Raw genomic sequence first — 288,358 nt, 5'->3', positions numbered from 1 at the left:
TTACAGAATCTTAGGCCATGCTATGTGTTACTCCTCTGGCCTCTTGGTATTTCACCAGTGTCTTAATATCTATGGAAATGTGATGTTAGACCCACAGCAGGTGTATCAGCCTCAGCAATGTTCCAGCCTCTTTGATTACTGGAAACTTCTGTTCACTGGTGCTCTCCTAAGCAGTCTTACATCCTTCTAAGTCCAATTAACCCAACAGGCTTAGAACGGTGTAACTCTGTTTAGGATGCCACTGCAGAACACTTCTCTATTATTTCATCAGTTATTATCACTCTGCCCCCGTTTTCAACCCATAAGGGAAAGAAGTTTGCTTTTCTTTCTAAAACGTTATTCCATGTCAGATTGTGCACTTGCATATGGATTTGTAGAATTATAAAATAGACACAGCAAATGATTTGACTCTATGAATATTACATTCTTGTATGCAAATAAGCAATGGTTTGGGTGCCAAATCTAGGTCAAAGAATTTCTAAGTAATATTTCTTGAAGCTCTGAGGCAGGGTGTAAGAATGACTGTTTTTTCCCTTTGTGTCTCACGCTCTCCAGCATTTCATTTCTCAGTGCCACTGCTGTAGCTGTTCAGCTGTGTTACTTCGTTTTGGCATATAGGTATCATTTCTCAGGCACAAAGGACTACAGCAGCTAAGGATATTCTTTTTCAAACCCAAGGGCAGCTGTCTTAGAACCAAACTAGACCTTTGCTTTTTAAAAAATAAAATAAAATAAAATAAAATAATAATAATAATAATAATAATAATCGATTTATATACCGCCCTTCAGGACAACTTAATGCCCACTCAGAGCGGTTTACAAAGTATGTCATTATTATCCCCACAACAACAATCACCCTGTGAGGTGGGTGGGGCTGAGAGAGCTCCAGAGAACTGTGACTAGCCCAAGGTCACCTAGATGGCTTCAAGTGGAGGAGTGGGGAATCAAACCTGGCTCTCCAGATTAGAGTCTTGTGCTCTTAACCACTACAGCAAACTGGCTCTAAGAGTTGGATCCAGGGAACCCGCAGCCATACAGCAGCTGCAGGGAATGGAATATTAAGAAATAAAGGAGAACCTGCCCTTCCAGTTGTGTTCTGTGCAGAAACAGTTATTTGGGGGGAGGGTATCTCTGTTTTTGCTGCTTCATGTGCACAGAATACTCCATGTGGATCATCAAAAACAGGAAATAACTCCTGCCTTCAGGGCTGTTTTGGCACAAAAATGGTGAGGGGAGTATGGTGGCCAGATCCAGGTTGGGAAATTCCTGAAGATTTTGTGCATGGAGTCTCCAAGAGCATGGTTTGGGGAAGGGCCTTAGCAGGGGACAATGCCATAGACTCCACCCTCCAAAGCCGGGGAACCAATCTCTGTTTCTGGAGATCAGTTATAATCAGGGGTTTTTTTCTGGAAAAAGAGGTTGTGGAATTCAGTGGGTTTTCAGCACAGGAGGCAACTCTTGGTGGGAGGTGGTGCCCCTGGTACCACATGTGCGCATGCAAAATGTGTGCATGCTCCCAGGACAAATGACATCACTTTGGGTCAGCAGGAACAAGGGGGAAGTTTTTAAAAGTTTAAATCATCCTCGGTGAAAATGGACACATGGCTGGTGGCCCCGCCCCCTGATCTCCAGACAGAGGGTAGTTTAGATTGCCCTCCACGCCACAGCGTGGAGGGCAATCTAAATTCCCCTGATCTCCACGCCACTGCATGGAGGGCAATCTAAACTCCCCTCTGTCTGGAGATCAGGGGGCGGGGCCACCAGCCATGTGACCATTTTCAAGAGGTTCTGGAACACTATTCCACTGCGTTCCAGCTGAAAAAAAGCCCTGGTTATAATTCTAGGAGATTTCCAGCCACTACCTGGAAGATGGCATCCCTAGAGGCATGAACCCTTCTTTCCCCCTGCTGCAGCATTCCAAGCCCAAACTGGCTCTGCTTTTTAATAACTGTTCCAGAAGTTGCTCTGTAGATGCAAGGAACCTAACTCATTAAAAACCTGAACATGTAGCTTGACTCTTAGTTTTCCTTTTTAAGGATGCTCTAGAGTTAGCTCAACAGCTTTCACAACACACACAAGTGTGGGCAAGTAATTTTTTTAGTATAGCTCATTAAAGAAGCAAAATTTCTGTTTGTGCTAGAGAACTAGAGCAAGCAGAAACTCATGAAAAAGCTTGCATTAGCCACTTGTATTATAGATCAGAAGATGGGTTTCCTTCCTTCTTCTCATCCTTAGTTTCCCTGGTAGGATTGCCGCCACCACCTCAACTTAAACAGGCTTTCTCTCCACCATTGGAGAAGCTGGTCAGCCTCTGAGCATGTACAGAGTTCTGATATGTGACCAGGCATAGTCATGTGAGTGAGGATTGACACAACTTTTCTTAACCAAGAAAGATCTTTATTGAACTACTGAAAACTACAGCATATAAAAAGCACACAAGTTAAGGTAAGTATATCTTGGCATAAAAGATTTGCAACTACTATAAGAAAGTAAAACCAGTTGCTGCTGTCTAACTTATTCATCTCCTGCTTGAGATGGGTGCCCAGTCTCTAGGAGGATGGATGCAAGCCTGGAACCCATTACCCTCTTTCCCAACTGTCGTAGGAACTTACTAGGGGAGCGCAGCTAAACAGCTGCAGGCTCTTTTTGTACCCCCTCTTTCCCAAGGGGGAGGGGAAGAGTTCCATCTGCTAAAACCCAGCCTCCTTCCTAGGTGGCCAAGTCACACATCTCTTTAGGGTTGCCCAGGGCTCATTTCGAAGGGGAACGCACAGGAACGCAGTTCCGGCAGTTCCCCAAAGAGGCCACATGTCAGGTGGCCCCGCCTACCTGACTTTCGGCCATTTTGGGCCTGTTTCAGCCCGGATTGGGGCTGAAACGGCCCGGATTGGGCCTCTGACAGATGGTGGATCACTCTCCCACTCAGCAGTGGCCCGATCCTGTCAATTCTGGGCCCCTTTTCTGCCATTTTCAGCCCCTTTTTGCCATTTTGGGCCCAATGGGCGAGATTGGGTCCAAAACAGCGAGGATAGGTGATGTCAGGGGTGTGGCATATGCAAATCAGTTGTGCTAATGACATACTTCTGGTGATATCAAGGGGCATGGCATATGCTAATGAGTTATGCCAATGAGTTACGCTAATGAGTTCCTCCAGCTCTTTTTCTACGAAATGACCCCTGGGGTTGCCAATCCCTCGGTGGAGACGGGAACCCCTGCTCTCAGCCTCCACCCCTGCAACCACTCACCTAGCCAGAGGGGGGGGGATGCGTGGGAACGGGTCTCCCAGGACACACTCCCAGTGTGGCACAATACGTCCCCTTAAGAATTGGCCCAGCACAAAGTGCAGGAGCACTCCCACAGCCTGCGCAAAGTGACATTATCATGTCGGTGCCAGGAATGTACATGCGCTTTGTGTGCATGCAAAGACTTTCCAAAAGTGAGTGCCAGATTTCCCCCCCACCCCAACAAGGAGAGTAAGGGGACCTGGGAACCCTATCTCCTGTAGTTAGGGTTGCCAGCTCCAAGTTGGGAAATTCCTGGAGATCTGGGGGGGTGAAACCTGAAGAAAGTGGGGTTTAGGGAGGGAAAGAACCTTGGCATGGCATAATTCCATAGAGCCCCCCCCCCCCACACACACACACAAAGTAGCCATTTTCTCCAGGTGAACTCTCTGTGGCCTGGAGACCAGTTGTAATTCCGGGAGATCTCCAGCCACTACCTGGAGGCTGGCAACCCTAACTGTAGTCCTCTTCTCAAAGGCCTCTGGTTTTTTTTATGATGGCACCAAAAGTCTGAAACAGAACACAATAAATTTATCAGAAGTTCAACTGCCCTGTGCTTTCTGAATCTCCAGGCTAACTCTGAGCCTGATGATGAAAAAGTGAATCAGAGGCCAGTTTGATATTAAAAGGCCTATGACAAACATAACAACTTGCTTTAAGTCAAACGTATTGTATCCCCTTGGATTTTTGCTTGTGCAAGATCTTTTGCAAATAATATATAGGGAGGGAAGTGCTAGGTGTTGCACAAGATCTTGCGCAAGTAGAATTCTGCTAAGTTCATTTATGCTTCTACCTGTGCATCACTGGTTCCAAGCTGAAGCCTCTGTATAAAAATGCTCTCCTGATTTCCTTTTCAACTGCAATACAAGGAAGATAATTAATGGAACAAGGTGCATTGTTGCACAATAATTTGCACTTACTACTACAGAAGAAAAGCATGTTCACTCTGAATGTGTACTTGATCTGTTACATATAACCTGTTCCCCAGCCTGGGTTACCTTGGTGGGAAAAAGCTGCAACGTTCCTGTCCTCCCCTTTGAGTGTGATTTTTGGAGTAATCGTTTGGAAGGATCTGAAAAAAAAAACATCGTGCATTTTTGTGTCAATCTACTTAAAACAACCATTAGGAAATTAGAAGAGCGGGCTGCAGTATGTTTGGGGGAAAAATATTCTAGTTTGGTTCAATTTTGTAATGTGTTCCATTGAGAGACTGTAATGTTCTGAAAGATCACATTTTTTTCTGGGTCTATAGGTAAGCATTGTCATTTTTTTTTAAATGATACTTTTATCAGAAAGACTATCCTTGTTATCTGAGCACACTTTAAATTAATTTTTTAAAAATAGTCCTATAAGTGCAGGGGAAAAACAAATAATTTTTTTACTATACTGTGAAGGGAAGTGGGCTGTTTTTCTGAAAGCTAAAAGTAGTGGGTGTGTGCCACACTCTGGCTTTCTTCCCAGGTTGACTGGTTTTCTTACAAATAGTTATTTCATGTTTCGGTTTAAAAATTTATCTTGTTCCCCGTGTCAGCTTCTTCCTGTATTCCTGGAATGTGCTAGTTACATAGATTAACCAACATCTAAAAAGTGCCTTTGAAAATGCTGATACTAGGGTCCGCATGGTAAAAAAAAGACCGATACAACAAATTAATTGTATGTATATGAGATTGTATCAATTGTATGTGAGCTGACAGATGATGGTGATGCAAAAATGACCTTGAAGGCCATTTTCAAGGTCACATATCATTGTTCAACATGGATTAGGTGGTTTGGGGGGAGAGTTGCAATTTTGAAAATAATGAACCAATATGGGTATCACGCACATCAAAATGTACATCAAAATGAAGGTAAGTAGCTGTGTTGCCCATTCATATAGCTGTAGGGGAGCTCTGTCTTTTCTGGGTGAATTGCTGTAAGGGGTTGAGTGACAAAAACATTGGAAAATATGCTTGTGTACAGCAGTATCTTTTTTACCATACATCTTGGCTATTTCAAGACTACTGTACATTTGGCAATTGTCTCATGTAATTCTAAATGGACAAAAAGAAATGAGTTTTGTACAAACATTCATGCTGAATTATATGAAGGCCAAAGGTTTGCCAATTAAATCAACATTTGGTTATCACTTGAATATAAAACTTAAGGAAGTTATTAAGCCACGAGTTTGAACAGTTGATGGCATCATAGCTACGGGCATGACTACATTTCAAATAATTTTGATCCAAGTGCATCTTGCTATGCTACAGATCATTAGTCCGGGCAATGGACACAGGAAGTAACCATCTCCAGACAACTGAGAAGACATTAAAATTCTTCCACACAGAGATATGTTCAGGAGGAACAATGTTTGATCAGCTTTACCTGAGCACAACGATATCTTTTTTTTTAGTTAGCATCTGCGGATCTGCCCTCAGAAAATAGATATAACCCAGCAAGACAGATGTTGGCATCATGGTACCTTACATGGGCACGCGCATCTGTCAGCATCTCAGTATCCCCCATCTCGTCTAATATCTCTATACTGGCAAGCTGAGATTCTTTAAATCTTCCTACAAGCTGAGATTGTTTCCGTCTTCCAGCAGGGCTTCCTGCCATGAATGCTGATGGAGGATACTGTGTCACAGTCTGTTAACTCCTGAAAGCTTAAGTTAGCACTCTCTTTTTAGAAGATCTGAAAGCTTCATGACAATAACATGTCATGGGCAGAATGCTCATTTTCTAGGTATTCTAGCAACATCTATGTTTTCTGGTTCAGAAAACTGAAGCTGTACCTCTGGTCTGTCGATGGTTGGTTACTTACAGACCCTTTTCAGGGCAACTCCCTTTTTTGTCCTACTAGTTGAAAAAGCGTTTCCTTTGCCTTTTCAGTCTTAGTTGATACACATTTTACAACGATTATTTAGTGTTTTCTCTTTCACAATACAGTTCTGTGTTCTTATATACCTTGGCAGAATGTGGTCTTCAGTTTAAGTTTCACACTTCATGGGATACCCAAATTTGTTTTCTCCTTTCCTAGACAGAGCATATGTGCACCATTCCCTTGCCTTCAGCACTCTGTTCTTCCCAGGGCACTCTCATGATGCTGTCAGTCTGAGATTTAATGCCATCTCAGGGGCACTAAAGAGAGATCCATTATGCTACACCTCCCCCACCAGGGGACTTGGGATCCATACAAGTAGATCAAAAAATTATAGGATTCAAGTTGTATTCCTTGCTCAGTAAATCATTTGTCATAGTACATGGCATGATCACTTCTATTGTCAGAACAGAGACGTTGCTATTTTCAGGTTCTATGTTTTTTTGTGGCTGCTATTCTGACCCCCCCCCCCACCTCATCTGCTCGGTGATTCCCCCCCTCATCATTTGAATCAGGGCTTTTTTTTCTAGGAAAAGAGGTGGTGGAACTCTCTCCATTATTACATGTGCGCGCGCGAAATGCGTGCGCGCTCCTGGAAATGCGTGATGATGTCACTCCTGGAAGTGACGCCACTTCCCGGAACCCAGCACAATGCATTACGACAAGATAAATGTTAGTAAGCTTGAAAAATTATACTATTATGAGAAAGGGTTTGTTTCCTTTCTGTATCTTCTACAAAAAGTGAAATCTTCCATTCCTTTCCCCAAACATTTCATTTCTTTGGAATCATATTTTAAAATATGCAAGAAGGAGGGGCCTCTAAAAATCCAAAACCCATCTCACAAATCTAAATTCTAACAGATTCTGTCTGCCAGCGTAGAAAAAAAAATCTAAAACTCTTCCTTAAAATTCCACAGTCTGAAATTCCTAATCTAATGAATATTGAATTTTCAAATTTTCAGGGAGGGTTTTGCTTTACTGGAGCAATTCAAAATTAGACACTCAACTTTAGCTGCATTAGAGTTATACTTAGTTTAAAATGGCCTTTTTTGTTGCCTGCTAACTCTACCTTACCAATGGCAAAGCTGTTGTGACATTGTGAAATGCTCATAAATATTCCAATGTCCCAGACAAACAATATTCATAAAAACTTCCTTAACATCCATATGTCCACTGCAATTTCAGTGATGTTAATCAGCTGAGGGTGGGGAGAACCATTTGAGTTACAGCTATTAAGACATAAGAACACCTATGTGCTGATGAATATATTGATGAAAGCCTTCTGTGACTTGGACACAGCTATCCAGTCCTAGCATAAAACTGATATTTTAACTAGTACAAATAACCATAACTGATATATTTAACACAGAACCAATCTGCTTTCAAAAGCTGTGGGAACCATAACAATGTCAACTTCAGTCAACAAAAGAATGACAGCAACACAAACACACATCCTCACCCACCCCCGTGAAAAGAAAGCAGAATGAACTCAAAGCAGCACACATACACACACAGACCCACCCACCCACTCCCCCAATAAAAATAAAACAGAATGAACTCAAAGCCACACACACACATACAAGAAACCCCTGAATGAAATGGAAAGCAGAATGAACTCAAAGCAGCTAAACCTCCTCTGCAAAGCCGACCCCAGCAGTTATGCTTGCACACACACTCTCTCTCTCTCATTAATGAAAAAAGCAGAATGAACACAAAGAAGCTAAAGCCTCCTCTCCAAAGCTGACCCTGGCAGCTCTGCTTACTCTCTCTCTCTCTCTCTCACACACACACACAAACACACATGACTGAAAAAAGCAGAATGAACTCAAAGCAGCTAAAGCCTCCTCTCCAAAGCCGACCCCAGCAGCTCTGCTTACACTTGCTGTGTGTGTGTGTCTGTCTCTCACACACTCACGAATGAAAAAAGCAGAATGAACTCAAAGCAGCTAAAGCCTCCTCTCCAAAGCTGACCCCAGCAGCTCTGCTTACACTCACTGTCTCTCTCTCTCTCACTCATGAATGAAAAAACCAGAATGAACTCAAAGCAGCTAAAGCCTCCTCTGCAAAGTTGATCCCAGCAGCTATGCTTGCACTCGCTGCCTCTCTCTCACACACACACACTCACCAATGAAATTTAGGAGAATGAACTCAAAGCAGCTTCATAATTTTGCAACTCTCCCACTTGAAGATCAAACAGCTATAATCTCCAGAATGGGAGGGGTTTATGAAAAGCTGGTGGAAATCCATCAAACGCCTGCAAAGGAGGAGATGGAAATAGCAACGGATGCCAGTATGACTGTGGGGGCTACTCAGAGCAAAGCCAACAACGATATGGATCATCTTCTGCTGGACTGTGTAAGCCCAAACCAGAAACAGAAGAAGCTAGAGGAAGAAACTGGCGATAATACGTCTCAAAGGAAGGGGCCTGACACCAGAAGTCATGTTCCCAGTCAGGATGATCAGAAGGATGCCAGCTATAAGAGTTATAAAGGACAGCAGATCCTCACTCAAAACGGATGTGTCTATCAAGATCCCTATAGGACACTGGATGTAATAGAAACAGATTGACTAGCAGAGACAGCTTCGAAAGTGGAAGGATGTTAGGGTTTTTTTAAGGAGTTTTGCTTTTTGATTTTTAAGGGGGAAGGGGGAGGGTGTGGTTTATACGACCGGGGTGGGTTTGGGGGGCAACCCATCAGGGTCAGAACCAGGTCCGGCAGGGGGCCGCGGCACTGCAGGTGCGGGTCTGGAGATCAGGGCGGGGGTTGGATCCCAGACTGATGAGGATAGTTCCATCAGTACTGTAGGTGGGAGGGGCAGATATGGTGGCGGCAGGGGGCCATATCATGTTTTGGGAGCGCACGGCCGCTGTCTGCGAGAGGTTGCGTGCTCCGGCCCCCAATGTTCTTCTTGTTCCCTAGGTTGCACAGACCCTTGGGGTCTGGGCCCTCGACTGATGCTATGCAATGCAAGGTCCGCGGTAAATAAAGCTCCCCTCATTCATGATCTTGTTCAGGAGGGGGGAGTGGACCTGGCGGGTATTACGGAGACCTGGCTGGGCCGGGAGGGGAGGGCTCCCCTCGTTGAAAGTGCCCGCTAGGCTTCCGTGCATTCCATCAGCCGAGGGCTCAGGGTAGGGGCGGGGGAGTGGCGGTTGTTATAAGGGAAAGTCTTTGTCCGAGGGAGACCGATGTGCCTCAGATAGCCGGATGTGAGTCCCTACTTGTGAAGTGGGGTGAAGTGGGGTGCAGATGGGCCTGCTAATTGTGTACCTGGCTCCCTGCTGCGTAGCGGCGGCCATGCCTGAGCTGCTTGATGTGATATCCGGGGTGGTGGTTGATACCCTTAGGCTGGTGGTCATGGGGGATTTCAACCTGCCATCTGTTGGCGAAGCGTCAGAGGCGGCTCGGGAGTTCATGGCCTCTATGATGGCCATGGACCTGACCCAATTAGTTCAGGGCCCTACACACACTGGGGGGCCCACTCTGGATTTGATTTTTGTCTCTGGCCAGTGGTTGAATGACCTAGGAACAGGGGAGTTAGTCATTGAACCCTTGTCATGGTCAGATCATTCACTCCTTTGACTGGATTGCCATTTAGCTACCCCCCGCCGCAGGGAGGCGGAGCCGACCAGGTGGTTCCGCCCCAGGCGCCTGATGGACCCGGATAGGTTCCTGATGGAGCTTGGGCCATTACCCGAGGCGCTGGCTCATGCCCCGGCTGAAGAGCTGGTGGCTGCCTGGGATAGGGCGGCCGCTGGGGCTTTGGACCGTGTCGTGCCTTTGCGGCCTCTGACCCGGTGCTGATCCCAAGTGGCCCCCTGGTTCTCTGAGGAGCTGAGGGAGATGAAATGCCGGAAAAGACGCCTAGAGAGTGGTTGGAGGGCTAGCCATTCCGATTCTGACCGGACACTGGTACGGTCTTATATTAAGACCTACCTAGGGATGATAAAGGCGGAAAAATCCAATTATTTTTCCGCTTTGATTGCGTCCGCAGATAATTGCCCGGCCACCCTGTTTAGGGTGACCCGCTCCCTACTTCACCAGGGAACGCGGGAAGACCCTTTGCAGGGCAGGGCTGAGGATTTTGTCCAATATCTGCACGACAAGATCGCTCAGATTTGGGAGGGTCTGGACTCTGACTGGGTGGGTATAGATGGGGGGACAGAGGTGGGTCTTGTGAATGTCATCTGGGAAGAGTTTGACCCTGTGACTCCTGAGGACATGGATAGGATACTGGGTAGGCTTAGCGCTGCTACTTGTTTATTGGACCCATGTCCCTCCTGGCTGGTGGTGGCCTCCCGGGAGGTCACACAAGGCTGGCTCCAGGGAATTATGAACGCTTCTTTGCAAGAGGATTTCTTCCCAACGGCCCTAAAAGAGGCGTTGGTGAGGCCCCTCCTCAAGAAGCATTCCCTGGATCCGGCTATATTAGCAAACTATCGTCCAGTCTCCAACTTTCGTTCTGTGGCGAAGGTTGTTGAGAGTGTGGGGTGGCACAACAACTTCCCCAGCACCTGGAGGAAGATGTCTATCTGGATCCGTATCAGTCGGGCTTCAGGCCTGGGCACAGTACGGAAACGGCATTGGTTGATGATCTCTGGAGGGCTCGGGACAGGGGTTGCTCCTCTGTCCTGGTCCTATTAGACCTCTCAGCAGCTTTTGACACCATTGACCATGGTATCATGCTGCGGCGGTTGGAGGGACTGGGAGTGGGGGGCACTGTGTTGCGATGGTTCTCCTCCTTCCTCTCTGACCACTCGCAGTTTGTGCTGACAGGGGGGCAGAGGTCGACCCGGAGGCACCTCACTTGTGGGGTGCCGCAGGGGTCCTTCCTCTCGCCCCTTCTGTTTAACATCTATGTGAAGCCGCTGGGTGAGATCATCCGTGGTTTTGCGGTAAAGTACCATCAGTATGCTGATGATACTCAGTTGTACATCTCTACCCTGGATCACCCCAATGATGCCCTTAACGTGATGTCCCGGTGCCTGGAGGCCATGCGGATCTGGATGGGGAGAAGCAGGCTCAGACTCAACCCTTCCAAGACTGAGTGGCTGTGGTTTCCGGCGCCCCGTTATAGCCAGCTGGTTCCATCACTGACTATCGGGGGTGAGATTTTGGCCCCCAAAGAGAGGGTTCGCAACTTGGGTGTCCTCCTGGATGCGCGGCTGTCGTTAGAAGATCATGTGTCGGCTGTGGCCAGGGGGGCTTTTTATCAGGTTCGCTTGGTTCACCAGTTGCGTCCCTTTCTGGATCGGGATGCCTTGCGCACAGTCACCCATGCCCTCGTTTCCTCCCGTCTGGACTATTGTAACGCTCTCTATATGGGGCTCCCCTTGAGGACCTCCCGGAGGCTGCAATTAGTGCAGAATGCGGCCAAGCGGGTGATTATGGGAGCGACACGGCGTGCCCATGTAACACCTCTCCTGCGCAAGCTACACTGGCTTCCGGTGGTCTTCCGGGTGCGCTTCAAGGTGCTGGTTACCATCTTTAGAGTGTTCTATGGCTTAGGGCCTAGGTATTTACGAGATTGCCTGCTGCTACCGATAGCCTCCCACAGGCCGGTACGCTCCCACAGAGAGGGCCTCCTCAGGGTGCCGTCGGTCAAACCATGTCAGCTGGTGACCCCCAGGGGGACAGCCTTCTCTGTCGGGGCACCTGCCCTCTGGAATGAATTGCCCCCGGAGATACGTATGGTCCCTGACCTACACACCTTTCACTGTGCCCTTAAGACGTTATTATTCCAACAAGCGGGGCTGGCCTAGATGTGTTTTAATTGAGTTGTCCTGTTCCTTGTTAAATTATTTAATATGTTTATATTTTATATTCTTATTGTTTTATATTTGTATGTTTTATTTTTGCTGTACACTGCCCTGAGTCCTTCGGGAGATGGGCGGTATAAAAATTCAATTAAAGTTAAAGTTAAAGTTAAAGCTTACCCTGCTCTGCAGAGCCCTGCCGGGCCTCAGCGCTCTCTCTCTCTCTCTCTCTCTCTCTCTCTCTCTCTCTCTCTCTCTCTCTCTCTCACACACACACAGAGGAGTAGAAAAAAAGCAGAAGGAAAGCAGCCTAGCCTCCTCTGCAGAGCCTGCAGGGCCGAAGGAGGAAGGAATCACGTGGGCAGATTCTAGAGCTTCCAGAACAGCGTTCCAGAGCGTCCCCCCTCAAAAAAAGCCCTGATTTGAATCATGTGTCTATAGCAAAGGAAGACCACCAGTTTCATCACCATTAACTTCTAGGTAGAATAGGCATTTCATACCCTCTGAGATGTGCAATTGTTCAGACATGTAATAAACAACTTCTTCCCTGCTTGGTCATTCTTTGTGATGCCAATGATTCCATTTTTGGCTTGTAGATTTTGTTTTATTTATTCTCTAGTGTAATCTGCATAATCTTTTTTGTTTGTTTGTTTTTGGCTTGGTTTCACTACAGAATTTCCAGCAGTGAACTCACAGTGGACCTCTGGCTCTGATGATAAGGCCCTACACTGCACAGTTACAGAAACTGGAAACTATGAGCCAAAGTTGGAAAGCAATAAAATATTTATTCTACCACTTTCGAGTAAGCCATTTCAAATGGTTGCTTTCCTGCTCTATTTTTAGATTCTTAATTCACACATTAAAAGCAGCTGTGAGAGAGGATGAGAAAAGCTTGTTATAAGACACAAATGCAACATTGATTGTGTCCTTTTGAAACCTGTCTTTCCCCCTATGAAATGCTAGTATCAGTGTGAGGAGCACAATTTTGATAAGCAAAACTGAAGGGAATTGAAGGGTTAAATCCTTCCCACACAGCACCACCCTAAATCATGGCTGTGCACACAATTTATCTTTTACAGGCTGAGGGGGCATTCTGATGATCACATCTATTTCAAAGATTCCAGTATTAAAGTAAGTACATTATTAGAAGGTGTACAGAGAAAAAAATCAAAGCAGTCCCAGGGACACTGAGAGATCTCTGTCTTTTGGTGCTACACCTCTGAAGATGCCAGTCACAGCTGCTGGCGAAACGTCAGGAACTACAATGCCAAGACCACGGCAATACAGCCCGGAAAACCCACAACAACCATCGTTCTCCGGCCGTGAAAGCCTTCGACAATACATAGTCCTAAGAAGGTCTACTCACAACCCTACTGAGGTCTATTCAGTAAGATTGTACCATAATCCACAAGCCTAGATTTAGGGTAGCTATTTTTGTTGTCAAGATCCCCTAAATTGCTTTCTTTCTTTTAGTCAGAACTAGACATAGGCACGATCCAAAAAATAATCCCGATTTAGCTGATCGTGATTTCGCGGCGCAGCCGAACGCAGGTACCCGATTCTAACCAATCAAGTCTCATTTCCAGTCCAAAATTGGATCCAAAATTGGAAATTGGGGAGGCCAGCACCCAGAGCAACAGTAGTCAGGCTGTTGCACGCGCGCATGCGTGTGCGCTCCTGAGTCGCACTCACCCATGCAGCAAGCCGGCTGTCCTGGTGCGCTGCGGAGCTGGCAGCAGTGCGAGTGGCTCGGAGGCTGCCCATGCCATTCACCTGCCCCGCAAGACAAGGGGTGGCCGGCTTGCCCGCGTGCTCCTTGTCCTAGGGAAAGGCGAATGGCGCAGGCGGCCTCCCAGCCTCCCGCGCTGCCTTTGGCCTTTCCCCAGGACAAGGGCCGGCTGGCTTGCCCACGCGCCCCTTGTGGGATGTACTAAAACGAATGACAGAATTGCCCATTGAAAATAATGGGAGAGGCTTGAATGCCCATTGGAAATAATGAGAACCTGGAATGCCCATAGACTTGCATGGGCTCCATTGAAACACATTAGAGCAAAAAAAAACGTGCAAAGAAAACGTGGAATGGATTTTGAAGGAAACTCTCTGGGCCCAGATAGACTGTTCTGGGACTAGATTGACAGGCCCCTGAGTGCAATGACGGCACCTGGGTGTCTCAGAAGGGGTCTGAGACTGGAATGACAGGCCCCTACCTGGAATGAGGGCCCTTGGGTGTCTCAGATGGGCTCTGGGACTAGAATGACAGGTCCCTGACTGGAATGATGACCCCTAAATGTGACAGAAAGGGTCTGGGACTGGAATGAGAGGCCTCTACCTGGAATGACGGCCCCTGGGTCTGCCAGAAGGGCTCTGGGACTGGAATGACAGGCCCCTGTCACCCAGGGACCATCATTCCAGCGTGGGGCCTGTCATTCCAGTCCCAGAACAGTCTATCTGGGCCCAGAGAGTTTCCTTCAAAACCCATTCCACGTTTTCTTTGCACCATTTTTTTTGTTCTAATGTGTTTCAATGGAGCCCATGCAAGTCAATAGGCATTCCAGGTTCCCATTATTTCCAATGGGCATTCAAGCCTCTCCCATTATTTTCAATGGGCAGTCCTGTCATTACTTTTAGTACATCCCCCCCTTGTCCTGGGGAAAGATGAACGGCGCGGGTGGCCTCCCACGCTGCCTTTTGCCTTTCCCCCGGGCAAGGGGCAGTTGGCTTGCCCACACTCCCCTTGTCCTGGGGAAAGGCGAATGGAGCAGGCGGCCTCCCAGCCTCCCGCGCTGCCTTTTGCCTTTCCTTTGTGCCCACCCCCTTCCCCCTCCCTCCCCTGGGTTGCTGCTCCGTGGTTGGAAGGAAGCCTGCTAATCAAGGAAAGCTGGGCTTCCATTCGTGTTTCGAGGGTGACAGAAGGAGGGCAAAGACAGCTCATTCCCCCTCTGACTCCGTTGCCTCGGGAATTAATTACTGGTGCAAGAGTGTCTGCAATTCCGAACAGAAACCGATATATCCGATCAAGTCCAGAACAAGCAAACTCCCGACTGCTGGATCGGTTGCTGTGGACAGAACCGATTAGCTGAGTCACGATGGAGCAAACGCCAAAATCGGGGACTTTTTGAAATTGTAATTCCGATCGTGCCCATGTCTAGTCAGAACTGCATTCTGAGACAGACAACCTCTATATACCGGAACAATACCACCTAGCAAAACTGAAGTTGCAGCTGTATCTTAAATGATTCTGTGATGGTGGAAACAGCATTTGAATAGTTTAGATTTTATTTCTGCTTCTTAATATAGGGTTTTTAAAAGTGTTGTTGCTAGTTAAAATGCAGGCCTCTAAGGAAAGCAGGAAGGGGGCTGGATGGGTGAATGGAGAGTAATTTGATTGGATAATAGCTGCATCCTAGGGAGTGGAGTGAACTAGAGTTTTGAGCATGCTAAGAGAAAGTATTTATTCTGGGCAAAGATGGCAACATGCGTGGAAGCTTGAAAGGGGTTTTATTGCAGTTCAGTCAGGCAATCTGTGTGAAGTAGGGATGCCAGACTCCCAGCGGGGGTGGGGGATTCCCCGCCCCACCCCACCCCCATTTACCTGGCCAGCGGGGGGGGGGCGCACCTTCTGTGCATGCTCTCCTACGGTGCTGCGTGCTCCCGTGCGCAGCAGCTGCCTGGATTGGGCCCATTTTGGCCTGGATCAGGGCTGCTGTGGAGCACAAATCAGGGCTGGTGTGGAGCGCTGTTTCGGCCCAAATTGGGCTTGTTTTGGGCCCATTGTGATGCAGATTGGGCCAGTTTTGGGCCTCTGCAGAGCGCAGGAGTGCTCCCGCGTTCCGCAGCAGCCTCGATCTAGGCCAGCACGCACCCCCACTCCAAGAGGTAAATGCAGGGAGCCAGTCCCCTGCTGGGAGGTTAAGAGGGACTGGCAACCCTAGTGTGAAGCTTGAACTGTTTGTATGATTCTGATAAAAAGAGACAAGCTGTGTGCAGCCTGAGAGTGCCTGTGTTTTCCTGAGAGAAACTTATTCTGCCAAGTTCAATGAAACTGTATTTCTGAGAAAGTCTGTTATCGGTGAAATCTAAGGCAAACCGTGTGTGCACCTGGGAAGTCTGTGTGTATCTGAGAGAGAAATTATTCAGTCTAAGTGAGGCAAACTGTGTATGTGCCTGAGAGAGGAAGTCTGTGTATATCTGAGTGAAAGATTAATCTGTCTAAATCAGGCAAGCTGTACAGAAAGGCCTGAATGTATCTAAGGCCTGAATGAATCTGTGTGGAGTTTATTCTGTTAGGGAAGATCTGTGTGGGAAATTACTTTGTGTACAAAGTTTAACAAAAGTATTGAAGGTGTAAAAAGTTTTCAAACTAAACAAAACATTACAGAGTGGTAATCAAGGAGAATAAAAAAATAAGTGAAAACATTAGAAGGAGTTGCCACTTCTCAGAACATTTTAAACATTAAAAACTGTACACTCTTTTGTAGCTTGATGCAGGTTAGGTGACAGCGCAAAGCTTCTTACATAAGATTTTACTCTTTTGTCTTTCTTATAGCTCCTGCTCTACTTTCTTTATCTTGCTTTTCTCTCTCACCCCATTTTCTTCCCTTTCAGTCTAGTCTGCCCAGCAACAAACTACAGTCTCCCTAGTAAATATCAAAAATGAAATAAAATACAGCTCTTAAAATACAATCCACTATAGGGTTTTTAAAAAAAAAAAAATTCAAGAAGCATGTTGTATTTCATCCAAAGCAGGTCTTTCTCTGTGGTGGCACCTACCTCATGAAATGTCTCATTCAGGGACATCTTTCAAGATTTTTCTGTAGTTTTGTATAATTTGTGTGTGTGTGTTCAAGTTCTTGTGTTATGAATTACTAACTGGGGGTGGCAATTTCATTTTCTTGTGTAGACGTTTATTTAATTATATAATGAGGGCAGCCATCTCTGGGTTGGGAAATTCCTGGATATTTGCAGGTGAAGCCTGGAGACGATAAAGTTTGGGAAGTGGAAGGAGCTCGGCAGGGATGTGATGCCTCAGAGTTCACCCACCAAAGCTGCCATTTTCTCCAGGAGAACTGATCTCTGTGGTCTGGAGATCAGTTGTAATTCTGGGAGAATTCCAGGCCTCACATGGAGGTTGGCAGCCCTAAGGCTGCCTGGCTTAAGGGCTTATTAAAAAAAACTCATGAATTACCACATAGGATGCTAGCCTATATGATGTGGAAAACCAGAGAGAAACAGACATTCAGGCAAGCAAATATGTCTAGAAAATAAATCTGCGCCAAAACCAATAACTGTTTTGACTGTCAGTTCTTTTCCCAAGTAGTATTTCGTTAGAGCCACTTCTGGATTTCTCAGAACTGTACAGTTTTTAAACGCAGAAAACCTTTATTTTCATCTTCAAAAAATCCATTGATTTATCACAACACATTTAAGATTTGGAGGCATCTATTATCTCCTACAGAAATGCCAAGCAGTGGCATGTCACACTTCGGTGTACATCAAAGAAGCAAATTCCTTTACTTATCCTCGAGCACGAGTGTCTGAAGGAGTTCCTCTCTTGCCTGTTCTCCTAACCTTATGGTGCTTATTGTTTGATGTAATAATTCTTCTACACTCAAAAGATAATGCTGGTTGAGCCTTGGGTTTCCATAATATTAGCCTTCAGTATAATTTAGCGATTTTAAATAATTTTTCGCAGCTTCATCACCCAGCAGGGTGCCTAATTGTGAGAAGTGTTTTAATTTTTGCAACAATGATTTCCTTGTCACTCTAGTCTGGAAGGAATTGTTTTAATTAGTGAGGCCTCCTCTTGGGAGTAGAAAATACCTCCACCGCAAAGGGATTCAGGATTGTGGTATTAATTGTTAGATTTAGTAAGAGCTCTTTCTTGAGTCTATTCATCTTCACAAATGCATTTAGTTCTTCAAAAATCCAGCGTTTTGTTGTTGTTGTCTAAAAAACCTAGCCCTTATCTAGGGCAAGCCCAGCGACCAAATGTACTCTGGCTTGGTGCCAGGATTCCCCTACCATCACTACCACCACACATACATGTACAATACTCATTTCAAAGCTTCTTTTTGGAGTTAGAGGTTAAGGGGGACATTGTGTAATGAGCTCTTTAGTTTCAAATGGATGCTTTCTGTCTAAATCCCCTTAATTGCAGGAAAAATAGCACACCAGTTAAAAGTTGTTTCAGGAAGAGCAACCTTACATTTATTTTCCACTGCACTTCATTTATCCAGTTCACCAAAAGGTTAAATGGATCGGCATTAACCTGAAAAATATAAGATGATGTTCATGTACTAAGAATCCGTAAAATTATGACCGTTCCTGTTCCATAGACTGAATTAGTTAATAATATCCTGCCCCCTGGGTCCCTTCTGAGTATATTTTTTCTCCTTCTTTTTCAACTATTTGAGGCTTGGCTATCTTTTTTCTTTCTCCTATAATTGTAACATGGAAAAGAAAGAACTTTTCAAAACTAGACAGCTTTTTAAAGAAAGAGTACTTTTTGGTATTCTCAAGCAGGCAGTAAGCCATGGTGTTTTGGATGGACAGTAGTATTGACAAACTATTTCTGGCGCCACATGAGTACATTTCAAGCATTTTCGCATGCATTTACTATTTGCTTTTTGGCATGGAGTACTGCAGTTAGAAGGAGGATCTAGCATTTCAGAAGAGGATTAACTACATATTCACCTTAGTAGTAAATATAATGCAAGAAATTTTGCAACATGGATCCAACTCCAAACCCAGAAAGCCTCATATCTTACAAGCTGTGGACAACAGCCAGTGGGTACCATAAAACTAATGCTTTTAGAGAACGAATTGAGACTCATGGCTTGTATAAAGTAACTAATCATTGTCACTGCTTCTTCTTTCACAGCTCATTTGGAAGCATTTTAGGAAAGGTGAGATTCAAATCTTTATTTACTTACTTAGATGAGCATCTGTTAGCCTCAGCGAAAAAGAAATGACACATGAACCAACATATGGATTAAAATGAACATGCTGTCCAAAACTACAAAAGATGCATGAAAGAATAAAAATATCGACAGAAGCTACAATATACAATCAGAAGATCTGGATAAAGGATACCAAAGCCAACTGGAAACAAGTATAACAGTTAAAGCATGTTCATTTAGGTAGAAATTAATAACAACAACAACAACAATATTCGATTTATATACTGCCCTTCAGGACAACTTAATGCCCACTCAGAGCGGTTTACAAAGCATGCCATCATTATCCCCACAACAATAATCACCCTGTGATGTGGTGGGACTGAGAGAGCTCCTAGAAGCTGTGACTGACCCAAGGTCACCCAGCCGGCTTCAAGTGGAGGAGTGGGGAATCAAACTCGGCTCTCCAGATTAGAGTCCCACGCTCTTAACCACTGCAACCAAACTGGCTCTCAGTTTAATGCCTTTTGAAAGAGTCAGATTTTCACCTAGGGCTTAGAAAGCCACAGAGCAAAGGCCAGATGGGTTCTCCAAGGGAAGACATTCAATAATATGTGTTCCAGTACAGAGGAAGCCCTGCTCTGCCCTCTCACACTTTTCACCTATGAAATATGGTATGCAAAGGAGAATCTTCCCAACAAGAAAGTACATAAGGGAGACACCTCTGTATGTCTCCCTTATGTACTTTCTTGTAGGGAAGACTCTGTGTTTAGCATTATTCCAATGGTCTTAAGGATGGTTGTTTTGTCTTAGCAGTTTGCAGTCTATTTTATTGTCTCACAAAGAGGAAGTGCTCAAACAAAATTATTTCCAAGATGCCAAAATGCCTGTTAGGTCAGGGGTTTGCAATCTGTGGTTTAGGACAGAGCCAAATGTGGTTCAGGACAGAACCAAAAACGACTCTTCAAAAAAGAAACTTAAATATTTGTGTTAAATAAGATATTGGAAGGGCTAAGGGGATTCTAGAATTCTCAATATTGTGAAAGGAATGGCAAGCAAAGAATTTTAGGGGACTAATCCCCTTAATCAACTGTGCAGAGTGTTCCTGTATGTATTTACTGCATATTGTAGGATGTTTTATGTACAACTTCCTAATAAAAAGCTTGCAATAACCAGTTATTTAGGCTGCAGAACTGTTACGGATTATTGATATGTCCATTATCATTATTGGTAAATCGTATATTTTTTATTTGTGCTAATAAGCTTTCTTATACTGGCTGTATGATTTCTTGCACTGAATATTGACATAATTGGGGGTCTTTAAGTATAGAAGGTTGTTGACTGTCCTGTGCAAGATGATGATCTCAGGACTATATTAATGAGACCTAATTCAGACAAAATTGAATTTTGTCTGTACATTTACTTAGTTTTGCAAAGTCCAATGGTGTGTGCGTGTCTGTGCACATGCATGTAGAAGAGAGAGTAGAACAATGTACAATGCACTCTTCAAATGACATCCTGTAATGCACCAGCTTCAATTAAATGACCCTTCCCCCTTGGAATTCTTGCTGGTGTGAATGAGAATTGAGGTTAAGTCTCAACATGCAAAGGAAGTGGAAGAAGGAAGAGCTGTTACAGCTGTTAAACAATTGGAGGTAATATAATACAGAGAATCTAAATGCTGTCAGAAGTAGAAGCGGTCCCTCTTAATATAGTTGTCAGATTACACAGTTGGCAAGAAAAACAAATTGCACCATAGTATTCCTCCTTGATGTGTTGCCAGTATTTTAACAAGGTCCTCCACAGGAATGCCCCCTTTTTCTGTGATCAATGATAGGAGAAGTAGGCTTAGATTCCAGCCATTTATTTTCCCAGCCCAACAAGGCTGCAGCTTTGTGCTTTGTTTGTTTCTCTGTTTTAAAGGAAAGGGGCGACAGCATTTAGCGTCAGACTTGTTGGCTCTTGGCTGAGGGTTATTAGAAAAGGAGTTTGCTAGCAGTGAGCTAAAAAATCTGCCCCTCCCCCATGTGACCCTTGCAAGAAAGGGAGGTTCTGAGCAAAATACATCCCAGCATAATTAGCTAAGTTAGATTTATAGTATATTCATCCCAGGGCATAGGAAAAAATCCCCAGGGCTGAACTGAAACTTTGTGAAATTTGAAATTTGATAAAGAATTTAAATCAGAGTGCCCAGCTTGTCCTCAACATTTGTATTTGGATTCAGTTACGCAAATAAGCTTTCTTATACTGGCTTTTTGTTGATTTTTCTTGTTCTGAATTTGGATGTCGTTTGGCTCTTTAATTATAGACGGTCACTAACTTCTGTGCTAGGTGATCAGGAATCAGAATTTGCATTTGAAATCGAACATTTTATCGCTGAATGAATGAGATGACTAGACTATGAAACTGGCTGAATTCTCATCTGAGTCATTACTCAGAGGATTTCAAACATTCACTGCTGCACTTGGTAAGTGTCACCCAGTGCCATTCCTTGCATATCAGTTGTCAAACGTTTCAGATATTGATTGTGACATGTCAGAAATACCATCACATTCTGATTGCAGATGTATGCCAGCTGTCAGATTCTGTTAAACACTGACAATTACTGCAAAATATTTGAATGTAGAATTTAAATGCCTGATAGCATGTATTCTCCATGCCTGTAGACTGTTTGCCTTTAACATTCACCGAAACAACAATTTATGGTGGAGCTAATTCTTTATTCTAGAATATGAATATGATATATGCTTTCTTTTTGCCTTTAAGCTTTGTAATCTTCTTTAGACATGGTTGTACATGGAGTTTAATGTGAGCCAGGCTTAGCAATGGAATGTTTTCAGCTGCAAAATTCACACACTTCTAAAGCTGGCCAGTGGCTGCTCCAATGTTACATGATATAATTGTGGCATGGTGTTTGGATGGAGTTCACAGCTAAAAGAGGGGCAGCTTACATTTGTTGTTGAGTCTCTGGTCTCTCCACATATTATTTATGCAACATTATTTCTTCATGCAACTGTATCATATTAAGGTAGCTGTAGAAAGAACAATGATCAGATTCCCCCATTTAAATTTTCTCTTCGTGTATATGTTGTGTCTGGATGGTGACAACTGTTTTCAGTACCAGAAGAGTGCTGAATTAATATTTCCTTAATTTTATTGAGGTATTCATTTATGTTTCAACAAAATTGAACCCATCTTGCTAAGCATTCAAAGCTTACCAGAAAAAAACCTTAAAAGATAAGGAAAATTATTAAAAACAAATTTCAACTAATCTAATATATTCAAGAACAAATTTCTTGCTGCCAAAAACAAGCCCATACAAACTTACACGGAGGTGTTTTCTATGTGGGTTTTTCTCCCCTATATGTTCTAGTTCCATGCAGTTTTGCTTTATCCCCTGAGTTCTGCACTCACATTCAAAATACTTCAGTTCAGTCTTCAAACTGCTCCCCATACTGTTTCACGTTCTGCACAATGAAAGGCGACATCTGATGCAGAATTGATTTCCCCTTGAGTTTTCTGTGGTTTTTCTCCCTGCGCACATAAGCCAATTTTTTAAATAGCAAAGTAAAAAGATGGCTTTTTTGAAGTACAGAATGATTTCTTTGACCCTACCTTTTGTCTTCCTCTTATCTCCCTGTGTCCTGATTGGTTGAACAGCAATGTGTAACCACAAGCTTCCACCCACCTTTCTTCCCCCATCACTCTTGGCCTTCAGCCTTTAAAAAAATAAAATGTCATCATTGATATGTGTTGTGTGTGTATGCTAACGTTGGTTGTATGAAGTAAATCGTATTCTCAGCACAAGCTATTTAGGATGACATTTTGTGCAGGAGTCTCTGTTTCCTCTATTTTTTTAGTGGAGTATTTTTCTTGTTTGTTTTTTTTAATTAACAATTAACCGGTTAACACAGAGAAATATTGTTAAATTTGGTGCTCAAATAACACTGTCCAGTCATTGACAGACAAGTACAGGGTGAGGTAGAGGTCAACCACAACCCTCTCTAATGTCCAAATGTTTCGACTGTTTAACACATGTACAAAAAAACACCCCATACTGTTGAAATTGCTGATGTCACCTACCCCAAGAAAGCTCACAGCAGAAATGGGGCATTTTTCTAAGTGCAGGAAAAAAAATAGACATCACTTCCACTCCCTCAAGCGCAGAATTATGGAAGCCCAAATTGAAACTGATCCTCAAGAGCTTAATGCCCAGAAAATCTGCTGTAAGTGGGAAAGCTTTGAGTCCTATTAGGTGCTCAGCCAAAGAAAGCTCACTAAAACAAAGTTACTCTTCAGAGAGATCGCTTTGTGTACCTCCTTTGGCAGGTGATTATACAGATTGGGGGCAATCCAAAGAATTATGACTATCTGACAGAAGAGAATAGCACCTCCCTATAGGAGGGTACTTTCAACAAAAATTATTGGGCCAAAGGAGTTGACAAGTTTGTCTGTCACAGGGAAAGTGGTCCATTGAGTATGAGGGTCTCAAGGGTTTTAAAGGTTAAAACTTACAGTTTGCATTTGTGCACAAGAAAAATAAATCTGTGTAATTGTAAAACAGGAGTAATATGGACACATTGTCATTCCCCAGCAAAAAAGTCAAAGTGCAATTTTCTGTAGAAGTTGAAGTTTCTGGTTTTCTTTCAGTGGCAACCCCACACAGAGTATATTGCAGTAATTCTGTCTGAAGGTTACAAAATCATGAATTAGTGTGGCAAAGTCAGCAGAGTCAAAGAAAACAGGAGATTCCTATTTATATGCAATTGATAGAAAGTACTTTTGGCTACTGCATCAACCTCCCGTTCAACAACAACAAATAGTGCAGAGTCCAGCAACACCTATAACTTTTTGCTGGATCTGACAAGGATAAACGTAATCCAATCGTCCAAGGATATCTGCTTTCCTGACCAAAATCACTGAAAACAAATAGATCAAGATGGGTAGCCGTGTTAGTCTGTCTGTAGCAGTAGAAAAGAGCAAGAGTCCAGTAGCACTTATAAGACTAAAAAAAATTGTGGTAGGGTATGAGAGTCACAGCTCAGTATCTGAAGAAGTGAGTTCTGACTAGACATGGGCATGAACAGCATTACGAACGGAAAAAACCCACGAACAGCCCATTCGTCTGTTCAGGAACAAGCTGTTTGTGAGGCCCCATTCTAAATGAACAAGTGGTCATTGCAAGCCTCGTGCAGAGAGTCCCGTTTTTGCTACTGTGAAGAGAAAATGACAGCAAAGGGGGGGACCCATGGATCATGCCTTTCCCGGGGTACAATCTCTCTGAAACTTGGGGGGTCTTCGGAGGACAGTGAGAACTATGTCCCCTGCAAATTTGGTGGGTTTTGGACATTGGGGAGGTCAGTTTGTAACCCCTCAAAGTAGCTGCCTTCCAACAGGCAGTCCCGTTTTTGCCACTGTGAAGAGAAAATGACTGCAAAGGGGGGCATGGATCATGCCTTTCCCAGGGTGCAATCTCTCTGAAACTTGGGGGGGGGGGGTCTTCGGAGGACAGTGAGGAATATGTCACCTGCAAATTTGGTGGGTATTGGACATTGGGAAGGTCAGTTTGTAACCCCTCAAAGTAGCATCCAGCAGAGAGTCCCGTTTTTGCCACTGTGAAGAGAAAATGACAAAAAAGGGGGAGACCCATGGATCATGCCTTTCCTGGGGTGCAATCTCTCTGAAACTTGGGGGCGTCTTCGGAGGACAGTGAGGACTATGTCCCCTGCACATTTGGTGGGTATTGGACATTGGAAAGGTTAGTTTGTGGGGTGTTTAAAGGGCCCTGCCCCTTGCATGGCAGGAAAGGGCCCTTTAAACTATCGGCTGGCAGGCAGCAGGGGGAAATCCTCCCTGCCACCTGCGAGCTGATAGTTTAAAGGGATCTTTAAAGGGCCATGAACAATGAACATGTTTGTGAACAGGGTCATGTTCGTTATTGTTCGTTGTTCATGGGTAGCAACAAACAACGAACAGCTTGTTCGGGGTGGTTTTCCGTTCATGCCCATGTCTAGTTGTGACTCATGATGAAAGCGTATACTCTACCACAATTTTTTTTTAGTCTTAAAGGTGCATCTGGTCTCTTGCTCTTTTTTACTGAAAATAAATAGAACTTTGAACCATTTCTTAAAGAACTTTAAAGCATCTTTTATACCTGATTGCTGGCTGAAGATGTTTATTTGATGGACATTGAATTGTATCCAGCAAACTGCAAGCAGAGGTCTATTTGCCTCCCCCTTCCTACTGCAGCAATGAAATGTTTCCCCCAGGCTTCAGGGGACCCCCTAAGAACTGCTTTGGCTGCAGTATGGGAGTCTGCAGTAAAACGGGGTACTGTTGAAAATTGTCTGTTCCTCCCCCATCCTCTGCTAACAGAATTGCTTTTCCACTGTTAGAAAATCAGTATTGGATACAACCCACCATGTTTTTTTTACGAAATGTACATACTGCTTATTGACTGTTGTCTCCAAAGCAGTGGAAGTCATCTAATATAGGACATAAAACTTGTTCTTACAACCAATTTAATAGAAGAACAGACTGAGAAGCAGTAGGATAACACCTCAAACCAACATTTTGATAATAAATGTCAGGCAGGCGGAGATTTTCATCTGTATCTTAAAGAAAACAAACTTTGGGGCCAAGTTAGCCTCTTGAGGGATTCCTTAACCTTGGGACGACCACTGAAAAGACCCTCTTCCTAGTAAATGTTAATGTTACATCTCCAAATGATTCTGTCCACCCCATCCATTAAGATCCAGTTCCCAAGCTTGCTTGCTTTCCCTTTGCCTGCAGAGGTGAGGCATGTAGTGGCCAGGCACTGACTTTTCCTGTGATGGCACCTCACTGCTGGAACGCCCTCCTCCTTGAGGCTCACTGAATGCCTATGTAATTGTCCTTTAGGCAGCCAGCCAAAAATTTCTTTTTACCCATGCTTTTAACAGCAGACTTCCAGTTTTTAAAGTTATCTTTATGTTCTGCTTGTAGCCTGGGGCATCATTTTATAAATATTTGTTCTTAGACCTCTGAATGTTGTTTTATGCTGTTGTCATATATCTGGATTGCTAGGGCTTATTTTATTATTGATGTCTTCTGTTGCTTTCAAAAAAGATTTCATTATTATTACTTTTACTTTGTGAGCCACCTTGTCTCTAAAGAGGCAGCATACACATTTTTATAAGCAATTAACTACAAATAATGCTGCTGTAAGCAGATCCTAATATACGTGTCTTGATCATATTTCTTAAATGGACCATAAAGGAGGGAGGAGTATTAAAAGCCAGGAAACACCTACCAGCTTATTCTGGGGTCCAAGTTGGTATTGTTTATTATTTTGGGGTGGGAAGATAATGGTGCTTTATAGACCAACCTTATTTGTGGGTGCCTGCCTGCAGTTCCCCAACATTTAAGTACACCTCTAAGCAAATAGACATTACAAAAGATACCAAAATTATCCAGTGGTCTCACATCCAAACAGGAAATAAGCAATTTCTGTGTTATGGCTCAGAAAAGTGAGAAATGCATAGTCCATTAATTATTAAGCAAAGACATGATCTAGCCAAAGGTAACCACTTTTATGTCCCATTGATATCAGTGCAAGAGATTTAAGTATTTATTCAACTCACCAATACAAATCAATGGAGTAGATTTAACCTTCCTCTAAGCAGCCTTCCTCCAACTTAAGTGACTCTTCCTCCAGCAGAAAGATTGGAGCTTCCAACTCTTAGCCACAAGGAAAAGTGAATAAATAAACTTTGTAGGATGGGGTAGGAGCCACCCCACTGGGTCTTAAAAGTACTTACCTCTGGAGGAATCCAGGGCCAGATCTAGGGTTGCCGGCGCCCAGGGCAACCCTAGTCCAACCCCTCAGACTAGTCCCCCAGCGCTGTATGATGATGTCATTTTGGTGATGTCATCACACAGGGCGGAGCAGCGGAGGCAGTGTGCGGGGCTGGGAAGCTGCCCATGCCATTTGCCTCCCTGCAGGTGAATGGTGCGGGCAGCCTCGCAGCCCCCCACGCTGCCTTTTGCCTGCCCTGCAGGACAGGGGGCATGTGGCAAGCCAGCCGCCCCCCTGTCCTACGCGGCAGGCGAAAGGCAGCGTTGGAGGCTGTGAGGCTGCCTGTGCTGCTGCCCACGCGCTCCCAGCAGCTGGCAGCTGCTCCCGGCGCCCCCTCCCTGGCAGCACCAGGGGCAGACTACCCCCCTGCCCCCCCTTGATCTGACCCTGGCTGTATCATGTCCTGAGGTATTAGTTTAGCTAGTTTTCTGTTCTTTCCCAAGCAAAAGCTTTTACCAAATTCAGTTGGATTGCACCTTCAGGGCTACACAAGGGCCGTGTTCAAAGCGTCCTGAATATGCTCCAGTGACAATTTTCATAAGACAATGCCAGAGGTGCTCTGCAATGCTCAGTCTCCTAAGAAGTATGCATAGTTATAGATCATTTTTTAAAAAATCGGTAAGTTAACCATGTCTTTGGTTTTTTTAAGAACAGTCCCAAAAAGTATACCTTTTAACTTTGATATCTAGGCTAGAAGAAGGACAACAACAACAACAGCCACTCAGACAATGGCCAGATGGCAGCCCTAAATGAAGGCTAAATTCTACATTCTATTTAGCTTTGACAGCATCAGAAGCAAATACACAAAAGTTCTATATAGTCATGTGTCTATTAAACTGCAGGTCATTCTGATGAGTTTGTAGGGGGTGGAAGGAGAGACCCATATTGCACAGATATGTGCCCCTTTTCAAAACAGTGTACAGTGACAAACGCATAACAATGATTTATCTACAAGCTGGCAACACCACAAGCCAGTCTTTGATGGAACACACTCACTTCCCTCAGAGAGCTTTACTGCATAACTTGAGCCACAAATCCAATATGGGAGTTGCAATATTACAGGCATTTCTGATGGGACTCCTATTAATACACCCAGGCAATGGGATCGATTTCAGTGTAAAAGTAATTGTGCTGCCAGGTTTTGTTCTTTTCCCTCAAAGAAGTCTTTAAATGCACAGGGTAATATTACGCATCTGGTACCATACATCAAACCTGGTTATTGCACTGTTGATGGCTATTTAAATGATGGTCTCCCTGATGTGTGAAATTCTTCTGCGCTAGAGTCTAGACATGTGAAAGTCCTATAAGCATATAACGTATAACTGGAAGGACAAGGTCTTAAAATAAAACTTCAGGAAGTATTAAGTTTATCTATTGCTGTCTTCCTGCTATGTGATAACATGTATAGGATATAGGATTAAATTCCTTGTGGGCCAATTTACAGTAAACCATACTAGCTTTCATCCGTAGATACACAACTAGAGTTAATAAAATTCCATGCAGGGTTTATGTGCTTGTGTGTGTGCATCTTGTGCATGTATTAACATGCAGTCTAAGGTACAAGCTATCTATAACTTGATATTCAGGCAAAATTACAAAGTTGTATTCATACACAATTCTGTAATGCATGTGCAAAAAGCACAGCCCTACTGTGGTGGTTGCTAGGACCCACCTGTGAAGAGGCATTACTTTGAACAGTCACATGGAAATGAAAACCTCTTTGACTAAATTAAAGCTATGCATTAACCACTGAATCTCAGTGCTGCTTGATAACTGAATGTTCCCTTAAAGTATTCAGTCTTTGCAAGGTACATCCCTCGATCTCTAAAAAAGATACTGAGGTCTGTTTATATATTAATTCGACATTCAAAGTGAAATCCCGTATTTCCCAGCCAGTAAACTTGTATTTAAAAATAATCTGATCACTACAGCTCTGATTAAACAAAACGTTTGAATAGATACACAGAAACTGGCATACCTCAGGGAAATCAGTTCTATAAGTATACATGTCATTCTTATTTACCTGAGTTGACTTTATGGGGGGAAAGATTGTTTCAAAGTGTCTTATCCAGAGCTTTGCCATACAGAAAGAGGAAAAGCAGGTTTCACTGAATTCCAAATCTGAGATATTATGCAGCTATAGGATGTGGTCAGTTTATCTAGAAGGTATTACATAGGCCAACATATGACTTGACTATACCTTCTGATTTGAATTCTTCAGAGGCATGATGTAAGACACCTCCAAGCATCTCAAGTAATAATTGTTGCAAACTTTCTTTCACTTGTTCTATTTGTTCTGGGCATAAACCATTTATTCATACCTACGGGACCGCCTCTCCCATTATACCCCCAGCAGGGCCCTGCGCTCTGTAGATAAACAGCTTCTGGTGGTTCCTGGCCCGAGGGACATTTGGTTGGCTTCAACTAGGGCCAGGGCATTCTCTGCCCTGGCCCCGGCCTGGTGGAATGCCCTCCCAATGGAGATCCGGGCCCTGCGGGACCTTTAACAGTTCCACAGGGCCTGCAAGACGGAGCTGTTTCGCCTTTGACTAGGGGTCAGCATTTTGTCCCCTCTTCTGACTGCCACACCCTTGTTTTGCAGCCACCTTGGAGTTACATCATGGTGGTGCTGTGGTTACGGTGACCCTGTAGTGGCCTGATTTGTTTGGTGGTGCCTGGATGTTTATGCTGTTTGTATTGCAATAATGTTTTATTGTATTTTAACAATATATTTTGTTGGAAGCCGCCCGGAGCCTGCTTGTAGGAAGAGTGGGGTATAAGTCAAATAAAATAAATAAAAATAAATAAATAAAATAAATTATATTTCTCAAGGTTGAAACAGCTAGAACACTGAAAACTACATGCTGACATATTTACATGAGAACTAGAGATGGCAACGAACTAAAATATGAACCAAAATTCGTGACGAACCAGGCCAGTTTGTGGTTCTTGAACCAGTGGATTATCAGATCCCATTTCTGATGAACTGCCACGAACTTTAGGCTGGTTCATTTAGTTCATTTTTCAGTTCATCATTGCAGATACCTGCCAACATGAAAACCTATCACGGTGAATACAAATTAATCCACAAAGTAGAAAAGCCCTGTATGGCTGAAAAAAAGCTTCCTCACACAACTATGTCCAAAAATATAACTATTTATCTAGCCAACCAGGTGTTCACAAGAATATGGTAGAATCCCAAATACAAAAGTGCTAAGTCAATGACAATACAATTTGAGCATGAGTGAATAATATCTCCTAGCAAAGTCCAGATTCTCCAAGGTACATCTAAATGTAGTATGAAGACCAGCTTTCTTCTTTATAATCCTTCAAGCGGACCCGGAGCCACGAGCGGTAAAAGCCAACTTCTGGATTGACGAGCCCACAAGGGAGCCACAGGACGTGCGGGGAAAGAATCACAGCTATCAACTGCTCAACAGGGCACAAGCTGGATTCCTGTTTTGGGATAGCTTTCTCAAGAGTGTTGATAGACAGAGTTCCAGACCTCACTTCTCTGTTCCCAAGTGGGAACTCTGGATTTATTTGTATTCACCATGCATAGGTTTTTGTGTTGGCAGTTGTTCTTTACTACACAGTGCCCTTCTGCTTTTGCAGTTCATCACTGCAGACAGCCTGGCGCCAATCAATCAGTTTCCTAGGCAACAGGGGATGGACTTCCTGCAGACCTTCTGCTGACCCAGAAGTGGTGGTTTGCTGGCCCAGAAGTGACATTTTCACTAAACAAAACAAACCGATTCGTGAACCAGGGCAGGTTCGTGAAAGTTTGTGGTTCGTGGTTCATGAAATGTGATGAACCATGAACCGCATGTTTCATTTTTTTCTGGTTCGTGCCCATCTCTAATGAGAACCTAAAAGCAAATTCTAAGGCCTACTGTGTCAAAATGTCCTATACAGTGATCTAAAATTAAAATCCATAACACAACTATTAATGAGAAAGGCTGTCAGTGTGGATGAGATGAAGTTTTATTCCGGTGGAATTTAAGCTAGAATCCTACGTACTGGCTAGGATGAAAATATTTCTGGTGCATACTCAGGACTCATCATATTTCAGCAGGTACTGGTCCCACACTGGAAATAGCATGACAAGGGTGCATACTAAGGATCAAGAATGTCTCAGTGCAATGTTATACATCCTTTGCATACCTGGGCCATCTGGCATGGTAAGAGGCGAGCGGTCACTGCTTCTTGTTGCTTTGAGCATGCAAGGAGCATGACCAAGATATACCTGTGGCTGCAGGCTCATGCCTACAACATAGATCCTAGGTGGAGTTGCTGGTTCCCTGGGTGGTACATTAATAAATATTTTTGTAAATTTTTTAAAAATATTTTTTGTTATGTAAAGTGCAAAGTGCTGAAATGTGCAATGTAATAATCAATGAACAGAAATACCTATAAATATAATAATGTAACCTTATATGAGAAGACTATGTAACAATCCTTCCTGTCATCACATACAATCAAGGTTACAATATTACAATAAGTTAACACTACAATGAAATATATAGTCCACAGTCCAATAGGTGAAAAAGGTGTCCTCAATGTTAATCTTGCAGGTAAGTATTCTTCAGTATCTTCTTATTAGTAATTTATATTCCTGTCTTTACAGGAAGCGTGCGCACATGCAAAAATTAAACAAGGGACACTGGAAGGTAGGTGCCAGGCTCCGAGTCCTGATCACCTGCCAGCGGAGTCAATGGACCTGGTAACTCTAAGCCCCAGGAATGCTCCTATTCTTCATGCTGGGCCAATTCAGTCCATTGGGGGGGGCCTGTACAGATACTTACTATGGTTTAATTCCTTCTATATTACATTAGCAGTGCAATCCTATACTCCAGTTTAAGACCACTGACTTCAGTGAAGTTAGATTAGGGTAACTGCATAGGATTGCTCTGTAAATAGCCCCACTGATTAAGAACACACTACACAAATCCAATTCTTCCTCATTTTCACTGATCAGCTGAAACACATCAAATTTATTTCATCTGTATCTGTACAGGCCCACATCCTGGTTGCCCTGTGAAATTTCTGCGAAGCAGCATCCACATACCAATGTTTGTGGCAATGTGAAACTGAAATTACTATGAAGCTGTGATAGTTTTACAAAGCTCTTTGCTTATTGTAACAATGTCTTTTTCAGCAGTATGAAAGATATCTGTGTTTTCTCATTATCTCCAGTTTCAGGCTGGAGATCCACTGTAATGGGGTTAACAGGTAATAGAGGAAGATGGGAAATTGCTTGTGCCTCTCAGCAAATATTTGAATAGTGTCACTCTCTTGATGGAATACATTCACCCATTACTGGGCATGAACAAAGAGCCTTGTGCATCAAATGAGAGAAAATAATAGTGTTTGAGCTATTTCAATAGAATTCCAAATTAGTGAGTGCCAATTTACTTGATGCCTTAATATATACCAAGATGCTTTTAGATGAATAATTTCCAAAGAAACAATCACAGCCATCAGCTTTTTTATATACACATCTCTTATTTCTTGCCAGGCTAGTGCAAATATGAGCTTCATAACCCTTTCAATGGAGACTTGGTTATCATAAAATCATCTCAATAGTATTTAACATTATTTTAAGACACAGGCAGGCTCAACTAAATTGTGCTTCTCCAGTTAATGCATTTGTGATGTTCAGCAAGCTAAGCAATAATGGTATAAGAAAAATGGAAGAAAGCACTTCAGTACTCCCTCTTAGGTAGTTCTCATTCCATTTTCCCTATTTCTTTCCTCCGTATGTTTTATTTTTCATTCATTTTTCTTCCTTCTTAGCTATAAGGCAGGTTCATGCTTATTCACACTACTATGGGAGCCATGCCCCATAGCATCTTCCTACACTGTTCCTTTTCCATAAAAAAGTTAGGAGAGCCAATACTGTGATTCCCTCCTGTTCAAATATTTCCTGACAAAGTAGGAGAACCATCCATATTTCCTTCCTGAACACATTAGTTGAGCAGCACAGTTCAAAACATGGGTTAGTGTCTGACATGCCATTATGAATATATTGGAATGGGTCCCTGAATCTCTATACAAGAGCGGTTGCTTCTTGACTCTCAAGATTAAACTGGGGTGGATCCTACCACTATCCACCACTCCACTGAGCAACAATTGTTTGTTTATTAATTAAAATATTTCTATCCCACCTTCCTTTTGGCTCAAGTTTGAAGTCTTTGTCCAGTCTAAGGAGTCTTCCTCCAGATTTAGTGGCTGTTGCACTGAAGGAAGAGCCACATAAGTTGGAAGGAGCTCCTGAGACTGGAGGGAGGCTACTTGGAGGATGGCTGGACCCACCCCTGTTTCTCATAGGTGGCTGTTTATCCTATTTGATAAAACCCATTGCATTTTTCTCGTTCTGAATCCAAAGTGGTCTTGAAGTAGGAAAGTCCAGTTTGGGGAAAGACATTTTATAAGAATAGATCTAAAACCAATGAGTCTATTTTATTCATTTCAGAGTAGTGTCTCCATTAATCTGATGTAGCAAAACCAAAAATCTTGAGGTATCCTTGGTAACCCAGATGCCATTTTATCGTATACATAAAGGGTTCACTTACTTGGGTATGGATATACCCAGAGTTGAAAGAGAAGAGGAAATACAATATTTGGGTCCAAAGTTTGATGAAAAGACCAAAGAATGAAAGTAATAGCTATAGGTAAGTCACACTACTATGCTAATTGTTGAATACAAGATCCAGTTTGTGTGGGTGTGGCTCACTCCCATCATGTGACCACTGATGTTGAATAGGCATCGCAATAGTGTAACAAACATTGAAAGGACAGGTTTTTTTCTGACACGTGTAAGAAATGTTGCCAGGTACCCTCTGGGAGTGGGAGATCTCCTGCCCCAGTTCCCATTGTCTGCTGCTGCTCTAGCAGCTGGTGGGAGAAAAGCTTGCTGGGAAGGCGGGCTAGAAATCAAATGAATAAACAAACAAACAAACAAATCCATCAGTGCAACAGTATTATATCACTTCTGGGGAGAACATGGAAGTGTCATGCCTCTCTAGGAATTGCTGGAAACTCTATGGTAAAACTAGGTTCCCTCCCCCCCCCGGTAATTCCTAGGCAGGCATGATGTCACTTTTACAGTTTCCTCAGAAGTGATGTAATTCTTTTGTGATGATGATGCCCCTCCATGTCCCCACCCCAGACTCCTGCTACTTGACTGACTGGCAACCCTATGAGAAAGCCATGAGTCTCATAGAGTCAGATTTGATAATGAATTCCAACTTAGATCTCATGAGAGTTTACCTTGGAAGAAACGTTCTTGAAGTATAGCAATTCTAAGATTTGTTATGAGATGTTCTGGGAGACTGAAATGCTTCCTCTAACTGGAAGAAATGAACTAGACAGACACATGAACTTATTATGAAAGACATAAAACTTATGTCATTCTTTGAGGTTTTTCATGCTCTTTCCTTAGTTTTTAGAAAACTGCATTTCTCTAGTAATAAGTAGAGATTGGCACAAACCGAAATACGAACCAAAATTAAGCACGAACCAGGCTGGTTGGTGGTTTGCGAGCCACGGTTCGTCAGATCCCATTTCTGACGAACCGCCACGAACTTTAGGCTGGTTCATTTGGTTCATTTTTTGATTTATCACTGCAGACAGCCTGGTGCCAATCAATCAATTTCCTATACAACAGGGGATAGACTTCCTGCAGACCTTCTGCTGACCTGGAAGTGAACTTCTGCTGGCCCAGAAGTGACCTTCTGCTGACCCAGAAGTGATGATTTTCCGACCTGGATGTGATGTTTTCATGAACCAAATGAACCAGTTCGCGAACCAGGGCAGGTTCAGGAAAGTTCATGGTTCGTGGTTCATGAAATTTGATGAACCTCGAACCACATGGTTCAGTTTTTTCCCGGTTCGTACCCATCTCTAGTAATAAGACAGATAGTTGTCTGCGCTGTTCAGTAGAGAATACCCTATATGTGTACTAGGAACTAAGGTACACTGTGAGTCCAAGATGAAAGAGGATACAGTTGACCTTATCCCAGCTGGAGAATGTGATCCTCAGATTGTTGAATGAGGAAGTGAAGGTAGAAGTGGGAACTGAGATGCCTACAGATTCAGTGTAGGAGGAGAGAGAGTAGGGAATTTGAGAGAAAATGGAAAGGAATACTTGATGCTTTATGGAACACACTCAAAAGTTCAAGAAGATGAATGCTTGTATTCCATTTCTGTAGTACCACAGATTTTTTTGTAATGAATGATCATGTGTCCTCAGAGATACTCTAAATCACTCTAACTTCTGAGAATCTTGTGGCCTGTCAAAAGATAGTTCAAGGAAGAAGCCATTGTCACTTAGAGTTATTGAGTGTACCTCACTGGAGATAGATGAATATGAGAAAAGAAAGCTTCTTTGATGTCTGGGCCTTCCTATAGTTATTTTTCCTGAAAGAGTGTGAGATGCTAACAAGAAAGGTTGTTCACATACATCCAAATTATGTTGTCAAAGAAGTTTTTTTCATCTCTTGCCAGAAATCTGCAGCTTCTTTTATGGAATGTGTACTTTGGTGTATCTTCAAGAGCACATCCGTATAGTGTATAAGAACAAAATGCATATGTCACATATTGCAGGGGAAGAGTTTATGGGTTCAGATCTATACTGCTCTTGGTCCTGAAGTGAAACAAATACATAAACATACAAATTACTCCGGAGAAATGCTACAATTCTGATAATAAATTTAATTATCAGAATTGTAGTATTTCTCCAGAGTAACTTGTGTGTTTAGGTTTCTGTTTCCGGAGTTGCCCCATTTTGTTTGGCTTTGTGAAACTAATACATGACAAAAGCACCCAATATGCCAGAAACCTGTATCTTTTTAATGAAATGTATACTTTGATGTATCTTCAAGAAGGTCTCCAGCAAAGCTAGCTCTCCCCAGCCCTCTGAAACATGTCCTCTCCTCCTGCTGCTTTGTATGAGTCCTACTGACTGTGCTAGAGCAACAGCTATCTCCTTAAGGCTGCCAGGAAGCTCTCAATCTCTGCAGCAAATGCCTGCAGAAGGAAAGGAGCAGCTAGAGACATCTCCTGCTGCTCCCACCTGATTGGCTGAGCCTCCTCAGCCCCACCAATCAAGCCCCATGCCATATTTAATCAAGTGGGCCGAGGCAAACTAGTCTGTGGCTTAAGCCATGAACCTCACATTTTGCTTGTGGGAATGAGGGATGATCCAGTCAAGATTAAAAACCTTTCAAGTGCCATTGATTTCCAAAAGACCCATTGTTCTTTAAAGATGAACACATTTGCTGATACATGAACTATATGGAGGATATTGAAATGCAAATTTGCAGTCCAATTCTAAGCATGTTGTTCCCAAGGAAATCCTACTAGATTCAACAGGGTTTACTTCCAAGTTAAGTGTATATAGGACTGCACTTATCTATGGAGATCATTATATTAGATGATGGAATAAAACTCCACATAAAATATAAATTGTCAATAAGAATTTAATCAACCCGAAAAGTATAAACACCATTTACATCTATGTTCATTATTTGTGATGAGGAGTATGGTCAAGCCCATGCCTTCTTGATTGTAGCATGACTTTTGTATTGGAGGAGTAAGTGACAATAGGCTTACCAGTTGTACGCAAATGGTGGGTAATCTCCTGGGGGTTTGCCCCATGGCAACCACCTGTCCCTGGCAGGGTACCTGGGAAAGCATACATCAGGCATGCTCCTGGAGGGGCACAACAACATCACTTCCTGAAGTTATGTCATTGTGCCTGCTGTGGGCGTGCTCCTGTGCTGTGCTGGGGCCAATTTTAGCCCCAAATGGGCCAGAATTAGCCCAATGCAAAGAGTGGGAGCACACCCCATGGCCAGCATGATGATGTCACTTCCCAGAAGTGACATCATCATGACACTCCAGGAGTAGCCTAAAACAAGTAAGTCCTGGGTCCTCCCCTCCTACCAGGAGGGGAGGAACCTAGGAACCCTAGGTGACAATTGCTTCTTCACTACTAACCATCTGAAAGTACTACTTACATTATGAAATAGGGAGATAAATGCCCACCTTGCATATTTCAGTGGATTTAGGACCTTACAACCTTATCAATATTTGAACATGTGGCATATAGATGCCAATTGTGTATGAATTTATTTTTAGATATTTCAGAACCTTTAACATATGTTTATGTGTTGACCTGCCACTATTGTTTCATATTTTTGTTTCTACATTTTATGGGGTTTCTTTTAATTTTAAAAAAAGTTTTAATTGAAAAAAATACAAGGTAGTGAAATTAGGCAGGCCTTTTCCATGATACTTTTGGAGGTGGCAGGAGAATTCTTATATGTGCAGGTAGGTAGAGAATTGGAGTTTGTGGTATAAGGTAGGTTTGGGGGAGAGCTTTTTAGGACTTTAAATCATGTTTTTGTCGTTGTTATATATTGTTACCATTAGGTGTTCTTTAGTGAGCTGTTTTGAGTTCCTTGGGGGAAAGGCAGCTGCCACGGAGCTGGCGTGCCTGGCCCGCAGCTGCTGCTGCAGCCAGCCAACCCCATGCCGCCTCCACATGCCCCCGGCAGGCCAGGCACGGCTGGTGGCCAGGGTAGTGTGCAGAGCGCAGGCAGCCTCCTTCCGCTGCCCCAGCCACCCGCTGGCCTGGCTTTGCTGCGTGATGATGTCATTATGTGATGACTTCATCACACAGTCTGGGGGGGGCGCGCACGCACAGGAGGGTGGCCACAGGCGCCAGAAATCCTGGCACTGGCGGTGGTCTGATGGCATCTCTTCTTAGTCTGAGGTGGCAAGTTATCCTATTTTATTTAGAGTTATTATTTTGTTTCCTCTGTCCTGTCTCTTCTTTCTATCATATGTAATGGAGTTCATAATTTTAAATTTTATTTTACTGGTTTTCTTATTGTTGGGTTTGGCATAGTGGGGAGCTTTTTAGGACTTTAACAGTGCAATCCTATGGAGAGTTACTCCAGTCTAAGCCCATTGACTTCAATGGGCTTAGACTGGAGTAACTCTCCATGGGATTGCACTGTAAATCATGATTTTGTCGTTGTTATGTGCATGATATTTTATTGTTGTAATTACTGGTGGACTTTCTATTTGCTCTTCATTGCACTGAGGGCTTGGTGATTGAGGGACAGTTCATAAATCTTTTTTTTTAATCTCTGTAACTACAATAAATGTTTTAGTCATTTACTATTCAGATAACTCCATTGCTGATAATGGATGTGACTCTGTGTCTCAGGGCACATTGTCTTACAACAAATTAAGAAAGGATTTAATTTTAGGAATCCACAAAGTCTAACGAATAGAGGAACAGGAGATATCCTGCTATTTTTTAGCATTTCTTTGAATGAAATCTTTATATTTTTATAAGAGAAAAGATAATGTTTTTATTCTTTTTGATGTACTTTTTAATTTTATGAAGGGTGTATATAAACAAAAGAGCAAATCTACTCTGACTTATATATTTCAGTATAAATATGCCCAAGCCTGGAGATAAATCTAATTTCATTTGTTAGAGTGGCACTCTACAAAAGAGTTCATATGATAGATTTAGCATTACTGGGAAGCAGGGCTTATTTCTGGGAAAAGAGGTGGTGGGACTCAGTGGTTTGCCCTCGGAGAAAATGGTCACATGGCTGGTGGCCCCGCCCCCTGATCTCCAGACAGAGGGGAATTGAGATTGCTCTCCGTGCTGCTCGGCGGCATGGAGGGTAATCTCAACTCCCCTCTGTCTGGAGATCAGTGAAAATGAGTGCATGTGGATGGTGATTGTGCAAACTGAGGCAATCACATGTAGCATGCTCTCCCAGCACGTGAAATTAGAGAGCCAGAAATGTAGCCTGAGATAAACACCAGAAGTGTTTTATCTCTAAAACAGGGATAAATAGGTTGACCATAGGAACCAGCGGGAGGAAAGGATAGGTTTAGGTTTGTTTTGTGAATGCTTCATGAAGCACTTAGAGCCTCCCCCCCTTAATTAACTTCTCAGCACTGTAGAATGTCTTTAAAGTGAGAGATTGGCAGAATGCAAGTATCAGAAAAAGCCAGCCAGCATGATATTTAAGCATTTCACAATAACTATGTGTATATATCTGGAATATATGTCTTGACTCGCTTTCTCCTGCCTGCTTTTTAAAAAAGCCATTTAGTCCTCCATATATGATCCTATATGATTCCAATATATGAATAAACTCAAACACTCATTAGCGAGCTACAGAACAGACAAAATACAATATATGAATGGAAGAGAAATGTACATGGAAACCACGAAATATCCCTTTACATATTAATGTCCCATCTTTTGGTAACAAGAGGGAACGAGCTAATCTTAAAAAAAAAATTTCTTCTAGTGAATTTTCTGTACAATTTTTTTTTCCTCTTCATCTGTCTCTTTCACACACATGTACACTCTAGCCATAAAAAATATAGGAATTATCTTTCTAGATCAATTTCAGGATTTGGTTTACAGTGGTATCTAGCCCCTCCTGAAGCTTTCGTAGGGCAAGAACAGATAGTTATGCACCATTATTTGCCCCTGGGGCTGGTCAGCTGATACTCAGAGCCAAACTAGACATGACTGGAACTCCAGATGTGTGATCTGACCCTAAAAACCAGCCCCATGTAATAGTGGAAGTAATATAGATTGAGATCATGGCACTGGGGAACGGAGGTTTAACTCTTCTCCCCAGTGCCATTTTCCCAATCAAAAATGGACCACTGGGCTCTTTTAAACACAGACGTGGATGATGGGTGGAAGAAGCTCAATGTAGTTGCCAGTCTTTTTTGTCTTAAAGGAGTCGAGGAAGCATTTTTTAAACATAAAGATGTACTGCTTTGATATCTTGCCTTTGATATCTTGCCTTTGATATCTTGCCTTTTTTTCCTTAGGAAACTCAAGGCAAACTTCCCAAAGTACCCTCGAGGTCTCCTTTCTAGGCATTGACCAATCCCAGACCAGATTTTCAGCAAGGTTGCTTAGTATGTGCCCTTGACTCATATCCTTATCTGCTCTGCCCACAGAATGAAGTCCTTAGATTTTTGATCAAGGAAGCAGTGTTGTTGAAGGAAGAAAAGTGAACCTCCTCGCAGTGCTGCAGCATCAATCTGCGATGATGCAGGTTGAGCAAGAAAAAAAACTGACACTGTGCCAATTCATCACATTGAAAAGGATCAGGGCCCTCACTTGTAGGAGAAGGAAGGGTGCCAGCTTTGGGTTGGGAAATATCTGGAGATCTGGGGAGTGAGGTGCTGCTCAGCAGTTTATAATGCCATTGGCTCCACCCTCCATAGGTCGCACCAGGGGCCGATTTAGTAAAAATCGGTCCCCAGTCTAGCGCTGGGGGCCAATTTTTACCAAACAAGTCCAATCTCTTGTTTTGCCTTTGCCCAGTGGCATGCTTGTTAATAATCTCTCTGCACACAGTTGCCAGACTTCTGGATCTGTCCCGTTTTGTCTCACAGAACAAGACCCATTGAAGATTCTAATTCCAGCACACAAATCCCCTGAATATTAAGTGTAAGCCTAGGATTGCCAGTTCCAGGTTGAGAAATTCCTGGAGATTTCAGGGTGGGACCTGAAGAAGGTGGGGTTTGGGAAGGGGAGGAGCCTCAGCAGGGCGCAATGCCATAAAGTCCACTCTCAGGGACTTGTAATCCCTGGATATCTCCTGGCCCCACCTAGAGGTTGGCAACTTTATGTAAGTCTCATATCTAAGGCAACTGCTGAATTAATAAGAATTGTTCCTTAGCATATCCTACCATAACACACACTCATGGACTCTATCCAAATGAAATGAAGCCGTTTTCAATTCAATATTTATTTCCTTTTTACATTTTTAAACACATGCAAAATTATAATTTAGATGCTATAGCTTCCCCCTCCCCCAAGTAATTTTATGTAACTAGAATTGTTGATAATATTTGCCCTTTTTTTTAAAAGAATTTTTATTGGATGGGTTTACAAACATAAACATAAAAATCATTATCATTATTCACCCCATTGCATTTTCCCCATCCTTCCCCCCCCCCTTTTCTGGTGACTCCCCGCAGTTTTCCATACCCAACTTAATCTAAAAAGTATATCATATAAATTCATAAAATCTATAATACTAATGTAATATATATCTATATTATACCTACTATCTACTCTAACTATATTACTTATCTTAGTTAAAAATATAAAGATTACATAAGTAATAATAAGTACATATGCTAACTAAGTAAAACAAAATTACATACATATCCCCTGTAAGTATACTATACTAATCCCATAACATATAGTAAAATATAACCCTTTTTAAGCTTAAGTAAGTTTCTATCTCCCCTACTTCTCCAAAGACCACAATTTCCCCTTCATGTCCCACTTTTTTTCCACATATTTCTTAAATTTTTCCCAGCTTGATGTATAATCCAATTCTTCTTGTTCTTTCAATTTTCTTGTTAATTTGTCCATTTCTGCCATGTTCAAAACTTTCAAAATCCAATCTTCCATAGATGGTATCTCCTGAGTCTTCCACATCTGTGCATAACACATTCTGGGCACCGTGATCATATAAAACACCATAACTCTGTCCGTTTTATCAAAATCTTCTAGGTTCATACATAATAACAGCAATTCCGGGGTTTTATTTATATTCCTTTGTAAAATATCTGACATAACTTTAACTATATCCCCCCAGAACTGCTTAGCCTTATCACAAGTCCACCACATATGATAGAATGAACCTTCATGCTGTTTACATTTCCAACACTTATCAGACATCTGGCTATTACCATTGGCCAACTTCTTCGGTGTTAAATACCATCTATACAACATTTTATATACATTTTCACGCACAGTGGTACATGCTGAAATCTTAACTACATTTTTCCAAACCTTTTCCCAAGCTTCCATAGAAATTTCCTTATTACAATTTATTGCCCATTTGACCATCTGCACTTTAACAACTTCCTCCTCTGTAAACCATTTCAATAATATCTTATATATTTTAGAAATTATTTTCTTCCCCCCCTGAAGCAAACACTCCTCAATCTCAGAGTTTTGTAGTCTAAAACCATTTTTTCTTTTGTCTTTCTCATATAGGTCTTTTATCTGCATATATTGAAACCATCCATATTGGAATGGTAATTCTTCATTACCTTTAAGCATATAGTTATTCTGCTGTATCTCAAGAATTTCTTTATAAGTCAACCAGTCTTCCCCTGCATATTCTGTTCTTGGATTTACTACTTCCACAGGGATGATCCACATTGGTATAGTCTCTTCTATATATTTCTTGTATTTAGTCCATGCAGCAAACAAACTTCTTCTGACGTAATGATGTAGAAACATAGAGTCTGCTTTTACTTTGTCATACCATAGATATGCATGCCATCCAAATAGTTTATTATATCCTTCCATTGCTAACAACTTCAAATTCTTCAATGTCATCCATTCCTTTAGCCAGTCCAGACATATCGCTTCATGGTATAATTTAAAATTTGGTAATTGTAATCCTCCTCTATCTTTCACATCATAGACTACTTTCATTTTAACTCTGAGTTTCTTTCCAGCCCAAACAAAGTTTAACATCGTTCTCTGCCACTTCTCAAATTGTTTACTGTCTTTAGCAATAGGTATTGTCTGTAGTAGAAACATCATTCTTGGAAGAACATTCATCTTAATTACTGCAATACGACCTAACCATGACAAGTTCATTTTATTCCATCTAATCATATCTTTCTCTATTTGTTGCCATAACTTGTCATAGACCCTTTTCGCACTTACGGTTTAAACCGCCATTTATGAGCATTCGCCCCGATCGCAGTGGCTTCGGCATTGCACCTGTTCATTTCACACTATCCACTGCAATTTCGATTTGGTGTCTGTGCTTCATTTCAAAACCTCGGTGCAATTTTGGGCTTTTGGGGCCTTGCAATTCACGTCACACTTTTTTAAAAAAAATTGAGCATGCGTAGTAACGTTGCAATGTTGGAACCCCTCCCCCATTTTTGCTGATTGGGCTGTCCCCTGCCCACGGGAGAGGCAATTGGTGGCAGAGTTCTGGGGGAAAACATGTACCACTCTCATTTTTTTAAATCAAGCCAGGAAAGGGTTAAAATGCTGCCGATTAATCTCCTCCCAGGAAGCAGAGGCTTGTTTCCAAAGGGCTGTGCAAAATGCTAGGGGTTTTCCCCCTCTTTGGCAAAGTCTGAAATATGCCTGGGAGGGAGGGAAAAGCAGCCATTTAATCCTTTCCTGGCTTTTACAGCCAGGAAGAAAGTGCAGGAACATTACAACGTTGCAACCCATTCTTGTCTTTAAAAAAAAAGACTGTGTGTGCATACCCTAAGGGAGGAAGGAGAAAGCAGCTATTTAACACTTTCCTTGATTTTAAAGCTAGCAGGGAATTAGCAGCAAGCTTACGAATCATTTCTGGCTTTTGAAAAAAAATAAAACAGCATGCATACCGGGAGGAAGGAAACCAACGAAGAAGCAGCCTTATGACCCTCAGCTCGCTTTACTAAAAAAAAATGGTGGACAAGGAGTTCAGAGAGCTGAGGAGGGTGGGAGTGGTTAATTCTGCACAAACCAATCAGCTCCCAGGGAAAAGGAGGGGGGGAGAGAAGCAAAAAGGAGGCAAAAGTGTTCACATTAGCAAAATGCGGGCCAGCTGCCAGTCGGCAGCGAACTTAAAAAAAACATCGGGGTATGTCCGCAGGGGGAAAAATCGGGGATACAGCGGACAAAAAGCGGGACTGCATCCCATGACTGCTTTTAAGTGTGAAAACCTTGCAAACATGGGGTGTGGAACAGGTACAAACGCGCTCTAAAAACCGAGTGCGAAATGTACCATAGTTATTCTTATATAAGTCATTATTCTTCACTGTCACTTCCACTCCCAAATACTTAACCTTGTTTACTACTTCACATTCCACCTTGTCTATCAGCTCCTTTTGTTGTTGTTTAGTCATATTTTTGCAGAGTATTTTGGACTTCACCTTATTAATTACAAAACCCGCTACATCTCCAAAATCCTTCATTTTCTTCCTCAATTTTGGCATGCACTCTATTGGATCTTCCACTATCACCATTATGTCATCAGCAAAAGCTCTTACTTTATATTCAAATCCTTTAGTCCTCAATCCTCTTATTGAATTGTCTTCTCTTATTTGCCTAAGTAAAATCTCCAGTACCATTACAAAAAGAAGTGGGGAAAGCGGACACCCTTGTCTTGTTCCTTTTCTTATTTCCAACTTTTTGGTTACATCCGAGTTAACAATTATATTTGCAGATTGGTTTTTATATATTGCCTTTACTGCTTGTATAAATTTCTCTCCCAACTGCATCGTCTCCATTGTTGCAAACATAAAATCCCAGTTCAAATTGTCAAACGCTTTCTCCGCATCCACAAAGGAAAAACCAACCTGCTTCCCTGGATTTTTATCATAATACTCAATAGCATTCAACAACACTCGTAAGTTATCTTTTATTTGCCTTTCCGGTAAAAAACCGGCTTGATCCTCTCCAATAAATTCCACTAGCCAAGTCTTAAGTCTTTCTGCTAGTATCTTTGCAAATATTTTATAGTCATTATTAGTTAAAGATATTGGTCTATAATTCTTAACATTATTTAAGTCTAATGTCTCCTTCGGTATCAATGTAATATTAGCCTCATTCCATGTATCTGGCATCTCGACCCCTTCCAATATTCCATTCATCATCTTTTGCATCAGTTGTTTCAAGTCCTCTGCCATCACTTTGTAAAATTTTGCAGTAATTCCATCTGGTCCCGGAGCTTTACCAACTGTAGTAGCTTGTATTGCTTGTAACACTTCCATTATTGATATCTCAGCACTAAGCTTCTCTTTCAACTTCTCCGGTACCTTTGGTAAGTCAATCCTGTCAAAGTAGTCTCTTATCTTTTCATGATCCACTATTTTTTTCTGATATAATTTGGCATAATATTTGTAAAATGCTCTCTCAATCCATCCTTGATTATATAGTTCCTTTCCCTCTTCTGTAATCTTACTTATTACTCTTTTCTCTCTCTTTTTCTTTAATTGCCACGCCAAATATCTCCCTGGTTTATTAGCTCCTTCAAATGTTCTTTGCTTCATTTTCTTCAACTCCCACTCCACTTCTTTATTTTCCATAGCTCTAATCTGTTCTTGTAGTAACTTTATTTCATACAACTATTTCTTTTTACCTGGTCTCTTTTTCAAATGTTGTTCAACTTGGATAATTTTTTCCTGTATCTCTTTAAATTTCGCTTCTTTTTTCCTCCTCTCTCTGCCATTTAAGTCCATCAAAACACCTCTAATTACTGCTTTATATGTGTCCCAGACCATGTGCATTGGCATCTCTTTATTCATGTTAGACTGAATAAAAAACTTCGTTTCTTTTCTCAACACTTCAACACATTCTGGGTCACTCAAAAGATCCTCATTAATTCTCCATCTCCTTTTCTTGTGTTTCATTCCAAATCTCCACATCACTGGATTATGATCCAAGATAACTTTTGGCAATATATCAGTCTCTTTTGTAAACACTACCAGTTCTTTAGACGCCCAGATCATATCTATTCTCGAAAAAGATTGGTGACTAGATGAAAAAAAAGTATACTGCTTCAGTTTAGGATTATATTTTCTCCAAACATCTTCTAAATTTTCTTGTTCCTGAATTTCAAAAAAAGACTTCGGTAATTTCCCCGTCTTTACTTTACTTGTTGATAGACTTTTATCCAATTGCAAATCTACCACTCTGTTAAAGTCTCCAGCTATAATTACCTGGTCATAAGTCCACTGCTCCATTTGGTCTCGTAAGTCTTTGAAAAATATATCTTTGGAGCCATTTGGCGCATATAATCCAAGTACCATAGTTTTGGTGTTCGATGTATTGTCGAAGGCTTTCACGGCCGGAGAACGATGGTTGTTGGGGGTTTTCCGGGCTGTATTGCCGTGGTCTTGGCATTGTAGTTCCTGACGTTTCGCCAGCAGCTGTGGCTGGCATCTTCAGAGGTGTAGCACCAAAAGACAGAGATCTCTCAGTCAAAAGACAGAGATCTCTCAGATCTCTCACTGAGAGATCTCTGTCTTTTGGTGCTACACCTCTGAAGATGCCAGCCACAGCTGCTGGCGAAACGTCAGGAACTACAATGCCAAGACCACGGCAATACAGCCCGGAAAACCCCCGACAACTACCATAGTTTTCTTTGCATTACATAAACATTCCACAGCCAGGTACCTTCCATTTTTGTCAGACACAATTAATTTGGGTTGTAGCTCTTCCTTTATATATATAACAATTCCCCTCTTTTTTTGCTTTGTTGCCGAGACTAATTGTTTTCCTAACTTTTTGTTAATCAAATATTTAACATCTTGATCCCTAATATGAGTTTCTTGTAGACAAATCAAATTACTTCTTTGTTTAGCTAACCAGTGTAACACAGCTTTACGTTTAGAGGGTGAATTAAGTCCATTAACATTCCATGAAATTAATTTGTACTCCATAATTATAATCTGGTTGAGCTAGGAAAGTCTTTTCCATCAAGAAGACATCCATTGCATATTTCGATTTGATCACTTGTCTCCCTGTTTGAAATCCAAATGTCACTCCTTCCGGTAGCTCCCATCTATATCTGATTTCCGCTGCCTTTAGCTTTTGTGTTAAGTCTCTGTACTTTTTCCGATCCTGGAGTACTTTACGTGGTACTTCTTTCATAATTCGAATCCGTGTCCCGGCTACCTCCAGTGGAGTTTCAAAGTGTCTTCTAATAATTTCCTCCTTCATTCTCCTTGTGGTCAATTGGACAATAATATCTCTTGGTAAGTTCTTTTGTTCCGCATATTTTGAATTGACTCTATATGCGATATCCAAATGAGTCATCATTTCCTCCTCTGTTTGCCCCCCAAATTTTGCCAATATTTCAGCTACTTGTTTAAGGGCAGATCCATCCATTTTTTCCGGAACTGACCTCATACGAATCTGTCTGTTCATTGCTTTGCATTCCATCATCACTATTCTTTCGCCCATACCTATGGTCTCATTCTGTATAGCCTCTGTTCTTTTCTCCCCATCCTGCACCAACTGCTGCGTTTCTTGCACCTTTTGTTGAGTATTCTGTAAATCTGTTTTTATTGCCTCCCATCTCCTTTTTAACTTCCATAATTTCCAATTTGATTCCTTCTTTCATTTCCGTCATTAGATTTTGCTGTAATTTTTGTATCATCTCCCGAATCTCTTTATTTCCATCTGTTATTTTCTTATCCAAATTTTCAATAGCAGCCTGCCAGTCCTTTTCTTTTTTGGAGGCCATCGGACTTGCCTTAGGTCCCCACAAATCAGCTCTCTTTCTTAGCTCCGTCTTCTTTTTAGTTCAAATCTCTATTTTTATATATCAAAAGTTTTTGACGTTTGCCCTCAGTTAAAATGGCAATTGAGGCTTCCCTTACCCTTAAAATGTTGGGCGATGTTTTTCTATGGTTCAAAATGTCAGGCAATCTTTCTCTATGGTAATACAGTCACACCGATAATCTTCCCTTACTTTCAATGGTGAATCCTCTACTTTCGTTTCCTTTCCCTTACTTTCAATGGTGGGTACTTCACTTCCTCTTCCAGCTTTGTTTTTCTTCCGGGTCCTCCTGCTCTTCCTGACCTCCCTCGCCGCTCTTTCTCTCTATCTCCTCTCCGTCTATTGTTCTCCACTTCCTGTCTCACGGCACACCTTCCAGTTCCCATGATCCGCCCACCGCGTCGCTATCTCCCCAACCACAGGTATGCAAAACAATATTCTTCTTAGCTCTTTTTAGCTTTTTCTCGTTCTCAAAACTCCAATTAAATTGCTCAGTCTTTTAATATACTTTTTCAGCTTGGTAACTCAGTCTTTATTCAGTAAAATGGTCCATTGGGGGAGATAGTAATCTTAACTTAATACAGACTTCTTGGGATGTACTCACTGCTTCAAACGTCCAAATCTGTTCAAATCTGTTCCCGAGGCTCGGGGAACAAAGAGCCTATGTCAATTTAATGACTCCCGAAGCTGCTGCAGAGATTTTGGCCGCCCTTCTCCAAGGAGGATCTCAAGGCTTGGGGGAGGAGCCCTTAATTCAGAGCCTCCCACCCGCCAAGACCCTTCACTCTCAGGGCTAAAAGCATTCTTGCTGGATTTCTGACTAAAACCCGGGGGCTGTGGGCGATCTGGAAGTCCCACCAGCCCAAAAAACAGCACCTCAGATGATCCGGAGCTCCGAATCACGTCGGTCTCTCCATTACCCCGAACCGGAAGTCTCGATAATATTTGCCCTTTCTCTGAGTTTTTAAAAAGAAGATATTGAAGGGAACTATAGATGTATCACTACATAATTTATACAGTAAAATACAGTATGTAGTTGTTTTGAATTGCTGATAATGAATGCTAAAAATAAGGCTCTAAACCTTGCAACTGAGTGCATGCAGGGCTTTTTTTCAGGGGGAATGTGGGGGAACGGAGTTCCGGAACCTCTTGAAAATGGTCACATGGCTGGTGGCCCCGCCCTCTGATCTCCAGACAGAGCGGAGTTTAGATTGCCCTCTGTCTGGAGATCAGGGAACGGGGCCACCAGCCATGTGACCATTTTCTCTGAGGGCAACCCACTGAGTTCCACCACCTCTTTTCCCAGAAAAAAGCCCTGAGTGCACATATACCTGGAAGTCAGCCCCATTGTACATAGTGGAGCTTTCTTGGATTTTGACAAGTCTGAAATTCAGTGAGGCTTACTTCCGAGTAGTAAACTTGCATAGGATTGAGCTGCAAGCAAGTAACTATCTCTTTCCTTCTGAAACTACACCATGTTGGATCCAATGACACTTTTTTTTGCCAAAAACAATCTAGTGATTCCATTTCTCTGATCCTTTGACAAAGACTTTTGCTGATGGAGGACGTCTGTCTCTATCAAAGACAAATTTAGTGGATGGCAATCCCTGGATCCAACTTGACAGAAGCAAATCACACCCCACCCACATAACTAATGCATATGTGTATAGCTGAGTCAATGTTGTATTATAAAGCAGTCAAAAGCTCATCGTTAATGGAAGGATAAGATTTCCCTCTCCCCAAAACAGATTTGTGGTTTTTTAAACAGTATGTACATTTTCCCACACATCTTCACTGCCTCTTTCAAGCAAAACAACTCAAAACCTTTGTACAAACCTGTAAATACCTGTGAGTTACATCATAGCCACAAGCAAATAGCATTCCATTGTGGAAAACACAGGAAATACATTAGTTTAGGTGCAGAAAGAGAAGAAACCTTTGCTGGCCCTCTGTAGAATCAGACAATTTGGATGCAGCTTCCTTCTAAGATAAAAAGGAAAGAACATAATCCACCTTTTTTAGCTGGTTTGTGTTTTTTTCCTCTACAGATCAGTGTTGCTCTTAAACTAATGGAACACTGAAATAGATATTAAAAATGAATTGCATTTTCGATGTTATTCATTGTCATGTTATTTATGCTCATTTTTAGCCCTTGGTACTTTTCGCACTAAGGTTTTAAAGCGTGTTCTTATCTGTTTTGCATCCCATGTTTGCATCCCAGGCAAGGCAGTCATGGGACGTGGTGCCACTCTTTTCCCCCGTTACCCCATTTTTTTCTTCCTGCTGACATACGCTGATGTTAATTTTTAATCAGCTGCCCAGTTGGGGCAGACTCGATTAATGCCAATGTGAACATTTTGCAGCGCTCCCCCACCTCTTCTTTTCCCTGGGAGCTGATTGGTTTGTGTGGAATTAACCACACCCACATAGTTCAGCTCTCTGAACTCCTCTTTTCCACCATTTTTTTGGCTGCGCGTACCCAGTCTCTCCTATTCTGACATATAACTTTCCTTTGGTTGGGACCTGCAAGAGAGGGTGGGCTTGTTTTAACTTCACTCCCCTTTCTCTGCTTTATGTGCTATCTCTGCACCCAGGTTTTTGGCACGTTTCATGCGAGCACTGGCTATTTACTAAGCAGGGTTGGGTTGCTCTCTCAAAAGTGTCTCTCAATGCACAGTCAGTCAGTGGCGGCTACTCTTTCATCTCCCCCCCCCTTTCCAGCCAGTGAGCGAGAGCATAAGGTGAGGGAGGAAGAGTGAAAGGAGGGGATGTTAAAGTTACATTACTGGTGAGAGGGAGAGGGAAAGAGAGAGGCATACACAGAGAGAGAGAGCTCTCAACTTCACGCAGCCCAGGCGCTAAGCCCAGTCAAAGTGCACTGGCGGTTCAAGAGCCGCCGCAGCTTGTCCTCTCAGAACAGAGAATTTCACAGCCCCTGAGAAGGCACGCCAAGCCCGAGCTTGGCGCCTCTCAGCAGAGCCAGGGGCGAGTATAAGTCTGCTCCCCCCCACTGTGCCTAACCCGTGGGGAGGCAAGTCCTGCCTTACCCCGGGAAGAGTAAGGGGGGGTGAAGGGGTGGTATGGGGGGAGGCTTGTCTGTCTGAAGATGTAACACAGGGATGTTACCACGCATGCTCAAAGTTAAAAAAAAAAAGGTGACGTGCACTAATGCCCAGAAAGCTCAAAACTGAACAGAGGCTTCCAGGCAGTTGTCTGAAAGGAATCGTGAGAGGCCAAATCGAAACTGCTGGAAAGTGTGCAAGGATAGTGCCAAGCCGAAGCCACTACGACTGCTAAAAAATGGTGCTTTAAACTGTGAGTGCGAAAAATACCCTTGATTCTGTCACAACCAAGTTTGGCATGGATGGGCAAACTTTCCTAAGGAACCAATTTCTCCAACAATTTTCACTACTTGATCAGCCCTTTTATTTGCAAACTGTGAGCAGGGCACTCATACCTTGAAAAAAATCTTTCTTAAATGCTTAACATTGGATCTGAGACTGCTTGTGGGGAGAGCAGGTTATAAATTTAATCAAATAAATAAATAAATATGAATAAAATTTGAAAACCTTTGGCACAAGCACTTTCTCATGGTGCTTCCCTTATGCACCATCTTTGTTGTATCAATTAAAATACATACAAAAAAGGTGGTTCCATCCTGCTTGTAATGTGGGCAGGAAATTGAAAACCTTGTTTCTCTGTTTAAGCCTTATACATTTTGTTTGGCTGACTCCATATTCATTGAATCTTGGTTGCAAATACTTCGTCATGGCTACCTGCCCTTACCCACCTATTTGCCCAATGCGCCCAATGCAGGGTTCGGGATCATCTTTCCTTGGTTGTCTTAGTACTGCTTCATGGCTTGCTTCTCTAGTGTCTCAGCCTTGTACTTGTTGCCTCCCTGTCGAAGCCAATCATGTTCATGCTTCTTTGTATTCATTGGTTTAGCATGTCTTCACTCTCTCCAATGAGCTTGGAGCATGTGTCATCAGAAAGAGTGCCATGGACTGTGCAGGCAAAAAAGTAGGACAGCTGGTTTTCATTGGTGCCTGATCTGCTTGTGAGAAACTTCAATTAGTCCCAAATGCTGTGGCAAGATTTCGTGCAGACAGTCACTACGGTAATCATATGAAGAAGGGTACCCCGTCCCTGAGGTGGGGTAGCTTCGCGTGCACAGGGGTCTTGGCAGGATCCGCTATGACTGAACCCTGTGGTGTTCTCTTGTTGGTAAATTATGGAGGAATAGTTATGCTCTTAATTAACAATAGTATATTAATAATTATGAACCTGAAGACTACATTTGTATAGAAACACTTGTTTCTTCTGACCTATCTCTTAAAGGAACCTTATCCTCAAAACCCTCACCTGTGTACCTCTCCTACAATCTTTCCAGGTGCCGTTCTTTGCCTGTTCTCTTGCAAATTCTCCACCACCCATGCTTTCACCTTCCCAGCTTTGATGGGGAAGTGCACCTGAGTGGTGGAGAAAGGGAGCTCTCCTGGCAGTAAGCCAGCCAGAACCCCATGGGACAGCTTTTTTCAGTAGCTCCTCAGGACTGCAGAACCTCCTCTCTTTGGAAATGAAATTGGCACTATCCCTCCAGCCTCCTAAAAGGGGACAAAGATCTTCTTCTTTTGAAGGTATTTGAGCTGAGCTAGAGGGATGGCACATGGTTCTACTTATTATTTGGAGGGAGCTTTAAAATGACGTTTTAATAGGAATATATGTATTTTACGATTTTAGTTCTTTTACATTACTTTGAGCATTTTTATGGAAAGGTAGGTCAGTATATATAATTATAATAAATTGCAGTCAGACATCTGTTCCTTTACTTGCAGTCGGGTGTAGTCCAGCAACAGAAACATCACATGAAGATTCTGCTAACTTTCCGTCAGTGGCTGACTTTTCCACCTGCTGAGCCCCTCCCATCACAGCCCAAGCTTGAAAAGGTGGTGCTACCTGGGGCTTTGTGCCTCGTCTCAAGCCTTGAGATTCTGTCCTTCAGAGGTTTAGGAAGCTTTTAAATTGGTGTGTGTGTTTATTTTATTTTTATGTACTTCATTGATCCCCCACCACTCTCCACAATGGGGACCCAAACAGTTTACGTTGTTCTCTTCCATTTTATCCTCACAACAACCCTGTGAGGTACGTTAAGCTGAGTATGTGTGACTTGCCCAAGGTCATCCAGCAAGCTTCTGTGGCAGAGTGGAGATCCAAACCTGGATCTCTCAGATGTTAGTCTGATGTTCTAACCATTGCACCACATTGACTCTCACTGGCTTCTGGTTTGTAAGTTACTCAGGGCCAAGCTACACATGACAAATGACTCTTGAACAGCAAGTGTATTTCTCCCTGTTCACTTGCCCTCCACTCAATCCACTTGCCGTTCAAGTGTCATTCGTCATGTGTAGCTTGGCCCTGAGAATCCTGCTTTCCAGGAGGAAAACAGGATTAAGCATTTTAAATAAATAAATGTGTTTTCCTGGGCTCAGAATGGAACAAAAGGGTCTTTGGATTACATAAAGTCTGAGACAATTGTTTCATTTAGTGTTGTTCCTGTTCACGGTTGTGAAGGGAAAACAATTGTGAGGCATGGCGTTTTTAGCCGTTATTGACAACATGGAGTACATTTTTGAGGATGTTATAAATGGACACTCTCGTTATCTTGTTAAGATCTGTTGAAGGAAGTGCAATCAACCTATTTCCTCAAGCAGCCTAGAGAGATCTATTAAAAGAAAGAGTTTAAAGACTGACAGCAAAAAGTAACCAGCACTAATTGCATAGGGAAGTTTGCCAAGATTTGCAGGGAACCTCCTAGACATGTCACTGCAGATTCCAGCAAAATAGTAGTTCATTGGATGTTCTAAGTACAGCTATGATAATAGCACGGGGGCATTTTTAAAAATATTGGGTGCCTTTTCACATGTTGATGGAACAGTTATTTTAGGAAGGATTTCAACAGCAAGAGCTCTCAATGCATCAGAGAACAGACCAGGTCTTCATTAGGACTATTTTGAGCATACTGTTTTCTGGGTTCAGCCAATATATTTTTTATCGTTTTTGTCTTAAATACAAATGTATTGCCATCCACTGTTGCCATTGTTTTAAACATATATGGCAATTTGCAAGATTAATTAAATAAATCCCAACTAAATCCTGCCATGATAATAACTCAAGCAAAGGACAGAAGTCGGGAAAGTAAGGCAAGAATGAGAGAATGGATAAAGGAAAGTGAGGTAGCATTTTGTAGTACAATAGCAAGCAATAAAAAAGGATTTGGTGGGGGGAACATGTTCTGTTTCAGTGGAATCCTAGAGCATCGCTCTGGTGTTATGATGTCACTTCTGGGTTCATGTCAAAAAATGGAAGATTTGAATCCACTTACTGTGAAGCTTCCTTTCTTGGGCTGGGAGTGGGGCAGTCCAGACTTGTGAGATGTAGCTCCTCCTCTCCTTGGCAGGGCTGGTCGACTCGATCAATCCCGGAGGGGAGAGGCTCATCTCTTGCTCCACAATTTCTTTCCAAGCCCAGATTTCTTTGCGTGAGTCATAACTACGAGACTTTGTTCCCTCTGATGTATTGTCGAAGGCTTTCACGGCCGGAGAACGATGGCTGTTGTGGGTTTTCCGGGCTGTATTGCCGTGGTCTTGGCATTGTAGTTCCTGACGTTTCGCCAGCAGCTGTGGCTGGCATCTTCAGAGGTGTAGCACCAAAAGACAGAGATCTCTCAGTGTCACAGTGTGGAAAAGATGTAGGTCATTTGTATCTACTCAGGAGGGGTGGGGTTGAGCTGAGTCATCCTGTAAGAGTTGACACTGAGAGATCTCTGTCTTTTGGTGCTACACCTCTGAAGATGCCAGCCACAGCTGCTGGCGAAACGTCAGGAACTACAATGCCAAGACCACGGCAATACAGCCCGGAAAACCCACAACAGCTTTGTTCCCTCCGCCTTCCTGTATTAACCTTAACTATAACACTAACATGTTAACTATGTACAACTTGAGGTCTTCGTTCAGTCTTTTGCTCTATTATCTACCAACCCTTGTTACTTTCTTCATACCCTTTTCCATACTGAACAAAAAGACTGGGTGGGTTGGACTGCCCCACTCCCAGACCACCGAGGAAGTTCATGGTAAGTGAATTTAAATCTTCCATTCTCCAGTGGTCCTAGGGAGTGGGGCTGTCCAGACTTGTGAGATATATCTATAGCTGTATACCCTCGGGTGGGTTGAATGGTTTTTCTCTTCAGAGGGTGTGCTGTAGCACTCTCCTTCCAAAGGCTGCCTCAGCTGATGCCATTTTGTCTATTCTGTAATGTTTTGTAAAAGAGTGCATGGATTTCCATGTTGCGGCTTTGCATATTATTTCCAACGAAGGAAAGGATCTGTATGCTGCAAAGTGGCTGCTCCCCTGAGGGAGTGAGCTGTAATGCCTGTTGGTGGTTCTAACTGTTTTGCCTTGTATGCAATCGTGACGCATTCCCTGATCCACCTACTTTTGGTAAATATGGATACACTTTGCCCTAGTGAGCATTTTCTAAATGACACAAACATATTCTGTACCTTACATATCTGTTTTGATCTGTCTATGTAGTACCTCAGAGCCCTTCTTACGTCTAGACAGTGCCATTCCTTCTCCTTTCTGTGCTTTGGGTTAGTACAGAAGGAAGGTAACATTATGTCCTCTACCCTGTGGAAGGGGGAATTCACTTTAGGGACAAATGCTGGATCTGGTCTTAGCATCACTTTATCATTATGAAAAATACAAAGACCTTTATCTACAGATAATGCTCTGATCTCCAAAACCCTTCTCGCTGAAGTAATGCCCACTAGGAGGATGGTCTTAAGTGTCAGTTCCTTTAATGGACAAAATTCCATAGGTTCAAATGACACGAAAACTTACTTACACATGTTCCAGTGTTGTTTTCAACTACACGCGCCAGGACTGCAGGACCTCCATTGAACCCGTGTTCGCGGTGGCACGGATTTTCTCCACATACCTCCAAGATAACCCATCATGCATCTCCACTTTGCACAGATAAGAAGCGGAAGATATAGGAAATAAAGACGCTCTGAATTGCCGACTTACTGATCATGACCGCATACATGCCCCGTTGCAGCTACACTGGAGCAGAAAATTCTGCATGCGTGCCAGGACCAGGACGTGTTCATCGATAGAATGCTGGACACAGGCATTTGCGGTAAGACAGGACTCCTGATACTCGCTTGGTCTCGTGTAATTTGTATTGTATGGTTCGACTCTATGTTAAGGTTCCAAGTTGGGAACCTGTGGATTTGTGGTGGATTTATCAATGCTGTTCCTCTAAGGAATCGCTTAATATGTGGGTGTCTTGTAAGCGAGGTTCCTTTTCTTACTCCCCTTATGGCCAAGATGGCTGCACTTATTGCTTTAGTGTACTTTTGCTGAATCCCTTATCTAGCCCTTCTTGAAGGAAGATCAGGATCTCTTTCACTGGATATGTCAAGGGGTTTTGTCCCCTATTCGGTTATGTAGTGGACATGTGTGGAATTTTGACCATTGTAGGATGTCCTGGCAGGACACCATCCTCTCCTGGAGTTTTGCTAATTACTTTACCCTCACTTTCCTTCTTTTCTGTATCTCTTTTATTATGGAGAGAACTCTCTGTTGTCTCTCCTGTGACACAAAGACCTTCTTCTTCCTTGTGTCTATCATGACTCCCAGGTTTACGATTTTCTGTACTGGGAACAGACTGCTTTCAATTTGTTGATCACAAAGCCGTGTACTTCCAGGCATTCTATGGTCTGTTTGACTGCTTCCAGGCCAGAGGTTTGTGATGTGGCCTTTAACAAAATGTCATCCACATATGCTAATAGGGATACGATTTTGAGTCTGAGAAAGGCTATTAGTGTCACCAGCACCTTCATGAATACTCTTGGTGATGATTTGAGGCTGAATGGAAGAGCCCTGAATCGATAGTGATCTTTGTTGTATGCAAATCGCAGGTATTTCCGGTGCGATTCCTTTATGGGAATATGTAAATAGACCTCTGATAGATCTATGGAGGCCTTGTAGTCTCCTTTCTGTATGGCCGCTACAATGGATTTCATCGTTTCCATCTTGAACTTGCGTGATTTGATATACTGGTTTAGCTGCTTCAGGTCCAGGATGGCTCTGATATCGCCATTCTTTTTTGGTACAATGAAGAACACCGAGTAGACTCCTTGATTCTTATACTGTGGTGGTACTGTTTCTATCACCTTTATCTTTATGAGATGTTCTATGGCGCTCCTTATCATAAGGTGTTTTTCTTTTAGGTGTTTTCTTGGTAGTTGAATAAATCTTCTTGGTGGTATCATGTCAAACTCCAGGGAGTAACCCGTGGATACTGTTTCCAGTACCCATTTGTCCATGATGTTTTGTTGCCATAGTTCTGCAAAACTCTGTAGTGTGCCCCAAATTTGTATGACCTTGTTCAGTTTGTAGTCTGGGTGATTTCAAGTGCTCTTGGTACCTTTGGGAGCAATCTAGAATAAACTTCCTGAGGGAAGAGTCTTGTCTGTATGGGGCCTACTGTTTCCTCCTCTTCTTCTGATAACTCCTTCTTCACTGGCAGAAGATGGATCTGAGAGTTCAGAGCTAGATTGGGGTTCCTCTGAGGGACTAGAATCCCTCAGGTTCCTAGTCTGTTCTCTTGGCCTTGGGAGAGAGAATGGATGTCTCTGCCTTCTTATTCCTCATAGTGCCTGACCTTCCCTCACCCTTACTGGGTATAGTGTCTTGTACTTTAATCTCCTTAATAGCCTCTTTAAATTCTTTTTTAATCTCAGCTCTGAGCCATGATAGTAAATTAGATTTTGCGTCTTGGCTCGTGAGGTTTAGGTCAATGGCCTCTTGGCCCTCCCCACCATGGAACTGTAGAAACTGAGTAGAGGCTAGTGAACAAGGAAGGTCTAAATTGCAGAGAGCTCCATCTCCTGTTCCTGAGTTGTCCAGGCCTGCCCTGGCTGCTATTGCTTTTCTCCGCAGAGTTTTCCTTGGTAGTCTCCCATCCAAGTACTGACTCTGTTTAGTTTCTGAGATCATATGAGATCTGGCTATACTGTGCTTCCTTCCCTTCCCTCTTGGGCCTCCCCCTGAGATTAAGGCCATTGCTGTAGGTCCGATAGTAAAAGATCCTCAGGGGAAAGGGAGGGGGGCTTAGATTGCTGTCAGCTGCAGCCATCTGAGTAACACCTCTACTTGCAGGGAGGCCCCCTCTGTGGTATTGTTGCCCTTGAGAAGGGTGGCTTACTGAGGTTGAGGAGGCAGTGTGCGATTGAAGGCTTCTTCTGCTCACAAAACTGCTGCTGCTGCCTGGTCAGACCAAGCTCCCGAAGGCTGTGCTAACCTCGGCGTCGCTCGTGTCTGTTCTTAAGGTCTCCACTGATTCTTTGCAGATCTTCTGAAAGTTGGGGGGTAGTTCCTTGCCCAGAGGCAGAGGAGACCACGCAGGAGTCCCTGCAGAGACCAGTGCCTAGGAAGTCTAGGAGACATTGGTTCTGCTGCTCACTTTCACTTTCCTAGTGAAGGAGAGGGGGAGGGGGTTTAAAACCCTTCATTTCCCCCAGAAATCTTTTGCTTCTTTTGTTGTTGCCTCCGAGATCATCCGCTCACTCAGAGCAAAGTTGTCATGCTCCCTGTTCACAGCAGGGGCGGGAAAAACTGTGGCACAAGGGATGAGCCCCTCCCCTCCAGGATCAATTGAGTCAACTGGCCCTGTCAAGGAGAGGAGGAGCTACATCTCACAAGTCTGGACTGCCCCACTCCCTAGAACCACCAGAGAATGATGTTGTGACTAGACATGGGCACGATTGGAATTAAGGTCTGAAAATTGCCCCGATTTTGGCGTTTGCACCATCGGGACCGGGCTGATTGGTTCCATCCACGGCTCCCGGTTCAGCGGTCGGGTGGGGCGCTCTATCGGGTCTCGATCAGATCAATTGGTTTACGTTCGGGATTGCAGTCTGCAGACAGTCTGGCGCCAGCCATCTGTTCCCGAGGGAACGGAGCCCTGGGGAAATGGAGCCTGGGGAATGCTGGAGCTGTTTGCCCTCCTTCTGTCGCCCTGGAAACGCGAATGGAAGCCCAGCTTTCCTTGATCAGCAGGGCTTCCTTCCAACCATGGAGCAGCCCGAAAAGCGCGAGCCCATCTCGTCCATTTGGGAGAAGAGAGGGGAGGGCGGGGGAAGGGGGTGTTCTTCTGTAGCCATGGGCACTCAAATCTCATCCCTGCAAAGCCTGAGAGGCAGCTCTTATGGCCAAAGCCCTCCTGCGTAGCAGACCAAGGGTTTATAAATAGCCATGTGCTGCGCAACAAATTTTCACTTTCCGCTCGCAGGTGGAGTGGGACAGAGGTGAGCTCTTGCTTGCCGCTTTTGGAGAGAGAAAGCGTAAGAGAGAGAGAGGGAGCTTTAGCTTTGGGCTTCAGCGGATAGGGAATTAGGGAATAGGGAGCTATCTCCTCTGGTTCCAGGGCTGCCGCCTAGCTCTAGGGCCAAGCTCAGTGGGCACCTCCTTGGCTGAGGGCTCACACAATATTACACACTCTAGTGCCTGGTCACTCTGGTCTGGGAGAGTGTTGGTGGTGGGGCACCCTCCCGCGTCGGCCTTCCCAATTCCCGATTCTGTATCGGAAACGGGACTTAATCAGCAAGGTTCGGGTACCTGGGTTCGGCGCCGCCGCGGAATCACGATCAGCTAAATCGGGATTATTTTTTGGATCGTGCTCATGTCTAGTTGTGACATTGTAGCACTGCCAATCCTCCCATTTTTACCCCTGCCAAACTACTGGGCAGTGGTAAGGGACCAGGACTGCTAGGCAGGAGGCCTCCCACCAAAGTAAGAGACCTGGCTACCCTATCACCAAGTGGGGGGTGCTTTTTGATTGTTGTTTTTTAATCAGCAATTTCATATTATTATATTGATATGCTGCTATACCAATATGTGTAACAAGTTCTGTGAATTCTCAGCTTTCTTTTCTTTTTAAAGTAAGTCTCTAGCTCATTCCATTGAGGAGATATAAGGGGAAAGGCATATGTCCACAACAGTAGGGGCTAGAGATGTTTTTGAAATTGAATGTTGGGAATTCACAGAACCTGTAACACTTAGCAATAGAAACTGTTGGGAAAAAATTGCAGGGAGGGAGCCCCAGTGGCATCCACATTATCCAAAACAGATATTTAAATGTCCAGGTTTGAGTTATTACTCTGTCATGAAGCTTCCTGTGTGACCATGGGCCAGTTAGTCTAATCTATGTCATAGGGTTGTTGAGAGAATAAATTGAGGAAGGAAGAACAAGGAATGCCGCCCGGAGCCCTGGAGAGAAAGGAGAGGATAGAAATATAGATCATTTATTATTCTCATTGTTTCTATAATGCTTATATTAAGTACGGACAATATATAAATCAATAAAGACCTTGTCTTCAAGATTCAAAAGAGTAATTATACAAGAGGGGTTAAGGGGGAAGAGAGATCTATTTGGCCCAGCCAGAAAATAATTGACAGGTATTTTCATCCCCTTGGGGCCATGAAGATTTTTTGGGATGGAAGTGAAGTAGATACCTAGCAGCAGGGCTTTTTTTTCAGGGGGAACGTGGGGGAACGGAGTTCCGGAACCTCTTGAAAATGGTCACATGGCTGGTGGCCCCGCCCCCTGATCTCTTTCTGGAGATCAGGGGGCGGGGCCACCAGCCACGTGACCATTTTCTCTGAGGGCAACCCACTGAGTTCCACCACCTCTTTTCCCAGAAAAAAAGCCCTGCCTAGCAGCAGTTGCTCCCCTGTCCAGTGTCTGCAGTTGTATCCTCTATTTTCTTCCTCTGTATCTGCAGAGCAGTTGACAGTTACAGCATAGTTCTTTCTAGAAACAAATTGCAAGTTATTTCAAACTTGTGCCTCTTTGGTGTAGTGGTTAAGAGCAAGGGACATCAGTTTGGTGTAGTGGTTAAGAGTAAGGGACTCTAATCTGGAGAGCCGGGTTTGATTCCCCACTCCTCCACTTGAAGTCAGCCGGGTGACCTTGGCCTAGTGACAGCTCTCTGGCGCTCTCTCAGCCCCACCCACCTCACAGGGTGTTTTGTTGTGGGGATATTAGTAACATACTTTGTAAACCACTCTGAGTGGGTATTAAGTTGTCCTGAAGGGTGTTATATAAATTGAATGTTATTATAATATTATTATTATAACGGTGTGTGTGTGTCACACAACTGCCCTCTCCTCTGCAGTCTTTAAACGCTGTCCCAAGAGGACAGTTTTTGCTTTTTGTATTTCTGTTTTGAAAATGAGTATCAAAGAATGCTCTGAAAATTGCTGAGGTAGTCTACTTTAGACCACTCGGGTGTCGGGAATAGTTTACATGTATGTGCGGTGGTCCTTAGAAATGGGGAAAACCTGAAGGGCTTGTGAGAAATGTCCCTCATGCTGGAGTGGTGGTCAGGAGGACCAAAGGGTTAAAAATTAAAGTTGGAATGCTTCAAGAATTCAGTACATTCTTTTTCAACACGTTGGTAACAAACATGATGAGTAAAAGTATGTCAAGAATTCTACATGTGAGGTCAAGATACTTGTATCACCAGCCCCAACACCTTATCTAATACCAACAGGGGCCTTATCTTCTCTGCTCTCCAGCAACCATTTTAAAGATTATTAAGTGTACTTAAACTGACCACCCTCACACTTCTAGATCTTGGAAGCCAACAACAACAAAACTGCAAAGTTGGTAGTCACTGTTTTGGTGGCCTGATAGGACTGAAAGACGGTACAAATTTTGTAAATAAATAAATAGTCATAGCGAGCATAACAACAAGAGCATATTCTTAAAACTGAGAGCCGTCTGTTCAAAGCATTATAGTATGTAGCTGAACTGTTGCCAGTGTGTAAATGGCTATATCTGTAAGGGATTATTTCTTTTGATCTCTCCTAAGAATACAAGAAGAGTTCTGATGGATCAGTCCAATGGACCATCTAATCCAGCATCCTGTTTCACACAGTGGCCAGTCAAATGCTTTCAAAAACCCACAAACCCACAGGTCACAGTCTGCCTTTTCTGTTGCCCCTCCCAGTAACTAGTATTCAGAGGTATACTGCTTCTGAACATGGAGGTTCCATTCAGTCATCAAGACCAGTATCCATTGATCTACCTATCCTCCATTTAAATTTATCTTACCATCAATATATCTAATCCTCAAAGTGATCAAATCTGTGGATACTTACATATGGAAACTGGAGCCATGAACAGACAAGATACATCTTTCCAAAAGCTGAAAAATGCCTTGCATTTGCAGAAAAAAATCCGAAATCTAAAAGAAAACATTAGAGGATTTGAAAGCCCCCAAATAATAGAAGCAGTGTTCGTAGCTTTAAGAAATGAATGCCCTCAGTGGCAGGTCCTCCTTTAGCTCTTTTCCCTGAACCGAAAAGTCTCAGACATTAACGTCCTCTTCTTTCTGCTAGGGTGATTGCAATTCACAGAGTTCTCCTGTGAAATTCTTCCCCACTGAAATTCTTCCCCAGACCAGAGCTTAGTGAACTGTCTGAGTAAAAACTGCCCCCTCTGATTTGCGTTTGTCTTTGTGCCACGCTTGCTGCTGTATAAATAATAATAATACTCAGTCTTGTTTACAGGTTTATTATCACTAGTGATTAGCATTTTAATTTGATTTTAAATTAAACCACCCAATTTGGTTTTATGTTCTTGGTTTATGGGCCTGTGCCATGTGGTCTGTTTTTCACAGCTTTTTGAATACACAATCCAGAGCTGGGGGAGGGGAATCATATAGACATTGAGGAGATTTCTAGACACTGGGGAGAAGCATGTGTTACCTGAGGAGGGGCTGCAAGACCTAATTGTTGTTCATCTCATTATTCTATCAATTAATTAAAGCAGTTTCTTCTTTTCCCTCTCTGGTGATTATTACTGTTTTTCTTCCACGTGCTTTACCATATTTTTCCACATTACTGGATTTATAAAAAAGAGAAGCAGAAATTTCATTAGGCATACCCAATTAATTGCCTGGTTATAAATGTTTAGTTATTGATGTCAAAAGACCTAAATTAATTTCTAATGTTGTATTTAATCCACATATTCTAGAACAGTTCTTAAGAAATTCCTGGGAACAACTACTGGGAGTTTCTCAACAAGAACGATGTGCATTCATATGGTTCAGTGTTTCACAATGGAATCAGCAACTCGTGTGTACTTACAGATACTCCTGTTCTCACATCAGAGGTCAATGGCTGATCTATCCGGATGACAGGTTACATGCTACATACTGCCACAGATGTCCATATGATGCATTATGCGCAAGTGCTCCAAGAAACAGGTCAGAGGTATAATAGTTTATTTCTTTAAAAAAACCCTAAATTCTAAACCTTATGGCTGGCTGCAAAAACAAAGTTGAAGTACGTGTGTAATACTTCCTGAAATCTCAGAATTATCAGGTGTGTATAAAGTTTTCAGTGACTGAGTGTGGAACGAGCGTCCTTCATAGCTCCTTGCCCGTCCTCTCAGTAGGAGTTACATTAAATAGAAAAATCTGCCTAGAAGCATAAATATATTTCCGTATTTTTTCTGAATCTGCATAATTTATAAAGGTTGTTGAATTGTGTTCTAATGATCTAGAATTTGGACTACTGTGATTTGTACTTATTCAACATAGTCCTGATACATATATATATTTGTAATGGTGCTTAAATGAGGACTAAGTTTCTTTGCTACTGGGTATCTTGTTCGGTACATGGATGAAATCTGGGTCTTATGGACTAAAATGCTGATAAAAGAATAGCCTTTGTATCTACAACTGCCATCTATTTCAATGCAAACTACTCTATTGCCAGACAGATAGAATTTGCTTCTACCGGATTGCTTGATCTTTGCAGCCAAGTTTAATCTTCTTCACCAGCATAAATCTCTCGTTTGCATCTGGAGCATGGAATGAACTCTGTCCATGGGCTGATTAATCTCTGCTATTTCCCATAATTTTTGTACTGTATGGAGCAATGTATTAACATATTGTGGTTCCAAGCCTACCATTTACAAAGGGCAGTTTGTGCTTTGTCTTGAGATATTCCTCTTAGGCTCAAAGAAGATAAAAAGCTGGGTACCTATAAACATCCATCCACCTTCAGAAAGCACACTGAAGGTGTCTAGTGGTGACATATTACAATGCCACAGAGTTTAATTAAAGTCCAGAAAGCCAGTTCCATTACAGATTTAATCAACTAATTCACTAGATCTATGAATGCCTGAAAGAGCTCCACTCAAACCCAACATGAATAATTCCTATTGTTTTCTAGTTGCTTGTATAGAGACAGCTCGGGCAGCATAGTGGTTAAATGCATGAGCTACATGCCAGGAAGTCTTGCATTTAAATCTCAGCTCAGTTATGAATTCACTAAATGGCTTTAGGCAAACCACTGTTCCTTACCACCAGGCAGCCATCTGTAATGGGGAGCCAATATTATTGACCTACCTTGCAAGTACCTTGACCTTATGAAATGGATGTACAGGAAATGATATGAGTATTTAGAATGAAGGTGTTCCATATAACTTTGGTTGCCAACACTGCCTAGGCAACTGCTGGGAGATTTTGGGGTGGTGCCAGGAAACCGTGGAATTTGTAGAGGTGATGATTTAGGAATTTCTCCTGATATCTATGGAAGAAACAGTACAGACTAGGAGGAATTGCTAGAGCATAACTATGGAAGCTGTTCTCCTGTTTCGCAGTTTCTTGAGGCATGGAGATTGGGGTTGGGAGAAGGGAATTTCCTGCTAGGCCCAGTCCATTGGTAAGAGACGCGCGTGTGTGTGTGTAGCCTAGCCAGCTGACAGATGTTAATTTTGAGGGACATGAAAGAGGCATGATCAATGCTCTTGCTAAGCATGTATGCAGGGGTTTTTTCTTTTGTCCCAGCATCATCTCTGGCCAAAGAAATATGAAATGCTATAAAACCATTGGAAACTCATTTAGTAGCAGCCATAGGTGTTTTCTGCATGCACGCTTAGACTGGATTTTCTGGATATTTGATCCACTTTGGGTCTCTGTAATTCTGCAGTTGAGGGGGTCGAACTGAAGTGGTATCTGTTAATTTTTTCTGCTCTAGAAAAATGCTCGATTTCCCCAGGCTTTCTGGGGAACAGGTCATTTTCATCAGTGGATTGGCTAAGGACATATCAGTTTCATCAGTTGAATGGCTTAGGATACATCAGTTTTTCAGCTGATCAGCTGAGGACACATCAATTTCATCCGTTGATTGGCTGAGGAAATTTATATTTTTTTGTTTGTTTGTCTCTTGCTTTGAAAACCTCTGTGGGGTTGCCAGAATTTGGCTGTCATTTGGTGGCATTTTCCATTACTAGCAGTTCTTTCCTTTGTACCAGTCAAGAACTTGAAGATGACAATTAGTTTAAGAATGTCTGGGGAGTATTTAGTCCTTCAGGCCACCCTCAGTATTCTGTTTATTGGATCATATAGACACATTTTTGTTTAATCCCTTTTATCGAGATAACATTTTTAATGAGCCCCAGTTGTTTTATTACAAGATTTTCAAATAGATCTCCAATTAAAATCTTCAAGTGCTGTTTATATGTCACTTTACAAGATCACCATTCCTGTCCAACATATTGTCTTGAGGTCTAGATATTGTAAATTGGTCAATATTGTAATGCTTTGCACAGAAACACTGTAGTTAGTATGACATCATCTGGAGGGTTTTTAGAAAACATGGCTCGTTAAGTCCTCCAAAGTGCCACTCACAATGCATGAGGACAGTGAAGCCCTTCTATTTATAAAGTGGGGCTGAGACATGCTGGACTTTTTAAGACTGCGTCCATGTTGCACACATCCACCTGTTGATTTATAATGCTAAGTTCTTTGAAGCTCGCAACCAATATATCAAACTTTATGGTTTATTATGATCTTCCGTCACTGAAGCATTTACTGTAAATCATCTGTCAGAGAGGTTTATTTCTCAAATATTAAGGAGGAGTTAAAAAATTTCTGGAATTTTAAAAAACAAATACCTCTTCTCGGTGCTTGTATAATTGTCATAGAATTTGGCTTGGCTGTCAAATAATGGATGGTTAAAAATCAAGAAGAGCAGAAACCCAAACCTGAAATGTGGCTCCTCCATATTTAATTGTAACCGGGGCTTTTTTTCTGGGAAAAGAGGTGGTGGAACTCAGTGGGTTGCCATCGGAGAAAATGGTCACATAGCTAGTGGCCCCACCCCCTGATCTCCAGACAGAGGGGAGTTGAGATTGCCCTCCGCGCCGCTCAGCCATGTGACCATTTTCAAGAGGTTCCGGAACTCCGTTCCCCCGCGTTCCCCCTGAAAAAAAGCCCTGATTGTAACACTCAAACTTACTTTCAAAACATAGTGTATTAACATAAAAGTGACACGTCATGTCCATTACACTTTTTCGAAGTACCAAAAGTAAGGTATGCATACAGAAACACAAACCCATTGGAGTGCCAGTTCACACATTACAGTCTTACAGGGAAATGCTAAGCAGAGTTGAAATAAATGGGCTTAGATTGGAGTAACTCTGTTTAGGATTTCACTGTTTATGACCCTCCCCTCAGCTCTGATCCTGTTGATCAGACGTGTGCTGAGAGTGCGCTTAAGCCAGTCTCCTATGCAGTATGTCCAACCTGAAATGGTCCCGGAAAGCTCTCCCTGTGTGACATGGTGCCAGAAGGAATCAAGCCTGCATGCCTAGGAGATAGGCCTAATTGAAAGTACTGGGGTGGGCACATGGGGGACCCAAAGGCTTTGCAGTGTGTGCATTGGCCCCCAAAGAACTTAGCTTTAGGGGAGCTGCACAAGTACTATCAAAAACCTGGGTGGCCAGTCACACACTCTCAGCATAATCTCTCAGGTTTATTGTAAAAATAAATAAAAGGAGATCCCTGCCTCCTTGGAAGAGATTTTTTAAAAAATATACTCACATAGAGATAGGCAGGGCTTTTTTTCAGGGGGAACGCGGTAGAACAGAGTTCCGGAACCTCTTGAAAATGGTCACATGGCTGGTGGCCCCGCCCCCCTGATCTCCAGACAGAGGGGAGTTGAGATTGTCCTCCATGCCGCTCAGCGGCACGGAAGGCAATCTAAACTCCCCTCTGTCTGGAGATCAGGGAGCGGGGCCACCAGCCATGTGACCATTTTCTCCGCGGGCAACCCACTGAGTTCCACCACCTCTTTTCCCAGAAAAAAAGCCCTGGAGACAGGATTCTGGGATGTACTACTGGGGATCAGAGTTGCCTCATGTACCAGGAATCCACATGCCCAGCACTTCCTTGTGGTTGCACATTGCGGAAAGAGAAACGGCAGATGAGTTGTGTTTCAGGAAAGCTCATTTGCCCTTACTGAGTTTCTCACTGGAAAAAAAATCCTGATGAGTTTGCTGAGAACCCCCAGGAGTCTCCCAGAATACAGTTATAAAAATTCCTGGGCTTTGTTGATGTTTTGAAGACTTGGTATGAGTAAAGGAATGGATTGTGTAATCCTTTCCATAATGCAGGCTGATGAAAAAGAAATGACTTGTTCTTTGAGCCAAAACAGTTATGACAAAAGCTACAAATCTCTAACCATCTGTAAAGGGCAAGTGGCATGTGCCTACAGCCCCCAATTTGAATTCGGGCCATATAGGGAAGATTTACCTCTTCAAGCCCTGCTCACTAATCTCTTCAAGCCCTGCTCACTAATCAAATCTGGATTCCACACATTTTTAATTTTTTAAAGGAAATAAGATGTGTCCTTTCAAATCCCATCTTTCCCCCTTTTCAAAACACTAATAAAGGCCCAGCAAGCCCAACAGTGAGGGAGAGTTGACCTGTTCCTTTCTTAGGAGGTCATGATCCCAATGGTGGCTGTATGAGATGTACACACCAGTTACATTTTAGACACTGAAAAAGTCTGTAATGTTTTCATGGCTCTTTGAGAGGATGTGGTGAGTTTCCCTGGGGAGGACATTCCTTGCATTATTGTTGCATCAGAGTAATCACACAAGAAGAAGTGTACAAATATATGTGAATTTGTCCTTAGATATGCATGCAGGAACATCGCGTTGAAATCGGCCTGGTACAACCTTGATTGTAAACAAGGATACATCAGCAATAGGGATGCTATCTGTGGGTTAGGAGTGGAGCTTGTGGAAGGCTAGGTTTGGAGAATGGAGGGACATCAGAAGGTATAACACCATCAAGTACAGTCTCCAAAGCAGCCACTTTCTCTGCAGGAATTGATCTCTGTAGTCTGGAGATTAGTTGCAATTCCAGATTATCTCCAGGTCCATCCTGGGAATTTGAACCCTACCCAGCAAGGAAGCTTTCAATGAGTAGTCTGTTGTCAAATATTTAGGAGTCCTTACATATTGGACATATTGAAAGTAAGGGTCTTGATTTTATTTCTGTCTTCCGGTTCAAAGAAGATAGGAAAAAGTTAGGTATACTACTGACCCATGTAGTTCAATTGGTTATTTCTAACGTTGCGTTGATTCATCTTTTCCTTGTTCCTTCAAACATATATTCAGCATGTTGCTTTTCAAGAGCAGCTCTTGTCTCTCTTCTAGTTCAGACCCAGATCTCCTTCTCGTTTTTGGTCAGCTATAGCACAGCCACCTGGTCAAGCCCGCAGAACAGACAATGAGACCAGAATGTGTTTTTATCATATTTAGGTTGTTAGCCATGGTCTCTTGGATCTGTTTATCCTCTTGCCAGTGTGTAAAAATTACATTCTGTGTCGGGATGTAAATAAAGATTTCCAGATGAAAGCAAAAAAAGTTCTTGTTGGTCTGAAGCAGGGCTTTTTTTCAGCTGGAATGTGGTGGAACGGAGTTCTGGCACTTCTTGAAAATGGTCACATGGCTGGTGGCCCCACCCCCTGATCTTCAGACAGAGGGGAGTTTAGATCGCCTTCTGTGCCGCTGGCGCGGAGGGTGATCTAACCTCCCCTCTGTCTGGAGATCAGGGGGCAGGGCCACCGGCCATGTGACCATTTTCACCAAGAGCGATGTAAACTTTTAAAAACTCCCCCCTTGTTCCAGCTGACCTAAAGTGCTGTCATTGCACAGTCCCTGAAGTGTGTGCACACTTTTTGCATGCACATGTGGTACCAGGGGCACCACGTCCAGCCAGGAGTTGCCCCTGTGCTGGCAGCCCACTGAGTTCCACCACCTCTCTTCCCAGAAAAAAAGCCCTGGTCTGAAGGGAACATGCATTCTCTCTTTGGAAAAATAGACATGGGCCATCTGTGGCATATTGTCAGCTCTGGAGGAAAAAAAAGAGAGAAGAAAACACCGTTAATATCATTAAAAAGAGCCTATGACTGAGGAACTTTTCCCAGTAGTAGATTTTCCAATGATCATCAGCTAACAAGAAACTGCATAGAACTGACACATTCAATACAGCAAGTAAACATGCACATTAAGTGTTCACATCCAAGTAAATATGCACAGGATTGGCTTCATATGTTCATAAGCCAATTCTTCCCCTGCCCTCAAGCTTGTGGAGGAAAACTGGAGCGAGGGCATGTTAGAGCAGCAGCAGCAGATCCCTCTGCTGTCACTGCAGCTGGAGCTTTGCCGACATGGCAGCTGTCTCCGGACAAGCTCCCAGGGCCCAGGCAGCCTGCCAGACGCAGAGCGCCCTAGGAGAGAGCAGCAGCTGTCCGCCCCCGAACGGCCTTGGGGGGGGCCTTGCATCTGGCAGGCTCATGCCTGGAAGAATGATTTGTGGTGGCTGCTGCTGGCTTCCTCCAGCTCTTCAGCCAGTGAGGGGTGCCTGAAGATGGCAGGTGGTGAACAGGGGCAGAAGGAGCTGCTGAGCCTGCCACCGCCACTGCTACTCCACCATCCATTCTCACAGAGAGGGGAAGGAGTCTCCAACTACACTTCCCATGTAAACTTGCGGGACCAATCTAGTGCTCTCCACGTGTAATGTGTCACTTGTAGCTTTGCTCTCAGTTAATATGCCACAGTACCATACTTTTTCATATCGTTATGTATTGTGACAATGTGAAAAAGTATGGTACCATGATATATTAACTGAGCCACAGTGTCTCAGTTAAATGGCAGAAAAACCAAACAAAAGATTCCTGAAGGGGTAATCATTTTAGTATGTTGCAGGAAGAAGGAGTCTTAGGGCTATCTAATATGTTGAGGCATAAGATCGTGTGATTTAAGGCCTGCTTTGTCTGTCTGTCACCTACATAGCAAAACATATGTATTCTCAGAATCTCGAAAAACGAAAGGGGGAAACTATTTTTGTTTACAAAGTGGGGTAAAAGAAGACAAAGACTGGGAAGACTTGCAATGCAGACATGGATTGACAACACACCTTTCTAAGCACATCTAGTTCAATAAACTTAAAAGGGATTAACTCTGTTTAGGATTATACAGTGAATTTAACAGCTCAGTATAGACCTGGACCGTTTCCACACGGCTTACCTTATTCTGCAAAGTAGCGAAATCTCACGTGAAATCTCGCAAGAAGACGCTGTTATCACACGAGAAGACGCTGTTATTGCATGAGAAGACACAATAACAGTGTCTTCTCGTGAGATTTCGCGTGAGATTTCGCTATTTTGCAGAATAAGGTAAGCCGTGTGGAAACGGCCATAGAGTCCACAGTACTTGAAGGAAAGGCCTTCTCCTATACTTTATTCGGTGGCTACTGCAATATGCTAGAGATGCTGTCACATGTGTGCACCATATTTTAGTCGGATACAATTTGACTAAAGTCTGTAGAAGTGGATCAGGGCCTTCTCTGCTGTGGTCCCCAGTTTATAGAACAACTCACTCCCCATGGAGATTCACCTGGTCACCTAGTTTTTCCAAGGCCTGTTGGGGGACCATTCTAAGAATTTATATTGAGAATTTTGTTGCTGTTTCTTTGCAATTTATTTCTAAATCTGTGGGATCTGACATTGTTTTTGACATTGTTCTTGAGTTTGTTTTCTTGTAAATTTCTTTGAGAGCTGTTTTCACATTTGTATATTGTTTCCTTTCAGCAGGAGAATGAAAAATATAGAGAAGACACATACAGAGAGAGGAGCAGTGAAATAATAGAAGGATACTTAAATTGTATTGGGTCTGATTTTTATTAGTCTGGTCTCTGAAGAGGATTACCAGAGTGAAAATGCCTGGAGGTCATAGCACCTGGAGACACAGGAAATGGGTAATTGTTCTTTTGTGGACGGCATTCAAGACACACACATACAACTGTTGTCTATTTGTCTGCTTCTTTTTTTTTTTTTTAGGACTCTGGCCTTTCCATTCATCTTTGTGTAAAGCAAAGGTATTTTGTCAGTTGTTCATTGAAATTACAAGCAACACTGTTTGGGGCTTGTTTTGTAGTTTGCTATCCTCTGGGCCTGGTTTTGAATACGTATGTTTTGTTGAAAAGTGTTTGTCTACTGGTGTGGCAATTGCTTTATTCAAAGGCGGGGGAAGTGAATAGGAAAGATTTCATGAATAGTGGACAAAAATTCCATGCACAGTTAATAAGACTATACTGTTCTATGATTATATAATCTTTGTAATTTTGCTCAGAAAACTAGATGTGATTTGTGATATAGAAGAATAGGTTCCATTTAAAGCAGTGGACTGTTGCCATGGATAGAGGGATTCCCATCTACAGAACACAACTTTCTTGCCTCCCTTCCGGCCTGTTAAATATTTTCTTTGGGCAGGGTGTGTGTGTGTGTGTCCTCCAAAGCTTTGTCTGCACTCTCTTCAAGAAAAAAAAATGGTTGGGCAAAAGCCACCCCATGTGGAGGCAACGTAACCTTTTTATGGGTCTTCTGGTGCGGTTTTCCTTGACTAAGTGGCATTTTATGCCTCTTCCCTTTACCTGCTGCTCAGACAGCACACGTCAGTCTTTAAATCTTCCTCTCCTACCGAAGAAAATTTATTGTGGCTCTCAGACAGGCTTGGCTTAGAGCCATTGACCTTTGTGGCCTGCCTTATTGACCAGAACACAGCATCCTCAGCCCTCATAATATCTGTCTCTTTTATCTCCCTGAAAGAAAAGGAAATGGTTCTCCAAAGGACCAGGAATGCAGTAATAAAGAGAGAACCTACCTGCCACTCCATTTTGTCTTGTGGGGGTGGGAAGCCTGGCTCTAAGGAAAAGTTAACAGGAGTAATCTATACACTCAATGAAGCGGTGCTTTTTGACTATCCCTCTTTTCCTCATTTGGGAATGACTACACATTGCTCTCCCAAAGCTCTGCACAGTTGCCACTTGTAATTAACCAAGTGAGTGGGAGTATTTATGACTAATCAATAGCAGATAATAAGAAATGTAGATCAATCGGTAGCGTCCTATTAGTAATCCTTCAAGGAGAGCATTTCTTGATTCCAAATGTGTGGGGCCTACACAAAGACCCTTGCATTCAGGGCATACACCTCATATTATATGCTCCCTACGTTCAGTCAATGTTCTGCCTTGCTTATACATTTGCCACAGTCTCTTACTCTTTTACTCACATTTTTGTTTGCAGGCTACGTGTGCAATTCTATGCAAAGTTACTGGGCTTAGAATGAAGTAATTCTGCATAGGGGTATGCTGTGAATCAGTTCTTAATTGCTGGTTTGTCACTCATTTGTTTAGCTTATTTGCTTCCTATCCTTACTCACAAAATGCCCTTTATTCATTCAGATATTCACTTGTTCACTTTGTGCAGCCAGGCCATTTATTACTCCTCGATATGCAAGCAGCAAGTACCAACTACCTATGGGTAAATTCTACTGGTGCCATGTTTCTCTCCCCTTCCCCTCTGCTCCCCACCTTATTACTTTCTCTTTAACTTTTTGATACACCCTCCTTTCGTTGTATCATTTGTGTATATGGCCATACTGTTTACAGAGAAAGAAAAGCCTACAGTAACTGCATATATGCTAACTTGCCACTCAATTCATTCACTTTCTTTTTTTCTCCCTTGCCATTCTTTAAAAGGCCAATCCTTATTGATTCATTAACACCTCCTGACTTCTCCAGCTGACTGTGTCCCCACATATGTTTACACCACTTATGGGCAAGCCTAGAGAGATTTGATCATTCTAGGAAAACTGAGGAGTTAGCCATGTGAGTCTGCAGTAGCAAAATAGCAAAGAGTCCAGTAGCACCTTTAAGACTAACCAACTTTATCGTAGCATAAGCTTTTGAGAGCCACAGCTCTCTTCATCAGATGCATCTGATGAAGAGAGCTGTGGCTCTCGAAAGCTTATGCTACGATAAAGTTGGTTAGTCTTAAAGGTGCTACTGGGCTCCTTGCTATCTAGGAAAACTGATGGTTCAGACCAACGATCCTTCTAGGACAGCATCCTCTGTCTCGAAGGGTGGATGGACCAGTTGCGCTGAAGAGCCAATAAACAGGGCATAGTGGTCAAGGCCTTCCTACTATTCACCAGGGCTGGTAGCCAGGATGGGCCAGGGGATGATCACCTATGTTGTTGCCAGCAGTGTAGTTGTGCCCAGTGCAGAAACTGGTCTAAATGGATGGGTAGAGATTTTCATTTTGCCATGCATTCCACCACATATCTGCATCTGTTGTGAGGTAAAAACCCTCCTCACCGCTCAGCAGGAAGATACACGTGATGAGAGACTTTACATGGAGACAGATTCTGGCCGATTCCACACTACCTTAGCTCCCGCTTTTCTTGTGCAATGATTGCTCCATCTGTTATTCTTTGCTTGCTTGTTTGTCCACATCACCCTTTGAATAGCGCTTCTCCTGCGCAATCCGTTGATCACATCCCCTTTCAAAAAGACGGGTAAAGGGGCGGGAAAAACCCGAACGGCTCCGCGGTTTTTTTTTTTTTTTAAAGGACAAATTGACGCTATATCGACGAGTAAGCATCCTGGTTCAATGGTACAACGACACCATTAAGATAATATATTTTAAAAAATCACCCGAGACACTTACGATGAGCGCTCGGAACATCACAGCCTGCATGCTGGTTGAAATCATCCGGGAATGGGTGAGCAGTCACGATCACCTACAGCAGCATCCCACAGCAGAACTTCATTTTGTCTTTGGAAAATTGAAATCTGTGCCTAACTTGTCGGCACAGTCCGTGTCGGGGCGTAACATGAGCCATGATTTCAGTATCATGTGGATGCCCCCCCCAATATATAAATTGAATTAACATATGAAATTGTTCCTCTGATATTTGAGGTCTGCCCGCTTTTTTAAAATGAGATTAATATGATGAGATGTCGCCATATCGACACGGTACTCTTATTTTTTAAGAAAAGGGGTGGGGACAAAGGCGGAGAATTACTCCTTAATTGGGAGGCGGGTCAAGAGAGGCTCGGAATTCAACGGAGGGCAGTTATTCATCAAAAGATAACCCGCGGCGAAAGTGCAATGGGCTGTGGCGACGCCATGGCGAATTAATGACGGCTTTGGAGACGATGCATGTGAACAGATGAAGGAATGGCGCTGCAGAAGTGAAAAACTGCCGCAAGAACAACGGTAGTGTGGATTCGGCCTCTGTGTGGGTTCATTGTCCATCTCCACAGTGGGAGAGTTTTGCTTACTGGTTTCTGCATATCACACTGCCATGAAAGAAAAAGCAGGGAAGGAGGTTTCCTAGTAGTTTAGCAGCTGTTTTTCAAGATGTCTGCCAGTGTCCTGGCGGCGCTTATCTCCACGTACATAATCACAAATTAAAATGGCAGCTGGAATTGGAATACTGGCAGCAACAGAAGACTAGAAGAGATAAATAGGGACAGAAGGCCTTTGGGGCCTTCTGTGGATATAGTCCATAGGAATCAAGCTACTGGAAAATACTTCTGTTGTCTATTTCAGCTACAACATTCTTTAAAGTAAAATAAAAGGAAAGGCTCATTTTTTAGCAGAAACATTCCTTTTGGGAGGGGGGGTATCGAAGGAGGGAAAAATAAATTCCTCTCAAACTGAGGAAAGAAAGGGGTGGAGAGAATGAGAGAACACATTGATTTTTGTCATGAGACAAGAGCACTCTTAGTTTATTACTTTCATTTTGAAAATCTTGACAAATGGAATGATGCCTTAGTACATGTGGTGTGCACTATAGCTGACCTCTTGTGTTATATTAAGATGGTTTTATCTTTGAAATTACCATCTAAATTATTTCAACTAAATATATTTTTGCAGTGTGTACTTGTACAAGGGGAGACAGGGATACATTCCTGGTTATAGTCTTGTATGGTATCCTTTCAGGTGTAAGACTTTTGAAAAAATTTGAACAGTCAGTTCAATGATACCCCCTGACTCAATCCCACATTAATATGATACAATGTTGAGCCCTAATCATATTATTTACAACCAATTTCTGATTAAGCTAATTTATGTGAAACTGACATTATTTTGATTATGGAAAAAAATTCTTCACATAAATCATAATTTTGATTCATTCTTGTGATACTCCATATAATGATGCTCCATAGACATCTACTGAAATTCATTCAGTCTGAGAGAGAAAAATAAATCATTACACTTTCCAATATTAAACTTTTCTTAAAGACTGCCGGTTAGCAGACATGTCATAATCCAGTAGCTTTGTCTGACTTTTTGTGGTAATATTCTTATTTAGAACATGATTGAAGGGACCGTCTCTCCCATTATGTCCCCTGCAAGGCCTTGTGCTCTGTGAATAAGCAATTACTGGTGGTCCCCAGCCCGAGGGATGTTCATCTGTCCTCGACCAGGGCCAGGGCCTTTTTGGCTTTGGCTCTGGCCTGGTGGAATGCACTCCTATTGAAGATTTGGGCCCTGTGGGATCTATTGTAGTTCCACAGGGCCGTAAGATGGTGATGTTCCACTGGGCCTTTGGTAGAGGACTGGCGTCCATCCCCTCTTCCATTTTTTTCCTGACCACTATGCCCTGTTTTCCTTACTGCTCTGGGTGCCATTCCACAGCTGATCCTGTAGAATTTGAGCTTATACCTTTTATAGTGACCTATGTATTTTAACGACCCTTGGAACTGAATTACTGTGATTGGTGATAACTTTTATAGTTTTATATATTTTATATATGTATTGGTGTTTGTTGATGTTAGCTGCCCTGAGCCCATTTGCAGGGAGGGCAGGATATAAATCTAATACAATAAATAAATAAAATAGTGGGACAGAATGCAAATGCTAAGGGTAACATTTAGATCTATCCTGAACAGGAAAATATTTGTAAAAGAATGTGCCCACTCCAGTAGATTGATTTAAACTTCAGAAGCACAAACCATGTAGAAATATATAGACGTTGTTGAATGGAGCATTAGTATATTTAACATTTACATAGAGCTCAAGAGACAGTGTGGTATAGTGGTTAGAAAGTTGGAGACCTGAGTTTGAATCTTCACTAGTGCCCTGTTGTTAATGTCCTGCTATGCATATGGGGAGAATATTCTACACATGATTGTCCTGATACCTGTGATAACCATTTTATGTAAAAAGAGTAATCCACATATTTTCTACTTCAGTACACCCGAACAAGACACCTGGAAAATAAGGACTGTGGTATGCATGTGCCAAGGCTGAGAATATGCATGATGTCCTTTTCAGGCAAAAAGGTGGCAGGATCACATGTAGCTAGGGCTGCCAAGTTACAGGCAGGAGTGGGAAATTTCCCTAGTTCCTGTTTCCTGCCACTGCTCTGGAGGCTGGTGGGAGGGGGAGGAAAGTTATAAAAATTGCCACTGGCTGACAGCATTATGTTATATCTGGGGAAACGCAGAAGTGACATCAGTTCACTCCAGGAATCGCTGGAAACTCTGTAGTAAAACCATAGAGTTTTACCATCAGTATGATAAAATTTTATGACAAAACTGCTGAGTTTCCCCTGGAAATGATGTAATGCCATTGGCCAACAGCATCCCCCATGTCTCTTCCCTCCTCCAGACTCCTTTTGGTTTCCCATGACTGGCTGATAACTCTATATGGAATGTTTTTTCCTCATACACGTGACAAAATGCAATGACTAAAAAGGGAAAAAATTGATATCCTTATGTATTGGTTGTCCTTGAAGAAATGGTGGGAAATAAATATTAGGGAGGAACATACAATTAGGTCACTAGTTTTAGGTCAACATTATTATTCTGTATGGCAGATGGTGGGGGGGTTGACAGAGAAACAGTAATTTGCCTAAGACTAGCTAGGGAGTTCATGGCTGAGGTAAGATATGAACTGAAATCACTGTGATATAGAAGGTCTGAAGGATACTAGATGGGAATTGCAAATTGAGGGGGGGGAGGTGACTAAAACTTCATGGGAAAAACCAGCAGAGCTTTTTTTCAGCAGGAACACAGTGGAACAGAGTTCCGGCACCTCTTGAAAATGGTCACATGTCTGGTGGCCCCGCCCCCTGATCTCCAGACAGAGGGGAGTGTAGATTGCCCTCTGCGCCGCCGAGCAGTGCGGAGGGCAATCTAAACTCCCCTCTGTCTGGAGATCAGGGGGCAGGGCCACCGGCCATGTGACCATTTTCTCCGAGGGCAACCCACTGAGATCCACCACCTCTTTTCCCAGAAATAAAGCCCTGGATACCAGTAATCTACTATTACAAAGCATTATGTGCTGCTGTTTGTTAGTTTTATAATGTGAACACATACTTATACGTAATGTAACCCACCAGGGCAGAAGGCCTTACTTGGGGCAAAACTTTCCTGCTCATAGACCTGCAGCAGGGTGTGCCAATTAACAGACAATACCCTAAAAGTCAAGCAACAAGACTCATGAATCCAGAGTCTTTGCAGCGGCAGCCAAAAGGAGTATTTGACGACTAGCTGAGCCCAGCAACCTGAGTGGCTTGGCAGAAGTGTCCGTATACTGGTCAACAGCAGAGAAAACCAACAAGGTCTCAGCCATTCCAAAAAAACCTCCAGGTTTTGTTAGTGCTGCTTCCAGAAGCCTCCAGTCACAACTTAAAGACTCAGCAGTGAGCTTCAGTTCTTTTAGCCGTCTTAACTCTCCGAGTAGATGAGCTCCTAGGCTGGAAACGATGAGCAGTATCTTCATTTCCCAAAAGCAGAGTGCATAAAGCTGCCTCCTACTGAGTCAAGCCACTGGTTTATCAAAGTCAGTATTGTCTACGCAGTCTGGCACCAGTTGTCCAGGCTCTGAAGAGTAGAGAGCAAATTTGCAGATAGGTTTCCTTTCCTGTATTTCTTCAACATGTTATTAGAGCAATGTATTTAGTGGAATTCTCAAAAGACATAACCGTATTGCAATCGACAAGGGATAGCTGGGGCAAATCACAGCAATTGGTTAACGTTTCCCCACTGTAGAATTCTGTCTGAAGAAATATAGTTTTCTATTCACGTGTAATCTTTCCCCTGCTAGCACATGATATTATTGCAAAGATCTGCTGGGAGACAATTTATTTACCTTTATTTATTTTAAATATGTAGATCCCGCACTCTCAGACTGTGAAATCCAAGGCAGCTAACAATATTAAAAAACAAAACTGTCATAGTTACAATATCTAAAATAATAAAACAAGCATCATCATCGTAGCAGAATAAAATTACATAGCAAAAAAAAAAATCCCCCTAATGCCAAATTAAACAGCATTACCTAAAAACCAATAAAAGCTAATAGCAGCATAATAAAAAACAAGTAGCACCATATAAAATAACAACAGACAGTCAGCATACAGGCTCAATGAACATGCCACTGTATCAATACAGAGAAAGGAATTATTGGTAAATTGTCGTTGGAAGGATGTTTCAAAGTCAAGTTGCCGCAGAGGAGACGGCCTTGTGTGTTATCTCAGACGACTTCACTTAAGAATTTGGGGGCACTCTGAACAGAGCCCTCAAACACAATTCCATTTGGCAAACAAGTTCTTATAGGGCCATAAGATCCTTTAATTCTTTTGAAAGGGTTCATCCTGCTACTTCAGTAAATGGCTGACAGCCTTCCATTTTTGTTTTTGATAGACGTGCTACAGAAGACACATGGCACACAAGTTCATGAGAACATGTGCAATGCAGTGCTCTACTATGCAACAAATGTCCAAAAGTCATCTTAAACTAAGATTAAATTATATGCACAATGCCTGCTCTTTTAAACATTAATTTCAGTGTTGCAATGACTGCAGTTTATGCCTGAGGACCAAAACAGTCCCCCTAAGCAAATGTATTATCGATTGGGGGTGGGAGGACAGGTTGCACCAAAGTTATTGATGGAAAAATCATATATGCCCCTAGAAGAGAAACATTTTATAGAATTAGCAGTGCTGATTGAATTTTTCTGTTAGTTTTATTTCTCTCCACTAGATGGTGGCAAAAGACTATCTCAATGGGCTTACATCTTATCGAACAAATTCTTCCAAATGACAATAAGCCTAAACTGTATTTCAGACATCTAGAGCATGGCTGCAAATTCTCTTGTTCAGTTAACAAATCTGTCTGAGCATTGGAAGACTAGTATAAAAATGCTCTGGTAGGTATAATATACAAAGGGGTGTGTGTGTGTAATAATCTAGTTTACGGTGCCTGTCAACAAACCCTGTGAAAGTGGTTATCAAATCTACAAAATGTTTGTGAAGGGGGACATGAGAACTGCCCTAGGCCTTCTCATATACCAAGCCCCTATTTCCCCAGGATCCTACACACTGGCTGCTTCCACACACGTTGGATAATCCACTTTCAATACTCTTTAGTGAAGATTTGAAACTGATTTTCCATGTGTGGAACAAAAAATCCACTTCTAAAGGATTACGAAAGTGCATTGAAAGTGCATTATTCAACATGTGTGGAAATGGCCCCTCTGACATAATTTCTACCTTTCATTTGTGCAAAATATGGATTGCCCATATGTTAGGCTGCTGAAAGGGAATGCAGGGCCTGAGACAATAGGGTTGCCAATCTCCAGGTGGAGTTTGGCAATCTTCCAATCATAACTGATGGAGATCAGTTCTCCTGAAAAAACTGGCCGCTTCAGAGGGCAGACTCTTTGATATACCATAGGTCCTAGATGAAATCCCTTCCCAAATCCCTCCACAGACTCCACTCTCAAATCTCCAGTAATGTCTGATGGGTAGCCATATTGGTCTGCAGTGGAAGTGCAGACTTTGAATCCAGTGGTACCCTAGAGACCAACAAGTTTCCCAGAGTATAAGCTTTCGAGACTCAGAGCTCCCTTCTTCAGACAAGAGGAGGAATGAGCTTTTCTATCTAGCCAGAGGTGGGTGCGGTGTTACAAGGAAGGGCATCAGGATGTAAAGGTACAGTGCAACTTGATCAGAGCAGAAGTTAGCATCTTTAGTGAGATTAGAGATCCCAAGTCCCCTGGTGGGGGCAGGGGAACTCCCACTCCCACCCTCCACCCTCTGCCTCCACTCACCTGGTCGGCGAGGGGGGAAAGGTGGGGGAGTAGGCCTCCCTGTTGGGCATGCTCCTGGCTCCCACGCTTCACAGTAGTCTAATTTGGGGCTCCAAATGGATCAAATTGGACCTGTTTGGGGCCCCAATCGACCACTGCAAAGCACAGGAGTACTCCTGGCCCCTGTGCAATGGTGTCATTTCCTGGAAGTGACATCATCACTCCACATGGATGTCCAAAAAGAGAGTGCTGGGGAGAGTAAGGGGACCTGCCAACCCTAAGTGAGATACGAATCCTAAATCTTTGTTCAGCCCTGGGTGGGACATTGTTCTGAATTTGTGAATGAAAAAAAATGAATTTGTGAATGAAAAAAACAGGGCACAAACTCTGGACGGGGACAAAGACCAACATACAGGGGCTGAATCTGGTAAACAGTCAGGAACAGCCAGAGTTTATATTAGCCTCTGTGCAAAAGGACTCTCGAGTATGGGGAGTTCACTGGTACAGCCCTCCCTCCCCCATCCAATGACTTTATAGTATTGATTTGTACTCTTGATAGACATCTGCACAGGTTTATAGTTTGGTAAAAGCTTTTTTGAATGCCCTCAGGGTATAGAACCAATATTGGACATATATAAGCCTACACTGGAATATGTCGGAGAGTATATTTTTCTCCTCCAAGAAGAGGTCCTCACTGACTTTAATATTTTATTGCTTTAGCTTTTAGGACAGGATTGGGGGCCTGGGAAGATGCACTTTACCTGCACACAGATGAGTAACACAAAAATATTGTTGCAGGCTTGGCTTCTGATCACTGTGGATCCATCTATCCTACATGACAAAAGAAAAGGTAGTGTGTTTTAGAGACTGCAGATGTCTCAATAATAGGCCTTGAGTATCAGGAAATGGTTGGGGTCGAGGACCCATCAGAGCCTGCAAGAGGGAGCTGGTGGGTGTCAGTCTGAAAAGGGAGCACATTTTTGATGCTGAAAGAGATGGGTGTGGTGCAGGTGGACAGACTCTGCTTGGAGTGGCTGAAGTACTTTTGGGGTGCAGCAGGATCTCTCATTCTACGGCTCTAAAGCAGATCTGCTGCCATGTCGGGAGTGCCTCTTTGTTTCCACATGTAGTTCACCCATATATTTGTAGGTAAAGTACATAGTACAAACACGCTATGGGCCTTCACTGCTCTCTTCCTCTCTAGGTTCCCCCCAGAATTTCTCCCCACTTATAGATGGGGCAAGCGTGAAATAATATATTTGAACTCGCAGTGAGGGAAAAGTCAGTGTTGTTCCTGTGAGAAATACCAGGAAAAACTGCAAAACTTAATATATCAAAGCTTTTGATGCGAAAACTGGGCTCATACTTTGAATGACTGATATATCCTGCTATATTGCCCTTCCTTTTTTTCTTCTTCTGTTCTGTTGTCTAGAGTAGTCAATCTCCAGGGGGGGGGGGGCTGGAAATCTCCAGAGATAATAATAACATAATAACATTCAATTTATAAACCGCCCTTCAGGACAACTTAACGCCCACTCAGAGCGGTTTACAAAGTATGCCATTATTATCCCCACAACAAAACACCCTGTGAGGTGGGTGGGAGTGAGAGAGCTCGTAGAAGCTGTGACTAGCCCAAGGTCACCTAGCTGGATTCAAGTGGAGGAGTGGGGAATCAAACCCGGCTCTCCAGATTAGAGTCCCACGCTCTTAACCACTACACCAAACTAGTTCTCTGTTCTGTTCCCCTGGAGAAAATGGTTACTTTGGAAGGTGGACTCAATGGCATTATACCTTGATGAGGTCTCTCCCCTCCCCAAACCATGCCCTCCACTCCCAAATATCCAGGAATTTCCCAACCAGCCGTTGATAACTCTACTATTGTTCCAGTTTAGATGTCATTATTTCCTACTTTCTCCCAATTCTCAATGGATATTCATACACATAAGACTCTCACCATGTTCAGGACTTCCATTTGTGGAATCTCCAACTCTCCAAATACTGGGTGAACCAGGAGGTCAAAAACTGCCCTGGAAAGGGCTCTGCCATCTCCTCCACCCTTCATGGAGGGAGGTTCAGCCTGGTCACACACAGTGCCTAGGTTAGTTGCAGCAACGCTGGCAAGTTACACAGCAGCAACCATCTTGCAAGTTGCCTGCCCAGCCTGGCCTGGTAATGCCAGGCAGTCAGTCATTGGATAGGTTGCCTGGCTGGGCAGGAAAGGTGCGCACCATGCATCTGACACTTTCACTATGCATAGACACATTGCTGATGAGCATGCTATATTGTGGAGGGAAGTTGTGGGGCAAGCACGCTGGTGAAGGACTTGTGTGCTCAGGAGGACTAGCTGGTAATGGTAATGGTAATGGTAATGGTATCACAGGGCAGTCTGTGGACCTTGAATAAGTGAAATTACAAGTTGTGGATCCATGAATGGTGGGAATATGTTAAATTGAAGTTGGGAGGAGTGTGCCATGTAGGAAATTTTGTTTCCTTTCTTCTGTAATTAAAAAAAAAAGAAAAATAATAAAATCTAATAAGTATTCTATTGTTTTCAATCATAATAGAAGATTATTGTATTATCTACCATTGGTTTTCCTTTTTTAGAGGATGAAGCTGTGGGCATTGTAACTGCAATGTAGAAATGTATTTGTCAGCTTTATAAATATAGTCCTCCAGATATTCTAGGAAACTAGATCAAAACTATTTTTAGCTCAGCCTGGAATAAATTATCGAATTTGTATACAAAAGCCCTTTAACAGAAGAGCTAAGGAAATGAGCTATCTTAGGAAAGGAATGAAATGTTTAAATGTTTATGACAAAAGCTAAATTAATTATTACATTAAGTGTCGCTTCACAGTAAGGAATGGTTTATAACTAACAACAAACCATGGTTTTCATTACAGTAATGGGCCTATGGGATCTCCACATGTGCCCTCCTCTTGTCAGGATGTATGGTTGGTTGAATAATAAAAAGGTTTCTACTTCCACAGGAAACCATAGTTTGTGGTTAAATTCTGACCACAAATGCTTGTTATCTTTCATAAAAACCACTGTTTAAACAAAGATTAATCTAGAGTCTTGATTTCTAGATTGTAGGGAAAAGAATATATAGTGTCCCACAGAAGTAGCTTTCATTATTCTGATATACATGAAAAGAGGAGGGAGTGCACAATCCCGACAGTGCCTCTAACTTACTCCTATAACCCCAAACCATGGTGCATCATTACATGTGAACCATGCCATAGGGTTCCCAAATCACAGCCTGGCCATCCATTGGTTTAGTAAATCTGCAGGTATGCAAAAGGATGCATTTGCAGCTGCCTTCCCCAAGCCCCATCATTCACTTTTCCCTCTCTCCTGCCGTTGAGTAAATAAGGAAGATTCTGTTGCCTAAAACAGGTGGGAACAGACAGTGGTCAACGAGCAATGAAACATCTGTATCTTATTTTATAGTTTGTGGTCTATAGAGAAGACACACTCTCTGGGTTACAACTGAACTGAACAACCCTATTCATATAACTCTGTGTACAGAATAAGAAAATCTCTGTGTAGCAAAAATCAGGAACAAGAAGAAACCCTCACGTTCAGTTTAAGGTAAGTTTGCGAACAAATCAAGGGAGAATTATAATGATGGTTAGACTGTCTATGTTGCTCTTTCTTCAACATCACCCAAAGCTCAGATCATGCTCTTATAACATAATCAAAAGTAGTGACTGGGCTTTCTCTGTTGCAGGATGATCAAACGATTTGGCAGCCTGGGTAACACAATGAGCAGAATTATCTATACATGTTATATTGCAGCATAATAAAGGAACTGCTGCTCTGCCATTCTAGCTGGATCCATGCATTGTTGGATATTGCAGTATTATAATTACTCACTTCCTAGATTTTCCTGTTGAGACAGGAAGTTCCAGGAGATGAATGATTACACGAGCACAATATCTACCAATATGTGGATCCTACTCTTATGTAACATCCAACTGAGGGCCAAACTACAAGTGACACCTGACACTAGTTGGACGCTTGTCAGCTTCCCTCAAGTTTTGATGGGAAATGTAGGCAGCTTGGCAGAACGTTGGACAAGTGACAGTTGAAAAGTCCATTGGACAGCAGTCGGAGAGCCAGGCTGCAGGACCAGGACACCTACATTTCCCATCAAAACTTGAGGGAAGCTGACAAGTGTCCAACCTGTGTCAGGCATCACTTGTAGTTTGGCCCTGAGATGTACTTTAAGCTTAGAGAGGAGGTGGCCTTTTTCTACCTGAGGGCTTTTAGGAAAAACGTTCTGTGAAGGAGTAAATCTAATTATCAGCTGCAGTTCTTGGAGATAAGTCCACACGTGAGGCTTCCTTGTCAGAACTGTCCCAAATTAGTGTGTCAGTAGAATAGATTTTAGAGTCGTCTGAGCAACTCGAGCCACAATGAGTCATCAGGACCAGATGGCGTGTCTAGGATTTTGCAAGCTAGAACCACCTATTCTGACAGTTTGTAGTTTAGAAGACAGCAACTCCACTGGAAAATGTTTTAATATCAAGCACTTGGGTGTGTGTATGGGGTGGCTGTAAGTCTGTTTTATTTTTGTGTGATTTTTTAAAACATTTTTGCATCTTGTTCCTGTGGTGCAGCAGAGTGGTAAGCTGCAGTACTGCAGTCCAAGTTCTGCTCACGACCTGAGCTCGATCCTTTCGGAAGCTGGGTTCAGGTAGCTGGCTCAAGGTTGACTCAGCCTTCCGTCCTTCTGAGGTCGGTAAAATGAGTACCCAGTTTCCTGGGGGTAAAGTGTAGATGACTGGGGAAGGCAATGGCAAACCACCCAGTAAAAAAAAGAAGAAAATGTCTTCCAAGAAAATGTCGTGATGTAATGTCCCCCCACGGGTCAGTAATGACTCGGTGCTTGCACAGGTGACTACTTTCACCTTCACCTATGTGTCTTAAACAAAAAAGATTCAAGAAACAGTTGTTCAGATAAAACAACAAGTTCCCATTATGCAAACTATCAAAAGACATAGTTCAGAATACAGTTAGCCATTCAGAAAAGGTAGCTCTATAAATGAAAACACTGTCTTGCCAATCTGTGTGTTTAATATTCTGTTTCTTTCATTTAACTTATTAAGAACTCATTTACTTGTCTTTCTGTTGCTTGTTTTTCAGAGTTAGAATGGTATGTGTTTTTTTAAATGAAGAAAACCTTTAAAAAGAGAAGAATGAGAATTTAATATTATTGTCTTCCAAGAGCAATAGATCAAATCTTAACATTTGGATTCAATCATGAGCCACTTCTCTGGTTGCCTCATGTAATGTCTCTTAATAATCTCTATTTCGGGTACTGCAAGATTGTTAGCTCAGATAATATTGCATTTGTGTGCACCACGAAATGAAAGAGAATGGAGATGAATGAATGAATTCTGGGTGTTTTTTTAAAAAATCATCCAGCATTTCTCTAATTTGTTCTTAGGGGTATCAAGGGGACTTGCCGAACTCTTGATTAGCAGGATTTTTTGCACATGCACAGTTTTAGAACAGCCCCCCAAAACCTGCCTGACTGACACAGACAAACATAGTGAATTCAACTGTTGAATACATTGGCGATGGTATATTTTAATAACTTTTAAGGTTTTATTTTATTAGGTTTCTATTTTGTAAGCCACTTTGGCCATGTTCCCTAGAGAGGCAGCATAAAAACTCTCTAAATAAATAAATCACTCTTGATGAGGCAGAAGAAACATGCAGCTCTCAGGGTTCTCCAAACCAAGATTCCATATAATATATTTAGAGGTTTTAGAATGCCTCCTTGCATGAATTATTGAGACATTTGCACATACCCGATTACACTAATAGATTTTTTTTTCACTTTGCCTTTTTCAGCTGCTGTACCTCCAATGCATAGCAGAAACTGTACTCAGCACTCAGCAACTGAAGAACACCTGATTACTCCGTCTGATCTCTGGGAGGTCAAAGCTAATCAGTTTCAAACTCCAGTCCTCCTGCTTTTGTTTTATATAGCCCACTGAGATTAAAATGGGATTAGGGCTGAACCCAGGGTGAGAATAGCTACCGAATGTGATTTTTGGTCTCTGCTCTTTTGCAAATGCTTCTGGGGAGGAGGAGGTGTCCTGTATGCAGCAAAGGTACTAGCGGACCATCAGTCATATACTACAATACCTCGTCTGACACAGCTTCCTTTAAGCACTCTTTATCCTGGCTGCCATTTTTATTATAAAATAAGAACAGGAGTTCCACACAGAAAAGTACAGCTGTTTGGGCTGGACTGTGGGCCAATGAGAACGGCATAGTTTGGGTATTACAGCTGCACAGGGCTTTTTTTCTGGGAAAAGAGGTGGTGGAACTCAGTGGTGGAACTCAGGACCGCACAATGACGTCAGCTTGTGTCAGCTGGGACAAGGTGGGGGTTTTAAAAAGTTTAAATCGCCCTAGGTGAAAATGGTCACATGGCCGGTGGCCCCGCCCCCTGATCTCCAGACAGAGGGGAGTTTAGATCGCCCTCCACGCCACGTGGCGCAGAGGGCGATCTAAATTCCCCTCTGTCTGGAGATCAGGGGGCGGGGCCACCGGCCATGTGACCATTTTCAAGAGGTGCCAGAACTCTGTTCCACCGCGCTCCAGCAGAAAAAAAACTGCTGCACCAAAAAGAGTGGTGTATTTGGGCAGGCACTGGGCCATTTAGGGCCCCTTTATGCCAGTAAAGCACCACCTGGCTCCTCCCATTGCTTTCCATTGCTGCCATGTAGGAGGAGCCACAGCAACAATGGTCACATGCACAGTAAGTTCTGACCTGGTGAGTACTTCCTAGCATACATTTAAAATGTCATTATCATCAAAAACTATTCATTGACAATAGTGCTAGTGCTGATACTCCAATGAAGCTCCCATATGTCACTCATAGGCAGGGCTTTTTTTCAGCTAGAACGTGGTGGAACGGAGTTCCAGAACCTTTTGAAAATGGTCACATGGCTGGTGGCCCTGCCCCCTAATCTCCAGACAGAGAGGAGTTTAGATTGCCTTCCGTGCCACGCCGGCACGGAGGGCAATCTAAACTCCCCTCTGTCTGGAGATCAGGGGGCAGGGCCACCAGCCATATGACCATTTTCTCTGAGGGCAACCCAGTGAGTTCCAGCACCTCTTATCCCAGAAAAAAAACCCTGCTCATAAGCAAGAAATGGTGATAATGTGAACTCATCTGTATCATAATGCCTCCTATAAAGCTGTTCCCTACGGCACTGTCTCCGAGGTCGTAACCACAATGTCATAGGAGTGTTGCTATACACTTTGTTTAAGTCACAGGAAACCACCCCCTTCAATATTGCTCTTGTTTTTTTGTACAGCTGCTCTTTAAGAAAATAACTTTTGCAAATCATATAATAAATATCACCCTCATTTGCAGTGATACCTTGATGAGCTTTCCCTGAAGCTGCCATACCTCCTGCTGTTCTGCATAGTCAACAGGTGACTAGCCTTTTCACCTGTAATACTGTGGTGATAATACTGATGCTCTTAAAGAGGTGTTGTAAGGTGACTGAGTCTATGGCTAGATACAGGGATCACAAACAAACTGCGAGAAAACCTTTGGGCTCATACTTCCCTCCACCTGTCACATGATGCACAAATTGAAGAGTTCTTGGTTTAGCGCCAAACACAATTAGTCATGATACCCAAATGAAGGGTGTTAATAAATTGCTGCGTGTTTCTTGCTTATGGACCAGGATTAAATTGTCCTGCTTTACATTTGGAAAATTTATATTTATCGAAAATTGATATGACATCTTGCCAGAAACCTGTTTGATAGAGTTACCAACACCAGGTTGGGAAATCTGTGGAGATTTGGGGGTGGTACCTGGGAGTGATGGGTTTGGAGAGAGGAGGAACCTCAGTGGAGTATGCTGCCATAGACTCCATCCACTGAAATAGCCATTTTCTCCAAGGGAACTGTAGCTTGGAGATCAATTGTAATTCCAGGAGATCCTCAGGCCCCTATGGGAGATTGACAACCTGCAACCCAGGGTGGCTCACAACTAAAAGAATAAAACAAAACCATTAAAACACAGCCATTTAAAAAAAAATAAGCCAGGTAAAGAAATGCTTATCAAGCAACCAAAAATGGTATTGATAAAACAGGTTAGGAGGCTATAAGGGCAAGGCAACAAACTGTAGTTAAAGTATCCAATCTTGACATTATTTCAGCTGTTTGAGACCACTGCGTTGAAAGAACAGTAATAGTGTTTTTTAAAAAAAATCTTAACATTATAATAAATTACAGTTAATTTTAAAACTAGGAAGGCTTCAATCTTGGCATGTGAAGGAAGGTGCACACAATTCTGAAGACTTCGCATGACAAAGAAATGGAGTTTTATTTGTAGTGCCTGAAGGCAGCCAACATAGGCTTTGCATATTATAAAGCCAGGCAAATTCTGGTTGCATTTGTTTTCTAAAGTTCTTCCCATCTTCTGCATTTGAAATCCTTCCTAGACCTGATATTATAGGTAGCTAATTGCTGAGGCATAAGCTTTTTCTGTGTTCGCAAAGGTCATAAGATATGGTTGGGTCACTGTGATTTCCATTTCATTAGGTGAGGGGGGGAAGCTTTGATCCTGCTCTGAAAATTTTCACTTCTTCCATTAGACTGGAATTATACAGCCATTAGGGGATTTAGGATGCTAATACTAAATGTTCTTACCGAACAGCAAGGATGTCACATTGGGTAATGATGCTCAACTGCACTCCTTTTGTGATGAACAATTTGCAGGCTACTGGGAGTTAATGAATTTCAGGGCTTGTCAGACTTTGCTGCCACATTATTCTGCATCTTACCGATAGTTTGCTAAATGAGCACTGATTAGCTCATGACCTTTCCGTAATGGCTGAAAATGGGAGCAACAGCTTGCTCCCGTAATTTCATTACTAAATTTTCATGTCATGGCTATAACTCCTGTAGATCCCCCTGCCATGCACAGTGTATTTTAAAAACTGTATGTTTTAAATATAGTAGGATGAGTACGAAAAAAAAATCTGAGTGAGAAAAGGGTAGCTGAATACAGTTTTCACAGAGGAATATATGTGGGAAACATTACATTAGAATAAAAGTATGGTGTTGATTGTTCAGGAATGGCCTTCACAGGAGTAGGGTAAACAGACACACTAACAGAGGACTGGACTTCTGTATTTTTAATATTTGTCTACCAGCATGATTATTGTCAGATGCAGTTTATCTCCCCAATATGACAGTATCAAGTGACACATGCATCTCTTAAAAATCCACTCCTGCACAGCTATGGAAGTTGATGGGACACTTATCACTGTTTTATCCGATCATTCTGCTCATAAAGAGCGCTCCAGCTTTATGGTGGTTCCCCCCATCTTTGATCTTTACTGCCCCCCCATTTACCTAACTACCTTCCTACCTACCTAGTAAGTAAATTATTATTATTATTATTAAGTTTTTATTTAGGGAGTTTACATGCCAACTATCCAGATTCCTGCTCATTCAAGGTAGCTTAAGAGTGAAAAAATTCCATAAAATGATAAAACATCAAGAATTATCAACATAAAAACAAAACAACCCATTAAAAACAGCATAAAACAGCCATTGGGTGCTTTCCCCCTTTGGTACTGTTCCTGTTATACAATTACCTCTCTTTAAAGGTGATTGGATAAAAGACTACCAAAAACATAGCTTTAAACTGTATTTCTGTATTAAAATGATAAATTGTTTAAAGTTTAACTGTATTAAAACGATAAATTGTTTAAAATTAACTGTATTTGCTGAAAAGTGCATGCTAAAATTAATAAAGTGGCATTTAAAAATAACCACAACAGGATCCTTCTCGGCAAACTATATTCTTTGTTTAAAAACTCAGATGTCATTTTAATTTGGATGTGACATTCCTTTCCTTCATTTATTGCAAAAGCGCTCCCTTGAAGAAAAACATAAAGCACACAGAATTCGATTCTTGATTACTGCTAAACACTCCCAACAACGCCATTGCCAGGTCACTGATTGAAGGACCTGGGATACAAGAAAAACTGCAGACCCATCGCGCGCGCACAATAGCTCTGTTGCCACTAACTACACATTTAATATTACTTCAAGAACTACATGGGGAAGAGAATTTATCTCACCTGTGAAAATCAACACAATCATAATATTTTTAAAAAATTAAGAAATCACTGCCTGAAGGGGGAGAGAGCAGGTGCTACAAAACTTTCCATGCTTCTTGTTTTCTGGCCAGTTGGCAGTATGTGTGCAAAATGTCTACATATTGTATAGAATTGCTGACCACCATTTAATGAAGTCACTGGCCTTGGGGATTTTATTAATTGTCAAAATACATCTATCTGTCTTTTCATTTATTTAAGTTATCTAAGCAATAACTTGGGATTGCTTCAAAAATAACTTCTGTTTGTACGGCTAAATATGAAGTTCTGTTTCAGAATTATTATTATAGCAATGAACTGCCTCAAACAACAGACTATACAGTAAGGAGAAAACTATTAGGTCTGTTGAAGTTGCTATGACCACATGCATACAGCTGACCTCATGTAAAATCTGTGAGCGTTTCATCTATTTGATCTCCTGACCTAATTAGGCCAGAGGGTGAAACCAACATCAAAGTGAACATTTTGTAGGTTTTTCTGGATCAAGTTTGAATCATCCTAGGTCCTGGAACAATGCAGATTATTCCAAAATACACTAGGTTTGCGCATTTCACAAATCACCAGCGTCTATTGTTATTAATTTAATTGAAATGTAAACTGTGGATATTTAAAAATACAAGTTTTTAGCTCCTGGAGTTTGTCCTTTAATTCATTAGAAGCTTAATCATCTAACTGTAAAGCTACTAGGCTTCATACAGTTTGTTTTTTCTGCTTTGGTTGGATTTTTTCCCTCTAAATTGTAGATTGCCCCAGAATGATAGGCATTGTTACCATTCTGGCCCTTCTATGCATTTCACAGTACCCTAACACAGAGAATTTTAGCAGGTGGCACTTTTACTATACTTATCTCTATTCTTGGAAAAGCTGCTTGTAAATGGATATGAGCAGCAACCAGAACAGAGGCTGTAAATTTCAGCGTTCAATAAACAACATACTTATTTATGCGTTGTTTGCCTTTTTTCAGGGACAAGTATGATGCTGGCACTTTCAGATTCCATGTTCTTTACTTTGTTCTGTCACAGCCTTCCTTACATTACCTTCCTAATTAGTTTTAACCCCATTGACTTCAAGGGAAGGGTATGGCTCTGCCTAGGGCAGCACTGTTGTTAATATATTATTCATGAACAAAAAAAATGTCTGTTAGACAGACGGATGGACAGACAGACAGATATGCACATACACAATATACACACAATCAGATTCAACACTGCAGGGGAAAAAGGATTCTAGCAAACCAATAACAACATTGGGGGAGAAATTTGAATGTAAACCCAAGTATAATTTATGTATTTATTTACTTCACTTACACCTTTCTCACCGGGTGCGCGGGGGGGGGGGGCAAAGCATTCTCCTCTCTCAATTTTATTCTCACAACAAACCTCAGAAATAGGTTAGGCTGTGACTGGTCCAAGGTCACTCAGCAAGCTTCTGAGATAAAGCGGGGATTCAAGTCTAGAGTTTCCCAGATTCTCATCTAACATACTATGCACTATAAATAGCACATTTTATAAATTAAAGTACCTCAACAAGGGACATTATTATCAGCCTGCATGTCTTTTCACTATCCTCTTATTCCACAATAAACATCAGTATGACAAATAATGTAATCCAAGTCCCATCCCATTAGTTTAAAACCCAAGTTAACTCACTCATAAGCACAATATTGTGGGATTAGCAAATTTATATTAGTAAAGACTTTGGATTAATCATGTAGCCGTGATATTAAGCTAGAGGCGTAAGATGGATTCTTTATGTTTTAAAGTAACTGGTCTCCGCTCTTTGGCCTGGCTGTACATGGAAAGAGAGAATGTCTAGGTTCGGTTTCGTTTTCTCCGCCATGTCGGACGCTCCTCTTCGCTGGCTCGAGAGGAAGCGGCCGAGCACCCTGTCCGGGCGGCTGATCTGCGAAGATTAGCCCCCAAAACTCCCAGTGAGGGAGGCTGGGTCCGGGACGCTGCGGGAAGAGCCCCCCGGAATCGATGCGGGGGGTTAATTGCCCGTTTGTCCCTACGGAGGCCGGCGGACGTGCGCGGCGCCTCGAGTGCTGCCGGGCCATGAGAAACGGCAAAGAGCAGAACTAGGCGAGAGCCTACAAGTAAGCGAATTCCTTCTGTTATTACAAGCGTACGTGAAGGAGAGGTGAGATCTGAAGCTAAGAAGGCTCACTCTTCCCCTTTGCTGAGTCTCAAAATTTGGTTGGTGCCCCCCCCCCCAAAATGGCAACAAAAAAACAAAGTCCTGCCCTTGGCAAGTCAGTTTCGGCTGCCTTAAAGGGAGAATCGCTGGAGGAAATTGTACGGAGGGCAGTTGGTGAAGCTATAAAACCCTTTGTTGACAAGCTGAATGAAACAGATCAAAGGGTGGGCTTAATTGAGAGCGAAGTGAAAACCATCAAGGAAGCAGCGGGGGGGGCAGAGAAGTCTGCTCGGGAAAGTGCGTCACTCGTGAAGGCTACGAATAAAGAGCTTAAACTGGTGGAGAATCAGTTGATCGGGCTACAAGTGGAACGAACACAGACAATTTTGCGCCTCCAGAATGTGAAAGAGGAGGAAAACGAGGACTTACGGGGTCTTGTCTCGGAACTATTGGCGATACCCGCGAGGGCAACTAAAGAAGAAGTTAAAAGCGCCATTTTGGAAGCCCGTCGGGCTACTTCAAAGTATGCAATGAAGCGTCAGTTGCCGCGCGAGATCATCATCGATTTTTCATCTAAGAGGATCCGGGACACTATCCTATACAATTCATATAATGCGGATTTGGACTTTTTGGGCAATAAAATTAAGATATTGAAAGACGTCCCATTTCTAGTCCGGAAAAGACGTTTTAAGTATAAAAAGTTCGCAGCTCTTCTGAGAGAACGTGGAATAAAGTACAAATGGTTATTTCCAGAAGGAATCTGGTTCACCCATAAAGATCAAGCCTTTAAGATATTATCAGAAGATCAACTAAGGGATTTTGAGGACAGGAACCCAGAATTCCAGTGCACCAAGCTAGACGAAAAGGAGAAGCCTGAGGGGGAGGGGGAGGAAACGAGCACTGCGGCTGCAGTTGCGCAGAGAGAACTCCGTCCGGGACCCAGGAGGGGAAGAAAAATCTAACTTGAAATTAAATTGTAATTTGCATTTAGTAAGGTCAACCACTCCATCAATATAATATAAAGCTTTAACTTTTGAATAATGGCAGTATGAAGGGAAAACAGAAATGTAGTGTTTAGTGTTTAGTGTTTGTAGGGTACCTTCCCCTTTTCTCCACCCCTCCCTCCCTCTCTCTTTTTTCTCTCTTCTTTCCTACCCCTTGTGCTATTGTAGTCTTTTGTAGTTACTGTTTTGTAGGGTATGTATGTATGTAGTAGTTGTATGTTAGATATTGAAAATAAAAAAACTATTATAAAAAAAAAAAAAAGAAAGAGAGAATGTCTAGCCTTGAAGATAGATAACTGGACATTCCTGAGGCGCATCTGCAGAGGCAAGAGGCAGGGACAAAGGAAGAATTATGAGTTTCCTCCCCGCCTCCCCTTGGAGAAGAGAATGTGTGTAGAAAAGTAACCAGTTGTGAAATGAAGACAGATGCTACTATGGAGACCAGGATAGGATGGCAAATGATGTTGTCGCGAGACTAAAAGGTGGACAATAGTCCAATCTAAAGGTGTCAAAGAGATCAGGTGCTTTATTTTGAATGTGACTTTTGTTTCTCCAAAATGATGTCATAAGCCCTTAAAAATAGCATGTGCTCCTTTGTTCTGGGGTACAATCTGAGCTCATCTTGAAGCCTGTACCTATATTTGCAAATATACTTGGTTCTTTACATCAGCCCTTGTCTGTCTCATCTCTTTTGCTCAGCGGATTAGTAGGGCAAAGGGGAAAGGCACTTTTGTGCAACAATATTGCATCCTTTATGTGTCCAATTCCATAACTATCCCATAACTATGGATGCCTGGACTTTCAAGGTCCATAAAAGTCTAAGCTTTAACAACTTTAGAAAATGCTGTTCAGAATGTCCTTGTTGGAGTCAGCCACTATGAAGCAGGTATAGTGACCTGATGGCCCAGGCTAGCCTGATCTTGTCAGGTCTAGGAAACTAAACAGGGTGGTTCCTGGTTAGTTCTTGGATGGGATATCACCAAGGAAGTGCAGGCTCACTGCACAGAGCCCGGTAATGGCAAACCACCTCTTGCCTTGAAAGCCTTATGAGGTTGCCATAAGTCAGCTGTGACTTGACGCACTTTACGCAAATATTTTGCAAGCAGTAAACATTTAATTTGTTTATAATTTGATTTGATTTATTCGGCTTTTAGCCCGCTCTCCCCATGAACGGGCTCAGAGTGGATAACAATATATTTAAAGGTACATTAAAATTTACGTTAAAATCATAAATAACATACAGTTCAATCATAAAAACTCAGATCACGGCCTCAATTTATCCCACCCCAATAAACGGTTCTATGGGTGGGAGGTGGAGAGAGCAGCAGTGGTCTCCCTGATAGAAACTAGGAAGGGAGTTACACTACTCCCCAACAGTAGTTGGAGAAACATATGTCCCGTCTGTCAAAGATATAGTAAGCTGTCCATTATATTAGTTGGGCCAGCTGACTGGCACTGGAGCCTCAGACATGACTGGATGCCTGAGCCTTAACTCTTACAATGTTCCTAGTTCCTGTCTCTATGTTGCTATATTTTCCTTCCCCCACCCCCAGCTCTTACTGGAGTCAGCTGGGGCCACCTGACCCCCATCAAAGGCGGGAAGGAGAGTGTCTTCAGGAGCTCCACTTTCCCAACCAGCATCACTTCCCTCTTGTCTGGGCTCAGATTCAATTTGGTCATTTTCAGCCGATTGACTACATCTGTCAAGCAGCGACTCAAGACCTCTGCTGCATCACCCGGGACTTCGATAGTGACATATAGCGCTGGGTATCATCTGCATATTCATGTTCCATAGCTACAAATGATCTCAAGGCTTTACAGATGTTGAAGAAAACGGGGATAAGTTTCTGCTCATTTACTTATTTAGAAAAAAAGTATATACCACCACTCTAGAGGCCTGCTCAAAGTGATCCACAACTAAAACAGTAAAATATAATCACAAAATAATATATTCCACAGCTGAAAATATGCAATACATTGGTTTGGGTTAACTTGAGGATATAAGAAATAGGAGTAATGAAGATTTCTTGAATTTCAGTTTTTGAAGTTGCAGGGCTGCTAGGCATCTGGGGAGACAGAGAGATAGCCGGCCTCAGAAAACAGCTGCTAGTGGCTGTCTATGATCCCTTTTAATCTTAAAGGGCCATTATGTTTTATGGGAAGAGTTTTAGAGGCCAGGTCTACTCCAAGACTAAATTTTAAAGGGACCAGAGACTCCAACTAACAGGTGATAGTTGTAGAGAGGCCCCTGGAGGCAGGTCTGTTGGCCCTTATTTCCTGGCCTCCCCTGTGCCATTTAAAGTTTAAAAGGAAAGGAAGGACCAAACTGGCCCAAGACTTACCTGGCCAGTGTTGGCCATGGTGGCAGCTCCAGGGGCACATTGCCAGCCTTCATCCTGGTTAGTCTTTGCCACTGATATTAGTTAATCAGAGGCTATTCATAAGAATAAAAGTGGGTGGGCATTTGTTGACTGAAGCTGCATTGTGTTTAATGTACAATATATGATACAGTATAACCACAACATTTAGAAGATCAGGAAGTCAACCAAATATATATTTTAAAAAGTGGGATTTTATGAAAATAATCTTCAAGTAGTTGAAAAGAGTACCACTGAGAATGATCCAACCAAAATTAAGCACTTTTAAAGCCCTACAGTGGAAGAGACTTTAGCTTAAACTTGAATCACTTCCATTGAACTCAGTGGAAATTATAAATGTTTACCTTTGGTTGGATCGTGCCCATTGTTCCCTGCATAATTCAAGAACTACTTGAAGATTGCAAACAGGTAAAAGGAACTGCTGGAGCTAAGTAGTAGCCCAGCGTCCATCCGTAAGACATGAACCTGGGCTTCAGGAATGGACAATGCTCATGTAAGACATAAAGCAGGAGTACTCAGGTAATTGCATTGCGGCTGTCCAGATTACTTCTAATGTAATGAATTTGCCATAGTTCAGAGTACCCAACAGATAATGGACTTGTACTAATAGGTACAAACCACCACCACTCCCATCTTAATTTTGTTGTTTGTGCATTTCTCTTTGAGGAACAGAAATGAGATGCATTATTTCAAAGGCAGGATTTGTTGATGTATTAACTCTTTCAGTTCTGATTTCAGTAGGAAAGACTTCAACGTACATGTTTTAGGATTTGAGTGTTCACACCGTCAAATTGTTGGGATGGGAACGTTGGCCTATAGAAATTATTGCACACATTTTAAAATGGTCTAACATCGCCCAATTGGATGTTTTCAACTTACATAAACTGCAACCGCTCTAAAACACAAATGTTCTACTTCACCTGAAGTGTAATATACTAGAAGACAAATGAGTTCATTGGAAATGCAACCTGTTTTGCAAAACAAAAAAATCCATTTCCTTGATGTTTTAGCCTTGTATATAATAGGTAGATTTTACAATGCTGAACAAATCAAAGCTGTTTGTTTTCCCCATTATGAACAGCAAAATGGTTTTGCATGCATCTCTGCCCTATTCAACTGCACACAATTTACATTTGTTCCTTCTTCAAATCCCCTTCTTAAAATAAGGCATGATTTGTGAAGTATTAGAAAAATGATTGCATTTTCAACTGTCTCCCATTTTTCCATGGCAATTAGGATTTAAAAGCTTGGCATCAATTTGTATTTAAATATGCCGCCTTTGTAGCCATGGTAACCTCATGTACTAGCATCTTCCTACTTTAAAACTGGCTGCCACGATACTTCTTGATGCTACCATTCTCATTCAATCCTCTTCTCCTATGGCTCATATACAGGTATGCATACCCAGGTAACTCCAGTCTAAGTTGGGCAACAAGAGTAGAATCATTAAAAAAACTGTATAAAAATGGAATAATATCATGATAAACACCATTGGAGGAAGCATTTTGAGTAGAGGAATAAACATTAGCCAGGGGTGTTCTTTTTTTTTTGTAAGTCATTTTTATTATTATTGTTAATAGCTGGGAAAGTATAGAGTAAGAGGGGTAGGGTTAAGGGAAAGAAATACATATTGGTTCATTCAAATACATTGCACCGTTCAATCAAAAATGTTTTCTCATTGTCCTTTTTATAGTCCATTGGTCGGCTCATTGTTACAGCTTTTCCATTTCTTTTTGCACTATCCATAAAGGTCTTCGGCTTATCCAGGAATTTCTTGGAAGGACTTTTATATCCAATTGTAGAAGGGGTCCCAAATGTCATCACATGTCATATTATCTCTATCTTTCAGTAAACTAGATAGCTTATCCATTTCCGCTGTGTTGAGTATTCTTTCAATCAAATTTTCTTGTGTTGGGACATCTGTCATTTTCCAGAATTTTGCATAGCCAGGGGTGTTCTTAGTGGTTATGGGGCCTGGGCAAAGTCCACAATGAGCACCCAGAATTACTGCTACCTCCCAGGTGCCCCAATCAGGGCACCTGGGTGGCCTTCACCTTGTTTGAGTTGAGTGGGAGCCGCTGCTGCCACCAGGAACCAGCTGCCTGAGCTCCAGACTGGACAGGTGCAAGCAGCTGCAGTGGGGCTGTGAATAGTTGCAGATCCCCAGATGTGGAGCTCAGGATAGCTGTCCTGTTAGCCATTGGCTAAGACTGCTCCTGCAATTATCCCTTGGTGATCTTCAGCAGTTGACTTAGATTATTTGTCTTGGCTCAATATTGACCATGCAAGGCAATGACTACAGCAGTGTACTTGATGACCTCGAGCCACAATGGGACTTCTTCGACCATCGTAACTGATTCCTGCTATTCTAAATGTCAGACTAGAGAATAACAGGTTCAGCACAGTGCTACACATAGGGCGTAACAGTTTTGCACAGCTTACTTTATGATCTCATTATTTGATTTAAGGATGACTAAAGGAAACACTGCTTGACACATTAACTGATGGAACTCAGTGCTACAAGATGTGATGACTAATGCTAGCTCAGGCCCAGAGTACATGATGTAAGTGTTCACATGGCTACTACCAACCCCCATCTCTGTTTCATGTTGCCCTCATGATATTTAGTTAAGGCTGTGTGATCCGAAGTCATTTTTCATAGAGTAGCTCTAAGTCTTAACACATGTGATGTGAGAGTGTTAAGGGATTCTTGTTGGACCCCTCTTCTAGAATCCATATGTGAGCATTATTCAGGCAAAACATTCACACAGGAAGGCGAAACTTGCTAAAATGCAAATTTCTTCTCTGCTAAGTGATTAGGCTGCAGGTCAGTGTAATTTCAAAACAAGTGAGAAAGTTCCAGCAACTGTAAACAGCCTTTTGTTTTCATTTCATAACTAAGATTTCAGCTTTGGTAGTGATTACTTCCCAGAAGTGTTTTGAACTCATAACAAAGTATGGCTCCAGGATTTGAGGTATTTGTATTATAGTGGGGTCTGACTGACCTGTCACTTAAGCTTGTGTGGGAAAATGTAATTCTGGAGAGATGTTTGTATTAACCTTTTCAATCTTTTATTCTGTAAACAATTAGTGCTAAGGTATATAAGATTCTCAGATGTAACTGTTCTTTATGCATATGAGCGAGAGAGAGAATATGCATCCGAGCTTCATTTGGAAATAATGAAATTCATATTTCTCTATATCACTGTGGTTGGTGTCTTGGATTATATTTAGGTAAATGGGAGTAGGGAAATTTATAATTGGCAGCAGAGTACTATTATAAAAAGTTTTTTTATGAATCAAGTTTTTTCTGTGTTGATTTTGGGATGTAAAGCCCTTGCTAGATAACAGAAAGGTGGCCGCAAAATAAATTCTGGGACTTTCCCCCTCTAACTTCCTGGTTTCCTACACTGGCTTACATGAATTATCACCACCAAAATTTAGTGACCCTCCCGTGATATAAGCCCTGACTTGGATAGCCCAGGTGAGCCTGATCTTGGCAGATCTCAGAAGCTAAGCAGGATTGCCCTTGGTTAGTAATTGGATGGGAGACCCCCAGCGGAGACCAGGGTTGTAGAGGCAAGTCACCTCTGTTAGTCTCTTGCCATGAAAATCCCATCAGGAGTTGCCATAAGTCAGCTATGAGTTGAAGGCACCCTCTACTACCACCAGTGATATACAGAGAAGTGTTTGTTATTTTATGCCTAGGGATTGGACTTTGGTTTTGATACTAAGTTGTTATCGGTTGTTTAGAGTACAGTAAGCAGTTGTTGCTCTAAGAAAGCTCAAGTTTGAGGGTTGTTATTACAAAGCTAGGTTTCCTTCTTTTATTTTGGCGTAGTCCTGGTTGGTTCTAGTGGAATGCACCATTTATTTTGGGGCTTTTATGGGTTGTTTGGAGAGAAGTTATTATTATTGATCCCGCGTTTGAGGAAGGCTGATACTGTAGAACTATGTTCTATTGCCTTATTGTGGCTTTGTTCCACACCACGTTCTTGATTGAGCGTGACTTTAAGGAATTGGGGGTGGGGGGAGGAAATACTTTTTGTTTTATTTTGTTATGGGTTTATTTTCTTTAATGCTGGCAACTTCTTCTCCCAGGTTCCCAAATTAAGTAAAGTTATATTTGCTTTGGGGACGTTGGACCAAGGACTCTATTTAACTGAGATTTGATGCCTGTGTAGAGAACAATAAGCTCCCTGCACATCCAGACTCTTTTGTTTTATTTTAATTACTGGGTGGAACAGGCTGCCTTTTCCTGCCTGCAATCACTGACACTTGTGCATGCGACCACAAATTTGATGTAATGCTTCTTATCACTGAGGTTCGGAGGCAACGACATTCACTGGGACCAAATGGTCTGATGAGTGGTCCCTCTTTGGGTCTGTCATCACCCACCTCTAGGGTCAGGTGCCCTGGAGCTTTAGGCAGCCTCAGTTCATCTCTACAGGATACTACTCAGCTTTAAAGAATCTGGGGGAGAAAACTGAAGCCTTCGTTTCATGATATTAACCAACCCACATCTCTGTTTCATGTTGCCCTGATGACATTTAGTTAAGGTTGTGTAATTGGATGCCATTGTTCATAGAGTAGCTCTAAGTACTAATACGATGTGAGAGCACTACAGAGTTCTTTTCTGTCACTATTGACTAGCTGAGCAAGCCTGCACACACGGAAAAGGGCATTCTCTAAGCCCTTTCCCCAAGAAATACTTACTAAAAAATATAAAACTGGTCCTTCATAAACTAATAGGAGGGTAATAGAGTAGCATCAATTGCAGAGAAAACATAATGGGTGTTTGGAGCTTGCTAGCTGGTGTGAGTGATAAGAGAGAAAATAACACACTTATCTTGGATTAGAAAAAAGAAAGGAGTTCTTCATTATAGGAACTCCGTACTCTGATAGGAAAGAGGATAGATTCCTATCTAGTCTAAGGGTGGACCTGGATTGCAGGACAAGTCCTGTATCCATGGTTCAAGATGGAGAGGAGATAGTTGTATGACAAAGGGAGGAAGAGAAGGATGTCATGAGGAGGAATTCCTAAGATTAGCAATCTACACATCAAATGATAGTTCAGGGAAGTAAACAGATGCCCTGATCTCTCTATCTTTCTGATTTGTCCCCTCTGTAACCTGAGGAAAGGGACAGCATTAAATCCTCCTTTTCTAACAATACTTCTGTGATTTTTAACAGTGTGTGACAGGCAGGAGTCTTGCAGGTGAAGATTTCCTGGAAAAGTGTCAGCGGGGGGGGGTAAAGATAACAATCCTGTGTTTTCTTGATTTTAACGACAGCTACTTTAGTGTAAGTAAATCTAAAATTATAGCTTAGGCATGACAGGTTCCTGTTTTAACCATTAGATGAAAAAAAACAAAGCAATTCTAAATTACTTGCTTCCTGGTTTTATTGATCTTCGTATCATTTTACTTTTATAAATGTGCACTGCTTTGGAAATTTGGTTGAGAAGGGCAGGGAGGTCTGTTCTGTTCTTGTGCTGTTAGCAGTAGATTAATGATGTGCAATGTGATCACCTGCTTGTGTCTGTGCAGCAAACTGCTATTAAAGACAGCCTACAGCAGACAAATGAAAAGTTGGCAACTTTCATTGGGGAGGAAAGTAAACATTTATAAATGCTATGCACATTAACATAATAAGTCTCACTTATCTCATAGGATTGCATCCTTCAGCACTGATCCTTTATAAACGGTAGGATTCACTGGGACTTACTCCCTAGCGCACGTGTATAGGATTGCAACCTAAAAAGCTACCCTCATCATACCCATTTGTGAATATGTAAATCCAGTGGATCTGAATGAGATTCGTTTCTGAATAAGGAGACATACGGTTGAGCTTTATGGGGCACAAGATGGTGAAGCTTAATCTGCTAATTTGCAAGTTATCCACTGAGACAACAAAAAAACAGCTACTTTGTCAACTTTAACCACTGGGGACATTTTCTGTTTACCATGGCTATGAAAATGCCTAGCAGTCAAACTGTGTAATGCTATGCAGTTACTCCAGTGTAAGACCATTGGAATAAAATGGATAGTAGAGCAATCCTAAGAACACTTTCCCAGGGATAAGCCCTAAATGCACTTGAGCAAGATTTTCAATAGACCTATTTAGAACTGAAATAAATGCTGGATAGGCATGGATACATGCCTTAATTTGGTGAGGGGGGTCTGTGTGTGTCAATGAAGCTAAGATCAATACTGTCAGGAGTGCAGAGTTGGCCAAGAGTCTAAACTTCTAGAAGAGTCACTTAAGGCAGAATGATCAAAGCTGAGTTAGACACCAGACTAAGATGCATCTACCCTCTTCAGGAATCAAGAGTCACATCAGCAGAAGAGAACTGACCATTCCATTTTTAAAATTTATTTATTATTTTGATTTATAAACTGCCCATCCTCAGGGGCTCTGGGCGGTGAACAATAGTTAAAATCAATAAAAAAAAGAAAACAATAATTCTAAAATCAACATACAATAAGCAATAATAAAATAAATTAACCAAGTACATTAAAGTGCAATGGTAGGGAGAACCCCTCACCCCAAAGGTTGGGAGGCCGACATGGTGATGGGAGGGAGGAATTCTTGAAGCCCAGCTACTGGGCAGCAGCAGTAGTGGCACTGGCAGAGGATCTTTCATAAATGACGGCAGTGACACTTCAACTAACTTTGTTATAGTTTTTTATTGGATGAGGTAATATAATATTTTGTTTAGTACATACATCTTATCCAATTCATATCCTTCTAAATATATAACCCCACCCTCCCCCTCCCCCTTTTCTCCGTTGACTTCCAACAACACTCCAACCCCCCGTTAATTTATATACGTTATTATTTGCTATACTTGTTATTACTTTAACCATGGTAAAAATCTTAGTGTCTTTTCCCTTCATTATATTCTTATAATTTAATTTACAATCCTTTCAAAGACCACAATTGTCCTTTAACATCCCATTTTTTTCCAAATATTCCTTGAACTTTTTCCAATCTTCCAAAAAATGTTCTGGATCTTGCTCTTTCAAATTTCTAGTCAGTTTGTCCATTTCGGCCATGTACAACAGCTTCCTTGTCCATTCTTCAATTTCCGGTATTTCTTCTTTTTTCCAGTATTGAACATATAAAATTCTTGCTGCTGCTAACATATAGTATAACAATATCTTATCACTTCTACTAGCTTTTTCTAGATGTAAAGATAATAACAGCATTTCTGGATTTTTAGCAACATTATATTGTAATATCAAAGACATTTCAGTACATATTTTAGACCAAAAGTCTCTAGCCTTTTGACAAGTCCACCACATGTGAAATAGAGAACCTTCATGCTCCTTACATTTCCAACATTTATTCGTTAACTGTTTGTTAGCTATGGCTAATTTTTTAGGTGTTAAGTACCATCTATATAACATTTTATAACCGTTCTCTCTAATGCTGGTACAAGTTGATATTGCTCCCATGCTTCCATAGATATATCATTATTACAGTTTATAGCCCACTTTACCATTTGCACCTTAACTGTTTCATCTTCTGTGAACCACTTCAATAACAATTTATACATTTTAGAGATTGCTTTGCTATTATCTCCCAACAATATTTCTTCAAACTCTGAATTCTTAATTCTAAAACCTGTCTTTCTCTGGTCTGAATCAAATAAGTCTTTGATTTGTCTATATTGTAACCAACCATATTTGAATGGCAACTCCTCATTTAATTTAAGTTTCAATTCATTATTTTCTATTACCGTTAACTCTTTGAAGGTAAGCCATTCCTTTCCCTGATATTCCATATTTGGGTTGATTACTTCAGCTGGTATAATCCAAAGTGGTTTCTTCTGTTCTAAAAATTTCTTATACTTAAGCCAGGTCAACAGTAGATTTCTTCTAAGATAGTGGTGCTGAAACATTGCATCCATTTTGTACTTTTCATACCACATGTATGCATGCCATCCAAATATTTTGTTATATCCTTCCAACTTTAATAACTTATGGTTGGTCAAAGACACCCATTCTTTTAACCAGACCAAACTTATTGCTTCATGATACAGTCTTAAATCAGGTAGTTGCATTCCTCCTCTTTCCTTAGCATCACAAAGGACTTTCATCTTTACTCTTGGTTTCTTTCCTGCCCAGACAAACTCAGATATTTTCCTCTGCCATTTTTCAAACTGTTTCTTATCTTTCACGATTGGTATTGATTGCATTAAAAACATCATTCTGGGCAACACATTGATTTTGATTGTGGCAATCCGACCTAACCACGACAAGTTTAATTTGTTCCATTTTATCATATCTTAACCAACATTTTAACCAACAGGGAAGAATTGGTAGATGAGATGAAGGTGGTGGGGGACCTTAGGGGGAAGTGACCATGTCCTCCTTGAATTCCAGTTGCTATGGGGAGCCAAGGAAGTTTGTAGCCAGACTCGTAGGTTAGATTTTCATAGGGCCAACTTCGATGAACTCAGAGGCTTGATGAGAGTCATTCCGTGGGGGAGTGTGCTGGAAGGGAAAGGAACGAGTGAAGGGTGGGCCCTTCTCAAACACGAGCTTTTGCAAGCTCAAGCCCTCACTATCCCAGCAAGACAGAAACATGGTAAGGGCTCCAAGAAACCGATGTGGATGTACAGAGAGCTCCAGAATAAGCTAAGAGAGAAAAAGGAAATGTTCAGGAAATGGAGAGAAGGACAGACCTCTAAGGAGGAGTATATGAGGGTTACTAGGCACTGCAGATCAGCCATCAGAGAGGCCAAAGCTCAGTACGAGCTGGGTCTGGCCAGGAGGGCTCGCTACAATAAGAAAAACTTCTACAGATATGTGAGAAGCAAACGCAAGGTAAAAGAGGCAATTGGACCACTGTTGGGAGTAGATGGAGAAACTCTGATGCAGGACAGAGAAAAAGCAGACAGGCTTAATGACTTTTTTGCCTCTGTTATCTCCCTGAAGAACTCAGGCACATCTAGAGATAGTAGAAAATGTGGCAGGACACCTGAGTGGCTAATTGACATTGACAGAGAGGTTGTGGAGAGGCATCTGGCTGCATTGGATGAATACAAATCCCCTGGGGCGGATGGGGTGCACCCAAGAGTGCTGAAAGAACTTACTAGAGAACTTGCAGAACCCCTGTCCATCATCTTCAAGGCCTCCTGGAGGACTGGGGATGTGCCACAAGATTGGAGAAGAGCGAATGTTATCCCAATCTTTAAGAAAGGGAAGAAGGATGACCCGGGAAACTACAGGCCGGTCAGTCTGACTTCTGTTGTTGGGAAGATATTAGAACAGATTTTAAAGGGATCAATCTGTAAGTATCTGAAGGACCGCTCAGTGATCCGGGGAAGTCAGCATGGTTTTGTTCCTAACAGATCTTGCCAGACCAACCTGGTTTCCTTCTTTGATCGAGTGACCAGCTTACTGGATCGGGGGAACTCTGTTGACGTGATTTATCTGGATTTCAGTAAAGCTTTTGATAAGGTCCCCCATGACATTCTGATGGGCAAACTGGAAGACTGTGGAGTGGACTATAGGACAGTTCGGTTGATAGGGAACTTGTTAGAGGACCGCACTCAAAGAGTGGTGGTCAACGGCATTTCATCAGATTGGAGGGAGGTGTCCAGTGGGGTGCTGCAGGGCTCGGTTTTGGGACCGGTACTTTTCAATATTTTTATCAGTGATGTGGATGAAGGAGTGGAAGGGCTGCTCATTAAATTTGCTGATGATACCAAATTGGGAGGAGTAGCAAACACCCAAGAAGATAGAATTAAAATTCAACAAGACCTGAATACTCTGGAGAAGTGGGCAGCTGTGAATAGGATGCAATTCAATTAAGACAAGTGCACAGTATTACATCTGGGCCACAAAAATGGGAAGCACAAATACTGGGTGGGGGATACACTTCTGGACAGTAGTATATGCGAAAGGGATCTTGGGGTAAGAGTGGACTGTAAACTTAATATGAGCAGTCAGTGTGATGCGGTGGCAAAAAAGGCTAATTCAATCTTGGGTTGTATCAAAGGGGTTGTATCACAGAACATTGACACGAGTTCTATGAGAAATCATGGAATAAATAAATTAAAATGAAAAACCTCAGCCGCCTCCCCAATATCTCTCAAAATATCGTGGTAAAGGCTTCACTTTTCCCCCCTTATGATGCAAGCATCTGCACACACATACACGTACGCAGGGCAAAACTCAGGGAGACAACCCGGTTAGTAGAAACAAACAGAAACAAAGCCGGGAATATAACAATATGTATCTCTATTCTATTAAAGTGCATTTAAGTGCAAATAGCAAAAGTGTTATAAACAGTGTACAGAAAGCAATAAATATATCAATCACAATCCGTCAATGTCCATATATATATTCCACAATGGGAGATCCCAGGAAGGGGAGGTGGAGTTCCAGTTGGAAACAAATTTCCAGGAAAGTTCATAAATAATTTAAAAATCATAATCCATGCACGATGAAACCATTATTGCCTACGGTCCGATGTGTGCACTGATGTTTCAAATCCCGTTTCGTGGCAAAAAGGCACTTCTTCATGGGCATATACCTTCTGGACTATGAATAAATTAACAATACACATGATACAGATGCTCTCACTCCCTTACTGCCATACCATGAAATTTCAAAAATTTACTTACAAGTAATACAAGTACATCAATTTACTTACAAGTAATAACTCCCGGTCCAACACACTCCCGGATCCAATACACAATCAAAAATTATGATGGACATAAACACAAAGGGGGAGGAAACCAGTTATATTCAGATGGTAATTAATGACATAATTAATTGTTTCCCCAAATCCCCCTTAAAGGAGCCAACCCCATGAATCTCTATCACTGACTAAACTGAAATCAAAAACTGGGGAACACACATTTGGAGTCAATAACCTAAATGTCCAAAGCGGACACGTCCAGCCATGTGACTATTTTCACCAAGGGTGATTTAAACTTTTAAAAACTCCCCTTGTTCCAGCTGACCCAAAGTGACATCATTGGTTCTGGTAGCAAGCAAGCACTTTGTGCACATGCATGTGGTACCAGGGGCACCACCTCCCACCAAGAGTTGCCCCCTGTGCTGGCAACCCACTGAGTTCCACCACCTCTTTTCCCAGAAAAAAAGCTCCCCCCCCCATACCCCTAACATAGTTATTTGGTTAGTTTTAAAAAATGACATTCCATAGTGCGCCAGGTTGTGTGAACGCGTCGGTGCTTTGGCCCAACGCAGCTCCGTTAAACTGTCAAGAAAACGTGGTCTTCAAGGAGCCAGAAGTCTCTTTTTAGTTTGTAACTCCAGGCTGCAAAATCGTGAAGGCTCTGACTTGGGAGCTTATTCCCAACGAGGCTTCCTTTCGACGGGATGCGCAGGGACTCTTCGAGGCTCACGCTGACTTGGGCGGCGGTGCGCGCCTCCAGGGAGAAGGAGGGCTCAGCTTCGCCCCACGCCCCGAGCGAATCCAGCCGCGGCGGGGGGCGTGGACGGAGGAGGAGCGCCTCTCGCCGAACAGAGAGACGGAGCCGGCGGCAGCGGCTGTGGCACAGTCAGTTTCCCCCGGAGCTCAGCCTCTCACGTGGCCGGCTAAGAGGCGGCTGCCGCCAGCTGACAGCCCCCGAGCCCCCTGCGAAAGGCGCCGCTTGCTTTTGCCCGTTGCCTCCAGTAGGGGAGGAAGGCGAGAAGGCAGAACGAACGGACCCGCCTCCCCTTGCAGTCGAGCGGAGCGCGCCGTTCACTCACGCTGGCTACCTTCTGTGCGAGCCCGGAGGGCGCTTCTGGGTAAGAAAGAATCTCCGGAGGGGGATGCGGGGAAGAGGGGGGGGGAGAGGGGTGCTGCCCCCTCAGACCCGCGGGCGCTGATTGGTTGGATCTGCGTTGGCGGGAAGGGGGATTCTCCTCGCCTTCTCTGCAGCTTCTGCAAGCGGAGCCGTTTGGAGCCTCTCTGAAGGCAGAGCGCTCGGCCCCCGTGCACAAACTCCCGCCCAACCGCGGTTCCCTCAAACAGTTTATCCCCATACAGTGTTGGATAACGCTCCCACATCTCGGTTCTAACTTGCTTTTGATGCCCTTCGCACAACCCATTTGAACATTCTCTCAGTTGTCTCTGCTCGTTTTTATATTTCGCTGTTGAGTTTGTGACAGGATTCTGAGAGGAAATTTGATGGTTATTCCTTTTGGCAAATATATATATATATTAAAAATGACTCCTTCCCTCATGTGCGCACATTGGGAGTTTCAGTTTTTGTAGAATAATGATCTGGGCTGGAAAGAAACTAGTATTTCAGTCTCCTCATAATAGGCTGTGATTCCCCAAGTGCAAAGTCAGTACAAGGAACACTTGATCTGTATGATAATCGGATCAATTAACTAGGAAAAGTGTAAGGCATTGAGTCTGAGGGATGAGCAGGGGTTAAATGAGGAGAGGCTTTGAGAACAGTAAATTCTCCAACCCTAAGTATGCCCTGGTTACTTAAGAGTGGATGTGTTCAATCCAGGCCAAGTCTCTGGTAGGATAAGGGGAAAAAATCGAGAGAGACTAGAAGACTTTTCACTTCTGTTTTTATAATAGACTGTACAGATAGTCTCCTGTGCCTTTCTGTATTCTGTTTGTCTCATGGGATTATAGACTACAGTATACAGAGTTTAGAGACAAAAATAGTGAATATTTGGCCCGATAGCTTTCTAGTTCTGAAGGTGCATTGCTTTCTGTCCTGTGCTCCAGTCTTTGTTGCAAATGTGTTCTGAGTTTGGATTAGTCTTTCACACAGTTACAGGAATAAATCTCCACTGATTTATTCTCAAAACAATTGTATGGAGGAATTGCATATTTAATGCTGAAGATGTAGATTTCATGCACATGAACTCAATATCTCTATCTATAAAAGGGAGAACAGCAGATTTTGACTTACTACTGGTAAGTGTTTCATCTTCAGTATTTAAGCTTTCTTCTAATTGTATTTTTAAAAAGGCTTGAGGATGGTGTTTAATTTTATTGTTCAACATTGCTGACTGCATTTTGTAATTGGATTTGTTAATTTGGTATCCTAAATAAATACTTACAGATGGATCCATTGAACTGAAGTGCCTGTATTTAAACTGGTATAATTTGGTTTACTTCAATGGTATTAACTAACTAGTTTGTTTCAGCTCAATAGAACTGGTAAATGGGCTTCTCTTCAAAAACATTCGAGGTGTAATTTATCATACTTCCCACTTCATTTCTGTATATTTCAAGTGCCTATATGTGTCTTCCCAATGTTGCAGTGTCTGGATTTAAAAAAAAAACGTAATAAATTTGTACAGTTCCTTCCATGTAAAATATATTCCCATAGATACATAATGCAGTGTTCTGCAGGGTGGGTCTGTGCAGGGTGTCTGAAGTGACTGGTCTTCTGAAGTAGCCAGATCGAGCTTCTGTTCAAAGAAATAAGTAACTGGGTTCAGCCAGATCTGTAAGTAAATCCAAGGGCAGGATTCCTCAAATTGGCTATAAAAAGGAAAAGATTTCCTGCTGAATTTACACTTGATGGAAACCCTGTGTAATATGAGAAGCAACCTTAGATAAGCTTTGTTTTACTGCAGTATTTATTTTTGGTTTCATATAATAGTATTTAACTTCTTTTTCCCCTCACAGGAAAGCATATTTTGACACCTCAGGTTTCCAAAATCTAAACTGAAAAATATTTCTCTTTGCGTTTTAAGCACAACGAATCCGTGTACTCCGCATGAAGCATAAAAATCCATTATTCTGAAGAAGGCCATCGAAGCACCTATTCCTTTACCTTCAAAGGAATGACAGAACAACCTCTGCATCTCTAAAACCTTGGACTACAGTGTCACAGAAAGGACATTCAATGGCTCAGTGTAAAAACCTTGTTGTTAGTTTGCTTGAGGAAAGGTATGCGCAACCATCCTTTGACTATAAGAAGCGTCAAAATGTTAGGAAAAAACTGAAACTGATACGAATAACAGGACTTTTCCTGGGAATTATGGCCATTAGCACACTCTCTCTTTCAGTTAGTGCCTTTTTCAAGTTGGAACCTTATAATAGAGAAATGACAAACAATCTAGGTAGCCAAAAGTCAATGCATACATATCAAAGAACTCTTTTGAACGTTTGGGACCAGAATCAAAATGGTACTCTAGATCCACCTGTTTTTATGAAACGTGATCACAACCGTTCCAAAGGAGAATATCCAACAGATCTTTTTTCTCTTGAAGAAAGAAGAAGGGGTGCTGTACTCCTACATATTTGTGGAATGATTTACATGTTCATAGCCTTAGCCCTTGTCTGTGATGAGTTCTTTGTTCCTTCATTGACAGTCATCACAGAAAAACTGGAGATTTCCGATGATGTGGCTGGGGCAACATTCATGGCTGCTGGTGGCTCAGCTCCAGAGCTTTTTACTTCTCTAATAGGAGTCTTTATATCTCACAGCAATGTTGGCATTGGGACAATAGTTGGATCTGCAGTATTTAATATCCTGTTTGTTATTGGGATGTGTGCTTTATTTTCTAAAGAGGTACTGCACCTTACTTGGTGGCCACTCTTTCGGGATGTGTCTTTTTATATCATGGACTTGATATTGCTAATCGTCTTCTTTTTGGATAACTCAATTATGTGGTGGGAAAGCTTAACGCTTCTGAGTGCTTATATTACCTATGTGACTTTCATGAAATTCAATGTGCAAGTTGAAGAGCGGGTAAGATGGCTGCTAACCAGGAACAAAGTGGAGAAAGTAACAGAAACTGAAGGAAAGGTTAGTTTTGTCAAAACATTTAAAAAACACATTGATCACCTTTGGATATTTACTGTTGTCTATTTGTGCCATAATTATGCCCAGTAGATCTCCTAGGAATCCTCACATAATGGTGTTCTTAAACACCAGTGAAAAAATATTTTTAAAGCCTTTGTGTATGTTGCAGATAGGTCTGACTAAAGACTATGGGGTGGTACATGTTTCCTGCTTACTGCCACACCAACATCTGTCACACGACTTATGTGCAGACATACAGAGGGCCTGTTGTGTGAACCATTGCGTCCACATGGCTCAGTTCAGGGGTCAGGCACTGTAGTTGTGTAGTTGATTGTCAGGCTTACATACTCCCTCCTCCCCTTATATAGCATATTGAGGTAGGAAATGGAAGTGTTCTACTAACTTAAGATTGTTGTGGAGGCCAAATTACAGTTCCTTAACTTACATGTGGTTCTTAACTGTAGTTAAGAATCCCAATTACTGAGAGAAATAGAACTTGGTTTCTTATGGCACTTGTGTTCAGACATCACAACAAACTGGAGTTAGTTGAAGACTTCCATCTTAAATCTCAGCACCCCACAAAGAGGAAGCACATGAGCCTGTTAAAAAAACAGGTTTGTGCCTATCACAGACAATCTTTGAGTTTGATTCTGATGTCTGTATGCATCCATAATACATTCCCCAGTATACACAATTGGTATTCTGCATGAATGCACATGAAACTTGGACTGTTATGTTTATAAACTGTAAACATATAAATATGTTTACAGTTTATAAACATAAGTCCAAGTTTGTGCTATTCTGCACAATGCATTTGATGTTATAGTTATCCAGTAGCTTTAGAACTGGTGCATACATACTGTACTCTAATGCACATCAGCCACAAGCTCCTAACAGCCCAGTACACCCCATGACATGGGTAGGGCACTTAAGGGAAAAATTTGAACCACATCAGCAGAATTGTTGATATTGAGATTTTTCTGAAAGAATTGTTGATATTGAGATTTTTCTGGAAGAAAAAATAAAATAATAGCCATATTTACTATATTAGTTTTATGATGAACTGTAGCTCTTAAAGTTTATTCATAAAATTTATGGAAATTTTGAACCCATGAACAAAACCCAGGGTGTTTGGAAAAGAAATTTTGGATGGCAAAATGTACAATGTGTACTTATTAGTTCTAAAGTTACTTTACTACTTTAATGTAATAACAGATCACATTTGACTGTTTAGTATATAAAATATAAAAGTATAAATGCCCTCATTTTAGTCAAACAGTAATTACCAGTGTACCCAGTGTTAGACACATAATTACATTCTATAATATTTATACCCCACTTTTCTTAACAACGACCCAAAGGGGCTAACAATATTGCTCTCCCCTCTTCCATTCTATCCTCACAACACCCCTGTGAGGTAGGTTAGGCTAAGAGAATGACTGATCCAAGGGTCACCCATTTATGCCTGTTTGGCAATTTGAACCCGTGTCTCAGTCTAACCGCAATACTTTAAACCTTGTCTTAAACATTCATTCATCATTCTGAAAGGGAAACTGTTTCATTAGGATATTTTCCTATCCCCCCCCCCCTGGACTTCCACATCTCTAGTGAGATCTCGGAAGCCTAGTCCATATCCAGTACAAACTGTGTATTCATGCCCTAAAACATGCTCCAGGACCCACTAAAAAGTGTTAGGGTTCAATAGCTAGAAGTTGATTTTAGAAAGGTAGTTGAAAGAGTTTGAAAACCTATTGCTCTAACCCATCACCTCTGTAGATAGTTTGCATTTCCAGCCAACATGGAATCTATCAACTTATTTGACAGTCTCTTAGAGATAGGGAAATGTTCTGTAGTGTATGAACATTGTCCCCTAAAATATATTTGTATTTATATGCCTAACACATATACTTTTCTCAGTCCTAAAGATACTCAAATGTATTGAGGTTGTCACCCTCCTGAAGTTTATGGGCACTTTGTAGACAGTTAAATCTTTTTCTTTCTTAGTAACTTATGAGGTTTGAGATTATGATCACTAAAACAGATTAGAATTTTCTGTTTTATATATGCTGAAGGAAGAGCATTACTTATTTAGCATGAATTGTCTCTTACCGATGATACAATGATTGATGATTTGTAGTAGACAAATGTGCTCACTTCTTAAGCATGCAAAATAGTAGAGAGTCCAGTAGCACCTTTAAGACTAACCAACTTTATCGTAGCATAAGCTTTCAAGAACCACAGCTCTCTTCATCAGATGCATCTGACGAAGAGAGTTGTGGTTCTCAAAAGCTTATGCTACAATAAAGTTGGTTAGTCTTAAAGGTGTACTGGACTCTTTACCATTTCGCAACTACAGACTAACACAGCTAACTCAACCTTAAGCAAGGTTAGCACTCATCAGAATTTACAGTTAAATGATATTAGAAGCAGAATTAATAGCATATTATGCTGTATTTTGGCACTGGCCTTAACCATGGTGAGGGAAATTCATGGCAGGGGAAGTGGTGCTGGGGGAGAAATTAAATATTCAGCCTGAGTCCAGTTCCTTAACCATGATTAAAGCATGGGGCCATATTGTATATTAACATTTATATGGTTATATTTTACTTTTCCCCATGGCTTGAAGTGGCTTACATAACAAAACATCAAACAACATTAAAACCCCAAGTTTCTCTTAAATGTAATAAAAATGCCTGCAGACAAATAACCCTTGAAAAAGTCTGGTGAATAAAACAGCCTTATGGTGCTTCCCAAAAGCTTCAAAGGAAGGCATATCCCTCACTTCCATATACACTATACATCACTAGAACCTTTGTGACTGTGTGAACTGCACATTTAAGATACATTAAGGCATTTATAGTCTTGTGATATTTATTATGAGTTTCTACTCTGATCCTAAAGAACATCTCTCTTCAGTGGTGCACAGAATATCATGTACCTTTATCCTAGGTTAGAGCTGTCCATCCTGTTATGTAACAGCTGTGCTCTCGTAGCCTCCAAGGAATTACAACATAAAAATAATCATGCTTCACACAGTGACTGAGTATTGCTGCTGTGTGACTGCTGCTTTGTTGCTGTTAAAAATGTGGCTAGAGGTGCTCTTATGCTGAAATTCTGTGACAAGATGTCCAGAATTCACAAAATAGGATGAGGAGTTGTGTGAGTTTCACACCATGATAAACAACATTCTAAATGTAATTTTTTTTGTTAAAAATGTTTAAACAATATATAAAGCTGAAAAACAAAAACAAAAAAGAAACACTAATAAATGAAAATAGATAGGAATAATCTCCCATTTTCTCTGTGAAAGATATATAGGTATTACATATTATACACTCACTCTAAAATACCATGAGCAAAGTTCCTCTGAATTTCCCCCCCTCTTTATCTTCAAAAGCACAAATGCTTTCAGTTCATTTCTTTCCATTTCATGCAAGTTGTCTATAAAGGGTTTCCAGGTAGCAATAAATTTAGATTATGTCTTTTCCCTAATCGAAGTAAGTTTGGCCATCTCTGGAAGCTCCATCTTCTTCACTAGCCATTCTTCTATTGTTGATAATGTTGGAATTTTTCATTTTGAGCATATAACAATCTCGCTGCCATTATCATATACAGAAACAATGTACCATGAGTAGTTGCTAGCTGTATATCCATTAGTCCTAGCAAAAAAGCCTCTGGTTTCATTTATATGGAACTTTCTAGAGGTAGTTGGGAGTCTGCCTGCAATTCTGTATTTCCAGGTGCAAAACATTATGGTTTCAGTTGCTTGGAAGAAGTGATACACCTTAAAGGGAGATGGTCAAACAATATTTAACCAATGTTGGGACTATATGATCATAGGGACCGTATCATTCCAGTCTTGGCCCATCTTCATGGGCTCACAATTTGTTTCTGGGCACAATTCAAGCAGATGGTACTGACATTTAAAGCCCTATGTAGTTTGGGACCAACATATCTGAAGGACCACTTACTCCCTTATGAACCTACCTGACCTCTGCGGTCATTTTCAGAGGTCCTGCTTCAGGTGCCCCCTAATGAGTGGCAACCCAGGAGAGGGTCTGCTTGATCATGCAACCAAAGTTGTGAAACTTTCTCCCCAGGAAGACTCATCTGTCCCTTTCTGTTGCCATCTTCTGCCAGTGGGTAAAGACTTTTTTGTTTCACCTGAAATTTGGCCCATCTTCATGGGCTCACAATTTGTTCAGTGGTCCCTCCCTCCTTTCCAGTGTTCTAATTGTTGTTTTTATGTTTTGCTTATATTTTATCTCTGGTCATCATAATGTTTTTAATGGTTTTAGAATATGTTTTCATTATGTATGTTTTTATTTGTTAACCAACTTGGTGGCCCTTGTGAGGGCAAAAACGTAGGATATAAGTTTTGTAAAATAAGAATAAAACAATAAAGTGTGCCTGTATTCACAAAAAACGAACCATATAGAAAAACCTCAGTGAATGGGTTATATTCACACCAGCCCTCTGACTGATAAGGAACTTTCCCTTCATCAAACTAAATAGTGGGCCTGCAGATGTGGGTTTTGTTTTGTGTTTTTGCCTTCTGTTGAACTGCATTACACCACATGAGATGTGTGAGCATCTCAATCTGTTTGCTAGGTATCACCTTTCAGAAATGTGTTTGCTCTCTTTCCAGTGCACTGTTGTTTCTTTGGATGATGGAAGTGAACTTTCAGGGAGCTGGTGGATGGATTGTCCCTGTTTAGCATTTTTTTCCATACTGTTCAGCAACATTTTGCATTCTATTAATTAGGCACTTACTTTACATTTTCAAAAGGAGAGTTTTAGAGTACTTCCGTTGCATTTAGAGAGATGCTTTGAAGGAGTAGCTTTAGTTTTCAAAATACCTTGCTAAAAGCATCCCACTAGAGTCTTCTGTCATCTGTATTGAGCATTATATGACTAATCCCAATAGCACATGGATGCTGACTTCTCAAGCTATGGAGTTTAGAAGCATTGCAGAGATAATATTCTTGGTCTTTGCTGGAGGATGTTCTTCATGCTATTGCATCCATTATTTCTCCTTCCATCTTTAAAGAAATAGCAGGTCAAAAACAAAACTTTATTGTACGTTATAGTATTGCTGCATTCTACTCCAAAATATCAAATGCAAAGGAATATATTTAATTTTTTTCCACTGTGCTGTTTCCTTATTTAAGTTATCCAATTTAAATTCCCTAAACATAGAATAAAACAAATATCTCTCATGCAAGGATTGTTCTAGATCTGCAAGACTGGTTAGGTAACTCATACTGTTTCTTATTTATCTCTTTCTAATTATGCAAAATGAGCTCTCAAATTGTTAAAACTAACATTGTTAAGCTGGAAAGTGGTCAGTCAAGGAAACCGTTGTCCATGGTATTTATCTTTAAGACTTTGTGTTGTAATCTGACAGTGCAGGTCAAAGGAGTTCTGAAAGGCCTAAATAAAGAGCCAGAGGGCTAAAGGGTTATCCTAGCAACAAATCCCCAATCCGAAACAGTGAAAATGTAAACAATCCCAGTGAAGTGAAAAACATTTGAATCTGAAAATGTTCTGTGCGCTATATAATCTCTTTCTACAGTTAAGCTACTGGTAGAATTCTGATACCCCATTAGAAAAGGCCATTTGCTTCAGATTCGAGGGAGTTTGAGTATTGTGCAATGCACTGGATGCGATTGCCAGTTTTTTATTTGGTGGAACTATCTGCCAAGGTTGTTGGCTGGATCCAGTGATTAACAGATATAAGGAATGCAGATGTTGTTCCCCTCTCCCCAGTATTCTTTTGGACTAATAGTAGTCACATGGAGCATGAAGGAGGATCAACAGGGAACCAAAGTAAACTGCAAAAAGCAGAGTCTCCGATTGTGAATACTGAATGTGCTGAGACATACATTTGATATCTGCATGGTGGAGGAAAGTGCCAACAAGTCGTAGCTGACTTATTGTATCCCCTGCTGGGGTTTTCAAGACAAGAGACTAACAGAGGTGGTTTGTCATTGCCTGCCTCTGCGTGGTGACCGTTGTCTTCCTTGGTGGTCTCTCATCTAATTATTAACCAAGTCTGACCCTGTTTAGTTTTTGACATTTGATGCTATTGGACTAGCCTGGGCTATCCAGGTCAGGGTGGTGTATGCACAGGTTCCTTCTTTTAAAAATGGTAATGTACACAAAGAGAAGCTGGGGCTTGCAGGCACAAACCTAATGCATGTTCAGCATAGTGGAGAAGGTGTCTGCCAGTTGTCCAAAGTACATGTTGGACTCAATTGAGTACTGTTCCAATATTTTATATGTAACAGTGTCTTGTCCATTACCATTCTTCGACCCTCTGCCTAGCTCCTAATACCAAAATACTATAATTTGATTCCATTTTCTACCTGGTATATGCTTTTAAAATTACTTTTAAGTTGCTACATGCACAATAGCACAACTCCTGGGACAGCTGCGTTTTAATAAATAAAAGATGATTACTATAAATATGACAGCTAAGCAAACTCTGTCACTACATCCACTGAACAGCCCATTTTAGCATCTGCACACTAGATCTGGGGGCATTCAAATGAGAGAGGAACACAGGAGGAAAGGGAACGGAAGCTTTGGGGTCTTTCATAGAGCTTAGTTTTGCAGGTTGCTTTGGAGTAGAAAACACAGATTGCTAATTGTGCTTTTTTATCTTGCAGAAGAACTGGGTTCTCCCTCTGAGGCGGAGGACATCTTGGATGGTGGGAATCACCCAAGATGTCCTCCTTTCCTCAGAGGAGAAGGACCCTTCACGGTAAGTGTCCAAAGGTCCGTTCTCCCTCTGAGGCGGAGGACATCTTGGGTGATTCCCACCATCCAAGATGTCCTCCTTTCCTCAGAGGAGAAGGACCCTTCACGGTAAGTGTCCAAAGGTCCGTTCTTGCAGTGTACTTTGCTTTTGCCTACCACATCCAGTTCTTACAAAATTGTCTTTCAGCTTTGTTGGAAAATGTCAATAAGAAAATAATAATGTGCACCTGAACAAAAGCAAACTGGAAAGTCTGGTTAAATTATAAATAATAGGCTTTATGCCAATAAAGGGTTGATGATGATGATGATGATGATGATGATGATGATGATGATGATGATGATGATAAAGGATAGGCATTAGAGCAGCTTTAATACATAAACGTGGCGTATCTTTCCAAGTAACAGAGTTGGCATATCTGTTGCCAAATGATCTCATGTGCAAACACTGAGTCATTACTGATCCATGGGGGGACGTCGCATCATGACATTTTCTTGGCATACTTTTTACAGGGTGGTTTGCCATTGCCTTCCCCAGTCATCTACACTTTACCCCCAGGAAACTGGGTACTCAGAATTATATAGGGATCTTATAGAGTTATATATAGGGATCTTAAATGCTGACAAATGTAAATAAATGCATCTCATCCTCAAATAATTGATCAGTAATAGTTGCTTGTATTGATCTGCCACTAATTAGTCATTTCTCCACTTTGATCTCTATCTTTATGGTAGCTTACTTTAAATGGTTAAGCCGTAAATAGCTCTGTCCTTGTGTGACTCTCTTAAGGTGAAGTGTGAGAGATAGGCTTAAAAGACACCATCTCTATAGCATTAGCAGCTCTATACAGAAATGGATGCTTACATTTATAAAAGAATAAATATCCAAATTATTTGTATTTTTAGATACATTTCAAGCAATATCTGAAACTTCTCTCCTTTGTCATTGAAAGGCAAGAAATATGTAAATTTTTTTGGTAGTCACTGGAAAAATAGATACCCTTCTGCCAATAACTGATGTTTTACAGTTGATCACTGACATAATGAATTAAATTAATAATACATTATACTCAGGAAATAATCTTGCTTTATTTAATGCTTATTGCTTGGAGGCAAGTCTAAAATAAATATTACCAGTGACATTTACTGTGTAATGATCTAATGTCAGCACCTTTTCTCCCTTCCCATGCAGCAGTGCAAGTTAGGTTTATGTGGAACATCCTGGGAGGAAAGTGAATGTAGCCCGAGAGATGTAACATTTCCAGAAATTTTGAAGCTGGGGGAGGGGGGATGGAAATTTGGAGGAAATTTCATTAAACTTGTCAAACTTAAACTACTTTTACTGATTTAACAACATAAAATGCATAATTTATGGTTAGCATATAAAATTATATTATTGGGCATATCTGTGGAATTTAAAAGTAAAGCTATCTTTGTTTTCTGTAAGATAAATTGCAAGAGGTAGAAACTATTGCACCCTTTGCTACCATAGTACATGTATAATAATTTTTGTTATCTGACATAGAAAAAAATGCTGAAGGTAGAAAACAAATCTTATAGCAAATAACAGTAGATGGTCAGATACAGATTTGTTTTATTGTATACAGCCATTGGCCTTCACAATGTCAAAACACTCTCGAATGTCAGTATAATATATAATCAGATGGTCTGTAAAGCCCCTTCCAACACTATGATTCTTTTATTTGGACAAAAAACTCTCTCATACAGTAACAATAGGCAGGACTACCAGCAACATTTTTGTATATTTATCTGTCTGTGATATGTCTTAATATATTTGATGACAATGTATTACCGTTAAACACATATCCTATTATTGCCAAAATTTAGACAAAGATATTCTTGAAAATGTGTATACGCCTAGAGTTTATACAGATAAATTATTAGTCAGTGCTGTAGATTGAAAAGAAAGGCAAAGTTTTACTCAAAATGGCTAGTATAAACATTTTTATGTGAGATACTCATTCAAAAGGGCAAAAAAAAAAGCATGAGGTGTTTTCATTGTTTCCCCAAACTACCCAGTTTTTTCTTGGAAAAATTGAAAAAATCCTTAGACCCCCTCAGACTTTTTCATGCTATATTCCTGAGCAAGAAAAACTTTACCTTAAGAAGCATTTTACTCATTCTAAAAGAGAAAATATTTCATAAGAGTTTTTAAAGTGCTCTCCAAAATTTCCAAATATTTCCATTGAAAATACTGAAAAGTATTATGCCAGGTGTTGAGGGGGGCCCCCGCCAGCTCCTGAATGTAGGCCCAGGTGACAGAGCAGAGGGAAGACTGTGCTCTCCAGGTCCGCTGGCTGCAAAGCCCTCCCTGGGGCAAACCTGGACAGCTTGCAGCTGATTGGCTGGCCAGGTGCTTTGAAACATGAGCTGCCCGTGCAGCCCTAAGGAGGCTGCTGGAGCCTCTGGGCTCCAGGATTAAAGGTGGCTGACATGCATCACACCTGTGCAGGCTGCATACTGGGTGGACTGAAGTCTGGGCCTGGGGCTTTGGGTCCCCATTGGGAAGCAAAATGAGGTACAAATGAAATCAATAAATAAAATAGTTTTAACACACACAAGCTGAACCAAGAGCTGGAAGTAACCAGGTGGACCACTTTAATTGACCTCCATCCAATGGATCAGGATGCTGATCTTTGCCATCCATTTGTACAACAAATCAATTAGTGGATACTCATCTATTTGCAATGCTTAGATACTGTGAGAATCGCACTCTCAGTCTCTATTGATAGCCTGTTTTGCCTGAGCAGGGGTAAATAGAATGCCCATTCTATCTTATTTTTCTGTTGAACAATCTAGGTCACGTTCACAGGTGCCTGTTGGTAAGAAGCTCTGGCAAGTGTTGTATTTCTCATTAGTCTTAGCATATCATGTGCATATTTTATCAAACAGCACAATAATTTATTCAAAGAAGCACTGCACTAAATTGTGGCATTCTTTAGAAGTGGACTCTGGGAACAAACCAGAACCTCTAAAAGTATCTTCACTTTAGATACCTCAGCCCTACTGAAAAATTCATGTCAGAGGCTTGATTTAGTAACATTGCTTCCTGCATGGCGCCTCCTCCCAAACTGTTACCTACATTTATAATACATAGGGGACAGTTTTCTTCTGCAGTATCTGAAATATTTATTATGAGACAGAAACCTTTTTCCCCCCCAAGAGAAATGTATAAACTACCAAGAAACAAGACAGAACTGCTGAAGAATCTTTCCTATAACCCACTATGTGAGTAGATGGGTAGTGATGGATACATGTGTTAATGAGTAGCATGCAAACTATTGCATTGTAGCAGTTCTACAAGCCACCCTGGAACTCCACACAAGAAGAGCAGGATGAGTCATTGTCACTATGCCTTAGAGAACTTGCATTCCTCAGGAAACTGTATTTTGCTAAAGAGTGTTTTATTTTTAATGTCACAGACCTGACCTTGATCCTTGGATTTGTTTAAATTATTTTGATGGCTTTTTTCAAATGTGTTATAAATTACTCATATAAAATGTTTTGGAAACAGCAAATATGCCACCATAAATAAGCATATGCATCAATTGTAGGATTAGGGTTAATCTGAAATTGAAAAGCTAAGAGACATTTAAAGGCGAGATATCCAAATATATTGGAACAATTTGTATCTCATTGGATCCCATTTGTTCATTGTGCAGAAATGTCATTTAATACAGTGTTCCCAAAGCATCTTAAAGAGAAAAAAACTATGTATATATAGGAGCTCTGCAGGAAGCTGTTACGTGATATAGCAATATGCTGTTTGGGGATGACTCACTTAGACACTATCCTAAATAGACAGTAGGTGTAGCAGACTGTATAAGACTTAGCTGTGAGCCAAAATGTCTCCAAGTTTTACTTCAATCTTGAATGATTTAGCAATCCTTAAGGCAACTTAGTCCAACATGGACCTGCCTTAACTGGGGTGTTGAACAGATTACAAGTGGTTGAGCATTCTAAGAGGCTGTGTATTAAATATATCCATACAGAGGCACATACTTTAACGTCAACATATACTCAGTATACAATAACATTTATTCAGTACTATTAAAGTTCATGCATGCAGGGCTTGGTAGATATCTGTCAATTGTACCTCAGTGGTACTCCCTGTCTTGCAGAGAACCACATTCACAATTACAATCAACCAAGAGAACCACATTTACTTCCATCCCTGGCATGAAGCCTGCACCTCACAGAACAAGCCTCCAACCACTAGTCCCACTGTGTAAATCCTTTCCCACTTTCCTGAAATATGGGGAAGCTGCCCACAATGGGAAATAGTGCTCAGAAGAGCCATATTTGGCTTCTGAGCCACTGAGTGAGTATTGCTGTTGTACATGAAAATTCAAGCAACTTACTCCACCGCAATTAAGGTATAATTGTAAAAACTGCTTCTAGGACACAAGGTCATTTCAATGACTTATACCGTGCAGAATTGGATCTATCTTATAAATTAAGATTCAATAGGTTTTTTGCTGTCATCTTGAAAAAAAAGACCTTCCAGAAGGTAATGGCCTATAATGTTGTTATTAAGGCTGCCAGTTTACTTTTGAATTGCTTCCTCTGAACAGCGGACAGGGAAAATGGAATAGCACAGTAGCAGCTGGGCCTCTTTTTGCTGACACAGTAAAAGAATGCAATTCTCTCTTTATAATTGGAAACCCAAAGATAGGATTGCGGAGCAGTGCTGAATCATAATTAAGACTCTGCATCACCGATAAAGTACTAAAGCAGTGCCATCGCTTTTTAAGTGGTGTACCAAATCTAGCACTCTACTTGAGGAGGCAGAGTCCAAACTCTATTCATTTTGCCACTCGCAGCACGTATTACTTAAAGCAAGTATAAAAGTGAAATCATGCTAGGGCATCGTGACATCTACAGCATTCCTTAGGGTTCTGTTCTCTCTCCTGTGTCCTACATGAAACTGCTGGAAGAGGTTATCCAGAGTTATAGGGTTAGGTGTCATGTCACCAATATGTGGATGACATACACCTCCCCCCACAGTTCCTATGGATCAAGTAAAGCAATGGATGTCTTAGAACTGTGCCTGAATGTGGTAACTGGCTAGATGAGAGCCAATAAACTGAAGCTTAATCTGAGTTGCTATTAGTTGGTGTAGGTGTAGACTGAAGGATTGGGAAAGCACTCCTGCCAAAGGAGTCTGCAGCTTGAGATTGCAGGCAGACCCGGACTTATAGATGGGAATGCAAATTCTTCACTGTGCAGCACCTTTAGCCAGCTGTATCCCTTCCTCAAGAAGTGGGATCTAGCACTAGTAATCCATGCACTAATCACCTCCAGAGTACTGGAATACTGTAACACGTTCTGCGTAGGGGCTGTCTTTGAAAACAGGTTGGAAGTTTCATCTCGTTTAGAATTCAGCTGCCTTTTTACTACGTGAGAGTCAGTTACCAATCAATATACATCAGTTTTAAAAGATCCAGGGCCACCTTGCTTATACCTCATTCTCTGAGATATTTCATAATCTATGGGAAGGAGGCAACTTTGAGCTAAGCAGTCACATACTAATGCAAGCCAAATGCCAAAGTTGTCAAAAGGCCTTACTCTACTTTCAACCACCAGTTTGTGAAATGTGAGAGGTAATGGTAAAGATGTCTCCTGCCAGTATTCCAGGTTGTTCCTGTGATTAGGCTCTGAAATGATCTCCCTCTGCCTTTATGAATTAGTTCTATAATGTTTACCTTTCATATGAACACATGGAGGTGCCTTATATAGAATCCAATCACTCATCTACACTGATCCATCACTCAATTCAATCTGGCAGCAACTTTCCAGGATCTCAGATGGAGGTCTTTCACATCTCCTGTTACCTGATCTTTTTAACTGGAGATGCTGGGTATTGAACCTGGAACCTTGTACGTGCCAAGCAGATGCTCTGCCAAGTGAGCCCATCCCCTAAGATCCTTGCAAGATTTATCCATGTAATTTATACAGTAATTTCATTCATTGCCATCTAAGTATATGTCGAGGTTTTTTTTCCTAGCAGGAATCTTTTATAATCAACTATAATTACAGTATGGAGATATTTTTAAAACTAGAGTACTTGTCAGTCATGTAAAGTAACAGGCAAGCAGCTTTCATATTAACTGCATTTTTATATTAAAATTGTATTTATATAATAGAGCACATAGTTAAAGGATTTGAAAAGACGAACAGCTCATCATTAGTTTTATACATGGTAATTTGGGTGCCATAAATGCTTAACTTCTAAAGATAAAATCCCAGCCCAGTTGCAGAAGGGCCATAGGCTTCAATGAAGTAAGGAGTTTTGATACTTGATTTTGCTCATCCTCACAAGCTGAACAGGGTAGATGCAAGACATGAACAATAGTTTTTAATTAGAATATTAACTGCCATTGAAGCCATAGATTGAAAATAGCTTCCAGCAACATGCCAGTTGTCTGCCGATCATTTTGAGCGTGCACACATACACACAGATATCCTATAAATAAACCAAAAATGAATGCATATATTTTACTTAGGTGAATTACTGGTTCATTCCTAACACTTTTCAAACCGATTGCATGGAATAAATGAATGACTTTCCTCCCTCACATGACTAAAAATAGAACACCTGCAGTGTAATTAGAATAACTACAGTTTCCTTCTTGATCTTAGTTCCTGTTGGTCTACCAGTTACTTTTGCTTTGCTTCAGTTATGGAACTCTGTCATTTGAATATTCAAAGTATATTGCATCAAAGTATGAAAAAGACTGTAAAAGAGAAGCCTGGCTCCAATCATAGCATTAGGAGGTGCTGTGTGCTTAGTGAGTAAAGAATGTGTTTAATAAGATGGTTCAGGCATTGTACAAGGCCTTGATGGGGTAAAAAAGAATGGATCCTCCATCTTTCTAAAAGAGCAACACAGTCTTTTCTCCAGACTTACAAAACCTGTAGCTATCAAAATTTATGTGGAATCAAGTACTGTGGTAGATATATGCCATGGAGCTACAATTCGTGCAAATGTCCAAGGCATGCTGAGTGACATTTCCTGTTCATTGTCTTATCTGCCTGTGCAGTTCCACATTGGGACTGTGCAGGAGCAGGCTGGTCTCAGAGAGAGCTGCTGAGCTTTAGGACCCTGTGAGGGGGGAGTTCCTTCTCACAGCACATGCATGCCTCATTTCCCTCCAAAACAGGATTGTGTGAGGCAGAGCTCTCTTCATTCCCTCAGTTCTTCTTTTTCTGCCATTGAGATAAGTTCCTTTCTTTTTCCCTGCATCAATTTTTCTCCTGTGAGTTTCATATTTTCTTGTTCTTTGAGCGATCAAAATGTCTCAGAAGGCCTTATTCAAGAGATGCTCCATCTCCACCTCGCACCCCATCTCATGCGGCTGTAGAAGAGGTCTTCACTACTGGGGACCTAATCTCAGATCTGTCAGTGGTTCTGATGTCAGATTCATCCTCAAGACTGCCCTTGTACTACAGGTAGTATCTACACCACCGCCTTGGTTGTCGCAACCAATTCTGCCCTCATTGATTCTGTGGCCATCCCTTCCGACTCTGCGTCACATCAATTGAGAAACTGGCAGAAACTCCTCCATCTTCTGCAGCAAGTGGCTGCTTTTCTCTCTCAGGGTCATTCATCTATGCTTCCAACCCCAGAGGTTTCTCTGTTCCCAGCGCCTCCACCAATGTTCTCTGAATCCGAAGATGAGACTGCCTCACGCTCCAATATTGTTTGAATTAATGTTGGATCTATCTGCAAAAGAAATCATTGTCTCCCAACAATGATTTCCATCTGTTTTCAGAACAGATGCTATGAATAGGCAAAGCACTTGAACTTGATGTATCTTCTTCCATGCCAAAGCCTAAGAATAAGGTCCTAAAAGCCCTTTATTTGGATTCTCCTGCTTCAATAGTCTTCCCTGCTGTAGAGGACCTGTTGGATATAGCACCCAACATCTGGGAAAAACCTGCCTTGGTGCCAGCTACACATTAGTGCCTCCATCAGCACTAATGGTGGAAGAAGTCCAGGCTTGCTACCAACATGATTCACAATCAGCCCTGGCAGACAGAGAGGGTCGAAAGTTGGACACTTTGGGCAGAAAAAATTATTCATCTGCAGCCCTGAATTTTCCCAGCTCGCTGGGAGCCAAGCCGAGGTGGGCAGCAGCAGTGAAGGGGCGGAGAGGTGAACAGGGCAGCCCGCTTTCCCACTCGCCTCCCCACTTGCTGCTATGCCGCTGGAGCGCCCAGCTCACCGGGACCCAAGCAGCAGCGGTGAAGGGGTGGAGAGGCGAGCAGGGTGGCCAGCTTCCCCACTGGCCTCCCCACTTGCTGCTGCACCACCAGGGCACCTGGCTTGCTGGGAGTCGAGCCAAGGTGGGTGGCGAAGGGGCGGAGAGGCGAGCAGGGCGGCCCGCTTCTCCACTCGGCTCCCGGTGAGCCGGGCGGCACGGCAGCAAGCAGGGAGGTGAGTGGGGAAGCGGGCCACCCCGCTCGCCTCTCCAACTCTTGCCACTGCTGCTTGGGTCCCTTTTTTGCCTCCCCGCTTGCTGCCGTGCCGCTGGGGTACCAAGCTCGCTGGGACCCGAGCAGCAGTGGCAAAGGGGCAGAGAGGCGAGCGCGGATGGTACCTCCATCTAAGTTCAGTGCTCGAGGTGGCTGACCCCACCAGCTCAATGGATGCGCCGGCCCTGATGAATGCCGGCAGATGAATGCCAGCAAGCATGCCACTGATTGCCTAGCAAGGTCCATGGCTACTATGCTAAAGGAAAAATAATCTAAATGGGAAAGAGGATTTTTAGAACCTTTAATAGAGCAGGTGAAATGAAAAACAATAAAAGCCATGCATTTGCTCCCACTGGTGTCCTAGGATAAGTGTTCCAGAATTCTGCTCCTTTGATGATTAAACCCCCTTCTCTCATTTAAAGCATAAATTTACTGAGGACAATTTGTATCTATGTGTTCTTTGTACCCACATCTCTGTGGTGTGTTTATGAAAATACTCACAGCTGAATAATGCTTTTCCTAGGCTAAAGACTCACTGTTGTTAACGTCATCTCATAAAACAGATGCTTGAGCTCCTAGTCTTTTACCTCTAGTGAATCCCAGCTAGCCCATAGCTCCATCGTCCACCTACCTCCTGCTCCCAACTGGAAACTATCTTGATAAATTTGTGCTTAAGCTTGATAAATTTGTGCTTAAATTTGTGCTTGGTCCCTTAAGAATTCTTCCATGGCCCAACCCTATGCTTGTCCTGTTGAACTAGAATGGATTTACTCCCAAGCAAGAATATGTAGTGTTGCAGCTTAAATGCAAGGAGTAGTACTGTTGTTAATGCATAGCATCTTAGATACAGCTCTGGGAACTTTCTTCCCTGTGTGGCAACTGTCATTTTTACAACCTACTGAAGCGTGTGCTAAATATTCCTATTATCAAACTCAGAGATGTGGCAGTTGTAAGCATTACTGAGGTCCTGTTTTGTCATTTTTAAGACTTATTCATCTCTGCCTTGCCAGGCCAATAAAGTGTAGTTTAGAATTGTGGGAATAAACCACATGCATCACCCACCCAGAATTATATTACCTTAGCCTGTACCACAACTGCAAACCTGCATATAAGTCTCCAGATGGTAGAAATATTACAGCATGGGAAGTGAGAGCCAGGCATGTGCTGAGAGTTCTCAATTCAGAGATCCTAGCATTTTTTTAAAAAAAAATTTAAGATTTTGGGAGCCTGATTCGAAGCTGTACCTCAACAAACAAGTGGGTCAGTCCTCCCCCCCTGCCCACTACAATTTTTTCAGCCTGAAATGGTCCTAAGGAACTGTTTGTCCCATTAAACATGTAGGCAGGGCCGGCGCCACCGGTGAGGCGGGGGCCGGAGTGGGCGCCAGAGGGGGTGCTGGGGGCGGAGGCACGCGTCCTGTGCCACCGCTGGCCAGCACCGCACCACCACCGCCGCATGCCCTCAGGCGGGCACAGCAGCCACGGGCCAGGGACTACAGGCGGCCGGTGCAGCGCGTGGGCGGCCTCCTTGTGCCGCCCCAGCTACGTGATGACATCATCACGCAATTCGGGGCCTCTGGCGCCAGAAACCCTAGCGCCGGGGCTGCATGTAGGTACTACAGCTGAGCACCACTACCTCATCTGTAGATAGCGTTATAGTGAGGAAAATCAAACTTTTTTTAAAATGAAGTTCTTGAATAAAGGAATACTGGCAAATATATGTTCACTCCTTTTTCCATTTAACAGCCTCCTGGCTGAATTCTGGGTCACTTGCAAACAGTCTTTATGCTGGCAACTACCTGTGAAACACATGTCATGGTCTGATCTGGATTTAGGGTTGCCAGCTCCCAGTTTGGAAATTCCTGGAGATTTTGGAGGACAGCCTGGAAAGGGTGGGGTTTGGGGAAGGGAGGGATCTCAGCAGGGTATAATGCTGAGGCTACCCTCCAAAGCAGCCATTTTCTCCAGGGAACCGATCTCCATCACCTGGAAATCAGTTGTAATGCTAGGAGATCTCCAGGCCCCACTTGGAGGTTTCCAGGCTACAGCCCTATCTGGATTTAACCAGAGCATGGGTTACTGTCCAGGTTATCCTCCTCTGATGCCTCCCTTAGCTAACAGCTCCTTTTGTTTCTTGTCCTTGATTAATCAATTCCCTGTCAAAATATCTCAGATTCTTATCGAAATTGCAAAACATTGCACTATTTGTACACAAATGTTTGGTATAAGTAATCTCATATGGCATTTATTTCTGAGTACAGAAATGGTAGTCTTTTGATTAAAGTCTGGATGCTCTAGGATACAAAGTGTTATTAACTTCACATGTGGGTTTTTTGAAGAGCTTTTATCACTCAAAATATATTATATAAAAAATAAATATTTCTGTTAATCATATGAGAGGAGTGAAATTATTTCAGTCCTGTTACCCTTTCTGGTTTGCAATAAACACTTCTCTGAACAAATAATACATTATAGTTAGGGCATATTATATGTTCTTTCAGAGATATTTGAGAATTGATGTGTCAGTGAGCTTTTGGGATTTTTTTAAACTAATGTAAAAATGGCCATGCATTACTTTTCAAATGTGAAGTGTTATGCATCAGATGTTAAACAATGCGCTGGAAATTAAACTTCAGATTTATAGAATGCTGAATTGTTTGAAAGTAGCCTATTAAAAGTAACTGCAAGCCAAGTCATCTTATTTACACCGGCATAACTTTTTAAATTTTGCTTTGAAGAATATCATGTCTCAGAAAGGAACTTGGCCCTGATTATTTGACACATGTAGCGTTCAGTAAGCAGATGGTGTTCTACCTAGTTCTACCGAGAACACTATGATGCCCTTTCTGATTGGAATTTTGACAGTGTTTGCATGATGTTAAAGCTGTTAGTAAGAAATGTGGCATTTCTAGTGTCTGTTAGGATATAATTGACTGGAGATATGCAAAAACCCTTTAAACTTTCTGGAGACGTGATCTGAATATATAATTCTTCAGTGGTTCCAGGAGCAGAGGCAGTGATGCAAGATGGGGAAGTTCTTTCTTTGGGTCACAGACAGGTTGTGTCTCAGAATAGCACCAAGTGGGGAGGACTCCTCTTAGCTCCCAGACTGGCCTCACTTGTTTAGCAGACAACTGGTGTGTGTGTGTACATCCATTCTTACCAGAGCAGCCATTCATCACTGAAATAACTTATCCCCTTTTCTCTACCTATCTAGGGTGATGTGTGTGGACTACCCTGATCCCACAGCACTCCCAGACTAGTGAACAAATCACATACCACTCAGATATATTTTCTTCTTGCTAGGGATGTGTTCTTCCATGCTGCTTTCCTCCCTCCTCAGACCTAGAAAAGGCAAGCCCCACTTGAATACTCACTGTTCCTGTCTGCTGTCCTCCCTCCCCTTGGGCCTGGTGAGAGCTTTGACATTTCTGAAGTAACCCATTCTTCATGCTACTCAGCTGTTAATGCCATGCTCAGTTATTATCATTCACAGCTGCCTGTAGGCTAATTTGGGGACCCTTTTCTCCTTGCTCTTCTTTCAGGGCAGGGACTTTTTTCTGCCCTCAGGCACTAGAGGCTTTGGATGTGGCCTTTAACAACAGCTTTGCTGCAGCTGCATAGTTACTCATAATAGAAGCCAGTAATGGAGTATGGTAGTGCAAAGTGCTGTCAAGTCACAGGCAATTTAAGGTGACATTTCAAGGGGTTTTCAAGGTAATAGACATTCCAAGGTGGTTTGTCATTGTCTGCCTCAACATAGCAATGGACTTACTTGGTGATCTCCTATCCAAGTACTAAATCAAGGCCCACATTGCTTAGTTTCTGATAACTGATGACATCATTGGGATAGCCTGGGCATGCCTTCCTGCAGTTTTCATGAAGAGGAGGATTCTTTTTGCGACTGCTTTCTTAGTCAGGGAATCTATACACTGTCTCAGATCTGAGACAGTGAGTAACTATGAGGCCCTGGGAAACAACCTGTTATACACCAAACCAAATCAGATTGCCTGGATGCAGGTGCTAGCGATCAAAGACATGCAAGACTCAATATCTCAGAGGTCAGTTACTCTGGGTAAATGACTCAGATTTGCCTAAATTACAACACATGAAAAAGAGGTAGCATAGATCCATTAACCATTCTTGCAAAGGGAAGTGAATGTAGGGAATGCTTTCTTAGTGCAGAGTTCAGTTACGCATTTCAAAGAACCCTTGAACATACCATCCGAGGGAGCTGCTTCCTGCCAGCCCCCTGCTGACACTGATAGAGCAGAAGGCACTCAGAAGGTATGGCCAATCTGCCTTCTTTGACCTTGCTTCCCTACCAGAGAAGTGGGAATAGTCAGAAAAAGAATCACAAAAGGGTCCAGAACAAAACCACCTTTTTCTGTCTGGATTTCGCCCCATATTCCTTCTGGAGGTAGTCAGGGTTCAACTATCAGATGGTACTATAGAGGGGGAGACTCACCAAGACATTCCCAGGGAACTCATAGTGCAATCCTATGCTAAGTTGCTCCATTGCTGCTATAACTGCTATGGCATAATTCATATGCAGTGACAAGCCTTCCTGGTGTGGGCTTTCGAGGATCACAGTTCTTTTCATCAGAAGCATCTGGCGGGGAGAGCTGTGATTCTCGATTCTCCTCCTCTATATCTGACCAGTTTCTTTTGGTCCTCCATGCATCTGACGAAGAGAACTGTGATTCTCGAAAGCTTATGCTACAATAAAATTGGTTAGTCTTAAAGGTGCTACTGGACTCTTTTTGATTAAGCCTTCCTTTGTTTCTACTGGAACAAGCTTCCTTTATTCCAGTATTCACATTCCCTCCACAGCTTGAAAGTTATACTTTCACAACAAATTGTAGTTTGTTGTTTTATCCTAGTTACATACTAGGTTTGTTCTTTCCAAACTAGTTTAATCTTGCTTTGAAGGACAGAAATGAAACAGTATTATTTGCTGCATAAGTAGAAGTGTTTAACTGGCTGTGTGGAAGAAGGCCAGGAGGAAGTGTGTGTGTGTGGGCTTGAGGATTAGCTAGGCTTGTTCATGTAATGACAAATGATGTTATGTATGAATCATCAAATCTGTAATTGTTAACATGAAGAATGTCCAATAGAAAGTAACATTTTACATCCTTATTACATTTTAACAGTTCTGCTAGTAGAGCAAGGAATTAATCAGTATGAATTGAGAGGGTCAGAATCCCAACATTAAACGGGTGTGTCCAAAAGAGCCATTTCAGGCTGTTTAGATGAGTGTTGATGACTAACCACCTAAAGTTAAATTCCGTATTTCACTGCAGTACACCTGGCTCATTTCAGAATTATTTCTGTTAACTAGGGATAGATTGGTTTAAAATTACTTGTGCATACATGTTAGTTATGACCCTTTCTTTCTCTTGGGTAGATTTGGTCTTTAAGCCTTTTATTCTTGCCCCTCTTGGTAGACTGCTGCCACCAGGAATTAAATTCCAGAATAACTTAAATTTCTTCTTTTAGTAATGTGCCCAAGGGTCAGGCTTTTTCGTGGTACTATGTGGCCCTGAGGATAAGAATGGGATATAGGAATGACAGATACTGTGGGATAAAAAAAACACCAAAGTAAACTTTTATTTTTATAAGAAGTGTATTGGTTTCATATTATTTCTAAAACTTGATGGTTTCAAAAGAGTAGTTCTCAATTCTTAAAAATACTTTACTTAAACTCAGTCACACGGATCTTCTCTCAGGCTTCACACACAAATTGCCTGCTTTTGATATTAATTTCTCTCTCAATTACCTTTTCTCAGGTGCACACAAAGTTTGCCTGCTTTTTCTGCCTGAATGTTCTTTCACAAACACACAGGTTATATTTCTCTCAGACGACATACACAAGCTCAGGCTGCACACAGCTTGCCTGCTTTCTCCTGACTCAATATTTCTCTCAGAACTGCTTTAAAATACTCAGGATACACACAGCTTGCCTCTCTTGCCCTGACTAGACATGGGCACGAACAGCATTATGAACACAAAAAACCACGAACAGCCTGTTCGGCTGTTCGCGAACAAGCTGTTTGTCAGGCCCCATTCTAAACGAACAGGTGGTCGTTGCAAGCCTCATTCGTTGCTGTTCACCAAGCCAGACAGTCTGGCACCTGCAAGCAATTCCCACGGCAACTCAGGCAGGGATTGTCTGAACTCCTGCTGTTGCCCTGGAAACCCCAAATCAAAGATTCCCAAAGCTATTTGTATAGCTTCGGAGTTTAAATGCCCAAAAGGGGCATTTAATCAGCTGCTCGTCGGGGCTTCCCCGACGAGTGGCTGAGTGCCAGCTGCCCCTCTCCTGGTGTGAGAGGGATGGGGAGAATCTCCCCATCCCTGTCGCAGCAGGATGCAGCAGCCCAGCGGCACCGGCTCTCCCGGTGCTGAGAGGAACAGGAAGATTCTCCCCCCTCCCACCGAGAGAGCCGGCACCACTGGGCTTCTTCTGCCCGGTGTCAGAGGAACTAGGAGACTCAACCGTCTGACACTGGGCAGAAGCAGCCCGGCATGCCCGCTCTCCCGGTGGGAGGGGGGAAGAATCTCTCTGTCCCTCTCAGCACCGGGAGAGCCAGCGCCGTGTGGCTTCTTTTGCCCAGTGTCAGAGGGACGAGGAGAGTCTCCTCGTCCTCTGACACCGGACAGAAGCAGCCCCGCGGTGCCGGCTCTCCCAGTGCTAAGAGGGATGGGAAGATTCTCCCCGCCCCACTCACATGGAGTAGAAGCAGCCTCACGGCGCCAGCTCTGCCAGGTGCAACCAGGATGGGGAGAATCTCCCCGCCCCACTGGCACCGGGCAGAAGAAGCCTGGCAGTGCTAGGGTGGGACAGGGGGGTGGGACCTGGGAGTGTTTAAAGGGCCCTGCCACTTGCAAGTAGCAGGGCAGGGCCCTTTAAACTATCAGCTAGCTGGTGGCAGGGGGAATCCCCCCTGCTGCGTGCCAGCTGATAGTTTAAAGAGATCTTTAAAGGGCCAGGTAAGTGCATTAGAGGGGAGGGGGGCTAAGTGGGGGGTGGGGGCTGCAGGCATTTAAAGACACATACACACTTAAAATCATTACAATACAGTTATGCTGGATTCTATTAAGGGATTAGTGAAAAGTTAGTTTTAAACACTACTTTATTTACTTTTGAGCCTGAAGTTACAGATCCAATGAAGTATCTGGGTATTAATCCAATGAAATATTCTGGGTATAGCACCATTACATCTGTACCAAACTTGAGCTGTACAATTTAAAACTCTCAAATTTTGATCAATTAAAGTTAATATTTCTGTAATTTTGTAAGGGGAAGGCACAAAATGCAAGTGAAACACCCTTCAAGTTTCAATATAGTGGATTTAGGAGTGGTAGCCCATTATGCCTCTTGAATGTAAATTCTTTATATTATATTTATGACCAGATAGTGTAAGCACCTTCAATTTGATAACTTGTATAGGTTTTCTAGAGTTGCTGAGATTCTGAATAGATGTTGTCGACTTATATACTCTTTGAACAAGTTGTTTCATATAAAAGTGACATGTATATGAATCTGGGAATAATTGAGCAAATTATTCCCTAAATGTGTAAAGTTATGTTGGGACTTGTTCTGATTCCAGTGTTAAGTTAATGAGGTGGTAGTATATAGTTGAGAATCCATACAATCTTCAAAGTCTGTAATATTTAAAAAACCCTCAATGCTATCTGAACAAAATTCAAGATCAGTAACACCTTAAAGACCAACAAAGTTTTCCAAGGTATAAATCAAAACTCACTTTGTCAGATACGACTACAGATTAACATGGCTACCCACATGAAACTATCAATGTAATCCACAATTGCATATGTTGCAGATAGTGGTTTGAATAGCATTTTAAAATTGGAAGTCTGAAATATATGAAAAACCGGCATGCCCTTTCTAAGCCCTGTGTTACCATTCCATGTAAATACTGGCAGACTCACTCAGTTTTTTCAGCCAGGGTTTTAATGTATTATTGAAGTGGCTAGGAATCATGCTGCAAAGCTGTGATTTCATAAACTATGAACATCAGTGTATCTGTGAACAGTCAACTAAGAAAGAGTTATTTGAAATTAAATAAAAAATACAACACAGTGTTCTCTGTACTATAGGATTGGAGTGATTGTGGCACATGAATCTTTTGTACCTATCGGGGAAAGTCATTCTTTTCATCTATGAAGAGCACTGATAACATAGGGACTGTTTCTGTCATGTGATGGGATAGAGGTGAGGGCCCACAAAGCACAGATTGAACACTATCTTGGCCATAAGCTGTGGGTACAAACAAGTTCAAAAACAAAGCTGTGTCCTACACAGTACCCAAATGAGCTTCTGATAACTGCAGACATCTTAAATCTTCTATTCTCTTTGCAGTTAAGCCTCGTTAACTGTGGTGGAAGTCATTTAAGGTGCCTGCAACATCAGACACAAAGTTAAAGTACTCAGGGCTTAAGATGTTTTTAGCCCATGCAGTTTGTCAAATGGCACAGTGAGCAGCAAAGTCTCTATGACACTTTGATTGTTACTTTGATTCTGGATTCAGGGAAACCCAGTCTTTCAATTATATATTAAAGTAGCTGGTAATCAGTTTTGAGGTTTCTAGCACATTGCTAGTTGCTGCAAAGGAAGGATGCTATTAAAAGGCCAGGATGGTTTTCTGTGTTTGCTTATAAAGATTTTATACATGTTCCCCCTAACATATTTAGTAATAGTTAAATATATGGGTGATTTATAACTGAATTATAATATAAATTTATAAAATAAAAAATACAATATAAATATAAATATATTGAAATAAGATTGACTTTGATTAAGTGGCACACATTAAGAAGAGAAGGGAGCATTTGTGGAATATCTGTTGGAGGGGAGACTAATGATATTGGTCAGGGAAAACACTTTGCTGTTCAGTGAATGTCCTGTGTGTGTGTGCGTGTGACATGCCGTCAAGTCACATGTGACTTATGGCACCCCTATGAATTAACAACCTCCAAAATGTCCTATCTTTAACAATCTTGCTCAGTTCTTGCAGGCTGGAGGCTGTGGCTTCTTTTATTGAGTCAAGTTTCCTTTCCTAGAATTACTGTCTTTTCCAGTGAATCTTGTCTTCTCATGATATGACCAAAGTATGATGATGAAGGTTAAAGGAGAAAGCGCCAAAGCAGGATTACAGCTGAACATCAAGAAAACAAAAGTAATGACCACTGAGGAATTACACAATTTTGAAGTTGACAATGAGGAAATTGAAATTGTTCAAGATTTTCTATTCCTTGGCTCAATCATCAACCAAAAGGGAGACTGCAGTGAAGAAATCAGAAGAAGATTGAGAGAAGAAGATTGAGACTTGGAAGAGCAGCTGTGAGGGAGCTAGAAAAGATCCTTAAAGATAAAGATGTCTCTCTGGGAACCAAGATCAAGATAATCCAATGTGTATGGATGTGAAAGTTGGAGGTGAATGGAGGTGAATGTGTGTGCATATGAATGGATGTGAAAGTTGGATGGTGAAGAAAGCTGTTAAGAAGAAAATTGATTCATTTGAAATGTGGTGCTGGAGAAGATTTTTGTGGATACCATGGACAGCCAAAAAGAGAAATAAGTGGGTACTAGATCAAATCAAGCCTGAATTCTCCCTAGAAGCTAAAATGACAAAACGGGGGCTATCGTACTTTGGTCACATCATGAAGAGACAAGATTATCTGGAAAAGTCAATAATGCTAGGAAAAGTGGCAGTAGGAAAAGAGGAAGATCTAAAATATGGCTTGACTCAATAAAAGAAGCTACGTACTCCAGTTTGGAGGATCTGAGCAAATCTGTTAATGATAGGACGTTTTGGAGGTCTTTCATTCATAGGGTCGTCATAGGTCAGAGGTGACTTGACAGCACATAACACACACAACGTGATAGTTTCAGTTTTGTCACTTTAGCTTCTAGTAAGAATTCAGGATTGTTTTGATCTAGAACCCACTTATTTTTCTTCTTAGCTATCCATGGTACCTGTAAAACTCTCCTCCAGCACCATATTTCAAATGAATCAATTTTATTCCTATCAGCTTTCTTCATTGTCCAACCAATGTCCTAATATAAATTATACACATTTTATTTGTAGACATAGTGATATAGAGATTATTTTATAATAGATGGGAAAGGCATTTGGGTTAAGGTCACTTGGAACTATGTGTGCAGATGTGAGCTTTAAACATTGCTATACCTAATTTCTTCCCATTTCAGTTGTCTGAAAGTAGTGTATTTGAAAAGGCAAGATATTTATTTCCCTCTCATTAAGTAGTGATGATGGTAACTTCTTGCAGTCCTGTTTTCTTTCACATTTTGTTCTCTCTTCCTTCTGGTGACATTTTTTTCTTACTGAATCACCTTTCTTAATTAGTATTATGGGTTGTCCTAGACACTGGAATTGGTATATGAATATGAAGTCCGTATAACGTTATGTTGCCAATCAGCTGTAGTTTTGTATCACAAGCACAACAAATCCCATTCTGGAAATACTGCCTTCACTCTGAATAGATAACACTTGTGATGTCTTTTAACACAATCTTCAACACTGCCAGAAGCATATGCGTGTGCACGCGCGCACACACACACACCATTCAACCCAGCTGTAGTGTTAAGAAAAGGCATTTTTTCAGTACCATGGATAGCAGGCTGCAGCTGTTAGGGATACTTTGCCAAACCAAAAGATTAATGGGGCATTCAGTGAGCTTTAAAACAGAATACCAGAAGCTAAAGCTTTGAGCTTTTAATGTCATATGTGACACTGGATTTTTTACTGAAATTCCAGGTGTACAATTTGGCTCTAAATAGTAGCTTCCAGAGAAATCTGGGTTGATGCCATAGAACTGGAAAAGTAAAGATTAAATCTTCCATCTGTGCCTTTTCAGTGATGGAAACCTGCCCTCTGCCCCAGCTAGTGTAAACTCCAGTAGGGAAAAAGCCACAGTGTCAACACCTCTCTCTTTTCCCTCTGGTGGAACTTAAATCAGTTGGGAAACCTTGAGGAGGGGACAGCTAATTTATTTAGATATTTATACTCTGCTTTTCTCCCCAACAGGAGCTCAGAGCAGCTTACAACATTGCATTCCCCATTTAATCCTTACAACAATTACCCTGTGGGGTAGTTTAGGCTCAATGTGTGTGACTGGCCCAAGGTCATGCAGACAGCTTCCCTGGCAGAGTAGGAGTTTGAACCTGGGTCTCCCAGATCCTAGTTTGACACCGTAGCTCTTACACCATGCTAAAGTCCCCATGCATGCACACTGCAGTGCTGCATCTGTAATTCATATAAAACACAGCCACAGAACACCAGCATGTGGTATACTTTGGATCAGAGACAGAATAGTTGACCTCCTGTTAATTCTTCCATTTGTGGTGGAAACAGTGACTTGCCATTGTACAGATCACTAAAGTCACAGTTGAGGATTTCCTCCAGAGTTAAGCCAAATACAGACCATTTGTGAGACTCTATTCTATTTTAAGTATCACTTTGGGATAAGTGAAAATTGTTTCAGGGAGAAGAGGCAAGCATCAAACCCACTTTAGTCCCTTTGTGAGGATGAAGCTAGTTTAAATGTTTCATAGACCATGCCTTGTATTGGAATGCACAACTGAAAATTCAAACACAGATGTTCACAGATTAGCTTAGAGAGTCTCCAGTCTCTAATGCAATTTAAATATTGCTGAAATTTCTTGCACTTCATTTTGTCAAAGAATTAACCACTCTGCTTTAAATGGGGGATTATCTGAAATGCTATTTTTTATCATATATTTTTCTATGTGCAATAACAGGCATGTTTTTGCAATACATTTCCTCATATCAGTATTGCTTGCCGTTGTGTCCTCCTGCGTTTTAGACACAAAAAGCTGTTTTAAATGGATGCATTTTGCAGCAACATCGGATACCTGTTTTCTTTTTCCACCCTCTATTTTAGTAAAGCAATTAAGTTTTGGGTTGTGTTTCGTGTGATTTTATAAATATATCTGTACCTTCACAAGTGCCAATTTATCACTTATGTGCTAGCGTGTCATGGCACTCATCATTTGCTGTTCTAAATCAGATGGCACACAGTGGTGCTCAGTGACGTTAAATATAGAAGGCATTGGCAATCTCTTGCTGTTGTTATTTAACACCAAGAATTAGGATTAAAGTGTTAAGAGTGAAAGAATAATTGTTTTAGCATGTTCAAACTGGCAAATAAAAAAGCCTTAATAAAAATAATGATGATTTTTTTTTCCTGTGAGGAAAGTGTTATGGATGTTTTTTAACCAATAATTATTACAATGACAACCCAGAGGTAGATCACTTGTTATTTCCATATTACAAATGGGGGAAGGGCTGAAAGACAGTGACCTGCTTAGACCAGCTGTGAGGAGCAGTTTGGATCTCTGTGGGCGCAGGAACGTGCTGCACCACACAGAGGCACACCGCACAGCCCGGGGGCATGCTGCGCCCCTGGGGGGGCATCCCGGGGAGCATGCCTCCCACCAGCCAAGTAAGGGACTGGAGTAATTTTTCAACAAAATGTCACCAAAATTGCAGCTGAGTGTCTTGTTCCTGTGCTTTAAAGAACCCTAAGTTTCAAGCAAATTGGACAAAGCATTCAAATTCTATGGCCCCCTGAGCAAGTCTCTCTCTCATCTCTCCTTTCATAAGAAAAAAAGTCTCTCTCCAGCCCACAAGAAGGGGTAAAGGGGGAAACAGGGAGGAAGGAGAATTGCAGCTCTCTTTAGGATTGACTGGGATTGTGCTCTTTGCTCCTCCCTTGCAATAATCTGATTGGGAGAAATTTCATATAGATTCAAAGTGAAATGTGAGCTCATGCTGCACTGTTGGTAAACGCCGAAACTTGGAAAATCCCACATATTTTGTAAGGGAAGAGTTGTGAGGGAGCAGCCAAGACCAGCAGTTCCATTCTGGAGAGTCACCTCAGTACAACCCAGAAATAGTTATTTTTGTGATTTTTACAGCTCGTGGTTTTCATTGTGCCCAACCCTACAGTAGACTGCTTAGTGACATTTACAGTGCAATCCTATGGAGAGTTACTCCAGTCTAAGGCCATTGACTTCAATGAGCTTAGACTGGTGTAACTCTGCATAGGATTGCACTGTAAATGTTCAAGAATTAAATTTCTTTAACTTCTTTAACTTTAAACATTTAAAATTTCCTTTTGTTACATGTTTCATTGCTCATCAATACCCAATACAAACAGAGTTAAAGTGGGCAAAACCAGGAAGGAAGGAAAATGCAAGAGTTTTCAGTAGAAAGGTAAAAAAATACTATTAGTCATTGTAAGAGTAGGAAAATGAAATGAATGCAGATGGGGCTTTTGGGGGGTAAATCCTGATGGGGGCTGGAGCTGTAATGCTGGCTGATGCTTGATGGCCATTTTAGGAATTAGTAGAGAGAACATAGTGCAGCTGTGCAAAGAGAAGACCTACTTTGCGGGGGGTCTGTAAAATCTCCCCCCTTTTGTTCAATCTGCTTGAAACTTAGGGGTTCTATAGATAAGAGGGAGAGACTGTGTTCTGTGTGATTTGGGTGCTGTTAAGTGCAAAAATAGCTGCCCCAGAGCCATCAGTTTCCCCCCCACCCCTTCCTCACTGAAAAGAACAGCCATGACAATCATGAGAATGAAAAAACCCTACAAATTTCAACCTCCTCCCAGCAACTCCCTACTGAAAAACCACCCAGTCATGATGAACATTTCACTCAACAACCCCAGATACAAAAATACAATGAAAATTTTCTGGATGCATACCACTTGTCTACTGTCTCTTGTAAAAAAATATTTTATGGCAGTCATGTCCATGGTTTGTATATCATTTTCTGCTGTCGGTCCTCTTATTTCTAAGCAGAAATGATTTACTTCATGTATAGTTTGACTTTCTCACTGAGACTCAAGGCAGATTACAGAATTAGAAATGCAAAATAGGCTAGTATAATATATACAAACAAAACAATAAAATGAAAACAATTAAATGAAAAAGGATGATTCACCCAGTAAACAATGTGCTCTCCTTTCCCTCTCCCTTCCCCCCCTCTCTCAAAGATCCTCTTATTTAATTGATAAGAGATTTCAATCAATATAGTGAATTTACCTTATTGCACAATGAAAAACATCCTGTGCCACATATAGGAAAGGGTTTCAAATGATTTTTAGTAGCTCAGATAGGGCTCCTCTGCCAGTAACATCAGTGGTTTTTCACAGAGTAAAATTCAATTATCTTGTCTAAACTATTATTTTAATAGCTTGTTGTTGTATTTGTGTGCTTAGCTACCTATCATATTTTCTGATCACAGGAATGTTGTTGGCTGTTCATAATAAATGCTGGTGCCTTCGCAGTCCTAGTACATATAAAATTTTCCTTCCATATGGGTACAGTTCCTGGACATGCTTACTTACGTGTGCTACAACCAATGCAACTTCCATGTGATTATACATCACTTCAGTGATTTATAAATTGTCCACGAATCCAAACCACAGGGGCATAAATAGAGAGGCAGCTGTGCAGATAAGTGAAAGCTACATTGCATGAGAAGCAACTCATTAATTTCATGAATACACTTGTGTTGTATATTCACCATTTCCCCCCGCCCCCGAAAGGATCTAAACTAGCTTACAGCATTCATAAACAGAGTGAAAATACAAAAAGCATACAATTTAAATAAAACAAACGGGCATCATCCAACCATAATTTGAACCAGTCTTGAACCCTGTGGTCCAGTTCATTGACGAGCATGAGCTGCAAGCCAGGCATTCTTTAGTTCTTGCCCTTCAGCTTGTGCCCAAGGCCTCTGGCCACAACACCCAAGTTTAAACCTGGAGACAAGAAGAGCAGGAAAAGCACATTTTAATTGCAACTAACAGCAGTGATGCTCCTCCCACTCCCTTCTGAATTCAATTTGGTAACATCAACTCATTCCATTTTAATGTAAATTTGAGGCTCACCATGAGTAAATCTGATGTGCCAACAGTGGACCTGGAAGTGATTGGTTGTCAGAATTATGTTGCACTGTGTAATTAACATGATGGCCCCAAGTAATACCCAACCCCAAACTGTTGTAAAGTCCAGCTCCCAGTATAAACTGGAACATCATTTGTGCCTAGTTGGAAGGTGGGGGGAATGAATCAGGATGACACTAGGCCACCTCTGCCCAGCGCTGGCTGTCTTTTCATACAGATGACCTTAGAGCTGCTTCCAATATCCCAGCCCTCTGTTGGCTGGCCAGGAAATGGGGAGCTGGTTATCAGATCAGAAGGTTTCAGGTTTCAGTCTGGTCCATGACTCGTGTTGAAAAGGAAGAAATGGCACGTACGCAAGGCATTCACCCTTTCCCACTAAAAACGCACCCTCTCATGCCATGTTTTTCAATTGACTTCTGTGGTGGTACCCATCCTTTGCTATTTCTGCGAGGTGGGTGGGGTGAGTCGTTGGTTAACAAGGTCAAGAAGGAATTTTACCAAGGGATATGACTGGCTGATAGGCCCTGGGGTTTTCACCTTCTTCCTAGCAAAGAAGACATACTGTTTATAGCTGATTGCATTGTTAATAAAGCATAATTATCACAACTGACTGCTAGCAAGTAGGTTTTGGCTGGGGAACATATTACAGAATGTACAGGGATGGGGTCCCAGCTAGAGATGGGCACAAACCGAAAAAAACCAAACCATGCAGTTTGTGGTTCGTCACGTTTCACGAACCATGAACTTTCACGAGCCTGCACTGGTTCATGAACCGGTTCATTTTGGTTCGTGAAAACATCACTTCCAGGCCAGCAAGCCACCACTTCCAGGTCAGCAGGAGGTCACTTCCAGGCCAGCAGAAGGTCACTTCCGGGTCAGTATAAAGGTCTGCAGAAAGCCCAACCCTCCTTGCCTAGGAAACTGATTGATTGGCACCAGGCTGTCTGCAGTGACGAACCAAAAAACAAACCAAACAAAGCACCCTAAACTTCATGGCAGTTCGTCAGAAATGGGCTCTGACGAACCGCTGATTTGCGAACCACAAACCGGCCTGGTTCGTGACAAACTTTGGTTCGTATTTTGGTTTGTGCCCATCTCTAGTCCCTGCTTGCAGGGCAGCCATCTTAGAGATGATGCATCGACCACACCCTCAGGAGGATGGTGATGGGTAGGAGTAGTGGTTTCCATAGCATCTGCCCTAATACCAGTCTTCTCCCCTTGGTTATCCCAACTGGTGGGTTAGGAAGGTGCTGACATCGTCCCCAGCCTGTGCTGCACCAAGACCCATAGAACCTGAGACTGATGAAGTTGTGGCCTGTTTCTCCCCAGCACAGTGATTGTGTCATTCCCCACCCCCACCCCCCATGGCGAGTATCCACTCCAAATACAAGAAAATTGTAGTGGTAGATGGAAGACAAGATGTTCAGTAGTAGGAAGCAGGATGTTCAGTAAGGGAAGGGTTTATGATTTTGTCTAAGTGAACCTCTCACCAGCAGAAATTAACTGAAATCTTCATTGAGACATGTCTTCCCAGAATCTCTATTGAGACAAGAACAGAACAACTGGATTGACTGTACAGGCTAAGTATAACAGATATTGGGACTGGCTTTAATTTTATTTTAGATACCAATTTTGTTGTATGAAATTATGTTGAATGTGAGAAAGAACTAAAATTTTATAGTTTGAATGTAGCCACAAACATTTAACTTCCATCCTAAACTTCAGTTCCGCTTGTGCTATACCTTTTACCATTACGGGTGGTGGCCTTCCCCTATGCAGAACATTTCTTTGTTGCTAGGAGCTTCTGTGCATCCAAGACCAGAGTCTTTCAATGAGGTGAAAGGCACCTAACACCAGAGGAAAATGCCATTTAGTGGAGGACCACCATCATAATGAATGAAGAGGAGCACGAATGGAAGCTAATCTCAGAATCCAAACCAACAGTATGTCGCAGAAGTTACTATCTCACAATATGTGAGGGAAGGAGGAATTGAAAGCATGAATTGTGAGAGCAAGTCTGAAGTTCCTTCAAGACTTCCACACGGCAATCAACCATGTTTGCAGTTATACATGAACCATATTGTAGTTATTATCAGCTTTATATCTAATGCCTTTGTGATCTTTGTTGGATCATCCACAATATTTTATTCTTCTCATACTTACATAGAAGTGATGGTCATCATGCATAGCTTCCTCATCTTTGGTGGGTGTTGTTTTTCTCATATAGTAAACTTTTGCTGTGAAAAGGATTTTGATAGCTTAAAAGACTGTTAACAATATATGAGCCAAATACAATAATCATCATAATGGTGCTGTGATTAATATTGGCACATGCCAATGTTTAAAATGTGTCAAATGTGTCCCGTGTGGGCAAAAGAAGAGTTTGAAGAAGTGAAAATGGTAAGTAAGATATTAATGAGATTAGCTGTCTAGATACATTTAGCCTTTAATTCATAACTTTTCAATACTAGTTTCTTCAGAAAAGGAATTTTCTAGTACATTACATAGGGGCAAGAGCATAACTTGAAAAAGCTGGTTGTAGTGAAAGAAAGCCATTCCAGGAGATCGGTGTCCTCAGACAAAATTGTGCCTTAGTGTGAAACAAATATATAAAACCTTCTGCCCTTCTGTTATTGTTAGATAAACTGTCTCATTTTAAAAAATAATGGATTATTGTTCTTTGAACACAGCGAATTGTAAATGCTGATGTAATGAATTGATTTATTTCCCCTTGAAATGCTTTCTGCTGAACATCATTTCAACCGTCCACCAAGGACTCCTTGTTCAACAAGGCTTGCCTCAGCAAAGCACATACAGACTTTTCGTTTTCTGATATCTTGGGTTGTTTGGATTACTACAGATCTGGTATTTTGATGCTATTGTATCAAAATGTAAAGAGAATATATGGAAGAGATGCCTGGTTTGAATTAGACCTCCCTCTTATTTCTATACTGAAGGGCAATGGTGATTAACTGAAATTTTTGAGATAAAGGCACAGTAGTGGCAGTAGACAGCAGACAGTGTTGGAAACATTGTGCCTTGACTTTGCTAGAAGGAAATACAGAAGGTGTCATTTTGACATCAGCCTGAGTTTTATTTCCAGCATTCTGGCTGTGATCTAAAGATAGATGTATGCAGCAGGGTGCTGTTGGTGATTGTTGAAAACAAAGAATTGTGTGTACAAATCATTCAACAGACAACAGTAAGGCCCTAGTGATGCTCACCATGCAGCATTTAAAGTCATTCACTTTAGTGTTCTATTTTGTAAATAAAATTTCTTCTTGTTTTTTTTTTATAATCCTGGCTGGCTTGAAGTTGCTGGCTGAGAGCACACACACAAACCTCAAACACTGGTCACAACCTATGAGCCAAGTTTAATTTAATGATGGCAATGTATACTAGAGAAGGGGAGAAAACAAAGTTCCCTTTCCCCAATAGTCCTAGGCTGTAGCTGGGTGAGGGGAGCCTCTGGAAGGAGAGAGAGGGGACCCTGTGAGGATTTGAGTCAGGGCTCTGTGCCTGATAATAGAGGTTAGACAGGTGGCAACTTGTGACTGCCCTTAACTGCCCGTGAAGTCCTTGGATCTTTGAAGGAAGGTTTATGGTGGGGGTCAGTGTGTAAGGTGGACACACTTGCCCATCAATTTTTTTTAAAAAAACTGGACTCTCATCCTATCTCTGTTTTGATGGATTCTAATGTTACAGAGTTTGTTGGACAAAGACAGTTGCTTGCATGCTTAAGGTGAAATTGGAGGGGAGTCACAGGCAGCAGAAAACAAAATATGAAAAATATGACTCACACATTCTACATTTAATATAGTGGGGATAGGTTTGTGCCTAAATGCAGTTGGACAAGTGAACAGTCAGCCAAACTTAAAAGATGACATATAATTAAAATGGGTTCAGAACATGCAATTCTTTTAAGTTCTTGAATGCTGATGATATCTGTCCGGAGCCAAGTGCCCAGCCCCTCCCCCAGACCTGCAGGACCCCAGGAGGACACCAACATGATGGCCCAGCTTGCGGTGGCCTTGGGAGCCACAGGAGCGGTGGCCGGAGCCTGGGAAGCTGCTAGCATGACAGCCTGGCTCACGGCAGCCCCAGGAGCAGCAGAAAGAGCCCCGGGGATGCACAGCACACCCATCAACAATGGCAGCCCAATGAGCGGTGGGGGACACCAGCAAGGCCCCAAAGCTCCCAGGAGGTGGGCTGGTGGTGCCAGCGCTCTCAGAAGTCACTGGCCACAAGGGGGCTTGCCTGAGCCAGGCAGAGCCAGGCAGCTGCTCCAAGATCAAACTCAACTAGTCCCAACCAGCCCCACTCTGCCAGAGGAAGGGAAATGCTGGGGGCAGGGACAGAGCTTAGAAGAGGGCAGGAGGAGACATGCTGGGATAGGCCACCTCAGCTGGCAATACCCCTGGAAGGGGGAAGGGAATGGCTAGGACTGGTTGGCACCTGGATGGAGCAGGACCAGAGAACAGGGTGGGCCCCATAAAAGTGAGCAGGAAAGGGAAGCCAGAGAGGAGTGTTGGGAGACAGAGTGGGTAAGAGAGAAAGAAGCGAGACAAGCTATAGAGAGAATGGGGAGCATAGTGTCAACTTGACAGAGGGCGAGAGGGACATGGGTGCTGTAAACCCCCCTCCTCCCCCCTATTCTGAGACAACCCCTTTAGCCAGACTACTGGTGGGGCCAACCTGGAAGGCCCACCACCTCAGGCACCGACGCCCCTGGACCCAAGACTGACAATGCCTACACACATGCTTGAACTTAAGCACATATTTAAGTGATTTCCTGAAAGACATGCCTCTTTTGTCTCCTTCAGGGATGCAAGAGCAGTCTAGGTTATTGATTCATGGACTGTCCAGTAAACACTACTTTGATAAATGCTGTTCTTGATTTGACACATAAGTGTTTCTGACGTATCACAAGAATGTTTTATCCCCTGAAGGGCATGAATGTCAAAGGAAAAATGGATGCTTGCATGACTTAGCTTTTTCTGGACTTAAACACTGTGCCAGCAGTAGTTTGATATACTAGAGGAAGCATAGATAACCTACTTTAAAGGCCCCCCCCCACCTTATTTAACCTGCCAAGGTCAGCAGTTTTACTCTATTTGCAGTTCTGTTCTATCCTTGCTTTCATTTCAGTTTGTGCTGCAGCAGCAAAGCCCCTTCAGTTCCTATCTAACTGATAGCAGTTTTTTTTGTTGCTGTTGCAAATTTGTGGGTGGGGGAACTTGCTGGGCAGAATTTTAGGATGATGGGAAGTATTGTTACCAGAACTGCTCTTTTATTATAATGGGGAATTAGCTGTAGCAGTCTGTAACTATTAATATTAAGCGAGGATCATAACCTATGTTTACGGAGGTCCCGATCCCAGACACTCTAGTGAAAAAGAGGCAGACAAGGAGTAAGGTCCAAACACGTGTATTGAGTGTAGCGTAAGCCTAGCTTGCACAATCATACAAGGAACATACAAGGTCTAAGAAATACAGAGTAGGAAATACAGAGATGTTCGCATTAGCTGGTTCCCAACGATGATAGGGGGAATACTCACTTATCCTGGAGCGAAGCAGAGACGCAGCAGCGAGGGTGGCCCAATGCCAGCACTGGGACCACAGACGGACAGCAAGGAGGTCTGGATAGGGAATGGCCGAGGCCACGGACAGCAAGGGGGGGTCTGGATAGGAATGGCCTAAGCACCGAGTGGTCTGGGAGACCAGCTTAAATACCCCAAAACGTACCCTGGGGCTGGTGCTGTACTTGGTGGTTCTCACAGTTTAAAACAAAGGGTCTAATGGGCTACTGAATGGCTTAGATGGGCCACTTTGGTAATCAGATTGTGATAAGTGACACCTCAGGAAGAGGGGACAAAAGAGGGAGGGGGAAATCCAAGTGGGCTGAAAGGATGTTCCAACGGACAGGGCTTGTCCTGATGTCATCAGCTTCTGGAATGCGGAGGTTTCTTTGAGATGCATTCTCTAAGTGCTTGGGATGGTCAGCACTTAGTTCTTCTCCGGGGCGGCTCCTAAGATATGCAGAGCGGGGCGAGGGGCTCTCGCTGCGGACGTGGTGTGCCCGCTTCGCCGAAATGGCTTCTCAAAGCAGTCCTCTTCCCTGGGTCTTCTGGGTGCCTGAGAACATGGATGCCGGCTGGGCATAGCTGGGGCTGGATAGCAGGCTGCCCGGTAGCAAGGGCAAGCTTGGCGACCGGCCCGCGGGAGGCTCCAGGCGGGAACTGACCAGGGAGCGCCTAGCCAGGCTCGCTGGAGGTTTCCCCGGCTGGCGCCCGGCTGCTAGCAGCGGCTTGGGCCCATATGAGGCAGGCTTCCATGGAGGCAGGGGGAACAACACTTTAAAACACAGTCCAAGGCAGGGAACAGGCACGGTCCGTGGCAGATGGCAATGCAGGCACGGGGCATACTTGTAACACAGTCCAAACGCACACTAGGAAGTCCAGATACAGGTCAGGGCAGGGCTGCCCAGAAAGAGAGTCCTTTGTGCAGTCACCCGAACATGGAGTCAGTAAACTACACAGTCTATTGCAGCAGCAAGATAATTGACACGCAGGCAGGAAACTGACATGTGTATCAGAACACACACGTGCAAAGCAATCTTTGATGTAGCAGTGAAACAGCAATGCAGGAGACTGTAGCACAGTTCATGGCAGGCCTTAAAGCAGGGGAGGGGGCCTACTTGGCAACAATTCCCCCCCTCGGAGACCCCGGGACGTCAGGCACGCGGGTCTCCGAACTTGACTTCAAAGGCGAGGTGGTCGGCAATGTCCGGTGGTCGAGCTTCGAGCGAAGAAGGAGTGGGAAGGGAAGGGGGGGGAGGCGTCACTCAAAAATTTAGTTTGGAGAACCACCTAACCAAATAAGTGCAATTTAGATCAGCCAATGGGCTGCAGGTCTCTGGGTTCACACCAGGGGGTGTGCTAAGTGCTACAGTCAACATAGATAGCAATTCATAGGCAGCAATGAGCAATTCATGCATATAAATAGCAATAATTCATAATTGTGTACATTGATTAATTCATGGATGAAGGTAATTCATACGGAATTCATGATGGGTTAAAAGCACTAAAAGACCAGGAGCAATTAATATACATGGATCAATTCATGGATAGTTAAAATCATAAATAGATACATAGGATTAAAAGCAGGGACAATTAAAAGCAATTCATACGGGGTAAAGTGAAATGTGCAAGCATGGCATAATTCATCAAGGGTTGAACAATTCATAGATTGAACAATTCATAGATAATTAAAACCATAAATACATAAATACATAGGATTAAAGCAATGATTCGGGAGGTTAAACCCAATAAAAGCAGCAAGAGTAAAAGCAAGTGCGGGGAAACAATTCATGAGGGTAAGCGGCGGAAGGGCTCATGGGGGATCAGAAAAATAAACTCTGCAATTAAAAGACCAATTCATGCGGCCAGATTAAAACCAAATCCATAAAGTTTAAAATCAGTAATTAAATAACCTTTAAAAGAGACCATTCCGGAGGGGTCTCAGTTAAAACCAAATTCATAAGATGATAAATAGGCTAGAATTACCTCGGCGAAGGGGGTCAGGTTAAAAAGGCAATTCAAAAGGTTAAAATCAAATTCATCGGAATAAAGTTCATGGGCGCACTTGCAGTGGATAGAGGGAGGGACTAGTTCGGGGCTAAATTCATGGGAGTAAAATTCATAAGAAGCAATGGCAAGAAATTCATAAGAAACGTAAAACAATAGAGCAGCAAAGATCACAGACGGCTCAGTCCGCAGTACATCTGCTAGACTGGGTTGCATATTTACAGAAACAAGCAAACTTAGTCCATGTGTTCCAAAACACACTTCCACCCCCCCTTGCTGTCTGCGTCAATCCGCAGAGCAGGGTCGGCAGGCGGCGAGAAGGGCTTCAGGCACACAGTTCTAGTCCTCATGGAGGTAGTGCCGCTAGCAGTCGCTCGTAGGCGGGCCGTGGGCCGGGAGGCAGAGTAATGTGTCCCCCCCTAGTCCACAAGAGGGCCTCGGAGCGGTGTCCGGCAGCAAAGCGTCCATGGGGCTGGTTCAGGATCCATACACATAATAAAATATAGTCATAGTTCATGACAACGCAAGCAAATAAACAAGGGTTAAAGGAGGGCGCCAAGAATAACCCTTAAGGCAGAAGAAGGTCGGGGTTATAGTGATCCAAGCGGTGAGACAGCTGGAGTTGCTGGAGCTGTCGGCGGCTCCAACAGCCCAAATAAAGTAGTGAGGCACATAACAAGACTTGGAAAACCAAAATAACAACGATCGGGTGCAGAGCCAAATTGTAAATTCCAGTGGCAGTGGGGCTCCAGCCAAAGAGGGTCTCCCACCACGAGTGCTCTCCGGTGGTCTTAATCCGCTGGACAAGATCCAAAATCTCCTTTCCGTTGTGGGACACAACCAAAGCAGTGGTATCCCCGTCCCTCTGGATGCTCTGGAGGGTGCGGTGGAGCTGCGGGTGGGTCAGGAGCTCGTGGATTAATTCCAGACCGATGCCAAGGGGAATGGGCTTCACATAACGATAGATGGAGGGTGCCACCAGGATCTCTTCTTGGGTCCAGACCGGTACCGTGTAGGTGAAGTCGCAGGCTGCCACCGAAGACAGGTTGCAGAAGCAGCGGTTGACTCCCGGGATCACGGGCTTGAGCTGGAACGAATTCAGGACCACAAAGTCGCAGGCCGTTCGCACGCAGGCACATCCTTTCCCAATGTAGACGACAGCGGAGCTGTTCTCCCGGACGACCTCGAAGGGGCACTCGTTGAGGGCGTCGACTTGCGGGGCTACACAGGGGTGATGAGGTGCAAAGGCTTGGTCCTGGCAAATGAAGCCGGTCTGGTCTCGATGCTGGCACCCTTGGAGGCTGACGAGCTGCCATCCGGTCGGGGTGAAGCGGGCCCAATGGTCGGGGTGTCTGGCGTAGAGGACTTCGGTGTCGCTGACTTGGAGTCCCAGAGGCACGACTGGATACACATGGAATGACTCGTGCGCACTGGCCGTTAATAAAAATAATTTAAGCTCCTGGGTGGTCGGTGAGAATGAGGAATTTACAAGAGACCACCAGGATTCAAGCTCCAGTTCAATGGGTGACAATTTGGGCATAATCAATCTTTTAATTTCCAGGGGCAAGTGCCCGTCCGTGGCTTGCCGAATTAGCCCCATGGCCACAGCCTGATTTAATTGTTGGGCTTGCATACATGCCATGGCTATTGACATGTTGCGTTCCAAAGACTGTGTTCCTTTGAGTAGCAGAGAAAAATCTCTTTCAATTTGACTCTCCCAGTTAACTAAAATGGAGCTGATCTCGTGTTGCCCATTTGAAATGGAATTTAGGGACTGCACCACCGGTTTACCTAAGTCGGAGATGCTAGTCGTGACATGGGCAAACTTATTAGCGAGAGTCTCAATATTGACCGAATCCATGATTGCTAAGCCTCCGGCTGCAGGAGCAGTCCAGTCGGCAATGCTTCGTCTGGCACGCGAGAGAGAAGGAGAGGGATCGATCCACAGTTGTAGCCATGCATTCCAACCCTTGCTACCGGCCTCCAGATAGGGAGCGCACTGCGGCAGCCTCTGGGTTATATTTAGCTCAGCTAAGTCGATGCGGATCTCTTTTAAAGACATTTGCGGGCGGACTAGAACTCTCTCTCGAATGTCAGTTTTCAAAACATGGGAGCCCACTATATGCGTGCCGCCTTGGCTTAATTGTTTATTGCTAACAATCAAAGGGTCAATTTGGACGGTGTGGGTCTCCTGGGTCCGGATCAGCAGGGAATAATTGCCTGGTTCGTGAGTCAAATTTACAAAGAGCAGCCCAAGCCGGTGAAATTTCTCTACTAGGGGCTTGGTTTGGCATTCGGGCGTCTGTTGAACCAGTATCCAATCGGGTGGGCCATGTTTGGCTAGGTCTTCCTCTTTTACAATCCAGGTCAGGTTCTCCCAGTGCTCTATAGCAAAGGAGAGAGCTGTGCCTGAAGGGGGCGTGATAGTGACAGATGCAGACTCAGTGGCAGTGGTGCCTAGTAGGATGGTCATTCTAAAGGGGTCTCCCGCCTTCCATACTGCGGCCGACACTAAAATAACTTCACAGTATGGTCCGAGAGCCTCAGTGACAAATGGCGAGGTTTCGAAGTTGGCAGGGGTGGTATATTTGTCTACCACCGGGACTGCGGTGGGGGCTGGCCTGATACGGGGAAGGAACATACATGGAATCGGAGCAAGTGGTGAAACGGTATCGGTGGGCGAGTAACATACTAGCTCTTGGGACATAGTTTTTACTCCCACACATAAAATAACAAGCTCTGGGGGTCGGATCCACTGCTCTTCACAACTGCGGAAGTTTGTGCGATCCGTAGGGGTGGTCATATTGCTCTGCTGCACAACTTTGCAGACCATCATTTCATTCCCTGCTAGGGTATTGATACATCTCCAGTGGGGGTAGGGCATTAATTTGGACGGGCGTCCCTCTATTAGGGTGCCTGCCAGCACGAGCAAACACAGAGTAGCCAGGTGCCTCATCTCCTGGCCTTCTTTTCCTTTCTGTAGTGAAAATATCCTGGGGAGACCTGCGGATATAAGTACAGGTTCCCTGAGTTTCTTGCAGCAAAATAAAATAAAGTGAAGCAGGGAAAAAGAGGGAGGGCATTTTTCTGCCAGCACTGTCTATTAGGTGGGGCTCGAACGAGAAGTCCCGGAGCACTAAGCGAGCCTTCCAGCTTGTTGCTCTGGGGAACTCCTGTGCGAAGGTTTCTTTCTAAAGCGTGTATATTTCAGGGGGGGACGTCTTTGCGTCGGGCAAGGGTCGGCTGTGCGTTAGGCGGGATTATGCAAACTCGCCCCAGGGGTCCCTGGGTGCCTAGGCTATGTGGCCTTCAGGTGCCCCTTGCTCGGTGGCGGGCTGCTTTTATTTTGCGGGCTGTGCGCTATCGGTCCGGCTCGGCCTGGCCTTGCCGTTTTAAAAGGAAAAGAAAACTAGAGAGCGGTTTCCATTAACTTTAAGGGTTGCTGCAGACGGGGGCCCTCGCTTTAATTTTCAAAAATAGGCCTTCGTCATATATTTGCAGGACAACCAATTTTTGGAGGGACTCCCTCGGGAGGCCCCATCTTCTAGTTAAAAGAAAAAAAGATACACCGGGCAAAAAAAGGAAAAATACACTGAGCAAGAAAAATATAAGGAGCAAGAAGCATACGGGTGTGGGGTACTTTCGGGTTGCCCTCACTTGGAAGGCCTGGCATGGCTTCATTAAAACTTCAGTATGTCTCCCCCCCTTCTTTTCCCTTGTACGGTACGGGCAAGGGAAAAGATTACGTGGGGCGGGCGGCTGCTGGCGGAAAGGGCCGAAGTGGAGCCGAGGGCGCTTGGCGGCGTTTATCGAAAAGCGGCGGAGACGGCCGAGATCTGCCGGCGCCACTGGGTCTGGGTTATTTGGGGGTCATCTTGGCGCGGGGGATTCTGGCTATGTAAATGAGGCACGCTGCCCCTTGTGCGTGGCGAACGCACCTCAATAACACATTCCAGGGGTAACATATTTACAGAATACTGGCGGGTCTTTTACCTTTGCACTAAAGCGTACTAGATGGTGGCGCCGTATAGCAACTCACCATGACGAATATGGACATTAGTAAAAGAGGGATGTTGGGCTATCTGGGGGTCCTTTTCCAGGGGAGGCACGGCCCTCAAAGCCAAAGCCGACCATCATGCGAAAGCGTGGGTCTGGCAGGTGAGACCCCGAATCTACGTAGATGCGGGATCTTCACCAGCACGGCGGGTGAAATGTTTTCAAATACAGAGATCACCTTTATTGGTGTGTCTCCAATATTGGAAATGCATTCACTCTTGGGCTAAAGCCTCTCCAAACACTTTCACACACAGCAAATCTCTTTTGCCTGTGCAATTTTTTCCCGAACATGCGGCTTACAATCCAATTAAGAATCACTCTCGGTGGTGGTCCTATTTGGCTTTGGTTGCCGTGTCTTCCCCAAGGGTCCCAACTGTGGGGCCCGCCTAATGAAGTTAAAGAATAGAACTGGAAAAACTTTTGACATTCACACCTATATCTACATATTCTACTGTTTCTTTTATACTAAGGCTAAAAAGGTCTGGTCTAAGGGGACACAGGGTATCTCTGGCCCAGGGTGAAGGGATATCTGGCGAATCACTGGGCAGAGGGGGGCTGGGCTGGTGGCGGCTCCCCCAGGATCATACACAGGAGGGGCAGTTTGCAGCGGCTTCCCTTTCCATTCTTTTAACTGAGAGGCGTGAAAGTATTTTAACCAAGTGCCTCCTGTCTTTCTCTGGATAGCTACCTGATAGACGGCTGGGGAGACTCTTTTCGTGATGGGGACTGGGCCCTGCCATTTGGCTGCTAGTGAATGCGCCTTCTGCGAGAACTTCCTGTACAGAACGAGCTGTCCTTCCTCCCACTGCCTGGGGTTCCTGACCCATCCTAATTTGCGGTCCATATCTTTCTGAGCGGTGCCCAACTTCTGGGCCACTTGCATGTGGACAGCGTGTATGGATGAGAGCAGATCCTGGACCCAGGCGTCATTAATCACTACGGGCTGCATATCAGAAGGGAGCTGCGTATCTAGCCAGAAGGCTTCCGGGAGCTGCATTCTTCGCCCTGTCATTACCATATGGGGGGTGAGCCCGTGAACTGCGGTGGTGCCTCTGATGGCCATTAGGATTATGGGGAGTTTTTCATCCCAGTCTCTCCCGGAGGAGCGAACCATTTTGCGGAGAGCCTCCTTGAGGGTCCGGTTGGTTCTTTCTATGGCGCCCGAGGCTTGAGGGTGGCCGGCTATGTGGAAGCGCTGCTGGATGCCTAGTGCCTTGCAAAGCTCCTGGGTGACTTCTCCGATGAAGTGTGAGCCTAAATCGGAGTCCATGACTCTCACGATGCCCCATCTTGAAAAGACATTGTTGAACAATAGTTTGGCTGTGGTGGCTGCATTGTTGCGCTTGCACGGAAACGCTTCGACCCATTTGCTAAAGGGGTCTATGACAGTGAGACAGTAGCGATTGCCGCGTGGAGTGGGGGGAAGGGGGCCGATAAAGTCAATCTGTATGCGAGCCCAGGGTCCGTTAATTCTCTGATGCTGGAGGGGAGCTCTAGGTCCGGTGGGGTCTGCATTGACCATAGCGCAGGACAGACAGTTGTCTACCCATTGCGCTACTTCGGTGCGCATGCCAGGCCACCATCCAACCTCTTTTACCCTTTCCAGAGTCAGGTCCTTGCCTCGGTGTCCCTGCTCGTGGACAAACTGAATCAGGTCGGCCCTGACTTCCAGTGGCACTACCCAGTGGCGTTCGCCGGCTGCATCTACTGCCCAAACTATGCCTTCCTCTTCTCGGATCATTAGTCTTCCTGTCTGATCTCTTCCTGCGGTTAGGAGGTCAGCTACCTCTGGGTCAGATAGCTGTAGTTGCGCTAGGTCTAGTGTTCCCGTAGTTCCCTGAGCCTGGCTGCGGGCTTGTGCGCGAGTGGTGACAGGGTGTAAGGGGCAATCGGTAGCTGGTTCCGGTAGGGGAGCATTTTCAGTGGCGGCTGCCTTGGCTGCGAGGTCTGCCTGGTCATTCCAATAAGCGGTCTCTGAGTTTGTCTTCTGGTGTCCCTTGACATGGGTAACCTGCGTTGGGCCTGAGCGGGACTGAAGGAGTGCTGCTACTTGCTGCCATAGCTGTAGGTGGGCTACGGGTTTCCCATCGCTAGCTCTCCACCCCTGATTCTGCCATACCGGGAGCCAGACCGTGGCGGCTTTGGCCGTCCAATCCGAGTCTGTGTAAATGGCCAGCGGGCTTTCTGGGGGCTCAAACTCAAGCACTGCCAGAAGCGCTTGCACCTCAGCCGCTTGGCTGGAATGGGGGCGGGCTGGACCTTTGAGAGTATGGGCGTCGCTCACTCGCACGGCGCCGTAGCCTGTCCGGGGGGAGCCTCCAACGTGGAAGGAGGAGCCGTCACAGAACCAGCATGTGAAGCCGTTCTGTCGGGCTTCCTCTAGCGGGACTCCCCAAGTGACTGGCCAGACAACCTGCGGTGGCGGGTCCAGGGGGCACTCGTGCTCGGTTCCAGTTACTAACAGGCCATAGGGGGCTGGTGGCTCGGTGGCTTCCTTTTTAAATTCTACTCCGCGGTTGACTAGGGCCAGGGTCCACTGCGCTATACGGGCGTTTGATACTTGTCCGTCTTGTATTTTTCCCGACAGGATATATTTGAGAGGCGTGTGAGTGGTTTGAACTATTGTGCGTGACCCTCCTATGATAAATTCCCAATGGGTCAGACTCCAAACTAGAGCGAGGCAAGTCTTTTCGCATGGGCTAAACTTGGTCTCTACTGAAGTTAGATTGCGAGAGGCATAGGCTACTACTCTAGCGGTTCCCGCTTGCTGCTGGGTGAGCGTGGCTCCTATGCTCTTGTCTGACACTGCTAACTGAATAAAGAACGGCTGGGTGACATCTGGATGGGCTAGGGCCGGGGCTGCGGCCAGACTGCGCTTCAGCTCGGCTAAGGCTGTCTGTTGCTCCGGTCCCCACTCCCAGGGAGTGTTCTTCTTGAGGAGGGCGTAAAGGGGGCGAGCCTTGTCTGCAACGGACTCGATGAAGTCTCGGGAAAAGTTAAAAGTTCCTAGAAGGGCTCTGAGGGAGGGGACATCGGTGGGTGCAGGCAGCTTGGAAATGACCTCCATTCGCTGGGCATCCGGGGTGCGACCCTCGGGTCCCAGGGTCAGACCCAGGTACTTGACGCTGGTCTGAACCAATTGGGCCTTTTCCCTGCTAGCCTTGAACCCAGTCTCGCGGAGGAGTTCCAGGACTTCCCTGGTGATTTGGCGGGCTAATTCTTCCGTGGGGGCGTGGACTAAAATGTCATCCACGTAGCTCAGTACATGGGGCCTCGAGGAGGGTTGGAGGCGTTCCCACATCTGGACTACATGGGCATGACAAATACTGGGGCTGGAGTGGAATCCCTGGGGTGTCCGTTTGACTGCGTATTGCTGGCCGCGGAAAGTGAACGCGAACTTGTACCAGCAAGACTCATGCAACCGGATGGAGTGGAAAGCGTTGGCCAGGTCTATGACCGAGTAGAACCGGGACCCAGCGGCAATGGCCGTTAGGATCTCATTGTACTTGGCCACAACCGGGGCAACTGGAGGGGTGGTGGCATTCAGGGCACGGAAGTCGACCGTCATTCTCCAGGTCACTCCATCTGCTTTTAGAACTGGCCACAATGGGGCGTTGCAGATGGACTGCATCAGGAGTATGACGTCCCACTCAAGGAGTCCTTCTATAGTTTTGGCTATCCCTGCCTCAGCTTCCGCTGGGTACTTGTACTGTCGTTGGGGAGGGGGGTCCTTTCCTTCAATCAGGACGCAGGCGCCCTTCACTATCCCACACTCGGCCTTGTCTGTCACCCACACTTCGGGAAAGTCCTGAACCCAGGGGTCTCCTGTGATGGGGGCGAGAGGAAGGGGGGCCTTAAGGGCTGCACATCGATGGACTGCATTGACAAAGTCTGGGCCTCCTGGGATGCGCCACAGGAGCCCATTTGCTAGGTCGATGGTCAGTCCTTCGGCACGGAAAAATGGCATGCCCAAAAGTCCGTCATCTTCTCCCCGGTTTGCGCATGCCGAAATCCGGGTGGCCAGGTTCCCAACGGAGAGGGGGATATCCTGCCAGACCGGGGATTCCTGCATGCCGCCTCCAAAACCGGCGAGTTGCATGGTTGTGGGGGTCTGGGTGCCCTTCGTGACTAAGGTGGGCCGGAGTATATTAAGTGAAGCCCCGGTATCTATGAGGAGAGTGGCAGGCTTCTTCTTTTCCCCGGGAGTCCCGATCCCTGCCTTTACTGTCGGTCTCCCCCATGTGTCCGGCTTTAGTTTGGCAACTATGCCCACGGAGGGAGACTGGGACTCGGGGCAACCCTATTCTGATCCTGCACACTGGTCGGTGGAAGCGGCGCTTCCTCTAAAGGGGTTGTTGGGGCTCGGTCGTTCCCGGACCGCAGCTATCGGGGGACTCAAGAAGGGAGGGTCTGGCGGTAAAGGGGGCGCTGACGGAGGTACTGGGGGCTGTTGCTGGTCTTCCCACTCCATGATCGCCTTCATTAGAACGGACGTGGGCTTCCCATCGAATAGCTCCATGTTCGCTCCAATGTTTTTGAGGCGCATCCATAGTTCCCAACGGAGGGAGTCCCTGGACTGGGGCGTGCTGCCGCGGTCCCGGTAGCCCTCGTGGTCGCCCTGCGATGCTCCCCAAGCGTTAGACTGATCTGGAGGCGGGTAGACCTGATGATTGTACGGGTGTGATGCTCGCGAGTGAGAAGGGGCTAGGGGCGCCTCCTGTAATCGGGGCTCGTGGGGTCCCTGCTGGGAGGAGGAACTGTAACTCGGGGTGGGCGCAAAGGAAACTCCTGGGCGGTAGTCCCTTGGTCCTCTTCCCCGGTTAAAGCTACTGCTCCTTCCCCTCAGGATCCCTCCCCTTGCCTCCGGGTACGGGCTGCGTCCCTGTGGTCGGTATTGAGAGTGGGGGCCATGATTGGCATAGGTGACTGCACTTATCGGCTCGCTCTCCTTTCTACGAGAGGCCGGGGACTTCACATGGCGGATGGCACCGGTCTCTCGCAACAGGCCAGCAATGCTCCTGATGCGGGATTCCAGCTCTCCCCATGTAATGCTCCCGGGCTCTACTCCTGCTAGGGCCAGGCGGGTGGTGCTGTTGAGTCCATCTATGACTGCCCTCCTAAATTCTAAGTCGTCGAAGTCCGGCATGTCGCTCAAGTCTAAATCTACCTCGTCTGCTAGTTCGGCTAGGAGCTGTTTCCTGGCTAAATATGCCTCTGGATCCTCTCCGGGTTTTTGAGACTCTGCAATATACAGGGCTTTTAAACTCTTGGTGGGCCACAGGAAGGCGCACAACTCTTTCATGGCACCATACTGACTGCGAGTGGCTAGTCTCCGGTTAGAAATATATGCGTTGAGAGAGGTGACTATTTCGGGGCTGGCACAATGGCGAGCCAGCTGAGCTACATCGGAGCCACTGGCGGAGGGTTGGGACATGGTCACGTGAGCAAACCATTGTATAGCTGAGTCTCGGTTCAGGGGTCCCATTCGATCCGCTATGGCTTGGAGCTCATCGGGCCTCCAATTGCGGGTCTCCTTAACTATTCGGTCTGTCTTCCTGCCATCATCGTCTGTGGTGACAATTTCTTTGGTAGCTATCGGATGGAGGGGCTGTGGAGCTTCCTCGGGCTGGGACGAAGGGGGTGACCAGCTGTCGGTACTACCTTCAGGGAGGGCCAAGAGGGCTGCGGGATGCACGGCTGAGATTACGGCCTGCTGCATTCCCAGGTGCTGCTTTAGGGCCTCTAGCTCCCTCTTACAAGCGGAGTGGTCCGCAGAAGCTACCTTGGAGTGATTGTGCTCTGCCATGAACTGGGCGGCATGGGTTAGTTTAGCGATTCTTTCCTGTCCCTCGATTACTGCATGCTCAGCCATGTCAGCACGAGCGGTGGCCGCTTCAGCCTTGTGCTGGGCGTCCTGAAGGGCAGTGGTTAATCCTTGTTTTTCCAATATGAAATTGACGCGTTCAGCGCGCCACTCAACTGCTTTCTCCTCATGGTCTCTCTCCTGTTCGACTAGTTTGGCCCTGAGACTCTGGATTTCTAGGTGCAGGGCGTCCTGTTCTCTCTTTGCTTTTTCCTCTAGCTCCTTTCTTCCTTTGTCTTGGGCCAATCTGAGCCTTTCTATTTCCTGCTCACTATCTTCCTGCGCAATATGTAATTTATTTATCAGGGACACGCTGTCCTGTAAGGCAGTAAAAAGCGCCCAAGCTCCGTATCTGTCCTTCTTGCTCGACTTGGGTTTCTCTTTCTCACAAAAATCTTGGAAGGCACTTCTGACTATCTGGAGCGGGTCAGGTCCCTTGAAGGAACCGGCTTCCCAGGGGCAATCTCCCTTCTTAACTAGCCACTTCTCCAGGCGGGGCACGGTGGGGTTTGCCCGGTACATTTTTCCTTTTGTTTAAGGCTGATCTCGGGGGAGGTTAAAGAGTAGATCAGCGACACCAGGGGTGGGGCGATTAAAGCTGCTCAGGGGTTTTAACAACTTCTTCCTCTCTATGTTCCTTTGGGAGGTTTATCCTTCCCTCAGGTCCTCAAGGGTTTTTACCAGGGGGTTTTAAGGTTCTACTTTTAGGCTCACAAGGGGATTTTTAAGGGTTCTACACTCAATTCTTCTCCACCGGGGGAGAAGGAAAATTCCTCTTCCCGTTTCAAGCTTGCCTACAAGCCACGGGACCAGGAAAAGTTTACTGGCTCAGAAGGTGCTCCCAAGCTCTCTAAGCCCAAGAACAAAACGCTCAGTGCTCCCAAGCCTCTGCTCAGAAGCCAAAGCTCAGGGGTTTCCCTAGCCTCTACTCGGAAACCAAAAAGTGTCCCCAAGCCTCTGCTCAGGAACTGCTACTAAGGGGTCTCCCAAGCCTCTGCTCAGGCAACCAGAAATGCTCCCAAGCCTCTGCTTAGAAACTGAAATGCTCCCAAGCCTCTGCTCAGAAGCCAAAATGCTCTCAAGCTCTCTGCCCAAGAACTGTACTCAAAGTGTCCCCAGGCCTCGTGCTCAGAGACAAACGGTTAAACTGTCTCCAAGCCTCGACCAAAAGACTAAATGCGCTCAAGGACTGCCTCTGCAAGTCCCCAAGCAAAAGTGCCCAGGAGTAAATTTACTGTACTCCCAAGCGAGGTGCGCTCAAGAGTTCTAACAACTCCCAAGCAAAAGTGTGCCCAAGAGTTCTAACAACTCCCAAGCAAAAGTGTGCCCAAGAGTCCCACTGACTCCCAAGCGAGGTGCGCCCACGAGTCTGACTTAAAACTCGCAAGCGGAAAGGCGCCCAAGAGTCTAACTTAAAACTCTCAAGCACGGTGCGGCCGGCTGCCGCGGGGCTTCAGGAACCTGGCTTTAGATTCCCAAAGCTAAACTGACCAAACGGACTATCGATCCCTTCACGTTTCCTCCGGAGCGGGGATTGAAGCCTAAGTGCTGGCAGGAACGGGGTTTGGACGGACTTAGGAGAGACGGGGGAGGGCGGAAAAGAATTTTATATGTGCTGCTTCAGGATGTATATAAATCTATAGAGCCTACTTCTGGGATCCCACCCACATAGACGCGTTTAGGCGGCCCGGAAGGTGGCCAGGAACTTCACCAGTTCAGAGGTCCTCACCCATAGTACACCGGTTATAACGGCTGGAGGGCCTCGCGGTGCACCACAAAAGGCAAGTAGTCCAAAGCTGGCTGAAGGAGGAAATGGGGGAAAAGCCAACCCACAAGATAGAAATGCTCGCTAGAGCCACACACACTCACACTTTTAATTCCCTGAGCTAAATTGCGCTCTTTACACAGAGGTCTGGAAAATTTTCCTCTAAGTCAGTTCGCTGAAGACACGCGTGTCGACTCACGTGTATTCACACGAACTGGGTTATGCCCGCATATTCTCCACCAGTAAACTGTTACCAGAACTGCTCTTTTATTATAATGGGGAATTAGCTGTAGCAGTCTGTAACTATTAATATTAAGCGAGGATCATAACCTATGTTTACGGAGGTCCCGATCCCAGACACTCTAGTGAAAAAGAGGCAGACAAGGAGTAAGGTCCAAACACGTGTATTGAGTGTAGCGTAAGCCTAGCTTGCACAATCATACAAGGAACATACAAGGTCTAAGAAATACAGAGTAGGAAATACAGAGACGTTCGCATTAGCTGGTTCCCAACGATGATAGGGGGAATATTCACTTATCCTGGAGCGAAGCAGAGACGCAGCAGCGAGGGTGGCCCAATGCCAGCACTGGGACCACAGACGGACAGCAAGGAGGTCTGGATAGGGAATGGCCGAGGCCACGGACAGCAAGGGGGGGTCTGGATAGGAATGGCCTAAGCACCGAGTGGTCTGGGAGACCAGCTTAAATACCCCAAAACGTACCCTGGGGCTGGTGCTGTACTTGGTGGTTCTCACAGTTTAAAACAAAGGGTCTAATGGGCTACTGAATGGCTTAGATGGGCCACTTTGGTAATCAGATTGTGATAAGTGACACCTCAGGAAGAGGGGACAAAAGAGGGAGGGGGAAATCCAAGTGGGCTGAAAGGATGTTCCAACGGACAGGGCTTGTCCTGATGTCATCAGCTTCTGGAATGCGGAGGTTTCTTTGAGATGCATTCTCTAAGTGCTTGGGATGGTCAGCACTTAGTTCTTCTCCGGGGCGGCTCCTAAGATATGCAGAGCGGGGCGAGGGGCTCTTGCTGCGGACGTGGTGTGCCCGCTTCGCCGAAATGGCTTCTCAAAGCAGTCCTCTTCCCTGGGTCTTCTGGGTGCCTGAGAACATGGATGCCGGCTGGGCATAGCTGGGGCTGGATAGCAGGCTGCCCGGTAGCAAGGGCAAGCTTGGCGACCGGCCCGCGGGAGGCTCCAGGCGGGAACTGACCAGGGAGCGCCTAGCCAGGCTCGCTGGAGGTTTCCCCGGCTGGCGCCCGGCTGCTAGCAGCGGCTTGGGCCCATATGAGGCAGGCTTCCATGGAGGCAGGGGGAACAACACTTTAAAACACAGTCCAAGGCAGGGAACAGGCACGGTCCGTGGCAGATGGCAATGCAGGCACGGGGCATACTTGTAACACAGTCCAAACGCACACTAGGAAGTCCAGATACAGGTCAGGGCAGGGCTGCCCAGAAAGAGAGTCCTTTGTGCAGTCACCCGAACATGGAGTCAGTAAACTACACAGTCTATTGCAGCAGCAAGATAATTGACACGCAGGCAGGAAACTGACACGTGTATCAGAACACACACGTGCAAAGCAATCTTTGATGTAGCAGTGAAACAGCAATGCAGGAGACTGTAGCACAGTTCATGGCAGGCCTTAAAGCAGGGGAGGGGGCCTACTTGGCAACAGTATCCCTGCAGTACAATGGAGATTTCTTCTGATACTTGTAGCACCATCATTGGGTTGAATTCCACGATCTGTAGGCATAAAAATCCAAGAAATTTCTCTCTCTGCTAGCATTCTCTTCCAGTGCTAGGAAAGTTGATTCTCAGGTTTGCAGGACTTGTGTGGACTAACAGCCATGTGGATCTGGGGTTCAGCTGAGAGGGTGGGGGAGAATCACCTCTTTTGCAAGTACCAATTCTACTGATGCAAGAGACCATAGGGCAATTCCATTCCTTCCTGCCATCTCAGTGCTGATTTCTGGCCCACATGTCTATTAGTCCATATAGGTCCTGCAACCCTAAAAATCAACTTCCCAAAGTTCAGAAGGAACTGCTTGTGGGGAGAGTAATACAAGAAAGACCCAGAACCCACTAGCATGCTCTGTTGATGGACTGCAGGATCCAGCCACAGAAGGTCTCAGCAGCTGAGCAAAGGGTCCCATATTTCAGGACTAGAAATACACCACCAATTTAACTGGAAATATTTATGTTCTGCAGTTACATTTTTCGGTCACTCTGACTTCTACTGCTAAACTAGAATGCTTATACTTCCAAAAAGGGGGGTTGTGGGAAAAAAGCTATTAACGGAAAAGTGCTTCTGTCAGCTGAAGAATGTAAAGATATTAAATAAATAAAGTGTTAATCGATTAAGTATTTACTCTAAAGTGCGTGTTCATTGTGCAGAATGAAACATGCAGAAGTCAGTCCGACATGGGGGAAGGGGTGCGTAAAAGAAGTCACCTTGAAAGAGAGGTATATTTATTTACTTCATTTATATTTATTTATTTGCTTCATTTACTTCGCCTTTCTCCCCAATGGAGACTCAAAGCGGCTTACATCATTCCTGCATTTTATCCTCACAACAACCCTGTTAGGTCGGTTAGGCTGAGAGTATGTGACTGGCCCAAGATGAAGTCAGTATTGTATAGCTGAGAGTTCCTTTTCAGCGTAAGGTTATTTTTCATCTAGGTTTTTGGAGATCTATGTGAAGATGGTACCTTTACAGGTCAGGTTATGTTTCAAAATAAGAGCAATTCTATCTGAATCATTTGAAGTTCAGTGTTCAGAAATAATAAAATATAAATGAAGTAAGGGTTTTGTGTGTGTGTGTGTGTACTTATCCAGTTGCTGTTATCCCTTTCAACATGGAGTAAGTATCCAGAATTTAGTTCTGAAGGTAGGAAAGTCTGTAGAGGATTGTGTAGAAAAAAGAACTAGGCCATAGTGATGGGTGTCTGTGTGCTTGGGGGAGTAGGTGAAAAGTGATCCTTGGAGGGCTTTGATGGCTCAGCACAGAAGCTGCTGGTGGTTGGACCCTTCTGAAGTTGCTGCACTGTACTATGAGGGAAAGCTGTGTCCCAGATGTGCAGGAGATCAGGAGAAAAATGCAGATGTGTGAGATTAGTTTGATTTCATGCCAAATCCTTCTTATCTTTTCCATTTTCATGGGAGGAGCAGGACCATGCTGCTGGCTTAAGCTGGCCCTAAAGCACCTTTTGTCGAGAATGTCTCATGCCAGGCAAATTCCTTTTTTATAAAAGCTAGCGTATTTGTATTGAAGAGCATAATGGGAATCTGTTTAAATATATAGCAATCAGAAAGGAATATAGTATAGTAGTGGATAAGTTATGAGCCAGTTCATGTCCCTAGCTCAGATTTCATCCCAGACATCATCTCAGTGGATGTCTTGAGGCAAACAGCCATCTCTCAGCCAGTAAAATCAAAAAGAGTCCAGTAGCACCTTTAAGACTAACCAATTTTATTGTAGCATAAGCTTTCGAGAATCACGTTCTCTTCGTCAGATGTCTCCACATCAGAGCGTAGTTCTCTTCGTCAGATGCATGGAGGGCAGAAGGAAACTGGTTAAATATAGAGGAGGAGAGGGGGGGAGGGGGAGGAGGAGGAGGAGAGGGGGGATGTAAACAACTCCTTTGATATGGAGATGCAGACAGCTCCTTTTGGTGTGGGGATCAGTTTGCTTGTGTAAAGGTTCAAAGGAGTTTGCCGTGTTAGTCTGTAGTAGCAAAATCAAAAAGAGTTCAGCAGCAGCACCTAGACTATCCAATTCCACTGCAACACAAGCCTTCGATAACCACAGTCCTCCCCGCCAGGTGCATCTGACAAAGAGAACTGTGGTCCTCGAAAGCCCACGCCCACAGTGACTGTTTTACCATGCAGGTTGTTAAATTATTTTATTAGGTTTTACATTGGAATGCTTTGGGGCTCTCCTTGTGTCAATATGGTTTGGGTTCCTCTGTGCTCTTATTTTGCTGCCTTAAGGTACTTTTAGACCTGTTTTACAGTAGTGGCTGTGTTTGTCACCCGTTTTGAAGAATGCCATAGAGGAATCTGACAGTCAGGAAACCTGGACTCTGGAACCTGATTCCATATCACTCCGAGGATTTTGTCCATTTGTTGTCCCTGCAATTAAATCAAACAGTAAGGGTTGTGGCAGCGGGGGGCTGGCAATTCTGGTGTCTGTCGACTTACCAGTCGAAACTCAAATTCTGAAAAGCAACTCACAGGACCTAATTTAGGTCCTAAAGATAAGTGGGTTGCAGGTGGGGTTGCTGCTTTGTATCAGTGTTTATTTCCCCCCTAAAATTGCTAATTCTCGAAGCTTGGATAACGTCTGGAACAATCTTTCTGGCACACTGGAATTACTGAATCTCCAGTACCCCAATTCCCACATCCTTCTCTGTGGTGATTTCAATGCCAGAACAGGTGGAGGTTTGGGTGGTCCCCGAGACTGCCCCATTAACCAGGCCATAACGCAAGTATGCCTCCTTGACAGATGGTCGGAGGATCTAATCATAAATTTTGCCAGAACTAAACTTTCAGAACTGCTTTCGATTCATCAACTTCATAACCTTCATGACTATGCTGAGATATGTGGGACTGGAATGAACAAAAGCCATGTGCAGCAGGGGCAGTAGTGGACCAGGTTATGAGTACCTTAGTATAGTTAAAGGGAATCTGATCCATATGAAATGATGGTGTAAGGAATACCTCTCTATCAACCCTTTTAAAATGCCAAGACTTTTTTAATTTCATGCTGTGAGTTCAAGCGGATCCTAGCTTAGGCTCGTTTTTTAAATGTTTTTTTCCCTTGGTGCCTGCTAATTAGACACAGCTGTGGACTCTCTTGTTTGGGAGCTGGCTTTGAGAAGCCTTATGCCAGGAGCTGAAATTAATTGTAATCAGCACTCTTCTTAGGATTAAAATTTTGATTGGTTCCTGGGGGTTGAAGAGGGCTGCTTCTTCCTTCTGTTGCCAAGCAGGGGTGGGCCTTTTGAAGGATGGATGAATTCCCAGTCTAGTAAGAATTTATTTATTATTTATATATTTATTGAACTTCTATCCCGCCCTCCCCACAAGTAGGCTCATGGCAGTTTACAACAATAAAACATAATTTACATTTAAAACATCAATAAAACAATGACATTCCCATAAAATAGGGTTGCCAGTCCCCCACTAGGGGCGGGAGATCTCCCACTCCCACCACCCACCACCCCCACCTGGACGGTGGGGGAGGCACGGGCATCCCAGGGGCATGCTCCTGGGCAGCACGGTGCGCTCCTATGGGCCTAATCTGGTATGATCTACGCCCGAATCAGCCCGGATTGGATCTGAATCCAGCTGGATTGGGCTGCTGTGGTGCAGGGGAGTAGTCCCATGCTCCACAGAGGCCCAATCCAGGCTGATTCTGGCCCCAATCAGGCTAGATTTGGCCGGATCAAGCCTCTGTGGAGCACAGGAGCACGCCTGCATCCCACAGTGGCCTGTTCTGGGTCGATTCGGGGCTGATCTGGGCCAATTTGGGCCTGATCTGGACTAATTCCAGCCAAATCTGGCCTGCATCAGGTCCACTGCTCTTGTGCTCTGCAGTGGCGCGATCCGAGATGAATCGGCCCAAATCTGGCCAGATTCAGGCCCGATCCGGCCCAATTCGGGTGGACTTCGTGGCATTATACCCTGATGAGCTCCCTCTCCTCCCCAAACCTCTTCCCAGCCTCCACCCCTCAAATCGCCAGTAATTTCCCCACCCAGAGTTCACAACCTTAAACCATAGCAATACTTTGAATTTTAATGTTTATTACCCATGTCTTCGTATTTAAATTAAATTTAACCCTTCTTTTGATTTCTAGTCATTAGTTAGGTAAAGATGCATTGTGTTCATTCAGAGACCTTTGTTCCCTAAAAGTGGCGATCCATCAAAGTGCTCCCAATATTCAGGGCAACTCCAGGAGTGGCTTCCAATGCAGCATACTGACCTGTAATGGTGATAGTGCTAGAAGCTTCATTATGGCTTAAATTCTATCTAGTGTGCGCTCAGCAATGTTAGTGGGAGCGATTCAGCACACTTCTCACCTCCCACTGCAGCTTGCTGTAGCCCCTGTAATTATGTCCCCATAGATCAGTGGACACATATCAATGACATGTGAATCTGAAAATTATTCTACTCTTTTCTGTAAGCAGAACATGGTTAGGAGGGATGTAAGCTTGGGTGTGGAATCATTTGTACTTTCATGAAGAAATTCTGTGGATTTTAGATCAAATGTACATTTTTAAACTTGGGCTGCGTGTCTTCCTTTTGAAGTTCCCGCCCTGCTGTGTCCGCCCCACCCCTCCAGCGTGGTGTCTCGTGCTGACCCATCACAGACCTTAGATCAAATGTACATTTTTAAACTTGGAAACATTTAAAAATAGAAAAATAACCATGAAAGCTGACATTAATCTGACTGACATTGATTTATAGGTAAAACTCACAAGTAATGCCATACCATTGCTAAGAATCCTGTGTTCCCACTTTTCTGGTAGAATGTAAGGAGTGCTAAAGAATGACAGGCATATTGCAGAGGAGCTGTGGTCTTCACTGTAGTGATATACCCATATCAGAACTGATATTTTTAGGTAAGGTGGCTGAAGAACTGGGCCCAGTAGAGAGGTGCAAAAAGTTTGTGAGGCAGAAACTTTCTTTGCAGAAGTCATGCTGATTCTTCCTCAGTAGGACTACTACTTCTAAAATGTAGATCTTTAACAGTACTTTCCACCCATTTACCCAGAACAGACATACCTTTTGGGCTTTCAGGTTCGCCTTGGAACTTCCTGACTCCCCCCAGAATCCTTTTTTAAAAATTGGTGTTGCATCAGTTACTTCCAGTCTTCTGGGACAAGAGGACAGTTTTAGGAATAAGCAATGTATGGTTTGCACTGAAACTATTGCTGTTTAGCTTAGTCATGTGAACTGGAATTGGAGTGATTAATGTCATTAGTTACAAATATGTAATAGTTTTGTACTGCTTTATTTTCATCTTGGTGGACTCAATTAAGAGTTTAGGGGTATCCCTGGACTTGCCCTTGGAGACAGAGAAGCAGGTTGGTGTCCTTGCTAGGAGTACCTTATTTTTATTACATTTCATTGGAAACTGTGTCCCCTCCTGGATGCAGCTGGTCTAGCACCACTGATCCAAGCTACTGTAACCATGAAGCTAGTGAATTGTGATGAACTTTATGTAGGACTGCTTTTGAACACAACTTGGAAACTTCTGTTAGTGCAGAATGTAGCTGCCTGAGTGTTGGCAGGAGCTGGTAAATTAATAAATGGCTGGTAAAGTCATACTGGTGAGTTCTTTAAACATCTGCACTAGCTACCAATTCATTTCATGGTGCAATTCAAGATGCTGGTTTTGTCCTGTGATGCTTGCCCCAGTGGCCTCAGAGTAGGAACGGCCCCTTTAACAGTGGGTGGCAGCCTTACAGCCTATCCCTGGCCTAACTGGGGCTTCCTGGCCTCTAGGGTTTCCCATGCTCCCATCACCTGTGCTCCTCCTGAGCTCAGTGCTGGATATCCAGTGGGTAGGCTGTATAATCGTTCAGGAATGAGGAGTCCTGGGTTGCCTGACTGGGCTGTGCACTGAGCAGCCCTGCTCCTCTTTTACTGTCTCTCTGAGACCGGACCTCTGTCCCTGCTGCCTCGTCTCCAAGCCCAGCTGCTGGCAGCAGTTTGGGCTCTGCACCTCCGCTTCCTTGCTCCTTCCCATCTCTCTCACTCTCGCTCTCCACCTCCACCACCCCGCTCTCCAACACACACACCCCTCTGGGCTGCGTGTCTTCCTTTTGAAGTTCCCGCCCTGCTGTGTCCGCCCCACCCCTCCAGCGTGGTGTCTCGTGCTGACCCATCACAGACCTTTAAGCTCTTAACAGCCTGGGACCCTACTTGTTGGACTGATCTCACATATCACAGCAGGAGCTGCTGGAAGTCCCAATGACAAGAGAAGGTGAAGACTGTTTCTGCCCAAACTCTAGCTTTTTGAGCAATAGCTATAGTCCTGTGAAATGGGGTGCCTAAAAAAGTACAAGTGCACTATCTTTGTCAGCAGTCAGATAATGCTGAAACTCTGAACTCTTTAGAGTGACCTTTGTATACTTTGTTTGTTGCTGTTCTTTGGCCCTGATAATAATGGATTCTGTTGTTCTGTATGTTCATGGAAGGATTGTAATCAATTTTTAAGCTAAGAGTATGTATGGAAGGGGGGATGTAGAATTGTATCATATTGCTGAGAAGCTACTCAGGGTCAGTACTTAGATGGAGGCCCCTAAGGAAAACTTTGCAAAAGAAGGCAATAGCAAACCACCTCTGAAAGGCCCTTGCAGGGGTCGCTGTAAGTCGGTTGTAGCTTGACAGCATATATACATATGGAAACCACTTGAAGTGATTACTGTTTTCAGACAAGCAGTATATAAATATTTTAAAATAAATACATTGCTGCTGCAGGGGTGGGAGAGGCTCTAAGAAAAAATATATTGGCAAGTCCAGGCAATGTTGGAATGGCCTTATGCCACGGAACAAGGTAAAGAGACAATTCTTTCTTCTCCTGCTTGGGAGCTCACATCTGATAAAGCGCAGAAGTAATTAGATGAGGATCCAACATGGCAGCTGACTAGAAGCTCACTGATTAGGTTAGCTCCTGATCTGGTTCTGTGTCCTAGGCTGTATAGCCAGGCAGGGTTACGAAAAACAACCTGAAACCTGTCCCTTACTGATATGGGACACATCAAGCTGCATGTGTTGGTTTTATCCAGGTAATTATTTAGCTCTTTCTAATGAGAGGGCTGGAGTCCAAAGACACGAAAACACCCAGCGGGAGCAGAGCCAAGTGGCAGAAGCCAGATAAGTATGCCTGGATCATTTCTACATATTACTATTAGATACTTTTAAATTGCGCTAAGATCTTTTTTCTCTTCTTGCAACTCTTTGTTTCATATAAGAAATTATATAAGGATTCAACAGAAAGCCATAAGCACTGCTTTATTTTGTTGTTTTGGGAGACAGAACTTGCAAAAATTAAGCTCTCTCCAAGGAAGAAAATTACTCATGTTTGGATCTAGAGTTCGGAGTTTCTTCTGGATGTTGATTTTACAATTATCTTGTTTTAATTCTAAATGGTGATACAAGGACTTTAATTGAAAGTTTTTACTGAGAGTAGGCAATCACTTAAGGAACTATCTGAAATATGTCTGGGAATATAACCAACAAGTGGTGTGTCTCTTTTTGCTGATTTATTGTCTCTGCTAAAATAAGGGTTTTTTTTCTGATCTTGGTTTTTTACCATCTTTGGATTATAAGTTATTTTTAAAATTTCATCCCTTGTTTGGAATACAAATATAAATATAAATACAGATTATGTGGATTACAAATGCTAACTCATTATTTGGGTTACAAATGTTGACATCAAGAATGGATTTAAAGATATCGTTTAAAAAGTTGTCCCTTCAGTCAAGTTTTATTTATAAAGTTGCCATTAGAACATAAACTATTGCTTATTCCTGTTGCTGTTTATGTGAAGATGAACAAAGATGGCCGACCACTGACTAAACTAACTTAACAATTTGATAAATAGGCCATTCCTGCCATCTGCTGGCTTTAAGAAGAAATAACAATTAAAGTTGACTTCTAAATGATACTGTTGCCTTCAGAGAGAAAATTGCCATTTAATACCTGTTTTTTGTTGTTTTATTCAATACTTAATCTGTTTAAACAGGTTTTTTTGGTTATTATTTCTGTTTTTCTGTTATTAACCATGCCTTTTATATATATATCTGTTACCTACAGTGTATAAGAATATAATAATTACATATTAACCCAGTTAATTATTTACTTAAAGAGTGGGATGTCCAGCAGCTTTGCTATATGACTGATGGATTGATGGTTTGTGGGATTGTAGAGGCATACCGTTTTGAATATACTGTTGTATGGAAAGATTGTTAGCAGCTGTTAGAAGATGAAGGAGGTTGTCAAAAGAGAATGGCAAAAAGTACGAGAAAACACAAGCTTGAACTCTGCTCTGAAGATGAAATAGAATTAATAGCAGAGAAGGTTTTATCCTCTATCTCACAGCAATTCCAGGCCCTAACTACAGATCTAGTACAGAAGATCAAAGATGCTGCCGGTGAAGTGCAGCATGAGACTAGAAATATCTTAACACAGCTACAAAAAACAGAGCAGAAGACACAAGAAACTTTCAGAAAACAGGAAGGACATACAAAATTTAAGGACTGAAGTTTCAACTGGACTGCAAGAAATAACCATAAAGATTGAGGAAAATAAGCAAAGTATCCAAGAAATTAAGATCAGTAGAAAGAACTGAAAGAGGCACAAGAGCAAATGGAAGCTTCACAACAGCAGCAGACCAGTTCCCTGACTGATGCAGGCCAAAGAAGAGAGACTTTAGAAATTAAACTCAGAAGCAAAAATTTAAGACTTCATGGAATTTCAGATGCATTTGGGGACCAGTATTCAGAGAATGAATTCCGAAAGTTAATTCAGAACTATTTGAAAGTTCAAGGTGACTTCTTAGAAATTGAACAAATCTTTAGGATTAATTCTAAATACACAACTTGGCAAAAAGTGCCAAGAGATATACTGGTCACCTTTTCACACACAAAAACAAAGTACACCATCCTCTTATAACACAGGAAGGAACCGCTGAAAGTAGAAGGAAAAGAAATACAAATATTTCAAGTTTACCACCAAATACAATAAAGAAATGAAGAGAATTCGAGAAAGAAATAAGATACTGCTAGAAAATCCCTTGTGGGCTAGAAATATTCTTGAGTCAAGGTAAGAAAACTGTAACATCTGTTACAGAAGCGGAGGCATTTCTACAAGATCTAGAAACGGACAGCAGCAGTCAAGCATTGAGTTCAGAAGATGTTAATCCTTCAACTAGAGAGAAAGAAGGAGCAATTAGCAAGTGAAAGAGGAAAAAGAAAAAAAATAAGAAAAATGAATAGACATAAGATCTCAGCAAACGTGAATGGACTAACTTCTCCCTCTAAAAGATCATGGTTTCAATCAATTGAGGAAATTAAAAGCAGATATTGTATGTATTCAAGAAACCCATATTTAAAAAGTTCAAGAACACCTACTAAATTATTATTAATTGATCAAGGTTTGTACATCATCATCATCATTTATTATTTATTACATTTCTAACCCGCCCTTCCCAGAAGAGGGCTCAGGGTGAGGTGCAACAGTTATAAAATACAATTCAAATATTAAGCAACAGTTAAAAACAGTTCATATCATAAAATCCACAGATAATAACTGTCCCAAGATGTGACAAGAAATATGTAGGATCGTGTTGGAAATGTAAAGAAGCAGATGGGTTCTTTCTTTCATATGTGGTGGACGTAAAAAAAGTAAAAATTTTGGAAAGATATACATACTGAGATTCAGAAGATCTTAAGAGTTAATTTTGCCATGAAACCCCAGATTATGCTGTTGGGAATGATACCAGATAATATTTTTATAGAACATTACATGAACTATTTCGGTACCTGTTGATGGCAGCAAGAGTACTGATGGCAAGCAAATGGAAAGAAGAAGAAGAAATCCCCACCAGAGAAATTTGGAAGGATAAAATGTCAGAATATGCGGTGATGGCAAAATTGACGAACTACATCAATAGAAGGCCCATTAACAAATTTGAAGAGAAGTGGGGAAGATATTTTGCTTACAGTGAATAAAATTCTATGAGGTTTTAACTCTGGAAACCAGAAAACAATTGTATATTGATGTATTTCATAATTTATTTTAAGATGGTCAATTATATAACGATAACTAGTTGTTTAGGTAAATAATTGGTAAAAAAGACTGTATTATTTGGAAATATTGGTATAAAGGTAACATGTTTATTGAAAAGTAAAGTATCATCATAAGGTAAAGAGATGCAGAAGAGATATGAGAATCCTCTTTTGTACAAGATAAGGAATAGAAATAGGTTAACATTTTTTATAATAACCTATATTTATATTAAAGGGTATGGTAAACAGCTGTATTAAGAAATAAGTACTGATTCTGCCAATAATTGTAATTGTTATAAAGGAAAATATAGTAAGGGATAATAATGAAATAATGAGGTCTTTCTTTTTTATTATTATTATTAATAGTAAACAATAATCAGGAAAAGGCTCAAATTATGTGTATGTAGTATGGCTGGAAAGTATATACCAGTTAAGTTTAATAATTAATTAATAACTATATTAATTTTATCTTAATATTGGTAAAACTTTTGGTTTTGAACTCTGTATTTTTGTAATCTTTGTAGCACAAAGTTATATATTTGTTTTAATTTACCTTCCCTTTTTACCCTTTTTCTTCTGTACCCCCCGCTGTTAAATTTAAAAAAAAAAGGGTTGTACATCATTATTGCAAGTGAAGAAAAAAGTGTGGCAATATATATAAATAATCAAAGCCTGGAGATTCTTCAGGAATTAAAAAACGATGAGAGAAGATATCTGATTTTAAAAATAAGACTTTCTGATGGACGTATGAACATTGACGTCAATATATGCACCAAAAATGGCAAAAAGAAGTTTTATTCAGGTGTTATTAGATTTTCAAGAGGGAGAGATTCTGATTCTTGGAAATATGAACGGTATCCTGGATTCAAAAATAGATAGATCTACAAGGTTGGGAGGGAATCTTCCCAAGTGTGTACCCAACTATATGTCTACTTTGGAATTGGAAGATGTTTGGAGACGGTTGCACACACAAAAAAGAGATTACACATTCTTTTCAGATAGGCATTAAACGTATTCCAGAATAGATATATGTTGAATATCCAAAAGCTTATTGGACAAAGCAAGAATATCCAAAAGCTTAGTGGACAAAGCAAGAACTCTTAACAGACCATAATCTGATAGAAGTAATTTGTCAAAGTGGAGGCAAGAAAGAAATAAGATGGAGATTAAATGATACTCTATTGCTATAAGAGGATGTATTACAAAAAAGTAGGAAAGAATTGACAGATTATTTCAGGATAAATATTACAATGGATGTTAATCCAATAACAATATGGGAAGCCAGTAAAGCCTACATAAGAGGGACTTGTTAGCAATAGCGTCTAGAAAGAAAAAAGAAAGGTTGGGAATTATGGATAATCTAATCCAAAAAATGAAGACATTGGAACAAGAACACAAAATAACAAGGGATAAAGATACATGGAAAGAGATCAAGCAGTTAAAGAACCAATTAGATTGATAGTAGGTAGAAGAAACTCTGAAAAAAATTGAACTACTTATAACAAAGGAATTTCGAAGCTGCAAATAGACCTGGAAGATATTTGGTGTACTGTTTGAGAAAGAGAAAGAAAGAAAAAGGATACATAGAATTAGAAAAGGCAGTCAAATAATTTATAAAGAGCAAAGGATGAAGGATCAGATCAGAACTTTCTTCTCTAACCTTTACAAAGAAGGAGTTATAAAGGAAGAAGAGATGGAGAAATATTTGCAAGAGACACCAAAGAATATTCTAAATCAAGAAATAACAATACAAGAGATTAACTTTGCCATCGAAAAATTAAAGCCAGCGAAGGCTCCAAGTCCAAATGGATTAACAGCTGCCAATTAGAAATATTTTAAGGACATAGTAGCCATACCCCTACAAAAAGTGATGAAGGAGATACAAGAATTTACCATGGATGTGGCAAGAGGCAAACATAACTTTAATACATAAAGAGGGGAACGATCAGTTTTTACCATAATCCCTGGGATTATGGTACCAAGCCCTGGGAACATAAATTAAATGGATACAATTCAATGTATGTCCAAATACATGAATCTTAACAATTGCACTGGAGTTATAATGTAAAAAGCAAAAAAGACCCACCAGTTCTATGTACTCACCAATGAAACCTATTTTTTATATGAAGCAGGAGTCGAATAACACGTGAATTTCCTTATTTTAATCCTGGGCAAAACCTCTATACCTTTCTCGATCTCCTCTCCTGTATAGGTATAATTCTGGGTGGAGTTTTACATTATACATTATAACTCCAGTGCAATTGTTAAGATTCATGTAATTTAATTTATGTTCCCAGGCAAATGTATGGAGGCTTTTGAAGAAGCGTGTATATAGCGAAACGGGATACTTAGCCAGGCACACCCGTTGCCACTCTCCCGCCGGGAGAAACCCCCAACTGTTTGTGGGGGTTTGCTCCCTGTATGATTATTACTAAACTGGATGTACAACACGTTGCCTGAGATGAACCAATAAAGGAACTTTGGAAACGAATTTGCGTCCTCTACGGTCCGTTTTCACTTCAGCTTGGTTTTTAGGATCTGGGAGAGCCAGGTTCAAATCCCTAGTCATGGAAGTTTGCTGGGTGACCTTGGACCAGTCATACACTCTCAGCTTAACTTATGTCATGGGACTGTTGTGAGGGTAACATGAAGAAGGTAAGAATGTTACAAGCCACTTTGAGTCCCCGTTGAGTATAAATGCTGTTCTTGGCTTTTAAAGGTACCTGTGACCTAAGGAGTCTTCCTCTGAAGGAAGAGACTCTTTTATTGGAGGAATGCTTCAAACTTGGCTGAGAAGAGTGGTAGGATACAAACCCTCATGAGTTTTTTCCCCAGTGGGTGGGATGAGATATGGAAAGAAGGGGAGTTTGGCTGTGATCTTTAGATAGTGGTTTAGGATCTATTTTACATTGAATATATATGAAGTTATCCTATCCTGAGCAACTCATTGGCTTTTGTAGCCCAGTGTTGTCTAGCTTGACTGCAAAGTACATCTGTGATCTTCCCCCAGGTGTGTGTATGTTACTAAACATACCATGCCACTATTCTTTCTTCAAAAAGTCTGAAGAAAAGTTGACTACAGGGTAGTTAAGTTTCTTTTACCCCGTCAGTAATTCTTTCTCCTGCAGTTGGCCACAAAGCCAGTATATCCTTTGACCTTCATGACCTGGAACAAGTTCTTTTTCATAAATTACATAATATCTTGAGAATATTTATCACTGGTGGTGGTGGAGAGTGCTCTCAAGTCATAGCTGACTTCTGGAGACACCTGGCGTTTTCAAGGCGACACTAACAGAAGTGGTTTGCCATTGCCTGCCTCTGCAATCTTGGTCTTCGTTGGAGGCCTCCCATCCAATTACTAACCAAGGTTGACCCTGCTTAGCTTCTGAGATCTGACGGTATCAGGGTCACCTGGGCTATTCAGGTCATGGTATTTATCATTGGTGCAATCGTAAATGAGTTAAGCTGTTCCATGAAGTTAATGGAAGAATGGTGTCACTCTACTAGGATGGCACTGTAAGCATCTTATTATTTACATTGCACTTTCAGACTATAGAGTGTTCCATAGTCCTTGTCATCCCTTATTATTTGGAGCTTGTGGATTGTTAAAGAATTTCTTGAATAATTCAGGCATATCTGGTATAAGGAAGCCACAAAGATCCCACTTTGTAGGATCCCACAAAGAGTCTCATGGACAAATGAATCTGCTCAAGCTGTCCAGATATCACAGTAAAATTACTAAGTTTAATAGGATAATTGTTTAGTGACAGTCCTTTGATAAGGTCAATGTGCAATTTTTGTGTCATATAACATGATTACTAAAGCCGTAACTGCCACGTGCATGCACATGCAGCTTCACAAGCAAAGTGCAGTGCCTTGCTCACACTGCAAATAAGATGGTCCATGTGTGATTGTGAATTGTATTTATACATTCACAAATGCACACACCAGTCTTGTGTGGTTTCCACAAGGGGAAAGGCCTGTGTGGTTTCCCCATTGCTGGTGTGCTTGATAAAGAGCAAAGAAAATGGGTCTTCCACTTGGCAGTTCCATGCATTTTCCTTACCCTAGTCTCCAGCAGCAGTTATCCCCCCTTCCCTACACCACTTGGGCTTTTGCAATTTTTTTTTAAATCAGCACCAGAATATTGTTATATTGATATACCATTGTAACAATTGGTGTAACAGAGTCTGTGAATTCCCTGCTTTTAATTTTTTTAAAGACTCCATTGCAGAGATATGCTTTTACCCTTATATCTCTGCAAGGAAAAGGACTAGAAACGTACCTTTTTTAAAGATGAACGTTGGGAATTCAGAAAAACTGTTACACCTATTGTTAGAATGTAATATTAATATAACAATATTCAGGTGCCAGTTTTAAAAATGCCTCCTGATGGTGAGGAAGGAAATGGTTGCTTTGGGGGAAATGGCTGCTACATGGGCAGGACATGGACAATGTGAATTTGCCCACCCACAGAGCAACCATCCAGGTTTTGTTGCAATCTTTCCCACAATCTTGGAGCAAAGTAGGTTTAAAAAGATTGGAGAAAAGCCTGGGAGTTGCACAAATGCACCACAATTATGTGAGGAAGCAGGAAGAAAACTGACTTCCCAACAGCATTAAACCTGGGGCAGATAACCTGTGGAAAATAGCCCTAAGCAGGAATTTGTGTGTGCATATACACTCACAATAACCTATTTCAGCACACGTTTTATATTCTCTGTATCATACCAGGGATTAAATTAAGTTCATATAAATGCTTTCTCTAAAAAAAAATTGTTAAGTGTGATTTTTGCATTGGGAGATTTCAGAAGCTATTATAAAAGTGATTTGGGTCACATCAGTATTTGAAATGTATGGAACACAAGAACTTTATCCTTAACGAAGAGACATCTTAGTCCAAGAGACAGGAGGAAGTCCTGTCTTTTAATAGACAATGATTGCCTTTTCTCACATAACATTTTCTTCATCCAGAAGTTCTCAACTAGGATAAGATAAATTATTTTGTTGCTGATCACTCTTGGCTTACTTTAGCAAAAAAAAAAGAATGCTTCTTTGTCATAATTGTTTCATAAATTATTTGCATTTATTTAACCTTGATTGTTGGGATTGCTAAAGCAGAAAAAGGTTTTAGACAGCTAATCTTGATCAGTGTCAAAAAGCAAAGATGGTTAATTTTCAATTGAGATTGCTCATTACGCTGTAACACTGTTGATCTGGTGTGGGAAATGTAGTAATTATGCAAACTTTATTGTAATAGAAGTGTTATAGGTGTGACATTTCATAGCACTTCACTGTTTCATTTTATGAGCTATTATGTTGCTTAGTTTGTTCTAGGATACTCAAGTTAGACCAAGTCATATCTTTTATTGAACTATTGTGTGTTGAGGGTGATGCAAGCTTCCAGTTCCCACAGAACTCTGGAATGAACCTTTCTGTCAGATTTGACAGGGGAGGGGGACTCAATGTACTTTTCATTTGCATCAGGTAGCCATGTTGAAATTGAAACTTCGTTGATATTTTCCCTTCGGTCAAAAATGAGCCCCAAACCCTGCAGTTTGTCAAAACTGCCGATTTCAAATAAAATTGCCAGTTCTGCTCATAGTGTTGTTATGAGTCAAGTGTTGATATGAACAAGCACACATACACAAGAGTAGCCGTTAGAAGCAGAAGAGATCAATGCTGCAACTCTGCATCCAGCCCTTTGACTTGATTATTCAATGTCATGGTTCTCCCAAGTTTATGAAAGAAATGGTACGCTTATCCAGAATTTGCACAGTCAGAGTTGAAGGGCTGTTTACATATAGAAATACTGACACTCGATTACTCAGCAGACACTCTTTGAAAAAGGCTAACTATGACTATGGATGGCTGGGAGTTGCTCTCGGGCTTGATTGGATGACAAGGGAGTTTGTTGCTATACAGTACAGCACAGTAAGTTTTATTGCAGTCAGTGACTAGATTCAAGCTTAGAAAACAAATATTATCTGATATACAATATACAAGTTAAAAGAAACTTCAGTTAAAAATATACAGGTATAGGATACCTAGTTAAAATTACATCATAGAATTAAAATAGAGTATTAAAAATATAAAATAGCATCCTAGATACCCATTTAAATTTTTTAAGAATCCTTAAAGTAAACCTATTACTTTAAGAAACCTATGCAGATGTCACCATTCTGTAGACAGAATACAGGGCTCCCTGCACACACGTTCAGCACAGTGTTTGCACACAAGCTGCAGTCTAAGTTCTGTCTCTGCAGTGGTAGATGCTGCTCTTTGCATGGCTCAGTGCAAATGTTTTGCTGAATGCTCATGGGACAGGAATTGAACCAGCAGCCACAATCCTGCTCCCCCATATGTGTGTTCAGTACACACACACACACACACACACAAAACATGTGCTCAGGACTTGGATATCATTGATAATATTTACATTTTAAATTCATAATCTGGGACCATCCTACTAGAGAAAGATGAGCCTTCTGTACTGGCTTGCTCATCAGTATCTCTCTGCTCAATGATTATTAATGGCAGGTCATCTAACCACAGTAATAACAAAAGGGTTTTTTAGGTTTAGCATTGTTGTAGCCTTCTACGTTCTCAGGTTAGATTTCACAGAATGCAGAAAGAGGTTCTGTTCCAGCAGGCATTCACTAACTGATTTGAATAGTGATGGTTTAAATATTCTATTAAGTCTTGGTTTAGTAAGCTTCTTAGGCTAATAAATTTCGACAGTTCTAGACTGGAGCCAAAAGTTTTGTAGGTTGATTCTATGTTTTCTATTGTTCCTGTGCATTTTATCGCAGTGCGTTCTTTAATTATTGGAAGACATATTAAGTACAGTTGGAAGTGAAGTAATCCTTTCAAAAATACATAGTATAACTTTGAATTCCTTCAGACTTATTGCAGGCTTAATATGAGGCAAATTAATGTCCTCATTAATGTCCTATGGCCATTTCTAGAAAATTTGCCCAGGCAGAGTTCTGATTTGTAAAACAGCAATGTGGCCTAAAACTATAGACACAGCGACATAACTTCTGTGCTGTTCTTAATGTTCTGTTCTTAATGCACATTCTCAAAATGTTTGCATGCTCCATCACCTACTATTGTTTTGTCTTCTCTTCCCCCCCCTCCCCCCACTTTTCTGTTCATGCTATCTCACTTTGGGGACAAGGATGATCTGACGCTGACGGTAGGCGGCAAGTCTCTTTTTATCTCTAGATGCCTTCTTTTGAAAAGTTGTAGATTAAAAGTGTTATATACTATTATATTTTTGCTACTCCAATCAAGGCATTCTATTGTTAAAATGACTAATTCCATAACTCTACTTGTTTGTGGTTTATCTGGGAAATGAATGTATATAGAGCATTGATGGTTTATATCCAATAAGATGTTTTCCGAATGTTAGTTAGTTGCAGTTAGAGTTGCCATATCTGGCTTGGGAAATACCTGGAGATTAGGGGGCAGTGCCTAGGGACAATGGAGTTCATTGAGGGGAGAGAGCACACAGGAATAGGATGCATATTGTTTACCCACCAAAGCAGCCATTTCGTCCAGGGGAACTGATCTCTGTAGTCTGGAGATCGGTTGTAATTCCAGGGAAGTCCAGCCCTCACTTGGAGTTTAAAACCTACTATGGTAAGATCAAAGTCAAGGTACCGAAAACACTTAAACAACTATATACAAAACCTTTATAACTTGTAACACACAACCAAAGATCCCAGCACAGTCATCAGTTCTCCAAACAATTCAATAAAGTAATAATGGAAAATTCTTCCTTCAGTCTCTCAAAGGGATTCCACGAGCCACAGGCAGGCGGGGAAGCCAACTCCCTGGCTGGAGATCCTGCAGTGGAGATACGAGACATGCTGTAGAAAGGTCCCAGCTATCAACAGCTCAACAGGGCACAAGCTGGACTCCTGTTTCGGTGTTGCTTTTTCAAGAGCGCTGACAACCAGCAAACATACTCATAATTAATTCCAAGGACAGATTCTTCAAGAACAAAATCCCCCTCTCTACATTCACGACCTTCCATGGCTCATTACTTCCCACACTGTTAGTCCACAGTAAATACAAAGAGGGTGCTGTGAATAGATAGGCGTGCATGGAGCCATTATGTAAGAGGCCTAATCTTCTCTGAGCCCAGTTTGGGGGCTGTGTTGTTTGCTGAATGTTTGGAAGACAGTGGACAAAATAATCCCAGATTCCTCAAATTATTTCTGATACAAAATATAACCCAGCCTATTTCTAGGTGTCAGTTTTTATTTTAAAAAGCTTTTATGTGACTCAGAGAATGAAAATCTATTATCCTGGCATTATGGAACACTGCAAATTATTAATTTTTAATTTACTTTATTTATTCCTTGCGGGGACTCAGAGCAACTTATATTTTCTCTTCTCCTTTTTGTCCTCACAACAACTCTGTGCGGTAGGTAGGGATCCCCCGCTTTCGCCCTCCGCCCCCCAGCTCCACTTACTGGGCCAGCAGGGGAGGAAGGCACAGGAACAGGCCTCCCAGGTGCGCTCCCGGGGCAGCGTGATGAAGTCACTGATGTCATCGCGCTGCACTGGGAGCACTCCTGCGCTTTGCTGCTGGCCGATTTGGGCCCCAAATGGGCTGAATTGGGCCCGTTTGAGGCCCAAATTGGCTTGCTGTGAAGCAGGCACACCCAGTGGCTGTGTGGTGCCATCACCAAAAATGCCATCACTGGAAGTGCCGTCACCATGCAGCCAAGTAAGAAAGAAAGGAGGTAAGAGCTAGGTCTCCCCCTCCTCCCACTGGGAGGGTAAGGGGACCTGGCAACCCTAGAGGTAGGCAAGGCTTAAGTAGGTGCGACTGGCCCAAGAGAGAAAATGAATTTGAACCTGGGTTTCCTAGATCTTAGTCCAATGCTGTAACCTCTACTGCTACCCCATACTGGCTCATTATATTGCTACTACTTGTAATATTACTTATAAAATCGATCTCATTGCAAGTTAATTCTTTTGCCTCTATTCATGTGTGAACAAAACATTTGTTTTTCTGTACAAATTGCAGCCTCATAATACATAAAACAAATCTATTTTCAGAAAATGATTCTTTCTTTTACCTTTTCTTCTCTTTTAGACTAAGCCACGTCTCCAGCGGGGTGGCAGTTCTGCATCTTTGCACAATAGTCTAATGAGGAACAGCATTTTCCAGCTCATGATTCATACCCTTGACCCACTTGCAGAAGGTATCAATAACTTCTTTTATTCTTTCATGCTACTTTCTTCTCTCTTTCTGTCTGTCATTCTCTCAGTTCTTCCTAAGATTATCTTCAGCAGCAAATGCCGCTTTTCTCCTATTTTCTGTAGGCACAAGTCACAATGCCTGAAAGTGCACGCTTTCTGCTCATAAGGCTTTCTCACTTATAAAGCCCTATTGCAAAGAAACACTTGCTTAAATCCTTGTTTTAATAGAGGTATTGCTTAATGTATATCTCTTCCTTCAGCTAGATTTAAGTTTTAAAAATGTACATGTTGTTTAAGTGTGCACGCGCATGTGTTCTGAAAACATAGCTTAGCTGTCCTGCAGTTAAACATGTATTCTGCAATAACGTTTTTATTTGCAAAGCTAAAAATTATAACACAATGTAAAGAAATACAGGTCTGATTATTTCCAAACTCAAGTGATTGCAAAAATTAAATAGCTGTATGCCTGTGACAGATTCAGTGGCTGGGGTGTCACATGTGGCTCTTCGGTATGCCAGCTGTGGCACCTTCCCCACATTTCAAGAAAGCAGGCAAGGTTCTTGTCTCGTGGGGTTTGTGGTTGGCAGGTGGTTTCTACCTTGAAACAGCTGCTGCCAGAGGAATGGGTAAGCTACTGGTCTCCCTGAGGTGCAGCCTTATGCCTGGGATGGAAGTAAAAGTAGCTCTTTTGGTTGATGGTACTTGTGAATGTGGCTCTTCACGAGCCATGGACTGAGTGTCACTGCTCTGTATTGTAAACACAAGGAAACCAGATTCCACTTGAAAACCACTTGAATATAACTTTGTGCCAATTTAATAATAAAGTTCTCCTCTCTCACATTTTTGCTGCTATATGCACCATCAAGGCTCAGCTCAGACACACCTGTTGTGTATGTGTTGTTTTGAATATACTACCAGAAATAATCAGCATTCCCTGGGAACTGATAAAACTACACCACTGTCAAAGGAAGACCACAATTCAATCACTGTGCACAATTGGTTGGTAATCATTGGTCTGAAATGTGAATTCTGAATTTTAATATTCAAAAATTAGAATTTTATTTATGTTATTTATAGTCCACCTTTCTCACTTGAGATTCAAGGCGGATTACACAATGTGATTCAGTAAGATCAACAGTTGGAGCATTCAGTGACTGATACAATAGGGTATGGATTGCAGAAAATTAACAACAAACAGAATTCTGAAACAATGCTGAAACAAAACACAATCAATTTAACATGACAATTTAACATAAATGACACAGAAACAACCCATAATTATTCAGTATCTTTTGATCTTAAAACAGAGTTAGGGGCTTGTTTCTCACTATTGTTGGTGCATTGTTTTGTCTTCAAAGGCTGCATGCACATCTGCATTAAGTAACACACAAAGGTATCCCAGCAGGTACAATGTATTGTGGGACAAGTACAACCACAAGGCACACTTAACCACACTTTTACTTCATGAGCTGTAGTTATAAAAGCATCAAAACACCATGGCATGGATCTACTGAAGTGTTTCTGCCCAAAGAGCGCAATTTTTTCACACTCTTCCAAAATACTGTTCATGGAGACAAGGGATACTAAGGAATACCCTTTCAGGGGCATTTGAGGCTACAGCAAGGAGGAGAGGAACTTCTGCTCCATGGGAGAATTCATTCTGACTCTGGAAACACTCCAGTGGATTTAAGTCTTTAACTGGTATGTTGTGATTTACAATTGGGCTGTTTTTGACTGAAGGTGTATGCCTGTGGAAACACCACCCCTTTGTAAAAGCTTTCTTAAAAGGAAAAGAAAGAGAATGAGAAAAATGTTGAGAGAGACACAGTGAACAGGTAAAATTGAAAAGAGTCCAGTAGCACCTTTAAGACTAACCAACTTTACTGTAGCATAAGCTTTCGAGAATCACAGTTCTCTTCGTCAGATGTGTCTGACAAAGAGAACTGTGATTCTCAAAAGCTTATGCTACAGTAAAGTTGGTTAGTCTTAAAGGTGCTACTGGACTCTTTTCGATTTTGCTACTACAGACTAACACGGCTAACTCCTCTGGATCAGTGAACAGGTAAGAAAACAATTGAGAGGAGATGAGATAAAATAAAAGATAGAAGTAGATAAAATATGCAAAAAGAGACTGCAGACTGCAATTTAATTCACACATAAATGTACCCTGTGATCATGGAGGTAGCTGTGAATTTCCTGCACTGTGCAGGGGGTTGGACGAGACGACCCTTGGGGTCAGTACCAGCTCTATATTTCTATGATTCTATGATCAGTTCTCAAAGCATTTGGGCTAGTAGGTACAACTTCAGCCTGACGTTTGCCTGATCACGAACTTAGGAAATATTCCTGACCTTGTCTTGAAAATTTGTGTACTTGGAATCGTATGTTTCATGTTAGGAATACTAAGCCCTGAAAATGATGTGGGTTTATTGCTTTATTTTAATTATTTCTATGTAAATAAAGTAAAATATGTGGTAAATATCACCGTATCCCAAAATCCTAGGAAGCACTTTTTAATACAATAAAGTTACAGACAAACTTGATATCTGTCCTGGCGAGGGGGACAGGGAACCTGGCACTTACCTCGTGTCTCATCCATCGGGATTTTCACGTGCTCTTGGAGCTTGCATGATGACATCATATCCAGGAAGTGACATCATCATGCCGGCCATGGGCATGCTCCCACACTTTGTGCTGGGCTAATTCTGGCCCATTTGTAGGGGCCAATTTTGGTCCCAAATTGTGGGAGCACATCCACAGCCAGCGTGATGACATCACTTCAGGAAGTGATGTCATCACATGCTCCGGGGGTTCGCACACTGCACATGTATGCTGGTGGCAGGCAATGTCCATGGGTGGCCCAAGGTCACCAGCAACCAATGTGCAAGAAGGTAAACCGCTGAGAGATTGCTCACCAACAGTGGAACCTGGGATCCCTACTTATATCTAACATTAGTATTCAGACACTTTTTTGTTTTATATTTTGTATAAATGTACAAGATAAGAGGGAAAAACTGGAATAACAAACATTAAAGAATATATGCAGATAATTAAAACAAAGTGTAATGGTTAAATATGTTTATTTTTATTTATAAATATAAATACATACAAAATGTAAATCTTTTATTGAGTAGTACACTCCAATAGATATAATAGTCAAGCATCTTTTCCCCTCACTTATATAAGATTAGTCCTATCTTTGAAATTTGGTCCAATGAGATAACAATAATACAATTTCAATAGACTGTTCATCTCTTTGGTATTATATAATATGTTATCAAAATTTGTCAGATTTATACAAAGTGGTTTTAGCTTTTCTAAAGAATAAGCATGTACTTGCAAATAGACATGAACATAGGATGATTTTTCTAAGTGTTTATCTGCAACAATCCAGCATGTCTTAAAAATTTTTTAAACCCTGTCATTGTTTTTTCCGTTGTCTACCTATTAAAGCAATAACAGCTTTACCTCAGGGCATTTACTGAGCATTACAATATTTATTGAGTCATCAAATACTCCCAGTTGACTTGTTTCTCTGCTGGGAATTAATAAGAAATGATACCAAACAGCATTTATATACTTCAAAACATTCAAAGCACTTTGCGTAAATTAATGAGCAATCCTTACAACAAACTTTTAAAATGGGAATAGTAATTCTGCCCTGTGTACTAGATGGGAGCTGAAGGATGAAGCTACTTATGAGATCCTTGTAGAGGAGACATTTCCTGATTCATACTGAGCAGTAGCAGCAATATAGTTGGTTCTTAAGCGCTTTTGTCTGTATAACATACTTAATTGGTTTACTGACTTAAGTTATTATACCCAGTGAGGAGGACCCACAGTACCTTACATCATTCTCCTTGCTTCCATATCCTCACAGCTCTGTGAGGCAAGTTAGGCTGAGAGTGTGTAATTGAACCAAGGTCACCCAGCAAGCTTCCTTGGCAGAAAATCCTAGGGCTTTTCTGCACTGAGTTTTTCATTGATTCTGGCTCCATATTGCTTCAGTGTATAAGTTCTGCATGCATAGTCAAAATACCTTGGTTCAGTCTTCAAATTACTTCCCATACTCTTTCAAGTTCTGTATGGTAAAAGGCTGCATCTGCCTTTTAGATTTTCCCCAGGCATTTTCTGTGTTTTTTCTCCTTGTGCATGTGCTCATTCTTTTAAAAATAGCAAAGTTAAAAGACCCAGCATTCACCTTTTTGTTGCACATATGCTCTCAGGCTTGCTTGACGATATCACTTATGGGAAATGATGTCATTGTGCCGGCCTGGGAGCGTAAAATTCACATGGGGCCAATTTAGACCCCAAACGGGCCTGATTTGGCTCATTTGGGGTCCCAGTTGGCATCATGTGAAGCACAGGAGCACTCCAGGGGGGGGGCACACTGACGTCACTCCCAGGAGTGATGTCATCACCTCCTACTAACTAGGTAAGTAGTGGGGGGGGCAGAGAGTAGGAGCAGGGAGTCTCCCATCCCCATTGGGGGAATGCCAACCCTAAGCTGATGACATCCATTTTCCCTCAGTTTTTATCCTTGCCCTGCTTTTATCTTAAATGCAGGTGTTCAAGAAAGTATCAATTAAACTCCTATTTAGAGTTAACTATCAAATCGAGGCATATTAGCTAAAGAGGTAAGCTCCTCGTGCTGTGCAGGATCTCATCAACAAGTGAAGGTGCCACTTCTCAAAAGCATATTATTACTGCTTGGCAATGGCATACATGACCTCTATCTCTAAAATATGCTGGTACTGCATTTTTTATTAATTTACTTTGAGGGTTTCCTCACCAATCACCACCACTAGTATAACTATATTATGAATTTTATAGAAAGTCCCTTTAGTTCTTGCTAAGCAAACAGATACCCATACTGGAGGAATAAAAGCTGTAACTGCAGCAAGGGTATTTGAAAATTCATTCCCTTTCTGGAAGCAACCTAAAACTTTCCACCTCCAATTTTTAGAAAGCATACAAAGCAGAATCACAGAGTGCAGTCCTAAGGAGAGTGACCTATTGAAAGCAATAAGCTTACGGGGGCATTTTTTTTTAACTTTAAGTCATCAATTAAACTTAAATCTCAATATGTTTTTGTTAGGAAGTTTTTAAGGTTTCATTTTCAGTGCACTTAAAAATCATTTAATTTTTTAAAATAATGCAGGCATGATCATAAAATGTTTATGAGGTATAAAATATAACAAGGGTAAATGGAGAAAAACTTATGCAGACAGCTATATATATATGGTGGTTCTGTTTAGTTATTCCTCCTGTAAAGGGAGGCAACTCCAACTCAATTACTCCGCTCATCAGGGACACCCATGACAGACTTCTGTTTAAAATCTCTAAATGACATAAAATTGTGTTTTTACATTTCTGTCTGGAACAACAGAGAAGCAAATTGCATTCTAACGGCAGGAACAGCTCCTTTATGCAACACTATATGCACTAGGCATATGGGAACAATTGCTTTACAATAATGAAAGTACTTCTGTTATGATGTGTGTTGAAATAATTCTAACAAAATTTCCAAAATACGGACTTGAAATATGTTTGCAGTATTTTCGTTCATACATTTACGTTTACTGTGAATGAGGGAGCTCTTCCCTCTGAACAGAGCTGCAGCCATCAAGATGCTAAACACTTTCCTTCAAATCTCTGATTCTAACAGGAGGTAAAGGAGCGGTGGTGATTCCTCTAACCCATTTGCTTCATAGACGTGCCTTCATATTTTAGTGCATTTACTGGAATTTGGTATTTGCCACAAGAATTGTTTTCTTGTGTTTTTCTAATCTTATCCAATCATTGTGCATACCTAGAAGTTTAAAATTTCCAGAGATTTTGAAGCCACAATGGTTATTTTTTCTTTAATTTTAAAAATTAAAATATATGCAATCCTTACTTTCCTATCAAATCTAAAATTATTTTACTGATTTAACAACAGAAAATGAATTATTTATGTCTTAGTTGACATATAAAATTGTACTTATCAGTATATTTATAGTATTTAAAAACATAAATGCTTTTGTTTTCTGCAAGCAGCTCTGTAAACATACTCAGTAGTTCAGACAGAGCTGCAAACTGCTGCACCGTAGGCTGCCTTAGCACATGTATCTTAACTTTTGCCATCTGTAGGAAAAAATAAAAGTTGAAATTAGAAAACAAATTGTATAGTAAACAAAATAAACTATTTAGACAAAAAAAGTCTCATACAATCACAATAGGACTACTAGCATATCTGGATATCTAGTAATACTTTATAACATTCCACTATGTAGCATATTTGAAAACACATTATAGCATATTAATTGTTCACAAAATTATTTACATTTAAACAATAACCAGAGCCTTGAAAATATGTTACATATGTTCACAGTTTTCACAAGAATTGTCATTATCTAAACCTGTATATTTCTTTAAAAATGTTCATCCTGTAGATTCTGACTGAGCAAAATCTTGTCTTAAGAAGCATTTCAGTTATTTCAAAAGAGAAAATATTGCACAGGAGGTTTTTTTTCAGAACTCTTCACATCTCTATGTATGATGACTAGGGCTGTGCACGGATGGGGAGATTCAGTAATCCCGCTTCAGGTTTACCTGAAGAGGGAAACTGATTTGGAATACCCCCAAACCTGAAGCAGCAAGCCGCTTTGGATTCGGGGTTTGGGAATTGCATCAGTAAGCTCTGTGAAGATTCGGAGCATACTGAAGTGAGTGGGGTACTCCCCACCACCACCACCTACCCTCCCTGGGGCAACCCCTCTACCCCCCACCCCCCTGGGGAGACCCCGCCACCCCCACCCAACCCTGTGGAGACCCCTCCAACCCCCACCCACTTACCTGGTGGCAGGAGGGTCATCAGCTGGGCGACGGCAGCGGCAGCACAAGGCAGCGCGGCCTGGAGCCAGCCGGCTCCTCTGCCGCCACTGCCCAAGCCTGCTGGGTGGTGGGGAAGGCTGGAGCCGCCTCCTCTGGCCCTTCCTGCCCCTCAAATGGCCGCAGCACAGGAAGGGCCAGAGGAGGCGGCTCCGGCCTTCCCCGCCACCCTGCAGGTTCAGGCACCGGCGTGGTGGCGGCAGAGGAGCTGGCCCGGAGCCACCGCAAGGTAGGTGGGGGGTTGATGCTTAAAGGGCCCCGCCACTGCTTGCAAGCAGCGGTGGGGCCCGTTAAACAAGCCCCAAAGCTTTCCAAAGCATTTCTGAATACTTCGGAAAGCTTTGCTTCGGTATTCGGTATTTGCTTTGGGAATACTGACGCTTGCTGAATCGGATCTGCTTCCGGTATCTTTACCCGAAGCGAAACCCGAATAGCACAGCCCTAGTGACGACTGAATGTATTTCACTATGTGCCTCAATTCTCAAATCGCTTTCTGCACACATGCCTTGATGCAACTTGCTATGCACTTTGTAAACAGCAAGGGCTATATAATTAGTGAGGCCTTTACTGTGAAGTTGAATGTATGTATTAAGATAAATATCTACCCGAAGATGTCATTTACACAAGCATACAAGATATTTTGCTTTAAAATAATGAGACTGATGCAGATTTCTCAACTTTTTTCAAGAGGAGATTCTTTCATATTTGCTGTAGTCTTACTGAATGTTTAGAACACACTGGCTAATAATGAAGTCTTGCTACTAGCATCTGTATTTCCCATTTGTCAGGCTGTGGCACGCCCCCTGGCGGCGGGTCGGGGTGGGGCGGTCCCGGCGGGTCCGTGCTGGTAGCCTGGAGCGGCTGGGCGGGTCCCCAAGGAAGCGTGGAGGCCCTTTCACGGGCGGCCTCAGACTAGGGCGGCCCTTGTCTGACCGGCGGGCCGGTCAGCACGTGGCTCCACCCGGCCGGCTGCGCCTTAACCTTCAGGGCAGCCAGCTGACAAATGGCAGGGTGCTCGCCTTAGGATGCCGGGCTCCTGCTATGTCTCTTTCCGTACCTTCCTCCTCGGCCTGCCTCCAGAGCCTCCTTAAATACTTTCCCCTCTCCAGCTCCACCCTCACCCCCGAGTGCTTCCGCCCACCATCAATCCCAACACCTGTGCCACCTGCATCCCAGCCCATTGTGCCCACCTCCCTCTGCCCCGTTGGTGGGCTGCTAGCCGGGCTGCCTCGCTCTCCCCCAATGCCTCTTGCCCTCCTCCCTCCTGCCCTGTGATGGACGGCGGGCTAGGCCCCTGACGGGGCGATCTGGCCCTTCCCCGGGCCGCCCTCCAATCACAGGCTGGCTTGCTCCTCCCTCCCCCCTGCTGGCCCCGGCCGCCATCCCGCTCGGCCGAGGGCGCCTGCGCCGGCGTCCGGCCGCCCGGCGCAGCCTCGCCCCGCTCGCTGCGGCCTTCCCCGCGGCCCGGACGGGGCCGTCGCCGCCAGAGCGCTGACCGCGCCGGCCGCCGCTTCCGCGTGCGCCCGCTGTCGTGGCCGCTCGGGCTCCTCTCCTCCGGTGCGGCGGCGGGCGGCGGCGCAGCGACGGCGCAGCCGCTGGGGCCTTCTCCCACCGGTGGGGCCTCGTCCTTGGTCTCTCCCGCCCGGTAGGTGGGTTCTGCGTCGTCGGGGGGGTGGGGGTGGGGGGAGTCCGAGGCCGGTGTGTCGGGCCTCGGACACCATTTAGGCATAAATTAACATGCAAAAGGCAGGAAACAGCTGGATAAAGATGTGGGGTAGAACACGAGTCTTTCATTGACAGTGATGGCCTGGAATGATGTACTTTTCAGAAGATGACGGGGGTGGGACAGGACTCTAACACACTAATGTGGAAATCTCTTGCTGTACACTGTGCTCACAGAGGATTGAGTCAAGACTATTATGTTTTCCACTGTAGGAAAATTTGGTACAAATCACATAATTTAGACCTTAGTTGATACTAGCACTTATTGCTACAGAGCTGCTGTAGCAAAATGGTTAAGTGGATGGTCTACGAATCAGTACTGTGCTGGTTCAAATTCCTCTACTGCCCAAAACAAAGTAGGTGGGCTTGGATAAACCACTCCTCTCAGCCCCAGCTCCCCAGCTGTATTGTGGGGGTAATAATAACTCTGGCTTTGTTTACTACTCTGAGTAGGGCACTCATCTGTCTATTATTAATACAAATATTATTTCTTATTTAATGATTTATTTCTAGATAAACGGAATGCTTGTATGCTCCTACAGTAACAGATAGTGGTCCTTTCTTTATAACTTGCATCTCATAATTTTTTATACCATTGGATCTGGCTGGGGCGGTGTGTGTGTGTGTGTTGGCAACAGTGAAGGAATGCTGTAGCCTACATACTCTGTGAACTTTCTTGGAGAATTTTATTGAAATGTGGAGGAAAAGATGCTAAAGCAGGTAGACCTTCTGTTGACTTTTCTTATAAGGTTATTCAGATGAGTTCTGCTGCATTTTTCATCTAAAATAGAAGCTGTTACTTGAAGTATTTCCAATTAATGAAGGACTGATACTAAATTGTAATTAAACAACATTGCATTAAAGTCCTATTAAACTTAGTATCTAATATCGTATGGTGCTACTTTGGCGGGGAGTGGGGAGAAAAGTACATAGCTCTTTGAGCTATAAAAGGTAGTGGTGGTGGTGGTGGTAGTAGCTGTTGTAGTTGTAGTTGTAGTTGTAGTAGTAGACATAGTTACAAAAGAAAAGATTATCATGACATCTCATTAGGCATCCTGACAATCTTAAAAAAAATTGTGGGTTTTCTGTGATGTGTAATCAATACCGCCTCATCCCTCACACATAACCATGTGGCACAATGCCTTGCCCCCAACTCATGGGTTGTACTGGGGCACATCAGGCAGCAGTATCTAGTTTTTTGTGTTGCAGTCACAGAGCATCCATTAATGTAAAATCTGCTTTCTCAAAAAATCTGAATAATTTTGGTGATCATTAGTACATTGTACATTGTTATAATTAGGAGATAATTAGTACATTGTTATAATATAAGTTGGCACTTTGATAGAGAATTGTGGACAGAAATTTTATAAATTTATAAATCGAACTGCCAGTGGTTGCATTCATGTTGTCTGAATGTCTTCTTTCCTACTCATTTTTTCCTAGCACAATCCTTACGCTTTCATATTTGTTTGTCTTATTGGTTAATGACATCACACAATTACCATGACAAGACTAGATAACCAATATCCCTTATCTTAAGTGTAGCTTTACATCCGTGTATGGGATACTTGGTACCATGACCCATACTCTTCCTTCCCTTCAGAACCATCTCTGACTCTTACAGTGCAATCCTATGAAGAGTTACCCTAGTCTAAGACCACTGATTGACCTTAGACTGGAGTAACTCCACATAGGAATGCATTATTATTGTAAAAGCTTTCTCCACCCTTTCTTCACTGGTTCTGTTCTGCTCTTCTTACTTTTAAAAATGTCTCCCTTGAACATCTCTTGCTTCCTTCCTTCTTACTTGTTAGATCAGTCTTAGAATTGGTTCATTTTTTCTGCAGAAATTCAGTTGTTGGTTTATCCTCATTATTCTTAGATCATTGATGAGTATCATAAAGAACTTGTGCTTGGATTCAAGCCTTCAGGCAGTTTTTTCTAGAATCTTGAGAATCTTTATAGTAATGCTGTATTTGTGCCTCAAACAGCAGCCACTAGTATGTAGCAGGAAATGGAAGAATACATTATTGAGGTACTTTCTACATTTTTAAAGAATCGTGTAGTAATAAACTAGCTGGGCTCAAGCATCACTCTAAAGAGACTGCAATAGCAACAGCATTGGTGCTGGTAAATTGTGTGGATCCCAGTGCTTGGCACTACATCAAGATACAGTCAACTAGAATGGTATAGATAGTGTGAATAAACTGAGCATCAGTCTGAATTCAGTGCACACTGTCGAGCTGTAGATTTGTCTTCCTGTAGGTAGAACAGCTCTCCTTAGCTGATCAAACTAGTTTGCAACTCTCCCAGAGATCTAATGAGTTGTGCCTATGATGTCACTTATGTGAAGAGTATTGCTTACTTTCTCCAAGCCAAAAATGGTGATGGAAGGATTGGAATTGTTTTTAAGGGTGAGTTGGTTCCTAGTTCTACCATGTAAACAGCCTTTTAAAAGTGAAATGATGCCATCATGCCCCACCTTCAAGAATCCTGTAAGTATTTTTGTGTCCCCCTCTCTCCAGTTGTGCAGTATACCTCTTTGATGGAATGACTGTTTGTTCCCAGAGCAAGGCAAACCTCTGAAGGAAGGCACAGTTGTCATGGTACCACAGCATGATCGGACCTAAGAAACAGCACTATGAGGGACATTTCTCCCTTTGTTTTGTATGAAAGACCACCTGTACACACTTAATATATTTTGGACTGGGATGTCATTATCAAATGGTGTTAAGAATGGAGATGGATAGCAAGCAGGAAACAAATTAGACTGAAACCATATTTTAGCTAATTCAGGAATTCAGATACAAGATTTTAAAAATGAGCAGAAAAGAGAATCCTCAACTATTAAGCAATAAGCTTGGAAATTGTTACAGTACCTTAGAACTAAAAGCAAAAGTGAGTCTTAAGTAAATGTATTTGAACTAAGATCATTTCACAGGAGAACAGGCAAGAACAATTGAAACAATAGGCTCTGAACAAAATAATAGACTAGAGCTTCTATAATTACTTTTTAAGTGCTTCCATTTAAAAAGAAAGAAAGACATCTAAAGTTCCATTATCCAATTCGTGGAGATCCATAAATCTTCATTATTGGTAGACAGTAATAAATTCTCAGAAATGCAAAACTAGTTCTTAGTACTGAAGGGAGGGTGTCACTACATCTATGAAGAATTATGCTTCATTTCTCATGATTTTGCATCTCTTCTTATCATAGGAATAAAATTTGAGGAGATCTGAAATCCATAATAATTTATCCTCCAAAAGCAGAAAAGGAGAAAGCAACAACATCCACAATAAAGCTGTAATATTTGCATGTATATGATTTCAGTGCAACTTTAAACTCTAAAAAGAAAGAAGGGGTTTCCTAAGCCCAAGTCTTAATACAGGAGGCTTTAACCAGCAGAAGCTATATTGTCTAGTTCAGGAATGAACCATGTATGTTACCATAGCACTTCAGAATCATCCAAAAGACTGTGCTAGCTTTATGCAACTTGCTTTATATTGTTGGAGAGCCATTTTGAGGACTGGATGGATAGTGGGCTAATCAGCCCGCACACACCCATATACACATGTAGACTGAAAGCATCTTTTTGCCACTGATCCTCCACCAGTCATCTTTACTATGGGTGAGAAACTGGGGACAGGTGGTAGATTTGTCTTAGAAGCTAGTGCTCGCTGACCCCTAGGCTAGAATTTAGCTCTCATGGTTCTGAACATTTGAAAAAATAAATTCTAAAGGGCCTGAAGGACAGGGGGCACAATAAAATTAGCCCAGATTCAGTGGCTGCCATACAGTATTTCCAATGAGTATGGCTAAAACCATCTGAGCATGGCAGACTACATAGTTCCTTACCATGTCAGTCTTACTGCTCCTGAATTTAGCCAAATCGGTGTAATATCAAGGACAACACGTGTAGCAATCCTTAATTATTGTCTTACTAGGTGCTTTCATATAAAACAATAACGTTTCTTCAGACCAACCTAGCTTGAAAATACATTAACTATAAAAGTGGCTCTTGTAAAAAGTGTCTCATTGCTGTTTGCCTGCTCTGCAGAAACCTTAGATAATTGCTGTGGAATTTTTTTAACCAATTGTGAAAGAATGTGAATTATTTTGAATGTCTGCTAGTTCCTTATCTTTATGTCTTTTGCTATGATGTTGTAGAGCTTGGATCATATGGAAAGCTAATGTATTATGAAACAATGACTGAAGAAGGTAAGAAATATTTTAGAATTTTTGTGTCAGCATTTTTTTTTTACTTTACAAACAAGTATCTCTTTGGTGGTTACCTTTTTCTTCTTTCGGGTTTTTTTCATTTCTTCTATGCATGATTTCACTAACGTATGATGTGACGTGTTACCATACTTTAAAACATTTTTATCAACTTGCATTTGCGGGTTTTTTTTAAATTGTCATACAGCAAATACATTTTTGCTTAATCTGGCAGGCATGTATACAAATAAATATATATACACTATATATACACTTCATTCTTATGCTTTTGCAAGCTGGGGATTTGCAAGACTCGCAGTGAGGGAAATCCCATCCTTCATGTGATCCCCTTCCTCTTTCTAGCCCTTTCTCTCCTATCCCGTTTCCCAGTCTCTCTTCCCAGTCCCTACTGTCCCCCACTCACCACTTTCTCTCCTGCTCCTTGTTGCTATTGCAACTGATAGTCTTGCTGGCATTACCTAGACCCAGGCTCCACTGCCTCAGATGCTAGGCAACCCCCACAGTGCCAACTCAGATCTTATGAAACCTCAGTAAGCAGTCTGCATTTTGGGAGGATTGCAAAAACATCCTCCATTTTTTTAAAAAAAACTTTTCATTTTTCTGCAAACCTGGCAATTCTTCCACATGTGTGTGTAGGATTTTTTTGATCCACATTCTGCAGCAATGTTCAGAATGGATACATAGATATGTATTGACATTATGATTCAGGAAGAATTATTCAGATCAGTTATCATAGTGATGATCATATTTTTCTAGTATTAATTTTAATTAATAACAAATAGCTATATAAATAAATGTATAAAATGCTCACAATTTTAGCCAACTACCCACTAATTAGAATGTGTTTCATTGAGCTGAGTTATTATGTGAACCACATATCTGTAAAGAAAACATTAGATTTGATTCCCTGAAGCCAGGTTAATTTAAAATCCAATATTCTGGCATAACAGATTTGCTGTGAGAGCTGAGTTAAATTAATGATTCTTTTCCAAGCTGTATTTTAAGGAACCCATAAAGTCCTGGGAAGTTTGAAGAATTTTTCAATGAGAAAATCTGTAATGGTCGACAAGCAGGGCCAGCTCCAGGGTTTTGTGGGCTCCAAGTGACAGAGTATGAACACACCCTTTCCCTTTCCCTTTCATTCCATCCCCATCTCCTCTAGCCACTCCTCTTCTTTATATTGACCAGTCTCCTATGCTTCACCCTTCCTCTTGTAACCACATCCCTTCAGGCTAAGGGGAATGGAGTGAGCTGGCAGGAGGCAGCGACCTGCTTTCTCTCTGCTCCTCAGTGCCAGTTTCCTCCAGCCCGTCCCATCCTCATTGCAGCTGCTGCTCTGTTGAAGACAGGGCAGAGGTAGGCAAATCACTGCTTCCTGCTAGTCTGTTCCATCCTCCTTGTGGCTGCTGCTCCAAGGAGGAAGAGGAAATAAAAACAGGGTCATTGCTGAAAATGGTGGTACCAGAGTAGGCAGTGGCAGCAGTGGGCCTCCAGGCAGCCTAGAATGAAGGAACCTCCTCCAGAAATTAACGTGGCTCCCCTCTGACTTGATCGTTCTTGTTTTGAAGGAAAATGAACGTTGTACCTGAGGTGATAAATAGGGTGCTATGTTGTTTGATTCTGTTGTTTTTTTTTAAATCTCAGCTTTCTTCTTTACTCTTTAATGTTGTAAACTTACTTTAAATTGAAAAGTGCATAGCAGTGCATGCCTTAGAACATGCCCTTGGGATCTTCTGCAGTGTGCTGGGGCTCTATGGCATATGGTCCGTTAATATGCGACAGGATTCTATAAAGGATAGAAGTTTGAAAAGTGAGCTAAAAGACAATAAAATGAATTGATAAAGGTATACAAGAAACTATAATAATATTACTTGAGTGTAAATCTAGTTAATGGTCAACTATATTTACACTAAAATAATATAACTATAGTTTGTATATTGTATAAATTGGATCTTAAAGTTCGGGTTACTAATTGGAGCTTCTGCTTTTTATGTTCAATTTCAATTGGTTTGTGTTAGGTTAGACAGTTAATGTGAAGAAGACAGGTACATGTTTACAATGACAAAGAATGTGCAGGATTCAGGTCCAGTAGCACATTAGAGACCAGCTAGATTTTCAATGTGTGAGCTTTCAAGAGTCAGAGTTCCCTTCATCAAACATAATATATGATATACCTTTTCTCCTTCAACTTTAATAAGCAACTTCTTTGTTTTGTATTTTATCTACGTTTTTATTTTTATTCTTCTGCATTTTTCTAAGCCTCTGCTACCTAATGATTAATTAATTGATAGATACTGGTATCTACCTACCTACCTACCTATAGAGAAAGAGAGATCAAAATGGTGCTTCGCAGCTAAATGCTGAATTGTAGTTCTCCAGTTTGCTGTATCATGACATGAAGTCTTGATAGCACTAAAGCAAGTGTTTAGTTCACACCTTTATAGGGATGGAAATAGAGAATTTGTGAGGAGGGCTGGCCCACACATCTGCACAATTTAGAAGAATACCTTTGCTAGAAAACCTTTTTTTGTGCACTGTATAGACGACATCACAAATAGAGGATCCTTCGGATTTTCTCACAGCTGAACTAACAGTGAACTTACATGTTGTAAAAGAAATACAGGACTGGATCCTGCTGGTTCTTTTCACCTAATTTCATTCTTTACTATAGTTCTGTCTCACATGACATTTTGACCATGCAGGTCTCATGATCCCCAGCATCAGCTTTTTGGTGGTCAAGGGGGGCACATTATCTTTTTCACCAGCGGAAAAGCTGGTTGGATCCAACCAACAGAATTCCCAAGCCTACATTTCTATTGAATACTGCTCATGTAATTAGGTAGTTGTGAGTTGTCTATCTGCTCTCCCTACCCACCAATTTTTCATATGCATGTAACTGCTCTAGCCATTTTCCTAGGGCGGGGTGGGGAGTGGGGAATCCTCTCTTTCCAGATTCTGAGGTTGGAACAGATTTGGCTCTGTGGGGAAAAGATATCTATTGGTAATGCAGTCTAGGTTCTGCATTTATGATCTTTGGCCAGATCAGGAAATGTGTTCATTGATACAAAGTACAGATCCAGCCAGCCCCAGAAGATGCAAAGGATAAAAGGAACATATGACATTTTAGCTATTGAACCATTTGTGCATCGATGTGATGTGTTACCAAAAAGATCTCATACAGGAAATGGAAGACAGATGCTACAACAAATATTTTGTTTCACGTAAGAAGGGAAGGGAAGATCTTGCAAAAGTCTCTAAAATCTTCATGCTTACCTTCTCTATTTAGAATGTCATTTTCCTAAAGAATCTTTAAGTGTGTCCATTTGCTCCTGGCAAGAGCATGTGTTTAAAGGATACCCCTGCTTTTAATTTCTATGAAATGTGCTCGTCACACTTGACAACAACAATCTCCCTGTAAACAATGTATTTTTCATTTCTCTTCGCTTTGAACCTTTGCTGTTCAGTTCTAGCATAGGATTGTATCTGCGTTGCCTGGCTGTTGTGGGCTCAAAAGTTACCTGTGGCAATAGCTTCTGTGGTGCAAATAGTTGCTTGCACTCCTAATCTGGTTATGGAGGCAAACATCTGCCTTTCAGGCCAACTTACCTGACAGCCTCTTACTCTGCTCAGATTGTATAAGCTCCTAAAGCTTCAACACATCTAAAAAAATCTATAGGAAGTCATGCAAAGGCTCTAAATTGAATCCTGTCCCATTCATGGCAGCACAGATGTCATTATGTGCTAGTCCTTTCTGGGGGCAGGAATGGCAACCTCAAAGCTACAAGAAGCAAGTTACAATCTTGTGCCACTGCCAGGACCTTTAAACCTAACTGTAGGATCAGATTGTAAAATCTGCTTTGCTCTAACTTGAACCAGCTACTACGCTAATGGTCCTGAAAAACTACTGTTATGTCTTCACAATAGGTTGGTTGTTATGCATCTTATTTCCCCTCCTTCATACACAGAATTGCACTCCTAGTGCAAGGATTTGAATTTAGGGTTTTAGTTTTGAATTAAGCCTATGCTGATGATCGGACTATTCTTCATTCATTGTTTCTTTCTTCATCTCTCTTCTTAGCACCAGATGTTTAAATAGCTTCTTTCTTTAAAATGTGTCTACTCTGTGAGCTGCTATTATACATTATCTTACCTAAAATACTCCTATATTTGTGTGGTATGTACCAAAGACATTATTTTGTATAAAACCTACTTGCAACTGTTTTTAAAAAGCAACCCTGGAACTCCCAAACCAATTGTAAAATAACAAAAGCAATCCTTCCAGACAGGTGCATGTTCCAGCTTGCAATTGTGTTGGTGTCTGTCATATTCTATGATGTCTTTTTCATAATATGATTGTGTAAGTTTCATGCCTTCGTACATGAGTGCTCCTGTTCCCAACATGCAGTAAATATAAATTTCCAGTGACCTCAGCACTCCAAAAGCATCCCAGAAGACATTTTCCGATAAAATGATCTGAGCCTCAATAAAGTTGAATTTAAACTGCAGGGGTGGGGAGGAGAGATTATCAAGTAACCTGCGACTTACGAGTGCAGTGAAAAGGGAGATAGTAAGAACTCATCTTTCCTCAAAATATTGGGCTAGGCTGTGGTCTCCTGCTTATTATACTTGATCTGTATCCCTACCTCATTTCCCCTACTAATAACCATGTGCAGTAATACATTTGTTCGTGTTTAGGGTATCTCTTAGGCTGAAATCCTATGCATGTTTACTCATGAATAAGTCCCATCACACTTAATGGTATTTAGTTCTAAGTTTACATAGGATTCAGTTATAGTTGCTGCTACTACCTACCAATACAGTTGCCTTCATGAACTATGGCCTTTAAGGCAAAAAGGGGAAAAACGTATCAGCTGTTCTATTTGTAAAAGTGTTGGAACTAATATTAGCAGGTTGTTACAATTAGTCAATTGAAACCAAATGTGTACGGGTTGCCTTGGGCAGAGTGCTTTTTGACAACACACACATTTCCAATTCATTATTTAGCTATTAGACAAAGAATCCGCTATTTAGACAGAGAAGTCTTTTTGTACATCCACTTGAGGTTGGAAGAATTCAGTACATCTGATTTTTTATATATGAAGTCAAAAGTTGAGGTAATGGGTCTACCTTTACAACATCAAATAGCTGGACTTTAAGAAAGGTGTTCTTTTCTTGCAGGAAAGTTCAGAGAAAGGGCATCCATTCTTCATAAGATGGCCAAAAAGTGTCAGGTGGAGGATGGTGAAAAACGGAATGGAAATGCTAGTCACATTGGTAGGTGTAAGAGTATAATATTGTTTCTTCCAAATGGAATACTTATTTAACAGTTTCTTTTCTAATGTATTAAGATATGTATACATAGAATGTTATGCATTACTGCAGGGAATATTTCCCCAGATGCCTCTTTTTATATGTAAATTGCAAGATAAAGGAGTTCACAGTGAAGAATGTTTAAAAATTGGCTCAGTCTCATAAAGAAGGCTCCCTTACATCTTTGATTCTTCCTCCTAGTGGTATAAACAGGGCTTTTTTTCAGCAGGAACGTGGTGGAACGGAGTTCCGGAACCTCTTGAAAATGGTCACGTGGCTGGTAGCCCCGCCCCCTGATCTCCAGACAGAGGGGAGCTTAGATGGCCCTCTATGCTGCTGAGCGGCGTAGAGGGCAATCTACACTCCTCTCTGTCTGGAGATCAGGGGGCGGGGCCACCAGCCATGTGATGATTTTCTCCGAGGGCAACCCACTGAGTTCCACCACCTCTTTCCCCAGAAAAAAAGCCCTGGGTATAAATGCTCATATATGGTCAAAGGTGGAATTGTCACTTTTTCCAGCAGTTTGTTTATCTTTCTTAAATGACATAATGGGAAGAAGAGAGCCCTGTCTGTCTCTCCACCCCTTACAGGCATGGCCATCTGCTGAGAACAAAATCTAAGATAGATGCAAAATAAGATGCTGTAATCTCTGGGTGATCACAAGAAACCAGGATGAGGAATGCATTTGTCAGCTTTTTATGAAGTAAAGAAGGTTAATAATTCTGAAGATGTTACGATGAGCGTTCTGCATCCCAACTGGTCTAATTCAATTTCAGTGTTTAAATTTGGATATTGGTATGACACTGATTTGAAAAAGAAGCGATTCAGTATTTCTGTCCATCAAGACTTAAGTATGCATGTGGTGAACAAATGTCTTTTTTTATTCATGGATTAAGTTTCAGAAAAGATTGAACTGCCCAACAGCACGAAAGTTGAAGTTGAAGTGACACCGCCAAATGATGCTTCAGAACCAATGCAAAATGGGAGCGCCTTTGCAGCAGATGAGGTTACTCCTCTATTTTTCCCTTATACTTTCTTCCCTCCCGTCAAATGTATTTATGTTTCCTTCTATGTTATATAGACAGTACCACAAAGAGGGACATGATGGAGGGTTTATAATAAAATGATGAATGGAGTAAGAATTCATATTATCATATACGTACTACTTCATACTAGTATAACTCAGGGTCAGCCAGCAAAGTTCAGAACAGACAAAAGAAAAACCTTGTTTAATGATAATAATAACTATGCTTATATACCGCTTTTCTAGACAGATTAGTGTCTCACTCAGAGTGGTGAACAAAGTCAGTTTACTATTATCCCCACAATACAGCTGAGGAGCTGGGGCTGAGAGCAGAGGCTTATCCAAGGCCACCTGTTGTACTTACGGCAATTTATTCAATGTATGATTAACTTACAGAATTCAGTATCGCTTTATGTGACAACTGCTAGTTCAAGGACTTTTTTTAAGGATTAGACAGATTGTTTATAGAAAAGGACTATCCACAGTGATAACTAAATGGAGCCAATGTGTTCAGATGCAGTATATCTTTGTCCGATGAAAGAAGGATGTTGCCTTCATGCCTTCCTTGTAGGCTTCTCTAAACACCTAGCTGACCATTGTTGAAACTTTGTGGAGTTTTTCTTTGGCCCAATATTGTTCCTCTTATGTTATTACAATTTTTATGGTGAAAAGATGCTGAGAGTAGTAGGCATGGTGAGAAAAAAGGCTGAAAATATAGGGTTAAATCTTCTTTTATAGAACATCACAAATTGTTTGAAAGAAAAAAGTCCTACAGTGGGAACAGGTGCTTTTTTTGTTGTAGCTGGGGGAGGATGTAGCAAAAGAAGGGCTAAATTTTCCACATGCCTTTTGCATTAGTGTCTGCTAGTGCCTAATGTCATTAGGAAAAAACAGAGCAGAGTTCTGTTCACGAGCATGCCTCAAGTGTGTGTATACTTGCTGCTGATAGGGCAAAGCGTGGGATTCTTTTTTCCACACATTTGGAAGAAGAATATGAAATATGACATAGACTATTTTCCCATAAAAGGAAGAAAATGTCTCAGCTTTTACTGATAATATAGAATAATTAGAATAATAAAATATTAAAAATATTAAAAACTGTTTCTTTAAAAAAAATTAAAAGGGGGAAAACAAGGGTTGCATCCAATCATCTTTTCTGCCAGTGAAAAAGGAAGGACGAATCATATTTGACCACATTAAAAAAGCTATGCTGAGAATCATGGGATCCTCATGTACAATAGGCACATGAGACAAGAGCTGTGGTATGAATGGGAACTGGATGAGATTGAATGAAAAAGACAAAACACAAATCTAGTAATGCCGTAATCCTAATAAACTGGGCCTGAATTCATTACAAACCAATTAGAGTAAGTCTTTCTTTGTGAAATATAAACCAAGAAGTTTGAAGGAATGTTGAGATTTTTTCCCTAAGAGATCAGAAATAGTGGAATGGTAAATTTTCATTATCATAGCTTAAGGCAGAAGCAGTTCCTTCTACAGAGTTAGAATATTAAGCATTTTTTAAAATCCCATTAATTACAGCTGGGTGAAAAGTTGAGCATCTGTTCAGCATTCTCACTGAACTCAATTGGATTTAAGAGTGCTTAACTTTGACTGGATTATGCTCTTTGTCTCCCCAGGAAAGATTTTTTCAGCACAGGAAAACACATCAGGGTCCTGCATTTAATAGATTAATATGGGAGTCTGTTTTTCCTGTAGCTCAACACCTCAGAAATTATTCAAGAAGCTCAGAGACTCAAAGAACCACAATTGCATCTCATAGAATATTCTGTATGTAGTCATTTTGTATTGAGTGTTTTGTTGGGAAACCCTGCAGAGTTGGGAATACTCATCATAGAAATCAAAACACTCTGATTGTCTTGTTTCAAAGAACTGTAAGAAGCAAAGAACTGATTGAGTGCAGGTCCATCTAACTAGGTTACTTTTGCAAAGCCATAGAAATATAGTATTTCACTATTCATTTTGCCCAAGGATAGTCTCAAGTTCATATAAAGAAATTATGGCTTCTTTTATCATAGCTTCTTACTGGTCTGATGATGATGTGTTTTGTAAACATTTACATATGCTAGGTAAATATAGTACCACCAACTACATTATTGAATATTTACAGTGGTATCTAATATTGTGATTGCTAGATATTTCCTGCTAACTGTTCTGTCTTCCCATCCAAATTTGAAGCAATACACAAATGGTAAGTCAGTAACCAAAAGAGGAACATGACAACTTCCATTATGGTGGAAACAGTGGAAAGCCAATGACAAGTCTAAGTTCTAAGCACAGGGCTTTTTAAAAGGAAATTTGGAACTGCATGGTGGTATGTAGTTGCAGTTTGTGCACATAGTTATGTGCTGCCACAACACACCTGTACATCTTCATTGTATATATAAACATGCTTTGTGGCTTATGCATGTTCTATGTTGTTTAAAAGCCTGTTATAGATTGAAACCCAGACTTGGATAGCCAAGGCAAGCCCAATCTTGTCAGGTTGGCCTTGGATAGTAATTGTATGGGAGACCTCCAAGGAAGACCACCTCCATCAATCTCTTGCCTTGAAAACCTGTAGCAGGCATTGCCATAAGTGAGCTATGACTTATGGCAAGTCAGCACTTTCTACCACCCTATAGATTGAGAGAAATTCCTTAGAATTGAGAATTTGACAGTGTTAATGTGGCACTCCCGGCCGGCAGCAGCAGCCGCTATGGCTGGGGGCCGTATTTTGCCCTTCCGGAAGGAGGAAGAGGCAGTAGCAGCGCTTTCCCCTGCATACGGGGATCTGCGCGAGGGGCAGAGCTAGGCTAGCCATTTGCTGCTGCTTCGCCCCTCAGTGTTTCAGCGTACCTTATGCTCAGCCCACCCACCTTTCCCTGTTTCAGCGCAGGATTAGCCGGTTGCCATTTATTGGGACCAGGTAGGATTTTTTCTCCTCCCCCTTATTAGCTCTTGGGTGGGAAGTTTTTCGCCTACCTTGCACTGTTGTGATGGGGTAGTAATTAGCTCTGGTGGGTCAAGTTTCTTTCCCTTGGCAGGTAGGAGTTGGAAAATATGAGTGGGCTGGTGACCACCCTTGGCATATCCACATTGGTGGGGATTGGGGTCTGTCAAGAGCGGCTGGCTGCTCTATGGCCCAGTTGCGAGCTCAGACGCCCTGGTGGGGAACCCCTGAACAAGCTAGTCCCCCACTGCAGCTGTACGGCTGGGTGAAGGAGCTTTAAGGGGGTGAATCACTTAGCCAGGCCAGCCGGGCTCCAGCCATACCATGGATGGCTCACACCCAGGGCTGTCGGGGGTCGCCCATACAGGTCAGGGTGGAGTTCCTGGAGTGACCCCAGGGCCCAACCTGTACCGCTAGTTAGGCCTCTGCTGTGTTGACAAATATGTTGTTACGATTTAATAAAGCGGCCCTTTAATCCCCAACCCTTGTGTCTGCCTCTTCATTCCGACTGGGAGGGCAATGTGGAACCATTCTAAGCACCAACAAAAGTTTATTTGGAGCATGAGAGAGAAAATGTAAGAACAAAGAAAAATCAGATGCACAGACACAGTCTGCACACTTCTTAGTATGAAGACTGCTTCAGATCTTTTTTTTAAATAAATATTTTATTAGTTTTCTCATTAAGGGTAGGGAAAAGGGGGAAAGCAAGAAGCAAAAAAGTATCGTACATTCTGCTTGAAACAGCACTCTACTTATCTACATTTTTCACACTGCAAATCACTCAACTGTGATTACTAGTAAGAAGTTACAAACAATATTGCCTTCATATAATTGCTACATTCAAGTCTTTATATGTGTTTCTCATCCAGTTGTAAAAGGGGGTCCATGGTGCAGCAAAGTCTTCTTCCATTTGTCCTTTCATTAGTAAAGTTAGTTTGTCTAGTTCCACAGTTTCCATAATCTTCACTATTAGCTCCTCCTGCTGGGATATTACTGGTTGTCTCCAATAGAACGCTAGTAAAATTCTTGCCGCTGTCACTACGTGTATAATAAAGTATTTCTGATCTTTATCCAAGTCTTCTGGTACACAGTTTAACAAAAATATTTCAGGTTTCAGTGCAATTGTAATCTGTAAAATTGTTTGTAAGAGTCTGTGGACCATAATCCAAAATTTATGTACCTCTTTGTAAGACCACCACATGTGATAAAATGTTCCTATATGTTTCTCACACTTCCAGCAAATATTAGATACATTTTTATACATTTTAGCAAGTCTATCTGGTGTTAAGTACCATCTATAGAATATCTTATATAAATTCTCTTTAAACGCCACTGACTTAGTTATTTTAACATTCACTTTCCGTATCTTGTTCCATTGCATTGGATCAATACTATATCCTAAATTTTGTGTCCATTTATTCTTATGTTCTTCTACCCCCCTCATTTTTCTTCTTCATTTGCATTAGAAATACATATATCTTTTTAATCAGTTTTTCATCAGAGTCACATAACAGTTTTTCAAAAGTATTTTGTTCTAGATGGAAACCTCCCAGTTTTTTATTGTATCTGGATTCTATCTGGGCCCTAGACCACCAATCTAAATTAAGGCCTTGTTTCTGTAATTCCTCTTTTGTTTTTAATCTTCCTTTATCATCTAATAGATCTTTATATCTAACCATCCTGTCTAATGAGAATACATTTGGTTGCGAAAACGCTTCTAAAGGTGATACCCATTGTGGAGTTTTAGAATAAATTAGTGGTATAGTTCTTTCGCATACTGTTATGAGGGACTTTCTAATCCAACGGTTCTTAAAATATTTATGTCCCTTCGTTTTCCCGTACCATAGAAAAGCATGCCATCCTAGCTGCAAATCATGCCCTTCTAGTGCCAAAAGTCTTTGATTTTCTAGAAGAATCCACTCTCTGGCCCATACTAGGCAACACGCTTTATGATACATTTTCCAGTCCGATAAAGCAAAGCCTGCATTTTCTTTCACATCTTGAAGTGTTTTCAACTTAATTCTTGGTTTTGTCCCTTGCCAAATAAATTTAGACACTGCCTTATTTATCTCTTCAAAAAAGGATTTGTTAATACATATCGGGATTGTTTGGTACAGAAATATAATTCGTGGTAATATATTCATTTTGATGGTTGCCATTCTTCCCAACAGCGAAAGGTGCAAAGACTGCTTCAGATCTTTATGGCTGTTTTATCTGAAAGAAATCATTCTTCTACCACACATTCCATCACCACAAACTGAAAAGAGTACCAGTGTCCTAAGCATGTGGAGAGCTAACGTGATGCTACTTCTGCATGACTCAGATTTTTGAATCATGCAAGTATTGTTTCAGAAGTACTTTTTTTTTTTTTGCTGGGACCGCATGCTTCTGTCTACACATTTTAAAAAGCCCTGACTAAGAAGTTTCACATTTGCATTGTGAGATGGAATAACATATATAGTTCTAACCAAGACAAAATTATTTTCATGCGTTTCTAATGTCTGTTCAGAAGTACAGCTGTTTTGTTTTAAAGAACTGCTGTGATGTCTTTCTTTTGGTGTAAAGGTTTGAAATTCTTTGCTGTCATCTTGCTCTTTTGCCTGTCTCTTGGCAATCAATCACATTCCAAATAATAGAAATAATCTTATTGTACACTAGCATCCACTGTTTCCATACTGGGGGATATGTATGGAATCTGTTATTTGTAGGGGTCCAAACTGGTACATGACATATGTAGTGAGGCCATCATATGTTGGCACATTGGAAAAAAAATTCATGTATTTGTTTATTATTTATTTAAAAATTTTATATACCATCTTCCACCCAAAAGAGGTTCCCAACATGGTGAACAGATAATTATAATACTAAAATTACATTAAAATATCTATCTATCTATCTATCTATCTATCTATCTATCTATCTATCTATCTATCTATCTATCTATCTATCTATCTATCTATCTATCTATCTATCTATCTATCTATCTATCTATCTACAGTAAAAACATATTGACATATAAACAAACACACACACAACCAGAAAGGAAGGCCAATAAGCGTTTACTAGGGATATGTCAAACAAAACGAAAAAGTCTTCACTTGCTGGCAGAAGACAATGATAGAGTGAGACAGGCAAATCTCCCTGAGAAGGGAGTTCCAAAGTTTCCACGTCATCATGACCAAGAAGGCCCTTTCTTGAGTTGCCACTCATCTGGCCTCAAATGGCACCTGAACCCCAAGGCCTCTGAAGGTGACCAAAGTTTACAAGGAGGTTCATATGGGAGAAGACGATCCTTACGATATTTTGGCCCCAAGCCATATAGGGCTTTAAAGGTCAATACCAGCATCTTGAATTGGGTCCGGAAGCAAATTGAACATGAGATTTGCATAAGTCACTTTATACAAATTTGTTTGCTAGACAACCCCTCTGTGAAGCGAAAACAAGTTACCACACAGTGGGGAAAAAAACATTTGGATCAACCCAAGAAAACATGAAATGCTTGCTTTCCTTTCTTCTACATTATATTTAGGAAACAACAGTATTTTGTTTGTACTTTATTTCCAGAGCAGGGAAATATAGTGGGGGAGAAAGGAATCAAACAGGAGTTCCTCGAATTTCATATCAGGTCCAACTTCCTGTAATTTTTAGCCACATAAAGGAAATGGGTTTTTCTGGCCAATGGCTTTTACACACAATAGAAACACAATCAGTGCATAAGCCACCATTGCGTACCAACCTTTAGAGGATGTGCTGCCCAATCATAGCCCTTTGTGCTGAGAAATAATCCCATCGTATTCAGTGGCGCTTACTCTTAGTAACTGTGCACAGAATTACATTCTACATGTCTTGAAACTTCAACTGTCAGCCCATTAAATAAATTTTGATTGATTCGTCTTCCTTTTAACCAGTTGGTGTTATCCAACTAAATTTAAATAAACATGCTTATAAAATCATTTTTTAAGGAAGTGAAAGTTTACTTACAGTTTGAATAAAAGCTGGCACTGAAGTGTTAGATGAAAAGGCCGTATATTTTCTTGTTTCTAGAATTAAAATCTTCTGTTATATAATACCCTGTATTTATAGCTTGACACTGAATATGTTTGATACAACAGAAAGGAAAAAAAGACCAAAAGGACTATGGGAGTTTCTCATTAAATATTTTTTTTGAACTTTCTTAAAGAAAGTCTTCCGGAAACATTTTATTTTTTTAAAAAAAATATATTTCTGGGGTATGCAATAAGGCAAGTTCAGTTATAATTGTTCTAACCTATGGACTGCTCTAAAAATAACATACAATTTCACATGAATATCTCCCACTCAAATGTGATTCTTTTTACCAGTTTCTATGGAAACCTAATCAGAAAAATTTATATGTGCCTAACATGGCAAAGAGAACTTTAAAGAAAAGAATAGGCACCTGGGCTCTAATGAGGGAGCAGCCCTGTGCACACAGTGTTTTCTGTATAAATACTAAACAGCTCACTTGAGCAATCAAGGATAAGTGGAATTATTTTGATACACCAAAGGACAACACATGGTTAGCTCATTTCAGGAATAGTTCCTGTGTAGTGTTTTATCTCCTGGCAATTCATGTATGACCTTTTCCACTCAAATAGGTAACTTTGACTAACTGTTCTTTTCATTATCCTGTGGTTCTTTGGGTATTCCATGGGACACAAACAACCCACAATACTTGAAGAATCATGGAGTTATAAGTAATTAATTGATGGGACCCTAAACTGAGTTGTACCCTAATCTAAGTGGACTGCATCAGCATATTTAATTTTTGTAGAAGAAGAAAGAGACGGGGATGGAGTGCCCAGAGCAATGGTGCACATCAGTCTACCATAATGCCAAGAGTTGAAGGAAGGGGGAAGTATCTTTGGAGATGAACAGGATAAAGCCCATATTTGCCCAGTTGGTTCTGACTTTGCAAATTGTGGCTTGCAAGGAGTTAGTATTAAGTCTTTGTTCTACTACTACAGGCTGACATGACTACTCTCCTGAAACTAGACTGAGAAAATGAGTGTAAAGGGGAACGTGTGGGAGGAGGGGGGAAAGACTGACAGATGATAAAAATCTACCAATTTGTCTACCAGTTGTCATATAAATGTAATGACATAACTCTGTTGTCTCACAATTTCCTTACCAAAAACTATTTCCCTTCCTTCTGGACTCCTCTGCCACAGAGACAAGCTATGATAATCAGTGGTAAGGGAAACATTAAGATAATGGAGTTATTTGAGTCTTGCAAACTTTGCTATCATCCCAGTGCAATAGCTGGTGGTTTACCACTTGCAGGTTCCCTGACATTTTCCAGTTAAGCATCCTTTCTTTCCACTGGCTTGTTCCTTTTGCTACTAATAGCAGCAATACCTACTTATTTCCAAAGACTTTTATTTCCTCTAAATCTCACAATGGTTCTCTTCAGGTTGGAGAACAGTGCTTACTTTTCATTTCTATCCCACTTAGCTCCTTAAAAAGGAGCTAAAAACGATCCCAACACTCTAATGACTATGCCACCCTGCCTATGGAGACATGTGCCTATGAAGTGTCCTAAGAGCATTTTCCTGGGAGTAAGCACCATTGAATAAAATGGAACTTACTTTTGAGGAGACCTGCTTAAAAAGTGCCCCCGTAGAGGTATGTTGTTTACATGGTGTGAACTTGTTAACGTACCACATTGTGTTTAAAAACCAATTTGATAGTGAGTTATAAAAATAATAACTGTGGTTCAATAATACCTGTGTATAGTAATCTGTCAGACTACTTTCAACTATACGTGTTGCTTGTCTCCTGTCCACATCTCACTTCCTGTTCCCTGTATGCCCAATTGTTTGAGTCAACTGTCCATCTAATTTTTCTGTATTAGATCCAGGGCTTTTTTTCTGGGGGTACGTGCTACGCAGTACCAGCACCTCTTTTGGCTGGTCGGCCTGGGCCCTCAAGGTGGCAAACATCATGAATACTGGAACCTCTTTTTAAAGAAAAAAGTGCTGATTCGATCCCACCCAATTTGATCCGTATTCCAACTCACTTTTAAAGTTGTTTTTCTGTCTTACAATTTTAGAACTTTCTGTCTTTGTGACACGTTTCCTGGCCCTCCAGATTAATGACCATCTGTAGTTACTTCTTCCATTTCACTAGCAGTAGACAGTCACTTCTTTACTGACTGGAATAAACAACCCAGGCACAAGTGTCCTGGAATGTAAACCAACTGTCAGATCTTAACCCTGTTTTCCAGTACGCAGGTATGATTGTTTCAAAGCACCACTTTAACTGGCTTCTCTGTTGCTGGGGTAATTTTCACCATTCTACCTGGCTCTCTTTATCTGTCTGCCTGCCTGTCTGCCTGCCTGTCTCTCTCACACGCACACTTCAATCATTTCCTCATTGTGAAGTAATTATTTATTTTGTTTTGTTTTGTTTTGTTTTTACGTCATTTATAATCCGCCTTTCTCAATGAGACTCAAGGACAATGACATCCTGTGAGTCAGCAGTACAATCAATATCACGACGTTTCAATATGCAATATAATGGGGATATACATGCAATTTGCAAGATTTAAAAAGAAAGCAAGAAAGAATAAAAAGTTTTAAGATTTAACAATGTTGAAACTGAGCATAGGCAAATTCCCTGACTGATAATTAAACAACAAAGGAACTCAGTAAGATCATACTTCTAGCAATAGTAATGAGGACTATGGCCCCTCACCATTTTCAGCAATAGTAGTGAAGTCTGTGGTCCCTCCTTATCCCTTTACTGATGGGCTCCCTGTCCCTTTACTGATTTATCTCTTGAGACAACTTTTTTAAAAAAATATATTTTATTATTAACTTGTAACATACAAACAATAATAATAACAATATTAAGTACTCAAATCTCAACCAAATCGTAATACAGAGATAATCTTATCAATATATATAATTTTAAACTTTCATCCAATTATGAAATGAGAAACAGACCTTTATAACAGTAACCGTCTTGGTATAGTTTCCTAATAGTTATGTTTACCAGAAACCCCACGTTTCCATTTCCATAATTTCTTGAAATCTCAATTTTGTTAGTAAAAGTTAGTTTTTAGCTAGAAAATCAAAAAAAGGTTCCCATTTTGTATAAAAATTTGTATTTTTTGTTGGGTTGGCTTGAAGATACAGCTTCTTTGAGACAACTTTCTTACACTACAGCCTTCCTATCTAAGGAAAAAGCCCTCTTGAACAATTTGGTTTTGCATCATTTACAGAAGGCCAGGTTTGTCTGATATGATATTGTCTTGTAGGAATCAGAATTACTATAGCCCTGTGTAGGCTGGTTCCTAAAATACAGTGGGCTGAAGACAAAAGTTACTTTCTGCCAGTGAGAGTGAGTGACATTCACTGATTTCCTCCTCTTACTGCAGGCCTTCAATTTGCTCTTCTCCCACTGTACGCCATTCTGGAAGATCCCCTGGCTCAGGTGCAGTATTTTGGTAAACCTAGCTAGCAGTGGAGGGGAGAGGCAAGGAAGTTCTGTTTCTCTAGCAGAAATACCTTCTGCTAGCAAAAAGGTGAACTTTGAAATCAGTCCAATCTTTTCCCTCTCTTATTCTTAACAAATAGTTAATTTGCACAAATATTTAATGCACAAAATAAGGAATGATGTGAGTGAAAAAGCGAGACAGTGATTAGAATTTAAGTCTCTGAATATCCATAAACATGACAGAAGACTGAAAAAACTGATTTCCTTTTAAATAAATGATTATAGCCCTCCCGTCCTGGATACATACCTTAACATGGTGAGGAGGTTTGTGTCAGAGAAGCTGAGAGCAACACCGTCAGGAGCACAGGCTTGGTCAAGAGTCTAAACTCCTGGAAGAGTCACTCAAGGTGAAACGGTCAAAGCTGAGACACCAGACTAAGATGTATCCACCCCCTTCAGGAATCAACGGTCACATCAGCAGAAGAGAATTGAATTTTCCAATGGTGATGGGAGTGGAGGAATTCTTAAAGGTTAGCTACTGGGCAGCAGCAGTAGTGGAAGGTGACACTAGCGGAGTATCTTTCCCAGACAACGGCAATGTCACTTCAACTAACCCTAGTTAGTACTGAGAAACAGAAGCAAGCAATGGTAAACCACCTCTGCTAATCTCTTACTTTGAAAACTCTATGATGATACAATCAGTGCTGAAAGACAAGACCCCCGGGTTGGATGGCACTCACTTGGCTATTGGGGAAGAGCTGAGGACTAGTATGAATAGCACTATTCTTAATGATGGGACTGGATTAAAGCTGAAAGGACATCCAGTTGCAGACATGAATAGATGCAAATGGAATGTCCAAAGCTTGTGACACACACAATAGGAACATGGAATGTGAGAAGTATGCAGCCAGGTAAGCTAGAAATAGTAAAACAAGAAATAGAATGTTTAAACATTGCAATCCTGGGTGTGAGTGAACAAATGTGGACTGACTCAGGACATTTTCAGTCAGAAAACCACAAAGTGTTTTACTGTGGAAATGACAAAAGAAAGGGCATTGCCCTAATACTGAGGCGAGATATAGCACAAGCAGTCAAGAACTACAATGCAAAGTCTGACTGAGTAATATCAATCAGACCTCAGGGAAGACTTGTTAACGTAACCATCATTCAACTTTATGCCCCAACTACACATGCTGAGGAGGAAGAAATTGAAAACTTTTACACAAGTGTCCAAGATGAAATTGATCACACACCTAAACAAGATACACTGATAAATCATAGGTGATTGGAATGCAAAAGTAGGAGTCAAAGCAGAATCAAACATTGTGGGAAAATTTGGACTAGGATCACGAAATGAAGCAGGAGAGCTAATCGTAGAAGTTTGTGAAGCCAACAACCTGTTCATTGCTAGCACATACTTCAGGCAACCAAAAAGATGATTGTACACGTGGAAATCACCAGGTAATCAATACAGGAACCAAGTAGATTACATAATTGGACGCAGAAGATGGAGAAGCTCTATTCTGTCTGCTAAAACGAAACCAGGAGCTGAATGTGGTACAGATCATGAGCTGCTAATATAAAAAATTAGAATAAAGCTGAAGAGAAACACTAAAAGAATCATAGTGCCAAAGTACAATCTAAAGGATATTCCTGAAGAATTTAAAGTCCAGGTAAGGATTAGATTTGCAATACTAAGTATAATTGATCGTGAACCAGAAGAACTATGGGCTGAAACCAGAGATATTATCAAGGAAGAATGTGCAAAGGCTATTCCTGTAGCCAAAAGAAAGGAGAAGCTTAAATAGATAACGGAGGAAACTCTTAAAATTGCTAAAGATAGACAGGAAGCAAAAGCAAAAGGTTACAGAAATAGAGTCAGAATTCTAAATGCAGTTTTTCAGCAATCTACACGCAGAGACAAAGAAATCTATTATAATAACCACTGCAGTGTGAGAAACAAGAAGGAACATTTTATCATCTCTGGTGGACTTGCCGTAAAGCTAGAAAATTTTGGACCCAGATTCATATGGTCATACAAAAAATACTAAAGACTACCGTATAGTTTAAACTTTTTGTTGGGATTAGCGGACAAACAGTTGGAAAATCAGCATGGGATTTTATTTCTATATATAATTACTGCAGCTAGGCTGTTGTATGCACAGAATTGGAAAATATGGAATTACCTTCAATAGAGGACTGGACTATGAAAATGACAGTTAGCGGAGATCGCGAAACTTACAGCTTTGATCAAAGACAAAACATCATTTTGGCTAACAGGAAACCCTTTATTGACCTTCTGTATGAAATGAGGAATAGTGAATTGATGATTTGTGGTTTTGATCATTAAGAAGATAATGGGGGAATATAAAACAAATAGAAGGGAGGCAGGAGTGGAAAAGAAAATTTTGGAGAGACTGTAATTTTGCTTTAAAAAAAGATGTGTTGTAGAGAAGAATTGAAATGAAATACGTATTATTGTTCTTTTTCCTTTCTAAGTTCCAAGTTCTGTTACTGTCTACTTTTTCTTCTTGTTTTCTGCCCTTTCTATGGGCTTTTATTTCTATTAATTAAAAAAAAATTAAAAAAAGAAAATGAAATAAAAGCTGCACTCAAAGCAATTGGGAGAAACAAAGCATCTGGAGTAGATGGAATACCAGTAGAGCTATTTCAAGCTAATGAAATGGAGTCCATCAGAATCTTTACAGGAATCTGTTAACAAATATGGAAAACAAAACAATGGCCCATGGAGTGGAAACGCTCAGTCTACACTCCAATTCCCAAAAAAAGTGATGCAACTGTCGGACTATTGCATTAATTTCCCATGCAAGCAAAGTGATGCTAAAGATACTACAGCAAAGACTCTAACCATATACGGAACAAGAAATGCCAGATATTCAAGCTGGGTTCAGGAAAGGAAGAGGCACTAGAGATCGCAAATTTACATTGGCTAATGGAACACACCAGGGAATTTCAGAAGAAAATCAGCCTATGTTTTATAGATTATAGCAAAGCTTTTGATTGTGTGGCTCATGAAAAGCTATAGATAGTGTTAAAATAAATGGGGGTGCCACAAGATCTGATTGTTTTGATGCACAACCTGTACTCTGGACAAGAGGCTACTGTTAGGACAGAATATGGGGAAACAGAATGGTTCCAATTGGCAAAGGTGTCAGACAAGGGTGCATATTATCTCCCTACTTGTTCAACCTCTATGCAGAGCATATCATAAGGAAAGCTGGATTAGATCTAGAAGAAGCTGGAGTAAAAACTGGTGGAAGGAAAATTAACAATTTAAGATATGCGGATGACACTACTCTACTAGCAGAAAATAGTGAAGACTTGAAACAACTACTGAAATCTGCTCAGAGGCTTTGTTACTTTCCTCTTCGCCTCTAGAAGGCTCTGTCAGTTTCACCTCTCTTTCTAAGAGGCAAAGAGGAAATAAACAAACCTTCTGAGCAGGGATCTCCCTGGCTCTGTAGAGAGGGGAAATTGACAAAGCCTTCCGATCTCTTTTAAAACTCAGCTTCCTGGCTATCATTGCGACTCTCTTCACATGCTCCTCCTTGTGTCATTTGTCTCTTGCTCCTTAGGCTTCACCCATGCAATTTTTATAGTTACACAATTTGTGTAGTGTAGATGCAGCTTTCCTACACTGATGTGTGAGATGTCTCTTTAAAAAAGAATAATCTCCGGGGCCATCCCCTAGCCAATAGTGCAAGTGCTTCATTACTTTACTCTGGTAACAGCCAGTTGAAAACTAGGCTTGTTCTTAACCCATTCCTCTCCCCGTGTAATCTGTTCAGCATATGCATTTTGCAGGACCCTCCATCTGGAATTTGGGGAGATGACAGTGGATTTTGTTTTGTATTTTGTATTTTTACAAAGCAAGTAGCCAGAGAATTTCTTGTATGACTTGCTCATCTGTAAAACAATGCTAGTCTTTTACCTAGTACTGTAGTTGTGGTTCTGTAGAAAGAGAGATTATGCCCATATTGATTCAACAGCTTCCATCACCAATGCTTGTTACATAATCAGTTCTCTTTCATCTTCCAGTTGGTTTTCCAAGTCAAGTACAGTCTTGATTTTGGCCGGCAGCCATACTCTGGTTGGGTATCACCAAAGAACCACTTGGTATTAAATGGATGCAGTTTTCTGTTTTCCCTTCCCCAGCTATGTGCAGTTGCTTGCACCTTCGTAGTCTCTGCTGAATTTATTCAAGGCATTTATATGGCTTCTTACCAAAAAGAAAAACTGCTCAGGTGGATTGGCGCAATAATGCATCAGAATAAAAATCATCAAAGCAACCAATAATTATAATCAGTTCACAGAGAAACAACACAGGAAGATACAGCATTACAGGAAAGTTCAAATGAGTGAACTCAGGACAGGAAAGGAAGATAAAATTGTAAAATACATAGTAAAATCTTACTGTGCTGTGGATGGTGTAGACTATATAAGGTCCAGTACACTGTTTCTAAAACAGTTCCTAAGAGCCTGGTATTCTTTGGAAGCTTAGCAAGGTTCCCCAACAAATGGCAGATTGCCATAACTACTGATGTTTCCCAGCAGTGAGTTTCTACTAGAGGGTGCTTGGGGATTCTGAGGTGTTCTCTCTACTCATCTGAGGTAATGGTGAGGCCCAACAGACGTAGCCATTCCCTGGATGAAGAGTGGGGCTTCTTTTGGGGTGCAGTATTTTCTGCAAAGAGAAGAGTGCTATGGCCGGCATGCAAAGATTCCTCACTGATGCGCATGTGTTATAAGGCCAATAAAAAGCAATATTATTTAGCACTTTCATTATACTTCTCGTGAAGTTGGTTTTAACTGTTACTTGATTTTCCTTTACAATAACCTTGTGAAAATGTGAAGTAGTCAAAACTGAGACTCCAAGACCAGTACCTTTTTCTGTTGCAAGATGCTAGAAATTTGTAAAACTTTCCGATTGTACAATTTTGTGCCCAAATTAACATTATTGTATCTGATTTTTTTTTCGAACAGGAAGAACAGGAAGATGACGAGCCGCTAAGCCTGGCCTGGCCAGATACCACACGTAAACGGCTCACCTACCTAGCAATTCTTCCTATTGTTTTGCCATTATGGATTACCCTACCTGATGTCAGAAATGAAGTAAGTAATGAAATGTGGAGAGTATCTGTTTTTAAGAATAAGATCAAATCCACTTTTTCTCAAGGTGTATAAAGTCACAAGGTATCTATAATATGAGCCTACAGCTTCTCCTTCCTCAGCCCCCTACTAGATTGCTTTTGTGATGAAATTACCCAACGACAGTCCAGTGGTAAATGTCACTTGGTTTTGGCTGTTGGAGATCTTGCCTAGCAAACAATAGCTGTGAATATATTACCATTTACTTTTATAAATATTTCATGGCAACCTATAAAATGCAGTATTAATAGTTCTTTCATGGTGGTCCCTCTCATTGCGTCTTTAGATGTCAGATCTCAGAGCCTATGCATAAGAAGTCTTACTCCCCGGAATTTCCAGACACCCAGGAGTTTGCACAGCCCTGAGTTGCCTTGTGAACAGAAACTGCTGCTTTCTGTTAAGCAGATCTTCAAAATTAATGTTACTATTTTTCATAATAAAATGCTATGAACATCCAAGTCTCTACTTGGAAGAAAATCCCTTTTTAAAAATCTCATTGGAATCTTTTCCTCCATGGGATTGGATCCAGACTAAATTTCTCACTAGCGAAGCAGAATTTTCCTGCCTCCCCTCTTCCACAGCAGCCCGCTGATCTCCATGAAATAGTATACTTGGGGATAAGAGACCCTGAGGAGGAACGTGACAATGGTCTGCAACAGGAAGTGGGAACTGGTAGAAACTGCTATTTTAGTCTGGATCCAGTTCAATGAAATACACTTGTTGCTACCAGTTTAATATTTGTGTATTTTACAAAAGGTGTCTAGATGTCATGTACACAACTTAAAATCAGCATGGGGCACAACCCAGCCAAACCACTGATTTTAACCAATAGCAATGGCTTAATTCCTTTAAGCTCTTCGTTGTTTAGCTAGATCACACCCATGGTCTCCGTCAGGTTCACAACTGATGTACAATTAAGGGTTAGGAAAGCAGTTGTGAATTGTTGCTTAACTATTGAGGCAAAGAAGGAAAGCTGGATGTTTCAGGAATGGCTTTGCTTAAAGAAAAAAGGACAGGGGGGCATTAAGGAGGAAAAAAAACATACACAACCTGATGAATTGTAGAGCTCAATATGAAATGTGTTTATGAATACGTATATGCTTAATTGAATTTCCTTAGAGTTGCCTCCAACCCCTTTGATAGGGTTTCATGCCTTGGGAGCATGTACTTATGTAGTAACAATGTGGGTGGGTGCACCAAACCTTCCTATAGGATGCTGAGGTACTGTGTAAAGCAAAAGCTCCTCCTACACGACCCTTCCTGAACTACTTAGGAATGTTGGAAGGCCAGACTGCCTGGAAAGAGCCCGTACCTCTGCTCCTTCCCACGTGGCAGGTATTCCAGTTCCAAAGAGGGGTGATGCGTCTAGGAACTGGCTCCTTGATGAGGAAGATGGGACTGAAACACACAGTTCATCCTGACAATTCAAACACTGACTGCTGTATCATTTATAGCTCCTTGTGCCTTGACAATGTAATAATACTACACTGTTGTTTCCACTGCTGGCACAGAACAGATTCAAAGAACAGACTGCTGAGTACTTGGGTATTTTTTCTTGGAGCATGTCACCTATATGTGCACACAAGCAACTGCTGATCAAGCTTCACTTGGATTAGGTTTAATGTTTAACAAATGGAATCATAGCCTAATTCATTGGATATAGAATGAATAGATTAAATACTTAGACCATTTTTTTCACCAAGGTGCAAGCCTGCTAGGGAGTTCTGACTGGGAAAAAGAATGGACCAATGATGATTTGGGAAAAATGATGTTCCTGAAAAGCATTTTTTCTCTGAAAATTTGTTGCAGATTATCTCCCTCCCTTGAGAGATAATATTATACCATCAGAACAACTGTGTGTGTTTGTCTTGAGAGTAGGACTGCATTTTTTGAAGAAATGCCCTCCAGCACATGAAGTTGAGCACAATTTCTCCTCTTCTTCACTCTCCTTTCCAAATCAATGCATTATTTTATGCAATGTTTTAAACACAGAGCACAGGCCGCCCTATCATACATCATGTGTAAGTTGCAGTCCAGGGTCCAGAGCTGGCCCAGATAGATGTAAGTATGGAAAGTGCAAATCCCCAGTGGAACTTCTGCACTGCTGTATTTGTACATGCACAAATCCCTGTCCCAGCCAGAAGAAGGGAGGGAGGAGGGAAATGGTCTCCATCGAGCCCCATCCAAGTGTCTAGTGACATTCATGTGAAAATGAGTTTTAAATCAAGCCCCTAATAATTACATATATAACAATAACTTGGCTTGCTCACTAGACCATTAGCTTGGTCCCCTCTCTCTCACACACACACACACACAAAAGCAAGGTCCCAAATTCTCTTAGCCTATGATGTTCCTTTTTAATAACTGGTTAATTTTTTTTAAAAAAGATTGAAAATTTGTTAGATTGTTAGTCTGCCAGGAGGTGGAAATTGGATATTGGCTGTATGAGAAGTACTTCTCAGCATGTCCTAGTGCTATAACCACAGATGTGCTAACTGGGAATAATGAAGGGGCTGGATTCTTTCTTAAGCATTCGTTGCAAAAATCATGTCTCTCTCCTGGGTGGGAAGAAACGTTCAGGGAAAACCTTGTTGAATGATGGCTTCCTTTAATCTGCTCAGGACCATATTCAGAACACTTCTGTTATATCTCCTCCCACAATAAATATAAAATGTTTATAAATCACCCATAGTTACAGGTATCCAATACTAATTTCAAGTTTGGGAGAGAGGTGCAACATTTATCAGCCATTACCTCATGGTCTCGTTCAGAATTAAAATGTGAGAACGTTTATTTCAGGAACATGTTTTGTATTTTTATGCTGTAAGAAGTTCAATAAGAAGACTAGAAATTCAGGTTAGGCATTTAAAGTGCCACAGATATGGAAGCTAAACAGATAAAGTGATTCTTTCCTGGGTCCCACTTAATGCTTTATTGACTAGCGTATCATTGGTTCTTTTTCCTGTCCATGAATGACAGGGAACTTCACCTGTCCATCTGAAGCAAAATCAGAAAGTTGTATGTTGAGTCAAGAGCAGGAGAGGTGGGGGAAATAATAGCATAGGGTAAGGGCAGTTACCTGTGATGGGTGGGACAAAATTAGCCCCCAGCCTTGTCAGCAATGTAGGAGGTAAAGGGAATGAGGCCTATGCAGGACGTTTCTCAAGGAAACTTCCCGGTCCAAGCTTCGTGGTAAAAGAGCTGAAACAAAACATTGAGATTCTTTCCCCGCGTGACTAGCATTAAGGGAAAGATTTGCCGCCTAGAAGAAATGAAACCTGGAAAAAAGATCTGGATATCAGAGTCAGAGATGTCATCTCCCTTTTCATGCCTTATTCCTTACCTTGGGAGAGTCTCGTCTCTTTATTTCCCTCCCTACAACTACCCTTTTGAGTCACTTGTCAACCTGGTGCTCACACTGTTGAGAATGCAGGAGTAAGCTGCATTTCCCAGTCATTTGTAGAACTTGAGCTTTACAATGGCGAAATCCAGTCCCCGTGATTACAGAGTAGCAAGAGAAGAGAGACGATGGGTGGCCGTTGTGTGACTGAGCAGAGGAAGACCTTGGTAGTGATCATTAAAATGTTTTAAATAATTTAAAAAATTAAATACATTAGTGGCAAGTTGCCACATGTCTTGAGTTTATAGTAGGCAGAGAAGAAGATTCACACACTCTCTCATTTTACACAAACGCATGGTGGGAGTCTGTCTGCAGCAATGAAGTCTGCACTGCAGCCACTGAATATGGAATAAGCTGCAAAATTATAGGTTTCTTTTTTTAAAAAAAATCCACGTATATTCAGTTAGTAGTAGTTAAGGTGTGTTACGTTTCTTAAAAACTTGAATTATTACCTTTGACCTAAACATTCAACTGTTTGACTTATGATAAAGGAGACAGGATGTGAGGAGGAGGGGTTGGGATGTGGCCTAAAAGTCACCATCTGCCGCTGATATTATCAGCCAAGATAAATGAACTGCAGGGGAGTGATTGCCAAGACCCCTCTCTGTCCTTGTTACATGAGACCCTTAATTTGGGGGTAGGAGCACAGAAATCAGATATGAACTTGTATGTTGAAAGTAATGAATGCTCTTCAAGGAAATTATAGGCTTTTATTTATTATCATGCAACGGATAAGGGAAAAAAGCACCTCAGGCATTGCTCAAAGTTAAGAGTCTGTTGTATACAGGTAACAGACAACAAATTGGTGGTCTTTTTCAGGCACAGCAAAACAATGTAACACATCTAACCAAGTCACCGTTCATATGTGCCCAAACATGCTCACTCCATGAATTTTATGTTGGTTAATATGCAGTTTTGTAGTTTAGGCAGCCTAGGCACAAGAGACTATATGGGTGTGGGCACTGGACTCAGAACTGAAATATGCACATATATGCACATGTCCGTAACTTTGCCCATTATTTTCTCTTTCAGAAATCAAAGAGATTCTTTCCCGTCACCTTTTTTGGATCGATCTCTTGGATAGCAATATTTTCTTATTTAATGGTCTGGTGGGCTCATCAGGTAAATTTGTGATTCAGGCTTGCCCTTATTTGTTTGACCCCCCCCCTCCTGTTTGTTTGTTTTTCTGCTGTTGATAGAGATAGAGATACTGTTTTTGAGCTGATTTTAGTGACTTTCAAAGTGTTTGCCACCTTGAGGGCCCTCTTGTTCCATCAGTACTGGCTCCAATTTGCTTCTGGGTCCAATTCAAGGCACTAGTATTAACTTTTAAAGTCATATACAGCTTGGGGCCAGCATACCTTAAGGACTGCCTACCCCCATGTGGACACACCCAGCCACTCCTGTCATCTTTGGCCCTGCTTCCCATGCCCCTGCCATCTGAGGCTAGATGGGTGGCAACCTGGGGAAGAACCTTCTCAGATATGGCACCAAAATTATGGGATTCCTGCCCCAGGGAGATGTGTCTGTCCCCTTCTATCATCGTCTTGTGTCCATGGGTGCGGACATTTTTGTTTTGTCTCAGTTCCTTCACAGATTCTCTTTGGCACTTCCTCCTGTTCTTGTCTTAATTTGTTTATGCTTTGAGTTTTAATTGTTTTTAATTTTTTAATATTTAGATGTGTTTATAATCTCGCTTTAACATTTTTATTGTTTGCCACCTTGGAGAAACTACATTGGGTAGAAAGGCGACTTTAAAATGTCGACATTTTTAAAAAATCAGAAGAAAGGCAGGATACAAATATTTTAAATAAGTAAACAAACAAGTAATGTTTTGCTTCACTTTATCATATGCCAAGGCAGAGCAATTCTAAGGGCTTACTGACTCCAGTTTTTCGCCTTGGCAATTATGCATGGGTACAGAAAGACAAAATATAAATGAAAGAACTGGAAGTTGATATGGAAAAGTCAATGAAAGCGGTTGACAGGGTAAAAGGAATGAAATTATTAGCAGAAGCATTTTGCATCATCATCTGATGTGGGGAGAAACCAGAGGAGAATCGGCCAGTGAACTAGAAGAGATATCAGTATTGTGAGCCAGAGTAGGACTGTGCTACAGGCATGCCTGATTCCATGAACAGAGTTGTATTTTAATTTATTCTACAGCTGAAGCACTTGAGCTCAAAATCTGTTTGTTTGGTTACACAACTGACTTCCAGGAATGGTATCAAATATATAGCCTTAGTCTCAGATGAGGATTCTAGCAGTAGAGGCACACAGGAAAAGATATATTTTTTTTTAAATGTAGAAAAAGAAGTTAAATGGCTTAGCTGAAAAAGAAGTGGCAAAGTGTAGGTGTGTGTGCCTCCTCAAGAGCATTGGGTCGGAAATGCATGATAGAATAACTAATACAAACTTGAGCATAGTTGCTTCTAAGCAATTTCTGTCGATTTCAGTAGAACTTCAGAATGAATTATATTGTTTGTTTGTTTATTTACTTAATTTATACGCCGCCTTTCTCACCAGTGCAGCTTATATCATTCTCCTTTCGTCCATTTTATCCTCACAACAGCCCTGAGAGGTAGGTTTGGTTCAGGGCTTTTTTTCTAGAAAAAGAGGTGGTAGAACTCAGTAGGTTGCCCTCGGAGAAAATGGTCACGGCTGGTGGCCCCACCCCCTGATCTCCAGACAGAGGGGAGTTTAGGTTGCCCTCCGCGCCGCTCAGTGGCATGGAGGGCCATCTAAACTCCCCTCTGTCTGGAGATCAGGGGGCGGGGCCACCAGCCATGTGACCATTTTCAAGAGGTTCCGGAACTCTGTTCCCCTGCGTTCCTGCTGAAAAAAAGCCCTGGGTTTGGTTGAGAGTGTGCCCAAGGTCACTCAGCAAGTTTCTGTGGCAGAGTAGGAATTCAAACCTCACAGATCCTGGACCAACACTCTAAACACTGCAATAAGAATTATGTCACTTGCTACCAAAGGACCCAGTTTATATCAGCTAAGGTAAAAGTATATAGGCTTGTCCTTTCTCTGACATGCAGGTTTTCAGAGTAATGGGTCTTTCTCCCAGCTCCCCTTCTTAAGCACAAAAGAAAGCTACTGTACAGTTATTGATTTATTTTACTGTCTGTTTCAGCAAGGACATCTCTTGTTTCTGGATCTTCATTGCATTGTTTGTATTGTTCTCCAATCCCATTTAGGTTGGAGAGACTATTGGCATCAGTGAAGAAATCATGGGCTTGACTATCTTAGCTGCCGGCACTTCCATCCCTGACCTAATTACCAGTGTTATTGTGGCCCGAAAGGGGCTGGGGGACATGGCAGTGTCAAGTTCAGTGGGAAGCAACATCTTTGACATCACAGTTGGGTAAATGCTACCAATTTTTTAAAACTATATTTATACAGTTTGATACATAACGTTTATAACTAGCCAAAATACAGGATAAAACTTCACAGTGGTTGAAGTAAAGTAAAACTTCACAGGATAAAACTTCACAGTATTTCTCTGTATTATTTTGAAAACTTTTGATACATTAGAAATCTGAAGGGGGGAAAGGTTATGTCGATGGAGCAAGACTGGAGCAATATGGTCTCTATGACCCATTCCAGACAGGATTCCAACCATGAGTGGGGACTGACCAGCTCCAGGGATTCCTGAATGAAACAGATTTTTTGGATCCATTCCACTGAGGTTTCAGATGTGGTTATGAGACTGAAACAGCTTTGGCTACCCCTGGTGGATGACATATTCTGGGAGACAGACAGGGGGAGTATGAGCCTGCTAAGTCTCTTGGAATTCCTGACCACTTTTGATACCATCGATCATGGTGTCTTTATGGACTTCCTTTTGAGACTGGGACTGGGAGCAGTGTTCTGCAGTGGTTCCAGTCCTACCTTGATGATAGATTTCAGAGTGTGGTGCTGGAGGATTCCTGCTCTGCTTCTCAGTCTCTTGTTATGGGTCCCCCAAGGTTCCATCTTTTCCCTCATGTTTTTCAACATCTATATAAAGCTGCTGGGAGAGGTCGTCCAGAGAATTGGGCTGAGGTACCCCCAATATACAGATGACACTCTGCTCTATCTCGCAGTACCAGCAGATCCCAGGAAGGCTGTAGAAACTATGTGCAGGTGCCTGGACACAGTTTTAGAGTAGATGAGGGCTAAACAAACTGAAACTTAATCCCGACAAAATGGTGTGTGTTTGTGTGTGTGTGTTTTTATTAAATTCTTTTTATTCTGTTTTAAATGTTCTTTTACATTTTAATAGTTTTTAATGTTATTTTAAATGTTTGGAGACCCTATTTGGGTTGAAAGGTGGCATACAAATGTTTTAAATAAATAGATATGATACAAGACGATATGAGATAGTGGTAGGCGCGGCAGTTAGCAGACCATGGGCCAAATCTGATCTGTTAACATCTGCTATTTGGCTCACAAGTCACTTGTTTTAGCAGACAGAATGAGCAGACTTGGGCATAGACTATAGCAGCCTTGCTGACTAGCCAAACAGGCCTAGTTGGATGGGAGCTAACCTGGAGAACGCTTCAACACAGGTATATTACCTATACAATGTGCAAAACTAGTAACCTCAAAATTATTACAACAGTGTATGTAAATCCAGTGCACTGGATTTACATACACTGTTGTAATAATTTTGAGGTTACTAGTTTTGCACATTGTATAGGTAATATACCTGTGTTGAAGCGTTTTGGCATACTTCCTTTTTTCCTTGTGTTGAGCAGTGTGTTGAGGAAGTAATTTCTCCCCCCTTTTCCTTCTAGCTAACCTGGAGACCCTGTAGATTCTGCCTTGCAGAATCTTAAAGAGAAAGCATATTGAACAAAGCATAATGCCTTGTAGTGATTTAGACTACAGGTTCATCTAGCTCAGTACTGTCTACTTTTATTGCAATTTTGTAAACAGAAGTTATAAACTACAAAATGTCAAAAAAAAGAAAACCCTTCATTCTCCAACAAACACACTCTCTACCCAACAATTGATAACCAACAAGATAGGAAGAGCAGAGGGGAAAAAGGCAAAAGGCAATGCGGGGTTGAGAGAACAGTGCGTAGACTGAATGCTGTATATTGGTGTAGTACAAAGGCTGGTCCTTATTGTCTTCTGAGTGATGGCCAGCGGGTAACCCATAGACATTCCTGGGCTTCTGTATGTTAGTATCACCATCACACTGGATTACATATTAACCAATTTTATCATACAGCCTAACCACCACTGAATGTATTCATTGTGTGGCAAAATATACTCCCACCGCTCTGTCCCCCCATTCATTTATTTGTATTATTTTATGTATTTATTTTAATTATATGCCACCTTTCTTCCATGAATCTCAAGGTGGTACACATAGCATTCCTAGATGATCACTTATCCAGGAATTTACTAGACTGAGATTTGGTTAGCTTCAGCAGGATTTTCTGCATAATGTGCTTCTATGCCATGTCATGAAACTAGAGAAGTTGCCCATCCTTTCAATAGATGGAAGCCCGCTTTGTTACTATAACCCTGATCTCCTGAATCAAGCAGTACTGTATCCCATGAAAAGCAGTTCAAAATAACTAGTGATGTTTTCCGTTGTTGGTCTTTCCTATTGTCATCTAAGCTTAAAGCATACTTCCAATTATCTGCAATGCCTGCCCTCATAATAGCATTTCTTCCCAACAGCCTTCCTCTCCCATGGCTCCTCTTTGCCACGTTTAACAACTTTGTCCCAGTGAAAGTGAGCAGCAATGGGCTGTTCTGTGCTATCGTCCTCCTCTTCATCATGCTGCTCTTCGTCATCATCTCTATTGCATTCAGCAAGTGGAAAATGAACAAAATCCTGGGTTTCACCATGTTTGGGCTTTACTTCCTGTTCCTGATTGTCAGTGTCCTTCTGGAAGACAGGATCATCATGTGCCCTGTGACCATCTAATTGGAAGGAGGTGCTGTTCTTGAACAGCAGCAGAAAAAGAACACATCAACAACCCAAATCTAGAAATAAACAATAAATACAATGCAAAGCAGCAGCTTTAGAACCCTCTAATTTAAAACAGTGGAGAGAAAAGTGACGGGTGTCAGATAGGGACAAGCTCAACAGATACGTTCACCACTAGTGAACAAGTAATTGTCTGTGCAGACTGAGACGAGGGGGGGTGGGATCCCAGTACTTATTGTCTGGAGGTATTGTGCATGTGTTGTATAAGAGTAAGCTTTTATATATGCTACACGTACGATCTGTCTCCATATACCTTTCTCTCTTTTAATGTTAATGTACCCATGCCGCACAAAGAGAGAGCAATATATATATATATAAAAATATACAGGAAAATGATAATATCCATTTTCTGGAGACACAAATCCTCCTAGTTGGGATTTTATCTGTGACAAACAATGGAAGGCACGGATAGCATTGGCATGAACTGAATAACAGAACACTGCAGTGAATCGGTCAAGGGCAGCTTGGCCGTGATGTGGACATCCCACTGGAGGTTTCAAGAAGCACGCAGAATTTTTTTTAGAACATGATGTTGCCGCTTGTTTTGGTTCTTTACAATGTCAGAGACTGAGAACCAAGGGAGATGATAACCAGTATGGGGCAATTTTATTTTTTAAAAAATATGTAGCTCAGATGCTGGCATGTCTTACATTTTCAAGATTTAGGCCCTGTTCCAACTGGTATGTTCATCACCACATTACTGCCATATCCAGTGATGATATGCACAATAGGAAGCCAGTGTCGGTCAAACATCACAGGCAGAAGTTTCATGTTGCCTCGGATATAGTATTATTTTAATGGAAGGAGTTCATACTACCTCCAGTCTGAGACTAAACAGGGAACTTGGGGTACTGTTTCTGACCAGAAATACAAATCCACACCCCTAGTTCACACATTCAGCTCTGCGTCAACTGATGAGTAATGATGTACATGAACAGGCTGACTGAAGAAGGCATATGAGATGATCACAGGTAAAACTCACACTGAGGATTTGTAGACTCTGTTGTCATCTCGACATTTAAATAGAGAAAACAGCTATACGAAAATACTCTTTTAAATAGTATTGCTATACTGTAAGGGTATTAAAGTCATTTTAAGCGATATGTCCATTAGTGCTTTTGCCTTGTAGTATGAAAAAAGGCTGAATTGGCTTCTGTGTAGCTTTTAAAGTAGAATTTCAAAACTATCATGTAAAAGCGGCATGAACATAGAAGTGGATACATTTCAGAAGTAATTTTCTTTTATTATCTTGCAACACAAAGCTTCTGTGTGATCCCTGGCTTGCTTCCTTTGTTTTGAGAATAACTTTGGGAAAGATGAAATGTGTTTCTAGGGAAATAAAATCACTGTTTTTTTGAAACTGAAATGGAATATTCCTGAAGTTTCTGAGAAATGTAGCTATAATAGGCTGGTTTTAAAAAATAAAGCTTTCTCCTGCTCCAATAGGTGACCCAGAAAAAGGAGCAGTTTCAGTATCAAAAAGAAGTGACAATAGAGGTTTCATGTTTGCTAAAACTCAGCATTAAATAGAGCAGCTGAAAAAGAAAACAGGAGTTCTTTGACATTTATCTTGTCAATGTCATTTATGTAAGTGACACATTATCCATTACCACAAAGCTATTGAGCTTTTAATTGGCTTAATGGAAATTTTATACTTGGGACCATATAGAGGAGGTTTGGGTACACTTGGTAATGTACTTCCTGATTGCTCCAGACTTGCATTTTCATTCTGTACCATATTTTTTCTCCTCCATTGTACTCCAGTTCTGTATATATCTGTTCATAGCTATATACGTACAATTACAAATCATAGAATTCACAAAAAGCAAGCTTAGATTAAACTTATGCAAATAATGAACAAAAGTAAGAAAATCATCTAAACATGTTGCGATAGACTGTCTCTGCTCGGTTGTTTGTAGGGCTTGGTTTACTGGGCAGGCATAAGGTAATTTATTTGTTCCTCATAGTAACATTAGTTATTGTCAGGACGTAATGCACTTTTGAAGACTTTTTCATTCATTACTTGGTCAAACGATTGTATGAGGAATGAGATCGGGCCTGGGTCTCAAGCATTCTTCCCTGTTCTTGGCCATGTATGTTGAATATACAGCCTGTTCCTTGGGATTTACTCAGGCCCATTGAGTTCACCAGGGCCGTTTCCACACTACTCACCTTCATCCAGAACGGGGCACAACGTCGCAAAAAAACCGTGGAAGATAGCGTCTTCTCATGTGAGTTTTGCGCAACATCGCGCAAAACTTGCACGAGAAGACGCTATCTTCCACGGTTTTTTCATGATATTGCACCCCGTTCTGGATGAAGGTGAGTAGTATGGAAACAGCCCAGGATTTGCTTCCATGTGAGCATGCTTGAAGCTGAAGCCTACTGATATCTTTTTGTTTTGTTAAAAAAAATATCTAGGGATATTATTAATTTTACAAGGCAGTTAGTAACCCTGCATTGCATTGCACTAGGATTCAAAGGATTTTTGTTCGTAATTCTGATGGCTTTGTATTGGTAGTTCTCAAACAAGGAACAAGCCACACAGACAATTTCTTTTGAGACTAAAATCAGTTACATTATTACATGGAGGAGGGTTTCCAAAGGGTTAAAAAAAATTCTTCTGGCTACATGCAAATTCTTAGGCACGGCTAATTCGCTTTTTAAAACTTCTACCTGGTTTATTTGTTCTAGGCTGAAGCGGTTATCTGGAAGTACATCCTAATCAGTTTTTCAAAGCATTAAAAGAAAAATGCTGCCTTGCCTCTAGACAACGTTCAAACAAATGAATTGCTTACTAAAAATTTGGCAGAAAGTATGAGGACTTTGCACTTTGGTTGCTCTCATGAAGTTAAGTGATTCATGGTGCAGTCCTAAAGAGAATGCAGCCTTCTGGGTCATCTGAAGACAGTGGGATTAACTGTTTAGAATTGTGCTGTTAGTGTCTTCGAGAAACTGTTGGTAAAAGCAGATTACAGGTCTTATCTCAACCACCTCTTACATAACTAGCTGCTTTTCATTGGTCTCTTCTTTGCTTGGTTTCCATGGCTCCAACTCTCCTGGTGGTTTAGAGGGCTAGTGCAATGCAGGGTTACTAACATCCTTGTAATATTAATAATTATTGAATGTCAGTTTGAAAGCAATATGTAGAATTCTCATGCACAGAGACGCACCTCATTGTCAATCCACTTATGCTACAGTGAAAATGGGAAATGAAGTTGTGTAAATGCCTCTCCTGTGATCAAGGTTCCAGACTGGGTGACCCTCTTCAGCCTTGGCCCACAGACTCCAGCAATGCAATCCCAAGAAGAGTTACAACTTCTGTTGACATCAGTGGATTTAGAAGGATGTAAATCTGTTTAGGATTGTGCTGCAAGCCTTTCACTCTGGCCCCTTTTCTTATTAATTTTAGGTCCGTTGTGTAGTTTTGACCCCAACCTGTGCGTTCCTTGACTCTTCCTTTTAATCAACTCTGCATCTCACTGCTGTTTTTTTTACTTGCTTCTTTTGGCTACTCTGCTTCTTGACCAACATGCCTAGACTAGCAGTTCTCTCTCTCTCCCTGTTTCCCTGCCCCGTATGCACATAAGCCTTCCTAAATTTTAAACATTGCTACTGATATTTTTCAGAGTCCCTGTCCCTGTCTTTTTTGCTTAGCCTCTTCTTACCTCTTTTCCTTGATTTTTCTTTCCCTGAGTTTTATTTTCTACCTAGCCTCCCTTCTGGTTCCTCTTTCTTAGTCTTTATATTCTCCTCCTTACATTCAGTCTCTTTGCCCTTCAGCACTCTATTCCTTCTTTCCTTTCACTCCTCTGCCTGCTCTAGTATAAGGCTGTAATCCCAACAAGCCTGGCAAAAGTTAACAGCATTTACAGTATTCACGATTGCAAAGGCCATTAGTCTATATGAGAATAAGAAAAGTGCAAAAGTTCAGCTGAGTCTTTATGACTGCAAAGGAGGGGAGGGGACTGATGACTTAATTGTCTGGGAGAGTCCCCGTTATGCTGCTGTCCTGAACATTTGACTTCAGCCACTAAATGGTCCCAGCAAAACGATGCATCCCTTTGCACTGCCACCATTTGGAAGTGATGAGTAAGCGGATGTGGAGCAGCAGGAGTTTTGGCCAGCTCTGAGTTGAATGGCGCCCTCAGTGCTGGCACGCAGCACAAGGACTGCTCAGCTTGGTATGCTCGAGAGAGAATATGGGCAATGCGTCTGAAATCTCAAGATTCAGAGGGGTGGTTGAATCTTCAAGTGGCTGGAGACATGTCTTCAGTGCCCTTTACAGCTATTTACTTCTCCTTGTGATTAGAAAAAACAGCACAAATGAGGGGGGGAAACCACAGCAATGTATAAATATGCTCCATTTGTTCAGATTGCAGGAGTCCATTTTTCTTAGAGCAGAATTTCCAGCTCACCAAATTTTATTTAACAGCAGGGAACATTCCACCCTGACAATATTTATAAAACTTCATTGAAGTCTGTTTCAAGTTTGGCTGATTTCAACTAAGGCAGGACTTAACGGAAAAATTAAGAGGCGAGGGGAGGGGCAGGAACCCATTAATATTTGTGGAGCAGGTTTGTCTGAAGAATGACATGCTTTCGATCGCTTTGTTCTCAGTTGAGAACTGTTTTCTTAGACGTTTCTGTCCTTTAATAAACAGATTTCATAAAAATGGTACTTTAGATAGATTAAGCCTGATTGGATTTCACTTCACTGCCATCATACGCTGCTGAGGCTCCTGCTTTAGGAAGCATCAGTGAGATTTAAGTGGTGTACAGCTCTTTGATATCTTTCTCGGCAGAGGAACATTTCAGGCTGTGCTGTAGCTAAAAATAAATGCCACCTGAGTGCTTCATTTCCAGCTGGTTAAAGCTGGTGAAGTTCCTAACAGAGCTGTGAATGGGAGTGTCGTTTTCCTTGCATATAAAAGTGTGAGTGGGGGGATAAAACCCTATCTAGTGATGGGCACTTTACGGGCAGTGTCAGAAATATGTTGATAGGATTTCAGATTAGCTTTTCAAAACACACACGCAAATGGATGAAATAAAACAAGCTGTACAAGCTGGGTTTTATTTCATTTCCAGCCCTTCTGCCTCCAGGAGGCATCCAATGCTGCTAGCAGCATTAAAAATCAATATGGGTCAAGTGTAGACAAAAAAAAAAGTAAACCAAGACTCACATCATAAATCAGTATAACAAAACAATGGCATAAGCCAGCCAGACGAACAGGAGGAAAGAGTATAAATATTTGAATAGAATAATAAAAGTAAATAAGACTCAGAGCAGACTCACATAGCGGTTTGCTCCATTTCTCCCCTTCAAAGTCTCTCATTTACAGATTAACTTACTCTGTCAACTACAGGAATGCCAGAAGGCTATATGGGCCTCGGGGAAGGGAGTGGGATCACCTGGACACCCCCATTTTTGCTGGACTTTTGCTGAGTTTGTTTTTTTACTTATTCCCCTCCTTCTAAATGTACCTGTTGTGTTCTACATCTCAACCCAGGTGAGTGTGCACAGATTCTCCTTTCGTGGTGGTGTGTGCCTGTGGTCGTAGCCAATGCGGTGGGAATAGTTTTATAACACTGAAATTAGGAGGAATGGAACGTTTCTGACCCTCTGCCTGCCTGAAACTACACACACCCAACTTGTCATTAGAACAAAACAGCAACTGTTCTTGAAATTACTGTTTCTGAAGCAATCGGGACGAGTGGACCCACCTGTGCCAGAAATGATTTAACACTCTGGTTTTAGGTGCTGGGGGAAGGAAGGCACCAGCCCATTCAGAATCCTATTATTCCTTAGAACGGCAGATATACTATGTGTGTGTGTGTATCCGTGTGTGCTTCTTTAAGAAGTGTGCCATTGAAATCTTAATGGCCCTTTGGTTGTTCCTAGACAGTCCCTAAATGATGCCACAGTGTCAGCATGGTCAAGGGGGGAGATTAATAGGTGAAAGACAGGAAGGTAAAGTTAGAAGGGGAGGAGCAAAAAGAGGGGAAAGGAAAGAGGAAAGCTGAAGAGGGGGGGAGGGGGAACAGAACAAGGAAGTGAGTGGAAGACAAGGGAAGGGAAGGAGCTGCCAAGGAGAAAGCTAAGGACCAGGACAGGGAAAGAGGTTGTTACTAGTGTCAGGGGAAGAAGCAAAGCAAGAGTGGGGAAACAAGATGCCCTCCCCCCCCCCCCCACACACGAGTTCTTGTAAGTCCCCCACTTATACATGCATGTACACACAAAGACTGAGAATTGCTGTGTTAAAACAAAATTAGTTGCTAAATGTAAGTTATATTCTCAACATTGATGGTATCCATTAATCAAAAATATATTTGTTCACCGCATAATGCATATTTGAAAAAATAATCTCAATGGGCAGAGTGTTGTAAAAAGTACAGACCCCTCTAGTGTTCAGTAGAAAGCGCTGGGAGAAGAATCTGAGCATCAAACTGATGATTAACAAAAAGATGTCCTACACCTGTCTTTCAGAATTACCTGGAATTTCAACAAGGGTGCTTTCTTGATAGCTAGGGATGACTGATACCCAATTAAATCTTTAAACTCTCCCATCTGCTTTCCTCTTTCACCTCCTGTCTCACCTGAGTAGGACCTAGCATTCCAGCAAACAGATTTGTCTGAATTTAGGTCAGCTTCATCCCTTTAGCTCTTGTGGAGAAAATGCGGTTTTGCATTTAAGAACTACTTGGTTGTTAAGAGCAAGGGTCTAGCATTCTGTTTCCAACAGCATCCAAGACGTATTCCCAAAAACTGCAGTTTTTCTGCTTTGTCAATAAAACTGCCTGCAATAATAAATTGAGCATCTTCATTGTAACTCAGAGATGCAGTATCACAAGGATAGCCCAAAACGAGTTTTGAAAAAGCTTTTCAGATTGCACTTAGTCGTTGTGGAATCGATGTATTTCACAAAAGACATAAGTCAGCAGGATCGGACAAATAGCTGAGAATTACAGCCAAAAGGTTTTCCAATGTAGAGAGTAACGAACATAGTAGGTCAGTAAACATTTGCAATATCAAGCCTGGATTTTGAAAATGTTGGTAAAAAATAATAAATGACAATCAGATATTATTTTTATAATAGAGTATTTTTTAAAACCCAAGAGAATTCAAAGCCCTTGATTCCCTTTGTTGCTAAAGTAGAAGGAAGTTATTAATTTCAAGTTGCTAACTTTTGCTTATTTATTTTTTTTTAAAAAAGAAAGTATATGCAGTCCCAAAATACTTTATTTTTGTGTGTTTATTGATTGTCTATTGGATGAAAATGGGGTAATTAAATCAGTATATTCTGTGAACACAGATTTGTACATAGTGTGAAAGCTCTATTTGTTTGTACAGAGGTGTCTCAGAAACAATCTTTTGAATGTACTTCTTCACTATAAGCACTGGATTTTAATTACTGCATTGTGTACACATTTCCATGTTGTATTATTGATAGCTACATCTCCTTAGAAGTCACTCTATGTAATCTAAATCTTCAAAGTGAGAAAATAAACTAAATTTTTAAAAAGGAAAAGCCTAAACCTTGTTTTTGTTTAGTTCCAGAAAATTATTGTTAACTATTGGCTAATTTGTTTTGTTTGCATGTAATCAACCTCTTGTTTGAGTGTGGCCATAAATTATGTATTTAAGCACTTCTGGTGGTGGTGGAAAGCGCCATACAGTCGTAACCACCTATGGTGACCCCTGCTGGGGTCTTCAAGGAAAGGGACTAGCATAGCAACTTGGGCCATCATCACACGGCCACTTATTCCATCAGTTTTGCACCAAATAGCGTCATCATTGCTATCGGCATCATAACAGATTCACCCATCACATCCTGTATGCTTCCACTTCCAGGCAGAAGCGTTCTCTGAACCGAAACAGACATGAACTAGAGTTCAAAAGTGTAGGCATCCTTGCAGCTTAAAGTTTAACATTTACAGAGCGGCAGGGAGGGAAGTGCAGGCGTGGGGTGCCTTTCCTCCCGCTCTCCAGGTGGATCGCTGCATTTCCCCTTCCCCCGCTCGCGTGGCCAGGAGCTACATAGCCCGCTCACACAGAGCATCGCTTAATCTCCCCCCCTCGCCTGGCCTGGCCCCCGCAGAGCTACGCCAGGCTGCACCAGGAGAGTGGGAGGAAAGGCACCCAGAGCATCGCTGCACCTCCCCCCCTCGCTCGCCTGGCCCCCACCCAAAGCCACATGGCCCAGAGCTGCATAGCCCGGTGTCGCTCTGCGGAGGCTGGGTGAGGGGGGGTGGAGTGACGCTCCGTGTGACCAGGGAAAGGCAGAGCATGGGGGGGGGAGAGGTGCAGCGATGCTCTGGGCGCCTTTCCTCCCGCTCTCCCAGTGCAGCCTGGCGTCGCTCTGCGGAGGCCCTGCAAGTTTTCCTGCCCATGAACTGGCGAAAACATTGGTCGAGCCAATTTTTTTTTCCAATGCAGATCATACAATAAGAGAATATACGTTTAATTTGCATTTTGAATTAGGATGGGGAAAGGGTCTTTGGGCATTTATAAGGCTTATTTTTAAAATTTTTAATTTTTTTAATTTTTTTTTTAATTAAAAAATTAATTAGGTGCACGATTGCCAATCATGAAAGGGCTTCTGGGAGTGAGGGGCAGGAAAATCAATTGAAAACGTATTGAAAGTGGGGAAGTGAGCGTTTTGGCGTTGCGAAGCATTCAGAGACGATCCTGGACTTTCAAAGGAAGCTGATGAGATCGAGAAAATGAATAGTGACCCGTTTGGGAAGGAGAATGACAATCTCGCAACTGGAATGGAATAAGGTGGGCATTTGGCGGGAGATATCGCTAGTTTGGCGCAAAATTTATGGCTGTGTGACAACAGCCTTGGTCTTCCTTGAAGGTCTACAATCCAAGTATTAACCAAAGCTATCCCTGCTTAGCTTCTGAGATATGATGAGATCAGGCTTGCCTGGGCTATCCAGGTCAGGACAAGCACTTCTAAGGATCCGTAGAGTTGACTGAGCTCTCCTAAGGAAAAGCTTGGCTGTCTGTATCAAAATATCACACACTATCATTGAATGGCCATATGGATCCAGCTGGAAAGCCACAGATCTCAGCAGGACCTAATTGTATGTTCAGTTCAGGGTAGGGTTGCCAAGCCCCCTCAATCTCCCAGCCTGGATCTTAACTTTGAGCAGGGGGGGAGTGCAGGAAGTGACGTTATCACACAGCCCTGGGATAGCAGGGGCTTAGGTTGGGGGCCACTGTGGAGTGCCGGAACGCTCCTGCCCTCCACAGCTGCCCAAAATGTGCCCACGGATCGGGCCCGTTTTGAGGCACTGAGGAGCACAGGAGCGTTCCTGTGCTCCACAGCACCTGAAACAGGCCTGTTTTGGTACAAATCGGGCCCGTTTTGAGCCACTGTGGAGTGCGGGAGCGCTCCGCAGTGGCCCATAATGGGCCCAATCCGCGCAAAAACAGGCCCGATCTGCACCCATTTTGGAGCATGGTCGCACAGCACTGCAGGGCAGTGCACACGGAAGGTGTGCCTCTTGCTGGCCAGGTAAGTGGGTGCAGGTGTGGGGGGCGAGGGATACCCCATCCCCGCTGGGGGTCTGGCATTCCTAGTTCAGGGTTGCCAGCCTCCAGGTGGTAGCTGGAGATATCCTGGAATTACAGTTGATCTCCAGCTGACAGACATCACTTCCCCTGGAGAAAATGGCTGCTTTGGAGGGGGGACTTTATGGCATTATACCCTGCTGAGCTCCTTCCCCCTCCCTAAACCGCACCTCCAGGCTCCGCCCCCCAAATCTCCAGGAATTTACCAGTCTGGAGCTGGCAACCCTAACTGGCTCTGCTGACTGGCTGGATTGGCCGTTAACCTCACCAGGAAATTTCCGACTGGGCCGCTTACCCTGGAGGGCTGTGGCAGGGGGGGGGGCTTTCATGCATCTGTCCCATGGAAACAGCTGCACTGAAGGTTTTATTTAGGTGCGCTTTCAGTTCTGGTAAGTCCATAGCAAACATTAATTACACTTTTGCTTAGAGAGCGGCTGGAACCTCTGACCCTTCATAATCCATTATGTGTAAAAGAGCGCTTTCTGGCAACGGTAAGCGTCTGCAGCTCAGTTGCAAGGCAGAAGAGGAAGGGTTATATTTCTAACGAGGAGGGATTAATTTCTGTTCAGCCCTTGAGTCTGTCTTCGCATCGGAGTCCTTAATGAAACCTGAAGTGCTTCCAGATTTTTCATGAAATAAAACACACAGGTTTTCTGCCTAGTCTGCAAATTAGCTTGAAAGTGTCTAGTCTTCACTGTCTTTGATCTGTAAAATGGCTGTTTTTACACAGGTTATTAGCGTAGCTGCTAGACTGGTGCGTGCAGATTTGTTTCATTTTTGCTAATCTGAAAAGGCACTTTTATATACGGTTGTTTCATATGATTTTGTTATTGTCTCTTTCATTGCTGTTTTGTTTTCATAATTCTATTTTATTATTTCCTGTTAGTTTCAATGGAAGACACACACACCCCTTCTCCTGGTTTCTTCATGGTTTTCCGTCCAAACTTGACAAAACTCGGGGCAGTTGTGGTATTCCATGAGGTCACCTACGTTGCCAAATTTCAGGCAGATAAAGGGGCCAGAACAACAAGAACAAAAAATCATAGGCTTTTTTGGTTATAAGCTGTTCAGTTGGGGAATTTGTTTCATTTTCATATTTATTACAAAACACTCAATTTTTGTAATTATTAAATCTGTAATTATTGTAATTGAAAGAAACGCACAATTCCACTTAAATGACGCCAGGATTGCATTGGTGGTGTTGCAAAATTTTAGCCAATCAGTATCTGATGTGTGTGTGGGGGGGGGGGGGGTTAGGTAAAGCCAGCTTAATATTCAAAGCAACATTTGTTAGTATCCTTTTATATACAATGGTCGAAACAAGTTGGGTTGCTTCTTGCTCATTGTCCATCTTATCTGGCTGCCCATCAGAACTGTTACTGCTATCTCTTCCCATTGCCCATTGAAGCCTGCACTGTGAAGCACCCACATTCAAGGAGCTAACCGAGTTGCCTAGGATTCTAAGATTCTAAGGATATCAGGAACTTAATCAGACTCAGCTAATTTCTCTGCCTGACAGTTCATAGATTAGATCCAGCCAGATTTTTCGTTCAACTTTGCTCAGTTCCCCGTCTTACTGTAGTCTTGGTTCCGTGTGGCTTTTGGTCATGAAGGTTCCATATCCAAACGTAGCCTTTTGGAGGTCATTGTGGACTATTACTGCTTTTTTCACCTGAGGAAAAGCTACTTGGAGCCAACCTTATAAATGATATTCTTTAAAGGATGGCACTTCTAGAGGGAGGTGCAGGTCTCCTTGGTTGTATTTAATACTATTGCCCAACTTTGGTTTGCCAGAAGTAGCTTTCCCTGGCTATGACTATTTATGCTTGAGCCTGGAGTACTGTAACATATTCTATATGGGGCTATCTTTGAAGGCTGTTCTGAAGCTTCAAGTGGTACACAATGCTACTGCAAGATTGCTGGTGGGCACTTATGATCAAGAAAACATCTTTCCAGTAAGAGCTGGGCATGTGTTAGGGTTGCCAACCTCCAGGTGGTGACTAGAGGTCTCCCAGAATTACAACTGATCTCCAGGCCACAGAGATCAGTTCCTCTAGACTACTTACCAGGACTTCTACTGTAAATAGCAGTCTGGTGGGGGGGGGGGGGGCTTGTTCTCCCAAACATGTAATGCAAAATATTCCAATCTCATCATTTGTTGCTCACTTAAGGGGTAGAGACATGATCAATAACATAAGAGAATGGGATAAATTGCACTAAATTATTAAGATAATTCAACACAGGGTGGTATTTTCAAAAGCAACCCCATTACATGTTGTTATAATGTACCAAACTGGCATTCTTCCGCTGTCCTTTGCAGTGAGGTTGGCCCCAGGCATTTTTAGCTGAAAGCCACTTAGCAGCTAGAAAGTAAGGCGGTATTCCTCTTGGAAAAATGTCTATAGCTACCTGAATCACCAAGCAGCACAGGAATGTTCCCTGATGTAAAGTAACTAAACGATAACATAACAATGGTTGTTGGGGGTTTTCCGGGCTGTATTGCCGTGGTCTTGGCATTGTAGTTCCTGACGTTTCGCCAGCAGCTGTGGCTGGCATCTTCAGAGGTGTAGCACCAAAAGACAGAGATCTCTCAGTGTCACAGTGTGGAAAAGATGTAGGTCATTTGTATCTACTCAGGAGGGGTGGGGTTGAGCTGAGTCATTCTGTAAGAGTTTCCCAGGGTGTGGAATGCTAATGGCGGGAGGCTTCACTTAGCATTCCACACCCTGGGAAACTCTTACAGAATGACTCAGCTCAACCCCACCCCTCCTGAGTAGATACAAATGACCTACATCTTTTCCACACTGTGACACTGAGAGATCTCTGTCTTTTGGTGCTACACCTCTGAAGATGCCAGCCACAGCTGCTGGCGAAACGTCAGGAACTACAATGCCAAGACCACGGCAATACAGCCCGGAAAACCCCCAACAACCATCGTTCTCCGGCCGTGAAAGCCTTCGACAATACATCGATAACATAACAGTTTCATTGTGAGGGGTTTCAGTGCTTACAGGTAGCATGTCGCCCATGACTTCTTATGTGTTTATACCTTCAAGCTGTGCACAGCTCTTATTTCTGCCTCCAAAAGCAAAATACCATATTAGCATAAGACTGCTTTGATCTGCCATTGCTAAGCTTACTTAATGACATGCAGCCTGCCATCAGAGTTCTGGGAAAAGCCTTTCCTGGAAGTCTTAATGGGGGTGGGGAGGGCTGTTGGTGTGATTACAACCTCACTCTGTAGGCTTAAGACAACAAGATAGGTTCTTAGTAAATACAGTAAGAAGCAGTCCCATCTCTCAAGGGAAGGGTGCACGTACAGGCAATTGGCAAACTCCTCTAGATTGGTACCTGGGCCTAAGAAGGTTGCATAAGGCTAGTATTGGTCTGAGAATGTTTAGCAGCAGGCAGGTGTATTCACAGACACACCAAGGACATCTGTTGATAAGAGTGACTCCAAGTAGGAATCAAAGTGTCAAGTAGTTGGCTGGGAGGAAGTCGTTCTGGAGAATACTAAATGAGGAACAAAAAACTGAGCGGAAGTCAACAGTAGGTATTATGAGAGCCCAGTAAAATTTCTGCTTGCACTTTTTAGTCCCCCGTCTGCATCATTTAACAAGTTTGTAAGGATAAATGTTACAAAGGAGATGTTTTAAAAACAAAAAAAATGCAGAAATTATTGCACAAATCTTTTCACCTTCGTAACATTTTAGAGCATACAAAGGGGAAAACTAAACACTATGAATGTTGACATGTCATGCCAGGGTTCTCTGATCTGTCTTTGAATCGGTCATGTGCCAGTTTCAAGTTCCCTCTTGGGAACCCGTTTCCAAAGATCAGTGGGGCCAATGGTAACCTCTAGGGCCATGTCAGGTTGGGAAAACAGTATTGGAGTATAGGGGGAAGTCTCTCTTCCCATATGCTGCCATCTCAATCCAAATTGGAGCTTTCTGAACCTGGGAAATTAGTCCCCAGCAGGTAACGTGGAGCTGATGTGTAACTAATTCAAAGTCAAGTCATGGAACCCTAACACAGCCCATCAAATATTGTAACATGTAATTTGTAGAGGCATGCAACAAGAACAACAAAAATCAGCTGAATTTGGATCCAGTATTCAGGAATACAATAAATATTCGGTATTCCTGAAATCCGGTTTAGATTCTCAATTCAGGTTCTGTTTAAACCAGGAATATCAAATATATTTGGCCATTATTACATATGGGGAAAACTATCCAGGAGACTGAGGAGACATTTTCTAAGCAAACTTCACCTAATTTGCAGGCAACCTAGTCCTACCTGTCCACTAAAGCTCCCCAAGTTTAAGGAAGATTGGACCCAGGTGTCCAATTTTATGGGTGCCTGAACAAGGTGCACCCTGTCGTTTCTTCCTATGGAGGAACCATTTCCAAGGTTTTCCAGGCAAAGAAACTAAATGAAGCAGCAACTCCTGGCCAAAAATCACTTCCCAATGCAAGCTGAACCATCAAAGCCCAACAGAACCAAAATGAAGCAAGGGAATCCTACCAGAATCAAACTGAAGCGAGTGGAACCAACATCACACCAAGCAATCCCACCAGAACCAATGTCAAAACAGAGAATCCTACCAGAACCAATGTCAATCTCAGCAGAAACATACTAAAAGAAGGACTCTGTTGCAAGCCAAATGGAACCACTGTCACTCATATAACCGAAGCAGGCAGAACCCAGGACCAATGCAAGCACAACAGAACTAATCCCAAACCACAGAATCCAAACAGAGCTAATGTCAAAAAACCAAAGTGAACCAACTGAAGCAAGGAAGGACACTGTTGCAAGCTCAACAAAACCAATAACCAACATCAAACCTTTTCCAGACAAGTCTGGGAAGTCTGCAAAGGGGGGAAACCTTACTAATTCACTTACTCCCCCTCCTTCCTGCCTCATTCCCCCCTCCACTGGGAGAAAAAAAGTCCAGAAAAGCCTTGGAAAGTTGGCGGAGGGGAGAAGAGAATTTGCAAGAGCAGCCAGCCAGCTTTAAACATTCTGATTAATTTGGCATTGATTTAAATTCTGGTTAATTTAGCATTGATTTATTCGGTATCCTGATTTTATTCAGGATTCTTTAATGTTATTCAGTATTTCCAGGTTATACCAAATCAGCAATTATTCAGTATTATCCGGATATATCAGATCACACACCCCTAGTATTTTGGTTCCATACATAAAGCCACTAGTATCCTGTGTAGGTTGACCAAACTAAAGCAGATAGGCCAGAGGCAGCTCTTGTGGACATCCAAGCCTCCGGGTGTTTTCAGGCATCTTTAGTTATGGACTTCAGGGCAGAAAAAGCCCTGTGGAAAGTACCTCCCTGTTACGACCCTTACTTTCTCTTGGGTAGATTTGGTCTTTAAGCCTTTTATTCTTGCCCCTCTTGGTAGATTGCTGCTACCAGGAATTAAATTCCAGAATAACTTAAATTTCTCCTTTTAGTAACGTGCCCAAGGGTCAGGCTTTTCATGGTACTATGTGGCCCTGAGGAAAGGAATGGGATATAGGAATGACAGATACTCTGGGATATATAAAACAATCAAAGTAAACTTTTATTTTTATAAGAAGCGTATCGGTTTCATATTATTTCTAAAACTTGACAGTTTCCAAAGAGTAGTTCTTAATTCTTAAAGTTACTTTACTTAAACCCAGTCACATAGATCTTCTCTCAGGCTTCAGACACAGTTTGCCTGCTTTTGATATTAATTTCTCTCTCAATTACAAGTAAGACCTTTTCTCAGGCGCGCACACAGTTTGCCTGCTTTTTCTTGTCTGGATGTTCTTTCACAAACACACAGTTCAGGCTCCCACACAGGTTATATCTCTCTCTGACAACATAAACAAGCTCAGGCTGCACACAGCTTGCCTGCTTTCTCCTGACTCAATATTTTTCTCAGAACTGCTTAAAAATACTTAGGCTGCACACAGCTTGCCTGCTTTCTCCTGACTCAATATTTTTCTCAGAACTGCTTAAAAATACTTAGGCTGCACACAGCTTGCCTCTCTTGCCCTGACTCAATATTTTCTCCCCACTCTCAGTCTAAAACTGCATTCACTCCGCCCACACTCTCAGTCATCAACCAATCATATCACTCACTCATCCCTCTCTTTCACTCCCACACTTCATCTGTATCACATCAAGCATTTAAAGACACATGCACACATTTTCTTAAAATCATTACACTCCCTCACCTCATGACAAATAGATGGATCATCCCAAAAGTTGTATAGCTCTTCTTTGAAGCTTCACTGTAATGTAGGTCAAGGTTCATATGGCTGTGACATTTTTTTCTGCAGGTTTTTGTTCCTCTAACACCAGTATTATAAACATTTATGTGCATTTGCATTATGTTAAACTGAAGCAATCATTCAACTGCAAATGTATTCTTGTTTTTAGAGTACATATATATATTTTAAAGCCATTGTTCTTTGGAAATGTTTGGGCAGTTGATCAGAGGCTTTGATAGTATCAGCTTTCTGCTTGCTGGCATATTTGTCAGAATATATTTTAAATTGCTTTTCAGTTTCAATGAAAAGAGAGTGGTAAGATAATATCTTCAATATCATGTTTGGACTTTGCAAAAATTTCTATATCACTTTTTTTTAATGCCGTTCCCTCCACTTAGCACGGTGCTAGTTTCTCTTCTAATCTCATAGTTAAGATGGGGGGGGCGGGGAGAGGCGAGAGAGACAGACAAGAGAGAGATCACACACCTGCCTCTAGGACAGCACCTTATCTGGATAAATGACAAATTAGAAGCTACCTACTAATATTTTTAAGAAGTGTTCTTACTGTTCCCGTTCTCATCACTGCAATTGTCAGAAGAGCAGCAGTCCTTTGTCCAGCTCAGATGGGTTCTTTTAAACCTTCCCAAACAAAAGTTATAAGCAGTACTTCCATCGTGATGTTCGCACCATGGTTACCGATTTGGGGCGGGGGGGGGGGAGGTTGGATTGCAGGGGAAACTTTCCATTTCTGTATACAGCAAGCAGGTCTCCTCCCTGAAGCTTCCATTATTCCTTACAACTCTCTCTGTTCTCAGAGCAGTGCTCTTTGCTCTTGTTTCTATTAACAGTTATTATTACTAAATTATTTAGAGCAAGATGAGTTAACACACCTGATGAAACAAAACTTATGCATAAGCCTCAGATGACCCCAGCCAACTCACTCGAAGGCTTATGTGTTAAACATAATACTGGTATACCTACATGAACACTGAAGGGCTGCTTCTTAAATTACTGCCTGACTCAACTAGTAAAGGCAGCGGGAAAGTATCTTTGAGGTGTGTTACATGCCATGCATAGCCCACAATCTTTTGCCAGAGCAGTTAACCCAATAGTTGGAGAGCTTCCATGCTAGTTTAAGTAAGGCATAGGGGGGATTATGTGCACCATGATTTGGCTTGGGGGATGCAAGGCAGCGGTTGCCATCTCATTCAGAACTGGAAGTTTAGCCTTTTTTAAAAAAATATAATTCCTTCTTCCAGACTCTGAAGTAATAAGTACATTAATGAGCATGCAAGGAAGCAAGCAAACTGAAATGATACACATGCCAGCAAAGCAAACCTTAGCTCAGATGCTAACCATTTTTAAACAGCAAACCGTTCTACAGATTTGACAGGATTCTAGGTGACGTTACAGAAGTGGAGGGGAGTCAGCCAATCAGACTAATTTTGTTCTGGAATGTGTCCTCAGAAATGAAAATCCCCTTTGGATTGAATGCAGTGGGGACCCTTATTGAGCACCCCCATCGTTCTAAAAATGTCACATTCCTACATCAAAAATCTCAGACACCAGAAAAGACAGTAGTTAGGGCAGGGCTTCCTTCCCCCCGTCTAGCTAAGCTTAAAAAAATGTGTAAAAATTAGACAAAATAAGAGGCAATTTGCTCAGTCGTGGCTGATCTGTGCATCGGGGCCTCTCAACAAAAAAGTTATTGCCAGTTTACAAAAATCCCTTTCAGTGGATCACAACAAAGTTTAGTGGGATCTGATTACAATTTGCATGGATTTCGACGCCATCTTTGCCTTAATGCCATATTTTTTCTTTAACACTGAGTATACACAAAGCCCCAATGATAACATGGCAACAACATTAGTTGCTAGTCACAACATCCTACATTGTTTGTTTTCTAGATGCTGAGCTGTCCTGACACCGTTTGATTCCTCACCTACCCAAACAGGCCACAGAATTGAGTGCTGCTGTTCTCCTCTTATGCCTGCCTTAAATTGAACTCTCTCAGGTCCAATGACTGCTTTTGTGTGAAGAAAATATGCACGGCTGTCAGAGATTATTGGAGAAATGGCAAGAGCAGAGAGGACAGTGAGGGCGGGCGGGAGGAGCTCTTGCTTGAGGACAGCTCTATCTGCAGCCTGTCTGACTTTCTCGGGTGATGCCCAGGAGGTAAAGCTGTCTCATTAGTGTCTAACTGTATGCGTCTCTGTCTCTCTCCCACATGCACCAGGAGACACATGCTCTGTCTCTTGTGTGCTGCACTGGCACCAAAGCAAACAATGGTTTGTGGCAAAAATCTGACGCAATCTTCTTTATTTAGCCTTAAACCTCTTATAAGTGCATCCTATTTAGGCAAGGGCATCTTCCTACAGTATATTTTAAAAAAGGAGCATGGGAATGGCTGGGGTGGGGGGAATTCACTGTCATTATTGTTCAGAAACAGGAAGACGAAACAAAGATTGCTACTAATGTCAAAATTACTGAGAAGAAAAGATTTGTATTTCTAATTATTGTTTCAATTAGAATTGAAATGTGTACCTCAGGATTCAATAATTATTGGATTCACCAGTCAAATTATTCAGAAAACTGACTTTTAAAAAAGTGGAACCTATTTTTGCAAACAAGCATCTAAGACAGTGGTAGAGGCATCACACGCCTCCTTACAGGAGGCACTCCCTTCCTTCCCCAATAGGATGCCTTTTCTGAGACCATGCCCGCTAGAGGTTCACCCAGCTCCACGGCTGAGGGAGATAAGGAACTGGCCCCAGAGAAGAGTAGGGCTGACAACGCCAGGTTGATTCATTCCTGGATATTTGGGGGGTGAAGCCTAGGGTGAGATGATTTGGGGAAAGGGACCTCAGCAGGGTCTAACACCATAAAGTCCATGTCCAAAGCAGCCATTTTCTCCAGGGAAACTGACTTCTGTCTCCTGGAGATCAGTTGTAATTCCAACCAATCTCCAGCCACCATCCGGAAGTTGGCAACCTTAGAGTATAGAAGCTAGGTGAGGTTTCGGGGGAATTTTAATGGAGAGGTTCTCTGTAACAGATGCTTAAGGATTTGGGAGTTTGGAACCCAGCTATGCTGTAGGAAAAAATAAGTTGAGATGGTGGTTAATACAGCCACCCCCTTCCCTGGTATTATTACATCTAACACAGAAATTATATCCACATTCAGTTCAAGGTGCTGGTTTTAACCTTTAGACCCCTTCACAGCCTGGGATCTGCATACTTGAAGGTCTGTATCTCCGTGAATGAACTCAAGCAATAGATCTGTTCATTCCCGCAGACTCTTCCTATATTTGCTCCTTATTCTGTTTTCCAGTTAAAGTACTTGGCAACATGTTGGCAGTTTCTGCAGTGCTGGCCAGACTTCGTTCACAAAGCTCGCACAATTTGTTTAATGCTGCCCTCTTGTGGAACTTGATGCCTCTGTTAAGAGATGTTACCCAAGAACCTTAAACATGGACAATGCATTCATGAAGAATCAGATAAAATTCTCACCATTGCATTTTTTTTGGTAAGGTTCTTCGACATTGCCATTAACGCATGTTTACTTTTCATGCATAATTCTTTCATGCCCTAAAAACTTGTGGAGATCCAAAGAATCAGCAGTAGACCTTCAAGTTTAGGGTTGTCAACCTCCAGGTGGTGACTGAAGATCTCCCAGAATTACAACTGATCTTCAGGCTACAGAAATCAGTTCTCCTGGAGACAATAGTGGATTTGGAGGGTAAACTCTATAACATTATACCCTGTTGATGTCCTCTCCTCCCGAAACCCTGCCCTCCCCATGATTCACCCCCCAAATCTCCAGAAATTTTCCAACTTGGAGCTGGCAACTCTATGTTTCTCAGAAAGCATGCCACGTGGCAAGCTTCCTATTCAGCAATGCATGGTGTGGCTCTTACCCATTCCTACTGTTACATTAACAAAAAATAATTTATCTATGGCCTGAGATGTGGGGGAGAATTTTGCTGACCCCTCCTCCTGCTGCCGATTTCTGACTGCCCCCTCATGCTATCGCTGGCCAGTCCCGTGTCTTCCAGGAGCAGCATTCCACAGGCTTTTCAGCTTCCTAGAGGGGAGGCAGAGAAGTCCTACTGACGCAAATGCATTCCATCAGCAGAGCTCTACCCAAGGATTGAAGCCATGGGTTTTTTTTATCACAAACACTTCCTAGTAGAGAGGACGATAGAAATTGTTAAACAAACAAGCATGCAGAGAATTGCAAAATAAAAAAAAAGTTTTTAATGTTATTTTCAAAATGGGCTGGTATCAGTCAATTGTCATGTGCTGCCTATTTTTTTCTGCTTCTCCCTTTCTTTAAATTCAGCAGCGACACTGGAAGTCTTATCAAAACTTAAAACATTCACTTGTCTGTAAGTCCAACATAACTGTATGAATGTAAAGCTTTAATTTAAAAAGACAGAAGTCACATCTTTGTACTAAAGATAATTTAATATTTCAAAATACAGTCTGTTCTGCGGAAATTACTGAAACCCATTTACCATGAACAAAAAAGGACATTTCTCATACCACCCCCAATTTTCAACAGTTTGGTCAGAATTTTCTCCTCAGTTAGGACACTTTGGGGGCACAAATTTTAATGTTCACTACTTACATTGGACCCAATCCATACAAAGTGAAGCACCACGAAGTCCCATTGATTTGAACAGAAGGTATTTAAGCATGTATTTTTATGCTCCCATCCCAGTCACAGCAACTTCCAACTGCACAGCTCTGGCTGGATCATCTCCACATTTAAACACTTGTATGCAAGAAAAGTATCTTAATTTTCACTTATTTTGTGCAAAAGAGATATAAATTTTCACGTTCAGAACACTCGTCTACTTAGACCCTTTAAAATGACATGGTTTAATATAAAGAATGAAAATAAATCTGGGTTTAAATACTATTGCTGTTTTCCACGTTCTGATAATCTGTGTTTTAAAAACATGCAAACACATGCAACTTTGCAGGACAGGAACTGGCTCTAATATACAGAGGAAAAGAACCAATTCTTGTTGTGTTGGGCCTTCAATACAAAACCAAAACTTACTTTCCCATTTTGATAAAAAGGATTTAATTCAACTCAAAAGCCTGGCCAATCATGTGCTCAGATCCTCAACAAAATGACCTCCTTACCAGTGACTTTAATGGCATATTAATGCAACCTGGTATTACAATCTCCTTTGGGGGTATCTTTGGTACCACCCACACAGGTACTGGATTCCTCTTCTGGTGATGGGAGGGGGCTGCAGTATGGAACAGGAAGAGGTTGAAAAGCCCATCGCCCTCTTCCATAAGTGCAGCTCTGCTGATGGCTTGCAGGACCCAAGCCACTGTTCTCAGTACCCAAAATAAAAGGTCACAAATCACCATGTTCAGTGAACCAAAGAACCATGACAGGAGCGAAAAGTAACACGATTTGGTAAAACCCACGGCTATAAACCCTGCAGTAATTCCATTAAAACATTTTTTTTAGATCAGCAAAAATACAACACAATACAGTAGCTGACCATCTTTTCTTTACAGACCATTAAGTTAATACATTGAAATTAGCATTACAGGTCAATTTTTAAAAATGCAAATATCATAAGATAAAACCATAGGCAGACTTTCAGTATCTCTAAGGAGGTCACCCCATCCTACCCTCAGACAAGAGTGCAGTACATTCTCTGGACATTTAGGTCTCAATCCTAAATACTAGAAACTAAACCCAATTGAATTCAATGGAATATGTGTCCAGTAAACATGGTTAGGATTAAAACTGTTAAGCATCTCTGTTTTAATGAACTGAGGCTGTTCCCACATGTCCTGGGTTTCATGCGATTGGGTTTCCCCCTGTGTTTCCCCACAACATTGTGGAACGTGCATCTCCCATGGTTTCCCTGGCTTTTCTCCAATCTTTCCCAAACCTATTTTGCTGCAAAATTTTGGGAAAGATTGCAGAAAAGCCTGAATGGCTGCTGTGTGGGTGGGAAAGTTTGGGTTTTCCCAGTCCCACCTCAGAGCAGATATTCTCCTTGCCATTTCCTTCTCCCACCAACAGGGTTTTTAAAAAAATCAGCAATTGAGTATGGTTATAACCAGTTGATCTGTATGTCAGGTTCTCCCAGCTTTTTTCTAAAAAAAAAAATGTATAGTCCCTTTTGTTGTTGATATATAAGAGGAAATGCATATCTCTTTTTAATTTTTAAAAATTGAAGCTGGGGATTCAGGGAACCTGATAAAAAGATTGCTATAAGAATATAACAATATTTAATTGCTTATTTAAAAAAAACTAGGAAAAAATGGGAAAAGCCACTGCCTGGGAATTCTGGAGGTAAATTGTGAGTGAACCTGCTACGTTGAAGCCCTGCTGCTGTATCTGCAGCTGCACCAGCAACAGGGAAACTACACACACCTGTCCCCATATTGAAAATCCTTAGTGAAAATACTTAAAAGTTATTAATTTAGCAGCCTCCATTCCCATCCCAGTTACTGACTCCATTAACTAAATTCTGAAATCTCTCATATCTATAACATGAACAGTGACTGCAATATACTGAAGAAAAAGCAGGTATTTCCCCCACTTTAAACTACAGAAAGGGAAACATCAGTGGACAACGGAAATCCCACACACCTGTGGTTCTCCATCTCACGTCACCCATTTTTCAGAATGAGCTTGCAAAGAAAACATTTTATTGCCCGTCTGGCAATGATGAAGACCAAACAGCTTACTGAATCATTCATAAAGCACTTAAGGGGTTGGAACTTGACTGGATTTTTAAAAATTTGGCTTAATTCCAGCCATTGCTGCTAGCCAACTCATACGCTCGTCATCCTCAGTAGCCATTTGGTATGTATCAAGCAAACAAAGGAAGGATTTACAGTGAGGTTCTGGCAACAAACCATATTCAGCATTAACAACAAAGCACCTGAGAATTACCACTTTAAGGAAAGAGGAAACCGGTGAAGGTATGTGGAACATACAAATCCTAACAGCAGAGGGGTTCATACAACAGATTTACAATGAAAAGCAAATGCAGTATTATCTTTAAAGCCAAGGAAATAAATATTTGGCTCCCCCTTCAAAATTAGGAAACATTTTCCCCTTGGTATCACTTTACAGAGGTTCTAATCACGGTTCTTACACCGGATGGTATTCCCTCAATAAGTATCTGTCTGAAAACTAGTTTGCACTCACCGGAGTCCTATTCTTTTTATGGGTTCAATCCTGCCTAAAATTTTTATGTGCACAAGCTGGGGGAAAGAGTAATTTCCACCACTTCTCTTGTCCCATAGTGGACCTCGGACTCTCCCCAAGCTATTCGTGAGGGGGGGGGTTCCCCATCTCCTAGGAGCAACATTCGGGGAGGGGGGAGACATGTCAGGCTGTAGCAGCAAGGGGGCAGTCATTTCTGCCGACAAAAATCTGTCTGTCTGCAGGAATTTTAGGTGGGATCTAAACCAATGTTTGTTGCTGACTTCAAATATAGGCCCTTTTCACACTGCTCACCTGCTGCTGCAACGTTGCGAAATATCGCGCAAAAAACTGGAAGATAGCGTCTTCTCGCGCGAGTTTTGCGTGATATCATGCAAAACTCTCTCAAGAAGACGCTATCTTCCGCGTTTTTTGCGTGATATTTTGCGACGTTGCGACAGCAGGTGAGCAGTGTGAAAAGGGCCACATTGTGCATTCCTTTCTTAAAATGGGATTTCCAGCTAACTTCAGCTGAGGGATCAAGGCATGAACTGGTCCACAAAAGTCTCTCCGAAAACCAGCATCGTTTAACAATAAAGCATTAAGGACCTGCTCAAACTCCTCCTGAACGCCTGAACTGTCCTTATACTAAAAAAAAATGTAATTCTATAACCCCAGCAACTGCTCAAACAGATTTGGAAAAAAATATTTCTAATTATTTTTATATCGTCTTCCTCGGCACCTTGTACCTAGCAGAAGTGGTAATCTTTCTTTTAAATCGGTCCCAAGACCATCCCAAAGAAATCCAGCAATACGCATTCAGCCATGCAAGTCATGGGTGGGGGGAGGGGACAATCAACACAGGAGGGGGCAGAAGAGAACATCAAGATTATGGCTACACTTATTCAGTCACTCAGGCCTTTCTCTAGCAACCAAGACGTTTGGGTAAGCAGGGTTATAGCGGAGGGGAGATTCCTTCATGTACACTCTTGAATGTGCATTGTACCTATGCCAATTTGACATATAACACAAAGATAGATCAGAGAGAGCAAACTTCAGCACTGTAAACTTGCTCCTCCACACACGTACATACTCATTACACACACAACCAATGTTGTGTGAAAAGGCCTAGAGAGACTGTGCTGCTAGCACTGGCAAATTCTAATAGATTGCAAGGCCTTAGTGATCTAGTCAATAGGAGCTGACCTGTATGCCAGGAAAAGCCATACCAACAGGCAGTTTGCCAGCCATGCAAGAAACTAAATCTACAGCCAGCACAGCACCCCATCTGTGCTCCAGGCTGGCAGCTGATCCTCCCTGAAATGGTGCCAGAGTGAAGTATACGGGCACTCTGAGCAAAATACAGGTTTCCGTTGGAGGCAGGTAAATAGACATCACTTTTGCCTGCAAGGATTTTACATGGGCAGAGAAAGGCCGTCTGTCCCATAAGACGCAGTATTTCCAATGATGGGAGTACATAATAGTATCACCCTAGTGGGGGAAAATCCTGCTCTATCAACTTCATTGTGTCATCTGCTGAAGAAATTAAGCAGGTAGAAATCTGTGTTGGTCTATCAGACATCAGCTTCAGATCTCAGGTAACTCTGTTGCTGTATGTAAAAAAGTTATACGTTTTATAAGAGAAATCCAGCCAGTGGCATAAAACCCAGCTTTGTAACGAAGTATTTTGCTAAAGTTTAAAACTCAAGAATAAACTATCCAATGCTTGGTGCTGAACTCTGACAGGAGAGGGGAGAAATGTTTTAAGAGCCTGTATTCTTTCACAAACTGCGGCTAGAATTTCAGACAGCCAAAATCAGAATATATTCTAATTAAATGTTTTAAAGCATCAGATAATCTGCAAGCCTCACTCGCTCTCATGAGATTCACATCCAGTTGCCCTGAAGGTTAAAGCAGCTTTCATTACTTCAGTACAGCTTCTTGTGAACTTGTCCTCAAAATCAACCTGTACTAAAAATGGGGGCTCAAATGAGAGCCGCACCAGCAAATGCCCTCTAAACTCCTGTTTATTGCAGCATGTAGCAAACAGAATAATCAACATCCCCACCCCTCTCCCAAAAATTCTTCAGTTGCAAAAAGCCAAGGATTTAAATGCAGATTGAGGTGAATTGCTTTTCCCCCAAAAATCACTGTATTAATATTAATCCCTTTTCCAAGAAGATACTGACTAGGGGAAAGCAGCAAGGTTGCATTATCATCTGTAGCTTCATGCCACCCGCAATCATTTCAAAGAGAACTGCTGCTCCTTCACTGACTTCACTTAAGACCATTTGGCTCAACAAGGATATTTAATGCAAACAAATGAACAACTAAATGACCCTCATTTCATTTTTTAAAAAAATCAAAGCTTATGTGTATGCGTTAGTTAATAATATAATAATTAAAATATACAAAAACAATAGGGTTTGACAGTGTTGCTTTCTTACCTACCTAAAAGGAACACTTTCTGGTTAACTGACAATCACAAAGAGCCCCAAATCATAAGGGTTAAAAGCTAGAGGCCCAAGTGGAAGGCATAACGGGAAGGCTTTGTGAATTCAAGGGATTATATGCTGATTAGAATGGAAAGACTTCGCTGACACTGATGAAGAAAACATCTCTGTTCTGAGACGAGGCATCCTTGGACGACCTGACTGTGTCATTGCCTTTTGTGTTTCGTTATGACCCTTTTATGCTCCAGGCCTTCACTGTCGAAACACTGTAAGGAACATCTCCCTATGATCTCCAATTTGCTCCCCGCCAAATTTTTTTTATCCCCTTTAAAAAACAAGTTATGCTAGATCCCCAGTCTCCTCAATGCTTCAGCAATCAGGCCTTTGACAGATGACTGACGCCTCGACACGTGCACCAAACCCACAATCCGGATACGGCTGAAAGCTCAGAATGTGAGGCCTGCCCTCCTGCCTCCAGCCTGCTGTCACTACCGGTCTGCCCACCGAGTATGATCTGTGGACATGAAACGGGCGATACAGGGAAGCCCTGCCCTTGCGCGATGAGCCCTGGAATGAGGAACAGCTGAGAAGCATAAACCAGCATGGAGAGAGGTATGCAGCCAGCCTCCGGAGTAAAGAGGACTGCACCACTGTCGGCAACATCAAAACAGCACAAGGTCTCAAGGTCCATGCATGACAAGGGGAAAAGAGAACCCACACCATTAAGCAAAAGGGACTCGGTTCCTACATCTGAGATCTTTTATCAAGCCGCTTCCCATTTGGCAATCATCTTGCCAAGAAGAGTTGCCACCTGACTAGAAAGCAAAGGCCAGTTCTGCTCCTCTGCCTCCAATACTAGCTTGGTCTGCAGGCAACACTTCATACCATTGAAGAACAGCGATACCACTGGCTAATGCCTGAGGATAAAGCTTCCACTTAAGGCATAGGAGCTGGGATCTTCTACTGTCGCAAGGCAATGGGAACTTATCCCGCATCAGGTGCAGCCGTGTGTGGCAGCATGGCGGCCTGCATCCACTCCTATCTCCAGGCTAAGCAGAGAAGCAGCTGCAACGGGTGACTTGAGAAGCGGATGGGCTTCTTGAAGCATTTACATTTGATTTTACCAGGAACTTATAACCCGAGAGGCCAGAAAGTATGTGCAGCCAGGTGGTTAGTAGAGAGACATGCCAGAGGCATGTAACCACAAACTGGAGCTATTAAAGGTCTTTAATAGTAGCTGACGCTCGCAACTGTTCTCTCTCAGTCCCAACGAAACCACAAGTATTAATTCACTCTTTGAGACTGTAAAAAACACAGACATTCTCAGAACCGCAGAAAACAGCAGCCCTGCGCCCTCTCTTCTAAACATTATTGGAGGAGAGTAAACAAGACGCCTGACATGGAATCAGTGCATTTCAAGTTGCTCTGCTGCAAGTAGCAGCTAATGAAAGGGAGGGAGGGAGGGAGGGAGGGAGGGGTGGGGAAATCAGAGCTTAGTGACGCAATGTGACGTCAAGTACTTTGTCATGTCAAGAGAGGAGGAGATGACAACATAAGGCTGCCAGCTTTGGCAACAGCCGTGCCTTTCTCATAATGGCTACTTCTGTGTGAAGCATCCAGAGAATTTCACATTAGAAATTCAAAGCCCGCCAAACAAAAACCAACCTAGTGCTCACGCAGGCTTTAAATATGAAAGCTCCAAAGCCACCCAAGCGAAAGGAGGATTTGGGTCCCCAGGTTCTGCAACAAAGCATTGCAAAGGAGAGCTCTTGCCTGCCTGCTCTCAAAACTTCTCCGTGCAGCATGTGCTTATGTCAGAAACGGAAAACAGTCCTCGAGGTTCCCTCAACAGAATCACGGCGATTTCAGAGGGAGACAAAAATAGTAAAAAAAATAGTTCCACAGCCTCTTTTCTGCACATGAAGTTTCATGTGATCTTCAATGCCGATTTCTTATGAGCACAAAGAAGGGTGACGTAAGGAACCCCAATGAACGCCCACTTCTCACTGGGCCAGAACTTAATGACGGGGCCTTGTTCGGGGATCTCCGAGACAGCGTCGAAATAGGCAAAACAGACACAGCCCAGATATGCAGCCAGGCAGATGAGGATGTGCCTAAAACAGGAAAGAAACAGAGGGTAAGGAGAGCACCAAACACTCGGACCACCAGAGGCTTCAGGTTCTTTCTTCCAAGGTACAATTAGCACCCCTTGCAATGCTGGAAAGAAACAGTACACATTCTACAGGGACCAGAACGGATACGAATAAGGAACTCGAAAATCCTGGATAGATGTTATGCAGGTCACATACCTGTGACATAGATGAATGAGTACGTACACAAACCTGCCTTATATTGGCTCAGTTCAAACATACTGCAAAACCGTAATTTAGTATAACTGGTCAGTTTGTGAAACCAGGACTCGTCCCCACTCACACCCAAGTTTGCTTTGAAAAACACTTGTTTGACTGCCTTCAGCCTGTAGTCCTAGAAGGCATCACCAGGGAACACGTCAGAATTCAACCAGGATTAAGCCAGGGAGGTCTGCATTCACACGTTACGTAAATGCATAGTTAAGATGGTTCTGGCTTCAGATCCCAGGCTGGCAGACCTTAGCTATTCATAGTTAATGGAGTGGCCTGCAGACAGTCACGCTAATAATCATTGTGTAATAAAACCAATGGTGCTTTTAAGTTCAGTGTTGTTCAAAGTATCAGAAACTTTGGCAGCCGCTTTCCAGATTTAGGGATACAGAAAAGACTTTCCAATACCTACTACCTCAGATCTTTGAACAGGAGATTGAGTCTGAAGCCATCGGCCTGCAAGGCATGTGTTTCTAGCATGAAGCCATGATTCCTTCCCAAGAAAGAAAAAGAATTGGAATATGCAGATTGTGTGTGTAGAGATTTTTAAATGCCTCTTTCAAATGTAGCATCTCAATTTGCTTGGGCAGACCAATGTGTTTTTTTTCCAGTTCTGATATATGAAATCAAGTAGCAGGAGATACCGAGTACCAAATCTAGCACCTTATGGATGTGAAGCTTGTGGTCCACACCTGCATTATGGACACTCAACATTCATATCCATCACCAAGGCAATGGAACATTCAACAGAGCCTGTGTGCTGCGGCCATAGGGCAAAATCACAGGGCTTGAAGCAACTGCGATACTCTGGGAAGAAGCTGTTAACAGCATCATTCTTGTACACATATTTGTTGGTTCCAGAAGAGAAGGCAGTAGTTTTCCTTCCTAGCAGTATTCTGGGAAGCTACAAAGGAGTTGGTATTCGCAAGAGGGCCTCCTATGATGTTGCAAAAGGACACACTGCATGCAGTAGAAGGGAAGGGAATGTTATGTCTGTTTCACAGCCATCCTAGTGGAATGAGAGGCAGCAGTGAGACAGAGAATCAGTGTGGTGACAAGGACTGGAGAGCACGGGATCATGTTCCTGCTGAGAGCCAAGCTAAAAGTGACGCCTGACACAGGTTGGACACTTTTCAGCTTCCCTCAAGTCTTGATGGGAAATGTAGGCATCCTGGTCTTGCAGCTTGGCTATCCATTACAGCTGAAAGACCAGGATGCCTACATTTCCCATCAAAACTTGAGGGAAGCTGACATGTGTCCAACCTGTGTCAGGCGTCACTTGTAGCTTAGCTCTCAGTAGTGAAGCTTCCTTTGGACAAATCCCTCTAGCTCAGCTGAACCTACCACACAGGGCAGCATAAAGACAGAAGGGGAAGCTCTTTGGAGGAAGCGCAGAATAAAACTGCACTCAATAAAACTGGTAGGGAATTTTTAAAACTCCAAATAGGATATTTGGAATATTCCCCCTTTTTTATGAGCCCAGTAGAAACTCACTCCCCCTATTTGGGTTTTTTCTCTGACCTTCCTCGCTACTCACTTCTGCTGACCAAGCTTATTCTCTGCACAGTGCCAGGTAGACGGGCCCTAGAAGGGACAGTCCACTCTTGAACGTGCCCAGCCTTAATGTGTCTTTTATCTGGGATGCTTTTACACGCTCTGTTCTTCTGCTTGGCCAGTGCTGGTGTGTGTTATGAAGCACTGTTAGAACCGATCTCTCTTAATGACCCCAAATGTACATCACTGTAACATGTAAACTGATGATGCTCATTATAGTGACCTGTATAAAAGCTGAACTGAAAAGGACTCAGTGATGCATTCTAGCTTCTCCAGTTTGCATCAGGTGGGCATCCTAATAAACTGTGTTCTGCCAATTGCCTGGCCTTGAGAGCTTCTTTTTTACCACCTGATCCAAACCTTAGAAGGAAGGGCTTTCCTTGCCCTTTGGATATGCAAGGGGAAATTCCCTGACAAAACTCAGCACTGATCACTTTGAATGTATTCCTACACGCATGGACAGACGCACGCTTATGAAATCTCAGGAACACCAATTCTGATTCTGCACACTGCAGTATTTCCTGTTGTCTGGACATCACAGCCTGAAAGCTGGATACAGACAAACGTGGAAATCAGAGATTGCTACTCATTTTTCTCATACTCCCTTTCACAATATACTGTTTGCCTAATCAAACACTTATCCAGGCCTCTGCTTTGTCTCCCCCTCCCATTTATTTCTGGTAGGTAACCTGTTTCTTTTTTTTTTAACTTTTAAAGCTAAGCATGAATCACTTGGCATCGCTTTGTGCCTGACTTGCAGAATAAATCAATAAAAACAACAAAAATATTCTGGAAGAAGGGGGAGAAAGAGATCTAGTGGGAGCAGCCAACCTGCACTCTCTGTGGGCAACATGTGCAGATTCAGACACAGCAGGGGCAGCCTGAAGTTGATTCTCAATGTGAGAAAGGCCCACTTATTTCAATGGGATTACAAGAGTGTAAACTGCTCAGGACAGCACTGCGTGTGTACGTACTTAAAAACACAGTGAAAGTGCTCCCCTAGCATTCTTACGGCTGATGTCATATCTGTCTGTCACAGCCTCCTAAGTTATACATAACCAGATCACTGATCCCTCTTTCCCACTACCTTCTACTTTGCCATCCTGTAGCTGTCTGGAATGTTTGCCAATACTGCTGCATGACGTTGTGTAAGTGGAGATGTCCAGGACTGAACCTGCAACCTTACGTGCTCTTAACACGGAGTCTATGGAAATCCACACCCAGCATCAAGGCAACGGAACCGTTTCTACCACTGTTACCTCCACCCTCACATACATTTTTATTATAACAAAGTCAGTGTCTGCGTTGACCAAGATGTTCTATTTGGTCACAAAAACAGGGCAACACTGAAAATGAGCTCTCGTGAAAACCAGCACCCTGGACTCACCAGACGCAGTGCAAATAGGGGAAGTTAAACGATGACCAGATCTCGCAAAATACTTTGTCACTGACCCAGCAGGAAAAGGCCAACGTCCACCAAAGGCCAGAAAAGAGTCCCAACTTGAAAACTCGCAAGTTATCACACCTAAAAGCAAAAGAGGGAAGGGGAAATAATGTTATGGTGTTTGGCAAAATGCTAAATAAATCAAATGCTCTGAAAATTAGAACTACACCAATCATGAAGAGGAAAATTTTCCAATTTATACAGCAAACAAAAGAAAGGTATTTTTTAAGTAGCCGAAGGTGTTATTTGTATTTGACAGGGATGACTGTTACTCTTTTTAATTAAAAATATGATTATTCTGTGTCCAATTCATTGGAATTTAAGCATTTTTAAGGTTTACCGATTTCCATTGCACATTTGACACCCAATATAAAAATGTGTATAATGTATCATGCTTAGCATTTATACCATGCTTTCCCCCCCAAGTACCCAGCATGCATTACAAATCTTAGAATCCTTTACAACAGCCTCACAAGGTAGAGCAGCAGCATTATCCTGCACAATACAAAGAGAGGGTTGGAGAGCAAACAGGATCCATAAGGCCAGCCAGGGAGTTCACGACTCCGATGAAATTTGAATCTGGTGCAACTCACTCCCTTCACCACTTTTCTATGGTAACTGAATTATGCCAATGGCTATAAAAAAAAAAGATCTAATAATAAAAATTGCTGCCTCTGCTTAAAATACATTGGTCTCCAAATCTAAGTTTCCATAGAAGGTCATGAGCCCAGGTAGCAAATATAAAAATATTTTTTCCTATACTAACCCACCCTAAGCAAAGAAAATAAATCAAGAATCATAGAGAGAACTGATATGACTGATTAGATAAGAGTGTTGAACCTGGGCTTGGGTTTGCACTTAGGGACTCACTGAGTGCTTTTCAGCAGTTCAATCTTTGTCACGCTCAGTTCACTAGATGAACCAGCTCTGGACATTATCCAGAAAGGCTCAGTCCCAATTAGACCTGCAGTTCACTATCTAAGGTAGATAGTTTTCCAAGATAACGCATGAAGCAGGCCATAGTCAACTTCCAATACACTTACTGCTGCCTCTGGCCTTGCAAGTGATCAGTGCTTTCTTCATGTACAAAGGCTTTATTTACGATAGTCACCGATCAATTTGAATAAAGTGTTGCCTGCATTATACAAGATCACTCCCTTGTCCAGCATTATCCTGGAATACACTGCTTTAATCTCACCAACCCAGCGCCATACTATCAGCTAAAAAAGATTCAATTTCATTCCTTATTTATGCAGCGCAGCCACCTCCACAATCCCAAACTGTTAACAAGCAGAAGGACTTCCCTGGCACAGTTAGAATTGCATGACATGCATGGTTGCCACATGTCCCTTCACCCAACTGGCTCACTGCAGCATTTGACATCTACACCATTTGGATCTGAGCTAGTCCGTCAAGGAGTAGCAGCATCGGTATGTTGAAGCAAAAATTTAAGAAGTGTCTTGTAGCACCTTAAGAACAAACAAGTTTTTATCACAGCAAAACTTTTCCATGGACTTGAGCTAGTCCTTTCATGGACCAGACATGGGGCTTCAAAACGTAAATCCGCAAGAAGCAAAACTGCTTCATCCAAGACAGGCGCAGACAAGACAGGTACCCCCACCTTTTAAGCTCCGCAATGAGCAGCACAGTGCACGGAACACTCAGCGTCATCAGCGAGATGTTATTGATGGCCGGCTTGACAAAGGCAAGGCAGGTGGTGACTCCAGAAAGGATCCCTACTGCTGCTTTAAATCGGCCTCTGAATAATGATGATAAGATACATTCTAAAATGTTACACAGGCTTTAAATCAACAGAAGCAGTGAACGACATGTTCAGACTGTAAATTCAGCTGCAACAATCATTCAACCCGCCAAATGCTGCTGCTGCCCAACCTTGATTTCAAAGGAGCCTGGATAGGTCCCACCCTTGGATATGTCAGCAAATAATCACTAAAAATGGGGGGGGGGGGAAATATGCCATTGTCAAGATATTGTTGAACTAACTGCTACATTCCGCTTCAGGGGCAATCCCAAGACCAATTCCACCTCATGCCATCCCGCCTCCCAATGATTCTTTAAGCTGTGAGGTACAGTCCTCTTTGGAGCTTGGAACAGCAAGCATGAAAGATTCTAACGAGGCATATGTCCTTAGGCATACATCAATGAACCTTTTCTATAAGCCCTCCACCTCTCTCCCATGTGACTATAAGAAGGGCTAAGCCAGGACAGGCTAGGAAGGACAACAGCACAGAGGTGTAGTGGTTAAGAGCGGCAGGACTCTAATCTGGAGAGCCAGGTTTGATTCCTCACCCCTCTGCTTGAAGCAAGCTGGGTGACCTTGAATCAATCACAGCTTCTCGGAGCTCTCTCAGCCCCACCCACCTCACAGGATGATTGTCTGTGAGGATAATAATTACACACTTTGTAAACCGCTCTGAGTGGGTGTTAAGTTGTCCTGAAGGACAGTATATAAATCAAACATTGTTGCTGTTGTTATTAAAATTCTGCCAGAACCTTTGTTCAGCTGGGTTAGGGAGGTTTTGTCTGAGCAACTTTGGGTGGCTCTTACACATTTCTTTCTAATAGTATCTTTGACTTGGGTGAAGCAAAAGTAAAGTTCTAAAGCAGCAGCTTAAAGCACACTGAAAGGTGAAGTGGTTTTGAACAATAATGAAAAAACAAACAGCCCTAAAATGGTTATTTTGGATGAGGGGCTATTCAGGATTCCCAAGATTCACCCAACCTCAACTGAAGCCCTACTCAGCAGCCCAACGGGTACCCTCTAGGGATCAGGGAGCCCAGGTTCTGCACACCTCTAGAGATCAGGGAGCCCAGGTTCTGCACCAAAGTTGACGTTTGTGATTTTCTTTTAAAGCATTGCCTAGAAAGGCAGGTTGAAAAGGAAAATGTTTAACCTTGTTAACACCACTACCCAAACAGGTCATTTCTGATAACTGCCAGTCATCTTACAATTTATATTTAGGTAGAGGCATGGAATGAAAGAGACGTGCATATCTTGTCAAATGTGGGCAAGGCACACTCATCTAATCCAATTCACATCTCTTTAAAAGGAAGCAGCGAGTAATCAATCAACCGTTATAAGCAGTGAAGAAAAAAAAAACCCAACTAGCGTATGACATGGAAGATACCGTGTCTAGAGTCCAGTCTTATTTTCCAAAATACTGGTCAAAGCCTTGTCACAAATTACACATGGAAGTGGGTTCCTGTAGAAGCCACTTCACATATGGTGAGTTTCCTACTGAAATTTTATTCTGCATAGAAAAATGCATGTACCTGTAAAGTTATTTGGATGGCTCCCCCCGCCATTTATTGTCACATAGGTTGGGGGAAGCAAGAATGTGAGAAGCTGACATGGAGGAAGAGGAGAGAAAGAGAGCAATGCAAAGGGCAAGAACGGCCTTTAGGGACAGCAGGCCTGCACCCCACTTCCAGAGGCTTCATGACCCACAGGCTGGAAAAAGCTGCTCTACAGCCATATGTCTTTCAAGCATGAGCAGCAGATGAATTTTACACCACGGTGTACTTATGCAAGTGCAACGTGTAACGTAATGATCCTTGCTGAGGATCATGGCTGAAAGGATTATTAGTGATTTCAAAATCCTTCAGTAAGAAGTGACAATTACAAAATCACAGAAGGTTGAACAGCTGCCATCCAATCATATGTTAGAATTCTGCCTGCTACTAAAGATTTGAGGATGGGCGGGAAGAGCAGACGGTGTCAGCATTCTGACAGAAGCACCCAGTGTACAATTTCATAGGCGTAAACAAGTTTCATCTAAGTCACAAGACTGGGCTGGCAGCAGCAAGCTGTTTACAGGAGGGGGTTTTGTGTGTGTGTGCGTGTGTGCGGAAAGCAATTTGAGCAGCAATCTGGTTGAAAGGCCAAGTCAGGGTACTCTGAGAAATAAGGAGATGCAAACCGGTAAACAACAATAAATCACAATCAGTTGATTTTAGCAAGTCAGAAAGGTAAAACAGGAGAGTTTAAGGCTTTTTTATCATTCAAGATACCTTGACCGCATTTGTTTGCCCGTCTAGGAACTTCTGCATGTTGAAGAAGATCCCAAGGCACATTTTCTAGGTTACACAGGCAAGCCACGAAGGCCCAATGAGACTCACTGCTGACCTGTGTGAACCATGAGTCGTCCTAATGTACCTTCCCTGCATATCTCCACACTGGCCAGGGGAGATCAGCTTGTCTGTCACCGCTGACTGCCACCTGCAAATTGTAGGCTGTTAATGATAAGCAAGTTAACCTTTCCCAAGATATTACCTGTCATTTCTAAATATTTTGGGTAGGTATCTTCTAGGGAACCACATAGCCAGAGCACACATCAGAACCCACAGGATAGCGAGTTCATCGAGCATCTGGCCCAGGAAACTAAGCGTGGCATGGAAGTAGACCGATCCAATTCCTAGAAGGACACATTTGAAAGGTGAAAGGTCATTATGGCCTAAATGCATTCTTCTGTGCTAATTTCAACAAAAGCAGGCATCATTGCGTGGATGATATGTGCTTGAAAATAAAAAATTCTTGTGACTAGCAAGGAACTGAAGTGCAAAGCTTTTCCTTTCAAAACAAAAAAACAAACAAGCTGCACCAAAAGCGAGCAAGACGCACAAGCAAGATTTAAAAGGGTTTGGGGTTGGATCTCCAGGAGATCTGGCATGATGTTCTATCATATCCCCGATGCAGCATCCTCACCCCTTTCCCAAGTACTCCCGCCGCCCCCCCCACTATCAGAAGCAGCTTTTCAGGCACTGTGAGAAGCTGCAGAACGGGGGGGGGGGCAAGAGTGATCCATCTGTAAGCTCTCCACCCACAGTTCTCTGGATTTGATCATGGGGCTGCCCGGGTTTTGCTTGTACAATGAGTATTCCAATACTCTTTAAAGCTTTGAATCAAAGAACAAGAAATGAATTTCTGTATTGCCTGACTCATTACTCCATTAACTCCTCTGACTACCTGCTCCAGCCTGATATGGATAAAAAATGGGCACTGTGTACTTTATAAATCCCATTTCTCCTTATGTTCCCTCTCCCCCCACCATTAAAATCTGGGCGAGAATCTTTAATCTGTGTTCCACCTTTTTCCTGGTTAAAGATCTGCAGAAGCAACCAGGAGGGCCTTCTCTGTTTTGGCACCCACACTGGTTTAAAAAGGCCCAAACTCTCCCTTTTGCAAGTAAAGCTTTTCAAATAAGCCAAGAAAGGACTCCTCCCACAGTATTTATGACTTTTTTTAAAAAAAAAATGCTGTGCATTACTTTGGACAAACAAATGACCAAAAAGTAAAATAAAAATAAAAGTAGCTTGCTGTGGAAGTAGCAGTGCAGGATGGGTGGGGTCAAAGGACCAGTGAAGTACAAAGACTGATAAAGCAGCAGGAATGTGACACGGGTAGCCCAAGAGATCAAGGGATCAGGAAGCAGAGGTGTTCCAACTTCTCTTGTTGTCTACATCAAGGGCTACTGCAGCCCACAAAATTTGTGGCAACTGACATCGCCTTATTTACAGCAAGCTGTATTAAGAGGATAAAAACCAGAATGAATTACAGAGCCAGTATGGTATACTGGTTAAAATACCAGACTAGGATCTAGGAGATGCAGGTTCAAATGTCAGGATTTGAGAGACCCAGATTCAAATCCCAACTCTGCCAAAAAGCTTACTGGGTAACTTTGTGTCAATTGCACAATCTCAGGCTAACCAACCTCACAGGGCTATTGTGAGGACAAAATAGAAAAGAAAAAAGAAAAGAATCAACTTTGCTGCCTTTGGAAGGAGAGGTGTCTTCTGCATAAGAATCAGGCAAGTTTTTACGGCAAACACGAGAGGCAACTTTTTCCACTACCACCCTGTATTAATTCCCATTTTTTTTTAAAAAAAGTATTTCCCTGTTCTCAAGTCACATGTGCACAATCATACGGAAGGACTTACCAACTACCACCAGCAGGGTCCAAATTAAATATATTCCACTGTTGAAGCAGGATGCGTATTGTCGGAATAAGCACATACAGATAGGTGGCAAAACAAAAAATAAGATGTTGCTTATCTGGGGGGAAAAAACGAAATAAATGTATTAAATAAGAAGGAAGGAATGGTGAAATAAAATTGTAGGATTATTTTTATTTAGATCATTAGAAGGACAGAAATAGCTGGTTAGTGTTTAAAATGTATTGAGTCAGAGGGATTGGATAGGAGGATCCAGCAGCAAATGCCGATATTGTCCTGTGTTTCTCCTGCAGCAAGGGGACTGAGCCCCCACGGATAATCTGTTGTCTGCGTACTATACTAGTATCCACTCTTCAAAAATACATGGTTTGATTGCATGGGTAGGACACCGACCAAGGCAAATGGCAGCTAATGGATGATCCGGGGAGTACCATGTGGCAGAAGCAATGGAAGGAGACTGTGACATGCCTGGATGAGAGAAAGGAAGGTTGGGGGGCGGGGGAGAGATGATGCATAGAATAAAACCTGCTCTCCTGTCACCACCATCCGGCCCCTACCCGGAAGCCTAGAGTTCAAAACTATACCTTGGCATGGCCTATTCACAGAAAGATGCCCTGGAGCGGCGCTCTTTCACTCACTGAGCTGAACTTGTAGCGCACTTGCTGAAAAGTCTAGCCAAGTCTCCCTCGGGCAGCGTTCGCATGTACAAAAGCAATACAAGCTGCATCTTAGAAGGGCTATTGAGGATAGCATGCCTGCTTTCTGTTCATTTGTGAGTTGTGTTCCAGAGACAATTCGGCATGCTTTCCCGACAAAGAGGATCACGTGCAGTGATTGGGATGTTTTCTCAAAAGAAAGTCTTCATATTATCCATCATGAAGACAGTCATCCTTAGAAGAGTTGGAGGCGGACTGGTTTGACCAATCTACACAGGAGTAGGACAAAAATTAATAACTAGAAGTATTTGCTTACTGGAAGTAACTGTTGCATGTGCATGGACTTAACCTGTGAAGTGGTGGTAGTGGAGAGTGCCCTCAAGTCAGAGTTGACTTATGGCAACCCCTGGTGGGGTGTTTTCATGGCAAGAGACTAACAGAGGTGGTTTGCCATTGCCTGCCTCTGCAGCCCTCGTCTTCATTGGAAGTCTCCCATCCAATCACTAGCCAAGGCTGACCCTGCTTAGCTTCTGAGATCTTACAAGATCAGGCTCACCTGGGCTATCCAGGTCAGGGCAACGTATGAGGTTAATGCAACGAATGGTAACTTTTAGCTCTTGCAAATACATTTAAACTGGTTCAAAGTCTGGAAAGGAGATTTTAGTTGATCTAGTCTAGTAATCCCAAAATCCCAGTAAAATGGTACCTGCCAATGTGTTTCCTGGTGCTGTGGGGGCTGAAGTGGGTGGGTGCCCCCAGCAGGGTTTTGAGAGAAAGGCTGGACCCCCCCCCCAAACCAGATTTGGAACAGGTGTGGTGTCCAACCCAGTGGACTTTGGCAAAGGAGCCTCTTTTAGAAGGAGGAGGTCCTGAGAAAGAGCACAACTGAATGCTCAAAAAAATGAAGCAACAAAAAAGGGAACTGATTTAGAGGCAAAAGCTTTACTTTGTGAAGTAGTCATATTCACTTCATTTGCAAGGCTGTTTTTAAACATTAACACCCCACCACTCCAACCCTATTTCCACCATCTTTCGATTCCATGAGTTTTTTTTAAAAAAAAACTTTATTCTGAAAGAGTAAATAGTTTCATTTGGGGGGGGGGGAAATCTGAAACACCAGAAAATCCTTAACTTCAAGAGCATGGAAAATACCCCCATGGTGTAGTTGCTGAAGATCCTCAGCTTCACACAACAAATGGGATCTGTATATAAGCCGCTGTTAACTTTCCGGAGGAGGGCCACTGCCTGCCACTTGGCAAGCTGTCATTTGACAACAATCTGGGTGCCAAACATGAAATCAGCATACTCTTGTTACGGACTTTATTTATGCTTCCCCAAAAACGCTGGAGGAAAGAAATTGTCGTTCAGTACCGGAGAGCATGCTTTGGGTGTATAAAACCAGGACCAATCCCTACTACCTCCAGCTAAATAGACTTTTAATAGCAGACCTAAGGCAGACGCTCGACTGGGAAGGACTGACTCGGTATAAGGCAGCTCCAGTCCGGCTAAGCCCATTAAAGCCCCACCTTACAGACGAACTTGTGAATAGTATAAACTCCTGACCTTTGCTCGGGTAACTAGGAAGTGCTCAGCACGGGTAAGGCTCAGCAGCAAACCCACCCAAGTCATTAAATATTTTGTTCACACCCTCAACGAACCTTTCCCCAAGCAACCAGAAATACAAGACAGTTCGGACCCAGGAATGTGGACCTCCTCCTGCTTATAGATATTAGAAGATCATTTGTCCCCATTTTAGCCCAATGTTTGGAAGGTTTTTTTCTGAGCTGTGTGTGTTACGCAGACAGGCAAATCCAGTCCCTCTGGTTTGTTTTCCTTTCCAACACACTTGCTCTAGTGTAATCATTCCAAAGGGTTTGAAGTCTGGGTTTTTCAGGCCACGTAATTGACAGTGGAAGAGAATAACACTACAGATGCCTATTCTAAACACATCTCACTGAGTGCAGTTCATTATTGAGCCAGTTTTGTGTAGTGGTTAAAAGCACAGGGCTCTAATCTGGAGAGCTGGGTTTGATTCCCCACTCCTCCACTTGAAACCAGCTGGGTGACCTTGGGTCAGCCACAGCTCTTTTAGAGCTCTCTCAGCCCCACCCACCTCACAGGGTGTTTGTTGTGGGGATAATAATGACATACTTTGTAAACCGCTCTGAGTTAAGTTGTCCTGAAAGGCAGTATATAAATGGAATGTTATTATTATTATATATCCTACGGCCAAAAAGCAAGAGTGTAAGACTCAAGGCTACTGTTGATCTCAGCTCAATCACTTAGCCTCAGTTCTCCTACAGTAAAATGGGAATAAAACAGGGTTAACATACCTGTAACTTATGTTCATCGAGTTCTTCTGTGCCGACACACATGGGTACTGCGCACGCGCAGGCCAGCCGCCGGAAGATTTTTTTATCGCTTTCCCAGCTCCGAAGGGGCCGTTTGCCGCGCGCCTCAGCGACCGTTTCCCGCCCAAACGGTCACATGCTCCTCAGCGGCCAACGGCCCCTTCCCTCAGTTCTCCCTTGCCGCCGCTCAACCAACACACAGAGCCATAGCCCCGATAAGACTAGAGCCATAGCCCAGCCGTAGTACAGCGATCTGTGTTGGAGTTCACAGCGGGGTAGGAGGGAGGGTTGTGTGTCGGCACAGAAGAACTCGATGAACATAAGTTACAGGTATGTTAACCCTGTTTTCATCTTCGTTCTTCTGTGCCTCCACACATGGGAGAGTACCAAGCTTCACACAATAAGGAAGGTGGGGTGAAATCCAACTCAATTTTATTATACAACAAGAAAGGAACAAAACAACATATATACACGTACCCATATATTACCACAGAAAATATATCAACCCCACAACATCCAGCAAGTATAAATACATATCAATATATATATATATACACCATATACAGCGACTTCACCTCCCCATTGGAGTATATTAACCAGCATACTCCTAGGGAAACAAGGAATGGAGGACAGCCCTTGCAACAGCTACATCCTCATTGGCATTTACATCCACAGCGTAATGCCGTACAAAGGTATCGGCGGACGACCAAGTTGCAGCCCTGCAAATATTAGCTAAAGGTATACCCTTGAGCAGTGCCGAAGACGTCGCCTGGGACCGTGTGGAGTGAGCCCTGACACCCAAAGGACAGTCCACCTTAGCCGTGGCATAGGCCTTCACAATGGCTGTCACAATCCAACGGGACACCGTCTGTGCAGACGCCCTGCGGCCCTTGTCCTTCGCCCCGAAACACACAAAAAGGTAGGGACTGTTCCTGAACACCCTTGTCCTCTCCAAATAGAAAGCCAAAGCCCTCCGCAGATCCAAACTGTGGAGGGCCTTTTCCCCTTTAGTTGAAGCTTCAGGGAAAAATACAGGCAGAGAAATCTCTTGTGAAAGGTGGAAGGTTGACACCACCTTGGGCAGGAACGAAAGACACGGTCGCAAGACCACCTTATTCGCATGAAAGCGAAGGAACGGGGGGTCTGCCCTAAGAGCAGCCAGCTCGCTGACCCGTCTGGCAGAAGTGATCGCCACGAGGAATGCCACCTTGTAGGAGAGCAAGTCCAGAGGGCACGTAGCCAAAGGCTCAAAAGGGGGCAACATCAACCTGGCCAGGACCAGGGAGAGAGACCACTGGGGCACAGGGGGTGACACAGGCGGGTAAAGATTAAGCATCCCCTTCAAAAACTGGCGAGACTTATGGTGAGAGAAAACCGTGCAGCCATCCACCCGATCATGGAACGCAGAGATGGCCGCAAGGTGCACCTTCAGAGATGCTACACTAAGGCCCTGGTCTTTCAGCTCGCAAAGATAATCCAAGACCATCCCCAAGGGGCTATCGAGAGGCGCCACCTTCCTAGAGGCAGCCCAAGCCTCAAACCTACTCCACTTCGCCTTGTAGGCACGGCGTGTGGAGGGCTTCCTAGCGTTCAGTAGGACCTTCCTGACGGGCTCAGAGAAACCTAGGGACGGGGCCGAATCCGCCAAGCGGTCAGGTGTAGTTTCCTGGGCTCGTGGTGAAAGAGCTCCCCGTGTAGGAGGAGATCCCTCCGGGGCGGAAGGGCCACGTAAGTTCGGCCGGACATCTCCAGCAGCTTCGGGAACCAGAGCTGCCGTGGCCAGAACGGAGCCACTAAGATGCAGTCCGTGTTGTCCCTCTCCACCTTGCACAGCACTCTGGGTATGAGAGGGACGGGCGGAAACATGTAATGTAGTCCCCGGGCCCAAGTAAATTGGAAGGCATCCCCAATAGAGAGGGGATCGCTCCCTGCCCGAGAGCAAAAGACCTCGGCCTTGGTGTTTGACGACGTCGCAAACACGTCTATGCTTGGGCGACCCCACTTCCGAAAGATCGGCCCAGCGTACTTTGCGTTGAGCCCCCATTCGTGATTCAGCATGTGCACCCTGCTGAGAGTGTCCGCCTGCACATTGTCCGACCCAGCTACATGAATGGCGCGAAGCGTCACCCCATTCCTGATTGCCCATTCCCAAATGAGCGTGGCCTCCCTGCAGAGGATCATGGACACCGTGCCGCCCTGTTGGTTCAGGTAATACATAGCGGTAGTGTTGTCCGTCTGCACCAGCACCTGATGGTTCTGCAAGATTGCTGTGAACGACATAAGTGCAAAACGAACAGCCCTCAGTTCAAGCACATTAATATGGAGACCCTTTTCTCTCTCAGACCACACATCCTGAACACATAGCTCCCCACAGAAAGCCCCCCACCCCTGCAGAGAGGCGTCCGTGGTTACGGAGAACTCGGGATGATGGAAACCAAATGGGGTCCCTTTAAACAAATTAACATCCGACAACCACCAGTTCAGAGAGGATATAACGGCTCTGGGAACAGAGAATTTAGCAGTCGGAGGATGCTGTAAAGCATTGTATCTCCTCACAAACCAATTCTGAAGTGGGCGCATCCGCAGCCTCGCAAAAGGGACCACCGGAGTCGCAGCAGCCATATGCCCTAACAAGCATTGAATCATGCGCACTGGCTGATAGCGATTCCGTTTAAACAGGGTTACCAGTCTCTTCAAAGAACGTGCCCGCTCCGGAGGCAATAAAGCCTTGGCCTCCCCTGAGTCGAACACTGCCCCAATATAAGGCACAACACGGCTAGGTGTCAGCTTAGATTTTTCAAAGTTAACCAGGAGGCCCAAGCGTTCGCAAGTGTCTAGCACCAATGCCACATCTTGCAGAAGCTTAGCCTCCGAGCTCGCCGTTATGAGCCAATCGTCGAGATAGGGATAGATGGTACAGCCCTGCTCTCGAAGAAAGGAAACCACAGGAGCCACGCACTTAGTAAACACACGTGGGGCTGTGGAAAGGCCGAAGGGGAGAACCTTGTAACGGAATACCCGCTGTTTGTAAACGAAGCACAGAAATCTCCTGTGCTCCTCCAAGATCCCCACGTGGAAATACGCGTCCTTTAAATCCAGGACAGCGAACCAATCCCCCTTCCTCAAAAGGGCAATTATAGCAGGCAGTGTGATCATTCTAAACTTGGTGACCCTTAGAAAGGCATTTAGGCCCCTAAGATCCAAAATCGGACGTAGACCCCCATCCTTCTTAGGGACTAGGAAGAACCGGGAAAAGAAACCCCTCACAGACTCCACAAAGGGCACCTCTTCCACAGCACCCTTAGCCAAGAGGGACCGAATTTCATCCTCCAGCTCAACCAAGGTATTATTCACCGCACTCAGCGGTGAAGTACACATCGGCAGTTCAGTGAATTCCAGCCCGTACCCCTTATCAACAATTGTTAAGACCCATGAGTCAGATGTTATTGACTCCCATTCAGACAAAAAAGGACTGAGTCTGTCCGAAAAGTTCAGGGCTGCCGCAGGGCCGGGTCTTCAGAACTGCCTTCCAGCCCCTTGCGGATCTTTCTGCTGGGGTGGAGGTTGAGACGAGCGGGGCTTGAACGGCCTACGCCTCCTGCCCTGGTGTTGAGCTGGGGTATACTGGCGCTGCGAAGTAGGGTACTGTGGATAGTACGGACGGGGTTGGTATCTGCTGCGGTACTGGTAGGGATTATACCTCGACGAGTACCGAGACTTGAACGTGGACCTGTCCGCCGGAGTGACCCCCAGGGAGCGAGCTGTTTGCCGGTCCTCCTTCTTCTTCTTAAGCGCCTCGTCGGTGGTGGTAGAGAAGAGGGAGTCACCCTCGAAGGGCAGACGTTCAATCTTGGCCCTCACCTCCTGCGGGAGGGCAGTTGACCGCAACCACGAGTGTCTCCTCAGAAGCACCGCTGACGCCATACCCCGAGCCGCCGTGTCAGCTGCATGACTTCCAGCATTCATCTGTTGTTTTGATAATCGTACTGCCTCCGTCTGCAGCAACGACACCACCGCCTTCTTGTCAGCAGGGAGGTCAGTGACATAGTTGGCTAGCTTCTCCCATAGGTAGAGCTGATAGCCCGCCATAATTGTTTGATAGTTGGCTATCCGGAGGGCTAAAGCAGCGACTGAGTACTGACGCCTACCCAGTGCGTCCATTTTCTTTCCCTCCTTATCCGGTGGTACGGAGGAGGACCCCGACCTCTTGTGCTGAATCTCCTCGGCTATCAAGGATGATGGTGGAGGGTGCTTGATGAGAGACTGCCACGTCCCTTGTTTGATCTTATACATCTGTTCGATGCGTTTGGACGTGGCAGGCAGGTCAGATGGTGACTTCCAGACCTTGTCGATGATCTCCTCCAAGCCCTCCAACATAGGAAAACCTACTGTAGCCGGGTTCTCTCCATAGATTCTGCACAGCAGCTTGTCTTTCGTCTTCGGGACCACGGAAGATACGTCAATCTCCAAGGCCTTGGACATGCGGGCCATTTGGTCTGCATAAATCCGCAGGTCCTCGAAGGGAGAGCTGGTGGATGGGCCAACATTGTCGTCTGGGGATGGTTCAGAGAACGACTCAGAGCGGTAGCCGGACCCCACATCCTCGTCATCCTCATCAGACGGAAGAGCTGATACTTCGTCTCCTGGGAAGGGTGGGGGCAACCACTCACGACGGCTAGACGACGACGGCCCCGGATCCGATGATCTGAAGCCAGGCGGAGCCCCTTTCCACTGGCACCGAAAGGCCTCAGGTAGATCTGTAGCCTGTTGATGACGCGCAGCCACAGACCGTTCGGATCCGACTCGCTCGGATCCGACACTCCCCTCCGACCAGTACCGCTGACTACGGGCAGACTGTGCAGGCGAAGGATCCCTGGTCGCCTCTCGGATCCGACGACGCGGAGCCGGGCTCGATTCCGGTGTTGGCGAACGCCGCCCACTCGACAGGACCACATAGGCCCCGGGATCCGGCACCTCTTCTTCAAGGAGGGGACGGTCAGGGGAGTCTAGGTGAGGCGACGGCGTAGGTGGAGACACCAGGACCACCTCCTCTGCAGGCCGGCGCCGAGGGGACCGAGAACGATGTTTGGTCTTCTTAGCCTTCTTCTTCGGCACCGATTCGGAGGAAGCTTTCGGAACCGATGTCCTCTTGGTCGACGCCTTTCGCGCAGCCTCCGGTCCCGGGACTGACGCAGGCCTTTCGATCGACGCCGGGGCTGACCGTATCGGATCCGACTCGCCCGGTTCCGGCCTCGGAGTCGACCTCCCCGGTTCCGACCTCACCGACGCCGACTTGTGCGGGGACTTCGCAGACCTCGCCACCGAGCTTGCCCTCGATGCAGGCTTGTCCGCCGGGCGGGATGTAGCCACCGATTTTGAAGAGGCTACAGAGCCCGCTCGCGACCGGCTCCCGACATGGGTGGAGGTTCGACCAGCCTTCTCCGCGGCCCCAGGTTTCTCCGCCTCGGAGGGCCCAGGGGCGTCCAAGACCCGCTGCCACAGTGAAGCCTTGAGGCGGGCGGACCGCTCCTGCCTGGCTTTATGCGTAAAGCCCTGGCAGATCTTGCAAGTGGGGACTACATGTTCCTCCCCCAGACAAAGCAGGCAAAGGCTATGCCCATCCGTTTGGGCCATTTTTGCACGGCACTGGGCACAGTGCTTAAACAGGGCTGTAGAAGCCATTCCAGGGGGCAAACCAAAAGCGAAGTCACACAGTCCGGGTCGAATACCTCACCGAGATCAGTCCGTCCAAATCAGTAAACAGAGAGAAGTCAAATCCAGTCCAAGTCAGTCACGAGAAAGCAATCCAAAGCAATCCAAAGCACAAGAAAAAAGCACGGAGCTACAAGCGAACGTTCTCCTCAAGCGGCGGCAAGAAGAGAACTGAGGGAAGGGGCCGTTGGCCGCTGAGGAGCATGTGACCGTTTGGGCGGGAAACGGTCGCTGAGGCGCGCGGCAAACGGCCCCTTCGGAGCTGGGAAAGCGATAAAAAAATCTTCCGGCGGCTGGCCTGCGCGTGCGCAGTACCCATGTGTGGAGGCACAGAAGAACGAAGATGAACAGCAATTTGTCTTAGTTTCCTTCACATACGTACACTGGAGATAAATTGAACTAAGCAGTTATCCACTCAGAATATCACTACATACTAAGTGTACTTAGCCTGTAAAAGTGTTTCACATTAGTTCACTCAGTGATTATTACGCCCTTGTAAGATAGGTTGGCGTTATCTGCTATGAGGCCCACAATCAATACACTGGCCCATAAGGAAAATAAAGATACCGAGAAAGCACAGCATGTTTTCAGCCACCTACTAGATTCATGGTAGAAGTTTGATTTAGATAGGGACTTCCAGTTGACAGCATGCAGTGCAGTCCGTGGCATGTATACTCAGAAGGAAACCCCACTGTTTTTAATGGTATTTATTCCCTAGTGAAACTTGCGGTTTCACCCTGACTAGAGTTACACCTTCCTAAGCCCACTGATGCCAATGGACCTAGAAGAATGCAACTCTGTTTAGGACTGTACTGTTAGAGAGCAATCGTAAGCAGGTCTACTCAGAAGTAAACCCAGTTCAGTGCAGTTTACTCCCAGGAATGTTTTCTTAGGATTACAGCCTATCAGTGAAATCGTAAAAATACATTCCTGGCTCTAAACCCCGCTGAATAAAATGGGATTAATTCTGAGTATCCCTGTTTAGGCTAGCATTTAGCCTGTTGACCGCTACACAGCAGTAGCTCTTAAATTATGGTATGGGAGGGGGGGGAGGTAGACTATTTGTTTTTGCAGGGGAAGGGAAACTAACCAGCACACGTACGCAGTCCAAAGCACTTCGGCCACAGCAGAATGGTACAAGGAATTACCTCTAAAAGAAAAGAAGCGTCTTCTCATCCTAATATGTTCTCCCTCAAAACTAAATTAAATCTGAAGGACAATTCTTGAATTCCATGTTTCAAGCACAAGGTCTCTGACTAATTAAAAGAATATGCATTAACGTTTTAGTGGACCTCCCTGCCAACCTGAACATACTCAAGCTTGCATGAAGTTGGAATTTTAAAGATCTTCAAGATCACTAATACTTCAGTAAAGATTAATACGTTCAACTCGTTTCAAAACTACGGACGCCTGAAAAAATACAGGGCATTGCCATGTGTATTTGAGGGAATCAGCTTGTGTGTGTGGGAAATAGGGTTGCCAGCCTCCAGGTAGTGGCTGGAGATCTCCCGGAATTACAACTGGTCTCCAGGCCAGAGAGATCAGTTCCCCTGGAGAAAATGGCTACTTTGGGCAGTGGACTCTATGGAATTATGCCATGCCAAGGTCCTTTCCCGCCCCAAACCCCATTTTCTCCAGGTTTCACCCCCCCCAGATCTCCAGGAATTGCCCAACTTGGAGCTGACAACGCTGGTGGGAAAGCCACCCAGTTCTTTGAATTGAAACCAAAACAACTGCACAACCAAAAACTGCACAATACTCCTCAGAAATGTATTCTGTTCTCTGTTGAACTCAGTGAGTTTCTTTGCTCCCTTAGTTCTCCCAGAGAAACTTCTCATAGCTAGATGCCTGGTTTTAATGCCCAAACAAAAGATGGTAATTTCCCATGTGACACCACTGATCCCTGGCAAGACCAAACAGACAGCCTGGTAGAAAATTTGCCACAAATTCATCACATAAATTATCTGTTGAGATAACAACACACAAACGAATCCTATATTTAACATATATTCTGCAAGGTAACACAGAACTGATAGGTGTTTACTCAAGTTATTAGAAGACTTAATATCTCCCTGGGGCTTTTAACGTGCAAGTTATTAACCTGGGCATATTGCCTAAAAACAGCTCTGACCCAATCCTTATGGGGATAACTGTGGAAGAGGGGCATAACTGTACAATTTTCATAACCCACGAGATGCCCAACAATAGTTGAAAAACTGTTATTAGGAGATACCAATAAGAAATATTAGCTTACTAATTTTTAAAATTAATGAGATTGAACTCTTGGAACATTATGAAAAGTTTCCTCAGCTTGAGGCAGCTTCAGTGGCTGTTCAGAAAAAGAAGCTTGCGTTTCCATATACTCCTTTTCTTTTTTGAAATTCTATGTTACTGTGCTGAGTTTACTTAGTTGATGTATATGGTTTTAAACATGTTTTCTGTTATAAATAATGCCATTTTAAAGGATATTTGAGATACGAGTTCTAGCTAGAAACACGGTACAAAATATTTATTTAAAAATACTGTTCAATGATTACCTTTGTACTAACATGCATAAGCAATGTACTAATAAACATTACATAACTTTAAAAAAATTCTATTGTTCTGGCAAACAGTAACTACTTTGGTTTGCATCTGGATGTTCCTGCACTGCAATTCTAAAAACACTTTCCTAGGAGAAAGCCCCACTGAGTAGACTTCCTTAGGATTGGACTATGAAACTCATAGTGCATTCCTAAACAGAGTTAGGTGGGTAAATACGTTCAGGACAGAAAACATGTTGAGATGTGTTTCTGAGTTATTTGAGAAAACAACAATGTGGTTGGAAAGAACTGGGAAACTTTGGAAGCTGGGAATACTATAGCATAGTAGTTAAGAGATGTTCGAGGTTCCAGGGCCATTGTAAGGGACAGAGGATTTAACTTCAACAGGACTGAAATGAGACATTTATAAACAGTCTGTTGTAACCATTACGAACTAAGATCCAGAGGAGTTAGCGGTATTAGTCTGTAGTAGCAAAATAGAAAAGAGTCCAGTAGAACCTTTAAGACTAACCAACTTTACTTTAGCATAAACTTTCGAGAATCACAGTTCTCTTGTCAGATGCACTACAAACTAAGGCATAGCATGAAAGGAGTAAAGAAGGTCTCTGTAGCTTTGCTGTTTTCACTTTTGTGTCCTGCTTCAGGCTCAGATAATGAACATTAATGTGCAAGGAACTAGTAGTTCTAACCCCACAGTGAGGGCTGTCAGGGTCTTGGGACCCCTGACCATTCCATGAACAAGAGTGACATTAATAAATAGCCAGACGTCAGACGGCAGCTCACAATACAACTGCACTCATCAGCTGCTGCTCACATTCCTGACAGCTGCTGCTGATCTAAACAGCCACACAATCTGGAGTGCAAGAAAGTAATCTTGACAGCACTGAGGCGTCAGCGCTGCCATGGCGACCGGCTCTTTATTCCGTTCTAAAGGGGACAAAAGGCAGGAGAAACAGGAGAGCACAGACAGGAACACATTTTTTCCACCGGGATAGGAGACACTTCTGACATTATCTGCTTTGGATAAGTGTCACAGGTGAAAATGAGAGTCACCTCCCAGCAAACCAAGAGGGAAAATGCTGAAAACGGGAAGTGAGGTCACTCCTTTTCTTTCGGGGTCTCTGTGTATAGAAAACACAGGTAGGAGGAAAGGACTAGCAAAAATACTTCTGTGTCTGTAACTTCTATCAGCTGAATTAGCATGATGCTTAGGTGGATGCAAGGACATGGGTGTCTGGGCCAGAGTTTTACATAGGCCTTGGGATGGTTGATCCATCAAAAGACCTGCATTGGGTGAGTCAACATTTACTTCCCACACGGACAAGATTCCACATAGGGAATAAGGAGCAATGCAGCCCGAAAAGACCTCAGACCTCTTGAATTCCCCCAGAGAAGTCCCATTTCTAAACTAATGCTAATCAGGAAGAGTTTGGCGTCACTGTAACCTTTTCTCCCTAAATCTCCTGCACTCAGCTTTAGCCTTCAAGAGAAATGACAGTCCATTCCAGCACTTCCTGAGGAAAGGAGTTGCCTGAAAAGGCTTCAGCCTTTTCTCAGACCAGCATTTCACCATGCGCAGCCCAATCCTATGCGGGATTAGTGGTGGAAGTGTCAGAATAGGATCTGGGAAGACAAAGTTCAAAATCCCTGTTCTGCCACGGAAGACTGGGCGTTCTTAGGCTCCTTGCTCTCTCAGTCTAGCCTACCTCACTGGGCTGTTGTGAGGATAAACGGAGGGGAGGAGGATGTTGTAAGTGACTTTGGATCTCCAATGGAAAGAAAAGTGGGGTGTAAATGTCAACCAACAGACTTACATATACAGCTCACTCTGATGTTCGACCCAGTGAGTTCAGCAGCGAGCATGTAATTACAGCCTTCATATGCGTAGCCATATTTTAAACGCAATACAAGAAGACCAATTTTACAAAACACTGCTCTTCCCAGTTAAAAGAGCCGCGACAACGCACTGGCCGAAAAGCAACGAGCGGGAAGGGGGACCCGGGTCCGGTTTCTCCCTCAGGCAAGCTGGCTGGAACTCGATGCCATCAAACCAACGCGCCCGCGTCCGCTCGAAGCTCATCCCAGAGCAATCCCGCTCCGGCGTCTCTGCACCGGATCGCGCTGCGCGCAAAACAAGCCAGCCAGGCGCGCAGGCGGGCGAGGCGCCCCACGGACAGCGGTTGTGCGCGCAAGCTACGCACCGTGTTGTAGAACTCGGCGATGGTGGGCACGATGGTGTAGTTGTCCTCGCACCAGTCCACCTCGGAGCTGCCGGCTCGCAGGTGGTCCCACAAGCGGAGGGTGAGCATGGCAAGCCCGCCCGCGCGACGCCCCCGCTGGGCAGAGCGAGCGCCGAGGAGGCGCGCCGCGCTTCACCGCTCCGGGGCCGGCGGGCAGGACGCTGCAGAGCCTCCTTCGGGCTTTCCTCCAAGCTCCACGGTGGCTCGGTCGCTCGCAGCCCACTGGCCACCCGGCCAGCCCTGCCTCCTCTCGGCGCGTCGGCGCCTCCCCAGCACACGCCCCCTCGCAGCTGATGCGGGCCCCGCGCTGCCCCCGCCCCGCACGCCTGCGCCGGAGCACGCGGCAGTCACGTGTCGCACCGCCCACTCCCCTTCTGCGCGCAAAAATCCCCGCGAGTCGGGCCGGTTGGGCGGCGAGACTGGCTTTCGAGGGGCGGGACGCGCGACCTGCAACCGCTTCCCTTGCCGTTCGGAAGACCCGGGGGCGGGGAGCTGGGAGCAAGGGTCCGTGGGGAAACGCGGAAGGAAGTGCGGGTTGCAGAATGTCGTTTTCATTCGCAGATTTTCTGTTCTAACGCATGCTATGCATTTTCAATTATCATTTTCCAAGTGAGCCACCGAATGCGTTCTAGAAAGGCGGGATATGGGCTAGTACTATTTATTCCCAAATAATTTTGTGTTGGGGGTTGCAGCTTTAGTAGATTGCAAGACATAAATGAGAGTCGACGTAATTGCAAAAAGGAGGGGGGGTAGAAAGCTGGGTCGTGCCACTTTCTACTATAAAACGAGGGGGTGGTAACTCTCTTAAATAGCTTTTAAAACTCTTTTTAAACTGTTCTTAAACATTCTTCCTTCAGATAGAAAGAATGCATGTCAGAAAAAAGGCTTAGTATAGCCCTCTTTCTCCGGTGCTACATTTTGTAAGGACGAGCATTCAAAAATGGCCTCCCCGCTTCCAGGCTGAAGTGGTACAGTCCAGTTTGCTACTCCCCCCTCCCCCGCCTACCCTCTGTTGTGTGTATTTTGTTATCATTTTCAGGCCTGGTTTAAGCATATTGTAGCCCAGGTGAGCCGATCGCGTCAAATCTCAGAAGCTAAGCAGGGTCAGCCTTGGTTAGTAATTGGATGGGAGATCTCCAACGAAGACCAGGGTTGCAGAGGCAGGCAATGGCAGGCTACCTTTGTTAGTCTCTTGCCATGAAAACCCCACCAGGGGTCGCCATAAGTCAGCTATGACTTGAGGACACTCTCCACCACCAGACTCTATATAGTTAGGTAGCCAATACATGAATAAGTAAAGTGGATTAGTACCATAAACACCGTATGTGTGTGTGGGGGGGGGGGTGCGATATTTGAATGCTCGCCCACATAAAATACTCCCTAAAATAAAACTCATATGTGCCCTTAAAAGTAAAATATGTTTTTTTGTGTGTCTTTCTTTGTTGGTTATCAACTTGCAGGAAGATTTATTTGTTTTTCACTCGGATTCAAAAACGTAGCTTCCCCTAATCTGTAGTGGTTTGCTCTCTTCTACCACCTTGTTCCACTTAACGTGTACAAAACTTCTCAAGTCTAGAAGTCCAGGGATAAGTATGGAGTTTCAGTGTTCTTTCAAATAGTTTAGTTTTTTAAGTGACTTTTTTGCAGTTTATTTTTAATTATTTTATGCTGTTTTTAGGATTTCCCCCCATGTTTTACTTTGTGAGCCACATTCTTTGACCAGGTCTCTGGAAAGATTGCACATACGTTTAATTAAATTTAATTTTAAAATAGTGAATCTGAATTACAATCAGTGAGTCTTCTCTGCATCTGTACATACATATAAAGTGTTGGGCTGCTTCCCCACAGTGAACAATTCTCTGTACAGCTTTCAGAAAAGCAATGGCACCTCCAACATGCCTCATCCCCGCAGGGGCCACCCCTCCCTCCAGCCACTGGTGGGCTTTTTAGACATTAAAGAAAAGTGGCAACTGATAAGTTGTTACAACATTATAATAAGCTACCAATTAATCCATGAATCAAGAAGCAACAGCAGTCAATGGATTATATTATAGATAACTGCATCTGTTAGGGTTTGCCCAGCTGCAGAGAGAAATTGGATCTAATCAGGGCTTTTTTTCTGGGAAAAGAGGTGGTGGAACTCAAGACCATACAATGACATCACTTTGGGTCAGCTGGAACAAGGGGGGAGTTTTTAAAAGTTTAAATTGCCCTTGACGAAAATGGTCACATGGCCGGTGGCCCCGCTGAGCAGCGCGGAGGGCAATCTAAACTCCCCTCTGGAGATCAGGGGGCAGGGCCACCGGCCATTTGACCATTTTTAAGAGGTTCTGGAACTCTGTTCCACCGTGTTCTTGCTGAAAAAAAAGCCCTGGATCTAATTATACAACATCGTCGGTATTGAATTTAATTTCCATGGACAAAAGAATCTAAAAGAGACTCTCTTTTAGGTCAATATTTTCTTTCTATTTAACTATTAACGTTGAATCTTGCATCTAGTTTGTACTGTAATCCATTTGGGGAAATATTTGAGGGGAGAACCTGTTTCAGTGTTGTGGATGAAAGCTATGAACAGTAATAATGGAAAGAATGAGCAGTTTGGTCCAATTTTGAAAATGAGATTTTTTTCATAATAATTGTGACTCTTCCTTGGCTAAGAGGAATTAACTATGCTTGTACACATAGAACAAAATAGAAGGAGCACTTCTTGTAGCCTAAAATGTTGTCCAATTGTACTACTAGCTGGTAAACTGAACAGGAAGAATTTCTAGGAAGAAGCTGCCTGGAAGACAGAAGACATTAGTGCCTAATCAAACTAATGAGGTTATTACAAAGAGATGCTGTACATTTTCTTGCAGGCAGTATACTGTCATTTCCTAGATCAGCACCAGAGGTTCATCAGATATTATGGTGAATGTACTAACCTTAGAATAGGGCTCCTCAAGCATATGGAGCAGTCAAAGAAAAACTGTTAATAACAAAGACGCAAACAGTGGCACACATGGCTTAACTACATGACACACTTTTTACGGGACCATTGGAGGTCCTGTCAGTCAACTGGGAGCTAGGAGTTTGTTGCTTAGAACTTAATTCCCAGCTGCACAACCAAGTTTCCACAAGAGAGCAAATAGCTGTTCCCCAGAACTTTCTGGGTAGGAAAAATGGCACATGGCTTAACCCGCCCCCCTCTTTCCCTGCGTAATGGGAAATAAGTTTGGAGCATAGAACTACCAGACCGTGCCTGCTCAACAGGACTTGGATATACTCATAAACAATGTATCCTTTAGTCAGGCCATGACTCAAGATCAAGCACAAGGCTAGATGTGTTATTTTCTATAACATACTGGGTATGCAGGAAAAAAATGAGAAGCCAAACAACCTATAAGGCAATTGCTTTTCTTAGATCATCCTATGTTGACAAGTATGATTATACAAGCATTCCTATTTAATAGCTCATAGCCAAGTTTATAATCATTAGCCAGTTCCAATGTTTTTTTAGTTTCAGGTGGGTAACCATGTTGGTTTGCAATAGAATGGCAAGATTTGCATCTGGCAGCACCTTAAAAGACGAAAAAGGTTTTCAGGATATAAGCTTCCAAGAGTCAAAGCTCCCATTGTGAGTACTCTTGAAAGCTTATACCCTGAAAAACTTGTTCATCTTTAAGTTACTAATTGACTTGTATTTTTCAAAGGCTCATATTTGAATGCTAGAAGCTCTATGAATAAGCTGTAAACAAGTATAGCATAGTACCATTTTATTAGGGCCCACCAAAATATTACAAGCACAAAACTTTTGAGCTACTTAACATTCTTCATCAGGCTGGAAAGTACAAAAAAAAAGGAGGAAGGATGTTGCTTCCAGGGCATGACAGGAAAGCTCAAAGTCTACTGTAGACTTTTTGTAATAGAGACCAGACTAGGAGATTTTGATCGAGTACATGGAATTGAATGCAAACAAATTCCAAGATGCCCCTACAGTTGCCAGATAGGGTCTGGAATACTGGACCCCAGGGGGAGGGGTGGGTGCAGCACTTACTTATGCATTGTTATTAAGGTGTGCTTCCATCCAAGCATAATGACACCGCTACCAGAAGTGTCATCAACACATCACCTCTACTTCTGGGCAGCCAGGCTGGCCATTCCTAGGCGGTGCCACTCAGGAGGCCAGGCAGCCAGGATGACTGGCTGGCCACTCTCACCGGTATTGTGCAGGAGGCTGGGTGGCTGGAATGGGCAGAGAAGCAATGAAGCTGCCTGGAAGTAGAGGAGAAGCGGAGGAGGCAGAGGCAGTGCCAGCTGTCCAGTATTTTAACTGCATTTCCCCTGGACAGTCCCAAAAATACCGGACTGCCAAGGTGGAAACTGGACACCTGGCAACCCAAGATGCCCTGTAGAAAAATACCTACTTGAGGAGGTGAATACAAGTCTGGATCATACCACTTTATACTAAAGGAGTGGAGGGCTCGCATAATTTAACACTCATCCTTACAAAAAAAAATACCTGCACTAAGAAAACTAGATGTCAGGCAGAAGCATATGCTTGTTCCTGGCATCTATAGTAATAATCCCAGAAAGGTAGCCATGTCAGTCTGTTTCAGCAAATATAAACAGGATCTTCATAGCACTGTAAAGACTATTGGCATTGGATTCCAGTATAAATTATCATGGGCTAGAGAGCCCACTTCATCAGATGCAATGTACATGAGGTTATGGGGGGAGGAGGTAAACACTACAGCCAAAGGCTACGAAATTCACGAGGACAAGAGTTGTGAACTTGGAAAATTCAAGAAAAGTACAGAAAACACAACAGCAATTGGCCGCTGTTTCCAGTTTTTCTACACCGATTTAACACAAGAAATGGCTGCACTGCACACATGCATGCACATTATTCCTTTGTAGGAATAAGGAAGTCAGAAGAGCCCCCCCCTTGCTTTTTGTAAATGATGCAAAACCGAACTATTCAAAAAGGCTTTTTACTCAAATGGGAGGGCTGTATTGTAGGGATAGGGTCTCAGATGCTTCGCTAATTGAGTTAGGGACCATAGACTTCATCACTATATTGCCTTATATATTATCTGTCGCTTTAAATATGTACCCCTGTGTAGCACCTGTACTCCATCTTGTCTAATGTTAGTCCTAGAACTGATTATGTTCTGCTTCAGTATTTTTTCTACTCTGTACTGGATTCCTGCTAATACTAAGTCTTTTAAACTTGTATCTACTTACCCTATGGCATTGTTTATGGAACTGTACTTGATACTGATTGTACTATGTAATCCGCCTTGAGTCTCAGTGAGAAAGGCGGACTATAAATTACATAAATAAAAAATAAGTACTCTGCAAGGCTGTTCTAGTCTACTCTCGGCGACAGCTGTAGCTTCTTCCTCTGACCTGCTGCATGGCATGAAGGAGCTCGATTTACAGCGTGGTTTAAAAACTGCTTTTCAATAACGTTTTCACAAAAAGCTTGAAACTGCGTAAATCTCTGTTTTTTATTTCTCTCTTTTGGGGGCACGGGGAGACCCCGCTGTCTACCCCCAGCTTTGCACAAAGCCGGCCGTTCCTAACTGTTTCCGGTGAACAACGGCTAGTGAGGAAACCAAACGGCATCTAACTTAAACAGGAAAGAAGTGCCGCTCTAGTCCATGTAGATAATGTCTATGGGCCGCCGCTTGTCTCTTATAATCTCGCGAGAGGACGCGGAGCCTCTGTGACTTCCGGCGAAGCGGAAGAGCGGCCTCTTTCCCGTGGCGGATCCGAGGCGAGTGGTCTCTTCGGCGCCATGAAGGTAAAACTTCAGGAGCCGTTACTGGGGGCAGCTTCGGCTCGCCTCCACAAAGAGTGCCGCCGATAGTTAGAGGACTTTGGCGCGGGAGCGATGAGGCGGGAACGGGTCGAGGGGACGCCGCTCGGGGGACGGATGGAGTCGGATTCGAGGCCGGGAGGTGGGAGGGAAAGAGGGATGGTGGCTTCTTGAACGCCCCTCAGCCGTTGGCCTGCAAAGGAGAGCGCGCCAAGGAAGCCGCCTTCCGTCTCGGGGTTGCTCTGAATATTGCAGAACTGCAGCCCGCAGTCGGAATGGCTTCTAAGCTTCATGGAGGACGTGCGGTGGTTACTGTGATGATTGCTTTTGTGGTTGAGCGCCTGTCCAGCGCCTCTGGGCTGAGCTCCCCCCCCCCCTCTCTCGTTTCTAGCTGAACATCTCCTTCCCTGCCACTGGCTGCCAGAAGCTCATCGAAGTGGACGATGAGCGCAAGATCCGCACCTTCTATGAGAAGCGCATGACTGCCGAGGTCTCTGCAGATACTCTTGGTGAGGAGTGGAAGGTAAGATGCTGTGCCTGCTGTAGGGATTCATGGTGTGTTGCTGTGGGAATAAAGTCAGAGTGGCCTTAAGTTGAAGGGCGGTATGTTCCCCTCAAATGGATGAGGGGAAAGTATTTACTGTCTTGTCACCCAGACCCATCAGGGGCCATAATTGTTCAAGACAGCATTTTCAAAGAATTGTCTGTTTAAACCGTGTTCTGTAAACAGTTAGCTGTAAAAAGTATATTAAGACTCTCTGCTGTGACTTTTTTTATGCATGTGTCTTAATAAAGGCATCTGGGTTTGTTATAATAAAACCCATTTTCTTGGATGACTGTCTTCAGTGTCCTGGTTAAAGTAAGTGATGGCTACTGGGAAATATAATCTGAACGCAGAGTACCTTTAAGGAATTTTTTCCTCAACAGTTAAAACAGTGGCAGTATGTCTTCTGCAGCTATAATCCTGTTGCGTCAATGGGATGTCTCCTATTTATTTTATTGACCTATTCTGTGTAATCTGCCATGAGTCTCAGTGAGAAAGGCATAATGTAAATAAATAAATGACAAAATGATTTCCATAAGTATGTGGGAGCAGAGGCAGAGAACGAATACAAACTGTGCTTTAATTTGTGCTGAGACCTTTGTCATAGGATCCTACAGGGGGGAAAGGAACCAAATACAGTATCTGTTCCAGCCTCCTGCTCAGTGCAGGAGATCCAAAGCCACAGCATTCCTGACAGCAGGTGGGTATCCAGCTTCTGACTGAAGGACTTTCAGTGAGGGGGAGCCCCCCTCTCCCAACTGCTCTCACCATTAGGACATTTCTCCTATTGCGAAACTTAAGTCTCCTCTCTGTAGCCCATTATATCTAGTATTGGCCTCTGGACCAACAAAGAAAAATGACTATCATTGAGGAGTCCTGTTATTTAAGCTCCCCTCTTGTCTTTTCTCTAGGTGAAGCATACCAAATTCCTTCAGTACTTCTTTGCAAGGCTTTGTTGCCTAACCATCTTCATTGTTCTCTGAACTAGTTGCAGTTTGCCTACATCATTCTTGGCAGTGTGGTTTTTAGAGCTACATGTTATATTCCAGATGGAGTTTGGCATGTCCAGAGAAATGTGTCCTTTTTGTGGCTTGGATACTGGACTTCTGTTAATGCACCTTAACATCTCAGTAGCCTTTCTTGCAACCGCATGAGAATGCAAGCTCGTGCTTGGCTTGTGATTAAGATCCTTTCACGTGTCAGGCTGCTAAACTGAGGTCTGAACTTTGTTTCACAGGGATATGTTGTCCGCATCAGTGGCGGCAATGATAAGCAAGGCTTCCCCATGAAGCAAGGGGTTCTGACTCATGGGCGTGTCCGCCTGCTGCTCAGCAAGGGTCACTCATGTTATCGTCCCAGGAGAACTGGAGAACGGAAACGGAAATCTGTTCGGGGTTGCATTGTCGATGCCAACCTTAGTGTCTTGAATTTGGTCATTGTAAAGAAAGGTGAGTGTCTGAAGTTCTGCATATGAAATGCCGGAAAGTATTTTGCATCTCTTTAGGCTCACTCTGTTATGGTATCCCTCTGTAACTTTGCAGTGCTTCTCTGTGGGTTACAGCTAGGCATACTTATCTAAATTATAGCTGTGACTGTAAAATATGTTTGACAGACCATAGCAAGTGATCATATAATGTTGAGCAGTACCAAATGCCACCCTTGGGCACTGAAGCTTATGATGTGAGGAGTAGTTTTCCATTGCTGTGCTTAAAACTCCCGGTTTGGGCCAGAAATTTTTATCACCCATACTCTGGCTGTCTTGTCTGATTTAGACATTGATGATTTGTATCTGTTTTTAAATCAGCAACTAACATTCTCATTGTGAAACTTCTCTTGATAGCTGTTGAGCAGCTTCAGGTGATGTGTTCAAATTTCTAAAATGGGATATTTATACTTTAATTTGCTAGAGAGCAGATATTAATGAGAATAATGAAGCCTGGACAGCTGAAAGTTGTTTGTCTTAAAGATACATGATTTTGTAAAAGGTTAAACTTCCTAGGCTTGAGTCTCTGTGGTTGAGAGAGAGATGAATTGAGAATGTTTTAGCTCAGAATAATAGGTGCTGTCTTGTAATTTCTGTAGGTGAAAAAGATATTCCTGGGCTAACCGACACCACTGTGCCTCGTCGACTTGGTCCCAAGAGGGCCAGCAGAATCCGCAAGCTGTTTAATCTCTCTAAAGAAGATGATGTTCGTCAGTATGTTGTGAGAAAACCACTGAACAAGGAAGGTAAGAAAATGGAACGCTCTGCTGATTCTGTTGTGACAGATCCATTCAGTAAAATAATTCCTGGGCTGAGATTCACTGTCGTTCCAGTGAGCCTGTTAATTTTTTTTATAGTAATGTAGGCACCATGAAAAAAAGAGCAGAGATTTGATCCCCCCCCTCCCCCCCGGTGTGTGAGACATCAGTGGTTACTCTTTTGGATTGTGTGTGACCAGGAGGGGATAGAAAGTGTAGCATTGTGCATCTGTTGTGGCTCAGCTCATACTATTTCGTAGGTGCCTGGCGACTTCTATGTTTATTGGACAGAAAGCCATTAAGAAGTGGTATATGAATAGATTTTCTTTGAGCGGTATATTGGTCAAGGGCTGTCTACCTTATAAGGCACTATCAACATGAATTGACCGGTTCCAGTGGATTATAGTAAAAGGCTACAAATTGGTTTCTCCTTGTATGTGCTCCACACTAGGTCTTGTTTCAGGTGATCTTGTAACTGGTATTTCCCTTGGCCACAAGACTAGCACTAATTTAAATAACCCATGGGGACAACTTAATAATGTCACAGGACCTTGGTTTCACAAGATTGGTGTAAATGCACCAAGGTAGAAACAGACATGCAAGCTGAATGCATGATTTTACATAATTGAGTGCATGTCTATGGTGGCTACAGGCAAGGTGCGTGTTGTCCAGTATATTTCCCATTGCCCATAGGGCACATTTACTGTTTTCGGGGCAGTTTAATGCATATCCTCATTCTTTTGGATGAGCTGAGGATTAGACTCAGCTTTTCTAGGAACCTTACTAGTCACAAATGTTACATCTTCCTATCTTTGCATTAAGAAGAATGCCTGACGTTTACTTTGGCCAGTCCACTTTGGATAGACATTATACACTTCACGTAAGATTTAGCTTGAAAGAAATTGGGAATGTATTTGTAAATTCCTATGTTTTAGACTTCTGAATAGCTATCCTCTTGGTTACACTTAAAAGTCTGTCCTCCTTAGGCAAGAAACCCAGGACCAAAGCACCAAAGATTCAGCGTTTGGTAACTCCCAGAGTTCTGCAGCACAAGCGCAGGCGTATTGCCCTAAAGAAGCAGCGTACTCAGAAGAACAAAGAAGAGGCTGCTGAATATGCCAAGCTTCTGGCTAAGAGAATGAAGGTATGTTTCTTTCTATTTAGAATTTTTTAAAAATCAAATCTACATTTTTATTGTTAGACCACCATACCTTTCAGGCAGATACTAACTTTTGGTAAACCCGTACACTGTTAAAAGTAGCCAGTGCCTAATCCAGCCCAACTAAAAATGGCCTACAGTGCTGCCAGAACATGTTTGGATTTTGTTGAGCCAAGAACAGCTTATAGCCATTTTCTTCATAACATACTTATTTGTCCAAGAGGTATGCTAAAACTATTAGCCTTTTCTCCCACAAACATTTAAAGTAGATTAGTATCTCTATATTGTGGGGAGTGAGTATGAGGGAAGACTGTTTTCTAATAGACTTAAATAGGGACTCTCCTGTTCACATATCTACCCATTAATATGTGTTCATTTGGTATTAGCATATTCTGCTGTTGACACATCAAAAGGGGACAGATTAATGAGAAACTAGCGGTTGATAACTTTGTGTGTATGACTATATAAAATGTGGCCGCACTTTTTATAATGCAGTTGTGAAGTGACACCATGTGGTGGTCTTCTTTTCTCCACTTTTTTGTTTTTAGGAAGCAAAAGAAAAACGGCAAGAGCAGATAGCCAAGAGGCGTAGACTGTCCTCTCTGAGAGCCTCCACATCTAAATCTGAATCAAGCCAGAAGTAAACCATGAACTTTGGGCATATAAACATGAAATAAATCTTCTATGGTCAGACTGTACTGTTTCTTCATATCAGTTAATTTCTTTAAAGTAAATGCTTGTTGATTTAAGGTACAACTCTAGTATTCCTTCTCCTGATGGAAGGGAAAGGGAGGCAGGGTCACAGTGCTTGGTAAATTGCAGCTCTCTGTAATGGGCTGTATCCTCCCTCTTCACCTAATGGTAGCACCTCCACCTGAGGCAAGAGGCTCCTAGCCTTGTGGCTGAGGGGATGGAGCTGTTTTCAGTGGTAGTCAAGGATACGGCCAATCTCCATAATGTATTCCTATTTGGTAGTGCTTTGACTGTCCTATCTTAATCTGAAAAAATGTAGACTTGTTACAGACGTAAATGTCAGGGTGAACTGAGTAACTCAGGCCTAGGTAACTTCAATTTTTCTATTGGCCATTTGTATATTGCTTCAAAAGACTTGAGAGCTTCTGTAAAATGACTATTAGCTTAGTCCTTGTACATAGGTATCTGGATGCTTCATTATAGATTAGATGGGAGGATGACACTTTGCTGTGATGGGACACAAACATTGGAAAGCTCATTCTATTTTGGGAAGGCATGTTACTATCAAATTGAAAATCGCAATCCCTTTGTGTGGCGTAACTGGGTTTAGGCAATTGCTGAAATTGGGAGGCTTTAGTTTTGTGTGAAGTTTGTTAGGTTGAAAGATGATTTTGAGTCAATAACTCTTGAGTTTGGAGGAATTGAACTCGGATTTCCTTGCCCTTTTGTTAAATCTGTCTCTACCCCCAGGGTGGTTAGGTACTTTATGGCTTACTTTTCTCCGCTGAAAAAGCTGTTTTTACTCCTAATTTTAACACGTTACTAAACTCATACAGGACCTATTATGCCAAGTTACTTGCAAAAGGTATGTTAAAAAGATTAGTAATTAAAGGCTTCCCTTTGCAGAAGCCAGGGCTAGTTCTCTCACAACAAGCTTTTTTCTCCCTATATATTTCATCAATCAGCTCTGAGTACTAGCTCCAGTTTGCTTTGGGCTGGGCTGCTGGTGTAGTAGTTTACTAGCTCCCTGTATAAAAACAGCTTGCATGAGCATTTAAAAAAATCAAGAGTTCTGTTTGTACATTTATTAGTTTCAGGAAGATACATTGACAAGTTTTTTCTAAATCACCTTGGTACCTATACAATAGTTAATAGGAAACAGTGTCCATTTACTTATGTACAAAAACCCACAGAACAATCCTAGTTAGATAAAAGCAGTTAAAATTTATTTTTGAACAGATGACAATCCTGAAACTAGTATATTGATTGCAATTGTAACAAAACTTCCCATCCTAAATTTTATTCAATCCTCTTACCCCACCCATTACAATATGCAATTTAAGCTACCCAGTGGGAACTCTTGGTGTAATAGCAAAAAGAAAAATCATCCCTTTGATACTTACACCATTTATAATGTAGGACAATTATGCTTTTCTAATTTTCATAGCCTCCAGTATGATGCATAGCATAGTCGGAACAGAACTACATCCAATATCACTTAGTTCATATTGCATGCACCTTTTAAAAAGTCCAAGGAAAGATATACAGAAGGTACCATAGGCTTCAGAATGTGGTTAAAAAGAACTTGTGGTTTCTGAACTGTCACAATCTGAGAAACACAACAATTAATAGTGCCCAAAGTTAGAAATTTAGGTTTGTTTTGAACATAAGAGGTTGGCTGTTAATGTTTTCAAAGCATCCTGTATCATGAGTTGCCATGTTATAACAAGCAACCTAATTTGAATTAGGATATATACACTGTACTCTGACTATGCAAGTTATACAGTCATATTTACATGATTATTATGGCTGTCATACAAATTACTCCTTTTTAAAAAGTGGGACTGAAAACCAGGGATGACTATATTATTAGTGCTTATGACTATGGAAGACCAAAGCTGTTCAGAAGGTTGCAAATTCATGTCACTTTTACTTTTGATTTGCACATACCGTCTTCTCTGAGCAACTTACTGTACACAAGCCATTTTAACTAAAAATGCTCCCTTTTAAAATCCAGCATGCATACAAGCTCTGTATTGTCAATGTAGAGATTTAAATAGAGCTGGATTTGAGCAATTAACCATGCAATCCTATGCATTGTTACAGCAGTCTAAACTAGAGATGGGCATGAACCAGAAAAAAAAACGAACCATGCGGTTCGTGGTTTGTCATGTTTCACAAACCACAAACTTTCACGAACCGTCCTTACACAAGTTAAATAACTTTGTAAAGCCTTGGGCATGATTAGTGCTTGGCTCTCCTTTAGCTATCACTTAAATTGTAGCAAATAGCCTATTTAAGCAATCTGGTATCATTTGTCTTTACCTCTCTGCAGATTGTTTTGATGGGAGATTCTGTTCAAGGTTGCCTAAAATGTTCCCCACCAATTTAAATGTTTATATGAATAGAAACTGAATCTAGAACTCACATTTTAAAAAAAAAAACCCTGCCCAGCCAAATTATTCTTTGGTAACAAGCTAAGAGTTTTTAGAAATTTACTACATTGTAAACTATCAGTTCCCCAAAATTGCATTCCCCATGGGTTGTGTTCAAGCAGAACTCTGCCTACAGAAAGGCCTTCCTCAATACAGTGGTATGTGGCCTAGGAGGCAGCATCTGGAGATGAGAATCCATAGAAATCCCAAGATACCAGGCTGGTTGAGAGGAAATACTTTCTACTAATCTGGCCAAATCATGGCTACATTCTTAAATTTATATGCCAAATCCATCCACTACATAAGCTAAAAGCAACATCTTACTGCAGTTGTAAAAATTGGAGGGGGGGAGGGCAGGCTTAGCTGAATTCAAGTAAATCTTTGGAACCTGACGATGTCCATATGCCAAGGTAAATGGAATGCCAACAGAACTCTATGTTCAGACCTCCAGCCCTCTCACCTCTTTTAAAAATGTGGTTGAGAAACACTGTTGGTTAATTTCACAGAGTTTATAGTGTAAATGGAGAAGGGAGAAGATGATACACTCCCCACAGACACACACAAAAACACATGTGCAGGGAAACAAGGCATTCAGTCATAAGCACATTTCCCACCCAAAGAGTTGCAACGGGTACTTGTGTTACTCAAGCAGTTGGAGACAATGCTGCTGGGATAACACCGGGACTCCTGCTTGCACAGGAAGAATCCAAGTTAAGAGTTCTTCCTATGCCAGCATCATCACCGCCATTTTTATCCTGCCAATATA

The 288,358-nt window shown here is 42.7% G+C and overlaps 3 protein-coding genes across 3 annotated transcripts; 2 read left to right on the top strand and 1 right to left on the bottom strand.

Moving 5' to 3' along the window:
- Positions 1-108,827: 108,827 nt before the first annotated feature.
- Positions 108,828-225,730, top strand: SLC24A2 (solute carrier family 24 member 2). The gene is made up of 11 exons (XM_054986952.1): positions 108,828-109,733; positions 120,775-120,783; positions 178,217-178,246; positions 180,161-180,269; positions 193,031-193,081; positions 198,278-198,377; positions 199,334-199,415; positions 214,849-214,977; positions 219,446-219,535; positions 221,611-221,777; positions 224,090-225,730. The coding sequence occupies exons 1-11, from the start codon at positions 108,828-108,830 to the stop codon at positions 224,337-224,339; spliced, it is 1,923 nt and encodes a 640-aa protein (XP_054842927.1). The 3' UTR covers positions 224,340-225,730.
- Positions 225,731-251,354: 25,624 nt separating this feature from the next.
- Positions 251,355-274,944, bottom strand: ACER2 (alkaline ceramidase 2). Its single transcript, XM_054987004.1, has 6 exons — positions 274,679-274,944; positions 261,201-261,315; positions 259,537-259,678; positions 256,864-257,001; positions 255,186-255,323; positions 251,355-251,998 (listed from the first exon to the last, which is right to left on the bottom strand). Exons 1-6 carry the CDS (start codon positions 274,784-274,786, stop codon positions 251,812-251,814), a joined length of 828 nt encoding a protein of 275 aa, XP_054842979.1. The 5' UTR covers positions 274,787-274,944; the 3' UTR covers positions 251,355-251,811.
- Positions 274,945-280,421: 5,477 nt separating this feature from the next.
- On the top strand, positions 280,422-285,162 carry RPS6 (ribosomal protein S6). The gene is made up of 6 exons (XM_054986533.1): positions 280,422-280,505; positions 280,912-281,043; positions 282,302-282,512; positions 283,147-283,293; positions 284,292-284,449; positions 285,013-285,162. The coding sequence occupies exons 1-6, from the start codon at positions 280,500-280,502 to the stop codon at positions 285,106-285,108; spliced, it is 750 nt and encodes a 249-aa protein (XP_054842508.1). The 5' UTR covers positions 280,422-280,499; the 3' UTR covers positions 285,109-285,162.
- Positions 285,163-288,358: the final 3,196 nt, after the last annotated feature.

The sequence above is a fragment of the Eublepharis macularius genome, chromosome 8, assembly GCF_028583425.1.
Source record: "Eublepharis macularius isolate TG4126 chromosome 8, MPM_Emac_v1.0, whole genome shotgun sequence".
Classification (NCBI taxonomy): Eukaryota; Metazoa; Chordata; class Lepidosauria; order Squamata; family Eublepharidae; genus Eublepharis; species Eublepharis macularius.
The sequence above is the reverse complement of the archived record's forward strand: the minus strand, read 5'-3'. Positions and strand labels throughout refer to the sequence as shown.

Excerpts from the sequence above, each read along its gene's own strand:
- SLC24A2 (XM_054986952.1), top strand. The coding sequence starts at position 108,828 with ATGGCTCAGTGTAAAAACCTTGTTGTTAGTTTGCTTGAGGAAAGGTAT. Across the intron at positions 180,270-193,030 it reads CCTTGACCCACTTGCAGAAG|AGCTTGGATCATATGGAAAG; the intron begins GTATCAATAACT and ends ATGATGTTGTAG. Across the intron at positions 219,536-221,610 it reads TGGTCTGGTGGGCTCATCAG|GTTGGAGAGACTATTGGCAT; the intron begins GTAAATTTGTGA and ends AATCCCATTTAG.
- ACER2 (XM_054987004.1), bottom strand. The coding sequence starts at position 274,786 with ATGCTCACCCTCCGCTTGTGGGACCACCTGCGAGCCGGCAGCTCCGAG. Across the intron at positions 259,679-261,200 it reads GACCCTGCTGGTGGTAGTTG|GAATTGGATCGGTCTACTTC; the intron begins GTAAGTCCTTCC and ends GTGTCCTTCTAG. Across the intron at positions 257,002-259,536 it reads AAAATATTTAGAAATGACAG|AGGCCGATTTAAAGCAGCAG; the intron begins GTAATATCTTGG and ends ATCATTATTCAG.
- RPS6 (XM_054986533.1), top strand. Across the intron at positions 282,513-283,146 it reads TTTGGTCATTGTAAAGAAAG|GTGAAAAAGATATTCCTGGG; the intron begins GTGAGTGTCTGA and ends TAATTTCTGTAG. Across the intron at positions 283,294-284,291 it reads AAAACCACTGAACAAGGAAG|GCAAGAAACCCAGGACCAAA; the intron begins GTAAGAAAATGG and ends TGTCCTCCTTAG.